The sequence below is a fragment of the Oncorhynchus clarkii genome, chromosome 17 (assembly GCF_045791955.1).
Source record: "Oncorhynchus clarkii lewisi isolate Uvic-CL-2024 chromosome 17, UVic_Ocla_1.0, whole genome shotgun sequence".
In the NCBI taxonomy this organism is placed as follows: Eukaryota; Metazoa; Chordata; class Actinopteri; order Salmoniformes; family Salmonidae; genus Oncorhynchus; species Oncorhynchus clarkii.
The window spans coordinates 54410700-54699057 of NC_092163.1; the positions used below are offsets into that span (position 1 = coordinate 54410700).

Here is a 288358-nt window from a genome sequence, read left to right on the forward strand (position 1 = left end):
TCCTCACTTTATTATCAGTATTCTACAGCCTCCCACACATCATCACTTTATTATCAGTATTCTATAGCCTTCCACACATCCTCACTTTATTATCTGTATTCTACAGCCTACCACACATCATCACTTTATTTACTTTATTATCAATATTCTACAGCCTCCCACACATCATCACTTTATTTACTTTATTATCAGTATTCTACAGCCTTCCACACATCATCACTTTATTATCAGTATTCTACAGCCTTCCACACATCATCACTTTATTATCAGTATTCTACAGCCTCCCACACATCATCACTTTATTATCAGTATTCTACAGCCTCCCACACATCATCACTTTATTAACTTTTTATCAGTGTTCTACAGCCTCCCACACATCATCACTTTATTTACTTTATTATCAGTATTCTACATCCTCCCACACCACATCACTTTATTATCAGTATTCTACAGCCTTCCACACATCCTCAGTTTATTTACTTTATTATCAGTATTCTACAGCCTTCCACACATCATCACTTTATTATCAGTATTCTACAGCCTTCCACACATCATCACTTTCTTTACTTTATTATCAGTATTCTACAGCCTCCCACACATCATCACTTTATTATCAGTATTCTACAGCCTCCCACACACCATCACTTTATTATCAGTATTCTACAGCCTCCCACACATCATCCCTTTATTATCAGTATTTTACAGTCTCCCGCACATCATCACTTTATTTACTTTATTATCAGGATTCTACAGCCTCCCACACATCATCACTTTATTATCAGTGTTCTACAGCCTCCCACACATCATCACTTTATTTACTTTATTATCAGTATTCTACATCCTCCCACACCACATCACTTTATTATCAGTATTCTACAGCCTTCCACACATCCTCAGTTTATTTACTTTATTATCAGTATTCTACAGCCTTCCACACATCATCACTTTATTATCAGTATTCTACAGCCTTCCACACATCATCACTTTCTTTACTTTATTATCAGTATTCTACAGCCTCCCACACATCATCACTTTATTATCAGTATTCTACAGCCTCCCACACACCATCACTTTATTATCAGTATTCTACAGCCTCCCACACATCATCCCTTTATTATCAGTATTTTACAGTCTCCCGCACATCATCACTTTATTTACTTTATTATCAGTATTCTACAGCCTCCCACACATCATCATTTTATTTACTTTATCATCAATATTCTACAGCCTTCCACACATCATCACTTTATTTACTTTATTATCAGTATTCTACAGCCTCCCACACATCATCACTTTATTTACTTTATTATCAGTATTCTACATCCTTCCACACATCATCACTTTATTATCAGTATTCTACAGCCTCCCACACATCATCACTTTATTTACTTTATTATCAATATTCTACAGCCTTCCACACATCATCGCTTTCTTTACTTTATTATCAGTATTCTACAGCCTTCCACACATCCTCACTTTATTATCAGTATTCTACAGCCTCCCACACATCATCACTTTATTATCAGTATTCTATAGCCTTCCACACATCCTCACTTTATTATCTGTATTCTACAGCCTACCACACATCATCACTTTATTTACTTTATTATCAATATTCTACAGCCTCCCACACATCATCACTTTATTTACTTTATTATCAGTATTCTACAGCCTTCCACACATCATCACTTTATTATCAGTATTTTACAGCCTTCCACACATCATCACTTTATTATCAGTATTCTACAGCCTCCCACACATCATCACTTTATTATCAGTATTCTACAGCCTCCCACACATCATCACTTTATTAACTTTTTATCAGTGTTCTACAGCCTCCCACACATCATCACTTTATTTACTTTATTATCAGTATTCTACATCCTCCCACACCACATCACTTTATTATCAGTATTCTACAGCCTTCCACACATCCTCAGTTTATTTACTTTATTATCAGTATTCTACAGCCTTCCACACATCATCACTTTATTATCAGTATTCTACAGCCTTCCACACATCATCACTTTCTTTACTTTATTATCAGTATTCTACAGCCTCCCACACATCATCACTTTATTATCAGTATTCTACAGCCTCCCACACACCATCACTTTATTATCAGTATTCTACAGCCTCCCACACATCATCCCTTTATTATCAGTATTTTACAGTCTCCCGCACATCATCACTTTATTTACTTTATTATCAGTATTCTACAGCCTCCCACACATCATCATTTTATTTACTTTATCATCAATATTCTACAGCCTTCCACACATCATCACTTTATTTACTTTATTATCAGTATTCTACAGCCTCCCACACATCATCACTTTATTTACTTTATTATCAGTATTCTACATCCTTCCACACATCATCACTTTATTATCAGTATTCTACAGCCTCCCACACATCATCACTTTATTTACTTTATTATCAGTATTCTACAGCCTTCCACACATCATCACTTTATTATCAGTATTCTACAGCCTTCCACACATCATCACTTTATTTACTTTATTATCAGTATTCTACAACCTTCCACACATCATCACTTTATTTACTTTATTATCAGTATTCTACATCCTTCCACACATCATAATTTTATTTACTTTATTATCAGTATTCTACAGCCTTCCACACATCCTCACATAATTTACTTCATTATCAGTATTCTACAGCCTTCCACACATCATCACTTTATTATCAGTATTCTACAGCCTTCCACACATCATAATTTTATTTACTTTATTATCAGTATTCTACAGCCTTCCACACATCCTCACTTTATTTACTTTATTATCAGTATTCCACAGCCTTCCACACATCATCACTTTATTATCAGTATTCTACAGCCTCCCACACATCATCACTTTATTATCAGTATTCTACAGCCTTCCACACATCATCACTTTATTTACTTTATTATCAGTATTCTACAGCCTCCCACACATCATCACTTTATTTACTTTTTATCTGTATTCTACAGCCTCCCACACATCATCACTTTATTTACTTTATTATCAATATTCTACAGCCTTCCACAAATCATCACTTTATTTACATAATTATCAGTATTCTACAGCCTTCCACACATCATCACTTTATTTACTTTATTATCAGTATTCTACAGACTTCCACACATCATCACTTTATTATCAGTATTCTACAGCCTTCCACACATCATAATTTTATTTACTTTATTATCAGTATTCTACAGCCTTCCACACATCCTCACTTTATTTACTTTTTTATCAGTATTCTACAGCCTTCCACACATCCTCACTTTATTATCAGTATTCTGCAGCCTCCCAAACATCATCACTTTATTATCAGTATTCTACAGCCTCCCACACATCATCACTTTATTATCAGTATTCTACAGCCTTCCACACATCATCACTTTATTTACTTTATTATCAGTATTCTACAGCCTTCCACACATCCTCACTTTATAATCAGTATTCTGCAGCCTCCCACACATCATCACTTTATTATCAGTATTCTACAGCCTTCCACACATCATCACTTTATTTACTTTATTATCAGTATTCTACAGCCTTCCACACATCATCACTTTATTATCAGTATTCTACAGCCTTCCACACATCATCACTTTATTATCAGTATTCTACAGCCTTCCACACATCATCACTTTATTATCAGTATTCTGCAGCCTCCCACACATCATCACTTTATTATCAGTATTCTACAGCCTTCCACACATCATCACTTTATTTACTTTATTATCAGTATTCTACAGCCTTCCACACATCATCACTTTATTATCAGTATTCTACAGCCTCCCACACATCATCACTTTATTATCAGTATTCTACAGCCTTCCACACATCATCACTTTATTTACTTTATTATCAGTATTCTACAGCCTTCCACACGTCATCACTTTATTATCAGTATTCTACAGCCTCCCACACATCATCACTTTATTTACTTTTTATCAGTATTCTACAGCCTACCACACATCATCACTTTATTTACTTTATTATCAATATTCTACAGCCTCCCACACATCATCACTTTATTTACTTTATTATCAGTATTCTCTAGCCTTCCACACATCCTCACTTTATTATCAGTATTCTGCAGCCTCCCACACATCATCACTTTATTATCAGTATTCTACAGCCTTCCACACATCATACTTTGTATTTACTTTTTATCTGTATTCTACAGCCTTCCACACATCATCACTTTATTTACTTTATTATCAGTATTCTACAGCCTTCCACACATCCTCACTTTATTATCAGTATTCTACAGCCTTCCACACATCATCGCTTTCTTTACTTTATTATCAGTATTCTACAGCCTCCCACACATCATCACTTTATTATCAGTATTCTACAGCCTTCCACACATCCTCACTTTATTATCAGTATTCTACAGCCTCCCACACATCATAATTTTTATTTACTCTTTATCTGTATTCTACAGCCTTCCACACATCATCAATTTATTTACTTTATTATCAATATTCTACAGCCTCCCACACATCATCACTTTATTTACTTTATTATCAGTATTCTACAGCCTTCCACACATCATCACTTTATTATCAGTATTCTACAGCCTTCCACACATCATAATTTTATTTACTTTATTATCAGTATTCTACAGCCTTCCACACATCCTCAGTTTATTTACTTTATTATGAGTATTCTACAGCCTTCCACACATCATCACTTTATTATCAGTATTCTACAGCCTTCCACACATCATCACTTTATTATCAGTATTCTACAGCCTCCCACACATCATCACTTTATTATCAGTATTCTACAGCCTCCCACACATCATCACTTTATTAACTTTTTATCAGTATTCTACAGCCTCCCACACATCATCAATTTATTTACTTTATTATCAGTATTCTACATCCTCCCACACCACATCACTTTATTATCAGTATTCTACAGCCTTCCACACATCCTCAGTTCATTTACTTTATTATCAGTATTCTACAGCCTTCCACACATCATCACTTTATTATCACTGTTCTACAGCCTTCCACACATCATCACTTTCTTTACTTTATTATCAGTATTCTACAGCCTCCCACACATCATCACTTTATTATCAGTATTCTACAGCCTCCCACACACCATCACTTTATTATCAGTATTCTACAGCCTCCCACACATCATCCCTTTATTATCAGTATTTTACAGTCTCCCGCACATCATCACTTTATTTACTTTATTATCAGTATTCTACAGCCTCCCACACATCATCATTTTATTTACTTTATCATCAATATTCTACAGCCTTCCACACATCATCACTTTATTTACTTTATTATCAGTATTCTACAGCCTCCCACACATCATCACTTTATTTACTTTATTATCAGTATTCTACATCCTTCCACACATCATCACTTTATTATCAGTATTCTACAGCCTCCCACACATCATCACTTTATTTACTTTATTATCAGTATTCTACAGCCTTCCACACATCATCACTTTATTATCAGTATTCTACAGCCTTCCACACATCATCACTTTATTTACTTTATTATCAGTATTCTACAACCTTCCACACATCATCACTTTATTTACTTTATTATCAGTATTCTACATCCTTCCACACATCATAATTTTATTTACTTTATTATCAGTATTCTACAGCCTTCCACACATCCTCACATAATTTACTTTATTATCAGTATTCTACAGCCTTCCACACATCATCACTTTATTATCAGTATTCTACAGCCTTCCACACATCATACTTTTATTTACTTTATTATCAGTATTCTACAGCCTTCCACACATCCTCACTTTATTTACTTTATTATCAGTATTCCACAGCCTTCCACACATCATCACTTTATTATCAGTATTCTACAGCCTCCCACACATCATCACTTTATTATCAGTATTCTACAGCCTTCCACACATCATCACTTTATTTACTTTATTATCAGTATTCTACAGCCTCCCACACATCATCACTTTATTTACTTTTTATCTGTATTCTACAGCCTCCCACACATCATCACTTTATTTACTTTATTATCAATATTCTACAGCCTTCCACAAATCATCACTTTATTTACATAATTATCAGTATTCTACAGCCTTCCACACATCATCACTTTATTTACTTTATTATCAGTATTCTACAGACTTCCACACATCATCACTTTATTATCAGTATTCTACAGCCTTCCACACATCATAATTTTATTTACTTTATTATCAGTATTCTACAGCCTTCCACACATCCTCACTTTATTTACTTTTTTATCAGTATTCTACAGCCTTCCACACATCCTCACTTTATTATCAGTATTCTGCAGCCTCCCAAACATCATCACTTTATTATCAGTATTCTACAGCCTCCCACACATCATCACTTTATTATCAGTATTCTACAGCCTTCCACACATCATCACTTTATTTACTTTATTATCAGTATTCTACAGCCTTCCACACATCCTCACTTTATAATCAGTATTCTGCAGCCTCCCACACATCATCACTTTATTATCAGTATTCTACAGCCTTCCACACATCATCACTTTATTTACTTTATTATCAGTATTCTACAGCCTTCCACACATCATCACTTTATTATCAGTATTCTACAGCCTTCCACACATCATCACTTTATTATCAGTATTCTACAGCCTTCCACACATCATCACTTTATTATCAGTATTCTGCAGCCTCCCACACATCATCACTTTATTATCAGTATTCTACAGCCTTCCACACATCATCACTTTATTTACTTTATTATCAGTATTCTACAGCCTTCCACACATCATCACTTTATTATCAGTATTCTACAGCCTCCCACACATCATCACTTTATTATCAGTATTCTACAGCCTTCCACACATCATCACTTTATTTACTTTATTATCAGTATTCTACAGCCTTCCACACATCATCACTTTATTATCAGTATTCTACAGCCTCCCACACATCATCACTTTATTTACTTTTTATCAGTATTCTACAGCCTACCACACATCATCACTTTATTTACTTTATTATCAATATTCTACAGCCTCCCACACATCATCACTTTATTTACTTTATTATCAGTATTCTACAGCCTTCCACACATCCTCACTTTATTATCAGTATTCTGCAGCCTCCCACACATCATCACTTTATTATCAGTATTCTACAGCCTTCCACACATCATACTTTGTATTTACTTTTTATCTGTATTCTACAGCCTTCCACACATCATCACTTTATTTACTTTATTATCAGTATTCTACAGCCTTCCACACATCCTCACTTTATTATCAGTATTCTACAGCCTTCCACACATCATCGCTTTCTTTACTTTATTATCAGTATTCTACAGCCTCCCACACATCATCACTTTATTATCAGTATTCTACAGCCTTCCACACATCCTCACTTTATTATCAGTATTCTACAGCCTCCCACACATCATAATTTTTATTTACTCTTTATCTGTATTCTACAGCCTTCCACACATCATCAATTTATTTACTTTATTATCAATATTCTACAGCCTCCCACACATCATCACTTTATTATCAGTATTCTACAGCCTTCCACACATCATAATTTTATTTACTTTATTATCAGTATTCTACAGCCTTCCACACATCCTCAGTTTATTTACTTTATTATGAGTATTCTACAGCCTTCCACACATCATCACTTTATTATCAGTATTCTACAGCCTTCCACACATCATCACTTTCTTTACTTTATTATCAGTATTCTACAGCCTCCCACACATCATCACTTTATTATCAGTATTCTACAGCCTTCCACACATCATCACTTTATTATCAGTATTCTACAGCCTCCCACACATCATCACTTTATTATCAGTATTCTACAGCCTCCCACACATCATCACTTTATTAACTTTTTATCAGTATTCTACAGCCTCCCACACATCATCAATTTATTTACTTTATTATCAGTATTCTACATCCTCCCACACCACATCACTTTATTATCAGTATTCTACAGCCTTCCACACATCCTCAGTTCATTTACTTTATTATCAGTATTCTACAGCCTTCCACACATCATCACTTTATTATCACTATTCTACAGCCTTCCACACATCATCACTTTCTTTACTTTATTATCAGTATTCTACAGCCTCCCACACATCATCACTTTATTATCAGTATTCTACAGCCTCCCACACATCATCACTTTATTATTAGTATTCTACAGCCTCCCACACATCATCCCTTTATTATCAGTATTCTACAGTCTCCCGCACATCATCACTTTATTTACTTTATTATCAGTATTCTACAGCCTCCCACACATCATCATTTTATTTACTTTTTATCTGTATTCTACAGCCTACCACACATCATCACTTTATTTACTTTATTATCAATATTCTACAGCCTTCCACACATCATCACTTTATTTACTTTATTATCAGTATTCTACAGCCTCCCACACATCATCACTTTATTTACTTTATTATCAGTATTCTACATCCTTCCACACATCATCACTTTATTATCAGTATTCTACAGCCTTCCACACATCATCACTTTATTTACTTTATTATCAGTATTCTACAACCTTCCACACATCATCACTTTATTTACTTTATTATCAGTATTCTACATCCTTCCACACATCATAATTTTATTTACTTTATTATCAGTATTCTACAGCCTTCCACACATCCTCACTTTATTTACTTTATTATCAGTATTCTACAGCCTTCCACACATCATCACTTTATTATCAGTATTCTACAGCCTTCCACACATCATAATTTTATTTACTTTATTATCAGTATTCTACAGCCTTCCACACATCCTCACTTTATTTACTTTATTATCAGTATTCTACAGCCTTCCACACATCATCACTTTATTATCAGTATTCTACAGCCTCCCACACATCATCACTTTATTATCAGTATTCTACAGCCTTCCACACATCATCACTTTATTATCAGTATTCTACAGCATTCCACACACCATCACTTTCTTTACTTTATTATCAGTATTCTACAGCCTCCCACACATCATCACTTTATTATCAGTATTCTACAGCCTTCCACACATCATCACTTTATTTACTTTATTATCAGTATTCTACAGCCTCCCACACATCATCACTTTATTATCAGTATTCTACAGCCTCCCGCACATCATCACTTTATTTACTTTATTATCAGTATTCTACAGCCTCCCACACATCATCACTTTATTTCCTTTTTATCAGTATTCTACAGCCTACCACACATCATCACTTTATTTACTTTATTATCAATATTCTACAGCCTTCCACACGTCATCACTTTATTTACTTTATTATCAGTATTCTACAGCCTCCCACACATCATCACTTTATTTACTTTATTATCAGTATTCTACAGCCTCCCACACATCATCACTTTATTATCAGTATTCTACAGCCTCCCGCACATCATCACTTTATTTACTTTATTATCAGTATTCTACAGCCTCCCAGACATCATCACTTTATTTCCTTTTTATCAGTATTCTACAGCCTACCTACCACACATCATCACTTTATTTACTTTATTATCAATATTCTACAGCCTTCCACACGTCATCACTTTATTTACTTTATTATCAGTATTCTACAGCCTCCCACACATCATCACTTTATTTACTTTATTATCAGTATTCTACATCCTTCCACACATCATCACTTTATTATCAGTATTCTACAGCCTCCCACACATCATCACTTTATTTACTTTATTATCAATATTCTACAGTCTTCCACACATCATCACTTTATTATCAGTATTCTACAGCCTTCCACACATCATCACTTTATTTACTTTATTATCAGTATTCTACAGCCTTCCACACATCATCACTTTATTTACTTTATTATCAGTATTCTACAGCCTTAAACACATCATCACTTTATTTACTTTATTATCAGTATTCTACAGCCTTCCACACATCCTCACTTTATTATCAGTATTCTACAGCCTTCCACACATCATCACTTTATTTACTTTATTATCAGTATTCTACAGCCTCCCACACATCATCATTTTATTTACTTTATTATCAGTATTCTACAGCCTCCCACACATCACCACTATAGTTACTTTATTATCAGTATTCTACAGCCTCCCACACATCATCACTTTATTATCAGTATCCTACAGCCTTTCACACATCATAATTGTATTTACTTTATTATCAGTATTCTACATCCTTCCACACATCCTCACTTTATTTACTTTATTATCAGTATTCTACAGCCTTCCACACATCATCACTTTATTATCAGTATTCTACAGCCTTCCACACATCATCACTTTATTATCAGTATTCTACAGCCTCCCACACATCATCACTTTATTATCAGTGTTCTACAGACTCCATCACATCATCACTTTATTTACTTTTTATCAGTATTCTACAGCCCCCCACACATCATCACTTTATTTACTTTATTATCAGTATTCTACATCCTCCCACACCACATCACTTTATTATCAGTATTCTACAGCCTCCCACACATCATCACTTTATTATCAGTATTCTACAGCCTCTATCTGTATTCTACAGCCTACCACACATCATCACTTTATTTACATTATTATCAATATTCTACAGCCTTCCACACATCATCACTTTATTTACTTTATTATCAGTATTCTACAGCCTCCCACACATCATCACTTTATTCACTTTATTATCAGTATCCTACAGCCTTCCACACATCATAATTGTATTTACTTTATTATCAGTATTCTACATCCTTCCACACATCCTCACTTTATTTACTTTATTATCAGTATTCTACAGCCTTCCACACATCATCACTTTATTATCAGTATTCTACAGCCTTCCACACATCATCACTTTATTATCAGTATTCTACAGCCTCCCACACATCATCACTTTATTATCAGTATTCTACAGCCTCCCACACATCATCACTTTATTTACTTTTTATCAGTATTCTACAGCCCCCAACACATCATCACTTTATTTACTTTATTATCAGTATTCTACATCCTCCCACACCACATCACTTTATTATCAGTATTCTACAGCCTCCCACACATCATCACTTTATTATCAGTATTCTACAGCCTCCCTCACATCATCACTTTATTTACTTTATTATCAGTATTCTACAGCCTCCCACACATCATCACTTTATTTACTTTTTATCTGTATTCTACAGCCTCCCACACATCATCACTTTACTTACTTTATTATCAGTATTCTACAGACTTTCACACATCATCACTTTATTATCAGTATTCTACAGCCTTCCACACATCATCACTTTATTTACTTTATTATCAGTATTCTACAGCCTTCCACACATCATCACTTTATTTGCTTTATTATCAGTATTCTACAGCCTTCCACACATAATCACTTGATTTACTTTATAATCAGTATTATACAGCCTTCCACACATCATCACTTTCTTTACTTTATTATCAGTATTCTACAGCCTCCCACACATCATCACTTTATTATCAGTATTCTACAGCCTTCCACACATCATCACTTTATTATCAGTATTCTACAGCCTCCCACACATCATCACTTTATTATCAGTATTCTACAGCCTCCCACACATCATCACTTTATTAACTTTTTATCAGTATTCTACAGCCTCCCACACATCATCAATTTATTTACTTTATTATCAGTATTCTACATCCTCCCACACCACATCACTTTATTATCAGTATTCTACAGCCTTCCACACATCCTCAGTTCATTTACTTTATTATCAGTATTCTACAGCCTTCCACACATCATCACTTTATTGTCAGTATTCTACAGCCTTCCACACATCATCACTTTCTTTACTTTATTATCAGTATTCTACAGCCTCCCACACATCATCACTTTATTATCAGTATTCTACAGCCTCCCACACATCATCACTTTATTATCAGTATTCTACAGCCTCCCACACATCATCACTTTATTAACTTTTTATCAGTATTCTACAGCCTCCCACACATCATCAATTTATTTACTTTATTATCAGTATTCTACATCCTCCCACACCACATCACTTTATTATCAGTATTCTACAGCCTTCCACACGTCCTCAGTTCATTTACTTTATTATCAGTATTCTACAGCCTTCCACACATCATCACTTTATTATCAGTATTCTACAGCCTTCCACACATCATCACTTTCTTTACTTTATTATCAGTATTCTACAGCCTCCCACACATCATCACTTTATTATCAGTATTCTACAGCCTCCCACACATCATCACTTTATTATCAGTATTCTACAGCCTCCCACACATCATCACTTTATTAACTTTTTATCAGTATTCTACAGCCTCCCACACATCATCAATTTATTTACTTTATTATCAGTATTCTACATCCTCCCACACCACATCACTTTATTATCAGTATTCTACAGCCTTCCACACGTCCTCAGTTCATTTACTTTATTATCAGTATTCTACAGCCTTCCACACATCATCACTTTATTATCAGTATTCTACAGCCTTCCACACATCATCACTTTCTTTACTTTATTATCAGTATTCTACAGCCTCCCACACATCATCACTTTATTATCAGTATTCTACAGCCTCCCACACATCATCACTTTATTATCAGTATTCTACAGCCTCCCACACATCATCCCTTTATTATCAGTATTCTACAGTCTCCCGCACATCATCACTTTATTTACTTTATTATCAGTATTCTACAGCCTCCCACACATCATCATTTTATTTACTTTTTATCTGTATTCTACAGCCTACCACACATCATCACTTTATTTACTTTATTATCAATATTCTACAGCCTTCCACACATCATCACTTTATTTACTTTATTATCAGTATTCTACAGCCTCCCACACATCATCATTTTATTTACTTTTTATCTGTATTCTACAGCCTACCACACATCATCACTTTATTTACTTTATTATCAATATTCTACAGCCTTCCACACATCATCACTTTATTTACTTTATTATCAGTATTCTACAGCCTCCCACACATCATCACTTTATTTACTTTATTATCAGTATTCTACATCCTTCCACACATCATCACTTTATTATCAGTATTCTACAGCCTCCCACACATCATCACTTTATTTACTTTATTATCAATATTCTACAGCCTTCCACACATCATCACTTTATTATCAGTATTCTACAGCCTTCCACACATCATCACTTTATTTACTTTATTATCAGTATTCTACAACCTTCCACACATCATCACTTTATTTACTTTATTATCAGTATTCTACAGCCTTCCACACATAATCACTTGATTTACTTTATTATCAGTATTCTACAGCCTTCCACACATCATCACTTTCTTTACTTTATTATCAGTATTCTACAGCCTCCCACACATCATCACTTTATTATCAGTATTCTACAGCCTTCCACACATCATCACTTTATTATCAGTATTCTACAGCCTCCCACACATCATCACTTTATTATCAGTATTCTACAGCCTCCCACACATCATCACTTTATTAACTTTTTATCAGTATTCTACAGCCTCCCACACATCATCAATTTATTTACTTTATTATCAGTATTCTACATCCTTCCACACATCCTCAGTTCATTTACTTTATTATCAGTATTCTACAGCCTTCCACACATCATCACTTTATTATCAGTATTCTACAGCCTTCCACACATCATCACTTTCTTTACTTTATTATCAGTATTCTACAGCCTCCCACACATCATCACTTTATTATCAGTATTCTAAAGCCTCCCACACATCATCACTTTATTATCAGTATTCTACAGCCTCCCACACATCATCCCTTTATTATCAGTATTCTACAGTCTCCCGCACATCATCACTTTATTTACTTTATTATCAGTATTCTACAGCCTCCCACACATCATCATTTTATTTACTTTTTATCTGTATTCTACAGCCTACCACACATCATCACTTTATTTACTTTATTATCAATATTCTACAGCCTTCCACACATCATCACTTTATTTACTTTATTATCAGTATTCTACAGCCTCCCACACATCATCACTTTATTTACTTTATTATCAGTATTCTACATCCTTCCACACATCATCACTTTATTATCAGTATTCTACAGCCTCCAACACATCATCACTTTATTTACTTTATTATCAATATTCTACAGCCTTCCACACATCATCACTTTATTATCAGTATTCTACAGCCTTCCACACATCATCACTTTATTTACTTTATTATCAGTATTCTACAACCTTCCACACATCATCACTTTATTTACTTTATTATCAGTATTCTACATCCTTCCACACATCATAATTTTATTTACTTTATTATCAGTATTCTACAGCCTTCCACACATCCTCACTTTATTTACTTTATTATCAGTATTCTACAGCCTTCCACACATCATCACTTTATTATCAGTATTCTACAGCCTTCCACACATCATAATTTTATTTACTTTATTATCAGTATTCTACAGCCTTCCACACATCCTCACTTTATTTACTTTATTATCAGTATTCTACAGCCTTCCACACATCATCACTTTATTATCAGTATTCTACAGCCTCCCACACATCATCACTTTATTATCAGTATTCTACAGCATTCCACACATCATCACTTTCTTTACTTTATTATCAGTATTCAACAGCCTTCCACACATCATCACTTTATTATCAGTATTCTACAGCCTTCCACACATCATCACTTTATTTACTTTATTATCAGTATTCTACAGCCTCCCACACATCATCACTTTATTATCAGTATTCTACAGCCTCCCGCACATAATCACTTTATTTACTTTATTATCAGTATTCTACAGCCTCCCACACATCATCACTTTATTTACTTTTTATCAGTATTCTACAGCCTACCACACATCATCACTTTATTTACTTTATTATCAATATTCTACATCCTTCCACACATCATCACTTTATTATCAGTAATCTACAGCCTCCCACACATCATCACTTTATTTACTTTATTATCAATATTCTACAGTCTTCCACACATCATCACTTTATTATCAGTATTCTACAGCCTTCCACACATCATCACTTTATTTACTTTATTATCAGTATTCTACAGCCTTCCACACATCATCACTTTATTATCAGTAATCTACAGCCTCCCACACATCATCACTTTATTTACTTTATTATCAATATTCTACAGTCTTCCACACATCATCACTTTATTATCAGTATTCTACAGCCTTCCACACATCATCACTTTATTTACTTTATTATCAGTATTCTACAGCCTTCCACACATCATCACTTTATTTACTTTATTATCAGTATTCTACAGCCTTAAACACGTCATCACTTTATTTACTTTATTATCAGTATTCTACAGCCTTCCACACATCCTCACTTTATTATCAGTATTCTACAGCCTTCCACACATCATCACTTTATTTACTTTATTATCAGTATTCTACAGCCTCCCACACATCATCATTTTATTTACTTTATTATCAGTATTCTACAGCCTCCCACACATCACCACTATAGTTACTTTATTATCAGTATTCTACAGCCTCCCACACATCATCACTTTATTATCAGTATCCTACAGCCTTCCACACATCATAATTGTATTTACTTTATTATCAGTATTCTACATCCTTCCACACATCCTCACTTTATTTACTTTATTATCAGTATTCTACAGCCTTCCACACATCATCACTTTATTATCAGTATTCTACAGCCTTCCACACATCATCACTTTATTATCAGTATTCTACAGCCTCCCACACATCATCACTTTATTATCAGTATTCTACAGCCTCCCACACATCATCACTTTATTTACTTTTTATCAGTATTCTACAGCCCCCCACACATCATCAATTTATTTACTTTATTATCAGTATTCTACATCCTCCCACACCACATCACTTTATTATCAGTATTCTACAGCCTCCCACACATAATCACTTTATTATCAGTATTCTACAGCCTCCCTCACATCATCACTTTATTTACTTTATTATCAGTATTCTACAGCCTCCCACACATCATCACTTTATTTACTTTTTATCTGTATTCTACAGCCTCCCACACATCATCACTTTATTTACTTTATTATCAGTATTCTACAGACTTTCACACATCATCACATTATTATCAGTATTCTACAGCCTTCCACACATCATCACTTTATTTACTTTATTATCAGTATTCTACAGCCTTCCACACATCATCACTTTATTTGCTTTATTATCAGTATTCTACAGCCTTCCACACATAATTACTTGATTTACTTTATTATCAGTATTCTACAGCGTCCCACACATCATCACTTTATTATCAGTATTCTACAGCCTTCCACACATCATCACTTTATTTACTTTATTATCAGTATTCTGCAGCCTTCCACACATCATCACTTTATTATCAGTTTTCTACAGCCTCCCACACATCATCACTTTATTATCAGTATTCTACAGCCTTCCACACATCATCACTTTATTTACTTTATTATCAGTATTCTACAGCCTTCCACACATCATCACTTTATTTACTTTATTATCAGTATTCTACAGCCTTCCACACATCATCACTTTATTTGCTTTATTATCAGTATTCTACAGCCTTCCACACATCATCACTTTATTTACTTTATTATCAGTATTCTACAGCCTTCCACACATCATCACTTTATTTGCTTTATTATCAGTATTATACAGCCTTCCACACATAATCACTTGATTTACTTTATTATCAGTATTCTACAGCCTTCCACACATCCTCACTTTATTATCAGTATTCTACAGCCTTCCACACATCATAATTGTATTTACTTTATTATCAGTATTCTACAGCCTTCCACACATCCTCACTTTATTTACTTTATTATCAGTATTCTACAGTCTTCCACACATCATCACTTTATTATCAGTATTCTACAGCCTTCCACACATCATCACTTTCTTTACTTTATTATCAGTATTCTAAAGCCTCCCACACATCATCACTTTATTATCAGTATTCTACAGCCTTCCACACATCATCACTTTATTATCAGTATTCTACAGCCTCCCACACATCATCACTTTATTATCAGTATTCTACAGCCTCCCACACATCATCACTTGATTTACTTTATTATCAGTATTCTACATCCTCCCACACCACATCACTTTATTATCAGTATTCTACAGCCTCCCACACATCATCACTTTATCATCAGTATTCTACAGCCTTCCACACATCATTACTTTATTTACTTTATTATCAATATTCTACTGCCTTCCACACATCATCACTTTATTATCAGTATTCTACAGCCCCCCACACATCATCACTTTATTATCAGTATTCTACAGCCTCCCGCACATCATCACTTTATTTACTTTATTATCAGTATTCTACAGCCTTCCACACATCATCACTTTATTTACTTTTTATCCGTATTCTACAGCCTTCCACACATCATCACTTTATTTACTTTATTATCAGTATTCTACAGCCTCTCACACATCATCACTTTATTTACTTTATTATCAGTATTCTACAGCCTTCCACACATCATCACTTTATTATCAGTATTATACAGCCTCCCACACATCATCACTTTATTTACTTTATTATCAGTATTCTACAGCCTTCCACACATCCTCACTTTGTTTACTTTATTATCAGTATTCTACAGCCTTCCACACATCATCACTTTATTATCAATATTCTACAGCCTTCCACACATCATCACTTTATTTACTTTATTATCAGTATTCTACAGCCTCCCACACATCATCACTTTATTTACTTTATTATCAGTATTCTACATCCTTCCACACATCATCACTTTATTATCAGTATTCTACAGCCTCCCACACATCATCACTTTATTTACTTTATTATAAATATTCTACAGCCTTCCACACATCATCACTTTATTATCAGTATTCTACAGCCTTCCACACATCATCACTTTATTTACTTTATTATCAGTATTCTACAACCTTCCACACATCATCACTTTATTTACTTTATTATCAGTATTCTACATCCTTCCACACATCATAATTGTATTTACTTTATTATCAGTATTCTACAGCCTTCCACACATCCTCACTTTATTTACTTTATTATCAGTTTTCTACAGCCTTCCACACATCATCACTTTATTATCAGTATTCTACAGCCTTCCACACATCATAATTTTATTTACTTTATTATCAGTATTCTACAGCCTTCCACACATCCTCACTTTATTTACTTTATTATCAGTATTCTACAGCCTTCCACACATCATCACTTTATTATCAGTATTCTACAGCATTCCACACATCATCACTTTCTTTACTTTATTATCAGTATTCAACAGCCTCCCACACATCATCACTTTATTATCAGTATTCTACAGGCTTACACACATCATCACTTTATTTACTTTATTATCAGTATTCTACAGCCTCCCACACATCATCACTTTATTATCAGTATTCTACAGCCTCCCGCACATCATCAATTTATTTACTTTATTATCAGTATTCTACAGCCTCCCACACATCATCACTTTATTTACTTTTTATCAGTATTCTACAGCCTACCACACATCATCACTTTATTTACTTTATTATCAATATTCTACAGCCTTCCACACATCATCACTTTATTTACTTTATTATCAGTATTCTACAGCCTCCCACACATCATCACTTTATTATCAGTATTCTACAGCCTCCCACACATCATCACTTTGTTTACTTTATTATCAATATTCTACAGTCTTCCACACATCATCACTTTATTATCAGTATTCTACAGCCTTCCCCACATCATCACTTTATTTACTTTATTATCAGTATTCTACAGCCTTCCACACATCATCACTTTATTTACTTTATTATCAGTATTCTACAGCCTTCCACACATCATCACTTTATTTACTTTATTATCAGTATTCTACAGCCTTCCACACATCCTCACTTTATTATCAGTATTCTACAGCCTCCCACACATCATCACATTATTATCAGTATTCTACAGCCTCCCACACATCACCACTATAGTTACTTTATTATCAGTATTCTACAGCCTCCCACACATCATCACTTTATTATCAGTATCCTACAGCCTTCCACACATCATAATTGTATTTACTTTATTATCAGTATTCTACATCCTTCCACACATCCTCACTTTATTTACTTTATTATCAGTATTCTACAGCCTTCCACACATCATCACTTTATTATCAGTATTCTACAGCCTTCCACACATCATCACTTTATTATCAGTATTCTACAGCCTCCCACACGTCATCACTTTATTTACATTTATCAGTATTCTACAGCCCCCACACATCATCACTTTATTTACTTTATTATCAGTATTCTACATCCTCCCACACCACATCACTTTATTATCAGTATTCTACAGCCTCCCACACATCATCACTTTATTATCAGTATTCTACAGCCTCCCGCACATCATCACTTTATTTACTTTAATATCAGTATTCTACAGCCTCCCACACATCATCACTTTATTTACTTTTTATCTGTATTCTACAGCCTCCCACACATCATCACTTTATTTACTTTATTATCAGTATTCTACAGACTTTCACACATCATCACTTTATTATCAGTATTCTACAGCCTTCCACACATCATCACTTTATTTACTTTATTATCAGTATTCTACAGCCTTCCACACATCATCACTTTATTTGCTTTATTATCAGTATTCTACAGCCTTCCACACATAATCACTTGATTTACTTTATTATCAGTATTCTACAGCGTCCCACACATCATCACTTTATTATCAGTATTCTACAGCCTTCCAAACATCATCACTTTATTTACTTTATTATCAGTATTCTGCAGCCTTCCACACATCATCACTTTATTATCAGATTTCTACAGCCTTCCACACATCATCACTTTATTTACTTTATCATCAGTATTCTACAGCCTTCCACACATCATCACTTTATTTACTTTATTATCAGTATTCTACAGCCTTCCACACATCATCACTTTATTTGCTTTATTATCAGTATTCTACAGCCTTCCACACATAATCACTTGATTTACTTTATTATCAGTATTCTACAGCCTTCCACACATCCTCACTTTATTATCAGTATTCTACAGCCTTCCACACATCATAATTGTATTTACTTTATTATCAGTATTCTACAGCCTTCCACACATCCTCACTTTATTTACTTTATTATCAGTATTCTACAGCCTTCCACACATCATCACTTTATGATCAGTATTCTACAGCCTTCCACACATCATCACTTTATTTACTTTATTATCAGTATTCTACAGCCTTCCACACATCATCACTTTATTATCAGTATTCTACATCCTCCCACACATCATCACTTTATTATCAGTATTCTACAGCCTCCCACACATCATCACTTTATTATCAGTATTCTACAGCCTTCCACACATCATCACTATATTATCAGTATTCTACAGCCTCCCACACATCATCACTTTATTATCAGTATTCTACAGCCTCCCACACATCATCACTTTATTATCAGTATTCTACAGCATTCCACACATCATCACTTTATTTACTTTATTATCAGTATTCTACAGCCTTCCACACATCATCATTTTATTTACTTTATTATCAGTATTCTACAGCCTTCCACACATTATCACTTTATTATCAGTATTCTACAGCCTCCCACACATCATCACTTTATTATCAGTATTCTACAGCGTCCCACACATCATCACTTTATTATCAGTATTCTACAGCCTCCCACACATCATCACTTTATTATCAGTATTCTACAGCCTTCCACACATCATCACTTTATTTACTTTATTATCAGTATTCTACAGCCTTCCACACATCATCACTTTATTATCAGTATTCTACAGCCTCCCACAAATCATCACTTTATTATCAGTATTCTACAGCCTTCCACACATCATCACTTTATTTACTTTATTATCAATATTCTACAGCCTTCCACACATCATCACTTTATTTACTGTATTATCAATACTCTACAGCCTTCCACACATCATCACTTTATTTACTTTATTATCAGTATTCTACAGCCTTCCACACATCATCACTTTATTTACTTTATTATCAGTATTCTACAGCCTCCCACACATCATCACTTTATTTTCTTTATAATCAGTATTCTACAGCCTTCCACACATCATCACTTTATTATCAGTATTCTACAGCCTCCCACACATCATCACTTTATTATCAGTATTCTACAGCCTTCCACACATCATCACTTTATTTACTTTATTATCAGTATTCTACAGCCTTCCACACATCATCACTTTATTATCAGTATTCTACAGCATTCCACACATCATCACTTTCTTTACTTTATTATCAGTATTCAACAGCCTCCCACACATCATCACTTTATTATCAGTATTCTACAGGCTTCCACACATCATCACTTTATTTACTTTATTATCAGTATTCTACAGCCTCCCACACATCATCACTTTATTATCAGTATTCTACAGCCTCCCGCACATCATCAATTTATTTACTTTATTATCAGTATTCTACATCCTCCCACACCACATCACTTTATTATCAGTATTCTACAGCCTCCCACACATCATCACTTTATCATCAGTATTCTACAGCCTTCCACACATCATTACTTTATTTACTTTATTATCAATATTCTACTGCCTTCCACACATCATCACTTTATTATCAGTATTCTACAGCCCCCCACACATCATCACTTTATTATCAGTATTCTACAGCCTCCCGCACATCATCACTTTATTTACTTTATTATCAGTATTCTACAGCCTTCCACACATCATCACTTTATTTACTTTTTATCCGTATTCTACAGCCTTCCACACATCATCACTTTATTTACTTTATTATCAGTATTCTACAGCCTCTCACACATCATCACTTTATTTACTTTATTATCAGTATTCTACAGCCTTCCACACATCATCACTTTATTATCAGTATTATACAGCCTCCCACACATCATCACTTTATTTACTTTATTATCAGTATTCTACAGCCTTCCACACATCCTCACTTTATTTACTTTATTATCAGTATTCTACAGCCTTCCACACATCATCACTTTATTATCAATATTCTACAGCCTTCCACACATCATCACTTTATTTACTTTATTATCAGTATTCTACAGCCTCCCACACATCATCACTTTATTTACTTTATTATCAGTATTCTACATCCTTCCACACATCATCACTTTATTATCAGTATTCTACAGCCTCCCACACATCATCACTTTATTTACTTTATTATAAATATTCTACAGCCTTCCACACATCATCACTTTATTATCAGTATTCTACAGCCTTCCACACATCATCACTTTATTTACTTTATTATCAGTATTCTACAACCTTCCACACATCATCACTTTATTTACTTTATTATCAGTATTCTACATCCTTCCACACATCATAATTGTATTTACTTTATTATCAGTATTCTACAGCCTTCCACACATCCTCACTTTATTTACTTTATTATCAGTTTTCTACAGCCTTCCACACATCATCACTTTATTATCAGTATTCTACAGCCTTCCACACATCATAATTTTATTTACTTTATTATCAGTATTCTACAGCCTTCCACACATCCTCACTTTATTTACTTTATTATCAGTATTCTACAGCCTTCCACACATCATCACTTTATTATCAGTATTCTACAGCATTCCACACATCATCACTTTCTTTACTTTATTATCAGTATTCAACAGCCTCCCACACATCATCACTTTATTATCAGTATTCTACAGGCTTCCACACATCATCACTTTATTTACTTTATTATCAGTATTCTACAGCCTCCCACACATCATCACTTTATTATCAGTATTCTACAGCCTCCCGCACATCATCAATTTATTTACTTTATTATCAGTATTCTACAGCCTCCCACACATCATCACTTTATTTACTTTTTATCAGTATTCTACAGCCTACCACACATCATCACTTTATTTACTTTATTATCAATATTCTACAGCCTTCCACACATCATCACTTTATTTACTTTATTATCAGTATTCTACAGCCTCCCACACATCATCACTTTATTATCAGTATTCTACAGCCTCCCACACATCATCACTTTGTTTACTTTATTATCAATATTCTACAGTCTTCCACACATCATCACTTTATTATCAGTATTCTACAGCATTCCACACATCATCACTTTCTTTACTTTATTATCAGTATTCAACAGCCTCCCACACATCATCACTTTATTATCAGTATTCTACAGGCTTCCACACATCATCACTTTATTTACTTTATTATCAGTATTCTACAGCCTCCCACACATCATCACTTTATTATCAGTATTCTACAGCCTCCCGCACATCATCAATTTATTTACTTTATTATCAGTATTCTACAGCCTCCCACACATCATCACTTTATTTACTTTTTATCAGTATTCTACAGCCTACCACACATCATCACTTTATTTACTTTATTATCAATATTCTACAGCCTTCCACACATCATCACTTTATTTACTTTATTATCAGTATTCTATTCTATTCACACATCATCACTTTATTATCAGTATTCTACAGCCTCCCACACATCATCACTTTGTTTACTTTATTATCAATATTCTACAGTCTTCCACACATCATCACTTTATTATCAGTATTCTACAGCCTTCCACACATCATCACTTTATTTACTTTATTATCAGTATTCTACAGCCTTCCACACATCATCACTTTATTTACTTTATTATCAGTATTCTACAGCCTTCCACACATCCTCACTTTATTATCAGTATTCTACAGCCTCCCACACATCATCACATTATTATCAGTATTCTACAGCCTCCCACACATCACCACTATAGTTACTTTATTATCAGTATTCTACAGCCTCCCACACATCATCACTTTATTATCAGTATCCTACAGCCTTCCACACATCATAATTGTATTTACTTTATTATCAGTATTCTACATCCTTCCACACATCCTCACTTTATTTACTTTATTATCAGTATTCTACAGCCTTCCACACATCATCACTTTATTATCAGTATTCTACAGCCTTCCACACATCATCACTTTATTATCAGTATTCTACAGCCTCCCACACGTCATCACTTTATTTACATTTATCAGTATTCTACAGCCCCCCACACATCATCACTTTATTTACTTTATTATCAGTATTCTACATCCTCCCACACCACATCACTTTATTATCAGTATTCTACAGCCTCCCACACATCATCACTTTATTATCAGTATTCTACAGCCTCCCGCACATCATCACTTTATTTACTTTAATATCAGTATTCTACAGCCTCCCACACATCATCACTTTATTTACTTTTTATCTGTATTCTACAGTTTCCCACACATCATCACTTTATTTACTTTATTATCAGTATTCTACAGACTTTCACACATCATCACTTTATTATCAGATTTCTACAGCCTTCCACACATCATCACTTTATTTACTTTATCATCAGTATTCTACAGCCTTCCACACATCATCACTTTATTTACTTTATTATCAGTATTCTACAGCCTTCCACACATCATCACTTTATTTGCTTTATTATCAGTATTCTACAGCCTTCCACACATAATCACTTGATTTACTTTATTATCAGTATTCTACAGCCTTCCACACATCCTCACTTTATTATCAGTATTCTACAGCCTTCCACACATCATAATTGTATTTACTTTATTATCAGTATTCTACAGCCTTCCACACATCCTCACTTTATTTACTTTATTATCAGTATTCTACAGCCTTCCACACATCATCACTTTATGATCAGTATTCTACAGCCTTCCACACATCATCACTTTATTTACTTTATTATCAGTATTCTACAGCCTTCCACACATCATCACTTTATTATCAGTATTCTACAGCCTTCCACACATCATCACTATATTATCAGTATTCTACAGCCTCCCACACATCATCACTTTATTATCAGTATTCTACAGCCTCCCACACATCATCACTTTATTATCAGTATTCTACAGCATTCCACACATCATCACTTTATTTACTTTATTATCAGTATTCTACAGCCTTCCACACATCATCACTTTATTTACTTTATTATCAGTATTCTACAGCCTTCCACACATTATCACTTTATTATCAGTATTCTACAGCCTCCCACACATCATCACTTTATTATCAGTATTCTACAGCGTCCCACACATCATCACTTTATTATCAGTATTCTACAGCCTTCCACACATCATCACTTTATTTACTTTATTATCAATATTCTACAGCCTTCCACACATCATCACTTTATTTACTTTATTATCAGTATTCTACAGCCTTCCACACATCATCACTTTATTTACTTTATTATCAGTATTCTACAGCCTCCCACACATCATCACTTTATTTACTTTATAATCAGTATTCTACAGCCTTCCACACATCATCACTTTATTATCAGTATTCTACAGCCTCCCACACATCATCACTTTATTATCAGTATTCTACAGCCTTCCACACATCATCACTTTATTTACTTTATTATCAGTATTCTACAGCCTTCCACACATCATCACTTTATTTACTTTATAATCAGTATTCTACAGCCTTCCACACATCATCACTTTATTATCAGTATTCTACAGCCTTCCACACATCATCACTTTATTTACTTTATTATCAGTATTCTACAGCCTCCCACACATCATCACTTTATTTACTTTATAATCAGTATTCTACAGCCTTCCACACATCATCACTTTATTATCAGTATTCTACAGCCTCCCACACATCATCACTTTATTATCAGTATTCTACAGCCTTCCACACATCATCACTTTATTTACTTTATTATCAGTATTCTACAGCCTTCCACACATCATCACTTTATTTACTTTATAATCAGTATTCTACAGCCTTCCACACATCATCACTTTATTATCAGTATTCTACAGCCTCCCACACATCATCACTTTATTATCAGTATTCTACAGCCTCCCACACACCATCACTTTATCATCAGTATTCTACAGCCTCCCACACATCATCACTTTATTATCAGTATTCTACAGCCTTCCACACATCATCACTTTATTATCAGTATTCTACAGCCTTCCACACATCATCACTTTATTATCAGTATTCTACAGCCTCCCACACATCATCACTTTATTATCAGTATTCTACAGCCTCCCACACATCATCACTTTATTATCAGTATTCTACAGCCTTCCACACATCATCACTTTATTATCAGTATTCTACAGCCTCCCACACATCATCACTTTATTATCAGTATTCTACAGCCTTCCACACATCATCACTTTATTATCAGTATTCTACAGCCTCCCACACATCATCACTTTATTATCAGTATTCTACAGCCTTCCACACATCATCACTTTATTATCAGTATTCTACAGCCTCCCACATATCATCACTTTATTTACTTTATTATCAATATTCTACAGCCTTCCACACATCATCACTTTGTTTACTTTATTAGCAGTATTCTACAGCCTTCCACATATCATCACTTTATTTACTTTATTATCAGTATTCTACAGCCTTCCACACATCATCACTTTATTTACTTTATTACAAGTATTCTACAGCCTTCCACACATCATCACTTTATTTACTTTATTATCAGTATTCTACAGCCTCCCACACATCATCACTTTATTATCAGTATTCTACAGCCTTCCACACATCATCACTTTATTTACTTTATTATCAGTATTCTACAGCCTTCCACACATCATCACTTTATTTACTTTATTATCAGTATTCTACAGCCTTCCACACATCATCACTTTATTATCAGTATTCTACAGCCTCCCACACATCATCACTTTATTATCAGTATTCTACAGCCTCCCACACATCATCACTTTATTATCAGTATTCTACAGCCTCCCACACATCATCACTTTATTATCAGTATTCTACAGCCTTCCACACATCATCACTTTATTATCAGTATTCTACAGCCTTCCACACATCATCACTTTATTATCAGTATTCTACAGCCTCCCACACATCATCACTTTATTATCAGTATTCTACAGCATCCCACACATCATCACTTTATTATCAGTATTCTACAGCCTTCCACACATCATCACTTTATTATCAGTATTCTACAGCCTCCCACACATCATCACTTTATTATCAGTATTCTACAGCCTCCCACACATCATCACTTTATTATCATTATTCTACAGCCTTCAACACATCATCACTTTATTTACTTTATTATCAGTATTCTACAGCCTTCCACACATCATCACTTTATTATCAGTATTCTACAGCCTCCCACACATCATCACTTTATTATCAGTATTCTACAGCCTTCCACACATCATCACTTTATTTACTTTATTATCAATATTCTACAGCCTTCCACACATCATCACTTTATTTACTTTATTATCAATATTCTACAGCCTTCCACACATCATCACTTTATTTACTTTATTATCAGTATTCTACAGCCTTCCACACATCATCACTTTATTTACTTTATTATCAGTATTCTACAGCCTCCCACACATCATCACTTTATTTACTTTATTATAAGTATTCTACAGCCTTCCACACATCATCACTTTATTTACTTTATTATCAGTATTCTACAGCCTCCCACACATCATCACTTTATTATCAGTATTCTACAGCCTTCCACACATCATCACTTTATTTACTTTATTATCAGTATTCTACAGCCTTCCACACATCATCACTTTATTTACTTTATAATCAGTAGTCTACAGCCTTCCACACATCATCACTTTATTATCAGTATTCTACAGCCTCCCACACATCATCACTTTATTATCAGTATTCTACAGCCTCCACACATCATCACTTTATTATCAGTATTCTACAGCCTCCCACACATCATCACTTTATTATCAGTATTCTACAGCCTTCCACACATCATCACTTTATTATCAGTATTCTACAGCCTCCCACACATCATCACTTTATTATCAGTATTCTACAGCCTCCCACACATCATCACTTTATTATCAGTATTCTACAGCCTCCCACACATCATCACTTTAATATCAGTATTCTACAGCCTTCCACACATCATCACTTTATTATCAGTATTCTACAGCCTTCCACACATCATCACTTTATCATCAGTATTCTACAGCCTCCCACACATCATCACTTTATTATCAGTATTCTACAGCCTCCCACACATCATCACTTTATTATCAGTATTCTACGGCCTTCCACACATCATCACTTTATTATCAGTATTCTACAGCCTCCCACACATCATCACTTTATTATCAGTATTCTACAGCCTCCCACACATTATCACTTTATTATCAGTATTCTACAGCCTCCCACACATCATCACTTTATTTACTTTATTATCAGTATTCTACAGCCTTCCTCACAGCATCACTTTATTATCAGTATTCTACAGCTTCCCACACATCATCACTTTATTTACTTTATTATTAGTATTCTACAGCCTTCCACACATCATCACTTTATTATCAGTATTCTACAGCCTCCCACACATCATCACTTTATTATCAGTATTCTACAGCCTTCCACACATCATCACTTTATTTACTTTATTATCAGTATTCTACAGCCTCCCACACATCATCACTTTATTATCAGTATTCTACAACCTTCCACACATCATCACTTTATTTACTTTATTATCAGTATTCTACAGCCTTCCACACATCATCACTTTATTAATATCAGTATTCTACAGCCTCCCACACATCATCACTTTATTATCAGTATTCTACAGCCTCCCACACATCATCACTTTATTATCAGTATTCTACAGCCTCCCACACATCATCACTTTATTTACTTTATTATCAGTATTCTACAGCCTCCCACACATCATCACTTTATTATCACAAATTCTGTGCATCAAATCATGCCTCTCATGTCAAGTCCCTAGCAAGCACACAATAATGCAGACACACGGACACACACACACACAAACAAGCAAACAAACAAATCCACATATGTACATACAGTGGGGCAAAAAAGTATTTAGTCAGCCACCAATTGTGCAAGTTCTCCCACTTAAAAAGATGAGAGAGGCCTGTAATTTTCATCATAGGTACACTTCAACTATGACAGACAAAATGAGGAAAAAAAATAAAAAAATCCAGAAAATCACATTGTAGGATTTTTTATGAATTGATTTGCAAATTATGGTGGAAAATAAGTATTTTTAAGTGGGAGAACTTGCACAATTGGTGGCTGACTAAATACTTTTTGCCCCACTGTATATCCCTCAGAGTTTACAGTTTTTTACGATTGCTTACACACTAAAATTGAACTTTTCCCACAATTAGCAAAACCTTACACTCAAGGAGCAAAACACAAGGCTAGATTTGCACAACTGCAAGCACATTGTCAGCTTCACACTAGTTGCAAAACATTACACACAGTGATTTGCGAAACACTAAACACACTTGTACACATCAGACACAGAAGTATATCATGATGTCACTTCCTTGCAATTCCAAAGCACTGACTGTCAAATTACCACACCTATGAACCAATCTGTTAAACACAGCCATCAGGTGCACAAACACATGACTGCTAAATTGTAGACACACCAATCAGGTTTAAGCACTATAAAAATGCAGCAGGTAGGTTCACCTGCCTTCAACCAAAATGGAAGGAGTCAGAAGAAGAGTGAGGGTGAGAGGAGGAGCACACAGAGGAAGAGGCCGAGCCAGAGCTCGAGGAAGACCTGAAGCAGGAGGAGAACCTGCACAAAGAAGAGGACCAAACTTATCAAATGATATTCGTGCAACACTAGTGGACCATGTTGTGAACCACGGATTGACGCTGATGGAGGCTGGACTGAGAGTTCAGCCAAATCTTAGCAGATATACAGTGGCATCTGTCATAAGGACTTTTCGACAGGAAAACAGGTCAAAGATCTGTCTACGGTTACAGTAATCAGCTGCTTATTGTATGCACCATATGTGATACCCCTTCCTGTGACATTGTACAGCAAGTTACATGTATTATTCTCTACATAGGTTCAAATGAAACAACTTCATCGAGTGCCTTTTGAGCGGAATTCGGGGGGGGGGGGGGGGGGGCAAACTGCTGCGGCATGAGTATGTGGAGGTTTGTATTGTTCACTTTAGCACTGTGATGTTGCATACTGCACACATGACTTTTTTACATTGACTGTATACTAGACCTATCCTGACATACACAATCTTGTCTTTCACTGTATTTCAGGGAGTTTTGCAGATGGATGCTGAGGAAATCCTGCATGAATTCATATATATTGATGAGGCAGGGTTCAACCTCACAAAAGCAAGAAGGAGAGGCAGAAATATCATTGGCCACAGGGCTATAATCAATGTCCCAGGGCAACGTGGGGGTAACATCATCCTTTGCGCTGCCATTTCACAGCATGGGGTTGTCCTCCGTCATGCCAAAATGGGCCCTTAAAACACACCTCACATTCTCGCATTTCTGGACCGATTGCACCACATCATCACAGCAGTTAATGAAATGCACCAGATGCAATACACGGTCATCTGGGACAATGTGTCATTCCACCGCTCTGCTTTGGTCCAGAACTGGTTTCAACACCATCCACAGATGACAGTACTATATCTTCCACCATACTCTCCGTTTCTAAACCCTATCGAAGAGTTTTTCTCTGCATGGCGGTGGAAGGTTTACGATCTCCAGCCCCAGGCTCAGGTACCCCTCATTCAGGCCATGGAGGACGCCTGTGACCAAGTCGACGCCGCAGCTGTGCAAGGATGGATTCGACATTCAAGACGGTTCTTCCCGCGTTGTCTTGCTAATGACGATATTGCTTGTGATTATGGATTTCTCTGGCCAGATCCAGCTAGGCGAAGAGATAATGTATAGTATGTTTACTGTAGTATTTTCTGTACAATATTGTCCGTTTTCTTTTCAGAATTGTTTTATGTTGTTATTTACTGTAATTGTAACCTGTACTGGATACAGTATTTTACGTTTGAGCTAATTGTTATGCACACTACTGTAGTAGCATGAAAACTGGGACATGTTTTGTTGTGATTCTCCATGTTGACATGTTGACTGATTTGGGTATATGGAGAGAAATAAATTATATTTTCCTCAGTCTGCAGCATTGGTCTTGTGTAGTGTTTGTATAGTTGCACTTTCTCTGTGTACTTCATTTACAGCACTCTAATCACTGACAATTAGACTTGCTGAAAGTGTTTTAGGTTAGCAACAGCAGTGTGTAACTGGTTCAAAAAGATTGAAGTCATATGAAATGTGTGTTTCGTATGGTAACAAAATGTTATTTTTATGAAGTTGTGTTTAGTTTTGATAAGTGTTCAATTTTGCAAATGATCTGAAGTGTTGTGCTACTTTGGCGTAGGGTTGTGCTACTTGTGTGTAGTGTTTTGACAAACTAGGCCCTGTTTTCAAAATTGTGCTTAAACAATTGAAGAAAAACTGTAATGATGCCATAAATAGACCTCTTCTCACATTGACACACCATCTGTGAAATGTGATGTGCATCAAACACCATCTCTTTCTCTCTTTTTCTCTCATGACATCCCTGCTGGCTGTATCTAGATTTCACCCTTGGCGGGACAGTGTCTAGAGATCTCTCTGATTTAGAGTCACGAATGGGTGAGGTGCCTTTACAAACTACACCTTGAAACATTCTCCGGTCATACACACAAACACCCATACAAAGCCAACCCCCTGCAGTGGGCTCAGCAGGGTTACACACGCTCGCTCAGAGCCCTAGATCCCTGCACGCTAGACAAGTAGCAAAGTTCTATACACACACTGCACACTAGCCATTACAGTTGTACACACACACACAAATACCCACACACCCATGCACACCACACAGTAATGTTGTCCACCCTGAAGCCTTTTAGTTCCTCTCTAAAGTGTGATCCCTCTGTCATGTTGACCATACTGAGGGAAATAGGGCATGTTTAAACGGTCTCATCTGTAGTAAATTGTTATATTACGCTATGGGCTTAAATGCTACATGCTTAACCCACATTCACCTAAGCAGTGTGGGTTATGCAATGGTACGCAGACTACATGCTTCAGGAACATGCTACACAGAGAGGTCTCTGACAACATGCAGATGACTGATTACGGTGTGTGTGTGTGTGTCACGATCAACAACCCCCATGTCACCTCGAAAACATGACACGTCAGACTCATTAATGATTTAGCATAAATCAGGTCCAACTCTGCACATGCACTCGCTTTTCTCTCATTTAAACCTTCCTCGTTCCATCCATCCTTCCCTCCCAGACAGCTTTCGACTTGACTACTTCCTAAGTATTCAATGAGAGATAAGCTGCTCTGGTCTGCAGTCTTCTTAAAGGGCTACTGGAAAATATTCCTCAACAGTGTAGCAGAAAAGCTTGTGTTTATGACTTTTCTAAAACAAATTTATTTCGGACCTCTCGATAATCCTCGGAAATCCTTTCAATTAGAGAATGGGGGAGTTCTCCCATTACTGGAAACCCCAGTCTCAGGCAGGTGCAAGGAGAGGGAGATAATTGGCCAGTACAAATGTAAAAAGGGGAGCGGAGGGAACCAGCGTGTTGTGATGTGTGTTGTTTTGGGGGGGGGGGGGGGGCTAATCCGCTGGGACAGGTTTGTTAGGTTTCTTGGTTGATAATTGGATGCTTGCAGGCCCATTTTGTAGATGCAGTATAAACGTGGTTCCCATAGCTGAGTTGGTTGTCAACACCAAAGTTGTGGGTTTAATTCCATCTTGGGCCACATATTCTGAATAGATGTTTTAGAACTCTAAGTCGCTTTGGATAAAAGCGTCTGCAAAATGAGCATATTATTTTTATTATCTGTAATTATTATCACTAAAATCCCCTCTCTCTTTTTCATATCAGGGCCATAACAATGATGATAATAGGATCACTATAAATCCCAGGGGTCTGACTGTCCCTGTAGGATGCTCTGGGAGTAGTACTCTGTTCTATCATTCCACTCTATTCCCTACAGGCTTTTTGTTGGCATACTAATGTACACATGAGCAGTTAAGAATGACGGGTATCGGACCAGGGTTGTCCGTGCGACTCAAGAATGCCTTACTCCACTGAGATTATGCTCAAGTCTTCAAGACTCAGATGCAAGGTTACTCATCAAATGAGCCTCTACACAGACACACAGGAAAATACACACATACACACCCATATGCACACATGCACACACACTTTCAAAACCAATGGCACAGTATTGTTTGAAGCCCCTGTGTGTGCTTCAGAGAGCTCTTCGTTAACGAAACCTCCAGATGAGAGCCTGTTCATTCCATCTGTGGGGAAGAAAGAGGAGCCAAACGATTGTCTTCCAGTGGGAAAGACATCACTGATGGATCAAAACCGTCACTCCTTTTATCAGCCATCGTTTTATATTTCATTCTCTAACATTCATGTTTCTTAATGTGGAATGAGATGCTTCGATGAGATGCTTCAGTTCCTTCACAGAGATATATATTGGTGGGAATTCATTGGGTTTGTAATCAGGAGTTTTTAATGACACACACCTTACATAGTTTTTAGTTACACACATGTGCATACACACTACTGACACTGGTGTAATTGCAACACACTCACTAATATAGCAAAGTTATAGTAGTGAAACTATTTTCAGAAAAACCTTGTGTTTCTAATGTACCACTGCCTGTGTGTGTCTGTCCATTCAACTTTCTCTCTATAACAAATCTGATATGGGAGAAGAAAGGTTCTGAACAATGCTAGCCGGAGGGAGAGAAGGGGCTACACACACACACACACACACACACACACACACACACACACACACACACACACACACACACACACACACACACACACACACACACTTCCCCTGCGGGGAGGCTGGGCTGATGGGATGCCAGTGTGTGGACAGTGTTAATCTCTCCGTTCCTCTCCTCTCTCTCTGTTTTCTGATCTTTCGTTCAGCATGAGTATTAGACCCCTGAGAAACACCTAACCTCAGCATGAACCTGCAGAGCAGCTCAGATATGACAGCTCACACTACCTCTGATCACACACACACAGAGAGACACACACACACACAAACAAGCAAACACACACACACTGCACTGATCATTCATATGCACACATACCTTTCTCACTAGCACACACTCTCACACACACATTGTAACACTCCGTCATCACAGGAGAGTTTAAGTTGGAGAGGGGCCTTTGACAGCAGGAAGGAAGAGAAGACAGGAGGGAAAAAAAGAAGAGAAGAAAAAGCGAGGATCTGTGACCTTTAATTGTGACGAGTGTGAGAGCACTGACATAAGACTGCCATTTCTCCTCTCCATCTTATAATTGCTTCCTCTCCCTGCATCTTCCTCTTTCTCTCCAACTCCTTGAGGATGAGTCGTGCTGGTTCTCAGATGGAAGGGCTCTGTGTATGCGCGTGCTTGCGTATGTGCGTGTGGTATGTTCATGTGTGTTTACGACGAGGCTCGATCAGCAGCGTGGACGCTTTGATCCAATACTTCTTTTTATCCCCAGATGAGATAGGGGGGGGGGGGGGGGGGGGTAGAGGTTTGGAGGGGAGCTTTTGACATAAACACGATAATGAGCGTACGGCCCATTTGGATTGGCTGTGATGCTTAGAATAAAGTATTCTAATAGAAACAGGAGGTTTTGGTTTTCAGTAATTGATGCTCCAACGTGTCTCCAATAAGTGTACCTCAGTGGTAGGTGCTGCTAGGCTCTCTCTCTCTCTCTCTCCCTCTCTCTCTCGTTCTCTCTCGCTCTCTCTCGCTCTCTCTCTCGCTCTCTCTCGCTCTCTCGCTCTCTCTCTCTCTTTTGTTCTCTCTCTCTCACCCTCCTCTCTCTCCATTCTCAGTGGTGTCATGTGTCTCTCTGTTGAGGACTGAGAGTGCATCCCTTTGATCCCCCTTCATTCCTCCACCCCTCCTTTTCTTCTCTCTCCCCTTCTCCATCCCCATTCTGGTACTATGGGAGCCAGACCAGGATATAATGACCGCCTTGTGTCTGCCTAGTGGGGCTGAAGCCTGGGAATAGGTTTGAGGCCTCTCCCGTCCTCAGTAACACCTTTCCAGGCATACCTTACAGTAGTGGAGAGGGTAGCAAGTTTTGAGTTCCTCGGCATACACATCACAGACAAACTGAATTGGTCCACTCACACAGACAGCATCGTGAAGAAGGCGCAGCAGCGCCTCTTCAACCTCAGGAGGCTGAAGAAATTCGGCTTGTCACCAAAAGCACTCACAAACTTCTACAGATGCACAATCGAGAGCATCCTGGCGGGCTGTATCACCGCCTGGTATGGCAACTGCACCGCCCTCAACCATAAGGCTCTCCAGAGGGTAGTGAGGTCTGCACAACGCATCACCGGGGGCAAACTACCTGCCCTCCAGGACACCTACACCACCCGATGTCACAGGAAGGCCATAAAGATCATCAAGGACATCAACCACCCGAGCCACTGCCTGTTCACCCCGCTATCATCCAGAAGGCGAGGTCAGTACAGGTGCATCAAAGCTGGGACCGAGAGACTGAAAAACAGCTTCTATCTCAAGGCCATCAGACTGTTAAACAGCCACCACTAACACTGAGTGGCTGCTGCCAACACACTGACACTGACTCAACTCCAGCCACTTTAATAATGGGAATTGATGGGAAATGATGTAAATATATCACTAGCCACTTTAAACAATGCTACCTTATATAATGTTACTTACCCTACATTATTCATCTCATATGCATACGTATATACTGTACTCTATATCATCGACTGTATCCTTATGTAATACATGTATCACTAGCCACTTTAGAAAGATACACTGCTTCTTTATGCAACCGCTCTGTTACATTTCTTTTTAACGTTACAGAAATCGCACACTATTCAATATGCTGAGACGGCGCTCAGATATAAGCTACATTTCTCCCGTAATGTTGGAGTCAACAGAAACACAGATTTAAGCATAAATATTCCCTTACCTTCGATGGTCTTCGTTCAGAATGTTCTGGAAGGGTTCATACTTACCCAATACATCGTTTGGTTTCAAGTCTTGCGTCTTTGTATGAGCTACTGCTAATAACATCAGCTGAAATGCACCCAAAATGTCCTCTGGTCCGGAAAAGTTGCGCATCAAAACTTCAAAATTACATATTATATGTCGACTAAACAGGTCAAACTAAGTGCAGAAGCAAGCTTTATGATGTTTTTAACACACAAAACAAATTTCAATTCAACCGGGCATCGTTTGCTCTTCCCAGGAGTGCTGGAACAAAGGAATGGCTGTGACCAATTCGCGCCCTAACGCACAGGTTTTTTCTCGCGGCACTTACTCAAATCATTCCCATAGGGCCAATTCTCGCGCGATTTAAACGATTAGACGCTCTACAGAATGAGGACATCTAGTGGAAGACATAGAAAGTGTCCCCAGATCCATAGCTGGTTGGGAAGGGTGGGGGCGATGACGTCAAAGTTGCTCCAACTTTCATGACCACAAAACTAGTTTGGAAGAATGCATGCCCTGTGAGTTCTGCTATACTTACAGACATAATTCCAACGGTTTTAGAAGCTTTAGAGTGTTTTCTATCCAATAATAATTATTATATGCATATATTAGCAATTTTTTACAATTTTTTTTTCAGTTTTCTAGGGGTACCCAATTTCTCCAAAGGGGGCGTAAATCTGCCATGTCCTCAACAAGTTTTAAAGCACTCTGATCTTGTGTCCTTTCTGTCATCCCTTGAACCCCGTTCACAGCTCTCTCTCTCTCTCTCTCTCTCTTTCTCTCTCTCTCTCTCTCTCAGGGATTAAACAGAATTCCCACACAATGCACATCAATTATACTCCCCTAGCACAGCTCTTCTAGTCTACAGCGTACACCTTAGAATCTGAGAAAAACATTAGAGCAGTCAGAACAACAGGCCCTCAGACGCAGCTGGGGATTCTTACGGATAAGCTTGCAGCCAGGTCAAAAAAAATCTAATCAAATCAAATCAAATGTATTTGTCACATACACATGGTTAGCAGATGTTAATGCGAGTGTAGCGAAATGCTTGTGCTTCTAGTTCCGACAATGCAGTAATAACAAGTAATCTAACTAACAATTCCAAAACTACTGTCTTGTACACAGTGTAAGGGGATAAAGAATATGTACATAAGGATATATGAATGAGTGATGGTACAGAGCAGCATAGGCAAGATACAGTAGATGGTATCGAGTACAGTATGTACAAATGAGATGAGTATGTAAACAAAGTGGCATAGTTTAAATGGACAAGTAAAATCAGATTTTTGATCTGTAAATAACTCTGCAATTTTTTGACCAATCCCTTAGCTTTTATCAAACTAAGTTAAGATGTACCATGGGCCTACATTCCAAAGTGTGTGTCATTTGGTCCTATGGTTGATGAGAAGAAGATTTTTTGAAGTATGTTTAGCATAGTTTAGCATATTAGTGTATGTGCTAAAAGGCATCTACTGCATGGCCGTAACTACATCTTTTACTAATTAAAGAAAATATATTATAGTACAAATGCAGTATACATGTTCTACACAATAAATAAAATAAATTACTTGTCAACATCTAAATATTGCTCACAGCGTAGAGCTCAGAATGCTTATATTCTTGATCTGACTGAGTTGTAATCGCACCTAACCCAGCACTGTCCAGGTTAGGGGAGGGTTTGGCCGGCCGGGATGTCCTTGTCCCATTGCGCTCTAGCAACTCCTTGTGGCGGCCGGGCGCATGCACGCTGACTTCGGTAGCCAGCTGTATGGTGTTTCCTCTGACACATTGGTGCGGCTGGCTTCCGGGTTAAGTGAGCAGTGTGTCAAGAAGTAGTGCGTCTTTGCGGGGTCGTGTTTCCGTGGACACATGGATCTCAACCTTTGCCTCTCCCAAGTCCATAAGGGAGTTGCAGCGATGGGACAAGACTGTAACTACCAATTGGATATCACGAAATTGGGGAGAAAAACAGGGTAAAAAGTACCAAAAAGAAAAAAGAAAGCCCCAAACCCCCACCCCAACCCTCCAGACCAAACCCTGGTTACGACCCTGATCTACTTGTATAGTGTGGCCATCTTTGAATGCATATACGTCATTTTTTCAACTCTTTAGGGACTATGGTGATGAGTCCAAAGACCAAATTTGGAGTGAATCTGACAAGAGAAGAAGATTGTTTATGATTATTTAAAGCGTTATGTTTTAAGATATTAATGCCAAACTTAACTTGGTTCATCGTGGTAATGTTTTTGATGGCCTTTAAACGTTGCAAGCTGATTGGACATTGTGAAGTGGATTTACAAAGAATTGAAATGGACATGTAAAATCTGATTTCATGATTTATCAATATCTCAGCCAAATTTGGTGTTATTTCCAAGATGGAAGAAAATCTATCCTGATGGACCTTGTGGGTTCTTGAGGCAACTTACATACAACATTCAAGTCTCTTGGTCAAATGGGGTGGAGGGTATGAGGGTTTAAGTGAGACTTCTTATAACAGTGCCACCTATAGGCCAATCAGGGTCATTCCTTTTGACAAAGTTACTCATGGCCTTTAGTTTCTGTGTCCCAAATTAGAAAAAAGTCACCCATCTTTAATTGAGTTATTTGACCATGTCAAGTTTTTTTTAAATCCAAGAATAGCAATTGGTTTCACAGCTTAGCTGGGGAGAAGGTAAGAGTGTGAAAGACAGGGGAATGAGAGATAGACACATAGAGAGGATAAAACCTTACTAAGATGCTGTCAGTTGGATCTGCTGGCTCTGTCTAAAGTCCTGATTTATTAACAGAGCCTTTAGAAAGTATTCACTCCCCTTGACTTGTACCACATTTTGTTGTGTTACAGCCTCAATTTAAAAAGGATTCAACTTTTATATTTTTTTTCGCCCCATGATGTTAAAGTGGAAATATGTTTTTCGAAATGTTTACAAACTAATGATAAATTAAAACTGAAATGTCTTGAGTCAATAAGTATTCAACCCCTTTGTTATGGCAAGCCTAAATAAGTTCAGGAATTGTTATTTTTCTTAACAAGTCACATAATAAGTTAAATGGACTCAGTCTGTGTGCAATAATATTGTTTAAATGAATTTTTAAATGACTAGCTCATCTCTGTGCCCAACACATACATTACAAGTATATGTAAGGTAAAAAAACACTGACGCAGACACTGAATATCCTTTTGAGTTTGGTGGTTATGAATTACACTTTGGATGGTGTATTAATAATTAACACCCAGTCACTACAAGGATACAGGCGTCCTTCCTATCTCAGTTGCCAGAGAGGAAGAAAACAGCTCAGGGATTTCCCCATGAGGCCAATGGTGACTTTAAAACAGTTACAGAGTTTAATGGCTGGATAGGGAAAAACTGAGGCTGGATCAACAACATAGTAGTTACTCAACAATACTAACCGAATTGACAGAGTTAAAAGAAGGAAGCCTCTACAGAATACAAATATTGCAAAACATGCATCCTAAAACACAAGGCCAAATCTACACTGGTGTTGCTTATCAAGAAGACAGTGAATGTTCCAGAGTGTTCAAGTTACAGTGTTGACATAAATCTACTCTGGAGCTTTTTGGAGTGTCGGCTACTGAGCTGCATACAGTATGTGTTGTTTCTAGGGGGGTTGGGGACCATCACTGGAGAGGTAAAGAATGAGCAGACGTTTTGTTCCAACCCAGCTCCTGATTCACCTGATTCAGCAAGGCCAGCAGAGAGATTGATGGCTGGTTGATACAGAACCCAAACTATGACCAAAAAAGTAGTATCTGTTTCTTTCCCTCACCACAGAAGTGAGATGCATCCAATTTTCCTGATTTCTCTATTTCTTTTAACGTAGGGCCTACAGCTTTGAACATACAACACAATGTTGTAGAGGTGATGTGCCAAAATACATTCTTTATACACAGTATAAATGTTGCACTGTGTTAGTGCAGAATGTGTGAGGTGAGAAAACAATCTATCAAAAAGTGTCACAGATCCTTTTTTGTCTAGAGAATTACAAAGTCTCATGAAAGCGTTATTAATTCAATTCAATTCAGTATACTTTATTGACATGGAAAGTAAAACGCTTACATTGTCAAAGTAAACCATTTATTTTTTATATACAAGTTATTATTTATCTATTCTTTCTACGATGTGATCCATAAATAGAGACGAGAGAGGGACAGAGTGAGAGGGGGAACAAGAGAGAGACGTAAAGAGATAAGGAGAGGATTGGGGGCAATATGCTGCAATAACAATTATGTGTGAGACGTCACTCAGTGATTGGCTCAATACATCATTTTCTGAGCGACGCATGCACGCATGCACACACACAATTATACAGCAACTACAGTGTTTTCAGAAAGTATTCATACCCTTTGACTTATTGCACATTTTGTTGTGTCACAGCTTGAATTCAATTCCCTCTCACTCATTTACACAAAATACCTCATAATAACAAAGTGAAAACTTTTGCAAATGTATTGAAAATTAAATACATAAATATCTAATTTACATGTGTGTTGATATATGTTAGAATCACATTTGGCAGCGATTACAGCTGTCTCTAAGAGCTTTGCACACTTGGAGTGTTCAATATTTGCACATTAATCTGTGAACTCCGGAGATTGAAGTTGAAGAAAGCCCAGTGCCCTGGGGAGAGGCAGAAGTGGAAAAAAAACAGACGAGTACATTAGGCTACATACAGTGATGCCTAAGTCCAGTTTTTTGTAAATTGAAACAATATTCCCCCTATGTGTAGGAGGGTGGGAGAAGGTGGGTGTGCGGAGGTGTGGGGTTTAAGTTGTGTGTGAATGGATGAGTGGGTGGGTGGGTGGATATATAGAGGGGTGTAAATGTATCTTTGAAGAGGGGAGGGAGGAAAAGACAGAGGTTGGGATAAACTGGCCTGGGTGGGTAAGGGAGGGCATGGAGGGGAGGTGGTGATAAGCTTGGCTTGGGGAGGAAAAGTGGGTAGGATGGGAGGGTGGGACAAGCTTGGCATAGGGGGAGTAAAGGTTTTGGAGAGAGAGGAGGAATTAATTATACTACAATGTAATTGTATTTATTTTTGTTATGACTAGTAAATCAGTTGCAAAATAATAAGTTCTGGACAGATTAGGAAAGGATGCAACTTTTTTTATTCCTTTTTGTTGTTAAAATTAATATGTAATGGTGGTTATTGGTGAGAATGGAAAGGGGCTATAACTGGGGATTGGGATGGGGTGACTGGGAGGGTATCAGACACTTCTGAGGTGTGCGTGGGGCCTCCACTCATCCAATTTCAGTCTATCGGAGGGCCCACTCACCCCAAGTAGACCCCCACCAGCCACTATACTTTCATTTAATTTATCAGGTAATACAATCCAACACAGCGCTTAAGCGGCAGTCTTTATTCAAATGTATGTTCAATGTACACTACATGACCAAAAGTATGTGGAAACCTGCTCGTCGAAAATCGCATTACAAAATCATGGGCATTTATATGGAGTTGGTCGCCCCTTTGCTGCTACAACAGCCTCCACTCTTCTGGAAAGGCTTTCCACTAGATGTCAGAACATTGCTGCAGGGACTTGCTTCCATTCAGCCACAAGAGCATTAGTGAGGTCGGGCACTGATGTTTGGCGATTAGGCCTGGCTCGCAGTTGGCATTCAAATTCATCCCAAAGGTGGTCAATGGGGTTGAAGTCAGGGCTCTGTACAGGCCAGTCAAGTTCTTCCACACCGATATCGACAAGCCTTTTCTGTATATATCTTGCTTTGTGCACAGGGCATTGTCATGCTGAAACAGGAAAGGGCCTACCCCAAACTGTTGCCACAAAGTTGGAAGCACAGAATCGCCTAGAATGTCATTGTTTACTGTAGCGTTAAGATTTTCCTTCACTGGAACTAAGGTGCCTAACCCGAACCATGAAAAACAGTCTTAGGTGGAGGGGAACAGGTGAACCCAAGAGCAGACTCAGACGAGGATGAAGTAACCAAGGTATTTATTGGAACACAGGGGGAAGATGGAGTGCAGGCCAGGGGAAGCTCTGGCGGGTTGCTGGAGACCAGGTGCAGAGGCTGAGGCTGGAGCGAAAGGGGTTGGGACAGGGTAAGCAGGTCCGGAGGGGAATCCAAGGGAGTAGTAGAGTGGGGAATCCAGGACAGAGTAGCAGGATGACGAGACGTGGGACAGGAGACAGGGACCAGAGTCAGAGCGGGCAGAACTGTAGCGGAGAGACAAACAGCTTCAGGCAGGGTAACAGGCACAGCAGGGTAACACACACAGTAGACTGACAGAGCAGAGATTATGATCTGGCAGTGTGGAAGTGGCAGGACTGAGTATTTGTAGAGGTCTTGATTATGGAACGGGTTGCAGCTGGTGGGGATCTGCTCTGACTCTAGCACACCTGTCTCCGCCCACACAATCACACACACACACACACAGAGAGGGAAGGGGACACAGGATTAGCAGTAGAGGGCGTTGCAGGAGCAGATATGACACCCAGATCATTATTCAGCCTCCACCAAACTTTACAGTTGGCACTATGCTTTGGGGCAGGTAGTGTTCTCCTGGTATCTGCCAAACCCAGATTTGTCCGTCGGACTGCCAGATGGTGAGGCGTGATTCATCATTCCAGAGAACGCCTTTCCACTGCTCCAGAGTCCAATGGCGGAAAACTTTACACCACTCCAGCTGACACTTGGCATTGCGTATGGTGATCTTAGGCTTGTGTGCGGCTGCTCGGCCATGGAAACCCATTTCATGAAGCTCCCGACAAAAAGTTATTGTGTTGACGTTGCTTCCAGAGGCAGTTTGGAAGTCCGTAGTGAGTGTGGCAACCCAGGAAAGATGATTTTTACGTTCTAAGCACTTCAGCACTCAGCGATCTCGTTCTGTGAGCTTGTGCGGCCTACCACTTCGCAGCTGAGCTGTTGTTGCTCCTAGACATTTACACTTCACAACAACAGCACTTAGAGTTGACCGGGGCAGCTCTAGCTGGGCAGAAATGTGACGAACAAACGTGTTGTAAAGATAGCATCCAATGACGGTGCAACGTTGAAAGTCACTGAGCTCTTCAGTAAGGCCATTCTACTGCCAATGTTTGTCAATGGAGATTGCATGGCTGTGGGATTGATTTTACACACCTGTCGGCAGAGGGTGTGGCTGAAATTGCTAAATCCACTAATTTGAAGGGGTGTACACATACATTTGGATATATCTTCTGATATAACTGACCAATATTGAAACATTTTTGCCCCCTTTGCTAAAGATATTTTCAGAATACTCAGAAAAATCAGGATATAAAATGAATGCGGAAAAAAATGAAGTCTTGCCATAGAAGTAAAAACTGTAACTCGGCCACTCAGGAACATTCACTGTGTTCTTGGTATGCAGTACCAGTGTAGATTTGGGTTTGTTATTGTCCTGCTGAAGGGGAATTCATCTCCCAGTGTCTGGTGGAAAGCAGATTGAACCAGGTTTTCCTCTGGGACTTTGCCTGTGCTTAGCTCTATTCTGTTTATTTTTATCCTACAAAACTCCCTAGTCCTTGCCGATGACAAGCATATCCATAATATCATGCAGCCACCAGCATGCTTCAAATATATGAAGAGTGGCACTCAGTGATGTGTTGTGTTACATTTGTCCCAAACATAACGCTTTGTATTCAGGACATAAAGTTTCTTTCTTTTTCTTTCTTTCTTTTTTGCAGTTTTACTTTAGTGCATTATTGCAAACAGGATGTATGTTTTATAAGAATTTTATTCTGTACAGGGTTCCTTTATTTCACTCTGTCATTTAGGTTATTATTGTGGCATAACTACAATGTTGTTGATCCAACCTCAGTTTTCTCTTATCAGAGCCATTAAACTCTGTAACTGTTTTTAAAGTCACCATTGGCTGAGTGGTTTTCTTCCTCTCCGGCAACTGAGTTAGGAAGGAAGCCTGTATCTTTGTAGTGACTGGGTTTATTGATACACCATCCAAAGTGTAATTAATAACTTTACCTTGCTCAAAGGGAAATTCAATGTCTGCTTTTTTTACCCATCTACCAATAGGTGCCCTGCTTTGCGAGGCATTGGAAATCCTTCCTGGTCTTTGTGGTTGAATCTGTGTTAATATTAATTACAGAGAAATGATTTTATATAATAGCATGTCATATCACTTAATCCGGCATAGCAAAGACACAACACTTGCCATAAAAAGTTGTTGAATACCTATTGACACAAGACATTTTATTTATTAATATAAAAAATGTATCTAAAAACATAATTCCACTCTGATATTATGCGGTATTTTGTGTAGGCCAGTGACACAAAATCTCAATTTAATCCATTTTAAATTCAGGCTGTAACACAACAAAATGTGGGGAAAGGGGTGTTGTAAGGGTTGTGGAACTGGTGGCAGTGAAGTCAGACGCAGGAGAGTAGAGATAGGTAATAGCCGGAGCTGTTTAATTACAAAACCCACGGCATTACAAAAAGGAACCGACCTGGGTACAAAACCCAATGCGCACCAGTAACATAGAGTACACGCACTTACAAACGGTTGATACCCCAGTACACACTGGAAAGGGGAGAGATTAGTGGAGGATTGGCGGATCGAGTTCTGGGCCATCTCTGCCCAGGGTACAAACGCTGCCCACTCCCCCGGCCGGAACTGGCAATAAGACCTCAGAAACCTACCCATATCCTAGTTAACTCTCTCCACCTGCTCTCAGGGTGAAAACCTGAGGTAAGGCTGATCTAGACCCCCAGACGTTCCATGAACGCCCTCCAGACTCTCGAAGTGAACTGGGGACCCTGATCAGACACTATGTCCTCAGGCACGCCGTAGTGTCAGAAGACGTGTGTAAACAAGGCCTCCGCAGTCTTTAGGGCCGAAGGGAGACCGGGCAACAGGAGGAGACGGCAGGACTTAGATAACCTATCTACAACGACCAGGATCGTGGTGTTTCCCTGTGATGGGGAGATCGGTCAGGAAATCGATCGTCAGGTGTGACCATGGCCGCTGTGGAACAGGTAAGGGGTGTAGCTTACCTCTGGGCAGATGTCTAGGAGCCTTACACTGGGCGCACACCGAGCAGGAGGAAACATAAACCCTCACGTCCTTAGCCAAAGTGGGCCACCAGTACTTCCCACTCAGACAGCGCACCGTCTGACCGATGCCTGGATGACCAGAGGAGGGTGACGTGTGGGCCCAATAGATCAGTCGGTCACGGACAGCAGACGGGACACTGGAGGGGAGCGGGCTCTGCACGCAACGCCTGCTCAATGTCCGCATTCAGCTCCCACACTACCGGCACCACCAGGCAGGAGGCTGGGAGTATGGGGCTGGGATCCATGGGCCACACCTCTGTCTCATACACCCGGGACAGTGGATAAACCTCCAGTAGTAATTGGCATACCCTAGAAACCGCTGCACCTCCTTTACCGTGGTGGGAGTCGGCCAATTACGCACTGCTGAGATGCGGTCACTCTCCATCTCCACACCTGAGGTGGAAATGCGGTAACCTAGGAAGGAGATGGACTGTTGGAAGAACAGACATTTCTCAGCCTTGGCGTACAGGTCATGCTCCAACAGTCGACCAAGCACCTTGCGCACCAGGGACACATGCTCGGCGCGCGTAGCGGAGTATATCAGAATGTCAACAATATACACCACTACACCCTGCCCGTGCAGGTCCCTGAAAATCTCATCTACAAAGGCTTGGAAGACTGATGGAGCATTCATCAACCCGTACGGCATGACGAGGTACTCATAATGCCCTGAGGTCGTACTGAACGCCGTCTTCCACTCGTCTCCCTCTCGGATACACACCAGGTTGTAAGCACTCCTGAGGTCAAGTTTGGCGAAGAAGCACGCCCCGTGCATTGACTCAATTGTGGTGGCACAGATAACTGTACCTCACAGTTATCTGATTAAGGCCTCAATAGTCAATACACGGGCGCAGCCCTCCCTCCTTCTTCTTCACAAAAAAGAAACTCGAGGAGGCGTGGGAAGTGGAGGATCGAATGTACCCCTGATGCAGGAATTCGGAGACATATGTTTCCATAGCCACCGTCTCTGCCTGTGACAGAGGATACACGTGACTCCTGGGAAGTGCAGCGTCTACCAGGAGATTTATTTCGCGCAATCCCCCGTCAATGGGGTGGTAATTGAGTCCGGTTCCACCGTAGTAGAACGGAAACCCCTAAACACCCCCCCCCCCCCCCGAGCACTTTCGCAACAACCCCCTGAGAGTCCTCCTTTGCCATGACAAGCCAACCAGGGTAGGCCTAGGACCACGGGAAATGCAGGAGAGTCAATGAGAAAGAGACTGATTCTCTCCGTGTGACCCTGCGTCACCATGCCCAGAGGAGAGATGGCCTCCCCAATCAACCCTGACCCTAATGGTCTACTATCTAAGGCATAAACTGGGAAGGGCATAGCCACGGCAGTGTGACCTCTGCGGCCACAGATGGTGCACGAGACGGAACCTCCTCCGGTCTCCCTGAGCGGAGCACCTCCCAACTCCCAGCACCTCCCAACTCCATGGGCATCGGAGTGGTGTTGCTAATAGACCCCGATCTGAACATCCGCAGGTAGCCAGCAGGTTATCCCGCCGAATGGATAGGTCTACCAGCTGGTCGAAGGTGAGGGTGGTTTCCCTGCAGGCCAACTCTCGACGGACGCCCTCGTGTACACTGCAGCGATAGTGGTCGATCAGGGCCCTGTCGTTCCATCCCGCTCCGGAGGCCAGGGTTCGAAAGTTCAAAGCGAACTCCTGTGCGCTCCTCGTCCCCTGCCGTAGGTGAAAAAGACGTTCACCCGCCGCTCTGCCCTTGGATGAGTGGTCGAAGACTGCCTGGAAACGACGGGTGAACTCCTCAAAGTGGTCCAGCACCGCATCTCCTTCCACCCACACAGTGTTGGCCCACTCCAGGGTTTTCTCCCGAGAGACAGGAGACGAGGGCGCACACCCTCTCACGGCCCGAAGGAGCTGGGTGGACGGTTGCCAGGTATAACTCCAACTGCAGCAGGAAACTCTGGCAGCGGGCAGCCGTCCCATCGTACTCCCCGGGGAGGGTGAGGCATATCCCAGTGGAACCGGGTGCAGGGGGAGTGAGTAGTGGAGGCCACTGTTGTGCTGGGGGTGGCACTGGAGAAACTCCATGTCTCTCCCAGCGGTCCATGGTATGGACAACATGGTCCATGGTGGTGCCGAGATGGTGGAGCACTTACAAACAAACAATTCCACACAAGGACATGGGGGGAACAGAGGGTTAAATACACAACACTTAATGAGGGAAATAGAAACCAGGTGTGTAGGAAAACAAGACAAAACAAATGGAAAATGAAAAGTGGATCGACGATGGCTAGAAGACCGGTGACGCCGACCGCCGAACACCGCGGGAACAAGGAGAGGAAACCACTTCGGTGGAAGTCGTGACAGGTGTGAATACTTTCTGAAGGCACTGTCCATGATAGAGTCCTATTTGCCTATGATAGATTGGCAGATAAAATAAGGGATGCTCCTCCTTGTCCGAGTTTCAGCACTGAACTGAACTAAATGTGACAACTGTATGTCATAGCAAAATTTATGGATGTATTTGGTTATTCAAAGCTCGTTGACAGAACAGGGTCTTCATGAAAGTTTCCTGGTTTAGAAGCAGAAGTATCACTTCAACTTTGACACGATGGACTTGTAATTCCTTCTGGTTCCTATGAAGTGACTTTTTTTGAGTATAGTGAAGGTATGACAGTTGATCTGACAGGCCTTATTTTTGTATTGAGCAAATTAGAATTATCTTTTCAATTTCCCCACTCCTCATGTTCCTCCCCAATTGAGTAACTGTCAAACCCTCCCTATTCAGTCTATGTGAACTGAGAGAGATCAAAGTCCTGTCTCTGTGCATGCCTGTCTACATACATACACACACACACATTCTAGGGATGCTGGGACACATAATCACAGTGCAATTGCCTTGGTAAACATGCAGAGCAGCTCCATACAGGGCACTCTGCTTTCTCTACACACACACACACACACACACACACACACACACACACACACACACACACACACACACACACACACACACACACACACACACACACACACACATACAGGGAGAGAGAGCGAGATACTTTACAGACGGATGGTGCCTGTTTGAGTAAAAAAAACAATTAACTGTGGAGACGGAGAGCGCGGGGACAAAATCTGCTCTGGAATTGTTTCTTTATTTGAAAATTGTGTTAATGCTGGTTTAATGTGTGTGTGTGTGTGTGTGGGGGGGGGGGGGGGGTGAAATAGAAAATGGTTTAGAGAGTGAAAGAAAGACTAGAGAGGCAGGGAGAGCTAAATGGAAAAACAGAGGGTAAGGAAGACAAATATAAAGAGAGAGAGAACAGGGTAGAATAGTTCAAAGAGGAGTCCTCGTCCCTTCTGTTTCCCTCGTCGTCTCACCCCCTTTAACCTTGACCTACCTACCTGTCCTGTCTGCTCCTGTGGCAGCTGCTCACACAGTCATACATACACACAGACACACACACGTACACACACACACACACACACACATGTACATGAACACACACTGGGATGATGAAATCTGTTTGAAGAGGCCATTTGTAATTACACACACTGCAGGACAGTGGAAATGGATTGTGACTCCACACACACACACACACACGCACACACACATACACACACATACAGTGTATACAGGACGTGTCTGGGATCCATACTCATCTCCCAGGAGAGAGCAGCTGTGTGGTACACGGTTATCAGTCCGGATGCATTCAACCTATATATATCCATCGTTTACTATGGCATATATATCTGTATAGGGATAGAAGACACAGTAGTCTTATATAGGACACACACTGATTTCTACAGTAATACTGTACTTTTTACATTCTTTTTGCCCTAGCTCTAGTGTGCAAGTTTGTGTAAGGCTAAATGTGACATCTTTGCTAACTCAGGTTTTGCACAGTGAGAAAGCCACCCTGTGATAGCCTGGAGAGAGCTTGGGGCTAACCCTGAACACCAGATTAAGGAACGTTTTTTCTTTCCTCTCTCTGCATCTGTTTTCTTCTATTCCATGTTTTGCTAATACAGGAAAACTAAAACTTCTCCCTCTATCCTCCTTTTTAGTACATATTGAATAATCAGTCCTTGTTCAAGGTACAGCAATCATTCACTACATTGATCCTTTGTTCTAATTTCAAGAGGAATTGGATTGTACTTTCTCTATTGAAACGTGACATTTGGTAGCTACACAGTACAACTACACTCCTTCCAATATCCAAAGTCCTCTTACCTCTTCTCTTCATAACAACTTCATCCCCTGCATGATCCTAGAGTATTTAGCATCCTTGCAGCTGTGATTTTATCACCGTTCCAGGTCAGTCAGAAATGGGAAATCATCCTTTAGTTCCAGTGGATACATCCAAGGATGGCACCCAGTGGCAACAAAGACCACTACACAAACACAACATTTAATTCTCTTTCTCACATTCTACCCAAATACATGCCTGCCTTTGCTCTATACAATTCAATTCAACAGCTGATTCAACAGCATACCACCCTGCATCCCACTGCTAACTTGCTTCTGAAGCTAAGCAGGGTTGGTCCTGGTCAGTCCCTGGATAGGAGACCAGATGCTGCTGGAAGTGGTGTTGGTGGGCCAGTAGGGGGCACCCTTTGCTCTGGTTAAATAAATATCCCAGGGCAGTGATTGGGGACATTGCCCTGTGTAGGGGCGTGTTAATGGGTGTCCTGACTCTCAGTGGTCACTAAAGATCCCATGGCACTTATTGTAAGAGTAGGTGTGTTAACCCTGGTGTCCTGGCTACATTCCCAATCTGGCCTTAATGCCACCTAATCATCCCCAGTTTACAATTGGTTTATTCATCCCTGTACCTATTCCCCAAGTTATTGCTGTAAATGAGAATGTGTTCTCAGTTAACTTATCTAGTAAAGTAAGGGTTAAATAAAAAACAAGCCTTTATGGAGGGGTGAATATTAAACATTTAGAGAAACAAGATGAACATCTCAACCATGCCCCCCCCCCCCCCCCCCCCCCCCACTGCTGTAGCACTGTTTGTTTACTTAACATAATTAATGTTCATCTGAATCCTTCATGTATCAAAGCTATATAGTTGAGGGATCGTCCTCCCTCTCTCCCCCTTCTTCCTCTGTGTTCTGTTTTTAACTAAGATCATACTTGTGTGGTTGTTTCATGCCATTCTGTTAAAGTTTCCAAATAAAGAGCAGTTGAAATGGAGTTCAGTGTTTTATCCCAAATCTCCACACTTCCACAAGGACCTGGGTTAGCTTCCCACTGTCATGAATCAGGATCAGTCAGAACGTTCAACAACAGACAGCTTCATGTGGTTGGTTCTCCTGCAGGGGTTAAATGAACAGGTTTATAGAGGCTGCAGCTCCTCTTCAGTACACATTTGCTGCTGGGTTTGTATCTGTGTCAGAGAGCCACCATGTCCTCTCTTTCACCCCAAAAACAGACACACTCACTCTCTTTCCCCCGTCTCTCTCTTTCATTATTTCTCTCTCCCTCCACCCCCGCCCCTCTTTGATCCGTGCCTGCAGACACACAGGGAAGATGACAGCTCCTCAACAAGCGTGGAATGAGGGAGAAGAGAGGAGAGGGGGAGAGGTGGAGAAAAGTGGAGAGGGGGAAAGAGAGATGCTGAGGTGCTCATCATGAGGTGAGACATGGACTCAAACAGCCCTGGAGCTGGGTTAAATGCAACACATTCTGCAAGGTACACATACGCACCCACGTACACAGACAGACAGACAGGACAAACCATGTCTCTACAAGCTTAGGAATAGATGGAGAGAACTTTTCTCCTAGGCTCCTCGTTCAGATGGTCAGATGTTCCAAACAAACTGTCCAGCAGCCTACAATCCCCCATGTAATCAGGAGAGGGATTAGACCAGCCGTGAGTGTGTCTCTGGGACCATGTTGACTAGCACGCAGCATATGGGTTAGAGATTGGAGAGGTGTACAAACCAGACACACACTCTAACACACATACCCAAACAAATGCTACAAATACACACTTACTCTAACCACCAGCAACAGAACCATGATCATTTTTTGCTAAATCTCGCCCATCCGTGGATTGGGCATAGGAGGTGACTATTGTAGACACATTGGCAGAAATACAGTGTGACTGGCTGGTGAATGCACTGTACGTGTGTGTGTGTGTGTGTGTGTGTGTGTGTGTGTGTGTTTGAGTAAACAGGATAAATGCCTGGGTTTAGCAAGAAGTTGGCAGCGACAGGGATTTCTGTGTCAGTCAGCTTTTCAACAACAAGGGTTCATTTACCGGTGAATGTGGCCTATGAACACCCCCCCCCCCCCCTCACACACACACACACACACACACACACACACACACACACACGCGCAAGTGGACATACAAATAAATGATGCACGAGCATTATGCGTTATGAGTCCAATATGCCGTGTCTCAGCCACTGCACCTAACCTAGCAAAACAACAGCTCACACTTCCTCATACACCCAGTGAAATACTGAAAAAAGCAAGACAAATATGAATTGAAACAATGGCAGTGCACTCAGTTTTATCGACTGTCCCGCATCTGAACCCCTGATTCTGCAATTCACACTGTACCATGGGGAGTCTGATCAAATACACTCCAATTCCCTACTGCTCCCTCTCTCTGTACACAAACACATACACATACACAGTAGCATATGGGGGAAAGGCTTGAATATTAATAGTGGACTTATTTGCAATTCAAGCCGAAGGACTGTAAGCAAATCTGTTCTCTGAGAGAGTGGGGATTTGTGGGGAAACACGTGCAGTCCCTAGAGTCAATTCAACCTCTTCACTGAAGGCATTGTGTTAGAATATTCTTATATCAATGAAAACAATAGTATTTAAATTAACAGAATTCATCTAGGCTTAGGTTGCATCCTTGTTTGTAGAAATGCTGTGTTCAGATGTTTGTGTTAGAGTTTAACATGGTAAAAACAGTCATAATTCACTTTAAACACAGTTTTGCTTGTCAAAATTGACTTCCTTTTCAGAGACGGTGCATGGCAGGTACAGTAACTTCCGCTGGCTTTTACAAACTCACTCTCTTTAAGCCTATAGTTGTTGTTCCTCTGAAACTTTGCAAATGAAGCAAAGTGAAGATGGAACATCTATCAAAGCACAAAACAAAGCAAATAATGGGAACTGAATTTTAATCAACCAATGAGCAAATGAACTCAAAGCAGCAGGAGTTATCAATCTAGCTTCTAGATAGGCATCCATCAGCCATCAGAGGCAGCTGCTTATTGGACAGAAATGAACTCAGCATCATTACCAAATCTCCCAAAACAGCCAATCAATTACAGGGAGCTCTTATCCAATCAGCTAATGGGATGACAAATGACTCATCAAATCATGGGCAGAGTATTGATCAGTCAGGAGGGAGGATGTGGTCATCAAATGAAGCCCTAAAAGGTGAACTGTAGAGCTACAAGGTGAGCTGGGCTGTGTGTGTGTGTGTGTGTGTGTGTGTGTGTGTGTGTGTGTGTGTGTGTGTGTGTGTGTGTGTGTGTGTGTGTGTGTGTGTGTGTGTGTGTGTGTGTGTGTGTGTGTGTGTGTGTGTGTGTGTGTGTGTGTGCTTGCAGGTGTCAGGCTGGTGTTTCCCATGTCTTAATGAGACATCTGAAGTCATCAGTGGTCTGATTAGGCCACTCCAGCTCACTCACTTATCAAAACCTAGAGAGCCACGACACCTGCCAGATCTGTGTCCACTCGAGACTGTTACGTTTGTGTGTGTGCATAATGGACTGTTATGATTAGTTCCATCTCAAACGTACCTCAAATTGATTTTGACTAATCAATGACATTTAGTTAGATTCCTTTTAGGATTGCAGTTATGGCACTAACTCATACATCAAGTATTAATGAAGATCACATAGAGATCAAACTACTGCAGTTAAAAAGGGATTTGGCTGAGCAAGGTCAGTAGTTGATTAAATATGCACAGAGCAACAGATTACTTAAACCACCAAAATGAAACCTTTCATAGATATATTATCATTTTGTTGTCAAGATGATGAGGAGGATGAATCTCTGAATAAATGCTTATCTTCAATAGAGAAAAGCATTCAAACTCTTTACTTCAATATATACAGAATTGGAATAGGCCTCATTCTCGTATGGGTTCTAACTCACACAGTCATTCATTAGAATATCGTTTATTTAAATGTTCAACAAAGAAAATCACATGCTATTACTGGTACGAGAATTAGAATGGAAGGGTTAAATGGAGAGCTGGTGACATGACGAGAATAGCCATCCCTGTCATAACACTAGCTAGCGGAACGCAGCAAACTGCAGAGGGACAAATACAAACACACAGAACTCGATCACTCTCTTTCTCTCTCTGACTCTCCCTCGCTCCCCCTCTCTCTCCTAAACTAGGGTCCACTCCTCCACTGAACCGCCCAGAGCAACTCATTTAGAGGGAGTACAGAGAAAGCAAGGGATAAAAAAAACTTCTCTGCCAGAAGGCATGTGGTAAGTCTTTAAATAGGAAATTCATTTTAGCCCTGAGTATTTTCTTTCTTTATCTCCCTTTCTTTCTCTCAGTCTTAAGAGCACCAAAAGGACAAACACATAAGTTGTTGAAGGACAAGTTGAAGCTCATCAACAGGGAACCCAGAATTCTCTCAGGTCAGCAAACAATTGAATCAGACTTCCCGAATCAAAGTTTGAATTTGGTCATGGGCATCCTCAGATTTGCTGACTTGAGGATAGATCATAGTAGGCTACGGGATGGGAGAACTTGATTAAGCTGTTTTGCCAATGGCAGTCTTGCACTGCCCCTGAGTGGTTTAATAGTGAAGTGAATTCAACTTGAAAAAAATTATATTAACAAACAAGATTAGACAGTTATATGGATGGAGTGTAGTATAATTTTTCAACCACTAAGTGACAGTACAACACAGGGAAAGATGTATTACTGATCCAACAGCTCTACTGGGATTTTGGCCTGGTTCTATTCCAGTCCTTAGCCACTTTACTTAGCTCTTATCCCAGGCGTCGGAAATTCCTTAGAAACTGGCTTTCATCCATTCATGTCAGAGATTGCTCTGATTTCCCAGACCTAAATCTGTTACTGATTTTAGGTTCAAGGGAATTGAGAGTATTCTTGAAATGGAGTACCTGTTCATGGCAGCTCAAGAACCCATAGAGGCTGATAAAATGTAAAATGTCTAGGGGCGTCCTGAGTGGCGCAAAGGTCTAAGGCACTGCATCACTGCATTATTTTTCCACTGTGTTTATGTGTGGTAGTGTGTTTCGTGTTGGGTTTTTCTCCGGACTCCGGACCTGTTTTTGGGCTAATCGTGGAAGTGCGCCCGTTATTTGGCGTGTACGATTTTCCCTGTGCCGAAATATAGGCACTATTCTGTGCCTTCTGCCTCCTACGCCTGACTCCGCACCTACTACGCTTGAGTGCGTCACAGAAGCCCGCACCATTAAGAATGGAGTCAGCAGGAGGAGTGGCCACCCCCCTTCCATCGATGGAGGAGCGTGTCCTCCATCATACCATCATCCTCCATCGGATTGGGTCTGTGATTGACCAGATGATGGAGAGAATGGACCGATGGGAGAGGAGTGGTCTCCCCACTGCACATCCAGCTCCTTCGACGAGTCAACCTACTCCTCCGGCGGCGTCCGGCTCCAGCGCACTTCGTCTTGCGCCCTCGAGGGAGTACGATGGAGCAGCAGTTGGGTACCAGGGGTTTTTACTCCAGCTCGAGTTGTACCTGGCTACCGTGAGGCCGACTCCCTCGGGGGAGGAGAGTGTGAGCATCCTCGTCTCCTGCCTGACGGGCCAGGCTCTGGAGTGGGCCACCGCTGTCTGGAATGGACCAGACTCGGCGAGGGATGACTATCCAGAGTTCACCCACCGTTTCCGGGCCGTGTTCGACCACCCTCCGGAGGGCCGAGCGGCGGGTGAGCGGCTATTCCACCTTAGGCAGGAGACGAGGAGCGTGCAGGACTTTGCGTTGGAGTTCCAGACCTTGGCCGCTGGGGCCGGTGGAATGACAGGGCCCTGATGGACCACTACCGGTGCAGCCTCCGGGAGGACGTCCACAGGGAGCTAGCTTGTCGGGACGCCACTCTCTCCCTCGACGAACTCATAGACATGTCAATCCGGCTGGACAATCTGCTAGCTGCCCGCGGGCATTCAGAAAGGGTCCTGTCAGTTCCACCCGCTCCCATTCCTATGGAGTTAGGGGGGGCCGCTTCGAGGGGTACCGGAGGAGGAGGCTCCTCCTGCACCAGCTGTGGTCGGAGAGGACACACGTCCGACTGGTGCTGGAGGAGCCCGTCTGGGAGTCGAGAGGGCAGGCAGAACACTTCTCGGGATCATAGGGAGCAGATTAGTCTCTTCCTTATCGATTCACCTGCGTTTCCAGTGGTGCTGGGGGTTCCCTGTCTGGCCAGTCACAATCCCAGTATTTGTGGAAACAGGGGGCTCTCCAAGGGTGGTCAGAGGAGTGTTCAGGTAGGTGTATGGGAGTTTCCATCGGTGCCACGTTGGTGGAGAGTTCAGACCAGGTTTCCACTGTGCGCATTCCCTCTGAGGATGCCGATTTGGCCTTCTGTATGAAGAGAGCGACCAAATTTCCACCTCATCGACAGGGGGATTGTGCGATAAACCTCCAGTTAAACGCTGCTGGAGGTAAACGCTGCTTCCCAGGAGTCACGTGTACCCATTGTCACAGGAGGAGACGTTGGCTATGGAGACATATGTCACGGAATCTCTGGGACAGAGGTACATTCGGCCCTCCATGTCACCCGTCTCCTCAAGTTTCTTTTTGTGAAGAAAAAGGAGTGAGGTCTGCGTCGGTGCATTGATTATCGATTTCTCAATTCCATCACAGTGGGGTTTAGTTACCCGCTACCTCTCATCGCGCTGGCTTATTTTTCCACTGTGTTTATGTGTGGTAGTGTGTTTCGTGTTGGGTTTTTGTCCGGACTAGTTAGGTCCTGTTTTTGGTCTAATCGTGGAAGTACGTCCTGTTATTTGGCGTGTACGATTTTACCTGTGCCGAAATAAAAGCACTATTCTGTACCTTCTGCCTCCTGCGCCTGACTCCGCACCCACTACGCCTGAGTGCATCACAGGTAAAATACAAAACAAAAAATATACAGTGGGGGAAAAAAGTATTTAGTCAGCCACCAATTGTGCAAGTTCTCCCACTTAAAAAGATGAGAGAGGCCTGTAATTTTCATCATAGGTACACTTCAACTATGACAGACAAAATGAGAAAAAAAATCCAGAAAATCACATTGTACGATTTTTTATGAATTTATTTGCAAATTATGGTGGAAAATAAGTATTGAGCCCCACTGTATATATAAAATATCTATGGATGCAAGGCAAGGTAGCAGAGAGTATCAATTCCTTTTTTCCATGTACCTGACGTTCACTGAAAAGCTGAAACACTGAAAGATGTCATCTTTGACATTTTGCTAAGGTGAGTGTCAAACTGTTTCTTCTAAACCAGGTATTCCCATACTGCAATGCTGTGGGTGGTAAACCAAATATATATATATTTTTTTATAATATTTTTTTTTACATTAGTTTCTCTTCACATTTTCAAACAGTCAAACAGATTTTCCTACGGGGCTATACATTTGGGTAAGTAGTCTGAGTAGCCTTCACTGCCAAAAATAAAATTAAACCATCTAGTGTTCAGCAAAATAACAACACAATGTCAAATACAGGTAGCCTCGTCAAATAATTAACATCCAATCACATTAACCGTTACTCCCTCGCGGGAATTCCACCACTATGTAGCCAAACATAGCTGCTGCTCATGTTGGTATCTGTACTGATGGCGCAAAAGCCATGACAGGGAGACAGGGAGACATAGTGGAGTGGTAACACACATGCAAGCAGTTTCTTCCAACGCTACTTGGGCACACTGCAGCATCCACCGAGAGGCTCTTGCTGCCAAGGGAATGCCTGACAGCTTGAAAGATGTTTTGGGCACTACAGTGAAACTGGTTAACTTTGTTTAAGCAAGGCCCCTGAACTCTTGCGAATTTTCTGCACTATCCAATGATATGGGCAGCAACCATGTAACGCTTTTACAACATACAGAAGTGAGCTGGGGCCGGATTCACAAAGGTTACTTATGAAAAAATGTAAGAAGTTTCTTAATGAAAAAAATAGAAAGTTCATAAGATAGTTTGTAAATGCAATTCCTCAAAATGTTCTTAGGAATTCGTAGTTTTCTTAGGAACTTTGTAAATATCTTTCTTAAAAACGTATTATTTAGCATTGACATTAGTGACGTGCTTGAAACCAATAAATAAACCCCTATGTGATCGGATTTGGTTATTTAGCTATTTTCCATACATTATAGCCATCAGACTATAGCTATATCAAAATCAAAAATGGATAACCAGCCAGGAAAAGCTTGCTGTTGGGGAGACTTGATAACTGCGGGGTAACTGCAGAGACCAAAAAGACAGGATGGGCAAGTGGCCAAGTCTGTCTCTGCCATCAGGGGTATGGCAAGGGACAGTGATGCAGTAAAAAAGAAGTGGTCCAACATCAAGTCTGCTATTAAGAAGAAGGGAGCAGAGAGACCATGTGGCCCAGCTGGAGGAGAAGGTGTCGTCCATCATAGAGAAGGTGGTAGAGGGACTGTGCATCTGGAAATTTAGTTTGCTACGTTAGCTAGCTAACGTGTAAAGACATTATAGCCAAAATAGCTAACGACAGTAAAGTTAGCTAAGTTAGCCAACTACTTCTTTGCAAATTCACAAGATATTGCTAGCTATTTAACACTTCCAGAATATTGTAATATATTGTTAACTAGCAAGCTAGATAATGCGTGTTTAATTTGTATTCTTACTGTATTTAAATGTCCGGTAGCCAACTGTGTCTGTGGCGCAAGAAAACGTTCATGGTTACAAAAGTATCCATTCGTCTCAAGACAAAGGTTTACCTAAAGTTCAGTACATTTCCAAGAAATCCTAAAGCATTATTTTCAATCCCATTTCTTCTTAACTTTTTTCTCAGGAAACTTAGGAAAAACCTTAAGAACTTTTCTAATAACTTTATTGAGGAATAGCAACTTTGCTTAACTTCCTTCTTAAATCTATAGTTAAGGAAAAAAATGGCAGTTAAGAAGAAATTTCTTCTTAAGAATGTTTTGTGAATCCGGCCCCTGGTTATCAAGGGGCAAAGTATTGACATATTATTTTGAATTGAGAGAAGAGCTTAAAGTTTTCTTTAATGACCATGATTTTCACTTGTCTGACCGCTTGCATGATGTCCAGATTCTCACACGGCTGGCCTATCTGGGTGATGTTTTTTCTTGCCTGAATGATCTGAATCTAGGATTACAGGGACTCTCCGCAAAAAAATACTCAATGTGCAGGACAAAATTAATGCTATGATTAAGAAGTTGGAGCTCTTCTCTGTCTGCATTAAGAAGCACAACACACAGGTCTTTCCATCATTGTATGATATTTAGTGTGCAAATGAACTCAAGCTTACGGACAATGTCAAATGTGATATAGCAAAGCACCTGGGTGCTCAATTAGGCATGTACTTTCCGCGATGCATATAAGGCCCTCCCCCGCCCTCCTTTCGAAAAAGCTGACCACGACTCCATTTTGTTGCTCCCTGCCTACAGACAGAAGCTAAAACAAGAAGCTCCCACGCTGAGGTCTGTTCAACGCTGGTCCGACCAATCTGATTCCACGCTCCAAGACTGCTTCCATCACATGGACTGGGATATGTTTCGTATTGCGTCAAACATATTGACGAATACGCTGATTCGGTGAGCGAGTTCATTAGAACGTGCGTTGAAGATGTCGTTCCCATAGCAACGATTAAAACATTCCCAAACCAGAAACCGTGGATTGATGGCAGCATTCGCGCGAAACTGAAAGCGCAAAGCACTGCTTTTAATCAGGGCAAGGTGATCGGAAACATGACCGAATACAAACAGTGTAGCTATTCCCTCTGCAAGGCAATCAAACAAGCTAAGCGTCAGTATAGAGACAAAGTAGAATCGCAATTCAACGGCTCAGACCCAAGAGGTATGTGGCAGGGTCTACAGTCAATCACGGATTACAAAAAGAAAACCAGCCCAGTCACGGACAAGGATGCCTTGCTCCCAGGCAGACTTAAATAACTTTTTTGCCCGCTTTGAGGACAATACAGTGCCACTGACACGGCCCGCAACCAAAACATGCGGACTCTCCTTCACTGCAGCCGAGGTGAGTAAAACATTTAAACGTGTTAACCCTCGCAAGGCTGCAGGCCCAGACGGCATCCCCAGCCGCGCCCTCAGAGCATGCGCAGACCAGCTGGCTGGTGTGTTTACGGACATATTCAATCGATACCTATCCCAGTCTGCTGTTCCCACATGCTTCAAGAGGGCCACCATTGTTCCTGTTCCCAAGAAAGCTCAGGTAACTGAGCTAAACGACTACCGCCCCGTAGCACTCACTTCCGTCATCATGAAGTGCTTTGAGAGACTAGTCAAGGAGCATATCACCTCCACCCTACCTGACACCCTAGACCCACTCCAATTTGCTTACCGCCCAAATAGGTCCACAGACGATGCAATCTCAACCACACTGCACACTGCCCTAACCCATCTGGACAAGAGGAATACCTATGTGAGAATGCTGTTCATCGACTACAGCTCAGCATTTAACACCATAGTACCCTCCAAACTCGTCATCAAGCTCGAGACCCTGGGTCTCGACCCCGCCCTGTGCAACTGGGTACTGGACTTCCAGACGGGCCGCCCCCAGGTGGTGAGGGTAGGTAACAAGATCTCCACCCCGCTGATCCTCAACACTGGGGCCCCACAAGGGTGCGTTCTGAGCCCTCTCCTGTACTCCCTGTTCACCCACGACTGCGTGGCCACGCACGCCTCCAACTCAATCATCAAGTTTGCGGACGACACAACAGTGGTAGGCTTGATTACCAACAACGACGAGACGGCCTACAGGGAGGAGGTGAGGGCCCTCGGAGTGTGGTGTCAGGAAAATAACCTCACACTCAACGTCAACAAAATGAAGGAGATGATTGTGGACTTCAGGAAACAGCAGAGGGAACACCCCCCTAGCCACATCGATGGAACAGTAGTGGAGAGGGTAGTAAGTTTTAAGTTCCTCGGCGTACACATCACAGACAAACTGAATTGGTCCACCCACCTCTTCAACCTCAGGAGGCTGAAGAAATTTGGCTTGTCACCAAAAGCACTCACAAACTTCTACAGATGCACAATCGAGAGCATCCTGTCGGGCTGTATCATCGCCTGGTACGGAAACTGCTCCACCCACAACCGTAAGGCTCTCCAGAGGGTAGTGAGATCTGCACAACGCATCACCGGGGGCAAACTACCTGCCCTCCAGGACACCTACACCACCCGATGTCACAGGAAGGCCATAAAGATCATCAAGGACAACAACCACCCTGTTCACCCCGCTATCATCCAGAAGGCGAGGTCAGTACAGGTGCATCAAAGCTGGGACCGAGAGACTGAAAAACAGCTTCTATCTCAAGGCCATCAGACTGTTAAACAGCCACCACTAACATTGAGTGGCTGCTGCCAACACACTGACTCAACTCCAGCCACTTTAATAATGGGAATTGATGGGAATTGATGTAAAATATATCACTAGCCACTTTAAACAATGCTACTTACTATAATGTTTACATACCCTACATTATTTATCTCATATGTATACGTATATACTGTACTCTATATCATCTACTGCATCTTTATGTAATACATGTATCACTAGCCACTTTAAACTATGCCACTTTGTTTACATACTCATGTCATATGTATATACTGTACTCAATACCATCTACTGCATCTTGCCTATGCCGCTCTGTACCATCACTCATTCATATATCTTTATGTACATATTCTTTATCCCTTTACACTTGTGTGTATAAGGTAGTAGTTTTGGAATTGTTAGCTAGATTACTCGTTGGTTATTACTGCATTGTCGGAACTAGAAGCACAAGCATTTCGCTACACTCGCATTAACATCTGCTAACCATGTGTATGTGACAAAAATGATTTGATTTGATTTGAAACAACTGGATTTGTTATCCCTTTCATGTCCTGGCTCCAGTCCACTTATCGATATCTGAACAAGAGAGCCTCACTTCGAAATTGCAATAAGCGTTTCTGTGAAAATGTAATTTAATCAGAAACCACTGCCAGATTCTTGGATTGGGATGTGCTCAGAGTATCCTACCTTGGAATATCTCGCTGTTAAGACACTGACGCCCTTTGCAACCACGTACCTACAGTTGAAGTCTACATAAAAGTTTACATAAAAACTTGTTTTTCAACCACTCCACAAATTTCTTGTTAACAAACTATAGTTTTGGCAAGTTGGTTAGGCCATCTACTTTGTGCATGACAAAAGTAATTTTCCAACAATTGTTTACAGACAGATTATTTCACTTATAATTCACTCTATCACAATTCCAGTGGGTCATAAGTTTACATACACTAAGTTGACTGTGCCTTTAAACAGCTTGGAAAATTCCAGAAAATTATGTCACGGCTTTAGAAGCTTCTGATAGGCTAATTGACATCATTTGAGTCAATTGGAGGTGTAGCTGTGGATGTATTTCAAGGCCTACCTTCAAACTCAGTGCCTCTTTGCTTGACATCATGGGAAAATCAAAAGAAACCTGCCAAGACCTCAGAAAAAAAATTGTAGACCTCCACAAGTCTGGCTCATCCTTGAGAGCAATTTCCAAAAGCCTGAAGGTATCACATTTATCTGTACAAACAATAGTACGCAAGTATAAACACCATGGGACCACGCAGCCGTCATACCGCTAGAGATTATTGTACTTTGGTGCGAAAAGTGCAAATCAATCCCAGAACAACAGCAAAGGACCTTGTGAAGATGCTGGAGGAAAGAGGTACAAAAGTATCTATATCCACAGTAAAGCGAGTCCTATATCGACATAACCTGAAAGGCCACTCAGCAAGGAAGAAGCCACTGCTCCAAAACCGGCATAAAAAAAAGCCAGACTATGGCAAACCATAGTCTGGCTTTTTTTATGGCGGTTTTGGGGACAAAGATCACACTTTTTGGAGAAATGTCCTCTGGTCTGATGGTACAAAAATAGAACTGTTTAGCCATAATGACCATCATTATGTTTGGAGGAAAAAGGGGGAGGCTTGCAAGAAGAATACCATCCCAACCTTGAAGCACGGGGGTGGCAGCATCATGTTGTGGGGGTGCTTTGCTGCAAGAGGGACTGGTGCACTTCACAAAATAGATGGCATCATGAGGGAGGGAAATTATGTGATGTCTTGAGATGTTGCTTCAATATATCTAGTCAGGAAGTTAAAGCTTAGTCGCAAATGGGTCTTCCAAATGGACAATGACCCCAATCATACTTCCAAAGATGTGGCAAAATGGCTTATGGACAAGAAAGTGAAGGTATTGAAGTGGCCATCACAAAGCCCTAACCTCAAACCTATAGAAAATTTGTGGGCAGAACTGAAAAAGCGTGTGCGAGCAAGGAGGCCTACAAACCTGATTCAGTTACACCAGCTCTGTCATGAGGAATGACCCAAAATTTACCCAACTTATTGTGAGAGGCTTGTGGAAGGCTACCCGAAACATTTCACCCAAGTTAAACAATTTAAAGGCATTGCTACCAAATACTAATTGAGTGTATGTTAACTTCTGACCCATTGGGAATGTGATAAAAGAAATTAAAGCTGAAATAAATAATTATCTCTTCTATTATTCTGACATTTCACATTCTTAAAATAAAGTGGTGATCCTAACTGACCTAAGACAGGGAATTTTTACTAGGATTAAATGCCAGGAATTGTGAAAAACTGAGTTTAAATGTATTTGGCTAAGGTGTATGTAAACTTCCGACTTCCACTGTATGTGAGAGTGGATTCTCGGCCCTCACTAGCATGAACACTAAATACAGGCACAGACTGTGTGTGGAAAATGATTTAAGACTGAGACTCTCCAATACAACCCAACATTGCAGAGTTATGTGCATACTTTCAAGCACAGCTTCTCATTAACCTGTGGCGAGTTATACACAATTTTAGATGAACAAATAAGGTTTCATATGTAAGGAGGCTAAATAATATTATTGATTAATATTGTTTGTGCCCTGGTCCTATAACAGCTCTTTGTCACTTCCCACGAGCCGGGTTGTGACGACAACTCACACTCATTCTTATGTTTAATAAATGTATCGTATAGCAGGCTTACAATGATGGCAAAAAACAACATTTGAGAGTGCGCTGACCCTGGTGCTAGAGGGGTACGCAGCTAGAGGTTGAATGTTTGAAGGGGGACAGGACTATAAAAATATTGGAAACCCCTGCTCTAAACAACCGTGGCTACATTGAACATCGAAACCAATATTGAGAAAGAAAGCAGAAGAAGGGGATGTAGAGGGGAGAAACTCTCTCACCTGGTTACCATAGAAACGTCTCTTCTCCTTACTCCAGTATCAGCCCTGAGCACAGACAGCCAGAGCACAGTCTGATCTCACACAGAACACTCGAGAAGACAGACAGCATGCATTTTTAAAACTGCCTCACCTCATACATTTACAATCCACAGGTCTCATGTACACACCTTCCGTACACACCACACAATGCCTCTGACTGTAACACACCTCACAATGTTTGTCATGTATCAGTGAATTCATTTTTTATTCAATACTACACTTAAAATGTCAATGTTGCATTGCTCACCTGTATTGCTCACAATGTTATTTATACATGTACACAGTATCATAATCATGGATCTCTACGCAGTTATGCTCACTATATAGTTCTAATAACATCTATCAACACTGCAGCAGTTTAGTCCAATTCTCAGCTCTGCATGACTTCAAACCATAACTGAAAACATTTCACATGCACACACGTGCGCACGCCCACACACACACAGCACTTTGACAACACTTCCCTCTCCAAGCCAGCACTGAACACAGCCTACAATTTGAGCAAAGCCTACTCTTAGTTACCGCACGTGTGGGGGCAGACTTTAAATTACACCAGCCTAAAAAACTAAGGTTTTTGTTAAGATCCTGTGTTACTTCTAGTTTTTGTCAAGCTCCAGTGTTACATCTACCTGTGTGTAATTCATCTCCATTTGACATAATTAACTGTCTATCTCAGATTCGTCCATGACTGGTGCACATAAATGATTGACACTAGAGGTTAGAGGAATGAAAGGAGAAAGAGCAGGGGTCCACTCAGACGGTCTGATATGAATGTCTGATAATGGTGTGACTTTACAACAGCCTTCTATATTTCCACTGGATCCAGGGGATGTTACTCTATTGGCATGTTTTGTGCTCAACAATTGGGCTTATTCATTTAAGCACACAAACCAAAATCAACAAAAATCTGGCAAGGGACAAATCTAACAGAAAAACTGGGTCTGTAGTCAGTGATGTGAAATGTGAATGGTGCAGATAGAAACAGAATGAATAAATCTGACATGATTCCATATTCTATGACAAATACAAAGAAATTCATTAAAAATCCTACAATGTGATTTTCTGGATTTTTTTCTCTCTCATTTTGTCTGTCATAGTTGAAGTGTACCTATGATGAAAATTACAGGCCTCTCTCATCTTTTTAAGTGGGAGAACTTGCACAATTGGTGGCTGACTAAATACTTTTTTGCCCCACTGTACATATTCTAATAGGTTAATCAAACAGTCTCAGCACAATCCTCTCATTCATCATAAGACCATCTCTTCAAATTTCAAGGATTTTTGTAAACAAAGAAAAGCATATGACTAAACAGCAGGAAATGTTTTAAATAAAGATTGTTTTTGAATAGCACGCCCTTCATAGTACTATTGTCTTGTCATCAATACAGCATGAAGGTATTTAGTATAAGAATAGCCCATGTTCATCAGCTCAGTATATAGGCCAAGAATGTACTGAGGACCTTATGTGTTATGTTCAGAGGTAAATTGGCTCTGGCAGACAAAACAGCCAAAAACTTAATCTAAACGTAAATCGATTCTCAATTATGATACAGTTCTAGAAACTTAAAGCCCTGTAATTTCATATCACATAAAAATGATTTCTTACATAAAAATATACATTTACTGCACAATGTTTTAACCGTTTTAACTGTTTCAGTGTTTTAATTTTAACACAGTTGCAGCCGACAATATTTTAAAGTTACAACACGTTTCTGGCGTCCTTCTGTTACACACAGGTATTCGGAGAAGCTATAGATACAGTGCCTTCAGAAAGTAATATTACCCATTTACTTATTTGACATTTTGTTACAGCCTGAATTAAAAATGGATTAAATGGATTTATTTTTCTCACCCATCTACACACAATACCCCATAACGACAAAGTGAAAACATGTTTTTTGACATTTTTTGCAAATAAATATTGAATTTACATAAGTATTCACACTCCTCAGTCAATGCTTTGTAGAAGCACCTTTGGCAGCGATTACAGCTGTGAGTCTTATGTCGTAAGTCTCTAACAGCTTTGAACACCTGGATTTTACAATAATTGCACATCACTCTTTTACAATTTTTCAAGCTCTGTCAAGTTGGTTGTTGATCATTTCTAGACAGTCCTTTTCAAGTCTTGCCATAGATTTTCAATCCAATTTAAGTAAAAACTGTAACTAGGCCACTCAGTAACATTCAATGTGGTCTTGGTAAGCATCTCCAGTGTATATTTAGTCTTGTGTTTTAGGTTATTTTCCTGCTGAAGGTGAATTTGTATCCCAGTGTCTGTTGGAAAGCAGACTGAACCAGGTTAGCCTCTAGGATTTAGCCTGTGCTTAGCTCTATTTCGTTTATTTTTATCCTACAAAATTCCATAGTCCTTGCTGATGACAAGCATATCCATAACAGGATGCAGCCACCACCATGTTTGAAAATATTTAGAGTGGCTCTCAGTGATGTATTGTGTTGGATTTGTCCCAAACATAATGCTTTGTATTCAGGACATAAAGTTCATTTCGTTGCCACATTTTTTGCAGTTTTACTTTAGTGCCTTATTGCAAACAGGATACATGTTTTGGAATATTTTTATTCTGTGCAGTCTTCCTTCTTTTCACCACATGAGTGTTGTAAAGTAACTACAATGTTGTTAATCCATCCTCTGTTTTCTACTATTACAGCCATTAAACTCTGTAACTGTTTTAAAGTCACCATTAGTCTCATGATGAAATCCCTGAGCGGTTTTCTTCCTCTCTGGCAACTGAGTTAGGAAGGACGCCTGTATTTATGTAGTGACTGGGTATATTGATACACCATCCAAAGTGTAATTAATAACTTCATCATGCTTAAAGGGATATTCAATGTCTGCATTTACATTTTTTTTTTTACCAATCCACAACTAGGTGCCCAATGCAAGGCATTGGAAACCTCCCCTGTCTTTGTAGTTGAATCTGAGTTTGAAATGATCTGCTCGACTGAGGGACCTTACAGATAATTGTACGTGTGGGGTACAGAGATGAAGTCATTCAAAAATCATGTTAAACATTATTATTGCACACAGTGTCCATTCAATGTATTATGTGACTTTTTAAGCACATTTTTACTCCTGAACTTATTCAGGCTTGCCATAACAAAGGATTTGAATAGTTATTGACTCAAGACATTTCAGCTTTTGATTTTTTCTTAATTTGTAAACATTTCTAAAAACATAATTCCACTTTGACATCATTGGGTATTGTGTGTAGGCCAGTGACACAAAATGTCAATTTAATCAATCTCAAATGTACACTGTAAAACAACTACATTTTGAAAAAGTCAAGGGGTGTGAACACGTGGTCGCATTCGTCTTCCATACACAAACATTTATTTTTATTTTTTATTTGATTTCCCCTTTATTTAACCAGGTAGGCCAGCTGCGAACAAGTTCTCATTTACAACTGCGACCTGGCCAAGATAAAGCTAAGCAGTGCGACAAAAACAACAACACAGAGTTACACATAAATAAACGTACAGTCAATAACACAAAAGAAAAGAAACATAGAAAAATCTAGGTACGGTACATGGCCTTGTGGTAACCCTAGCCCTTTAACGATGTGTGTGTGTTCAACATAATTTTGTATTATTATTTCTCGTCGATATGAAAGTTAAGTTCCAAATGTTTCCAAAACTGTTCTGCCTAAATGTATTTACGTTTAGACATCGCTTATTGGCAGTGTCTATGCATTTGCAGTATATGGTATGTTTAGCATTACCGTCTATGAAAAGGCTACTCGGTATATTGACAGGGAGAAACTATAATGTAAAAACTGACAAATTTTTCTGTTTAAATATTCTTTGATTTTCACATTAGATTGTTGTTTGGACATTATGATACTGGTGGAGGTTATGAATGTTCACTTTTTTTCAGACTATAGAACAACATTTATACCTGACTCTGTCTTCTGTGCAATTCAGGTTGACACTTAGATCTACCAGATAGGCCTATTCTGGTGCCTGGGAATGGCTGTATGGTGGTGCCTGAGGATACATACAGTGTCAGGACCACAAGCCCCCGTCAGTGGAAAATATATTACAAATTCATATCCATTGCCTACTACAGCCATTCATGTAACTACTATGCTGGCCTGCCGCGCATCTTTCCCAATAAAAAAAAGTTACATTGCGGTCATTTCGGACACAAACTCCGGCAACTTACATCCACACTGAGGGCCTCTTTTTGTTTTCTTAGTAGTGCTGTCTCAACCTATCGTTGAAAGGGGGAGGGTAAATGGGTGGAACAACTGAGTTTGATGAGCAACTAGAAAATCCAACCAAAAAGGAAATCATCATTCAAACTACCCAATAGAAGCTTTTGAGTGTTGATGCTATCCTTTCAGCGGCAACGATGGGCGGTCCTCTGTGCCAAGAGCCCGCCCTAGGGCCAATCTGTTAGGTTGCGCACATGCTGCAGTTTCAGTTTGTTTTATTCACCATTTTGAGTAGCTCAAGGTAAAATTTAAACTAAAATCGCGTTTGGAAAAGAAATTCGCTCCCGTATATTTCGTTTTACGCAGTAGCTCGGGCGTTGGAACGTTTCGTTACGCCCATTGGAGTTGCAGAGCGGGACGATTTCATTTTTATTTTCCTGGATTTAATTTCCCCTTTCTTACATTCTTAACCTCTACAGTATTTCTGCAAAATGTCAAGACCAGTGAGGTACGTTTTTCTAATGTCCTTCGCCGAGGCAGTGTGGCGTGCACGCTGCCTTTACAGGAGACACGTACGTCTCTACCATGTTGTGTTTTTGGCTACAGTTCCGTTTATTTGATGAAACATTTATGTAAATGTATTTTTTTATCCTTGTGCACGCACTTACTAGCATGGATCATTGCAATGTGGACTGTTCGTTCGCCATGGCGGGGTGAAAATGCCTGTATTGCGCGCCCCTTGGCGAGAGTGCGTGCATCTGGTGTGAATCATGTCTGCAAAAACCGATCCTACTCGAATATCATTTGGTGCGATACCCTTATGTTTCAGTTGTATTTACCTTGGTTTTATGTGTTCCTAGAATGTGGTATGTCATGGTATTTTGTGTGAGATGGGAGGTAGATCAGACTGGGGAATATGGCTACCCATTCATCCACGAGAGCCTCTGAAACGTTAATAAAAAACAGGACTGGAGGTGGACATCGGCTCATGGGATGTGATCTTATTAACACGCAGCCTATCGAAGTCTTTACTAGTTCCAAGGAGGCTATCCACCATTGAAACGCAATTGTTTTATTCTATGGTCTTATTAGGGAACAATGAAATGTGAAAGGGGCGACGGCAGCCTGTTGGTTTTGAGTGAAAACGCGGTACGAGAAAGGGAGAGCTGAGGAGCTACATTTTCACTGATAGCAGGGGGGCGGAGTGGTTTTAGAAGTCACCCCCCCCCCCCCCCACGCCTAGCTCTTCGCTGCCTGAAAAGACCGAGAAGGTCGCATTTGAGCGAAGAAAATAACCTATTTCGCAAGATAAACACACATGGACGTTGCTTGTTAATTAAATATAGCGGAAGCGAATCAAGCAACTGTTGCAACAATGTAACCGATATTGCACACGAATATGCAACAAAGTATCAATGTGGCGTCGATGGTTGTCCCTCCCCTTGCTCCCGTTTTTTCCCCCAGGTAATGCGTGGGTCCCTCTTTTAGAAAACAAACAAAAAAAACATTTGGGGGGTGGGGGGGTCGTTTGAGCTCATGGCGATTGCTTTTCTAGTGGTGGTCAGGGCTTTGTCTTTCGGCCTGTGTGTCTGAGGTCTTCACGGTGGCGACAGGGCCTGCGCTTGTAAAAGCGTCTATTGCCTTGACCTCCCTTGCCCCCGCTAGCACATTTAACCATATGAGGTACCTTGGAAGCCTATAGTTACTATTACAGACAATGTTTCCAATCACTTTGGTGTGTGTTAGGACGTCAGGGGGGTGGGACAATAGAAGGGTGTGTGTTCGAGATCAAGACCACTGTATGTAGGTTATGTATGCCTCATGCCTGTGTGTGTATATTATGGCACGGCTCTGAAGGTGTGTATTACATTGAGCACTTGCCTGTGGTCAGCTGTGTCACCTACAGACCTGGTCTTCTGTAGTGTGTGAACCCATTTCACTCATCCACTTTCCCAAATGAGCTCTTGAAACTGGAGAAGTGAGACAAGCATCCAGTTTACTAGAGAAACTATCCCCTTCTGTGTGAGGGAACTTTTTAACATCAAAACGCATACTGCTGATGCATGATTGATTGCTGAGTGTATTTGGGGGTGTGGTGGAATAGACGGAACTGAGGTGGATGAAATCCTGTTGCGCCTTGATTTGGAATAATTGGAAATACATTGTCCCGGCTGCATTTTGATGCATAGGTTTTCTACTTACTGGAGATGAGAAGAACCATACTGAGTTGTGCATCTTATATGAACCAGGTGTGGCTCCTAGAGTTATGTTCGCCTAATCTGCGTCCATCTTTGCCCTTCTGACTCTACATTACATTGAAGTCATTGAATCTTCCTTTTGATTCCCTGAGGGGAATTTATCAGTGTGAAATGAACAATCTAAACATCTCAATTTGTGATAAATTGTGCCCAGTATCCAAAAACGTATAATCTAAAAACAACTTTACTAATACAAAAGTTATAAATGAAATTGTATTTGTCGCATGCGCTGAATACAACAGGTGTACCGATACCGAGTTAATATGCAGGGGTACTGGTTAGTTGAGGTAATTTGTACATGTGGGTAGGGTTAGGGTGACTATACATAGATAGTAAACAGTGAGTAGCAGCAGTGTCAAAACAAAGGTCGGGGGGGTCAATGCAAATAGTCAGGGTGGCCATTTGATTAATTGTTCAGTAGTCTTATGGCTTGGGGGTAGAAGCTGTTAAGGAGCCTTTTTGACCAAGACTGGCGCTCCGGTACCGCTTGCTGTGCGGTAGCAGGGAGAACTGTATGAATTGGGTGACTGGAGACGCTGACAATTTTTTTAGCCTTTCCCTGACACCGCCTGGTATAAAGGTCCTGGGTGGGAGGTAGCTTGGACCCAGTGAAGTATTGGACCGTACGCACTATCCTCTGCTGGCGCCTTATAGTCTGATGACGCGCAGTTGCTATACCAGGCGGTGATGCAACCGGTCAGGATGCTGTTGATGGTGCAGCTGTAGAACTTGTTGAGAAACTGAGGACCTGTGACAAATCTTTTCAGTCTCCTGAGAGGGAATAGGCGTTGTCGTGCCCTCTTCACGACTGTCTTGGAGTGTTTGGACTAGAGGTAGACCGATTATGATTTTCCAATACCGATTATTGGAGGACCAAAAAAAAGCCGATACCGATTAATTGGCCGATTTCTTTTACAAATATATATTTTTTCTTTTAGTTTGTTTTTAAAATGTATTTGTAATAATGACAATTACAGCAATACTGAATGAACACGTATTATATGAATTTAAAATATGTGTTCATTCAGTATTGTTGTAATTGTCATTATTACATCAATAAAAATCAATTTAGCCACAAATAAATAATTAAACATGTTCAATTTTGTTTAAATAATGCAAAAACAAAGTGTTGGAGAAATAAAAGTGCAATATGTGCCATGTAAAAAAGCTAACGTTTAAGTTCCTTGCTCAGAACCTGAGAACATATGAAAGTTGGTGGTTCCTTTTAACATGAGACTTCAATATTCCAAGGTAAGAGGTTTTAGGTTGTAGTTAATATAGTATTTCTAGGACTATTTCCCTCTATACCATTTGTATTTCATATACCTTTGACTATTGGATGTTCTTATAGGCACTTTAGTATTGCCAGTGTAACAGTATAGCTTCCGTCCCTTTCCTCCCCCCTACCTGGGCTCGAACCAGGAACACATCGACAACAGCCACACTCGAAGCAGCGTTACCCATCGCTCCACAAAAGCCGCGGCCCTTGCAGAGCAAGGGGAATAACTACTCCAAGTCTCAGAGCGAGTGACATTTGAAATGCTATTAGCGCGCACACCGCTAACTAGCTAGCCATTTCACATCGGTTACACCAGCCATTAGGCTGATAGGCTTGAAGTCATAAACAGCACTGTGCTTGCGAAGAGGTGCTGGCAAAACGCACAAAAGTGCTGTTTGAATGAATGCTTACGAACCTGCTGCTGCCTACCATCGCTCAGTCAGACTGCTCTATCAAATATCAAATCATAGACTTAATTATAACATAATAACACACAGAAATACGAGCCTTTGGTCATTAAAATGGTCGAAGCATTTATTATTTCAGTGAAATACGGAACCGTTCGGTATTTTATCTAACGGGTGGCATCCCTAAGTCTAAATATTCTTGTTACATTGTTCAACCTTCAATGTTATGTCATAATTATGTATAATTCCGGCAAATTAGTTCGCAATGAGCCAAACTGTTGCATATAGCCTGACTCTGCATGCAATGAACGCAAGAGAAGTGACACAATTTCACCTGGTTAATATTGCCTGCCAACCTGGATTTATTTTAGCTAAATATGCAGGTTTAAAAATATATACTGCCGTGTATTGATTTTAAGAAAGGCATGGGTGTTTATGGTTAGGTACAGTCGTGGAGCGATTGTGTTTTTTTCGCAAATGCGCTTTTGTTAAATCACCCAGCAGTGTTGCATCGATTATATGCTACGCGTGACACGCTAGATGGTTGATGATATTACACATGGTTGATATCAACACATGGTTGATGATATTACTAGTTTAACTAGTGATTATGATTGGTTGATTGTTGTTTATAAGATAAGTTTAATGTATGTATCAACTTACCTTGGCTGCTACTGCATTCGCGTAACAGGCAGGCTCCTCATGGAGTGCAACGAGAGACAGGTGGTTAGAGCGTTGGACTAGTTAACCGTCAGGTTGCAAGTTTGAATCCCAGAGCTGACATGGTAAAAATCTGTCTTTCTGCCCCTGAACAAGGCAGTTAACCCACCTTTCCTAGGCTGTCATTGAAAATAAGAATGCGTTCTTAACTGACTTGCCTAGTTAAATTAAGGTGTACATTTTTAGGGGCAAAATCGGCGTCCAAAAATACCGTTTTCCGTTTATGAAAACCTGAAATCGGCCATTCCGATTAATCGGTTGACCTCTAGTTTGGACTATGATAGTTTGTTGGTGATGTGGACACCAAGGAACTTGAAGCTTTCGACCCGCTCCACTACAGCCTACTACAGTCCACTACTGTTGATGTTAATGGAGGTGTGTTCGGCCCTCCTTTTCCTGTAGTCTACGATCAGCTCCCTTACCTTGCTCGTGTTGAGGGAGAGGTTGTTGTGGCACCACACTGCCAGGTCTCAGACCGCCTCTCGATAGGCTGTCTCATCGTTGTCGGTGATCAGGCCTACCACTATTGGGTCGTCAGCAAACCTAATGATGGTGTTGGAGTCGTGCTTGGCCACAGTCGTGGATGAACAGGGAGTACAGGAGGGGACTAAGCACACCCCTGAGGGGCATCCATGTTGAGGATCGGCATAGCAGATGTGTTGTTGCTTACCCTTACCGCCTGGGGGTGGCCCGTCAGGAACTTTAGGATCCAGTTGCAGAGGGAGGTGTTTAGTCCCAGGGTTCTTAGCTTAGTGATGAGCTATGTGGGCACTATGGTGATGAATGCTGAGCTGTAGACCATGAAAAGCATTCTCACATATGTATTCCCTTTGTTCAGGTGGGAAAGGGGAGTGCAATTGAGATTGTCATCTGTGGATTTTTTGGGGCAGTATGCAAATTGGAGTGGGTCTAGGGTTTCTGGGATAATGTGAGCCATGACCATCCGTTCAAAGTACTTAAAAATATATAAATATTTGGACGAGCAATGTCAGAGCGGCATAGACTAAGATACAGTAGAATAAACACGACAAGTTGAGTTTTTACCAAAAAGTTATATTTTGGTTTCATCTGACCATATGACATTCTCCCAATCTTCTTCTGGATCATCCGAATGCTCTCTAGCAAACTTCAGACGGGCCTGGACATGTACTGGCTTAATCAGGGGGACACGTCTGGCAATGCAGGATTTGAGTCCCTGGCGGCGTAGTGTGTTACTGATGGTAGGCGTTGTTACTTTGGTCCCAGGTCTCTGCAGGTCATTCACTAGGTCCCCCTGTGTGGTTCTGGGATTTTTGCTCACTGTTCTTGTGATCATTTTGACCCCACGGGGTGAGATCTTGCGTGGGGCCCCAGGTCGAGGGAGATTATCAGTGGTCTTGTATGTCTTCCATTTCCTAATAATTGCTCCCACAGTTGATTTCTTCAAACCAAGCTGCTTACCTATTGCAGATTCAGTCTTCCCAGCCTGGTGCAGGTCTACATTTTTGTTTCTGGTGTCCTTTGACAGCTCTTTCGTCTTGGCCATAGTGGAGTTTGGAGTGTGACTGTTTGAGGTTGTGGACAGGTGTCTTTCATACTGATAACAAGTTCAAACAGGTGCCATTAATACAGGTAACAAGTGGAGGACAGAGTAGCCTCTTAAAGAAGAAGTTACAGGTCTGAGAGCCAGAAATCTTGCTTGTTTGTAGGTGACCAAATACTTATTTTCCACCATAATTTGCAAATAAATTCATAAAGAATCCTACAATGTGATTTTCTGGATTTTTTCCCCTCATTATGTCTGTCATAGTTGAAGTGTACCTATGATGAAAATTACAGGCCTCATCTTTTTAAGTGGGAGAACTTGCACAGTTGGTGGCTGACTAAATACCTTTACTGTTTGAGATGAGTAATGCAAAATAATGTAAACATAATTAAAGTGGCCAGTGGTTTCAAGTCTATGTACATTCTTGGCCAAATGTTTTGAGAATGAAACAAATATTAATTCTCACAAAGTTTGCTGCCTCAGTTTGTATGATGGCAATTTGCATATGCTCCAGAATGTTATGAAGAGTGATCAAATTAATTTAAATTAATTGCAAAGTCCCTCTTTGCCATGCAAATGAACTGAATCTCAAAAAAACATTTCCACTGCATTTAAACCCTGCCACAAAAGGACCTGCTGACATCATGTCAGTGATTCTCTCGTTAACACAGGTGTGTGGTGACGAGCGCAAGGCTGGAGATCACTCTGTCATGCTGATTGAGTTCGAATAACAGACTGGAAGCTTCAAGGGGAGGGTGGTGCTTGGAATCATTGCTTTTCCTCTGTCAACCAGGGTTACCTGCAAGGAAACAAGTGCAGTCATCGTTGCTTTGCACAAAAATGGCTTCACAGGCAAGGATATTGCTGCCTGTAAGATTGCACCTAAATCAACCATTTGTCGGATCATCAAGAACTTCAAGTACAGCGGTTCAATTGTTGTGAAGAAGGCTTCAGGGCGCCCAAGAAAGTCCAGCAAGCGCAGGGGGCATCTCCTAAAGTTGATTCAGCTGTGGGATCGGAGCACCGCCAGTACAGAGCTTGCTCAGGAATGGCAGCAGGCAGGTGTGAGTGCATCTGCACGCACAGTGAGTCAAAGACTTTTGGAGAATGGCCTGGTGTCAAGAAGGGCAGCAAAGAAGCCACCTCTCCAGGAAAAACATCAGAGACAGACTGATATTCTGCAAAAGGTACAGGGATTGGACTGCTGAGGACTGAGGGTAAAGTCATTTTCTCTGAATCCCCTTTCTGATTGTTTGGGGCATCTGGAAAAAAGCTTGTCTGGAGAAGACAAGGTGAGCGCTACCATCAAGTCCTATGTCATGCCAACAGTAAAGCATCCTGAGACCATTCATGTGTGGGGTTGCTTCTCAGCCAAGGGAGTGGACTCACTCACAATTTTGCCTAAGAACACAGCCATGAATTAATAATGGTACCAACACATCCTCCGAGAGCAACTTCTCCCAACCATCTAGGAACAGTTTGGTGATGAACAATGCCATTTCCAGCATGATGGAGCACCTTGCCATAAGGCAAAAGTGATAACTAAGTGGCTCGGGGAACAAAACATCAATATTTCGGGTCAATGGCCAGGAAACTCCCCAGACCTTAATCCCATTGAGAACTTGTGGTCAATCCTCAAGAGGCAGGTGGACAAACAAAAACCTACAAATTCTGACAAACTCCAAGCATTGATTATGCAAGAATAGGCTGCCATCAGTCAGGATGTGGCCCAGAAGTCAATTGACAGCATGCCAGGGTGGATTAGAGGTCTTGAAAAAGAAGGGTCAACGCTGCAAATATTGACTCTTTGCATCAACTTCATGTAATTGTCAATAAAAGCCTTTGATACTTATGAAATGCTTGTAATTATACTTCAGTATTCCATAGTAACATCTGACAAAATATCTATAGACACTGAAGCAGCGAACTTTGTGGAAATTAATATTTGTCATTCTCAACTTTTGGCCACGACTGTATGTAGGGCAACAGCCTCTGTGCTAGTGAGGCTATTCGATATTCTGATGGACTTGAGATAGAAGCTGTTTTTCAGTCTCACGGTACCAGCTTGATGCACCTGTAATGACCTTGCCTTCTAAATGATAGCGGGGTGAACAGGCAATGGCTCGGGTAGTTGTTCTTTGGGCCACTGCAAATAACTTTTTGGCCTTCCTGTGACATCGGGTGTTGTAGGTGTCCCTGAGTGCAGGTAGTCTGTCCCTGGTTATGCGTTGGGCAGACCATAACTACCTTTGGAGAGCCCTGTGTTTGTGGGCAGTGCAGTTGCCATACCAGGTGGTGATGCAGCCTGACAGGATGCTCTCAATTGTGCCTATATAAGTTTGATGGTTTTAGGTGCCAAGACAAATTTCTTCAGCCTCCTGAGGTTGAGGAGGCGCTCAGTGTTACGGGGTGGTAGTCATTTAGGCAGGTTACCCTTTCTTGTTCTTGGGCTCAGGCACTATGGTGGTCTGCTTGAAACGTAGGTGTTACAGACTCGGTCAGGGAGAGGTTTGACATTACTTTGAAGACACTTGCTAGTTGGTCCACGCAGGCTCTGAGTAAATGTCCTGGTAATCCGTCTGGCCCCGTGTCCTTGTGAATGTTGACCGGTTTAAAGGTATTGCTCACATCAGCTATGGAGAGTGTGATCACAGTCGTCCGGGAACAGCTGGTGCTCTCATGCATGCATCAGTGTTGCTTTCCTCGAAGAGAACATAAAAGGCATTTAGCCTATCTGGTAGACTCGCGTCACTGTGCAGCACCTGGCTGAGTTTCCCTTTGTAGTCCGTAATAGTTTGCAAGCCCTGCCACATCCATTGAGTGCCAGAGCCGGTGTAATCCATGGCTTATGGTTAGGATATGTACGTGCTGTCACTGTTGGGACGACATCGTCGATGCAGTTATTGATGAAGCCGGTGACTTGAGGTGGCATACTCCTTAATGCCAGTGAATCAATCAAATGTATTTATAAAGCCCTTTTTACATCAGCCAATGTCTCACAGTGCTGTACAGAAACCCAGCCTAAAACCCCAAACAGCAAGCAATGCAGATGCAGAAGCAAGCACAGTGTGAATAGGTAAAATCCCTGAGCATATTCCAGTCTGTGCTAGAAAAACAGTCCTGGAGTGTAGCATTCACATCATCTGACCACTTTTGTATTGAGCGAGTCACTGGTACTACCTGCATTGGTTTTTCCTTGTAAGCGGAAATCAGGAGGATAGGAAACGGTGCATAATTCTATCAAAATGCATTGAAAATTGTACACTCTCTTTAAGAATGTCACGTTTGTGTTATAACATGAAAATCATTGATCTCCTGAAGTAGCTGTCCTTTTAACATTCTTTCTGTGCCTCCAAATGTTTGTATATACTGGTGAAGTTACCAGGTTGTTAACTAACTAATGAGGTAATGTCATGACTGAACAAGGTGTTCACAGCCCATTACCATGGTGGCAGGTAGCCTAGCGGTTAAGAGGGTTGGCCAAGTAACCGAAAGGTTGCTGGTTCGAATCCCCGAGACGACTAGGTGAAGAAAAAAAGGTCTGCCCTTGAGCAAGGCACTTAACCGTAATTGGTCATGTAAGTCTCTCTGGATTAGAGCGTCTGGTAAATGACAAAAGTAAAATGGTTTCTGAGTGTAAAATGCGCCCCCCCCCAGCGGCAATGCACCCATCGAAACGTAGCGTCGATAATATGGTCACAACTTTTGATTGGTTTAGGCTAGAGACCAGCAGTTTTCCCTGTAGGCATTTTTCATGAATAGGAAAAAGCGGCACAGCAACGCCTAATCAATTATAACAATTATAATCTGGCTGATAACTGGTGCCTCCAACTTAAAATGACAGTTTGCACAGCAAAATATTTAGGAGCATATGTGACCCAAGTGGTTTCACTTAGAGCCCTGTCCTCCAAATTGCTTTCATCCACCCTGTGTGTGTTGAAATCGGTGCAGACGAAGGAGAGGAAGCCACATTAGACTTTTGACTTGTACCCGGGATGGGCAACTCTAGTCCTCGAGGGCCTGATTGGTGTCACATTTTTGCCCCAGCCCCAGCTAACACACCTGCCTCCAATGATCACCTAATCATGAACTTCAGTTTAAAATGCAATTAGTTTAATCAGCAATGTTTGCTAGGGATGGGGGGGTAAAAGTGTTAACTGGGTCCCCCTGACAGCATGTAACTGCTAGTGAAGGCTGTCATGATGATTATTTCTGCATGTTTGGTCTTACGGCAACAGTCCTCATCCTACCGACTAGAAACAGGAAATCTCTGTTTGTGTTTACTTCACAGGAACAAGAAGGTGGTGAATTACTCACAATTCCAGGAATCTGATGACGCAGGTGAGAGAGCAAGAGTTTGTGTATGTGTGTGCAACTGCAACCCCCTTCCCCTGTAGATAAGCTGTGTGTGTAACCCCTTTTTAATTCCCTTGTAGATGAGGAGTATGGGAAGAACTCAGACAAGCCTAAGAAGCCTCGTGCGGCTCCTCGCGAGGTGAAGCGCAAGCGGTCAAAGAACTCGCAGGAGGACAGGTGAGCCCGGAGAACCGCAGCAAACGGCTGAATCCTGACTCAGTGAACATCTTCCATAGGCATCATGCATGATTTAGAAATACGAGTTGAGGGCGTTCAACTCAAGATTTGGTGGTTCTATAAAAAACAGACTTGGTGTGTAGAGTTGCGGTGTCTTGTTGCTCAATTGTTGTTTTTTGTTTCAGTGAGGATTCTGATGAAAAACTCTCCAAATCCAAAAATGATTCAGCAGGTAAGCCATTCTGACATTTTCCATTCATCAACTGGTTGATTAACAATTATGTTTGTGTTGAGTCTTAATTTGTGATAGAGCTATAAATTATGATAAATCTATGATCCCTTTCAGTAGTGGAGATGTTGTTCAAGCTTGGGGTCAGGATTCAACTAGTGATATGGGGGGGGGGGCTCGATAGTTAAATATATTATTTTTGACTATCGTTTTGACAATATCGCTAAATAAATGTTGTGCTACTTTATTAACCTTTATTTAAACAGGTAGTCACATTGAGATACAACTATTTACAAGAGAGCCCTGTATACATTTACAAATGAAGCCCAATACATTAAAAAAAAAAAATTATACTGAAAAAAATATAAACGCAACATGTGAAGTGTTGGTCCATTGTTTCATGAGCTGAAATACTTATTTCTCTCATATTTTGCACAAATTTGTTTACATCCCATTTAGTGAGCATTTCTCCTTTGCTCGCTGGATAAGTGTGCTATTCAGGGATGTCACTTTTTCAACTGTACTGGGCAGGTGGCAGACTATGGCGTTGTGTGGGCTAGGGGTTTGCTTATGTCAATGTTGGGGAATAGACGGCCCCATGGTGGCGGTGTGGTTATGGTATGGGCAGGCATACGCTATGGACAACGAACATAATTGCATTTTATTGGTGGCAATTTGAATGCACGGAGATACTATGACAAAATCCTTAGGCCCATTGTGGTGCAATTCATTCGCCACCATCACCTAATGTTTCAGCGTGATAATGCATGACCCCATATCCGAAGGATCTATCCACAATTCCTGGAAGTTGAAAATGGCCTAGTTCTTCCATGGCCTGCATACTCACTAAACATGTCACCCATTCGGCATGTTTGGGAAGCCCTGGATCGACGTGTACGACAGCGTGTTCGAGTACCCCCCAATATCTCGCAACTTCGCACCGCCATTGAAGAGTGGGACAACATTCCACAATCAACAGCCTGATCAACTCTATGAAGGAGATGTGTTATGTATTCTGCATGAGGCAAATGGTCACACCAGATACGGACTGGTTTTCTGATCCACACCCATAGCGTTAAAACGTTATCTGTGACAAACCGATGCATCCCTGTATTCTCAGTCATGTGAAATCTATAGATTAGTGCATAATGAATTCATTTCAATTCACTGATTTCCTTATATGAACTGCATATCTTTGAAATGGTTGTTTTCATAGTATTTTAAATGTATATAAATTAAAACGCATTATATAAAATACAACAGCCCTACAAAGACATTATAAATAAAATGCACATTAAACATATTTAAGAAAAGCAATCACATTCTGTAACATAAGTCTCAAATCAATAATTTTAAATGCCTGAAAGCAACCAGAATATCTAACTGCAAGGATTTCTGCATATTCCACACATCAGGGGCCCAAAAAATTAAATCATGTGGAGACAAAAGGAGTTATTGATCCCTGAGAACGGGTTTGGTCATTTGTACGTCTGAATTTAATCAATGAAATGATGTACAGAGGAAGTTTCCGTACGACTGCTTTGTGAATAAATAATGCACCTTTATTCTTACAGAGGTCCATCCCACATTTTTGTACAGAACACAATGGGTCCTATAACTGTCCCCAGTGGTAAAACGTATTGGTGAATGGAATACGGACTCCAATGGTTTAAAAGCAGAGGCTGCCGCATGCATGTAAATGTCACCATAGTCTATTACAGGGAGAAGCGTTGTTTGAACAATCTTCCTTCTGTTTTCAGAACTGAGGCAGGATTTTATTTCTATAAGAAAAAATATATATATATATCATAGAGCTCAGCTTTGTCACATTTTCAATGTGTGTTTCCAAAGACAACTTGTTATCAATCCAGATACCCAAGTTCTCATAGTGAGAAACTTGCTCCATTTGGAGTGCAAATACTCAGGTCCCCACTCAACATTATGGGATCTAGAGAACAGCATAAAGTTGGTTTTATTAGCATTTAACACCAAGTTAAGATCCGGAAGTTATTTGAGTCAATCATGCTGAACGTCACAAATAGCCTGCTACACTGAAGAGGCACAGGAATAAGTAACTTATCTACGTAGAGATGAATTTTTGTATTTTTTATATACCTTTATTTAACTAGGCAAGTCAAGTTAAGAACAAATTCTTATTTTCAATGACGGCCTAGGAACAGTGGGCTAACTGCCTTCTTCAGGGGCAGATTTGTACCTTGTCAGCTCAGGGATTTGATCTTGCAACCTTTCGGTTACTAGTCCAACGCTCTAACCACTAGGCTACCTGCCGCCCCGATGGAAATACTATTAACACCTGTAACATTCAATGCCATTTATATACAACGTGAACGACAATGGCCCCAAAATTGAACCCTGGGATACACCATTAAGCACTTAAAGAAATGTGGATTTAACCCCGTCTATCATAATAGCCTGGGTTCGGTCACTAAGAAAATTCTGAAACCACAAACGGGCGTCAGTGCTAAGCACTATCACAGACAACTTACTCAGTAAGATGGAATGATCAACTGTATCAAAAACCTTTGACAAATCTATAAATAGGGCAGCACAATACATCTTAGCATTCAACGAATTGACAATATAATATACAACAGATGTGGTTACAGTAATATTACTGTGGCTTGGTCTAAACCCTGATTTGATGTACATTCAAAATACAGTTCACAGATCTTATTTTTTTAAGTAAAAAGAAAAGAACAAAGTCGCACACTCACCAAGGATTCAATAATCTTAGCTAGACAAGGAAGCCTTGATATGGGACGATAGTTGTCAAGATCACAACAATCACCTCCCTTATGTAGTGGCAGCACATTTACACACTTAGGAATATTTCCTGCTATGTGTGTTATTGAACCAACAATGACCTGGATCCAAATGGTCGGCCCTGTAGATATCTTAATGTCAACAACCCATTGTTTGTGAATTGCCGAAAGGAAAAACCCTGACTGACATTTTCTAAATTATTCAGTAAAGCTCCCCCATCAACATCCAGTACATTCTCGCATTGAGTAGGCTTTTGAATTCTCGCATTGAGTAGGCTTTTGAATTCTCGCATTGAGTAGGCTTTTGAATTCTCGCATTGAGTAGGCTTTTGAATTCTCGCATTGAGTAGGCTTTTAAATTATATCGGCAGAAATCGAATGATGATTTAATAAATGATTTATATCAATGTTATCAGTTATAGGGCCAAACTCTACATTCATTTGTAAGGGAAGAGTAGAGGAAGTACAACCCTTTAATGATTTCAGTTTTACAGATTTTATAGGGATTTCCAGTACAGTCAGGAGTGTTTTTAATATAATAATCAGATTTAGCTTTTAAACACACAATTCTCAATTCTCTGAAGGATTGCCAGTCCTGGCAGAGTCAGTACTTCTAGCCATAGCCCAGGAAGCGTCTCTATTGCGTAGGAACTCAGGTAATTCAGGTTGTGAAACAATGGGTCTACCTATTTTGAACAGTTAAAAAAAAGATGTATATATATATATTTTTTTCCACCTTTATTTAACCAGGTAGGCTAGTTGAGAACAAGTTCTCATTTACAACTGCGATCTGCCCAAGATAAAGCATAGCAGTGTGAATAGACAACAGAGTTACAAATGGAGTAAACAATTAACAAGTCAATAACACAGTAGGGGAAAAAAAAGTCCATATACATTGTGTGCAAAAGGCAAGAGGAGGTAGACGAATAATTACAATTTTGCAGATTAACACTGGAGTGATAAATGATTAGATGGTCATGTACAGGTAGAGATACTGGTGTGCAAAAGAGCAGAAAAGTAAATAAATGTAAACAGTATGAGGTAGGTAAATTGGGTGGACTATTTACCGATAGACTATGTACGGGGTATGCTTATCTGCAGTGATGTTAAAAACAGTCATAAAGTGATTAAGAGCCAATTCAGAATCCAGTATAGCGAAGATACCATCAAGATCACAATGGTAGAGGTGTTAATGTCTCTTTGTAATGATGCATGGTTTTGTCCTATGAGTCCTAACATCTCTAATACAAACAATAGAACAGTGGTCACTAATGTCCAGGGAGAAAACAACACCACTAGCCACACATTTCTCTGCAGTATTTGTAAACATCAGGACAGATTTGGTCATGTGGACTTGGTAACCAACTGGGTGAGGTTTAGGTTATTATAAAAAATCCTTTAAACGGTCTTGGGTTCCTCAGGACACGTTAAAGTCACCAGTGACAAAGTCAGTGGGACTAGTTAACAAAAGTTTCTTAGGGCGGTAGACTCCCAGAACAGTTACGTTAGAATTAGAACCTAGTTGAAGACTTGGCTAGATATGTGAATTGTTTAGGATTGGAAGTAGCCTTTAAGGGACACAGGAAGGTGACTTTTTGTATAGATGGCAACACCGCCACCTTTGCCCGTTCTATCAGCACGAGTACTCTAAGACCATCAATAGTAACCTCAGAATCCACATTTATTTCAGTTAACCATGTTTCTGATCAAATACAAATATCTGGCTCTGCCTGGGAATCCCAGATCTTGATGTAGTCCATTTTTGGCAAAATGCTGCAAATATTTGATTAATAATTGGGCTAAGTCAATTTTGACTCATCATTACCACTTTCATTACATGGGATGTGCACATTTACAAGCATCATGCTCTCCCTCCGTGTAAAGACATTTGACTGCAACCAACCACAGCGCAATCAAATTTGTACCGGAGGCGGGACAGACGGCAGACTGAGTTTCCCTGATATCGCTCGCTTTGTGACTGACAGGCGCGTAATCAATAGATCACTAGAAGATGCATATCATTCATTCTAGCGGGAGAGTGCTCGACAGACAAGTGAATTGAAACTTTTTAAATGGAAAGTAGCCTAGTTAATATGAAGTCAAAGTAGAAATTCGTCTGTGACTGGCTGGTATAGCCGTCCCGACGCTAATGGACAACACTATCAAGAACGGAAGGGGACTAGGGCTATGGGAAGGGGACTAGGGCTATGGGAAGGGGCCCAGGCTAGTGGCCAGGAGTTATGTGACCGGGCTACTGGTAATGTTTTTCTGTTTGGTTGCAGATGACTTTGGCAGTGATGAAGACAACGACTTTGGAGAGGAAGATGACGAGGATGGAGGGAGCGACTACGAAGCTAAACGAGGCAAAAAGGGAAAGACAGCCAAGGTGGCAAAGCCCACTAAGAGGACACCCAAGAGAAAACGACCCACAGGTAAGACTCCTACACTGAGGTGTCAGTGTGTACGCCAGTTATAATATGACTGTGTGTTATAACCTGGCTACACATTTCTGTATGTTAGATGACAGTGATGAGGAGGTGAGTCGTAAGGTGCGTACAGTGCGCCAGGCCGCCACCAAGGCTGTGTCTAAACAGAGAGAGATCTTGCTGGGAGACGGAGGCAGTGAGGACGAGGAACGTGAAGACAAGGAGGAGGCCTTCGCAGACCGTAAGTCAACCACTCAAAACAAAACGGGCCTACCCGGACCTAACCCTTGATCATGACTCTGTTCCATTACATTACAAATAAGTATTTGAATTGAAGGCATAGGCCTGGGCAATATGGCCAAAATATAATATCACGGTATTATTATTATTTTTAAATAATTCGCTGTATAAAATTTGCTTAGTGCGTGACCCTGGGGTGGCAACACATATATTCCATGTGATTTAAATGGGTCTTTCTTATTTCTGATTGTTTTATACTGTTCAATTCAACTTCAAGAAAAGACAAACTAGCTGTTTGCAGATGTAAGAAACACAAACGAATAAGGTAATTGTAGTAAGCTAGTGGATTTATATTAAGAAGCAAAGTGAAAATGTCATTGTCATCAACATTGTTGTATGTGCTGAAATGACCATGCAGACTGAACACAAATGTCTTGGGGTCGAGGAATAAGAAATGCGTTCCTTGAGTGACAGGGCTGGGCTAATTCTGTGTGGAAAGCTGCATTTGGAGAGATGACTCAATTAGCGAAGTAAACTATAAAAGTGGAGGTACACACAGCGTATTCCATTTAACAAACCAAACATTCAAATCCCGTTGTAGAAGGTAAGCTAAAAACCCAAACAGGTTCTTGCATCATTACCGCTATAATGTAAAATACAGTATACCGCCCAGCCTTACGAAGACGTCTTCTGTATAGGGGGAGTTTTTTTAAGAACCCCGATGTTCGGTTTGAACATTAACACGCATCGCTTGATGCACGGTTTTTAAAAGGACCTTTTATCTTTCATATAGCGTAAATCATAAAAAAGGTTAATGGAGACACCTTTGATATGGCCTGTGGGAACACTAACCCCATCTCCATGTTACAGCGCCTGTTTATGGAAGACCAAGGGACCACCTGTGCTAATTAGCTATCTAGCATGATCCAAATTATGGAACGTCGTTTGGGCCTTTGCATGTCAAAAAGGATACAGGTCAAATAACATTTTTGACCGATCAGGACCTGAATGTGACTGCACGTCACATAATCATTTAACGTAGTTATTTTTACGTAGTTATTACACATTGATTACACTATCACTCCTATTTCATATGTCACAACGATTCATCGATACATATGCTATGATGCTGGTAAAGTTGTCTCGCGCACCTACAGTGCTGCTCATAAAAAGCTAGCTAGCTGATGGCTGCAAACAATGTTCTTCCCCAAAAACATAGAAAAAACGACAACCTGTTTCAGTAGCTGTAGTTAGCTCGCTAACTATATAACTAGGTGTCGTCATCTAAAATGACCTTCATTTATAAGATGGTTTTTATTTGATTAATGGTGGTCGGGACCCATCTATGTGAAGCTAGCCACAATAAGGATTAGCCACAATAGTGGACTTTGCTGTTAGCCTCCAAAGTGAAATTATGCCATTGACAGTGATGCAAATAAATAGTACAATTATGCCATGAGGTTGGAATGTTATAGAAAATCAACAAAAGACTATTTGTTAAGTTTTGGCGCCGACAGAGATGGCTGCCTCGCTTCGCGTTCCTAGGAAACTATGCAGTATTTTTTAAAATATGTTATTTCTTACATTGTTACCCCAGGAAATCTTAGGTTTTATTACATACAGTCAGGAGGAACTCTGGATATAAGAGCGACGCCAACTCACCAACATTACGACCAGGAATACAACTTTCCCGAAGCGGATCCTCTGTTTGGTCCATCCCCCATGACAATGGGTTGGATCCCAGCCAGCGATCCAAAACAACGGCGCCGCAGAAGGGGCAGACGGCGCGGTCTTCTGGTCAGGCTCCATAGACGGGCACACCGCCCACCGCTCCCGAGCCTACTACTTGCCAATGTCCAGTCTCTTGACAACAAGGTTGATGAAATCCGAGCAAGGGTTGCCTTCCAGAGAGACATTAGAGACTGTAACGTTCTTTGTTTCATGGAAACACGGCTCACTCGACACGCTATCGGAGTCGGTACAGCCACCTGGTTTCTTCACGCATTGTGCCGACAGAAACAAGCATCTCTCTGGTAAGAAGAAGGGCGGGGGGTGTATGCCTTATGATTAACAAGATGTGGTGTGATAACATACAGAAACTCAAGTCCTTCTGTTCACCTGACTTATAATTCCTTACAATCAATTGCCGACCGCATTATCTACCAAGAGAATTCTCTTCGATTTTAACAAGGCTAATGTGAAAACAAGGCTCCCTATATTTTACCAGCATATCGATTGCACGACCCGGGCTGGCAAAACCCTGGATCATTGTTATTCTAAATTCCACGACGCATATAAAGCCCTCCCCCGCCCTCCTTTCGGAAAAGCTGACCAAGACTCCATTTTGTTGCTCCCAGCCTATAGACATAAACTAAAACAGGGAGCACCCGTGCTCAGGTCTGTTCATCGCTGGTCCGACCAATCGGATTCCACGCTTCAAGATTGCTTCGATCACATGGACTGGGATATGTTCTGCATAGCGTCGAACAACAACATTGATGAACACGCTGATTCGGCGAGCGAGTTTATTAGCAAGTGCATCGGTGATGTTGTACCCATAGTGTCTATTAAAACATTCCCCAACAAGAAACTGTGGATTGATGGCAGCATTCGCGCAAAACTGAAAGCGCGAAGCACTGCTTTTAATCAGGGCAAGGTGACTGGAAACATGACCAAATACAGTGTAGCTATTCCCTCCCCAAGGCAATCTAACAAGCTTAGCATCAGTATAGAGACAAAGGGGAGTCGCAATTCAACAGCTCAGACACGAGAGGTATGTGGCATGGTCTACAGTCAATCACGGACTACAAAACAAAAACCAGCCCTGTCGCGGACCACGATGTCTTGCTCCCAGACAGACTAAACAACTTCTTTGCTCGCTTTGAGGACAATACAGCGCCACTGACATGGCCCGCTACCAAAGCCTGTGGGCTCTCCTTCACTGCAGCCAACGTTAGTAAAACATTTAAACGTGTTAACCCTCGCAAGGCTGCAGGCCCAGACGGCATCCCCGGCCACGTCCTCAGAGCATGCGCAGACCAGCTTGCTGCTGTGTTTACGGACATATTCCATCAATCCTTAACCCAGTCTGCTGTTCCCACATGCTTCAAGAGGGCAACCACTGTTCCTGTTCCCAAGAACGCTAAGGTAACTGAGCTAAATGACTACTGCCCCGTAGCACTCACCTCTGTCATCATGAAGTGCTTTGAGAGACTAGTCAAGGACCATATCACCTCCACCCTACTTGACACCCTAGACCCACTCCAATTTCCTTACCGCCCCAATAGGTCCACAGACGACGCAATCATACTGCACACTGCCCTAACCCATCTGGACAAGAGGAATACCTATGTAAGAATGCTGTAAATCCACTACAGCTCAGCATTTAACACCATAGTACCCTCAACTCATCATTAAGCTTGAGACACTGCCAGCCCTGTGCAACTGGGTCCTGGACTTCCTGACGGGTGGTGGTGAGGGTAGGTAACATCTCCACCCCGCTGATCCTCAACACTAGGGCCCCACAAGGGCGCATTCTCAGCCCTCTCCTGTACTCCCTGTTCACCCATGACTGCGTGGCCATGCACGCCTCCAACTCAATCATCAAGTTTGCAGAAGACACTACAGTGGTAGGCTTGATTACCAACAAGATGGCCTACAGGGAGGAGGTGAGGGCCCTCGTGTGGTGTCAGAAAAATAACCTCACACCCAATGTCAACAAAACAAAGGAGATGATCGTGGATTTCAGGAAACAGCAGAGGGAGCACCCCCCTATCCACATCGACGGGACAGTAAGTTTTAAGTTCCTCGGCATACACATCACGGACAAACTGAAAAGGTCCTCCCACACAGACAAAGTGGTGAAGAATGTGCAGCAGCGCCTCTTCAACCTTAGGAGGCTGAAGAAATTCGGCTTGTCACCAAAAAGCACTCACAAACTTTTACAGATGCACAATCGAGAGCATCCTGTCGGGCTGTATCACCGCCTGGTACGGCAACTGCTCCGCCCACAACCATAAAGCTCTCCAGACAGTAGTGAGGTCTGCACAACGCTTCACCGAGGGCAAACTACCTGCCCTCCAGGACACCTACACCACCCGATGTCACAGGAAGGCCAAAAAGATCAAGGACAGCAACCACCCGAGCTACTGCCGGTTCACCCCGCTATCATCCAGAAGGTGAGGTCAGTACAGGTGCATGAAAGCAGGGGCCGAGAGACTGAAAAACAGCTTCTATCTCAAGGCCATCAGACTGTTAAACAGCCATCACTAACATTGAGTGGCTGCTGCCAACATACTGACTCAACTAGCCAAAATTAATGTAATAAATGTATCACTAGCCACTTTAAACTATGCCACTTTATATAATGTTTACATACCTTACATTACTCATCTCATATGTATATACTGTACTCTATACCATCTACTGCATCTTGCTTATGCCATTCGGCCATCACTCATTTATATATTTTTATGTATGTATTCATATTCTTTCCTTTATACTTGTGTATGTGTATAAGGTAGTTGTTGTGAAATTATTAGGTTAGATTACTTGTTAGATATTACTGCATGGTCGGAACTTGAAGCACAAGCATTTCACTACACTCGCATTAACATCTGCTAACCATGTGTATGTGACAAATAACATTTGATTTGTTTAAATCTCAGTGGATGTATTAGACTTTAGAATTGCATTAGGGGCATACTTATTTCACTGTACAGCCTTACCTATGGATAGTGGATCAATGACAATGCAATGGGGTATCAGTCTACTCAGTAACACCCAGAGAACATTAGCGGCGTAGCTCTTACACGGAACCCAAACCGGCTGCGTGCGTGCGCCACCGTGCGCTATCATGCATAAATGTATTTGGTCCCCCTATAACAAACGCGATCATGACACGCAGGTTAAAATATCAAAACAAACTCTGAACCAATTACATTAACTTGGGGACAGGTCCAAAAGCATTCAACATGTATGGCAATTTAGCTAGTTAGCTTGCACTTGCTAGCAAATTTGTCCCGGGATATAAACATTGAGTTAATTTACCTGAGATGCATCAAGGTCATCTACTCCGATAATTAATCCACACATAAAACGATCAACTGAATCGTTTCTAGTCATCTCTCCTCCTTCCAGGCTTTTTCATCTTTGAATTTATATGGTGATTGGCATCTACACTAACATAGTATTACCACGATGACCAACAAAACATTTTGTTTTTCAATCACCCACGTGGGTATAACCAATGAGATGGCACGTGGGTACCTGCTTCTATAAACCAATTAGGAGATTGTAGAGGCAGGACTTGCAGCATGATCTGCGTCAGAAATAGGAATGACTTCTATTTTAGCCCTTGGCATCGCAGATGCTCGTTGGCGGGCGCGAGCAGTGTGGGTGCAATAATTGAATAACATGGATTTCTACATTTATTTTGCGACGCACGCGACATGTCTGGTCAGCATGTGATTGCGGAACTCTGAAACAACTGTGAATTGAGCCATAGTTATTGTCAACCAATGTGTATTGAACACTATTCCTGAAGAGAAACAATACTGCATGGATGTTTTGGAGTCTGATAACTCTGAGGAGGACATTGGAGAAAAATCTCTTTGGTATTGAGTAGACTGATTTCCCATTTCATTGATCGCCAATCCTTAGGTGAAGCTGTACAGTGCAATATGAATGTCAATGCACACAATAGGCTGACTGGGTAGGTCATTTCACACAGTCACTCCCGCGATAAGAGCTACAACGCTAACATTTGTGTAAACTCTTAAGTTGTGTTCTGTGGGTGTCACCGAGTAGACTGATACCCCCATTCCATTGCTTCACTTCCAATCTTGTTTAACGTGATCTAGTATAAATATGGCATGATTCCACCAATTGTAACCATCACTTTCAAAGAGGTACTTTTATTTTGAAGGCAATTTTGAAGGCAAATTCCACTATTGTGCCTAATCTTTATTGTGGCTAGCTTCACAACACATCCTGGTCCGGTTGAGCCTCACTAGCCAGATGAAGCTAGCTGGCTGCATATAACGTTAGCTTACAGTGCTAACTCTGACAGTGCTACTGATAGTGTTGGCACTTGCCTTGCACGTGAAAATTCAGCACACACAACATTCTATAATATAGTGTTATTTGACGTGTAACTTTTTTGACAGGCAAAGACCCCAAAAGCGTTCCATACCGGATACCTGTGTGTAACAGAAAAATACTGTTGGCTTCAAACGTGATAAGGCTGGCCTTAAGTGTGTATTTTGCATTTGTGAAATTATTATTATGTAATATGAAATTAAAGGGATTTATGGTTCTAGAACCGTATCACAATTGAGAATCGATTTGCGTTTAGATGTATTTATCTGTTTTGCCTGCCAGAGCCAGTCTACCGCTGAAAATAACAAGGTCCTTGAACCTTAAGGAGTAACGGTAACATTTGGCTCCTTAAGAGTACATCTTGGGCTTGGAATTACCAGGAACCTCAAGATACGGTATTATCACGATATTATCACAAAATGTCTTGTGGTTCTCACAATTTTTTTAAATGTATATACACACACTACCATTCAAAAGTTTGGGGTCACTTAGAAATGTCCTTGTTTTTGAAAGAAAAGTACTTTTTTATTTTTTCATAACATCAAATCGATCAGAAATACAGTGTAGACCATTGTTAATGTTGTAAATGACTATTGTAGCTGGAAACGACAGATTTCTTTCAAAAAATGTTTTGTGGAATATCTACATAGGCATACAGAGGCCCATTTATCAGCAACCATCACTCCTGTGTTCCAATGGCACGTTGTGTTAGCTAATCCAAGTTTATCATTTTAAAAGGCTAATTTATAAATAGAAAACCCTTTTACAATTGTTAGCATAGCTGAAAACTGTTGTCCTGATTTAAAGAAGCAAGAAAACTGGCCTTCTTTAGACTAGTTCAGTATCTGGAGCATCAGCATTTGTGGGTTCGATTACAGGAACAAAATGGCCAGAAACAAAGGACTTTCTTCTGAAACTCGTCAGTCTATTCTTGTTCTGAGTAATGAACGCTATTCCATGCGAGAAATTGCCAAGAAACTGAAGACAATGGTCATTTAAAACATTAACAATGTCTACACTGTATTTCTGATCAATTTTATATTTTAATGGACAAAAAATGTGCTTTTCAAAAACAAGGACATTTCCAAGTGACCCCAAACTTTTGAATGGTAGTGTGTGTGCATATAAACTGCAAACTAGAGCAAAATAATGTTGCAATATTGTCAACCATGCAATCTCCATAGACAAACATTTGCAATAGAATGGCCCATTCTGAAGAGCTCAGTGACTTTCAACGTTGCACCACCATAGGATGCCACCTTTCCAACAAGTCAGTTTGTAAAATTTCTGCTCTGCTAGATCTACCCCGGTCAACTGTAAGTGCAGTTATTGGGAAGTGGAAGTCTGGGAGCATCAACTGCTCAGCCGTAAATTGATAGACCACACAAGCTCACAGAACGGGATTGCCGAGTGCTGTGGCGTGTAAAAATGGTCTGTCCTCGGTTTCAACACTCACTACCGAGTTCCAAAGAACGGTTCGTCGGGAGCTTCAAGAAATTGGTTTCCATGGCCGAGCAACCGCACACAAGTCTAAGCAATGCCAAGCGCCGCCATTGGACTGGAGCAATGGAAACGCGTTCTCTGGAGTGATGAATCACGCTTCACCATCTGGCAGTCCAACGGACAAATCTGGATTTGGTGGATGAACAGGCAAATGCTACCTGGCTGAATGCATAGTGCCAACGGTACATTTTGGTGGAGGAGGAATAATGGTCTGTGGCTGTTTTTCATGGTTCAGGCCCCTTAGTACCAGTGAAGGGAAATCTTAACGCTGTAGCGTTCAATGACATTCTAGATGATTCAGTGCTTCCCAACTTTGTGGCAACAGTTTGGGGAAGGCCCTTTCCTGTTTCAGCATGACAATGCCCCCTGTGCACAAAGGAAGGTCCATACAGAAATGGTTTGTCAAGATTGGTGTGGAAGAACTTGACTGGCCTTCACAGAGCCCTGACTTCAACCCCAGTGAACACCTTTGGGATGAATTGTAATGTCAACAGCGAGCCAGGCCTAATCACCCAACGTCAGTGCCCGACCTCACTAATGCTCGTTTGACTGAATGGAAGGAAGTCACCGCAGCAATGTTCAAACATCTAGTGCAAAGCCTCCCAGAAGACTGGTGGCTGTTACAGCAGCAAAGGGGGGACCAACTACATATTAATGCCCATGAGTCTGGAATGAGATGTTTGACGAGCAGGTGACCACATACTTTTGGCCATGTAGTGTATTTGTCAGGTGAAATGACCAATAATCACCACCTCGTCCTCCTCTCTCTAGCTGATGAGTCGGGCAGTGATGAAGACTTCATGGTTGAGGATGATGATGATAGTGACTATGGCCGCTCCAAGAGCAAGAGGAGCAGCAAGAAGGTGATCAAACGGAGCCGGCCAGAAAGGAAGGAAAAGAAATCCCCCAAACCACGACTAAAGGCCACTGGTAGGACTGCTCACCATGAATCAATCACCCATATTCTTCAGAACTGCAAGCATCGGTTGTTAAATGCTTTTTTCAGATAATGTGTAAGTATCTTCCCAGCCTCATAACTTCATTGAATGAATGTGTATTCATAACTTTGTGTGTCTCTCCTCCCCCAGTGACCCCCAGCCCAATGAAAGGAAAGGGTAAAGGTCGCCCCAGTGCTGCCAAGGCCCTGGAGAAGAGCTCGCCCAAAGAGGAGGAAGAGGAGGAGCCAGAGAGCCCCCTGGAGGAAGAGGAGGAGGAGGAGGTGGTGGTGAAGAAGGACTCCTCCCCCACTCCCAAGAAAACAAAGGAGGCACCCGGGAAGGAGAAGAAGGAAAAGGAAGATGAGGAGGAGGAGGAAGAGGAAGAGGAGGACGGATCGGAAGAGGACGTGCCCTCTGGGGAAGACTAGACCCACAGAAGTCCCACCTCTCTCTCTCTTCCCCATTCCCTCTCTTTACCTTCTCAAGTTTTTGTTTCTCTTGGTTTAGAGTTTATTTTGGTTTCATTGGTGGCCTGGCTCAATGGTTTGAACCTCATGTGGATTTGTTGTTTAGTGTTTGTTGTTTAGTGTCTGGCTTCCCGTAATGACTGACTGACTGAGCACATCGTATCTGTGTGCATAAGAACATGCATACCATATGGCTGTGAGGGATGGAAGGAAAGAACAAGTGAGATTTTACTCCATCTCTCTGAACATGTCCCATTCCTCCATCCCTGTCCCCTCTGCTCAGCTACACCTCTACTGGCACACCTCTCTTCTCTTTTTCATCTCCCTCTCCACAGTGGCTGCATTAGTCTTTCCTACACAAGTCTGTGTGAATCTGAGAAAACAGTTATTTGGGCTTTGTTAGTTTGCCTTTCTGAGAGCTCCGTGCTAGTGGACATCTGTCCTCAACAGTCGCTTGAAGTGTAGAGTCATTCGTTTTCTTTCTGCAGGCTGATGTGTGTGCGCAAGTGAGCCTTCTATTAAAAAAAATATATATATATATATATTCTAGCCATTTTCTTTAGCTGCTGAGTTCTCCATTCCCCTCTCCATGTAATCTCTGGTCTGACATGACTGGATAGGTGAAAGCTATGTAGTATAACCCTTGCTTGACCTATCCAGTAGTGAAAGATCAGGGATTACTGAGCCCTGGGCCTGTCTGGGTTAGGGTTTCCATCTCTATCCTGGTTTCTCAGTGGACTGCTGTTGTCCAATCAAAGCACTTTTTTATTTTTATTCACTGTGCCACAATATCCATTGGTTTAGTTACAGCCCAACGCTGACTAATCAGAGAAGGCCACACTGGAGACTCGGAGGGAGGATATGTAAGCGTGTTAGATTGTTCTCCCTTAGGTCCTGTGCCCACTCACCCCATAGCGCTGTGCCGACACTGACAAAGTGCTTTTTAAACTCTCAAACACAATATGTTTTAAGGAAGGCTTTACGGTTGTTATTTTAAATGTTAACTTGGTTGAATTAATGCTGTTGTATTTCCACCTACTCCGAAGTTAAGCTCTGGCCCTGTGTCTTCACTATAACACATACACAAAGCTTGTTTTGTTATTGAATATAGAACTGTCCAGTCGTGCTTTGAGATCAATTGTTTTCATTTTATTATAAAGCAAATAGGCAGAATAATTGGCATGGGACAAATAACAATCAGCGCACACCCAACACATTTTTACATGATATTCAATATAACAGTGCATTCATAGTACAAGGAACAGAGTTGAAGATCACTTTGGAGTAGCAGTGTGTTATTGTGCTTTAGACAGAGAGATTGCTCTGAGCTGTAAATGGTTAATTATGTCGTGAGAGGGGGTCGTGGAAGCAGGTCTTAGATCAGCCCTAAGAGAGCCTGTTTGTTTGCTGTGTGCTGGTACTACCAGTGTGTGGTTGTGATGGAGCACACGCTCAGGGGGGTTGGTGTTTCCTCACCCTAGACCCTCTAACATTGGTTTGTGGTTCTGAGATTTTGGCTGCATCTGTGCTGGGCATGACACAAGCATAAACCATACACCCATGCCAACACACACACTACCCTGGCATGACCAGAGCATCCTTTCAATGTTCAACCCTTTGTGCCAGGCATCCACAAGCCTTTTTAATTGAATCAAGAGTTGTTTTTTTGAGAGCCCCTAAAATGAATGTTTTTTTTTTTTTTTTTTTGGATTTGTTTCAATTCTCTATTCAGATTTTTTGTAATGTTTGTTTTTTAAGAAAATAAATAAAATGTATCTTGATTTTAAAAAGAAAAGTCGACCCTATCCATCTGTTTTTCTGCTGGGTTTAGGCAGACTGGGGGAGCAGACCCAGTAACTCCTTTCTGTTCCACTCTTCTCCTTTTCTCTCATTCTATCGCTCATCTCACGCGCTCTCCCTCTCCTGCACTCAGCTCATACTTACTCCTTCCCTCTCTCACACACACACACACGGCTTATTCACCTCAGACAGAAGAAGTCAGGATGTTGATGTAGTCAACAGTGATGCCGGCATATGTTTTTCTCTATACCTCTCCTCTACAACCAATACACACTAGCTGCATTTCCCCTATTCTGCCCTTCACAGATCTGATAGGACTGGATAAGTGACAGCAATAGAGCACCACAGGGTGCCATAATACCCATAAAACCTAGCGGTCAAACGGAAATAGTTCTAATTGTTTCTCCACCATACATTTTTAGAAACACTTAAAATAAGGGCTGTGTTTTGTTTAGGCTTACACTGGTGATGTTTTGACAACTGTAAATATCTCAGACAAGGTGACTTATTAATTATATTTGGCTCTATTTACTGTGATTTGAAAATGCTAATTAGCATCAAAGTAGACATTAGCAAGACTACAAATCTCTGCAAGCTCCTGCATGTCATCTCAAGCTGACATCTTTGCTAACCGGTAAATTGTCAACGTAAAACTTAGACGGTTCACAGAATTGTCCATTTAAAGAAATGTAGCCAATTTATTCGTTAACCCAGAGATTCTTACCGTTTGCCTCGATTCAGGGGTCTTATCCAGATCATCATGGCGTTTTGTAGTTCTTTATGATATCCACATTAGCAGCTAATTAGCATTCTATTTTAGGTGGGTAAATACAGGCCAATATATTAAGTCACATTGTCCTAGAGAGATTCACACCGTTATCGAAACGGCACGCCAGGGTAAGCCTACACCAAACACAGTCCTTATTTTATTTGAAGTGTTTCTAAAGTCCACTATGAGAAATGAATGGTGGAAAAAACGATTGGAACCATTTCCTTTTTTGACCGCTAGGTATTATGACTCATACTGTGGTACTCTATATGAAGGAATCTAGGTCAAACCACTGCTTATGCCTTTCCGGTTGTTTTAGATCTGCAAATAGGAGTGTACACGGGCAGAAGTGAAAGAGAAGGCATGAAATGAGTGCAAGAGAATGTTTGTTACTCCTCCCTGGGTTGAAAACATTTTTGAGCCAAACCTATGGTATTGTAAAGCATTCTTGGTCTGTGGGTTCATTATTGTTTTCGCTGAGAATAAAAGCTACTAGTAATTAAAACAAGTTTGGGTGCTTAAAGATTGCCTCGGTTTCTTATTGCCTTATTCCCTCGGTACTACTAAACTAGAGGCTCTCGGTATGGCGTGATACATGGGGATTGGAGGGATGTTAGTGTGAATACTAAACCTGTAGATCTGAAATGATTCCACCCGGCCTACAGGAGTGCCTAGGGCGTTGGGGCTAGTGGTCGCTTTGGAATTCAGCAAATGAGTGCTCTGCCTCGGATGTTGACCAACTGAAGCCATAGATCTAACATAGTATTAGAGGATGGCGTGGAGGGGATGTCTGTCATCAAAGAAAATAATGAAATAGAAGACCTAGCTGACTGAGATCAAAGCTGTTATTATACCAAGGGACCACTGTATGTATAGATTTTTGGGCCTATCTGTCAGACCCAATGATGTTCTGACCAGTATCAAATCGCTCAAGACTGCAAGTATGTGCCCTAGAAGATGTTTCAGCAGACCCAAACCAAACTTTGGTTCTGGTGCACTTTCCCTGGTACCCTCCTGACGGCAGTGGACAAGTGTTTTATATGCCTAACTCCAAACTGGCCCCTATAGGTCCAAGCACTTCTGTAGATCAAAGATGGGTATTAGCACATTTTTATGACAAAAATCAAACGTTATTGATTACCAAATTGCCTATTCAAGCCTTGGCTCCACATGGGCCTTAGGGTTAGGAGTTAATTTGGATTGGTCACCTTAGTATAGGGCTTGTATCATGTTCCTGAATGACACAGTGCTTGTACTGTGTGGGGTTTCTGTGTCCAGGCAGTAGGGGATCCCACACAGGGCTATAAGGTCCATACTTTTAGGCTTCTTTTCTGCTAGTTAATCAAATGATTCATGTCACTGGTTTGCCAGAGAACTCTCTTACATGGTAAGAGGTTTGAATCAGGGGAAGGATTGAAACCAGTAGTGCTGTGTACCTCCAGGCCCAGATTTGAATCCCCCTGTTTAACATGAACACATGACCATGATAAACAATGGATTTGCTATTTCTTTCCCATCCTTTCTTCAATATCCCTGCATTTATATTGCTTTTCATTTGTTTTTTTTCTATGTATCTTAAATTGTACTGGCAATGTAAATGTAAGCAAAATTGTGATTCTTACAGGTGATTGCGCCGAGAAGCTTTTGTCAGTGTTGTGGAATGGGAACGCTGAACTGTTGAATATTTTGCATGTTGTGGAAAAGTGAGTAGCGACGATGATGGTAATGATGATGAAGGCAATATTGTGGTCTTAAAGTATTAACGACAACAATGATGTTGATGACATTTTGGTTTCCCGGCTTCTAATAAAGGCAACCTACTTTTTATACGGATTGAACTAGTTGTTTTGTGATGTCGAGCTCTGTGTTTCATGTGCGAGTAGGGTTGCACAGCTACCAGTATTTTAACAAAGTTACCAGAACATTTAGTAATTTTGGTAATTAACATGTCATCTATGGCAATCTTGGGTAACTTTGGTAATTTATACTTCAATAACTTTTAAATGTATTCATATATAGTATAAATGTTCTATATCTGTGTCCATATTGTTCATGAGTTTCTAGTGGATAGACCATATGGTTAAAGAGAAAATAGCCTAATTAATTAAAAAAGCATTAACCAACAATGGCATTTTCAATTAACTCTGTTTTGGTGCCAACACATTAACAAAGACATATTGACATAGTAAAATAAATAAAAGTTTGTTAAAAAAAAAAGCTGTCATACATTTTATTTTACATAATCATTTGATATACAGTTGAAGTCGGAAGTTTACATACACTTAGGTTGGAGTCATTAAAACCCGTTTTTCAACCACTCCACAAATTTCTTGTTAACAAACTATAGTTTTGAAGTCGGTTAGGGCATCTACTTTGTGCATGACACAAATATTGTTTACAGACAGATTATTTCATTTATTATTCACTGTATCACAATTCCAGTGGATCAGAAGTTTACATACACTAAGTTGACTGTGCCTTTAAACAGCTTGGAAAATTCCAGAAAATTATGCCATGCCTTTCGAAGCATCTGATAGGCTAATTGAGATCATTTGAGTCAATTGGAGGTGTACCTGTGGATGTATTTCAAGGCCTACCTTCAAACTCAGTGCCTCTTTGCTTGACATCATGGGAAAATCAAAAGAAACCTGCCAAGACCTCAGAAAAAAAATTGTAGACCTCCACAAGTCTGGCTCATCCTTGAGAGCAATTTCCAAAAGCCTGAAGGTACCACGTTCATCTGTACAAACAATAGTACGCAAGTATAAACACCATGGGACCACGCAGCCGTCATACCGCTCAGGATGGAAACGCGTTCTGTCTCCTAGAGATTATCGTACTTTGGTGCGAAAAGTGCAAATCAATCCCAGAACAACAGCAAAGGACCTTGTGAAGATGCTGGAGGAAACAGGTACAAAAATATCTATATCCACAGTAAAACGAGTCATATATCGACATAACCTGAATGGACGCTCAGCAAGGAAGAAGCCACTGCTCCAAAACCGCCATAAAAAAAGAGACTACGGTTTGCAACTGCACATGGGGACAAATAACGTACTTTTTGGAGAAATTTCCTCTTGTCTGATGAAACAAAAATAGAACTGTTTGACCATAATGACCATCGTTATGTTTGGAGGAAAAAGGGAGAGGCTTGCAAGCCGAAGAACACCATCCGAACTGTGAAGCACGGGGGTGGCAGCATCATGTTGTGGGTGTTCTTTGCTGCAAGAGGGATTAGTGCACTTCACAAAATAGATGGCCGCATGAGAAAGGAAAATCATGTGGATATATTGAAGCAACTTCTCAAAACATCAGTCAGGAAGTTAAAGCTTGGTCGCAAATGGGTCTTCCAAATGGACAATGACCCAAGCATACTTCCAAAGTTATGGCAAAATGAGAAGACCAGCTACACAGAGGGCCAGAGATAATTACAGATAACTGAGATAATCTGAAGTAACCAAAAGGGCCACTTGTGAATAATTACATAAAATCCTTGAAAGTTAACAAAATTCTGGTAGTGTACTGGTAAACCTCGAAAGTGACCCTCCCTTTAAAACCCTATGTGAGGCTCATTCCAAGAGCCTTTTTCTCCAAGGGCCCAATATGTGCACTACTCACTGGTAAACTTCGAAAGTGACCCTCCCTTTAAAACCCTATGTGAGGCTCATTCCAAGAGCCTTTTTCTCCAAGGGCCCAATATGTGCACTACTCACTGTTAGCCACACAGTGGCGCTGTTTTCATGCAGTCCAGGGCTGTATCACAATAGTCTAGTCTAGCGGCCTCATCTCCTTTGTTTACCTTAGTCACAGGAAAGAATAGGTGAAAACATGATCTTAATCATTACACATAATACAAAAATCATTAAATAGTTAACACATTAACATCGGATCATCAATAGCCTAGGCCTAGTCATAAAAAGGTATAGGTACTAAAGTCTCAGTCAGTCCACTATAGGTCTACAGAACATTAGTATGTTCCCATAGCTCTGCAGTGAGTCTGCTTTAAAAAAACGAAGTTTAGTAGTCTAGATAGGTGGACACTTTGTTGAATTATTTTTATAATCAATAATTATCCTATCATGGCCCATAATTAACATCGAACGTTTTGCTCATTTTGATATAGAACGGGTTATAGCTACCTAATTTTCTTTGTCCAATCCCACTGCAGTAGAGTCAGGCAGTTACATTTTAATCTGGCTCCGCTACTAAACAGGGAAGCATCTCCAAGTGCGCGCACAGGCTCCGCAGAATGAAGCCACTGGTTCCACAACTAGGGTTCAACAGGTACAGTAACTTTAAACGCACCTCTCATTTTGTACAGAAGTGATCGAGAAGAGTTTGATGTGGTAAATTTTTTATTTTTTTTTCTCCAGGGTTGTATACACTGTGCTTTAGTCAGCCTAGAACAGTATATTGTCATTTTACTTGGTTCTTTAATTAGTTTTGATGTATTGTTTGCGAGCTTGGTTTAATTAGGCTATGTGCGTTTAATGCATTAGCCTTTTTAAAGTATTGACATCACGATTTGGCCTACCATTTCCGGAATGAGCTCTTAACCTGTCTGTGAACGAGGAACTACAAACACGTGTTTTAAAACAACTTCGTAAGCACAAAAAGTAGGCTACTTTTCAAACATCAATGTGAGAATTGTGCTCATTTGACATGTAATCTACAGAAAGTAGGCTTTGACTACACTAATATCAAAGATATTAAAGACAGTACAGTATGAATATAGGCTAACACTGCTTCTCCAATATAAATAGCCGAGCACACTTATAGGCGATGTTATGGCGACGTTGGCTACCCAAACTCATGCGTAGATACACGTAATCGGGTCTAAAAGCCCATTTATGCTGGATCCTAAAATGCTTGATATGAAGGGTGTGACGCAATTTCAGGGGATCAGAGGCATGCAGAGGCCGCATTGAACTGGGTGCCGCATTGAACTGGGTGCCACATTGAAAGTCACCCTGTAAAATACAACTTGAGCAAAAGTCTAAAAGTATTTGATTTTAAATATACTTAAAATATCAAAAGTAAATGTAATTTCAAAACTATACTTAAGTATCAAAAGTAAAAGTATAAATCATGTCAAATTCTTTATATTAGTCTAACCAGAAGTTTTTTAAATTTACGGATGATATTCAAGGGGCACACTCAAACTCAGACATAATTTACACATGAAGCATTTGTATTTAGGTATGATCAGGGTTGTTCTCTTGATAAGTGAATGAATCTAACAATTTTCCTGTCCCGTTAAGCATTCAAAATGTAAAGAGTACTTTTTGGTGTCAGGGAAAATGTATGGAGTAAAAAGTACATTATTTTCTTTAGGAATGTAGTGAAGTAAAAGTAGTCAAATATAAATAGTAAAGTACAGATATCCCAAAAAACTACTTAAGTAGTACTTTAAAGTGCTTTTACTTAAGTACATTACACCACTGGTCTTCAAATCAGAGGCACTCGTTTCATATAAAGTTGTTTGTGACAAAAATGAAAATGTGTCACTTTAACAAGGTTATGGTAATAACATGTTCAACTACTTAAGACATTGGTTCGAATCTAGGTTGTGAATATTTCACTTCTCTCATTTGGCGTGTTTGAGTGACAAGTCGACTGGACAGAAGTGGACAAGTAAAGTCAGGGTGGAAGTACATGCACCAACAGCCAAACGGACAACTTCTGCTGTTTCTAGGAAACCCAACTCTAACCAGGTTTCCGTCCAACCTTTTTATGCTAGTAAATTACATGTTGGATAAAACATGATGGAAAGAGAATATTTTTTGGTTAACTTTCCAAATGTCAACAAAACTAAATATGCTAGACAAGGTGGGATCTTTTGTGTCGAGGTATGCTAGAAATATCGGTAGAAAACGCTTTTATGCGCAAATACTGATATAGTAACCATTATATGGAAGTAAACTTGGAGTCACGTGATGACATGTATGGTCCTCCCATTAAGTCAGGGAGGGAAAGCATGCAGTTTATTAGCCTACAGATTAAATTATGATGAACTTCACAGGGTGGTGATGATGCAAAGTAAGCTTGATGCTGCTTTCCAATAAATATCAAGGGTCTTATTCTGTTGACGTGATAATCGATGCTTTGCTGCCATTTGACAAATCAAAATAATCTCATCATGTAGGCAACATATATATATATTATTTGCAGCATATGGGCTATGCTTTGTTGTTTGCCATTACTTCATGCCCTTGTACCTTCCCCATTATTGTTTGTGATTGTGCAACATTGAATTGTAACGAATGTGATTGAGTCCACAAGGATTCTTACTGTATGGTAATTGTTTGCATGTTAGCATCACTGCAGCCTGCAGTGTATTTCTTAAATTCTCAACCTTTATTGCTTTTGTCAGTCAGCATGTAAAGAATAGAATTTGATTCAGTCACATGAAGTACAAAACACTCACTGTACAGAAAAGGATTAGGCTATACATGCACATAAATGACTGGGTAAACACTATGAAAAGGATTAGACAATGTGTACATCAGTTCACATAAATTACTGGGTAAACACTATGAAAAGGATTAGACAATGTGTACATCAGTTCACATACTGGGTAAACACTATGAAAATGATTAGACTACATGTACATCAGTTCACATAAATTACTGGGTAAACACTATGAAAATGATTAGACTACATGTACATCAGTTCACATAAATTACTGGGTAAACACTATGAAAATGATTAGGATACATGTACATCAGTTCACATAAATTACTGGGCAAACACTATGAGAAGGATTAGACTACATATACATCAGTTCACATACTTGGTAAACACTAAGAAAAGGATTAGATTACATATACATCAGTTCACATAAATTACTGGGTAAACACTAAGAAAAGGATTAGATTACATATACATCAGTTCACATAAATTACTGGGTAAACACTATGAAAAGGATTCGATTACATATACATCAGTTCACATAAATTACTAGGTAAACATTGAGAAGGATTAGATTACATGTACATTAGTTCACATAAATTACTGGGTAAACACTATGAAAAGGATTAGATTACATATACATCAGTTCACATAAATTACTAGGTAAACATTGAGAAGGATTAGATTACATGTACATTAGTTCACATAAATTACTGGGTAAACACTATGAAAATGATTAGATTACATGTACATCAGTTCACATAAATTACTGGGTAAACACTATGAAAAGGATTAGATTACATATACATCAGTTCACATAAATTACTGGGTAAACACTATGAAAAGGATTAGATTACATATACATCAGTTCACATAAATTACTGGGTAAACACTATGAAAATGATTAGATTACATGTACATTAGTTCACATAAATTACTGGGTAAACACTATGAAAATGATTAGATTACATGTACATCAGTTCACATAAATTACTGGGTAAACACTATGAAAAGGATTAGATTACATATACATCAGTTCACATAAATTACTGGGTAAACACTATGAAAATGATTAGATTACATGTACATTAGTTCACATAAATTACTGGGTAAACACTATGAAAATGATTAGATTACATGTACATCAGTTCACATAAATTACTGGGTAAACACTATGAAAATGATTAGATTACATATACATCAGTTCACATAAATTACTGGGTAAACACTATGAAAAGGATTAGATTACATATACATCAGTTCACATAAATTACTGGGTAAACACTATGAAAAGGATTCGATTACATATACATCAGTTCACATAAATTACTGGGTAAACACTATGAAAAGGATTAGGCTATACATGCACATAAATGACTGGGTAAACACTATGAAAAGGATTAGGCTATACATGCACATAAATGACTGGGTAAACACTATGAAAAGGATTAGACAATGTGTACATCAGTTCACATAAATTACTGGGTAAACACTATGAAAAGGATTAGACAATGTGTACATCAGTTCACATAAATGACTGGGTAAACACTATGAAAAGGATTAGGCTATACATGCACATAAATGACTGGGTAAACACTATGAAAAGGATTAGGCTATACATGCACATAAATTACTGGGTAAACACTATGAAAAGGATTAGGCTATACATGCACATAAATGACTGGGTAAACACTATGAAAAGGATTAGACAATGTGTACATCAGTTCACATAAATTACTGGGTAAACACTATGAAAAGGATTAGACAATGTGTACATCAGTTCACATACTGGGTAAACACTATGAAAATGATTAGACTACATGTACATCAGTTCACATAAATTACTGGGTAAACACTATGAAAATGATTAGACTACATGTACATCAGTTCACATAAATTACTGGGTAAACACTATGAAAATGATTAGGATACATGTACATCAGTTCACATAAATTACTGGGCAAACACTATGAGAAGGATTAGACTACATATACATCAGTTCACATACTTGGTAAACACTAAGAAAAGGATTAGATTACATATACATCAGTTCACATAAATTACTGGGTAAACACTAAGAAAAGGATTAGATTACATATACATCAGTTCACATAAATTACTGGGTAAACACTATGAAAAGGATTCGATTACATATACATCAGTTCACATAAATTACTAGGTAAACATTGAGAAGGATTAGATTACATGTACATTAGTTCACATAAATTACTGGGTAAACACTATGAAAAGGATTAGATTACATATACATCAGTTCACATAAATTACTAGGTAAACATTGAGAAGGATTAGATTACATGTACATTAGTTCACATAAATTACTGGGTAAACACTATGAAAATGATTAGATTACATGTACATCAGTTCACATAAATTACTGGGTAAACACTATGAAAAGGATTAGATTACATATACATCAGTTCACATAAATTACTGGGTAAACACTATGAAAATGATTAGATTACATGTACATCAGTTCACATAAATTACTGGGTAAACACTATGAAAATGATTAGATTACATGTACATCAGTTCACATAAATTACTGGGTAAACACTATGAAAATGATTAGATTACATGTACATCAGTTCACATAAATTACTGGGTAAACACTATGAAAAGGATTAGATTACATATACATCAGTTCACATAAATTACTGGGTAAACACTATGAAAAGGATTAGATTACATATACATCAGTTCACATAAATTACTGGGTAAACACTATGAAAATGATTAGATTACATGTACATTAGTTCACATAAATTACTGGGTAAACACTATGAAAATGATTAGATTACATGTACATCAGTTCACATAAATTACTGGGTAAACACTATGAAAAGGATTAGATTACATATACATCAGTTCACATAAATTACTGGGTAAACACTATGAAAATGATTAGATTACATGTACATTAGTTCACATAAATTACTGGGTAAACACTATGAAAATGATTAGATTACATGTACATCATCAGTTCACATAAATTACTGGGTAAACACTATGAAAAGGATTAGATTACATATACATCAGTTCACATAAATTACTGGGTAAACACTATGAAAAGGATTAGATTACATATACATCAGTTCACATAAATTACTGGGTAAACACTATGAAAAGGATTAGATTACATGTACATCAGTTCACATAAATTACTGGGTAAACACTATGAAAAGGATTAGATTACATATACATCAGTTCACATAAATGACTGGGTAAACACTATGCAAACGATTAGACTACATGTACATCAGTTCACATACTGAATAAACAATATGCCAAGCAGATACACTTGGTATTGACCCCACAATTGGTGTCTGGGGTACTTGCTCATTCAGGGCCAGTTTCCCAGACACAGATTAAGCCTCTAAAATTGCCAGTGTAGATATCCCCTACAATAACCCATATATAGCCTACAATATGTATTACATTTTATTCACACTTAATAGACAATCAACAAATTTGAATTTGTTTGGTGACAATAATACAGACAAGACAAATTGTAGGCTATAACATGGGACACAACATTACAACATTACAGTAACATCGAGATAAATACATTAGCTATATTGTCACAAGTAGGATATTGCATTTATTTATGTTATAAATTTGGATCACATGTAAGGATAAAGATGTATTTAAGCTCTAAATAGTTATCCACCCAAAACAGTAAACATGCATTGTTAATAACCAACGATAGATAGGTGGTGACATCAACCATTTATGAGCATGTCGTGCCTTTTGCCTCCAAAAAAGAAGGTAATCTCCCACAATGCTTTGGTTCCGACTTCAAGTTACAGTTGGTGAGGAGAAACTATAGACATTTCCAGTTGGCTCCAGTCGAAAGTTCATGACGTTTGATCACATGGTTGTTGTAAAGGTCATGCAGTCGCAAGTCTGACAATTTTTATACCCATAATGCAACACACTTTGAAAGGTGGTGACCAACGTTGATCAACGTCTTGACAAAAGTGATCCGCTCGAACGTGGAATAGAATGGCATCAAACACATGGTTTCCATGTGTTTAATGTATTTGATACCATTCCACCTATTCTGCTCCAGCCATTACCACGAGCCCTTCCTCCCCAATTAAGGTGCCACCAACCTCCTGTGGTTCTCAGAAGTCTTGCGATGTTGTGCTTCTAGGTTTAGAAACTCTGATAATATACTGCAGTCCAAGTCCACTGCCGTTGGCTGTTAAAATGTTCCTTAGTTTTTGCAAATATACTGAGATGGGTTAAACTTACTTGCTCAGATGGGCTGGGCCATCCATCATCTACGCTTTCTTCCTCTTCTTTTTCTATGGTATTATGGCGGTCCGCAAACAAGCGTTAGAGGTGCATGCCGCCACCTACTGTATGGGTGGTAAACTATAGAAAAAATATCCATTGTTGGAAAAAAGGGGGAAAAAACAGCTTCATACAAAAATCGACACATGAGAAAAACATCCCACTCCTTCAGTCACATTCCAATTCAAGTCACATTCCTACAAAGGCTCAGGGGCCTGTGAGGGCGCAACATCCTTTGACAGGATTTCTTGCAATGCCTCGGCTGTAAACTCACTGACTCCAAAAAAGGGTTCTGCTGCACTCACAATAATTCAAATTTTCTCAGATTTCTTCTTTGTTTGTGCTGTACTGTTTATGACCATTGCAATAAATGCTACAAAGTCCACCTTTTTCACATGTAATATATCAGGATCCCTTGATTGCCAAGAAACATTAACTTGTGAACTCTCAATTACCATTGCGTCTTCAACGCCACTTGCTCCTTCCACTCTTCTCACCGACTCCAGATAGGAGACATGCTGGAAATCCCTTAGTCTCCTTCACCCTAACAGGGAAATCTGGGGATTCGGGCGCATGTTCGCCACCACAGTTGCAACATATAACCTCAGCTGGCATACAATTTTCTTTCCGTCAGCATACACTTGGTACATGCCCAAATCTTTTGCCTTCATAACAGTGGAGGGGCTTGTGCACAAAAGCTCTTACAGGGTATGTCATTAAGCCTAGCTTTACATGAGAAGGGATAGACTCGTCCTAAAACCAATAATATGGACAAAGTGGGTTTATTTACTCCATCCACCATACAGGTCAGTCGACATGCACTAATCACTTCACCTACTTCCTCAGGTATGTCATCTGCATTCACTTAATTTGCAACCCCAGAGATAACCCCCTTGACAGTCGCCCTGGTTTGGAAATCCATATACAACATTATATACAAAAATATTTTTGAGGCACAAAGCACGCTTCTTCTGATCCGCGGACAGAATCGGAATACCAGCTGTTGTGACTCTCACCTCACTCAACACAGCCATGATACTCCTCGTGACTTCAAACAGATCCCCCAAGTAACATTGATCCAAAACCTTCACTCTGACTATAAACAAATCTAGGGATTTCTTAGTTTCCATCACGACTGTAACCCACTCGTTCTCACTCTCATCTTCACCCAACCCGTCATCAGTTTCAAACAGAACATCCGTTTCCCGCCATCTTCCCTGAGTAAAACTCATCTCTGCTTTATCAACCTGTCTTAATTGAATCCTTCTGGACTCGGGTAGACGCAACATAGTAAATGTAAATCCGGTACATGCCAGTATGATGTTACATTTCGTATGGTATGTATTCATTTGTGGATGTCCATCATCAATTTTGTATCATATGCTACGAATTATAATCCGTATGATATGTTAAATTGCAATTTGTACAATGTGTTAATATTTAAAAAATGTATGATATGTTAAAAATTCCAATTTAGATAGGTGGCTAATGTTAGCTAGGCTAGGGGTTAGGGTCAGGAGTTTGGTTAAAGGGTTATGGTTAGGGTCAGGGGAAGGGTTAGCTAACATGCTAAGTAGTTGCAAAGTAGCTCAAAAGTAGTAAGTAAATGCTAATTAGCTAAAAATGAAAAAGTTGTCCATGATGAGATTCGTTGCTAGAAGTTTGCATTATACTGCCACAAATCCACACCAACCATTCACCCTGCTTTCGTTTTTGCCTTGTGTAACCTTGTTTCTTATGTCACCATACCAAACATAATGTCATACTAATTTGAGTGTCCCAGATTTAAATTTACTATGTTACTCTAGCCTATGAGAACAGACTAATTTAATGGGGTTTGTAGATAGGAAGTGCCAGACCCCTGTCCTTTCTAGTATGGCCAGAAAGTCACAACTCAGAAGATGCACCTTAGACTACAATGGGGGTATCTAAACACTTCACTGCCCACTGGGTACAAACTGATTGAATCAACATTGTTTCAATGTCATTTGTCAACGTATTGTGACATGGAATCTACATGGAAAAAAACATTGGATTTCAACAAGTCATTAACTGTTGTTGAGGGTAACATTTCAACAACAGGATTAGGTCATCATGGTAACCAAATCTTAACATGGACAAACCTTGTATAAAATATGTTTAATTTGTAACTTTTAAAACAGGGGTGGGGAACTCCAGTCCTCGAGGGCCTGATTGGTGTCACACTTTTTCTCCATCCCTAGCAAACACAGCTGATTAATCAAACTGCATTCTAAACTGAAGATCATGATTAGGTGATCATTGGAGTCAGGTGTGTTAGCTGGGGCTGAGGCTAAACTGTGACACCAATCAAGACTGGAAATTCCCACCCATACTTTAAAGCAACATCTGATTTTCAACGTTATATCCACTATCAGCAATAAAACAATAGGCTGGGCAGATCTCCTCCTGGAGAATTGATCTGTCTACAGCTACCCTCTGGTTTCCCCATCCAAGGTGTTAACCAAGCCCAGCCCAGGTATGATATTTGTCACTGACTATTACCAATGTGCTATAGTGAGACAGATTCTTGAGAGATCTCCACTTAAACGAAATCGATTTACTGTTGCTATCAAAGTCATTCTAAAGGGTAGGTTTAACAGAGTACATTTAATGTGACCATACTTTTATCATTCATATATCAATTAAGTTATTTCAGCCTAAAGCATTTGCAAAGTCCTCAACTGCTATTGTTTCAGTGTAACCTAGAATTCAACTAAAATAAACCTGGGGTTTTAAGCTCTGGTTGATTTAAAATGTAATGATATTTAGTGATTTTGAATTGTTTGGTTGTCAACGCAACCAAATATCAACATTTTGAAGAAGTTTCTTCTGCGTCTGTGCCACTAATTAGTCTGGCTTTAATTTCAGTTTGTCTGCAAATGAATAATTGATATGTTGGAGTCACGTCTCCATCTCAACCACAGTTAAAGAAAATGACTAAATCAAATCGAGCTTTATTTCAAGTGCATTTGGAGTTTGATTTGTTTTAAGTTAAGATTTTTGGTTGAGATGGTGACGTGAATCCAACATCAATTATTAATTTGTAGACAAACTTGAATTAAAGACTTATTAATAAGTGCACAGATGGACCTATCCAAGTTAACTTTTTGATATTTGGTTGCTTTGACAACCAAACACAATTCAATATCACTTTGGAAATACAATAAATACTCTTTTAACATGTCGACAAGTTAACAAATGATATGTTGGATTCATGTCTCCAACTCAACCAAAAATGCAGTTAAAGAATGTGATTAAGCCAGTGGCTCAGATGGAACTATCCAAGCAGTAGATACATCTCCTTTAAATTTGAAGTTACTTTGACTATACATTTCTTCTTCTAGTAAATATTTTCTTAACTCTATTTCTTGAACTGCATTATTGGTTAAAGGCTTTTAAGTAAACATTTTACAGTAAGGCCAGCGCTTTGATTTGATAGTATTGTTTACTAGATGTTGTCCAATTAATATTGACTCTTCTGTAACTACTCCCTCTTCTCAAATCAGGGTTGATTGGAAACTGCTTTGTTCCAAGAAATCTTTACTCCATGATGAAGGCCAAGCAGCCGAAATGCTTCAGAGTTAAAAAAAAAAACATTTGTTTCATTGAACATGCCATACAAAAACAGGCATTTTTATTAATTAAAAGAAGAGTGCCTTGGTGCATTCCAGGTCCATTGGTTCTGCTAACAATGAAAACAATCTATTTTATGAATAAAGTATCTGACATTGTATTCCCATTTGAAATATGCTGTGCTTTTAAATGGTTGAAAGCCCAGTGATTGACATTTGGGTGACAACTAAACCAAAAATCAGACATTATTTTTCCGTTTGGTTGTGCTTTTAGATGGTTGAAGCATAATGATAACACATTGGAAATTCAACTGTCTTTTGAACTGACAAATATTATCCACATTGCAATGATGTAGTGTGTCCAGTGAATGGGGGCTGATTTTTCAGAGATGAAGATCTCAGGGTGCTCTCATTGTTTTTGGAGGATAAACATACACTCATGAAGGATCCTTTGTTGCTACACTGATAGTTCCTGTTAACTGACTTTGTGTGTGTGTGACCTCAGGCACCGTTTTCCCTTAATTCAGCAATTTTAATAACTGCCGCATGAACACTTTGGTGTTGTTCGCCTTCAAAGTGCTTGTTTCAGCATTGAGCACTGTGCTGATTTGCTCTACTACATTACTCATTTCTCTGCTCATGTTAAGCAACACTTGATTCTCCTGACTAGAACATTATTCATGCCCATCTGGAATTTCTGTGCCAGTGAAAAGGAAGCTACGGCTCAGAGCTGGGTTTCTTTGGTAACATGATGACCATTCAATGCCCTCTCATTTGGATTTATTGAAGCAGTGTCCTCTCACTGTCCTGGTGGTTTAGGTTACCTACCTGTTGTTGTCACGGATACGCTCCCCTGGCAGGTGTGGGTCTGTTGGACCAGGATGTGATTCTCAGCTTTATTGCGGCCTCAGTAAACATCCATGCTGGGTAGTGACTGACTGATAGCTTCTTTACCTCTGGGATATCATTAGATCTTTACACTGAGAGTCAGAGAGAGTGTCTATTTTTCAGCAGTGGTCACCAACCCTGGTCCTGGAGAGCTACATGATGTGTAGGCTTTTGTTACAGTACTAGTCAACCAATCATAACAACCTTGATTTGTTGAGTCAATTATATTGGGCTGGAACAGAAGTCGCCACACCCTAAAGCTCTCCAGAACTAGGGTTAGAAACCCTTGTTCTAAGGGGTTTGTTGTCAGGAGTGTGTCCTGAGGAGATGGTTTTCTATAATCAGTTGTGACCATTGTTCTTAGGGCACACCCTTCTGCTGCTATTGGCTGGCAGGGACACTGTTGTGGTTGTTTGCCCTGCTGATGTGACTCCTTTCTCCCGGACGTGATGGGGATGCTGATATTCCAGTTCCCAACCTGAGCCTGGCACTCCCGACAGCTGACAATAGGTTACAGGTGTTACCTCACGACAGGTGCAACACACATCACAACAGGTGTGTTACCTAGAAATGTGGTTTATTCCTAGATACGCCTAGCATTGCTTGGCTGATGGGAAATGACACACACACACACACGACTTACTTCCTCCTGAGTGATGACGGACATGGGCACATGAGGAGTGGACACAGCTCTACGAGAGACACAGGATTATTTTATGGTTGGACAGTGAGTTTTGAATTTTATTGATTTTACAACCTTTCTTTGATGCAAGGAAGAGTAATAGTCAAAGTGATGTAGCAGTATATTAGGCCCTACGTAGTATATACTTTCCTGCAGTCAAATGACAATCGCCCTCTAGTGGGAATGAGTGAGTGGGAAGTTTAATTCTGAAAAATATTAATAACATTTTTTTTATGCCAAAAATCTGGTGTTTCGCTGTCAAATGGTTTGTACCTGTCTTATTTTTTCTAATTCCATAACCATATGTTTGAAGTTTATACTTTTGATTTAAAGCAGATTTGTGCAGTACTATGACGAAACACACTGTGACCCTGATTTAGCCCACTGCAGTATAAGGTTAATGTACAACATAATTCAATAAGGGTAGGTTTTAAAATGTCCTTATTCATTGAGGTGAGAGAATTAGAAATGTCAAGATGTTTTGTAATAAATAATTGATTTGTAATATAATCAACAGAGCTCACTGTGAAATCCTCATTTCAGGCTCCGAGCTGCTTTCTGAGAGCTACTGTTCCTGACTCGTCCTCAATCGAACTGTCACTAACATTAAAAAAGAACAAACTAGTCATGTGCAAATTCCTCCCCTCGTTTGTCAAGTTGCCTCAACTGTGAAGCCAAGTCTTTAGGAGTCAGTTTCTTCCTGATGCAAGTCAGACACCTTTTATCTAGGCATTGTACACATGTTTTGATACTGGGTATTAAAGTATTGTGTCAGGGTTTGGTTGTGTGTGCGCGACTGAAAGAATAGGACACACCTCAGTGTACACACTGCAAGTCAGGCTGGGCTGAACTCAACTTGGTGGGGGGGGCTGGTCTTTTTCCCTTCCAGAGAATCAACCACTACATACACCACGACAGGGTGTATGTACACAGTGACTCAGTTGATTTCCCTCCTGGGCAGGTACATTCCAGCTCACCGGAAGAGTCTTATTGGAGTTCATCACATCTTAGAATCTTAATCAACTGGAGTTCCATCCTTTTTCCCCTGCAAGTTACAGGAGGCAGCTAACAATAGAACCTTGCCCCCCCCCCCCCCCCCTTCCCCTGTGTTAAGCTTTAAATTTCACCTGTCTAGAGCCAATTTGTTCTGATTCTGTGTATGGTAATGATGTTTGTCCCCCATGAGACACTGTAGATGCAGAAGCCTATTTCACTTTCTCAAAATCCCCAGAATGAATCAGATAACTCAATCTGTAATTGAATTTGTTTTTTGCCAAAGATGTAAAATTCCATACCTAAAACATCCAACAGGTATTAAGTGAGGAATTTCTCAAGTTAAAAAAAAAATGTCAAGATGTCTTATATAAAAACAAATTCAGAACTGCTGGGCAGGTCTGTCGCACTGTCTATGCTGTTGGATGGAGAGCAATCACTGCAGCTGTTCAGCCCATGTTAGTGGGCAAATGGACATTGTCAAATCAAAACCCAACTTTCATTTATCCGTTATGACGAACAGAGTTTTAGATGAGACTGACTTTTTGACCAAAATGATCATATTTACACTTTGTAGTAAATTTTCACACTAAATAACTGTTTGACTCATATCGATGCCACGTAGACCTTTTGCAAATGGATTCATTGCTTTTTAAAGGCAGTCGCTAAGCATTGTGACCCATCTCTAAAGCCCACCAATGAGTCCCGAGTCCAGACCCAATATTAGGGCAATTAAATATTGAAAGCTTAAGACTAAGGTTCTACTGTGTCTGCAAAAATATGATTTCCTAGATAATTGGCTTAAGTTCTGACCCCTCATTGGTTTGAATGGTGTCAGCAATTTTTGCCTTGTGTTCTTTTGATCCTAACGACATGAATTGGGATATTTAGAATACTATATAGGTAGAGCTTTGTTCTGTTTAATGTCAACTCAATTTTGACAAAAATGCAGATAGAACCTAGCTCTCATTACTATAGAAGAATTAGGAAGCTTGTTGTGTCCTGTAATGACTAAAGATATGATATAGTATCCTTTGTCACAGTGTGCCTATATTCATGTCGGCCTGTTCTCCCTCACTTCTGTCAGGGTCCATGTTTCCATGTGTGGATTTCTCTGGCGATTGGCAGACTTGAGTATACTACATCAGGCCTCAACAGGCATGACTGAACTCTCTTACCTCCATTGACCCTGCTGCTCTACCTGCGTAAGACCGAAATAGATGGAGCAAGAAAGACAACTCTACCTTTACCTCTGTCTGCCAGAAGTCCAATGTGAGCTTGGACAACTGTATACATGGGGAAGCCGCCCGGTCAGCTATATTGTCTGTTTTCCACTATCTTGAGTAGAGACACTGGAACCTCCTCACAGAAGCATGGGACACACACACCAGCCAGAACCCTGCCACCTTTTCCTCTGCACCACCCACTTGTTTACATGTGCAGGTACCCCAAGGACTTCCCTCTGGAAGAGTCACCCTTAGAACACATGCATAGAGAAGAGCATTCTGTCCTGTCCACACAGTCACTATAAACTCCTGTATCACAGGTGTCTCGGGAACTGTTTGGGAGAGACCAGAGCTTGAGATATAGAGTGGACGTTATAAGTATAGGCAGAGGAAGCAACTTTGAGTCATGCAGGGCCGTGTGTGTCAGCTGTTGCTGGTGAATGCTTTAACCTGTGGTCTGGAGGTGTGTATGGCTGCAGGGACCTTCTACATCCCCCCTCTACTGCTGCAGGCCGGCATGGAGGAACGCTACATGACCATGGTGCTGGGTGAGTCAACACTCTATGACCGTAGTTCTGGATGAGTGACCTGGGTGTAAACACTATGACCATGGTTGAAATAAGTGATTTGTTCTTGAGCTTGGAAGTAGATCTTCCCTCTCTACCTCTCTCTCAGGAGTCGGGCCGGTTCTGGGTTTGATCTTTGTGCCCATGATCGGTTCGTATAGTGACTCGTGGCGTGGTCGTTTTGGTCGGCGCCGGCCATTCATCTGGCTCCTATGTGTGGGGGTTCTGCTGGGCCTGCAGGTCTTGCCCCAGGCTTCTCACCTAGCTGCCCTGCTCTACCCACAGCGCCCCCGATGGCTGGAGGGGATACTGCTGGTGGGGGCAGCCTGTCTGCTGGAGTTCTCAGGACAGGTGGAGCAGAAACTCAATATATTGTTAAATCAATAACATTGATGTAGATGTTTGACTTTATTTGAATTCTTTATTCGAGTGCTCCTTACTGTGTGTATGTGTGTTTCTGGAGTTTATAGCACCTAAATGACTGTTCTCGACAGGCCTGTTTCACACCGCTGGAAGCGCTGATCTCAGACCAGTTCCCTGGAGAGGAGGAGAGCAGAAGAGCCTTTTCTGTCTACTCACTGATGATCAGCCTGGGAGGATGCCTTGGGTAAGGGACCTCTCTCTCAAGATCAGCCTCAGGAGCTGCCTGGGGCAGGTTACATCTCTCGCTGAGATAAAGTGGATAGGACAGAGATCAAGTCATAAGAGAACCAGAAAATACACCTCTGTGATCCTTCTGTCTCATCCTAGATACCTGCTCCCAGCCCTGGACTGGAGCCATGCACCCACAGCAGCCTACCTAGGTGGCCAGGAGGCCTTTATCTATGCGTTGATCACCCTCATCTTCCTCACCTGCCTCCTCAGCACAGTCTTCATATCAGAGGACAGATGGACCGGAGGAGAGGGAACCAGGAAGGGCGTTAGCGTTAGTTCCACCTTGAGCCCTTCCCATTGGAGGAGCCGATACTGTGGACACCTCTTGCTATCGCGGACCCAGTGTGTACAGATGGCTGTGGGGTGGTGTGTGTCGCTGTGCGTGTCGGCACTGCCACGTGTGTATGGTGTGTGTATGAGCTTGCCGGCAGTGATACGGCGGCTGTTTGTAGCTGAGCTGTTCAGCTGGATGGCTCTGATGAGCTTCATGCTGTTCTATACAGACTTTATGGGAGTGGGGCTGTACCGTGGAGTACCCAACGCTACACCTGGAACACAGGAGAGACTACGATACGACGAAGGTAGGATGGGCAGACATTTACTTGATCCTTATCTTTTCATTTACTGCAAAAAGTTGCTGCGAATTTGACCTCTTCGTTTTTCTTTTCCAATCCTCCTTACCCTGTGACATTTTTAAGATTTTCAATTCACCCATTTCAATGCAGACATAGATCTACTCTCCCCTCATATCTACCAGGTGTACGCATGGCGAGTGTGGGTCTGTTTCTGCAGTGCCTGATCTCAGTGGTCTGCTCCATCCTGATGGAGCGCTGGATGGTGTTGCTAGGCACCCGGGCTGTTTACGTTAGCAGTGTGATCCTGCTAGCTTTGGCTACAGCTGTGATGAGCTTCTCAAAGAGTGTAGTGATGGTCACTGTCATGGCTGCAGCTACTGGATATACCTTCTGTGTGCTGCAGGTCCTGCCCTACACCCTGCTGTGTCTGTACCACTCTGACAAACGGGTAAGACACACACATACATTACCACTCTAGCCAGCAGGGGCACTGTGGGTAGAGCGGGGCAGCTAGGTGAGAGGCCTGGGACAAGACCTGCAGAACCCCCACACACAGGAGCCAGATGAATGGCCGGCGCCGACCGAAATGTCACGTTCTGACAGAAGTAATCACAGTAGATAAACCGCATCTCTCTCTCTCAGGTCTTTTTCTCCAGCTCCAAATCCAGACCTTCTCACCAAGGAGAAAGTGACGACCACACCAACTCAAAGCCGCTCCTTACCCCCGACCATGGCAAGACCCCGCTTCTCACCTCTGCCTCCCCCCATGTGTCTCTGCCCCTGGAGAGAGAGAGAGAGGCCATACCCGTGCCTCAGAGAGGGATGTGTCTGGACATGGCTATCCTGGACAGTGCCTACCTGCTCTCCCAGGTAAGGACAGCTGCTCGTCTCTCTACAAGTTAGACCGGTTGACCTGTGCGTGCTTGTATGTGTCTTTGTGTTGCTTGGGACAAATATTTGTCTCAACAATTATGGCTAATAATGTACTGTTCTGTTCTCTCCCCTGCAGGTGCTGCCTGCTCTGTGTCTGGGATCCATAGTGCAGCAATCCCACAGCGTCAGTGCCTATATGGCCTCCGCTTGCTTCCTTAGCCTCTTGTCGCTGCTCTGCTCCACCGCGGTCGTCTTCACACGCAGCGACCTCCACAAGCTCACAGGGTCAAAGGGCGACACTCCAACGCCGAGGGGGCAAAAGGATTAATCCATTGTGGATTCTAGTTGGTATCTGTGTTCTATTGTAGATTTTTACTGGACTTTGGCAGTCCGTTATAGAATCCCGTAGCATGAAGAATATGCCGTATGACTCCTCAAAGGGTTGGGGATTGCAGCTCTGACATCAGCACCTCTGAGACAGACAGGTGCTGTGTTGCCACAGGTAGAGGTTAACAACACAATCGAAGAGACGGATCATTCTTTCTGCACATACCTTTTTTTTCTTCCAGCCACAGAATCACATTGTGTGCAGTTACTTCTGGGCACATTTCATATAGTTTTGTAGATGTATTTCTCTACTGTTGGTTGGTGTCTCATTCCACTATGGCATTTCTTTATCTGGAATTGTAATGAACTTACGAACCTTATAGTTTCTTATGTTGACATAAAGAACTAGGTAGTCATATGAACAGTGCCAATTGTGTTTTGGATAATACATCAAGAGTCTTTGTCACCTATCCCTTAACCCAACATGTAAATCTTCTGTTTTCGGTATGCTATGATATCATAATTACTTGACGAGTGATATGGTATGTATTGATAACGTATGCATTGGTAATGTGGCATTTTATTCCTCGGGGAACTCAGTGCAGGTAAATCAGTTTCTGTTGTAGGCTGCTAGCTAAATGCCTTATTTTTAAACCATGTACTTGAATGTCATAATACATTGTCATCAGGTGGGAAATGTACAGTTATTCCATGTTTTCCTGGCATGGTGTCCTCAGATATGCTTTCGCCTAATGCAAAAATGTGGTAAATATTTTTACATAATATATTGATTTGTTTTTCACGGTTGAAACTGTTTAATTGTATCAAGGGGAAGGATTAGTTATTATACAGGGTAATAGCTCATTTGCTCCAGGGGTGCCGTACTACTATGACTGACCCTGTAAGACAACACATTTCACTGCATGTATCCAGTGTTTTAAAAATAATAATAATTGAAGGTTAAGTTATTACACAGGATAATAGAAGGTTAAGTTGTTACACACGGTAATAGGTTATATACAAGCATTCTCTCTTTTTTATGAATAAAATATTTTAAACATTTTTCATATGTAATCTAAATGATATGACCTTAACAGTCCTTTGTGTGCAATACAAAGGTTGTATTGCTGCACTCTCCCAAACATCAGAATGGAGGTCTCTAGTTTCATGTTCATACATGTGCTCTCCACGGGGCTGAGTGACACCAACATTTGGTTAAGCATGAAGAAGGCTGTCACTGTTAATACGAATTAAGCAATGCATAGGCTACAGTTGAACAAAAGGGCCATTGTACCATACCTGCAGTAAAAAGCTCTACCATCTTGTTCAGTTCATGACTGACATAGTTACTGAATGAGCCACGTTGTATATGACATTTCGAAAACACTGGATACATTTGCCACGTACTAGTAAACTTGGAAATGTTCGACTTGTTAACTGTTTGAAGGCGACACGTGTATAACGACAAGCAGACCAGTTAACAAGTCAAAAATGTCAGTTTCCTAGTTCCGATTAGCACTTGAATGCGGCACCCTTCAAGTAGGCTACTTGGACAGGAACCTACAATAGTGACAGTTCCCAAAATAATGGCAAAACGCGCCCATCGAGCGGAAACCAATAGAATCCCTTGTTTTAGGGCGAGCCTCCGTACGCTTAGCCAATCAGAACGGCGAAATTGGATCAATGCCTCCTAGTGTACAGCAATGCAGTCATGTAATGGCCACAGAAATAATGCCAACATGGAACTGTGGCAAGGACGGGATCCCTTTCTGCAAAAATAAGACGGCGAAAAACTTCGAGGACGGTCATTTCGAAAGGTTTTAATATAGTTAATGATTATCTACGGTAAGTTCACCCTCACTAGTGGTATTTGCTGTTTTCGGTTGACCCTACACTCCGAACTTGTGAATTCCTGTCTGGCTGTTGTAGTCAGGTCCCTTTTGCCATGTGCCTCACCTGCCCATACGCTGAATTTAAAAGCAGTTGAAGTTGTAGATAATACTGTTTGCGGATGTCGAAGATAGTTAATCGATTGTAGGCCTATTACAGTTTTCACTTCGGTGTAATACGCACTTATTACGGTCCTGCTCCATGTTGTTTTGCGCCCGATACACATATGCGCGTCATGTGGCCAATGTTCAGGGTTGCCAGGTCCAGCTTAAATGTTGAGCCAATTATTGCTCAAAACCCACCCACAAGGCCTGAACTAGGCCAATAAATGTTTTTCGCAGCAAGTGAAGAGTTGACACATTTATTCAATAGGTGTCTCCATAATGACAATCTAAATACAGCTGGTAAAATTGCTTTACCTTGTTCTCTACATTTATCCCTTTGTTAATGGTTTATCACACCAAATGATTTAATTTGAACTATAAATCGAAAAGCCCAAAAAGTTAGCTTTTTGGCTTCCTTTATTTAATTAAAGTAAGTTAATGTGTGGCTGCAGTCTGATGTCCTAGTCATCCACCCCTCTGGAGCAACATGGAAAGTGAAATGGAGAGAAGCCATCCATCATGAGTCCAGTACATCAACAGAGTTTATTGTACTATTAATCAATCACTGCTATTATAATTTGATAGTTAGTAATGGAGTTAATCGGTTCCGCTCTGTGCTGCAGCGTGCCGCTCTCTCTCCTCTGACTTCAACTTTCTGACCAATGTTAACTTGCTACATACAGTGCTCAATCGTTTTTTCATCACTGTCCCAAAATCGTTCCAAAGTGCAATTTTAAACTGTCCCAAACTGAAGATGAATCGTCCCAAATTAAATTGGGTCTACTCATAGGACATAGGTCATTCATAGATTTAAAAGGCTAATAAGAGTAGCCTACTACCGAAATAGATAAATGGGGCTGTCAAAAGAATCCTCTAAAAAGACATTGGAATAATATTTAAATCTATTTAGCATAAATGTACAAAAAGAATTAGGCTACATGGAAACGTAGACTAGGTAATATGCATATTGGTTACAGCCTCTCGTCCACACCGATACCAAAGCCACATTTTAAAGATACTTTTAATTACTTAAATATAGGCTAAACGCCAGTCATGTTTGACAATTATAATGTAGTATAATTTGCCTAGTTAAATAAAATACAAATAATTAAGAAATAAGGCACGAGGGGGTGTGGAATATGGCCAATATACCACGGCCAAGCGCTGTTCTTATGCACGACGCTTCGTGGAGTGCCTGGACACAGTCCTTAGCCGTGGTATATTGTCCATATACCACAAACCCCCCAGGTGCCTTAATGCTATTATTATAAACTGGTTACCAATGTAATTAGAGCAGTACAAATAAATGTTTTGTCATACCCATGAAATACGGTCTGATATACCACGGCTGTCAGCCAATCAGCATTCAGGGCTGGAATCACACAGTTTATAATTAACATTAACATCTAAAGGTTTGATTCTGTTGACATACTCCAAGCACGGTTCGTTCAGATGAAATGGTCACAACAGAAGAGAGAAAGGCCAGTTCCTGTTGCGCACCGCACACATCGCCCACTTTGAAATCTGAGTGGAGGCAGTCAGCATTTTGAAACTAATAAGCCATAACATTTCAAATGTTATTCATGAGGCATGTCTTACCTTGTTTCAAAGTAGCTTAGCCAAAATCAGACCATATGTTGAGGGAATTATAAAAATAAAAAAAATCATTATGCCGTTGAAACCAACATTTTCTATTTTTCTATTGATTTTCAAATCAACTTTTTCATTGTCCAGCAGGCAAAGACTCAAACTTAGCCATATTAGCAACCCATGCTAGTTGTTGCATCTTTAGATCTGCCCTCTTTCAAAATTTCAAAATGATATTTTCATTTCTGTCACATGAAACCCCTCGCATGTGTGGTGGCTTTTTAGAAAGGTGCATTCCCGCTAATTGCATTTTGGAACATTCGCGTGTAGGGTACTGCTGTGTGCACATTGCTGCACTAATGTGAAGAAATAGTTCATCATTATTTTTAAGCTAAATGTTCTGATCTGTTGCATTAGCCTCATTGCCTAACTTGTTTTTTTATGTACAGTAGTTGTATGATTTAGAATCTATCGGCCTAGAACTGTCCTAGAGTCTGTTTATATCATCCCAGACATTTTTATTTATCGTCCCGGGACGACGGGGGGCCCTTAATTTTGAGCCCTGGTTACATAGTTTACCCAGAGAGAAAGCACATAGTTCGATCCTCTTGCTGAAACTGTTGGATGATTATTTCTCAGTTTCTCTCCCTTGCAGTGTTGGCTCTAGTAATGATTGGTAGGACTGGGGGTGGTCAGGATACAGCGAACGAGGCAAACAAGAATTATGAGGGAGAAGTAAGTAGCTAGCTAGTGCTAGTTTATTAGTTTGTTGTTCTCACATCGCGTGTCATGACTTCCTTCTGCAGCGCTCTGTCAACACCAATGACTGTGCTCAACACACACACACCCCTCCGGCGCTCCCTCCCCACCACTCATTGGCAGTGTTCAAGAACATCAAAACGAATGCAGGTGACTGCCGACTGACTGATAACCTTGCATCATGAATAACAACTCATTATTATTTGTAGATCGGTCAGTCACAATTTACCCATGATATTGTGGTTATGATCCCCTCGAACACGGCCACTGACTTACTCACTCAGCAACAGCCTGCATCACTCCCTGATTATCAGTAGTAGTAGGTCACAGTGAAATGTAATACAAATAAAAGAGAAATGACATTTTCAACCACGAAATGGTTTTCAAAGGAAAACCGCCAATATGGTTTTCAAAGGAAAACCGCCCACATGGCAACCCTTACCAGGTTGCGAAATGGTAATAACTAAAGAGATCTTGCTAATGAAACGCATTCAATTGAATGAGTTTGACTTTCTTACGAGAATGAATGCTTTCAACTACCCTTTCTATACATCCCCATGATATTTATTTTGCCCTATAATTAGGTACTTAATTAAATCGGTGTTATATATTATATTCTTATTCATGATTCAGCATTTACGTTTTTAACTGCGGTATCCCCAACGTTTTCTATGCAGGTGTAGTGAGAAGCGTGGTTCTCCTGTGTATCTGGACTGTATCTGGACTGTATCAATGGTGTCGTTAAGCAACAGAGCGCTGGTCTCTGATAATGACCTCTTTAGGGAAGGTGTTAGCCTGGTCTCCCTGGGGCTTGTAGAGGGAGAGGGCAGTGAGGGGGGGAGCGAGGTGGGGAGCTTTACTTCCTGTTACAGTCCCGAGGCCGGGGACATGGGGGCTCGACTCAGCTTCAGCCCTGGAGAGGAGGAGGATGACGAAGAGGAAGGGGGCCTGCTCCAACTCTATCTGTCCCCCACAGAGGGTCTGCCTGACTTCAGCCCCCGCCTGCCCTCACCCTTCTCTCCCACCATGGAGGACATCGAGGAGTTCCTCAGGGAGAAGATGGAGCTGGTGAGAGAGGGGGTTCTCTTCTCTAGTGAACCCATAGAGGAGCCAGCTCCCTCCCCTTCCAGCTCCATGGAACAACCCCTTTCCTCAGGGGGACACAGTGAGCCAGGGACCAGCAATGCTCTGTCACCCCCCAGCCCACAAACCCCCAATTGCCCTCACACCCGAAGCCCATCCCCCCTCACCCCCTCGGTGTTCCTGGGAGCACCCCTGGTTTTCCAGGTCCAGTCCTTGCCTCTGGCCCAGCCTCACCCCCAGACAGGCTCTCCTCCTGGTGCATCCAGTGGGCTGAGATTGGCCCACCTGGTTCTGGGACTCCACGGAGGGCAGAATGTTACCCTGCTGGCCTCACAGGTGCCCTCCACCTCAGCCACCCTTCTCAACATAGCCAGCACGGACGCTCCAGACCAGAAGTACGTGAAGATTGCCCCTCTACCGATCACTGTGAGGATTGCCGGGGGGCTTGTTGGGGCAACAGTCATTGGGGGTCACAGTGGAGGGGTTGTGGTCAAATCTGTGGCCCCCCCTAGGGTCAACAGACCCCCTCCTAAAGAGACGCTGAGGGTACACAAATGTTCTCACCCGGGCTGTGAGAAGATGTACACCAAGAGCAGCCATCTGAAGGCCCACTTCCGCAGACACACCGGAGAAAAGCCATACACCTGCAGCTGGCCTGACTGTGTCTGGAGGTGGGTTAAATCATAACAATGCTAGTCAACATGCAGAGAAAACACAGGAACCTTGGGTTTGTTAAATGTAGTTTATTACCATATAGGCTAGCCATTAACATGTGATAGGATACTAAAACGGAGGGAGAAGAAAGAAAAGCCTGTAATGACTGGTTTAAAATGAAGTGGTTATGATGATGACAGTGACAAACAGATGCTCTATGACGGTTGTTATTTTTGTTGGGATATTGAAATACAGTATTTCACTGTAATTCTTTTGTAAAGCTGAGCATAAAGAAAATATTGTTCTGTCTCTGCAGAGGTAGGGAGTAAGCTGGTATGAAATGGTAACAATATAGAAGCTCAGCAAATATTAGATATTACAACACACTCACTGTTGCTAACAGTTACAGTTTCCCAATATGTAACTGCAGTGAGCTCTGTAAGGAAATGATTGGGCTTAGGGTTATTAAAGTAGTTAGAGGATGTGAAAGGATATGCTTATAATGTTTGTACAGCGCCTTCAGAAGTATCACAACCCTTGACTTTTTTCCACATTGTGTTGTGTTACAGCACAAATTTAAAATGGATAAAATTGAGATTCCTTTTTTTCTGGCCCCATAATATCAAAGTGGAATGATGTTTTTAGAATTTTTTATAAATTAATTAAAAATGAAAAGCTGAAATGTCTTGAGTCAATAAGTATTCAACCCCTTTGTTATGGCAAGCCTAAATAAGCCTAACATTTGCATTATAAGTTGCATGCATTCACTCTGTGTGCAATAATAGTGTTTAATATAATTTCTGAATGACTACCTCATCTCTGTACCCCACACAGGTCCCTCAGTCGCGCAGTGAATTTCAAAACAGATTCAATCACAAAGACCAGGGAGTTTTACCAATGCCTCGCAAAGAAGGGTACATATTGGTAGATGGGTGTAAAAAAATAAAAAAATAAAAAACAGGCATTGAATATCCCTTTGAACATGGTGAAGTTATTAATTACACTTTGGGTGGTGTATCAATACATCCAGTCACTACAAAGATACAGTTGTCCTTCCTAACTCAGTTGCTGGAGTGGAAGGAAACAGCTCAGGGATTTCACCATGAGGCCAATGGTGACTGAAACAGTTTGAGTTTAATGGCTGTGATAGAAAACTGAGGATGGATTAGCAACGTAGTTACTCCACGACACTAACCTAAATGACAGAGTTAAATTAAGTCAGCCTGTACATAATACAAATATTCCAAAACATTCATCCTGTTTGCAACAAGGCACTAAAGTAATAAGGCAAAAAAAAAGGGGCAAATCAATTAACTTTGTCCTGAATACAAAGTGTTATGTTTGAGATAAATCTAACACAACACATCACTGAGTGCCACTCTTCATATTTTTGAAGCATGGTGGTGGCTGCATCATGTTATGGGTATGCTTCTAATCAACAAGGACTGGGTAGTTTTTCAGGATAAAAAATGTACGTAATGGAGGTAAGCACAGGCAAAATCCTAGAGGAAAACCTGCTTCCGTCTACTTTCCACCTGACACTAGGAGACTAATTCACCTTTAAACAAGACATTCACCAAAAACACAAGGCCAAATCTACACTGGAGTTGCTTACCAAGAAGACAGTGAATGTTCCTGAGTGGCCGAGTTACAGTTTTGACTTAAATCTACTTGAAAATCTAAGGCAAGTACTGAAAATAGTTATCTATCAATGATCAACAACCAATTTGACAGCTTGAAGAATTTTGAAAAGAATAATGGGCAAATGTTAAACAATCCTGGTGTGGAAAGCTCGTAGAGACCCAGAAAGATTCATAGCTGTAATCCCTGCCAAAGGTGCTTCTACAAATTAGTGACTCAAGGGTGTGAATACTTATGCAAATTAGATTTCTGTATTTCATCTTCAATAAATGTGTACAAATTTCTACTTTGTCATTATGGGGTATTGTGTGTAGATGGGTGAGAATAAAACATATTTGATCCATTTTGAATTCAGGCTGTAACACAACAAAATGTGGAATAAGTCAAGGGGTATGAATACTCTCTGACGGCACTGTATATTGTAAATACTGTTTGACCCACCATTTAGTGTTCCTATTTCCCTCAGAGCTGGGTCTGAGCTCTAATTTGGGGGCAATCAAACAGTGGCAATAACAGGCCTCCTGACACACTTAGCTGGAACCAACTGAGCTAAGTGTTTAGCGTAGAAACAATTATAATTCTGAGAAATCATTAAAGCACCTCTATCTCTGTAGGTTCTCTCGTTCTGATGAGCTGTCTCGTCACCGGCGCTCCCACTCCGGGGTCAAGCCCTACGAGTGCTCTCTGTGTGAGAAGAAGTTTGCCCGCAGTGACCACCTCTCCAAACACACCAAGGTGCACCGCAGCCCCCGGCCTGGCAGAATCGTCAGAACTACCGTCTGACCCAGCCAGCATCTCGACACAGCATACCCAGCTCAGCCCAGTCGTGATCCTGATGTCACCCTTAACCCCGTTGCAGCACTTGACCTGGACGGCAGAATTATTAGTACCTGCCTCTAGAATTCAGAGCAGCCTGGTCCCACACCTACACCCTGGCTGTGCCTGCCCAACCCTGCCCAGTCCAACCTCAACCCGACCACAGGTGAACAGACTAATCAGACTCATCCACCCAGACCTTCCCCGGGAAGGCCTTGTTAGGGAGTCTGAGTCCTCATCAGGACACTGGTGCTACAGGAGCAGACCTGGGCCAGAACTGATCTGATTCAGACCCTGCTGAGCTCTGCCCTCTTTACTCTCTCCTCTCCTCCCTCCTGCAGCAGAGCAGATGAGGGCTTGTCCTGGTGCTAGACAGTGAACTAACAGGTAACGGCCATCTCAAGGATGTGATTGTTCAGCTTAAAGCGGATTTCAGGCCTTTAGGTTAAATCAAATCCCCCTGCCACACACACACACCTCGCTACCCTTAGCAGATGACAAGTGTGACAGGCAGCTGCACATGGTCTAACTCTCAGAAGATAATGTTGTATATGTCATTAGATTGTGTTTAAAAGACTACACTGTCACACATTCTATTCTACATATTATATTGCTCTGTGAATCTGCTTCAGGAGTTAGACCCTCAAGACAGTTTGAGGTAAATCCACTGGCCCAGCTCATTCTAGCCCATAATCTGTGCTATTAGCCCAGTTGAAATTTGAAAGTACTGTGTTGATATGTGAGCTGCCAGATTCTCTCAGAGAACAGGTTTGAGTCTAAATCTCTTACATATCCCCTCCTGCTCCCCATAGTGCCAAACCTCTGGCCCAATCACATCCCCCCTGACCCTAACGGCCAATTCAGTACTGTTATCACCACTTCCCTGACCTCGTGCCTCTTCCCACTCCCTAAAAGACCTCAGGGCTGCAGACTAGTGTCTGCTGGTTTTCACCATGGTGCTTTACTGGTCCATTATGTAATAACTGGTTAGTTAAGAGTCCACTCACAGCCACCTGGTTTCCCAGGTTTGCATCAGATGCTGATTGAAGGCAAGTAACTGAGTGAAAACCAGCAGACACCGCAGCCCACCTGGTCCACACTCTTAAACCTATAAGCTCTTTTACTTTCTTTATATGTCTTTGAAATCAATGTTAAACTGACAAAAGAGACTTGGCGAAAGCTACTTATGTGTATACTGTATGTTTTATACGTGGGCTTTTCAATGCAAAGCAATCCGATATGAAGAAGTGCTTAGTCATTTACACTAGTAAAGGTTAGTAGGTTAGGCCAGCAAGCAAAGCTAGTCATTTATAGTGTACAGTACTGTACCTGAAAAGGGCAGCTGATCGTTGTCCAATCTGTGTCTGTAAAATATAACATTTACATGTACAGAACATATAGAAGCTCCTTTCCAGAAAAACCCTTAGTCAGTACATTAAGCTATCCAGTGGTGTCTGTGCTTGGTGAAACTGTGGAATGTTATTGAAGGGTCATCAGATCAGCCAGACGGGAGTTAATTATGAGACTCACTCTTCCATTAATGAGTTAACCCATCACACCTCATCAATATGAGCCCTCTGTTCTCAAGTGCACTTATGTTAGCAGGTCCAGCAGGAGAGGGTTAAGCATGGATAAAAGTTATAGGTAGCCCAACGGCTAAGGAATTGGACCTGTTGCTGAAAGGTGTCTGGTTCAAATCCTGTGGCGGGCACTGGAAAAATAGGTGTGAATTGATCTGGTAACTGAAGGGCTGCTGGATTCACATCCTAAAGATGTTCTTCTACTGTTGGGCCCTTAACCCCACAGCATGCTTTCCATCCAGGGGCCCTGCACTGCAGCTTGACCCTGTGCTTGTCTCAACTGTGTGTGATGTGTGCTGTAAGACATGGACAATAAAGTTGTTTTCTAAATGCTAAGCCAAGGACTGGAGGGCTCTAAGCTGTATCTCTGGATTTGAGTGTAAAATGTGCTTTTTCAACAGGCTACTGCACTTAGGAAACCATATAGAGAAAATAATGGACTTTTCAGGGTAGCAGTTTTGGCCCATATTCCTTCAGAGAAACCAGAGTGGGTGCATGCGCTTTAAACCCACTTATATTGTACTAAAATGTCCCGTCCATCACTCACATTTGCCATCCATCCCAGTGATTCAGAACTTATGATGAGCCAACCTTTTTTTAAACACATTTACCCATTTGGATGGGTAAACTCAGAATGGACCACCACATCATCAGTATCACTGGCAATCATCATCATTAAATGGTATCTTGCCATTACAGAAACAGTTTGTTGTTTTTTAATATTGTTTGTGTATTTCTTTCTTTGGACATGAGTTGTTTGATTAGATCACGACCACAGCTGTGTGTCCATGGCTGATCGGGTCCCTCTGATTCAGTCCTATTGTAAATATTCCCCTTTCTGCCTTACTTTCAACCATGGGTCGCTCTCTCCCAGTAACTCTATCTAACTACTGTAATAATTCAGTTCTACTGAAATACACGTTAAAAAAAGAATTGAATACCAGAAATGCTATTTTCCTATGTATGAGAATAAAGGATAAGAAAATGTAAAAATTATTTGAGTCATGGCTTTTTTTGTTGTTGTGTATTTCAAGAAACAAAATTATCCATGCTTTCATTGGGAAGTCATTAAGTCCATCTATTCTTTCATTGGAGTGACATTCAAAGATTGTAAAACTATTGCTTTGTCTCTGCACCAAATAAAGGTGTTGATTGTGGCACAGTGGGAGGCTGTTCCTACAAGTCTCTGCCTCGGAAGAGAATGACGTAGGCTTCAGTACTCTGAACCCTGGCATAATTCTAACATTGATTCCGCTGTTACAGAGTGAAGAAATTTGGGTTTACAATGCTAGAGAGAGAGAGAAATTCTCCCAGTGTGCTTCAGAAACCAGCCTGCCTGTAAGACTGGAATGTCTGGCACTGTGTGGAGCTGAGTCGCTCTGGGACTGAAGGTGTGTCTGGAAGAAGGTTGGACTGCATTTCATTTAAAAAAAATAGCATCTCCTCCCCTCTGCCCTTGTTCACTTGACTCTCCCGTTCACAAACCTGAGACGACTGGGTAGGTGTAAGCCTCCATCACTCACCCTAGTTCCCGGTGTGTTGTTCTCATCTATCCAGATCTGTGAAAGGAAGTAAACGAGAGCAGAGGGAAGGAGACATCTTTTTGGAATGAAGTGCAGTCCTGAGATCGCTAGAAGAATTGTGAGGCTGCAAATAAGCTCCATCCATATTGCCCAGGCCCAGGGGTTACTGTCGTTCTAGAATAAACATACATCATTCTTGGCCCTATAGCTGTGGATGCATTCCAATGAGAGCCACAGCTGACTTCACGCTTCACAGGTTAGTGGTTGAGGTTTAGATTGGGGAGGGAGGGTATTCCAACTGATCCTAAATCTGTGCCGACGGGCTACTTCTACTATGTGCAGGTACTAGGCCCATCTCAGTAAAAATACATTACAGTCCATCTCCTTAAACCCTCACAGAATTTGAAAAGGTGAATAATTTGTCCACAATTTTGATATACCCCAACAGTGATTAAATGGTTTGACACATCTTTAACATTTGTTTCCTGTGTTTTCTGGCCAGCGCTTGAACCAGTGTGATGTTAGTAGCATACATTTTCTCTTTAATTGAAAACCTCAGTGTACTTTGCAGACCCACATTAAAAAATACACTAGTCTACTATGGTCTAAATACTGTAGTATTACTATATTTATACTGTATACTATAGTATTCACTGTAGTGTTTTTGCGGACATGACTGTAGATTACTATATTATTCATCAGGGGTTGTAATTATTTTCCTATCGTTTCATTATTATTCATTATTAGAATATTTTTTTTGTGTTCCGTTCCACTGTTCCACCAGCAAAATAAAATTCTGAACTGGTGGAAACCTAAATAAATTACAGGTTTATATAGATTGTTTCTCTTCCTATTTAAACCTCTGAAATATATATCGTTTTTTTTTTTACATTTAGCACAACGTTAAATTACTTCACCAATCAGTGTGGATAGCGCAGCTTGCTATGCAGCGGGTAAGCGATTTCATCTGTATAGTGAAGTCGTTAAGAGTAAATTGCATTTTGCGGTAACAGCATGGTATACTCATAAGGAAAGACAAACACACACTGTGCTGCCAGACATTTTGTGGGTGAGGAGAGAGCAAGAGAGGAAGGAAGGAGGAAGCTTGCCTTGAAGCGCTGGGCATCTTGTTATGACATGAATTATCTGAATTAGGTGCACAGAATTATACTACGGAGGAGCGGCTTCTATGGAGGAACTTTGAATATCTTTGAACATCCAAATTGGTTTAACATTGGACCAGAGCAAACATTAGTTAGTTAGCTGGCTAGCTAGCTAACAAGCTTCTGTGTGCAAAGCAGCAGTATAATTAAAAACATGTTTTACCTTTTTGTAGTTAATAAATCCAATGTGAAACCTGATGACTATAGTATCTTTAACTAGCATTGAAAAAGTGAATCCATTATTTTAAACATTTCTCCCTAATTTCTGAATCATGCTTGTAAAGTTGTCAGTAGACTATAGTAACCTATGCTTCAGAGGAGTGGGGCAGGTAGCCTACACATAAGCACATCCACTGGCAAAGATTTTCAGCTAGCAGGCAGATGCTGCTTTCTGAGTGACAGAGTCAGGGCTTTGCATAGGAGCTTTTTTAGGATTTTTGTGGCAATGGAAAAAAATGCCCGGAAAGTAAAATAACGTTATTAACCGGTTCCCATGCTTTTAAAATAACGGTTCTGTTCTGGAACAGTATAGATAACTTTTGCTTCCGGTTCAGGTTCTATTCATTAAAAACCTCTTAGAACTACCCCCCTACTTTGTGCAATTTCCGCCTGAAGACATACCCAAATCTAACAGCCTGTAGCTCAGGCACAGAACCAAGTATATGCATATTCTTGGTACCATTTGAAAGAAAACACTCTGAAGTTTGTGTAAATGTGAATTGAATGTAGGAGAATAACACACAATAGATCTGGTTTAGATAAAACAATGAAAAAAAACATACGTTTTTTCTATTTATTTTTGTATCATCATCTTTAAAATGAACAAGATAAAACAAACATTCAGATAAGACGATGGGGACAATTTCAGTGAAAAATATAAGAGGGCAACAGTACTTGTGCAAAGTTTCAGAATGATAACTTCCAAAATGAGTGTGCTACATAACATTTATCATGAAGTCACCCAGGTGTCCCACACAAGTAGCCCAAATGTACCCAAGTGGCCAAATTGGTGAAGGTATACATTTTGAAACAAATAACTATATACAAAATACCAAAATGGTATTCTAACACACCCCCCCACAAAAAGAAAAATATATTTAAAAATATATATATATATTTTTTTAAATGTGAAAAAAAAATAAAAAAATAAAAAAATGTTTATGAAAAAAAACATACATACATTTACAAAGTAACATGGGTAACTATTTACACACTTTCAATATTTGGAGGACCCTCAGTCCTCTATCAAATCTATTTATATTGCCCCAGCCTAAAACCCCAAACAGCAAGCAATGCAGGTGTAGAAGCACGGTGGCTAGGAAAAACTCACTAGAAAGGCAAAAACCTAGGAAGAAACCTAGAGGAACCAGGCTATGAGGGGTGGCCAGTCCTCTTCTGGCTGTGCCGGGTGGAGATCACAGTGGTTGTAGAGGGTGCAACAGGACAGCACCTCAAGAGCAAAAATTGTTTAGGGTCCCATAGCCGCAGGCAGAACAGTTGAAACTGGAACAGCGGCAAGGCCAGGTGGACTGGGGACAGCAAGGAGTCATCATGTCAGGTAGTCCTGAAGCATGGTCCCGGGGGTTCAAGTCCACCGAGAGAAAGAAGGAGAGAAAGAGAGCAGACTTAAATTCACACAAGACACCGGATAAGACAGGAAAAATACTCCAGATATAACATACTGACCCTAGCCCCCACCCAATTTGCCATATAACCCCACCAACATTGCCAAAACTCTAGACAATATTCTGCTGCTGATGCCAGATGCCATAGCAGTCTCTCTCTGATGTAAAGCAGAGGGTCACTGAGCATGTGCTGCATGTGATGGGAGACTTCATCTTGCAAACAACACAGCAACGCCTCCATGCTGTGCCCTTTTGGCCCTTAGGCACATCCATGCCTGCACAAATATATTTGGGCAGATGAACACTTGTGGCAGGAGCAGAAGGGACAGGGCTTGGTGCAGTGGTGCTGTAGCCAGCAAGCTCCTTGATGAGCTGCTCTCGGAAGGCTTTCTGTGAGAGGAAGGGCTTTCCACAGCTGTTTACCATTTCCTTGTGTAGGATGAATGCATTCACCACAGAAATGTAGATGAAATGATAGAAGAAGGTCTTGTACCATTTCATTGTCTTGTGGAGAACATTGTAGTAGCCTATTAGCGCGTCCGAAAGGTCCACACCTCCCATGGTCTTGTTGTAGTCCTTTACTGCAGTTGGAATGGGGACATTTTTGGTGGTCCATGCCCCGGCACCGTCCTTCACACGCCTGACAACATGATCCCCACTGAAGGACTTGTGGATAGTGGAGCACATCACCACCTCTCTGGTATCCATACACTTTACAAAAAGCAGGCCATCTTCACGGATCCATCGCATGCTCCCCCGCTCAGCCCGCTTAGGCATGTCGTTCACCTTCGTCTTCGGAAAGCCCACCCTGTTGGTACAAATGGTGCCACAAGCCCACACATCCAGCTTTCTTTGGTCTGCAAACAGGGTAGGGCTTGTGTAGAAGTTATCCACAAACAGTTTGTAGCCCTTCCCTAGTAGTTGAAAATCCAATAACTCCATTACAGAGTCATAGCTAAGTCCCTTACCGGTAGCAAAACTGTTCTTCCCCTCGTAGACAAAGAAATTGCATGTGTAGGCACATACAGAATCAGCCAACACAAACAGCTTGTAACCCCACTTGGTTGGTTTGTTTCTCATGTATTGTTTGAGGCCAATTCTTGCCTTTGAGGCTACCATCCTCTCATCGATTGACACGTTCTGGGCTGGCTGAAAGTACGTCTTGCAGGCCTCAACAATGCTGTGGTAGAGCGGTTTGATCTTGCACAGTCTATCAAACGTTGCTGTGCCTCTCTTCTTCTCATTCTCTTCATCAACCATTGGGTCACTGATATGAAGCGCCTGTGAAATAATCAGAAACCTTTTGCAGGACATAACAGTCATGGGGAAAGGCAGTTGGTACAGAGATGACGTTTTCCAGTAGTCATGGATATGGGCTTCTATGCTACCTTTTTGCCTGCTTGTTTCTTCTTCCCATTCTTATTTGTGTTGGACACTAGATGTCCCGGGAGGTGTGGAGCCAGAGACAGCAGGGGTACAGCTGGATGAACCAGCTTCAGAGGGGGATGGACACCTTGGCACTGGGGGCTCCCAGTCGGAGTCAGTGCCACTGTGAAAGAAAATGTTCAGTTAGAATAGTTTCACATATGAGCCCTGTATCAACAGCTATAATAAACAGACATATAGAGTACAGGGAGTACAGGGAACATAAAGTGCTGTTCCATTTCACTTTGGCAATTGATGTGGGCCTGCCTCAAATAGGGCATTTGGGTAGACCATGCGTTCTCAAAAAAAGAAACAGACCCTCACTCACAATGACTAGCTAACGTGTACTTTAACGTGTACTTTAGCCATTTCATTACATAATTTAGTTATTTTATGGTTTTTGGTTCTGTTCCCTGAACCGGTTCCAACCCTTGGTATTCACTGTAGTGTTTTTGCAGACATGACCATAGTATACTGTAGTATTTACTGTTGAGTTTTTGCGAACATGACTAGTATACTACACTGAGTATATGTCACGTCCTGACCATAGAGAGGCTTTTATTCTCTATTTTGGTTAGGCCAGGGTGTGACTAGGGTGGGCATTCTAGTTTCTTTATTTCTATGTTTTCTATTTCTTTGTTTTTGGCAGAGTGTGGTTCCCAATCAGAGGCAGCTGTCTATCGTTGTCTCTGATTGGGAATCATACTTAGGCAGCCTTTTTCCCACCTGTGTTTTGTAGGTAGTTGTTTTCTGTAATTATAAGGTCCCACAGTTGACATTGCATGTCAGAGCAAAAACCAAGCCATAAGGTTGAAGAAATTGTCCGTAGAGCTCCGAACACAGTGGCCTCCATGATTCTTAAATGGAAGAAGTTTGGAGCCGCCGCCGCCTGGAACCGCCGCCTGGCCAAACTGAGCAATCGGGGGGGGGGAGTGCCTTGGTCAGGGAGGTGACCAAGAACCCGATGGCCACTCTGACTGAGCTCCAGAGTTCCTCTGTGGAGATGGGAGAACATTCCAGAAGGAGAACCATCTTTGCAGCACTCCACCAATCAGGCCTTTGTGGTAGAGTAGCCAGACGGAAGCCACATCTCCGTAAAAGGCACATGACAGTCCACTTGGAGTTTTCCAAAAGGCACCTAATGGACTCTCAGACCATGAGAAACAAGATTGAACTCTTTGGCCTGAATGCCAAGCGTCACATCTGGAAGAAACAAGTCACTGCTCATCACCTGGCCAATACCATCCCTACGGTGAAGCATTGGGGTGGCAGCATCATGCTGTGGGGATGTTTTTCAGCAGCAGGGACTGGGAGACTAGTCAGGTCGAGAGAAAGATGAACAGACCAAAGTACAGAGAGATCCTTGATGAAAACCTGGAAGACAATGTAGCAGTGGTATAAAGTACTTGAGTAAAAATACTTGAAAGTACTACTTACTTAGTTTTTGGGGGTATCTGTACTTTACTTTTTATATTTTTGACAACTTTTACTTTTAGTTCACTACATTCCTAACAAAATGATGTACTCCATACATTTTCCCTGATACAAAAAAAGTACTCTTTACATTTTGAATGCTTAGCAGGACAGGAAAATGGTTTAATTTACACACTTATCAAGATAACCTCCCTGGTCATCCCTACTGCCTCTGATCTAGCGGACTCACTAAACACATGCTTAGTTTGTAAATTATGTCTAAGTGTTGGAGCGTGCTCCTGGCTATCAGTAAATAAATAAAAATGTAAATGGTGCCACCTGGATTGCTTATTATAAGGTCTTTGAAATGATTTATAGTTTTACTATTGATAATGTAGTATATTTTAGCAATTTAATTTACTTTTGTTACTTAAGTATATTTAAAACCAAATACTTTTAGACTTTTACTCAAGTAAAATTTTGCTGGTGTCTCACCCTGACCATAGTTTGCTTTGTATGTTTCTATGTTTTGGTTGGTCAGGGTGTGATCTGAGTGGGCATTCTATGTTGGATGTCTTGTTTGTCTATTTCTATGTCTGGCCTGATATGGTTCTCAATCAGAGGCAGGTGTTAGTCATTGTCTCTGATTGGGAACCATATTTAGGTAGCCTGGGTTTCACTGTGTGTTTGTGGGTGATTGTTCCTGTCTCTGTGTTTTGCACCAGATAGGGCTGGTTTGGGTTTTCACATGTCATTGTTTTGTTGTTTATTCATGTATAGTTTTCCTTTATTAAAAACATGAATAACCACCATGCCGCATTTTGGTCCGCCTCTACTTCACCCAAAGAAGACCGTTACAGCTGGGTTACTTTCACTTGAGTCATTTTCTATTAAGGTATCTTTACTTTTACTCAGGTATGACAATTGGGGTACTTTTTCCACCATTGCAATGCAGGACTGGCTTCGGGACAAGTTTCTGAATGTCCTTAAGTGACCCAGCCAGAACCCGGACTTAAACCCAAATGAACATCTCTGGAGAGACCTGAAAATAGCTGTGCAGCGACTCTCCCCATCCAACCTGACAGAGCTTGAGAGGATCTGCAGAGGAGAATGGGAGAAACTCCCCAAATACAGGTGTGCTAAGCTTTTAGCGTCAAATCCAAGAAGACTCAAGGCTGTAATCGCTGCCAAAGGTGCTTGAACAAAGTACTGAGTAAAGGGTCTGAATACTTATATAAATGTGATATTTTCGTTTTTTATTTATTATACATATTTGTCATTATGGGGTATTGTGTGTAGATTGATGTAAAATAACAATTTAATACATTTTAGAACAAGGCTGTAATTTAACAAAATTCGGAAAATGTTAATGGATCTGAATACTTCCGAATGCACATTATTTTTTCAGTGTTTAAGTATACTATAAATATGCTATCATTACATTTCCATACACTTATTAAAAGTGTACTTAAAATTAGTAGTTTTTTTCAGTATTTTAGTATACTAGAAATATACTATCATCAACCTTCAAAACACTCATTAAAAGTGTATTTTATATTAATAGTTTCAGTCTTTCAGTGTGCCAAGCGTCACGTCTGGAGGAAACCTGACACCATCCCTACGGTGAAGCACAGTGGTGGCAGCATCATGCTGTGGGGATGTTTTTCAGTGGCAGGGACTGGGAGACTAGTCAGGATCAAGGGAAAGATGAATGGAGCAAAGTACCAGAACCTCAATCTTTTAGTATACTATAAATATACTGTCATCAAAACACTTATTAAAAGTGTACTTTAAATGAATAGTTTTTTGGCCTTTAAGTATACTACATATTCACTATCATTGAACTTAAACACACTCATTGTGCTTCCATTTGAAACGCATAGAGTTGTTTTTAATTGAAGCTTTGATTACTTTTTTTTATGAAACTCTGCTTGTGAGCGATCAAGTACACTATGTATACAGTGCCTTGCAAAATGATTCATACCCCTTAGATTTCTTCACATTTTATTGTGTTAAGTGGTATTAAATACTCTGTAGGAAGAGAAAAAATGTGACAACTAAAATACAGTCATTGCATAAGTATTTAGCCTCTGTTTAGGCAAGCTTAAATTAGTTCAGGAGTAAAATTTGGCTTAACAATTCACAGAATATGTTGCATGGACTCTGTGTGAAATAGTTTTTTTTTATGACTAACACTTCCTCTGTGTCAGGTCTCTCAGTCAAGTATTGAATTTCGTCCCGGTTAGTGGAGGGTTTGGCCGGGGAGTCTTGGCTCACCGGGGAGTCTTGGCTCATTTACTTGGCTCATCGGGCTTCTTGTGATTAGCTTACAATTTGCTCTTTCATCCCACTCCTTTACCCTGTCACTATTCCCCAGGTTGTTGCTGTAAATGAGAATGTGTTTTCAGTCAATTTACCTGGTAAAATAACGATAAAATAAAACAAGTATTTGTGGCAGGCCAAGGTCAGCCTGTCGTCAGTTGAATGGTGTTTCCTCTGACACATTGGTGCAGGCGGGCGTTAAGAAGTGCGGTTTGGCGGGTCATGTTTCGGTGAAGTGGAAACATCTAGGAGCAACAACATCCCTGTCATGTATTGTCATATTATGTCTTGTTCCTGTTCTTTCTCTTCACCCTGTCTCCCTCTGCTGGTCGTATTAGGTTACCTTCTCTTCCCCTCCTTCCCCCAGCTGTTCCTTATCTTCTCTAACTACCTCGTTCACCCTTTTCCCACCTGTTCCCTTTTTTCCCTCTGATTAGGTCTCTATTTCTCTCTCTGTTCCTGCTTCTGTCTTTGTCAGATTCTCGTTTGAGTTTCTCATGCCAGAACCAAACTATCGTCTTGTTTGCTTCAACCTTGTCCTGTCCTGTCGGAATCTGCCTGTTCATCTGAGGCTACGTGTGATCAGGTACCTCTGTCCTCTACAACCCAGCTAATCCCCTCTGCTGCTAGAAGGGGACTCTAACCCAGCTATTCTCCTCTGCTGCTAGAAGGGGAACTCTTCTGTGATATTCAGAAGGACTTTGTTTCATTTGTCGCCCTCTCTGCGGGTTGTTTATTTTGCCATCATATACGTTTGAAGAGGATCTATGTCTTACCTGTGTTTCGACATTAAAGAACTCTGTTTTTGTTAAACCGCTTTTGGGTCCTCACTCACGTGCACAACAATCCCAGTCGCAAAGTGATAGGCCACACAAGCTCACAGAAAGGGACCGCACAAGAACTGTTTGTTGGGAGCTTCATGAAATGGGTTTCCATGACCTAGCAGCCGCACACAAGCCTAAGCTCACCATGCGCAATGCCAAGCGTTTGGCTGGAGTGGTGTAAAGATCGTTGCCATTGGACTCAGTGGAAACGAGTACCCTGGAGTGATGAATCTCACTTTTCCCTCTGGCAGTCCGACGGACGAATCTGGGTTTGGCGGATGCCAGGAGAATGCTACCTGTCCAAATGCATAGTGCCAACTGTAAAGTTTGGAGGAGGAATAATGGTCTGGGGCTGTTTTTCATGATTCAGGCCCCTTAGTTCCAGTGAAGAGAAATCTTAACACTACAGCATAAAATTACATTCTAGATGATTCTATCCTTCCAACTTTGTGGCAACAGTTTGGGGAAGGCCCTTTCCTGTTTCAGCATGACAATGACCCTGTGCACAAAGCGAGGTCCATACAGCGATGGTTTGTCGAGATTGGTGTGGAAGAACTTGACTGGAGGCAGTTATAGCAGCAATGGGCAGACCAACTCCAAATATGTGTCCATGATTTTGGAATGATACAAGCAGGTGTCCACATACTTTTGGTTATGTAGTGTATGTTATTTTCAGAGGGAGACTGGCTCTGGCAGCGAAAACAGCCAAATTCTTAATCTAAATGTGAATTGATTCTCAATGGCGTATGGTTCTACAAACATAAAGCCCTTTACTTTCATATTACATCAAAATAATTTCAAAAATGCAAATTATACACTGTTTTAACAAGCTTTATCACAGTTGCAGCTGACACTATCTGTCAGTGACAACACGTTTCTGGTGGCCTTCTTCCGTTACACACAGGTGTTCAGAGTGTAACAGTGTTGCTTCCATTCAACTCCTCGCCCCTACCTGGGCTCGAACCAGGGACCCTCCGCACACAACTACTGCCATCCACGAAGCATCCTTACCTGTCTCTCCACCAAAGCAACTACTTCAAGTCTCAGAGCAAGTGACGTCACCGATTGTAACGCTATTAGCACGCACCCGGCTAACTAGCTAGCAATTTCACACTGGACCGAATGTATCAAGAGAGAGCAAAAGGGGCATTTGTAAGATCAAGGAGATGGTTGGAGGAAGGTAAAAAAAAATACAAAATACTTTTACAATTTAGAAAGAATTCTGAATTTACATCTATTCATAAGCTTAATATAGATGGCAAAGAAAATGAAAACCCCAAAGATATTTCAAAATATGTTTCAGAATTCTATGGTAACCTTTATACCAGTAATGCCTGTCCTACTAGTGACATATCTGCCTTTCTAGACTCTGTCAAAGACTGTGCTAAATTCATAGATGAAGACTTCCAAAAGTCTTGTGATGAAATTATTTCTATTAATTAAATAAAAACATGTATCAGCAAGTTAAGAGAACAAATCTCCAGGGAATGATGGCATTATCAGTGAATTCTATAAATATTTTCAGGAGGAAATTATTGAATTTATGTTTAATGTTTTTAAGGAGGCAGTTGATTTGGGGGTCCTGCCTGTTTCTATGACACAGGACCTAATTTCTGTAATACCCAAACCAAACAAAGATTCTCTGATTTTAGAAAATTGGAGACCAATCACATTAATGAACAATGATGGAAAGCTACTTGCATCCATCTTTGCAGAAAGACTGAAAAAAGGTCTTGACCAAATCATTGACGATACCCAGTCTGGTTTTATGAAGGGCAGAAATATATGTAATAATATTCGACTAGTATTGGACTTGATAGACTACAATGAGCACATTATGGAAGATAGCTTAATTTTATTTGTAGACTTTTACCAGGCATTTGATACAGTTGAACATTATTTTCTTTTTGAGACTTCGATATTTTGGTTTTGGTCAATATTTTCAAAGTGTAATTAAGACACTTTACAATAATAGTAACAGCTCTGTAAAATTATCCCATGGAACTTCACAAAGATTCGACATTAGACGTGGAATTAAACAAGGATGCCCAATTTCTCCTTTCTTATTTTTATTGGTCACACAAGTTATGGCACTTTATATAAATAAGGATCGTTTTTAGGAGTATTCAGATACAAGACAAAGAGATAAAATGTTCACAATTGGCTGACGACACCACCATTTTTTTTGAAAGATCATAATGAAGTCAAGAAAGCTATTGAGTGTATTAATGCCTTCACACATGTATCAGGTTTATCTCTGAATATTAGGAAATGTCAATTATTACCGTAGAGAAAAGATGTGACTTAAACTCAGTATGTAATATCCCTGTAAAAGATGTGATCACATATCTTGGTATTACAGTTAGCAAAGATCAGAGAGAAAGGGCCAACTTAAATGTCTCTCTTATTGTAGAGAAAATTGGAAAGAGATTTAACTCCTGGTTATTAAGAGATCTTTCTTCATCTGGACGTGTACTTTTATCACAATCTGAAGGTCCAGATGAGTTTATACCTCCCTTGCCTTGGATGTTCCTCTGTCAGTAACTACAATGATTGATACTAAATTATTTAACTTCATATGGAGGAATAAACCTCATTATTTAAGAAAAGCGGTAATATGTAGCACCCAAGGTGAGGGAGGGTTGAATGCTCTGGATTTTAAAACCTCTAATATCATATTTAAGATTAAATGGATACAAAACTATTTAAGATATAAGGATTGCATCTGGAATATCATCCCAAATTTAATATTCCAATATATTGGTGGTCTAGAATTCTTACTCAAATGCAACGTTGATATGGGTAAAATACCTATTAAGCTTGCAAACTTTCATAAACAAGTACTTCTAACTTGGAACCTCATGTACAAACACAATTTCCCCCCCCCATAGGTATACAATCTGGAATAATAAAGACATAAAATACAAAAACAAGTCTTTGTTTTTCCAGAACTGGTTTGACAACAACATTATTTGGGTTAAACAATTACTGAATAGTGATGGACAATTATATGATTATACAGAATTTATTAGAACACACAATGTTACATTCACTCCCGAGGAGTATCAAATTGTTGTTAGAGCTGTCCCTAAAGGTGCTATTCTTCTTTTAGGATAATATAACAATACTCCAATTGCAAATGTTGAGGATTTTGTAGCCTCAAAACAATTAGAATGAATTGACATTTTAAATGTAATAACATGTATATAAGGAAACTATGTCAATATGTTACTATTCCCTCTGCTAAAATGTACTGGAATGCAGGCCTATGACAAGTGAACTGGAACAAGGTTTTGTTGTTATCTGCTAAATATTGTATATCAAATAAGGTGAAAGAAGTATCATACAAACTCATTCATAGAATCTATCCTGTAAAGACCTTTATTATACACAGATTTAAAATAGCTATTGATAACAAATGTGTATTTTGTGATTGTGACCCAGAGACTCTTGACCATTTATTTTGGGACTGCTCTTGTGGCAGAAGATTTTGGTGTGAGTTAGAAGATTTTATTTTAAAAGAGACAACTATTAATGTTAATTTGAAAGACTCTGATATTATGTTTTATTTTGAACCAAATGATATGGACCCTGATTTAACTTTCATTGTTAATTTGTTTATCTTTCATGGAAGATTATTTGTCCATAAAATGAAGTGGGCAGAGAACAAACCCCTCTTCACATTATTTAAGATAGAATGCAAATATTATTTTGAAATGATCAGTGAATGTAAAAACAAAAAGCAATACGCACCATAAAAGTATTTAACAAATTGAAAATGAATCTTGATATGTAATACCCCTGTCTGTTAAGTTTATGTACTCCTGTTTGTATATTTCTGTTTTTTATTTTATTTGTTGCGTTCATAATAATAAAAAAAAGATATATATATATTTTTAAATAGTGTTAGATAACTAATTAGCACAGGGGGTCACTCTGCCTTCCCTAAACACGTGCTGTAACATGGAGAAATGGGTGTGTGGGAACACTAACACCAATATTTTAAAGGTGAGTATCAATTGAAAGTTTATTTATTATTGTTTCTCACTGATATGAAAGATAAGGTGCTTCTGCTTCCAAACCGTGGCTGAAGCAATGCATGTTAATGTTCAGACCGAGCTTCAGAGTGCTTAACAAAACTCCCCCATACAGAAGACTCCTTCGTCTAATGACTCCAATATGTAATGTAATAGAACTATGAGATATGGTGTGTTTGTTAACATTTTATTTCATATTTACATTGAAGCAATTTGTATTTGCTATGGCGCCATTTAGGCTATTTGATCGGAAACACACATGATGTAAAAATGTCTCATGACATAATAAAGGCACCATAGGTATATTCTTTCTACCATAGTATACTAGAACATTCTCAAGTAAGTATTACACTTGATCAAGGGATAGTATAGTGTGTAGTAAAGTTTTCTACAGTATACTACAAAAGCCTACAGTAAGCACTACACGATCGAGGGATACTACAGTGTAGAGTATAGGATTCTACAGTTTACTAAAGAATTCTACAGTAGGTACTGTAGTATTCTATAGTAAACTAGTATTTTTTTGTTGATCTGGTAAATATCAGTGGCTACAGTCATGCAGCAATTCCAATCTGGCATGACTATTCTATTAATAATTCTTCATCTAGTGCCCTCAATACTGTGAACTGCACAGATAACACACTCTCGTAGACTTAGCTAAACTAACATAACATTACTAAAGTATTACATTAATTACACCGTTTTGGTATAATATACCTACTAGCTTATATTACTGTGTCTCATACAAGTTCCCTTTACATACATTATGCTTGTTATGACCGTATACTTTGTTTGGGGCTAGTTTGTGATAATGAAACATATCCACGACATGGAAGTAGCTGAATTTAAGTTCACCACAGTCACTGAAGCATCTGATCAATAGAGGTATGAGTTAGACACTCCAATACCACACCCCAGATACCTCCACGGTACAGAAAAAGCCTTTTATTTTCCTGGGGCAGCATACAATCCATCTCTGGACAGTAGACACTGAGTACATTGGGTACATTCTTTCCCCATTTGAAAACCTGATGATCAATAAAATCAATATTTGGTGCCAGGCTGCCACACTATGGTCAGATGGGGTTTTTGTTGAGCAGGTTGTCCTGAATTTAGTTTGATCTCTGACCTTTTAGCACTGCTCTGAACATTATACTGTCAAAAGCATATGTAAGCATAAACACATTTTACATGTCGGATTCACTCATCAAACAGAAAAGAGCCTATTATAACCTATTATTTTATAACAGAACATGTGGCTCCTACCTGGATTCGTGTTTCTGGATAACGGGGACACCTGAAAGGCTGAAATAAATACGCTTTTTTTTATGCTTTGTTCATAACCAGTTGTTAAGTTGTAAATACGAGTTGGGTGCATTCACGTTTTGAACTGGGAAATACCATTAAACGGAGGTCACTAGAAGGCTTGTGATTGTTATGCATTTGTTTTGTGCATAAAAGAATATCCAGAGCTGCTTTCACTTTCTAAATCAAAAGGAATATATTTTGTATCAACAATTTGTATTTACCCAGTCGTATGCGGGTATTTACGAAATTACAAATGTTGTTGTGAATGCACAATTATTAAATAAATGACATAACACAAATTTACAACTTGTAAAAAAAGAAGAAGAAGAAAAAAACATAAAAAAACGAATAGCCTTCAGCGCTTATTTGGGCACACCCGGTTGCTGCAAGGGAAGTGAGTTTGTGTCTGTAGTCTCGTTCATAGCTTTCTCTGAAGACAACCAGATAGTTAGCTAGATATGGGTAAAATCTGAGGAAATCAAATGCATGGAACCATAACTAACTAGCTAGAAAATGTAAAGGTTTTTCTGGAAGAGGTGCGATGACACAAAAGCGTAAGAATGAAGCTAAGTTCAGACCTTGGTCTGCTGAGTACACACCTTCGACTCCTGAGTATGTACTTTTGTCTCCTGAATACAAACCATTTAAACTTACCTTTAGTTATTCATGCTCTCTTGAGAACCTTGAGGATCTCGAAATGGAGTCGGTCGGCATTGGTGAGAGCTCTGAGGTTGATCCAGACCAGGATGAAGTGGGCCTACCTGTGGCGACAGGTGTGGTAGAGACTTCCAATATTTTCCCTGTGAATCCTACCGGAGAAGATGTTGGACCAGTGGAAGTGAGATCTTTGTAAAGAGTGGATTCCTGCATTTTGCCCAACCCATATATTGTGTCAAGCTGGGTAAAGGACAAACTGGGAATGGTTAAATCTGTGAAAGTTTTAAGAAGTGGAATTGTTTAGATTATTTTGTGCATCCTCGCCCAGAGGAAGCGAGCGCTTCACATCACTTGGCTTGGGGCTCAATTTGTGGCATGCTTTGCTCACTGGAACAGGGTGCCGTTCAACGGGGTGATCAGTAGTGTTGAGTGTAGAGGTAGATCAAATGAAGAAACTATGTCTCCTGTTTGTGACACCTGCAGTTTGGTGAGATGTAGACCCAGTGGCAATTGAGAGACTGAGCATACCCTGTCTGTCTTGTTGAGCTCGGGGATCAAACTGTGGCGTGCTTTCTCACTGGAACAGGGCGCTGTTCAACAGGGTGATCAGTGGGCTAGTGTTGAGTGTAGAGGTAGATCAAATGAAAAATACTATTCCTGTTGTTTGTGACATCTGTAGTTTGGTGAGGATGTAGGAAATGCTTGTAAGGGTTAGATGGAGGTGCAATTTAAGATTTTCCCATTCCCTTTTTGGGGGGGACCTAAACGTGCAATCCGCACTCCGACCTGCGAATGCAACAATAAGCAACACAGCATATAGTCTCCCGGAAATTCACACAACGAAGAAGAAGAAGCTGTTGCCGCAATATTTCTCACCATGCCTCCCACGCGCGAATGCTTCTCGCGACGAGCATAGCAGAGGCATGACAACAACAGTCAAGTCTTTGCAAACTTGCCTGTTACAATGTAACTTGTGATATTAGATTATAATGTAACATGTAACGTGTTTTTCGATCAACAGCAAAAGTGAAGCATCGTTGTAAACATTTTTGTCGAGACAAATGTAGCTGAAAGTAAAAGTGGTTGGCGCGACGACACTTCAAAACCACAGCGGGGACAGAAAACAACCCGCATATGGAACGCAAACAAGGGGAAGTGATCTCAGCATGCGTTTAATTTCCTGTTCTTAAAGATTAGCACACATTTTTCCTTTCCAAAAATGTATATGGCAATTTTATAGTTTTCACGTACTCGATAGCCATTTGCTACTCAGCTAGCAAGCTCATTTTCTGTCATGTTTTGGGAGTTGTATCGACACTTCTGGGTGGCTCAAATTTTCAACGAGCTCGACTAGTAAGGTAAGCTACTGCAGTTAACCTAGATAGCTAGTTACTCTAAACTGTAAGATATGTGACAACGTAGGGAAATTAATGATATAAATAATTGCACTAGCTGCAATCTAGGTAAATACATAGCTAGCCAAAATATCATCATTTGGCAAGCTAACAAGTGGTTGATTTCGTGCAGCTAGCGTTAACTGTTAGCTAACGTTACAACATGGCCATTTCACAGAGTCTGTGATTTAAAGCTAGCCAACTGTTAGTTGTTGACATTACTTTTTTCTAACTGCTAACTATGCATCACGTTTTTACACCATATCTTAGTGATTTTTGTTATCTAATATTATGATATTGTTTGGGTGGCCAAGCGACAACTTAACTGCAACATATATTACAAGTGACATCACTGTCTGTGCTCTTTGCTCTATGGGTCCTAGCTGAGTGCTGTTTCGTCCTCGTTACATAATCAGAAACGCTCTAATCATATCTATAATCTTGTGTCCCTTGGTGGCCTCACTGTGAGCCAGTCTGTACCGTTTTACACCGTGAGAATGAGTGGGGGTGTGTCAGGGATAGATGAGTCAGGGCAGATTTACTTTTCATCTAAGCCTCTTACACACACACACACACACACTGTAGGTAGTGTTCATTACACAACCTGATCTGGCCTGCTTGCTTGAATAAAAAAAAATATATATGCAGAGTGCAACAAATGTATACTCCTTATCAGTTCTGATGTAAGAGGCTTTTTTTTGTGTATTTATGACACATTTAAAATGAAAATAAACATATTTAACCAGGTAGGCTAGTTGAGAACAAGTTCTCATTTGCAACTGCGACCTGACCAAGATAAAGCACAGCAATTCGACACACAACAACAGAGTTACACATGGAATAAACAAAACCTACAGTCAATAATACAGTATAAAAAAAGAAAACAAAAGTCTCTATATACAGTGAGTGCAAATGAGTGCAGATAAGGGAGATAAGGAAATAAATAGGCCATGGTGGCGAAGTAATTACAATATAGCAATTAAACACTGGAATAGTAGATGTGCAGAAGATGAATGTGCAAGTAGAGATACTGGGGTGCAAAGGAGCAAGATAAATAAATACTGTATGGGGATGAGGTAGATAGATGGGCTGTTTACAAATGGGCTATGTACAGGTGCAGTGATATGTGAGCTGCTCTGACAGCTGGTGCTTAAAGCTAGTGAGGGAGATATGAGTCTCCAGCTTCAGTGATTTTTGCAGTTCGTTCCACATGCTGACCGAACTGGACGCGCGTGAATGTTCACCCACACCAGAAGCAATCATGACACAGGTAGAAATATCAAAACAAACTCAGAACCAAATGTATTAATTTGGGGACAGGTCAAAAAGCATTACACATGTATGGCAATTTAGCTAGCTTGCTGTTGCTAGCTAATTTGTCCTGGTATATAATATATATATTTTTATTTAACCTTTATTTAACTAGCCAAGTCAGTTAAGAACAAATTCTTATTTACAATGACGGCCAAACCCGGACGATGCTGGGCCAATTGTGCGCTGCCCTATGGGACTCCCAATCACGGCCAGATGTGATTCAGCCTCGATTCGAACCAGGGACTGTAGTGATGCCTCTTGCACTGAGATGCAGTGCATTAGACCGCTGCGCCACTCTGGAGCCCAAGTAAACATTGTGTTATTTTACCTGAAATGCACAAGGTCCTTAACTCAGACAATTAATCCACAGATAAAACAGTAAACCAAATGTGTTTCTCGTCATCTCTCCTTCCTTAAGGTGCCTTTCTTCTTTGGACTTTATAAGGCGGTTGGCAACCAACTTTACAGCATTACTACAACCTACCGGAGTGTGGACCTAAGTTCATCTTTCAATCACCCACGTGGGTATATGCTCCTAAAAACCAATGAGGAGATGGGAGAGGCCCGATATGCAGCACGTTGAGCGTCACAAATATAAGCAATTTCTGTTTCAGGGCCTGGGCATGCAGACGCTCACGAGGAGTTTGGGGGCAATGATTGAATAACATGTATGTGTACATTTTATTTTGCAACACGAGTGGTGTGGTCAGCATGTTAGGCCAATAAACAGTCAAACTAAAACTATGCCCATAATGTCCACTCTTATGCCGCCAAGAATACACGGTTATTGTGATAGTGCTGTTCAGCGTAGTTTGAGCTTTAATGGCATAGTATTTTGCTGGGTTACAAACTTGTCATCCTTCGACAAAATTCGCCATTTTGAATCCAAAATAGGTGACCTTCATGATTCGTGTAGATCCGATCAGAAAAGTTTGGGTGGGGTGGGGTGGGGGGGTGAAAATGAGGTGTTTCTTGTTAAACAGTGGAGCTGGGCCTTGCTTAAGCTGGATGCCACTATAGAGGTGAAAGGAACTAATGCTAAACGTCCTCCCACTGTCAACTGCGTTTATTTTCCGCAAACTTAACGTGTAAATATTTGTATGAACATAAGATTCAAAAACTGAGACATAAACTGAACAAGTTCCACAGACATGTGACTAACATAAATTGTGTCCCTGAACAAGGGGTGGTGAAAATCAAAAGTAACAGTCAGTATCTGGTGTGGTCACCAGTATCTGGTGTGGTCACCAGTATCTGGTGTGCCGCATTAAGTACGGCAGTGCATCTCCTCATGGACTGCACCAGATTTGCCAGTTCTTGCTGTGAGATGTTACCCCACTCTTCCACCAAGGCACCTGCAAGTTCCCAGATATTTCTGGGGGGAATGGCCCTAGCCCTCACCCTCCGATCCAACAGGTCCCAGACGTGCTCAATGGGATTGAGATCTAGGCTCTTCGCTGGCCATGGCAGAACACTGACATTCCTGTCTTGCAGGAAATCACGCACAGAACGAGCAGTATGGCTGGTGACATTGTCATGCTGGAGGGCCATGTAAGGATGAGCCTGCAGGAAGAGTACCACATGAGGAAGGCGGATGTCTTTCCTGTAACGCACAGTGTTGAGATTGAGCTTGTTGTCATTGCAGGCAGTCTGATGATGCTGTGACACACCGCCCCCAGACCATGACGGACCCTCCACCTCCAAATCGATCCCGCTCTAGAGTACAGGCCTCGGTGTAGCGCTCATTCCTTCGACAATAAATGTGAATCCGACCATTACCCCTGGTGAGATAAAACCGTGACTCGTCAGTGAAGAGCACTTTTGGCCAGCCCTGTCTGGTCCAGCGATGGTGGGTTTGTGCCCATAGGTGACGTTGTTGCCGGTGATGTCTGGTGAGGATCTGCCTTACAACAGGCCTACATTCCCTCAGTCCAGCCTCTCTCGGCCTATTGCGGACAGTCTGAGCACTGATGGATGGATTGTGCATTCCTGGTGTAACTCAGGCAGTTGTTGTTGCCATCCTGTATCTGTCCTGCAGGTGTGATGTTCGGATGTACCGTGGCCGCTCAGCAAGAACAAAGCCACTGCTCCAAAACCGGCATAAAAAAGCCAGACTACGGTTTGCAACTGCACATGGGGACAAAGATCATACTTTTTGGAGAAATGTCCTCTGGTCTGATGAAACAAAAATATAATTGTTTGGCCATAATGTCCATCATTATGTTTGGAGAAAAAAAGGGGAGGCTAGCAAGCCGAAGAACACCATCCCAACCGTGAAGCACGGGGGTGGCAGCATCATGATGTGGGGGTGCTTTGCTGCAGGAGGGACTGGTGCACTTCACAAAATAGATGGCATCATGAGGTAGGAAAATTATGTGGATTTATTGACGCCACGTCTGAAAACATCAGTCAGGAAGATAAAGCTTGGTCACAAATTGGTCTTCCAAATGGACAATGACACCAAGCATACTTCCAAAGTTGTGGCAAAATGTCTTAAAGACAACGAAGTCAAGGTATTGGAGTGGCCATCACAAAGCCCTGACCTCAATCCTACAGAACATTTTGTAGTCAGAACTGAAAAAGCCTGTGCGAGCAAGGAGGCCAACAAACCTGACTCAGTTACACCAGCTCTGTCAGGAGGAATGGGCCAAAATTCACCCAACTTATTGTGGGAAGCTTGTGGAAGGCTACCTGAAACGTTTGACCCAAGTTAAACAATTTAAAGGCAATGCTACCAAATACATTAAAATAGTATGTAAACTTCTGACCCACTGTGCATGTGAAATAAATCATTCTCTCTATTATTCTGACATTTCACATAATTAAAATAAAGTGGTGATCCTAACTGACCTAAAACAGGGAATTTTTACTTGGATTAAATGTCAGGAATTGTGAAAAACTGAGTTTAAATGTATTTGGCTAAGGTGTACATAAACTTCTGACTTCAAATGTACGTACATACATAATCTCAAATGTAAAATATCTTTTGATTTAACTTTTTTTTTTTTACTACAGTATTCCATAGTTTTGAGGTCTTCACTATTATTCTACTGTGTAGAAAATTGTAAAAAAAAATAAAATAAAGAAAAACCCTTGAATGAGTAGGTGTGCCCAAACTTTAGACTGCTACTATAAATGTACTCATTTGGGGATCTGATAGCATTTCTGATTACTCAGTACTTTTTAAAGCCCCATTGGCAACAGCCTCTAGTCTTCTTGGGTATGGCGCTACAAGTTTGCTACACCTATATTTGTGGAGTTTCTCCCATTCTTCTCTGCAGATCCTCTAAAGCTCTGTCAGGTTGGATGAGGAGCATCGCTGCACAGCTATTTTCAGGTCTCTCCAGAGATGTTAGATCAGATTCAAGTCCGGGCTCTGGCTGGACATCTCAAGGACATTCAGAGACTTGTCCCGAAGCCACTCCTGCATTGTCTTGCCTGTGTGCTTAGGGTTGTTGGCCTGTTGGAAGGTGAATCTTCGCCCCAGTCTGAGGTCCTGAGCGCTCTGGAGCAGGTTTTCATCAATGATCTCTTTGTACTTTGCTTTGTTCATCTTTCCATCGATCCTGGCTCGTCTCCCAGTCCCTGCCGCTGAAAAACATTGCCACAGCATGATGCTGCCACCACCATGCTTCACCGTAGGGATGGTGCCTGGTTTCCTCCAGATGTGACACTTGGCATTCAGGCCAAATAGTTCAGTCTTGGTTTCATCAGAACTGAGGATTCTGTTACTCATGGTCTGAGAGTCTTTTGGGTGCCTTTTGGCAAACTCCATGTGGGCTGTCATGCCTTTTACTGAGGAGTGGCATCTGTCTGGCCACTCTACCATAAAAGCCTGATTGGAGGAGTGGTGTTCTCCCACAGAGGAACTCTGGAGCTGTGTCAGAGTGACCATCAGGTTCTCGGTCATCTCCCTGACCAAGGCCCTTTTTACCCGAATTGCACAGTTTGGACGGGCGGCCAGCTTTAGGAAGAGTCTTGGTGGTTCCAAACTGCTCCCTTTAAGAATGATGGAGGCCTCTGTGTTCTTGGGGACCTTCAATGCTGCAGACATTTTTTTAGTACCCTTCCCCAGATCTGTGCCTCGACACAATCCTGTCTCGGAGCTCTACGGACACTTCCTTCAACCTCATGGCTTGGTTTTTGCTCTGACATGTACTATCAACTAGAGGTCGACCTATTAATCTAAATGGCCGATTAATTAGGGCCGATTTCAAGTTTTCATAACAATTGGTAATCTGCATTTTTGGACACCGATCATGGCCGATTACATTGCACTCCATGAGGAGACTGCGTGGCAGGCTGACTATCTGTTATGCGAGTGCAGCAAAGAGCCAAGGTAAGGTGTGCTAGCTAGCATTAAACGTATCTTATAAAAAACAATCAATCTTAACATAATCACTAGTTAACTACACATGGTTGATGATATTAGTAGTTTATCTAGCTTGTCCTGCGTTGCATATAATCGATGCGGTGCCTGTTAATTTGTCATTGAATCACAGCCTACTTCGCCAAACGGGTGATTTAACAAGCGCATTCGTGAAAAATGTACTGTCGTTGCACCAATGTGTACCTAACCATAAACATCCAACGCCTTTCTTAAAATCAATACATAAGTATATATTTTTAAACCTGCATATTTTGTTTAATATTGCCTGCTAACATGAATTTATTTAAACCTCAATAGGGTAGGGGGCACTATTTTCACCTCCGGGTGAAAAGCGTGCCCAAAGTAAACTGCCTGCTACTCAGGACCAGAAGCTAGGATATGCATATAATTAGTAGATTTGAATAGAAAACACTCCAAAGTTTCTAAAACTGTTAAAATAATGTATGTGAGTACAACAGAACTGAAGTGGCAGGCGAAAACTTGAGAAAAATCCATCCAGGAAGTGGGATTTTAAGAATGTTTTTAGTTTTTCATTTACTACCTATACAGATTCCATTGACGTAGGACTCGATTTGCACTTCCTATGGCTTCCACTAGATGTCAACAGTCTTTAGAAATTGTTTCAGGCTTGTATTCTGAAAAATTAGGGAGTCAGACCACTCTGAATGAGTGGACAATGCAGTATCCCAGAGGTTTTTCATGTGCACGACCGAGAGCGTGCCTTGTTTTCCTTTTATATTGACGAAGCTTTTGTCTGGTTGAAATATTATTCATTATTATGACTAAAAACAACCTGAGGATTGATTATAAACATTGTTTGACATGTTTCTACGAACTTTACTGATACTTTTCGGATTTTTTGTCTACCTGTTGTGACTGCCTTTGAGCCCGTGGATTAATGAACAAAATGCGCAAACAAAGCGGAGGTTTTTTGATAAGAGGGACTTTATCGAACAAAACAAACATTTATTGAGTAAATGGGAGTCTTGTGAGTGCAACCATATGAAGATCATCAAAGGTAAGTGATTAATTATATCGCTATTTCTGACTTGTAACTCCTCTACTTTGCTGGTAACTCTCAGCTAATCGCATGGTATGCGTTTTACTGTTAAAGCCTTTTTCAAATCTGACACCGTGGTTGGATTAACAAGAAGTTAATCTTTAAACCAATGTACAACACTTGTATGTTTTATGAATTTTTATAATGAGTATTTCTGTTTTTGAATTTGGCGCTCTGCAATTTCACTAGAATTTGGCCAGGTGGGACGCTACCGTCCCACACCCCCTAAAGAAGTTAACTAGGGAAATTGTCACTTCTCTTGCGTTCTGTGCAACAGAGTCAGGGTATATGCAGCAGTTTGGGCAGCCTAGCTCGTTGTGAACTGTGTGGAGACCATTTCTTCCAAACAAAGACAGCCAACTTCGCCAAGCGGGGGATGATTTAACAAAAGCGCATTTGTGAAAAAGCGCAATCGTGGCACGAATGTACCTAACCATAAACATCAATGCCTTTCTTAAAATGAATACACAGAAGTATATTGTTTTAAACCTGCATATTTAGTTAAGATAAATTCATGTTAGTAGGCAATATTAAACTAGGGAAATTGTCACTTCTCTTGCGTTCATTGCACGCAGTGTCAGGGTATATGCAACATTTTGGGCCGCATGGCTCGTTGCGAACTAATTTGCCAGAATCTTACGTAATTATGACATAACATTGAAGGTTGTGCAATGTAACAGCAATATTTAGACTTATGGATGCCACAATGATAGTTTCCGGATTTGACCATATTAGTGACCTAAGGCTCGTATTTCTGTGTGTTACTATATTATAATTAAGTCTATGATTTGATAGAGCAGTCTGACTGAGCGGTGGTAGGCAGCAGCAGGCTCGTAAGCATTAATTCAAACAGCACTTTATTGCGTTTGCCAGCAGCTCTTCGCAATGCTTCAAGCATTGCGCTGTTTATGACTTCAAGCTTTTCAACTCCCGAGATTAGGCTGGCAATACTAAAGTACCTATTAGAACATCCAATAGTCAAAGGTATATGAAATACAAATGATAAAGAGAGAAATAGTCCTATAATAACTACAACCTAAAACTTCTTACCTGGGAATATTGAAGACTCATGTTAAAAGGAACCACCAGCTTTCATTTCATATGTTCTCATGTTCTGAGCAAGGAACTTAAACGTTAGCTTTTTTACATGGCACATATTGCACTTTTACTTTATTCTCCAACACTTTGTTTTTGCATTATTTAATCCAAATTGAACATGTTTCATTATTTTAGACTAAATGGATTTTATTGATGTATTAAGTTAAAATAAGTGTCCATTCAGTACTGTTGTAATTGTCTATATATATATATATATATATATATATATATATATAGATATGAAATTTGCTGATTTAATCGGTATAGGCTTTTTTGGGTCCTCCAATAATCGGTATCGAAAAATCATAATCGGTCGACCTCTACTATCAACCGTGGGACCTTTCCAAGTCATGTCCAATCAATTGAATTTAACACAGGTGGACTCCAATCAAGTTTTAGAAACATCAAAGGTGAACAATGGAGACAGGATGCACCTAAGTTCAATTTCGAGTCTCATAGGGTCTGAATACTTATTTAATTAAGGTATCAGTTTTTTATTTTATACATTTGCAACAAAAAAAAACTGTTCACTTTCATTATTGTGTGTAGATTGAGTTTAAAAATATATATATACAGTGCCTTGCGAAAGTATTCGGCCCCCTTGAACTTTGCGACCTTTTGCCACATTTCAGGCTTCAAACATAAAGATCTAAAACTGTATTCTTTTGTGAAGAATCAACAACAAGTGGGACATAATCATGAAGTGGAACGACATTTATTGGATATTTCAAACTTTTTTAACAAATCAAAAACTGAAAAATTGGGCGTGCAAAATTATTCAGCCCCTTTACTTTCAGTGCAGCAAACTCTCTCCAGAAGTTCAGTGAGGATCTCTGAATGATCCAATGTTGACCTAAATGACTAATGATGATAAATGCAATCCACCTGTGTGTAATCAAGTCTCTGTATAAATGCACCTGCACTGTGATAGTCTCAGAGGTCCGTTAAAAGCGCAGAGAGCATCATGAAGAACAAGGAACACACCAGGCAGGTCCTAGATACTGTTGTGAAGAAGTTTAAAGCCGGATTTGGATACAAAAAGATTTCCCAAGCTTTAAACATCCCAAGGAGCACTGTGCAAGCGATAATATTGAAATGGAAGGAGTATCAGACCACTGCAAATCTACCAAGACCTGGCCGTCCCTCTAAACTTTCAGCTCATACAAGGAGAAGACTGATCAGAGATGCAGCCAAGAGGCACTCTGGATGAACTGCAGAGATCTACAGCTGAGGTGGGAGACTCTGTCCATAGGACAACAATCAGTCGTATATTGCACAAATCTGGCCTTTATGGAAGAGTGGCAAGAAGAAAGCCATTTCTTAAAGATATCCATAAAAAGTGTTGTTTAAAGTTTGCCACAAGCCACCTGGGAGACACACCAAACATGTGGAAGAAGGTGCTCTGGTCAGATGAAACCAAAATTGAACTTTTTGGCAACAATGCAAGACGTTATGTTTGGCTTAAAAGCAACACAGCTCATCACCCTGAACACACCATCCCCACTGTCAAACATGGTGGTGGCAGCATCATGGTTTGGGCCTGCTTTTCTTCAGCAGGGACAGGGAAGATGGTTAAAATTGATGGGAAGATGGATGGAGCCAAATACAGGACCATTCTGGAAGAAAACCTGATGGAGTCTGCAAAAGACCTGAGACTGGCACGGAGATGTGTCTTCCAACAAGACAATGATCCAAAACATAAAGCAAAATCTACAATGGAATGGTTAAAAAATAAACATATCCAGGTGTTAGAATGGCCAAGTCAAAGTCCAGACCTGAATCCAATCGAGAATCTGTGGAAAAAAGTGAAAACTGCTGTTCACAAATGCTCTCCATCCAACCTCACTGAGCTCGAGCTGCTTTGCAAGGAGGAATGGGAAAAATTTCAGTCTCTCGATGTGCAAAACTGATAGAGACATACCCCAAGCGACTTACAGCTCTAATCGCAGCAAAAGGTGGCGCTACAAAGTATTAACTTAAGGGGGCTGAATAATTTTGCACGCCCAATTTTTCAGTTTTAGATTTGTTAAAAAAGTTTGAAATATCCAATAAATGTCGTTCCACTTCATGATTGTGTCCCACTTGTTGTTGATTCTTCACAAAAAATACAGTTTTATATCTTTATGTTTGAAGCCTGAAATGTGGCAAAAGGTTGCAAAGTTCAAGGGGGCCGAATACTTTCGCAAGGCACTGTGTGTATATATATATATATATATATATATATATATATATATATATATATTATATATATATATATTATATCTATATATATATATATATTATATCTATATATATATATATATTATATCTATATATATATATATATATTATATCTATATATATATATTATATCTATATATATATATTATATCTATATATTATATCTATATATTATATCTATATATTATATCTATATATTATATCTATATATTATATATATATATATTTAATTAATCAATTTTAGAATAAGGCTGTAATGTAACAAAATCTGGGAAAAGTTAAGGGGTCTGAATACCTTCCGAATGCACTGTAGCTTACTTTGATGTTATAAAACCAATCAACCCACTGATTGGCATGGGCATTTCTGTTGCTCATTAGAAAAACAAGATTTCAGTCTTGGAGGTGTGTTTCCTGACCGATTCTGCAGAAGCACATTTCACTTCCTCAAAATTCCCAGAATGATAACTCAAGAAGTTTGTAATTTTAACGTTTTTGCAGAGTATGTTTTGGTTGCGCAATTTTATATCTAAAGGTGTTTTGTGCAGTATTTCTGAAGTAGAACAATGCAACGTGTGTTGTCTTATGTAAACAAAGTCGTTCTGCTGGGTAGACCTGTCTCTGTCTATGCTATTGGATCGAGCACCATCACCTCAACTGCTCACCCCATGTTAATGTGCAAGTGTACATCGTCAAATCAAAACCCAACCTTCATTTGGGGCGGCAGGGTAGCCTTGTAGAGCGTTGGACTAGTAACCAGAAGGTTGCAAGTTCAGACCCCCGAACTGACAAGGTACAAATCTGTCGTTCTGCCCCTGAACAGGCAGTTAACTCACTGTTCCTAGGCCGTCATTGAAAATAAGAATTTGTTCTTAACTGGTTAAATAAATAAATAAAATTACCCGTTGTGACGCACGGATGTTCCAAGATCCGTTTTAGGCAAGACTGACTTTTTTTTTTGTCAAATATGAAAGAAGAATAACTGTTTCTGACTCATATCGATGCCAGATAGGCCATCTGCACCTCTACAAGTCAAAAATGTTTCGGTGGGCTGGGGCACGTCAAGTGTTCAAGGTCTTGTAGTGGATGCGAGCTTCGACTGAATGCCAGTGGAGGAGCAGGTTGACATGGGAGAACTTGAGAAGGTGGAACACCAGGCGGGCTGCAGTGTTCTGGATAAGTTTTATGGCACAAGCAGGGAGCCCAGCCAACAGCGAGTTGCAGTAGTCTAGTAGGGAGATGAAAAGAGCCTGGAAACGGACCTGCTCTGCTCCTCGTGTGAGTTTGAGTCGAACTCATGAACCTGCAGGAGTGAGTCACTGCATTGATGTTTGTAGAGAACTACAGGCTATTGTCCAGGGTCACGCCAAGGTTATTTGCACTTTGGACATCGTGTCAACCGTGATGGAGAGGTCTTGGAGCAAATTAAGGAATGTGTACACCATTTCTCCAAACGTTTTTTTAGAAAACAGCTTGTCGTCGTTACGACTGATTGAATTAAAAAAAACACTGTTTTAAGAACGTTTGAGATGAAAGGCCTGACCAAGGCACTAGGCTGTGCTGAATCACTGATCTTCAAATCACCTTGAATTCCAAACAGAAACTTTTTATTAGATGATTAGAAAATGCTGGCACTTATATTGATGTCTGATAGCATTGGTGCCAATTATAATTTTTTGCTTTCACGTTGAGTGCAGAAAAAGGCAGGTATGTGAGGCTTGTTGACTGAGGCTGCAGATTCTGAATCGGGGTCTCTATCAGGCTATGAGTAGTCGTAGTTCAACAGTTTGATAACTGTCTGTTGGTGACACTCTGCATGTCTGATCTCTTTTTCTCAGTAGCGGGGAGCATGGACAGCTCTGTGACCCTGTGGCAGTTCTTGCTCCAGCTCCTATTGGACCCCACCAATGATCAGCTGATCTGCTGGACCAATGAGGAGGGCGAGTTCAAGCTGCTGCAGGCGGAGGAGGTGGCCAAGCTGTGGGGCGCCAGGAAGAACAAACCCAACATGAACTACGACAAGCTTAGCAGAGCCCTGAGATACTACTATGACAAGGTACACACACCTCACATTAGCATAGACAAGGGGCCCATCGATGAGGCAAGTTGAGAAAATGAGGCCGGGGTTCATAGAGCCCTATAAAATCGGTTTTATTTTTCCGTTTAGTTTCAGATTTGTCCAGGTTTCTGACTTCTCATTTACACTTTTTAAATAGAACACCCAACTTTGTTGTTTTTCTAAGTCTACAACAATGCTTAAACCACATCAGGAGACCACTAAGACATTTTCATGTTTGGGTGTAGATACCCTTTAATTCAAGTACACACCAGCAAGAGACTTGTTTGGTTGGCAGTGTTTCTGTAGTGCATATATGTTTGCTAAATAAATCGCAACTGGATTGATGCAAATAATAATTCTGCTATGTAGGCATAGGTTACTTTGTAGTTAACATTTAATAGAATGTTTTTGGGAATGCCTTTCCACCTATCAGTAGACTGTTATCATTAGCATCATCGCTAACAGCTACACAGTGGTAGACAAACACGCACACAGACGGGCATTCCCGTGTTGCCTCTTCAGGAAGTTATAAGTTCAACACATTTAGTTGATTTCCTTGTAAGTTCAGTACATTTTTTGAATACTGTTGAATTCTATTTTAGTGTCTGGATTCCGTCCGCGTTCTCATCAATCCGAATTTTATAGGGCCCTAGGTTTAGTTTAGTGCTAGGCTGGGTAGAGCTGTGGGCAAGGAATTCTTTGTGGTTAAGCACTCCTGTGACATGTCACCACCCAGCACCAGTCCTTCAGAGTACTGCTCGGTTGCTGTGTATCTTGCCCACTCTCTCTGTGGTTTGGCCTAAAGACAGCCTGCATCTGTCAGTGGGTGGGGTGGTGAGTTGTGTTTAGCTGAAGACCGAGCACGACAGGCCTGATTGGCTGTTTGTTTGGCACAGACAGGAAGGATGGAACATTCCCACGCAGAAGTTACTCTGTGGGCTGTTTTTGTAAGAGAGGGAGAAAGGACAGTCAAAGGGAGGAGAGCGTCTGTCTTTCGTTCAGCTGTCTACTTTTTCTCCACAATGTAACATCCCTCTCCTTGTTTTCTCCTGTAGAACATCATTAAGAAGGTAAACGGGCAGAAGTTTGTGTACCGCTTTGTCTCATACCCAGACATTCTGAAAGGGGATGCCTCTGTTCGGCCCGATGGGGAGGGGGGTGCAGGGGGTGGCCTGCCCCTCTCAGAGAGGGGGGACAACACATCCAGAGATGATGAGGGTGGGGACAGGAGTGAAGGTGTGACAGCGACACGGGGGTCCAGTACTAAGCCGTCCAACCGTAATGACTACATCCACTCTGGTCTGTACACCTCGTTCACCCTCACCTCGCTGCAAAATGGACGGCAGCTGTTCAAGTCCATCAAGATGGAGAACCCCGGAGACAAGATGGCCGACAGGAAGTCCAATACCCGGGCCCAAGACCCACCCTCTCAGCCAATGCCATCGCCGTCAGTCATCAAGTTTGGGACCACCCCTCCCAAGAGAAGCCCTCCACCACCTCAGGTTACTATAGAAACATCCAGTCCGCCATTGTACCCTCTCCAAGTCCCACCTCCCATAGATGATGTAGTGAGGACACATTCCACCCTCCTGCCTCAGGCTGTGTATGCGTTTGAGCAAACCAAGACCTTGGAATCCTCGAATCTTCGAATCCTGCATAGTTTCAGCTTATCAGAGTTGCCCTCTCGGAGTCCCTCCCCCAGCATGGTGCCGGACTCCACCCAGGAGCTGGTGATTGACAGTGACATCGAGTCCATCTCCTCACAACCGACAGAGATTCAGATACAGGCGGTAAGAATAATGTGCACACACACCTTCTGCGACATGGAGTCCATCTTTGTCCAATCCACTGAGATGTAGATTACTCAACACGAAGATGGATTTAGCATTCATGTTTTTGCTTTCTGTGATTCAACTGACTGTGTGCTTCTCATTCTCTCTCCCTTTCTCTGTCAGGTGCAGAGTTCTGGCCATGTGTCAAGTGGTGAGGTATGTGGAGGAAACGGGGACAAGGGAGGGAATAGGGAGATGAGTTTGTCTCCGGTGTGTGCGAGTGGCCATATCACAGGGGGCAAGGCCCGCAAGCCTCCTAAAGTCCTGGAGCTTTCCACTCCTACACTGGTGGTCACTGCCTCTGACCTTTCACCTATGAACCTCTACAGCCCCTCACTACCCACCGCCTCTCTCACGCCAGCACTGCTACAGGTGAGACACACACACACATTTTTCCACAATCTTTACACTCCACACTCACAGTATTGTTTAAGATGTATTCTTGATTAGGAGAAGATACCTCATCCCTAATCGTAAATGTGACATGTAAACAAACGTCATTGATAGTTTTTCCCCAGGAGATGGCAGCAGTGCTGTAGTTTTATTGAACACATTTCCTCTCTGACTGAACTGATATGTCAAGACAACAACTGTTGTCATTCCTTTGGCCTGTCAATGGGATGTTGGCCGTTTGACCACATGTTCCTGTTGTGATCATAATATTAGATTATATCAGCAGGACCTGACAATGGTCTCATTATTCTCTCAGATTTTCCCTCTGTGGGTTAACATCTATGCTACTGCGGTCATGAGATGGCTCCGTTGGAGCCAGCCCCTGGCCAGCTTCTCATCTGGGTTGGCTTTGCCTTGGGCTGCTGGTAAACAATCAAAACCTCCATTATGGATACAAAAGAGAAAGTTGTTTTCAATTAAAATACTATCACTTACAGCTCTAATTTCAGCATTGAGAATATTTTTGTACCAATTGGTGATAATTTTGAGATATTCCCAAATGGCAATTTGAGTATGTTTTAAGTTTTTTTCTTGACATTGTTTCTGTCTTTTTCCTAACTACTAGTGTGTGTGTGTTTACAGACGCCCACTCTGTTGCTGACCCCCAGTCCCCTGCTGTCTAACATCCACTTCTGGAGCACGCTCAGTCCGGTGGCTCCCCTCAGCCCTGCCACCCGCCGCCAGCAGGGAGCACACACCCTGTTCCAGGTCAGAACACACCCCCTCTCTCTCATCGCAATCCTCTCTCATCCCTTTCTGCACTTCAGTGTCTTTCTCTCATCACGCTTTCTGTCCTCGTTGGTTCCTGCTCGAGCCTGTTCTGTCTCTGTGTCTCTGCTCTATACTGTATCTTCTATTTTTGACCCAAATTCTGCTCTATATGACCCATTGAAGTTATTCTGTGTTCTCTTGTGTTCTCTTCCAGTTCCCCTCAGTGCTCACCCCTCATTTCCATATCCCCACACACAGTCTGGATGGGACCAACACCCCCGGACCCCTCACTCCAGACTCCCATAAGACATAAGGGACCTTACCCTTGGAACCTGTGGAGCCCCCAGACGCAGAGGCCCTACTTCTGCTCTACCCGCACACTCCCAAACAGACACAGGAGACATGGGGGTTGATGATTTGGATAAATGAGGACCATCCACTGCCAGGAGGGACTGAGACGGTTAGAGGTTTCCAACACGCACACATCTTGATTCCTTGAACACTTCCTGTTCTTTTAACTTGCCATCTTCAGGTCTCCATTGACACCTCTCCTAAATAAGTATTTTTAGGAATTGCCATGGTAACCAGTGCTGCAAAGACTAGTGATTTGATGCTGACCAGTCAGAAATGTGCATCACTTTACCTGAACAGCCAATTGTGTCTCCGCTCTGAGACCAAAGGGATTACAGACCTTTTTCTTTCTATTTGAACCTCCATAGTTTCCTTCTATTCTTTTTGTGGAACTTCACACTTTCACAACAAACTGTTTGATGGTGTGTTGTCAATTCCCAACTCAGTTTTTAGATGTTTTTTAATGGATCATTTCCCAGTTATTAGTTATGTTTTTAACGTGTTTTAACCAGCTAACCTTAATGTTTCTCCTCACCGGCTCTCTTAGATGGAAAATGCTTGCCAACACCAACTCTACTTTTCCCTTAACTGTCAATCCCCTCATCTACATGCCAGTATATACAGTTGAAGTCAGAAGTTTACATACCTTAGCCAAATACATTTGAACTAAGTTTCACAATTCCTGGCATTTAATCCTAGCAAAAATTCTCTGTCTTAGGTCAGTTAGGATCACCACTTTATTGTAAGAATGTGAAATGTCAGAATAAGAGATTTATTTCTGCTTTTTATTTCTTTCATCACATTCCCAGTGGGTCAGAAGTTTACATACACTCAATTAGTATTTGGTAGCATTGCCTTTAAATTGTTTAACTTGGGTCAAACGTTTCGGGTAGCCTTCCACAAGCTTCCCACAATAAGTTGGGGGAATTTTGGCCCATTCCTCCTGACAGAGCTGGTGTAACTGAGTCTGGTTTGTAGGCCTCCTTGCTCGTACACGCTTTTTCAGTTCTGCCCACAATATTTCTGCGGGATTGAGGTCAGGGTTTTGATGGCCACTCCAATACCTCGACTTTGTCCTTAAGCCATTTTGCCACAACTTTGGAAGTATGCTTGGGGTCTTTGTTCATTTGGAAGACCCATTTGCGACCAAGCTTTAACTTCCGGAGATGTTGCTTCAATTTATCCACATAATTTTCTTACCTCATGATGCCATCTATTTTGTGAAGTGCACCAGTCCCTCCTGCAGTAAAGCACCCCCACAACATGATGCTGCCACCCCCGTGCTTCACGGTTGGGATGGTGTTCTTCGGCTAGCAAGCCTCTCCCTTTTTCCTCCAAACATAATGATGGTTATTATGGCCAAACAGTTCTATTTGCTGATTTCTTTAGATTTTCCCAAGATGTCAAGCAAAGAGTCACTGAGTTTGAAGGTAGGCCTTAAAATACATCCAATTGACTCAAATTATGTCAATTAGCCTATCAGAAGCTTCTAAAGCCATGACATCATTTTCTGGAATTTTCCAAGCTGTTTCGAGGCACAGGCAATTTGTAGTGTATGTAATTCTCTGACCCACTGGAATTGTGATAGATTATTTCACTTATAAGTCACTGTCTGTAAACAATTGCTGGAAAAATGACTTGTCCTAACCGACTTGCCAAAACTATAGTTTGTTAACAAGAAATTTGTGGAGTGGTTGAAAAACGAGTTAATGACTCCAACCTGTATGTAAACTTCCGACTTCAACTGCATGAAGCAGTGCGAGGCCTGCCTGTATATATAAAGCAGTGCGAGGCCTGCCAGTATATATAAAGCAGTGCGAGGCCTGCCAGTATATATAAAGCAGTGCGAGGCCTGCCAGTATATATAAAGCAGTGCGAGGCCTGCCAGTATATATAAAGCAGTGCGAGGCCTGCCAGTATATATAAAGCAGTGCGAGGCCTGCCAGTATATATAAAGCAGTGCGAGGCCTGCCAGTATATATAAAGCAGTGGGAGGCCTGCCAGTATATATAAAGCAGTAAAGCAGTGCGAGGCCTGCCCGAGGCCTGCCAGTATATATAAAGCAGTGCGAGGCCTGCCAGTATATATAAAGCAGTGCGAGGCCTGCCAGTATATATAAAGCAGTGCGAGGCCTGCCAGTATATATAAAGCAGTGGGAGGCCTGCCAGTATATATAAAGCAGTGCGAGGCCTGCCAGTATATATAAAGCAGTGCGAGGCCTGCCAGTATATATAAAGCAGTGCGAGGCCTGCCAGTATATATAAAGCAGTGCGAGGCCTGCCAGTATATATAAAGCAGTGTGAGGTCGTGACTCTGCTCTCTGCGGTGTGTAATGGTCTTTTGCCATAACAAAATGTCCTTACTGTAATTCTCTCACTTAGACCAGTATACAGGCAGCCAAATCAGAACAGAACCAAACCACCTCCAGACTCTACCAGAGAAAAACATGCATTTATGGGACTTATGCATGTGTGATGCTTGGAAGATATTGAATTTATGTATGCAAAAAGGCCCTATGGCTGTAGGTCAATTTATGAGAAGCCATAACCCTTACTGTAACCCCAACCTAAAACCTAGCCTTAACCACATTCCTAACTTATAAACAACCCTGCCGCCTCAGATAGTTGGACAGATTAATATCACCTCCTTTGCCAAATAACTACTAACCTTGTGGAGATTGAGCAAATAAGGATCCTCGCCTATAAACTAACCCTAAGGCTGTGCATTTCTGTTGTGAAGCTATAAGGAAAACATGAAATGTGTGAAGGGAAATCACATCTGGACTCTGATAGAATTGAATTGTTGGATGGCAGAGGAGTTTGTCACTAACCTGTAAGGTTGCTCCATAAGAATCAGCCATGTTAACATGGTGCCTTAAACCTCTAAAGCCAAACCTGAGGAGTGTGGGAACAGCCATCCTCTCCCCTGTCCACTCTCTACCCTCCTCCCCACTGCCCTGGTCTCCCTGGGCGCAAACTTCAACAGAGCACTACAACAGTATTTGGTGAAGTACTAGAATACAGAGTGTAAGTATTCTAGATTTCTACCAGTCCTTTACTTGTCTAATGTCTGCTCTCCTATGTACAGTATGTTTCCTCTCCCATTGAACTAACAGGTGGGGGTGAAATAGCCATTCCCATGACATGGCCAGTGAATAGCCTGGTTGGTGTCGGTCTGTTTCTGCTTTGCCAACATGTCACCTTGCCAAGACTTTGGGAAGGGCACTGATGTGGCATGGTTGAAGGCATAACCAGTCTGGTACCCAGGCTACTGGGAGAAAACCCACACAGGGTGTTCAAAGTATGACACAAAGCAATATGGTTTGTGACTTAACACATTTTCTTTGTATGATTCATGTTTTAGAACAGGTTTGTATAGTTATTTTGATTTTAATGACAGTTGCCTTAAAGATGGAATCCGTGCCCCTGGCCACACCACCATTGTTGTTGTTATTCTGGCCGAGCTGAGAAAAAAAATGCAGGACATAGGTCTTCTATCGTGCGTACAATGATGTCCGAGGGGGGAAAAAACTGTTTGCAGTAACTTCTTTGTTCTAATATCGCAAACGGACGTGGCTGTTTCACAATTAAGGATTCCAGCAGTATGGAATATCGTCACCCACATTTGCAAGTCCTGTGAATCAGGAAAATGAATGAGGTTTTAATGTACCAGAATCCTGTTTAGAGTGATTCTGCTAAGCTCGATTTTGCACAAGTAAGACATTTTCCGTACACAATCAAAGCTCCCTTTCCCTCTGTATCTGACAAGTAAATAAGACAATCAAATAACACAAGTGTGTATTTACTTCAGCTGAATTCCATTTACCCCCCGACTGAATTGTAATGTGTTTTTGTAACATGGCCAGATGCTAGGCTCAATGCTGTTCTGCAGTCTGTTTTTAACGCTGATGTCTTATTTGATTTTGTTTTTTCCGTGGGTTTTCTTTACTCAGTGTTGGGAAGTGATGATGACATTGACTATTTGCAAATCAAAGCCTTACAGAGGGAAACTTAAATCCGTCTTTGTTAAGTATTTTGATATTGTTAAAGGCCCAGTGCAGTCAGACTTGATTTCATGTGTTTTTATCCATCCATCCAGAAGTTGGAAGAATAATGAAATTGTGAAAATGATATTGTGAAAATGATAATGCCCTTTCTGTTTAAGAGCTGTTTGAAAAGACTGCCTGAAATTTAAGCCCGTTTTGGTGGGATGGAGTTTTGGCCTTCTATGGCGACACCATGCGGTAAATTAGTTAATAGACCAATAAGAAACAATTCCAAACCTAACTCCTTTTCGGTTTCCCCCTCCCCACTCAGACCACTCCCTGACAGTCCTAGCAAAATTATTGATTGAGATATTGCTATTTTTGTTGCTTTTTGACAAATTTTATTAAACAATCAGTAAGGTAATTGTTGCCCATAAAATATTTGATGTTGAGAAACTGATGCATTGGACTTTAATATTGTGTGTGTGTGTGTGTGTGTGTGTGTGTGTGTCAACATTGGCTCTTAGAACAATAGGGTACCTGTCGTATTGGATTTGTCCTTTGTTTTAAATAACTTTTTTTTCCTGTGTTTGAAAAATCTATATTAACCCTAATTATAGTTGTAAATGAATTCTGTACATTTATTTTCCCAAATCAACAGTAAAACTATGCACAAAATACTTTAATATTGCAAATCTAAAGATTACATTTAAAATGTTTATTCTAAGGAAGTGCGTCTTTTAAAGGGGCAATCAGCAGTTGCTACATCCATTTGACTTATGAATATGTACCTATTGATTCTTGAAGAATATAACTTAATGGTTCATGAGCTTAGTTCAAATCTCCTGGCCAACAGAACCCAGAATAAGCTTGTTTTACTCGTGTTTGAAAAAAAAGTAAATGTAAACAAACACTATATAGCCTCAAAACATGTTTAAAACTATAGTTTTGATATAGTGCTCGCATCCATCTGAATTTGAGTGCTTACATTTCTCCAGCCCCATCCTCAGCTTTTTACCGAAACAAGGGTGAGTCACCGCTTTATCATTTCAACTGCTGATTGCTTCATTTAAAATCCTAATGCCTCTTAAAGTGGCAGAGTCCCTTTAGTTAAGCCCTATTACAAATGTGTATTTTCTAAAGAGTTAGATTTGTTAACTTGATACAGTAGTCAGAGTTCTATAATATGACCAGTTTTGATAAAGACAACCTCTGAATAGGCAGCCATATTGTAGGTGTGATCATTCTGATTCAGGTTTCATTCATTCGACCCTATTCAACCCAGCATTACACCTAGTGGATATTTCTGTTAAAAAAAAATACATTTTAACAATTGTTTTTATTTGAATCACAATTCAATTATAAAACCAGTACATTTGCTTCTATCGTTCTTGTTTTGTTCATTTCTGTAAATTATTTGTTCAATGCTTTTCAAATGTTTACAAGCTGTTTGTGTTTGAGGTGAAATAGGAAACGTTTAACAGAAGACTATTAAAAAACCTTGCTCTAGTCACCCTGTTTGTCTGTTCCTTAGCCTCTGAAGACTAGATTTGGAAGTATGTCCCCACAAGACTTGTTTTACGAGGTAACTAACCACCACACCTTGCTCACATAGCAACACCATCTGTCCTCATGTGACCACTCCACTGGAGTCACACGGGTCACTGTCTACATGAACGCTCTATAAGACATGGAGCAGAAAGGATCCAGCAGGACACCAGCTGCCGTTGAGTTTGAATAAACAGCATGCCAATGGAGGAAGCTTTGGTCTCCACCTGTTCATGGCTTTACACTGTGTCATGGGTCAGAGAGCATTTAAAAAGACATGAACAAGTTAACATCTACTCTCCCAACTCCTGGTTTATGAATGCTACAGTCATGGTCAGACAGGTAGTGCATAAAACATTTCCCAGTTCAAAAACATACAATACTGTCTCCACTCAAATACTGCTTAGAATGATAAATTGGAAGATGTATTTTGGTATATAAGGCCAGCTGAATCAATCAGTTTGTTTGATCTGGGGGGGGGGTTAACTTGATTGTCTGGGTGTTGAGAGCTGGATGAAAGGAGCAGAGGGACTGAAGTCTAACATTGGACTGTCTTTCCTCCAGCCATTTTAAACATTTGGGTCATTTCTGTTTCTCCACCATTTGTTTAAACAGTCCTCTCTTTCCATTGATTCATCCTCACGGCCTCTCCATTACTCACTTGAAGGCTTCTCTGTCATGGCCATTTCCTTACTAGTGGCTGTGGAGGGAAATAAATACGATTTGAGATTTAGTTGACTAAAATAGTTTCCTCACAACCTGTTGATGTATGTGTGAGTGTGTACCTGCTTGGGAGCTCCTGTGTAGATGCTGGATGTAGATTAGGCCCAGGAATACTGTGAATCCGATGCAGGATGATATCATACCAACCAACATGAAACTATAACTGCCTTTACTGTGGATCAACTGAAGAGAGAAAGACGCATTACACCTAGAGAACACAGGCTAGCCTATTCACAGAGCAGTAACCCCCCTGAGTTCCTTACCTGTCCTGTGAGAAGCTGCAGCACCATCTCTCCTGTTCCAGCACTGGTCACCAGGACAGTAGTGGCACACCCTAAGATGGGGAGAGGACACTTTACCCTTTAACATTTAAATACAAGCTTTCTTACTGTGTGTGTGTGCGCACATACCTTTATAGTTGACCATGTCTTCTGTGAGGGCCACCATGCAGGGGAACACACTGCTGATGAAGAGGCCTAACACACACGTCCCCATGAAGAGGAACACAGGGCTGGAGTACAGGATCAACAGCAGACACTGCACCGCCATCATCCCTGCCTGAAACACAGAGAGAGGGAGGGAGCGCAGGACAGTGGAGGTAAATTATTTATTTTCACATGGTCATATCATGTCCATGCCTTTTTCCCTAAAAGGACATCAGCATATCTACCACCTGTAATCTATACACTTGTTAAGCATCTATATGCTGGCTATGCATTTTGCATGACAGAATAACATTGATGCAGATATGTATGACTATTTGAATTCAAATTGCGTTTCGTGCTCTTCACGTGGATGCATTGCGTGTGTATACTGTGCGTGTGCAAGAAAGACATCCACTGGACTGTTTTAAAAACACCCATCAAATATTTCATAATCTCAAATAACATCTGTTTTAAAAGCGGTTTCACTTCACTACTCATACAGTATGCAAAAACACAAGTGTGTGTCCGTACCAGGCTGACCGAGATGAGTCGTTGTTGTGTGTATCTGTATGACAGATATATAGACGCCAGTCTGCCCGCGGTGACGGATGCCCAGAACACACTGGTCAGACAGCCTGCCGTCTTGTGAGGCAGAGAGAGGGGAGGAGACACTGCGTAGGTGTAAATGAATCCTGTGTAAGAACCCTGTGTAAGAGAACAAATCTGTAGGTTAGAAGGCTGATGGTGATAGCACTAACAGTTGTGTGTGTTGGGGGGGGGGGGGGGCAAGGTTCAGTCTCACTATTATGCCGTCAGTGATGAAGAGCACGGCTCCACCCAGAATGTAGAGGAGGAAATAGGAGGCAGGGCGATCCTTCACATCAGCATAGTTACAGCAGCCAAACAAACCCCCGTGACCTGGATGGACAGCACAGGAAGGTTTCGTTTAGGTCTTCAACCCCACACCTGTAGCGCTACAGGTTGTGCAGGCTTTTATTCCAGCCCAGCACTAGCCATGTTTTAGTTGGTGAGACATTTGGAGATGGGGCTGTATGGGATTCTACCCTGGCAGCCATTGTATATATTTGAGGGGGGGGGGGGGGGTTTAACACTGGATCTGTGGAGGTGTGAGGGGAGCATTGTGAGGCTTACCCTGAGTTGGGTAAGGGGTGGTCTTACCCTGGATATTGTGGTCCTGTTGGTTCTTCTGTGAGTTTTTCTCCTTGTCCAGTAGACGTGGGCTGTGGTTCGAGCAGGGGAACAGCCTCTCACGATACATCAACACATACACTGCTACTGGTACAGGCAGCTAGACAGAACACGCACGCAGTTGTAAAAAATAAAACATGTCTCTCTCTGTGACTCCCTCGTTACGGTCTATGCAAAAGAGCCATTTCAGTGATCGAGGAAGCCTGCCTTGCAGAACAATCTCCCTTTTGTTTTGCTATTCAAATGCTAACCTGCAGCTACAGTATCAACCTACAACACTAACCTACAGCCACATCACCACAATCCAACTGCTAACAAAGTGTTCATACACTTACATTGATAAGAGCCATGATCCAGAATGCGTAGGACACATTGGTGGTGATGATGCCCTCTGTGTGGAGGTGGTAGTGGTGGGATACGTTGTGCAGAGGGGTTGTCCCCTTACCTGCCAGGTAGCTGCGGAGGTGATGGAGGTCAGTGGAGGAGTTGGCTGTCATGTTCCCCCCCAGAACACAACTCCCCTCCGACAGGAATGGGTCTGCTACCAGGGGACTGACCAACGCTCCCAGCCCTATGAAGAAATGCAGGACCTGGGTAGAAGACAGGGAGGAATGGGAGAGAAAGAAAGGAAAATGGAGGGGGGTATGGTGGGAGAAGGAGAGAAAATGACCACCTGTTCTTTGAATCATCTTTGCATAATTTGTGATCAAAATACCCCTGACCCCCATTACTTTCTCCTCCCCCCCATCCCTTCCTCCTGCCTCTCCCTGACCTGTAGGAAAATGGCTGAGTCTTTCTGGTAGAGCTTCACCAGCTGCAGGTTGGCGATGGTGTCAATCACCCCCATTGCCGTGCCAGATATCGCCATGGCAACAGCCAGCATCAGCACATGGTGGCAAAGTGGGATGATGGCAAACACCACGGAGATGACAAGACTGGAGACGAAGAGAGCTGAGAGGGAGCAGCGGAGCCTGGAAAGGGGTGGGGGGGGGGGAGAGAGGATATTAGAGCACTCTTTTGGGTAATAGTGGCTTTTGGGAAAGAAGTGTTTTCATTTAACTACAATTTATAGCTCCCTCTGTTTCATTGAATTGAGCACCCTTACTGACCCTCTCTCCACTTCCAGTCTCATCTGGTCTGCCATCCAGGAAGTGACGGGACCCAGCCCTCTTTTGCTCCCTCTCTGGCCTTAGCCCGGTGCTAGAGGCAACTCCATGGAGGGGTAGATGAGGGGCTGTTTTTCCAGCTCTTCTAACGTGGGTAGTATTGTAGCTGGAATGTCACCTTGACCCAATACCTAGGTAAGAGCCATTTATTTACCTGGTTTATCAGACCCCCTGAGGCACCTTGTGTACAGCAGGAGACGCCTTATCTACACTGCTGCCTTGCCAACTTTCCACTAACTGTGTAGTGGCCTCAGTAGTAATGTTCTGTTCAACAAACTGCAATTAAAAACAGAATGTAAATCTCTTTTTTTCTAGGTCTCTCCCTCCCCCACGTCTCTCGCGCTCTTCTCACCATTTTCTCTCTCTCCTCTCTATCTCTTCAGCTCTGATACAGGTGTATGTGTATTTAAACACCAGTCATGTGGCAGTAGCTCAGGAAACATATCGGAGCAGAACTATTGAACTGGAGATATGTGAAGGTCACAAGGACAGACAGATACATTTGGTTCAAACAAACGTAATTAGTATAGGAACAATATTTCCAGTTGTCAGAGGGAAATCATTTGTTATATTCTGGGGTGGTGAGAGAGCAAAATACTCAACTTTCCAATTCATGAGCATCACTGAGATTCACACTCAGTCAGGCTCAAGGCCTTGTTGGCATCGACACGTATACCGAACATAAGTCATTGCATGGGCATCTCGGCCCTCACAGCTAACGTCCATTTGGAGGGCGTAACCTGGGGAGTTTGAGTCGTTCAGTCAGAGTTTCCTCTTGATTGCTAGCAGTAGCATAAATGCTTGGTTTAACAGTTATCTGACAAAGATATTGATGTGAGTTTCTGTGTCTCCCCACACATCTTTTTCACCATATCAATTGCGGCCGCCGGCCGGTAATATAAGTGTTCTGCGATAGTGTGTGGTTTCATGGCGTAGCAAGCCTAGCCATTCACTGTGGGAATGATTCAAGTGTAATGGTCAAGTGCAGCTTTTACCCATGATCTAAGGGTGCTCTCTGGTTGAATTGAACGTTAAGGTTAACCACAGTACAATGATTGAGATACAAAGACGATATTATAATATATATTTTGTTGTATTTTTTCTGGATTTATATCAGGCAAAGCCACATGGGGTCGCGACCCCTAGTTTGGGAACCGCTGCCTTAACCTTTTAAACGGACTATCATATTTGTGGATTAAATCAGACTATTAATACTTAACAAAAATATAAAATGCAACATGAAACAATTTCATTCAATTCAAAGATTTACTGAGTTACAGTTCATATAAGGGAGTCAGTCAATTTAAATAAATTAGACCCTAATCTATGGATTTCACATGACTAGGGTAACAGATATGCATGTGTTGGTCACAGATACCGTAATAAAAGGAAGGGGGGTGAATCAAAAAACCAGTAATGCAGCGCGACACATCCTCCTTCGCATAGAGTTGATCAGGCTGTTGATTGTGGCCTGTGGAATGTTGTCCAATTCCTCTTCAATGACTGTGCGAAGCTGCAAGATATTGGCAGGAACTGGAACACGCTGTCATACATGTCGATCCAGAGCATCCTAAACATGCTCAATGTCTGGTGAGTGACTTCCTGGCAGCAAGTAAGGACCCTATGGTAGTAGAGAAGATCATGAGTGATCTGGATGAAAACAAAGACGGCGAAGTGGACTTTCAGGAGTTTGTCATCTTGGTTGCTGCGCTGACCGTGGCCTGGAACAAGTTTTTTGTAGAGAGCCTGAATGAATGAGTTCGGAAACAGTCTGTGATCTTGGCTTTCTACTCATTATTCCTGGTTAAAAAAACAAACGTATGCTTTCATTTGATTGAAATAACTATATCATCAAAGAACTGGGACATTTTCAGCTTCCAGGAATTGGGTACAGATCCTTTCGACATGGGGCAGGGCATTATCATGCTGAAACATGAGGTGATGGCGGATTAATGGAATGACAATGGGCCTCAGGATCTCATCACTGTATCTCTGTGCATTCAAATTGCCATCAGTAAAATGCTAGTGTTCTTTGTCCATAGCTTATGCCTTCCTGCCCATACCATAACCCCACCACCACCATGGGGCACTCTGTTCACAAGGTTGACATCAGCAAACCACTCGTCCACACAATGCCACACATGCTGTCTGCCATCTGGCCGGTACAGTTGAAACCGGGATTCATCCGTGAAGAGCACACTTCTCCAGCGAGCCAGTGGCCATCGAAAGTGAGCATTTGCCCACTAAAGTAGATTGTGACGCCGAACTGCAATCAGGTTAAGACCCTGGTGAGGATGGCGAGCATGCAGATGAGCTTCTGAGACGGTTTCTGACCGTTTGTGCAGACATTCTTCAGTTGTGCAAAGCCACAGTTTCATCAGCTGTTTGGGTGGCTGGTATCAGACAATTTAGCAAGGTGCTTACTAACAGGGATGTAAACAAATCTGTCCACAAAATGAGAGAAATAAGCTTTTTATGGAAATTTTTTGGGATCCTTTATTTCTGTTAATGAAAACAACACTTTACATGTTGTGTTTATATTTTTGATCATTGTATAATGAGCATTCCAGTAATATCACAAGTTAATTGACACGTGAAAACTCAAGAAAAAACAACTCTACAATAAATGGCTAAATTACTTCCGGACACAAAGGGTCCATTATAGCGCTGCCCATGCTGTCACAGAAGCTAAAATGGCACAGATAAAGATCACCCTTCTATCTATCTCTATGGCCTGTTACAAGCATATCTGCCCTCATTGGCTAGAATGGTCCCACCTGATCTCGCCTCCTCCCATCTTTGAGGACGCATTTCCATTGTTAGAGTGGTCACTGTCTTATCAATATTATAAGACCAGGGGAATTCAACTCTTACCCTATGAGGTCCAGAGCCTGCTGGTTTCCTGTTCTACCTGATAATTTGGTTTTTTTCCCTAGCACTAACTACAAGGCTGATTCAAGTAATCAAAGCTGGATGAGGAGTTGGTTATTTGAATCAGCTGTGTCAAAAATCCAAACGTGCACCCAGGGAGGGGGGACCAGGACCGAGTTTGGGAAACCCTGGTAGCCCAACCTTAACCCTGGTAGCCCAACCTTAATCGAATTCCTCGAACCTATGGAAATTATCCTTACCTGCTACGAGAAGTAAATTCTGACATTAACTGTATACCATCTAGTCAAAACCAGACAGCTTTCACTCACGTCTTCTTGAAGAGTCCTCCCAGGGCGCTCCCCAGCATGAGGAAGAGCTGTTGGGCGAAGAAGACCCAAGTGATCTCCTGCAGAGTGGACTGAGTCTGACACCTCAGGTCCAGGATGGTCGGCCCCAGGAACGCGATACACAGCCCGAAACTGAAGAACACGCTCCAGTAAGTCAGTGTGTGCTGCCAGTGTCCCTTGAACAGAGCCCAGACACGATCATCTACTAACATCATCTCGTTGTTGCTAGTGGGTTGCGTGATGAACGCTGGAGCAGGTTATGGTTTCATTGGGAGGAAGGTTTTAAGGAATCTTTAAGCGCGCCGACAACACAACCCTTGACGTTTGTTTAAGTGGACTGGCAAAGTTGGGATGCCTGCATATGGCTAGCATATGGTTGTTAAGGAGAGTTGATAAACTTTTATTTGCCTTCCAGTCACGTCACGCTGATAAACCTGTCGAACTAGCAGTGCCCTCCCCTGGAAACCGATGTCCATCAGTTAACTGTGCCGCAGTGTAGGAGACTAGGGCATCTTCCACGGCGATGTGAAGTGTCATGATTACGCGTTATTTTCCGTGTAATGCATTTGTATGGATGACTACATTTTCTGGATCTGTTTATGAAATATATCTGTAGACCTGTCTATTTGGCCTCTGTTGTGGATCTAGCGCCACCTGTCGGTCATCATGGTCTCAATAGGTAGATTAGTCAATATCATACAAAGGATCATGAGTAACAAAATAAGGATGATTAGATAGCCAACGTGGTATTAAAGACAGATTGGGAATTGTGGCAAGGCCTGTTGAACATTTCAAATGTTCTCTTTCTTTTCAATCATAATGGAAGACACTCAGACTGTATTGTATACTGTATTAGTACTGAATGAGAGCTAGTCAATGCACTACAGTGATATAATGTATTCATTTATTTGTTATTTCTTATTTGATCACTTTTGGCTTCTTGGTGGTCACAATACATTCAGTTTCTGGTTTTAATGATAGCGCAGTAAACAAATCACACAAGAATATCACATTTCATACAAAATCTAAATATACTTGTCTTTTATAAAACATTTAGACATCTACAGTCATTTAATAGAGTCCTCTCTTGTTTCATCTGGCATAAAATTCACTGAGAAAGAACATGAAAACATCTGTTAAAATACATATTTCCTTTCATTACAGTACTTAAAATATCTTAATTTACCACAACAAAACACATACAATAATACTTCTGCCTCATGGGTTGCTAAAATAGAGAGGGGAAGTTTTAAAGTGTAACACACATATCGCCATCTCTCCCAGTGGATCCCAACGATTTTACATGGCTTGACTCTCACCTTCTTTCCTTCATGACCACTGACAGTGTCCACCATATTGCTTTCACCTCTTCAATTCTTTCAGTTTGGGGGTGAGAAAGCAAAGGACACATGGAAAGGTAGCTCTATAAGAGTATTGGCTTCTTCTCCCGTGTGCGGTAAAGCTAACTGCATCTCATTAGTCTAAAGTGGCTTATTTTCCTTGTCTCCTTTACTTCATCAGATGTGAAAGTGCTGGGCAGACAGCTTTAAGCAGATTCACGGTAGGCATGGACAGAAGGAATGGAAAGGGAGAAGTAGATTTGGCGAAAAGAGAAGAGGTCAGTGAAACATGCAGAGTGATTGGTTGGCTTGGATGTCTGCATGGGGCTGAGGGGAGGTTACTGAGTAGGAGAATGGGAGAGAGTTCCTGGTCAGTCCCCAGAATCAGCAGTGGGAATCCAGTGTATTACTAACATGACAGTAGAATGCTAATATTCATGGGTTGCACATTTCGTCACTATTGTTTTGAACATTCATTTTATGGTTGATGCCCGACTGCGCATCAGAGAATGGACATTAACCTTCTTATGACGGTAGATATGGTCAGCCATTTTGGCAAGGGAGTTGATAAGCCAGTTCTGTGATAAGATATTGTGTAAAACAATGAATTTGAAGATTATCTGCACAGTATGTTTATCTAACTAGCCAACCATTTTAAGTGGAATGATTCCAATATTTTGTCAAATTAACTGCCTATATGCCAACATTCCATACAAACAATGCTGTCAATCAATAGCCATACCCTGACAAGTTGCAAATGCAACAAGTACTGATTTTGTATCATATAACACTCATAGCTTTTGAAGGAATCAATCATTTAGACATTTATTGTCTGTTTATATAATATATATTCATTCTATAGGCTATTTATAGAGAATTGGTTTTTAAAAATCCTCATAAACGGTATAATTATATGACAATGTTTTACACAATTTCTGCTATACCACGTCTTACTTTTATTTTCTTGCATAAGTAAAATCAAGATTATGCCTCTACTGCCATTCATTCCAATTAGACTGTTTTGGATTTCTCCCTGACCAAAATAGCTGCCATTATCATCCCATTCTGGAACTTTGAGGGTTTATGACATAGCTCCTTTTAGCAATTTAATAGGATCTGTATGGAGTGAGGGACCTAATCTCCAAACCTTTTGAGGTGCAGTGCAAGCTCATTCTCAGAAACCCTGTCTGTATCCATTCTCTGTTCTCGGGAGCGTGAGGGGATCAGATATGTTTGTTCATCTAACTTTTATTTAACCAGGAAAGACCTTTGAGGTTGACCAGAGGGGTATACTACGACGCAAACTAGATCTATCTACTCAGTGTTTTCTGAAGCTAGCCAACTTCAGTTAGCTTCCAATTCCAGCTCGGGCTTCAACCGTTCTACAACGGTGGATATTGCTCGTCCGCCTGCCGCTAACCCTAGCAGGGTTGTAACTGTGCGTGCATGTGAGTAGTCGAACCCCGAACTCTTCATTGAGACAATGTTGAAACATCAATTCATGGGCAAGTCAGTGCCACATTTTCATTTGTGCCAAAATCAAAATTCAGCAGGATATTATTTGAAATGGACTTTCAGAAGTGACGTTTTGATATATTTCTTTGGTGTGGTTATCAATGCATGAGCACATTTTCTCCCCACTCCATCAATAAAATACTTTTATAAAGTCAAACAACATTTTTACTGTGTGTGATGTTTCAAATGCATTTGTCATTAATAAAATGTGATAGGTATTTTAACATTAGGATTTTTTACACGCAAACATTTGCCTAATAAAATATTGAATCAGTTGTCTTCCTCAAATGAAGTGGATGATGCAATCTTTGAGGGAGAGGGAATCTGATTTCATTGGTCCTTAACTCGTGGTTCAGACACTTAAATGTATTTTATTTAGACTGGCCCAGAGCGGGTTAGATCTGAAGGGTTAGTTGACATAAAAATGTACCTGGCTAAAGTTGAACCAAGTTGAACTCAGAGGAGACCTCGCTAACTCCTCAAACTACATTCGTAGTATAGGGCTCTGGATATGACCTCCATGTTTGTATTTGTGTTTGTATGGGGGGATTGGTGTGTGTTTGTCTTCAAATCCAATTCCTCCTTGAGGCTTTCTTAGAATAGACTCTCCCGGTCTGCACCCCTCTGGCTGGTCATTCTTTAGAATATGCTCTGTCTTCTGTTCTTTCCTCGACCTGGGTTTGGTAAAGAGAACACGGGCATGACATGACTGAACATGGTTTATTTCCAGTAGTCGTTTCGTATTGTTGTGATGGTTTATGGACGTAATATGTGTTGCACTGTGTTGAGAATGTACCTGGAGGCTGGAACACTGAGCTGCGGTGGCCTGGGTCTTTCTGCAGTTGAATCTCTCTGAGGGAAAACACTGAGGAGGCTAAGGTGGGGGGTGAGAAATATTGGTCAATGCTGTTTTCTGCACATAATGCACAAAACAAATTGCCACATAATACATCATCCTCAGCACATGACTGATGTCAAATACATCTGTGTGTGTGTCTTACTGTCTACGAGGCTGTGGATGTTCTCTCCCAGGCTAAGGAAGTAGGGGTGTCTAAGAGATGCTTCAGCCGAGACTCTGGTCCTAGTGTCATACTGAAATAAAACAGAGATACACACTTAAAACCAGAATAGCGGTTTGGTATACAACACTAGTGGTTACAGGTTGGTGTAGGAGTGGCTTCTTACCAGGAGTAGAGCAGTAAGCATGTCAATCCCCTCACTATCCAGCCTGGAGAAGAAACACAGTACTTGTTTAGTTGTGATTTATGTTACATGAGCAAGTTGGTTGGTAAGTGGTCTTATTGTGGTTGTGTAACCTGGGCACGTGGTTGATGAGTGGTTGAGGTCTGTACTGGGAGAACATGTAGGATCTGAACTCATCATTATTGGAGATACCTGGCCAGCTGTCCTCGGTTGGTGTACCTGAGAGAGACGGGAGAGGGTCATTCTTCATATTCTGTCTATATGTATTTGAATCCTTACTACTTACCCCAGCAAGATGGCTCCCTGTGGTGTAAATGAAATAATAGAATTACCAATGAGTCTGAAGACTAAGTGCAGCTCCTCCTTCACTGTGGAGCCGGGGAACATGGGACGACCCGTCGCCATCTCAAATAGAATACATCCCACGCCCCTTTTAACACACACAAAGCACAGACACATGATTTAAATGGAAAGTGAAGGGGAACGTTCGACATTGCAGCCGACTTTAAAGTTGAGTCAAGACTGATCTACAAATCACCTTGCGTCATAAATAAATACTCAGTATTATTTGTAGGTCAGTCAGTCACCATTTACCCATGATGCATCATGGATGTGCTGCTCACAAACACAGCCAAATTGATCTTTGGAGACTAATGCCTGAAGGGAGGTGGTAATGGTGGTAGTGTCTTGAAAAATTAAAGGAGAGCCGCACACTCTAGGAGCTCAGATGCAATAACCTAATAACCAAAGTTTCGACAGAAGTGTTGTCTTCATCAGGGTATAATGACAAACACTGTGGGTCACTAGTTTTTTATAGTGTCAAAGGACACACACAGGTGTCTGTAATCATGGCCGGGTGTGGCCTGATATCATTGGTTAATCTTCAGATATAAAAATAACATTCCAAAAACATAAATGGATAGCATACGATCATAGATACAATTCAGCCACATGGGACTACAAACATTTACAATAGCAAATCACAAGAAAGTCTTCAGATCAATGTCTACATTGAGTCCAAAGGGAGCAAGGGTCTTTAAATGAAAGACCCAGGCAGCCTCTTGTTTTAACAAATTGTCGAGGTCACCCCCTCTCCTAGGGAGGGTGACATGTTCGATGCCGATATAATGTAGGGACAAAATCGAGTGGTTTGCTTCCAAAAAGTGGGCTGCAACTGGGTAAGTCGAGTTTTTGCACCTAATGGTGCTAATATGCTCCGAGATTCGTACTTTTAATTCGCCCTTTGTTTTACCCACGTAATTTTTACCACAAGGACAAGTTACAAGATAACTGCCTTAGTGGAGCACGTGATAACACCTTTGATTGGGATCTGTATCCCTGTTTGGGGGTGTTTGAAGGATCTACATTTACCAGTTAATCTCTGAGATTTCTGCCCCGCAAGAATATGATCAAAGGAGGGTCTAAAACGCATTACCGATACTGTCATCGGATTTCAGAATGTGCCAATATTTGTGAACGATTTCCTTAATTTGTTCAGCGGGTAGTTAGAACGCAAGAATGCTTCTTTTTGCGAGACTGTCCTTGAAAAAGATCATGTCTCGGTTTGTTTTGAATTTTCTCAATGGCAGTATTAATCTGACCATTTTTGTACCCCCTCTACTTTAATTTTCTTTGCGTCTCTTTTTGTCAAAATGTGATTCGTTTTTTGCCAATTCTTTTGATTCGACAGAATTGGCTGTAGAGCAAACTGTTTTTCAAGGGAATCAGGTGACAACTATCAGCCCTCAACAAACTGTTACGATCAGTAGGTTTCCTGTAAAGATCAGTGTATAGAACATTATCCTCACAGAAGATCAAGGAAACTGATTTGACGCGTGTCAGATTGCATAGTAAATCTCAGATGATAAGAACAAGATTTAAGAAAAGCATGGAATGCCTGGAGCTCTTTGGCATCACCCCTCCATCAATATGCCGTTGCCAAATAATGATGTTCGGCAAGAAAGTATTTTTGAGAGGATTGAAAATTGATGTAACCCACATACAAATTAGCATGGTTAGGAGCCATGGGGGATCCCATAGCAGTACCCTTCGTCTGAATAAAGAAATAATGAAACATGAAATAGGTGTGTGTGTGTGTGTACTATTTCAGCCAATGTTATAAAGCATGCACTGGAAGGTATCACATTGCAGAAGAAAATGTTCCATAGCTTCAATACCGCCCTCGTGTGGAATATTAATGTATAATAACTCAACATCAAAAGTAACTAACAAAGTATTCTCAGGAAGAGGATCAAGAGATTCAATGATATAGATCATACTGCTGGTGTCCTTTACCAAGGAGGGGAGCTGTTCTGCGAGTGGTCTAATCAAAAAGTCAACAAAAAATGATAAAGGTGCCGTTTCTGCATCAATGCCCGCTACAATAGGGCGCCCTGGAGGTTTTGTAACATTTTTGTGTAATTTCGGCAAAGTATAAAAAGTAGCAATTTTAAGTGTTGAAAAGCCAAAAAGTTATTTTTGGGTTATCTGACCAGAACTTAAATACCCATCTAAGACGGTAAAGATCGTGTTCTGAAATTGGGAAGTAGGGTAATTTCTGAGTTTCTTGTAAAAAGGTGTTGTCAAGAAATTATCTGACACTCCTATACATAAACAGTCCTATCCATGAGTACAACCGACCCACCCTTATCAGCAGGGGGGTAAGGACTGACATAACGGATTGTAAATCAAGCAAAGCTTGTTTTTAATCCTTAGATAAATTCTGGAAAGATATGTACTCCTGTTTTGTTCTTAAGGAGATGAACAACATCTTTTTCAACGAGTCTGCAAAATGTCTCAATAGAGTGATTGTGATTGGATGGAGGTACAAAATAACTCTTACTTCTAAAAGAGTCGGAGTACCTGCAGGTGAGCAACCTACTTGTTCAGTAGAAACATCATGATTAGGGTAGCTAAAGTATTCCCTTAAAACGGATGTTTCTTAACTTGAACATGTCTACCTTAACATCGAAATCGTTGCACTGAGTTGTAGGCACAAAAGATAACCCTTCATAAAGCAAGGAGACATGTGCAGGGCTCAATATCTTGCTTGATAAATTGAGGACACTCAGTCCCGTGGGTTCTGGGACCGTGTAAACTGTCCCCTCTGGTAGTGTCTCCATGGAAATAATAAACCCCTGGAGAGACACACACACACTGATGGAATCATAACATTACATCACATGGGAGCCAGCATGCCCACACACAGTCTTGTTTTGCTAAACTTGTGGGGACACACAATTAACTCCTGTTCAAAATCCTATTTTCCCCAACCGAACTCCTAAATATAACCTTTAACCCCTAACACTAATTCTAAAACTAAACCCCTTAGAAATAGCCTTTTTCCTTTTTTGGGGGTTTGTTTACTATTCTTATGGGGACTTCTGGTCCACATAAGTATAGTTAAAAATGTCCACACACACTAATCTGCCCCACCCCTGCACACAGACACACACACGCACACACACACACACACAGCAAGAGGTTCGTCGGTAGAACAGAGACACAGACACACATCAAAGACTGTGTAGGGATCACGAGCAGGCCTGTGTAAGAGGCAGGGTGTCAGAGTACACTGCTTCCCTTTGTTTATCACTGAGGGCGTCTGCGCCGATGGAGACCCATCCACTGATGAAAGGAATGTTTTGCAAATGAGTTTATGAAAGGTTCTGTATTGTTGTGTTGCTGGATAATAGCCTTTGGAGATTCAAGGTTAATGAATGTGATGCAGAAATGATCACCATGGTGATTGCTCACATCAAGAGTGGTGGCTTACATGCGAGTTAAGTAAAGGAACAGCTTAGCTATGTTGCTGTGATGATTCATAGTGTGGTAAACATATCTAATCAAAACATGTTCTCCCTCATTTAGGTTTTCACTCTGGTAGTGTTAATGAAGGTTAAAACCTCTTCAGGATCGGTGGGTCCCCTGCTGGATGATTGAGCTTACGTAGGCTAATGCAATTAGCATGAGGTTGTAAGTAATAAGAACATTTCCCAGGACGTAGACATATCTGATATTGGCAGTAAACTTAAATTCTTGTTAATCTAACTGCACTGTCCAATTTACAGTAGCTATTACAGTGAAATAATACCATGCTATTGCTTGATGAGACTGTACAGTTTTGAACATGAAGTTATTAATAAACAAATTAGGCACATTTGGGCAGTCTTGATACAACATTTTGAACATGGATGCAATGGTTCATTGGATCGGTCTAAAACTTTGCACACACACTGCTGCCATATAGTGGCCAAAATCTAAATTGCACCTGGGCTGGAATAATACATGATGGCCTTTCTCTTGCATTTCAAAGATGATGGTAGAAAAAAAGTTTTTTTTCCCTTTGTATTATCTTTTACCAGATCTATTGTGTTATATTCTCCTACATTCCTTTCACATTTCCACAAACTGCAAAGTGTTTCCTTTTAAATGGTACCAAGAAAATGTATATCCTTGCTTCAGGGCCTGAGCTACAGGCAATTAGATTTGGGTATGTCATTTTAGTCAAAATAAAAAGAGAGAGGCCGATCCTTAAGGGGTTTTAAACAATGTGACACTGAGTAGGTTTGTTGAAATGCCTCTGAGTCAGATTGGAGGTGTGTGTGTGCGCGCACGCTCGCATATGCGTGTGTATATGTGTGGAATGTACTCACCACATGTCGATGGGTGTAGAGTACTCTGTGGTACCCAGCAGTACTTCAGGGGGGCGGTACCATAGAGTCACCACCTCGTTGGAGTAGGTCTTAGTTGGCACAGACTTGGCCCGGGCCAGACCTGACCAATCAAACAAACAGTCATGAGCTGGATCTCAGAGGGAGCATTTTATCTATTGATCTGGTCTTCTATCTACATGCAGGATACGTGTTGAAAAGATTAGGGATAATATTAGGGCTGGGACAATACCAATTTCGCAATTTTTGTTTGTATGCCAAGAATAAAAACAGGAAGCAGACCAAACTCTTTGGTCCTTTTAAAAACAATCTGTAGGTAAATTAATGTGTGCTATAGCTTGGAAAATAAATAAATTACTCTGGATGACAACCTACTGCTGTTTGTTTCTAACATTAGGGCAGTTTTCCTAAAGAAGTTAAATCGTGTTTTCTTTCCTTGACACGATACTAAAGAGTAACGTGATGGTATCGTCCCAGCCCTAGATAATATAGAGGGAGATCTGTTACTAGGTTACCAATGTCAGTGTATCTGTATGGTGAGACTATCTCTCTGTGTGTGTGTGTGTCATACCGAAGTCTGCTAGTTTGAGCTCTCCCTTGTCGTTGATGAGCAGGTTCTGAGGTTTGAGGTCTCTGTGAAGGATCTTCCTCTTATGGCAGTAGGACAGACCACGTAACAACTGGAACATAAAGATCTACAGAGAGGGGAGGAGAGGAGAGGGAGAAGGAGAAGGAGAGGGAGAAGGAGAGGGGGCGGAGAAGGAGAGGGGGCGGAGAAGGAGAGGGGGCGGAGAAGGAGAAGGAGAGGGAGAAGGAGAGGGAGAAGGAGAGGGGGCGGAGAGGGAGAAGGAGAGGGAGAAGGAGAGGGGGCGGAGAAGGAGAGGGGGCGGAGAAGGAGAAGGAGAGGGAGAAGGAGAGGGAGAGGGAGAAGGAGAGGGGGCGGAGAGGGGGCGGAGAAGGAGAGGGGGCAGAGAAGGAGAGGGGGCGGAGAAGGAGAAGGAGAGGGAGGGGGAGAGCGAGAAGGAGAGGGGGCGGAGAAGGAGAGGGGGCGGAGAAGGAGAGGGGGCGGAGAAGGAGACGGAGAGGGAGAAGGAGAGGGGGCGGAGAAGGAGAGGGGGCGGAGAAGGAGAGGGGGCGGAGAAGGAGAGGGGGCGGAGAAGGAGAGGGGGCGGAGAAGGAGAGGGGGCGGAGAAGGAGAAGGAGAGGGAGGGGGAGAGCGAGAAGGAGAGGGGGCGGAGAAGGAGAGGGGGCGGAGAAGGAGAGGGGGCGGAGAAGGAGAGGGGGCGGAGAAGGAGAGGGGGCAGAGAGGGAGAGGGGGCAGAGAGGGAGAGGCGGCAGAGAGGGAGAGCGAGAAGGAGAGGGGGCAGAGAGAGAGAAGGAGAGAGGGAAGCCATAACGTCTCTGTCTGATGATGATTAACGGTGTTCAGTAGGCTGGACTAACCTTGACATTGTTCATGCACATGAGGTTTCCACAGTTGTCCAGGTACTGTTTCAGATCACTGTCCTGAGAGACACACAGGCACACATTTTCAGAACTTTAACTTGTAAGTAAAACAAGCAGATATAACACAGGTTATTATACTGATCATGAAGTATTTGAAAGGTGTGTACTACTCACCAGGTACTCAAAGACTAGAGTGAGGGAGCGTTCTGTGTGTATGATGTCATGCAGCGTGACAATGTTGGCATGTTTTAGGTTCTTCAGTAGAGACACTGCAGAGACGCACAGAGAAAATGGTTGGATGCTGCATGGAGGAGTGAGGACACCCTAATGACATTTTAGCGCCACTGGGTGGTAGTGTTCTACTCCTGAGTTCTTCTGAAAAGCTACTGTAGTAAATCTGAGGCAAAAACCCTGTTGGTACAGTATGTGTTTTGTGAGGAGGGGTGAGAAGAGGTTAGGAGAGGTTTGATGGTTGTATTAGTCTCTCTAGATGGACGTGATGCCTCCCACAATGTACCAATGTTCCAGCATACACGTCTGTACTTAGACCGCCGTCAGTTTGGAAGAGAGGAAAGGGTGGAGTTGGACGCCAGAAAATCAGCCCAGAGCCCTGCCGTAAACGTTTCCAGCAGCTAGCTAGATGGAGCTTGCCGAGGATATTTTCCATGAGTGTATTCTGCAAGCGAGTCGTTTGCATGCGCTATGACGTTAGTGTTACAAGCTTACAACCACTGACTGGCTGTGGATAAAACTAACCTAGCTATCTTCGTCCATATTGTGTGTCCACCTCTGTCATGTTTCTGAGGGGATTATTTTTAAGCACCCACTCGTGATTTGTTGGGAGAGTTGTCTGTGTGAAGAGCGTCCTCCTAATCCAGCATCATTCCCAGACCTAGCACTGTAGCTCTAGGCCTGGGCATTTCCGAGACTATGGTTGTATAGGGTGCTGTGTGTTTTTACCTTCCCTGATAGCTGTACAGGGCGCTCCCTCCTCGTGCTCTAACCTAATCTCTTTCAGCGCCACCAGGTTTTCCGTCAGTTTGCTCCGCCCCTTAAACACCGTGGCATATGTCCCCTACACAGGAACAGGAAGTAATTGAAGCAGGAAATAGGAAACGGGAATAATTAGTTAATCACATCAGTGTTTTACATATACAATGGTCATCACTTTATGGCCATGCCAAATGTCTAACCCTGACTACTGGGCCTAACCCATAACCTTGTCCCTAACACTAACCCTACCCCATAGCATTAACCCTAACCCTACCCTACCCCATAACCTTAACCCTACCCCATAACCTTATCCCTAACACTAACCCTACCCCATAACATTAACCCTACCCTACCCCATAACATTAACCCTACCCTACCCCATAACCTTAACCCTAACACTAACCCTACCCCATAACATTAACCCTACCCCATAACATTAACCCTACCCTACCCCATAACCTTAACCCTACCCCATAACCTTATCGCTAACATGAACCCTACCCCATAACCTTATCCCTAACACGAAACCTACCCCTAACACTAACCCTACCCCATAACCTTATCCCTAACACGAACCCTACCCCATAACCTTATCCCTAACACGAACCCTACTCCATAACCTTATCCCTAACACGAAACCTACCCCATAACCTTAGCCCTAACACTAACCCTACCCCATAACCTTATCCCTAATACTAACCATACCCCATAACCTTATCCCTAATAATAACCCTACCCCATAACCTTATCCCTAATACTAACCCTACCCCATAACCTTATCCCTAACGCGAACCCTACCCCATAACCTTATCCCTAACGCGAACCCTACCCCATAACCTTATCCCTAACGCGAACCCTACCCCTAACACTAACCCTACCCCATAACCTTATCCCTAACACTAACCCTTTTTTTGAAACATTGGCTTGTCTCATGGCAGGATGTAAGGTATTTTAAACATGACCACCTTGTTATGTAGATGAGCAGTCATAGTTGACCAGACACTAGTTCTGTTAGGACATGTGTTTACAGTAAACTAACCCCCGCCCCCTCGACCTAGACTGCATGCCATTCCAGAACACTGCTCCCACCCTGCTGTCTTCCATGTTCACTCCTCCACAGATCTGGCAGGACTGCATAGGTTTCAATATGAAGCAATATGAAGGAAACTAAATACAGGGATTGCTTACACCTATCCAGCTATTGTGAAACGGAGTGACTGAGGTCAGGTGGAAGGGGACAACTTTCTGTTATGAGATGTAGCCCAGTTGTTGACCCTAATGACTGAGCATGACTAGGACAGATGTAGCCTAGTTGTTGACCCTAATGACTGAGCATGACTAGGACAGATGTTTCCCAGTTGTTGACCCTAATGACTGAGCATGACTAGGACAGATGTATCCCAGTTGTTGACCCTAATGACTGAGCATGACTAGGACAGATGTAGCCTATTTAGTCTGACTGCTCCTCTGCACTAACAGTCACTCAGGGTTCATGAGTACAGTCTGAGACAACAGATAAGTAGCCTCTGTGTGTGAGACTACACACACCAGTTCTATAAATCAATCTAATATTGCTATGTAGAACTAGGTATGCAGTAGGGGAGACCGGGGTTGGTTGTCACACGTTTTACTCTCGTGTAGTTCTCAGCACCAGTATATCTTACAAGACTCTTTTCAACATTATAGCATTATTAACATTATATTCCACCTTGGGTGGAAATGGGGACCATTTTTATCCTCATCTTATTCCAACATGGCGTTATAAGCAATCAAACACACTCTGTACACTTGTGACAACCAGTTTGTAGTTGGTTGTCACAGTGTTTGTTAGTAGCCTATTCCTTTTGGAACAGGAAAAGAAGCACTATAGCATACATAGTCTTAGAACTAGCCAAGCCTTTCTTTGATCAAACAATATTTCAAACAAAATTCTGGATTTTTTGACTTGAGAACAACATATGACATTTTGAGTAGGTTTGTGATGGCGCAGATTCCTCTGGCCAACGGATGTATGCATGATGCATCGGGAAGATGCCGTTTAGACATCGTTTGCAAATTGGCAAGACGTCTCAGATGTATTTAGAATATCTACATTCTAAATTCTACATCGTTTATACGTCGGCCAGGCATCAACATTATTTTCTGGTGTCGGCGACGTCTTTCCTCTGTGTAAACGCTCTCCGCACTACATATTCCCAACACATTTTGATATGTCGGCCAAAAGGGTTTGTGTTTACTGGTAAGGGAGGTCTTTATAGCAACAGCACAAAAGAGCTTGGGATTTATTGTATACTGGCAGTGGCAATGTCCCCAATTAATATATGGTTATAATGGAGTTGATAGGGACAACCAACCAAGTTCCATGTGACAATTCCCCCCCAATGCTAATTACCACATGGCTTGACCTAGCAACTTAGAAATAGGTTTGGGATGGAGTCTTTCTGCTTTTCTATAAACATAATTTCATAGTTCTAAAGATTTATAAAGAACTTTATTTTACTTTCTCTTATGAAATACACAAATTCCTCTCATCTCAGGGGTTAAATAGAAGGTGAAAATCCACACACTGAATAACTACACTGGGAATACCCACACACCTTTAGTTTCAACCATTCTAATTTCTCTGTGTCCTGCACCTATTAAAACAGCTGGACGTGTGCCTTAAACTGCAGCTGAAAGCGCGTAACCATAGCGACATTCTTACCTCTCCCAGTTTTCCCAGTTTCACGTACGTCTCCAGCTTTCCAAAGCCAATGTCAGACTGTATGGAAAAATACACAAGGTAGCATAAAGTTATGCAACACCCAATTCCCCCTTTGTGAGAAAATAATTGCCCCCTTACGCTCAATAGCTGTTTGTGCCCAATCTTTGCCCACTCTTGCTTGCAGAACTGCTGTAGATCAGCAACATTTGTGAGTTTTCAAGCATAAGCTGCTCATTTCAAGTCCTGCCACAACATCTCTATCTCAATTGGGATTAGGTCTGGACTTTGACAGATGGCCTGATATTCTCCTGTAGAATACTCTGATACAGAGCAGAATTCATGGTTCCTTCTATTAAGGAAAGTCGTCCAGGTCCTGAGGCAGCAAAGCATCCCCAAACCATCACACTACCACCACTACGCTTGAATGCTGGTATGAGGGTTTTACTGTAGAATTCAGTGTTTGGTTCTCGCCAGGCATAATGGGACCCATGTCGTCCAAAAAGTTGACTCAAGTTTGCTAAAAAGCACCTGGAAGCATCTGGATGATCAAGACAATGTTTTTAAGACTCTGTTTTATGGACAGATTATTCAAACGTATAACTTTTTGGATGCCATGGGTCCCATTATGCCTGGTGAAAACCAAACCCTGCATTCCACAGTAAGAACCTCATACCAACAGTCAAGCATGTTGGTCATATGATAGTTTGGGGATGCTTTGCTGCCTCAGGACCAAGACGGGTGTTGCATAACTTTGTTTATCAATTAAATGAAATAAGTATGTCATTGTTGTGTTATTTGTTCACTCAGGTTCCTTTAATCTAATATTAGGTTTGGGTTGAAGCTCTAACATTCAGTAGAAAAACATGTACAATCTGAGAAATGTATATAGGGAAAAATACTTTTTCATGGCACTGTATGTAAGGTTATGACCATATGGTTTAGGGATCATGGTGTTGGGTACAGGGGGTAGTCTACTGACCAGTAAAGCCCGCAGGGACATGCGGCTGAGGGGTTTGATTTAGGGTATTAGGGTATGCGTGTATTAGGGTACTGCAGTATGGGTGTAAAGGGGTACAGGGTACTGAACAGTGATGACTGTCACGACGTGTCTGAGTGGATTGATTTAGGGTGTTTAGGGTATAGGGGTATGGGTGTATTGCGGTATGGGTATATAGGGGTTTGAGGTATGTGATACTAACCAGTGAAGCCTGTAGTGACATGCAGCTGAGGGGTTTGGGTTAGGGTATTGTGGTATTAGAGCAGTTGTTCCCAACAAGGGGTACTAGGACCAGTTGGGGTACTTGGTCTATCCACAAGGGGTACTTGAAGACTCATGGGACCATAGGCCTACTGGTAAAATTCAAATGAGGGGGTTCTTCAGGGGTACTCCAGGCAGAGCAAAATTCACTTGGTAGTACAGTAACCGAAAAAGATTGGGAACAACTGTATTAGGGTATAGGGGTACTAACCAGTGAAGCCCGTCGTGACATGCGGCTGAGGGGTTTGCAGGGAGGAGAGTTGTTCTCATTCTCCATTTCTCTCTGCATCTGCAGCTTTTTGAGGATCTCTGGAGGCAGGCGGATGTCCATGGGCAGAGACATACGCTTACTCACATCCTGCAGAGAATCATTCAGTCATCGATATGCAACACTCACACAATCATTATTTGTGCAAATACACACATCATAAATGGGCAATATTCTCACATGACACATTGGACCAGAACAGGTTAATTATTGTTGTTGTTATTGTTATTATTTATTCCTCCATCCACCACCCTCTTTGGAGGACTTTGTTTTACTAAAATAAATGCCATTTTTTTACATACACATTATTCATAACTTTCACATACATGGTACTTCTATACACAGTATTACATGACACAAAATATAGTTTGATTTTCACATTAAATGGTATATGGTATTTTCGGTCCTAACTATTTCAGATCATGTGCTGTTAATCCAACCCCGCCTATCTCCGTAGCCCACCCCGCCTATCTCCGTAGCCCACCCCGCCTATCTCCGTAACCCACCCCGCCTATCTCCGTAGCCCACCCCGCCTATCTCCGTAGACCACCCCGCCCATCTCTGTAGCCCACCCCGCCCATCTCCGTAGCCCACCCCGCCTATCTCCGTAGCCCACCCCGCCTATCTCCGTAGCCCACCCCGCCTATCTCCGTAGCCCATCCTTTCTCAATTTCCATGTGCCATATATTTTTCAACTGTGCTTCTGAACTCTGAACCTTTCTAATCTCATAGTATCCAAAGAGTATTGCTAACAGTATTATTGTGTAATGCTAAATGATTGACTGACTTTCCAAATGGCCAACAGTGCTATTTGTAGGGTTAGTTTTAGGTTAATATTGTGGTCGGTTTTTATAGTGTAGAGGTAAGGAGTGATTGTGTCTACTTAAAACTAGGGATGATTAGACGATCATTAGTTTGAGAAAGTAATCTTCTGTTTGTGTTTCTATTCTGTCTGTGGTTCTGAATGCAGACCTGTCTTAATGTAGGACAAGACGAATCAATCCTCTTCTGTTAATCTGTTCTTCCACCCTATGACACAGTTTCTCCTGTGAGTGACTATCTATCTCACACTTCCCCCTCTGCACCACACTTCTGGAACTGTCTGAAATAAGGTGTTTGTGTGTATGTGAATTTCCCCAGGGTGTGTGTGTGTGTGTGCATGCACAAACACGTGTTTGTGACTGTCGCTCTTTGCAGTTATTTTTGTTGAAAAGCAAGATGGCTGAATTTTCGAACTAAAGGTGTCTGGCCCGGCGGGTTATGTGGAAAAGAAAGAACATTCAGACGATGGCTTGTAATTCCCTGTGGGCTGTGTAGCAGCTGCTGCTGCTCTGAGGCTGAGAGGAAGTTATAACCACTCCGTTTTGAGAGGGAGGAGAGGAACCCAGTCAGTAGCTCTTATATTATAAAGGTGTAATAACTGGTTTTGTAAAGGTGTTATGAATGTCTTATGTATACCCCCTTCAAGTAAGGTTTGACCTACATTTGTACAGGAGGCTACATTTGTACAGGAGGCTACATTTGCTTTAGTGTCCCTCTCAGTATAGCAGTTCCTCTCGAATTGGAACCACTTTGGTGTTGTGAGCTAGACTATACTAATTGGCATGTCAATGTGAACTTTATCATTTCTAAACGTTCCTATTTCTCCTTCTCCCCAACTCTCCCTCCCTGTCTCACCACCATAGAGAAGTGTCGGTGGGGTGCTTTGCTGCGGTACTGGAGCTGGGAGGGGGACTGTGCTCCGGGCGTGGCTGGCTCAGGGCTCACTGGACTGGGACTGGCCTCAGGGTGCAGCGACGGCAGGGTCAGGCTGTCTGGAGTCAGTGCTGCAGGTCAGACAGAGAGGGAGAACGCACACTTTAGAGTTATGGAAAAAATTTAACACACAGATGCTGAGAAATACTCCATATTGTAGCCTTAAACACACACGGACAGGCTTGCTTGAACATCCTCTCTTCAGTGTTGTACACAGCAGATTGAGTGGACAATTACACTTTACAAATAAAAAAGACACAGCACTCATTCAGACACTACACAAGGCTGCATCAGCTACAGTGTGGAAATATGTGCATGTGTTTACAGTCCTCTGAACAGCTTGTGTTTCAGCCTTGGTTTGATCCTGTGTGTGAATGGGTTGTTGGTCTGTCTAGCTGCTGTTGGATGTGTTTGGAGTGGATATGTCTGTTCCATCGCATCGACTGACACCTCTGTGTATGTGTGTGCGTGTGTGCACATGCGTATGTGTGTTCAGCCCGCTGCCTCTCGGGGTGTTTGATGTAGACTGCGGTGAGCTCTTTAACTCCGTGTTTCCATGGGGACACTGATTGTTAACAAAAGCGTGTGAGCATGTGGCTAAACGGAGGGAGATATCCTCTCTCTCTCAGAAGGCAAAGACATCAACTCAATGACTATCCAACGTAATTTCATTGAAATGAAGTGATAACATCAAATCAATGTGTCACATGCGCTGAATACAACAGGTGTAGACCTTACAGTGAAATGCTTACTTACAAGCCCTTAACCAACAATGCATTTAAGAAAAAGTGTTAAGTAAAAAAATATGGATAACAATCAAAGAGCAGCAGTAAAATAACAGTAGCCAGGCTATATACAGGGGGTACCGGTACAGAGTCAGTGTGCGAGGGCACAGGTTAGTCGAGGATGGTTTCAACCAGTGTGTGCCCAGTGAGCTCTCGCTCTCTGTCTGTATCCCTCTCTGTCTACTTATTCTCTCTGACAGATACAGTATCACAGCCTGTTATTAGTGGAAATTAAAAAGCCCTGGCTACTCCTACATACACAGAGACTCACACAGAGACCATTTTTGGGTGTACATCCATGCAGGTGGTGATGGAGATTAAGATGTTAGATTTGAGTTGAGCTAAAAGTTAGGAGGCAAGTAGCTCTCAGTGTTTAGAAAAATAAGGTGACAAAAACAGATGTGACAAAAGAGCGATAGAGAGATCAATGAAGGAGAGAGAGGGGGAATTGGATGGAATGAAGTGGCAATAGATGAATGGTTCTAAGTTTGATTAATATTCCTGCTGTGAGTGGGCACAGACAGAGAGAGAGAAAGGGAGCCTGTTTGGCTCATCATTTAAATATCACAGTTACAGCAACCCTTTGATCTGTCTGCTCTTAATTGGGGCCAGGTCAGGTGAGACATGCACACACACAATGTTCTAGTCCGATCCTGTCTGCTCTTAATTGGAGCCAGGTCAGGTGAGACATGCACACACACAATGTTCTAGTCCGATCCTGTCTGCTCTTAATTGGAGCCAGGTCAGGTGAGACATGCACACACACAATGTTCTAGTCCGATCCTGTCTGCTCTTAATTGGAGCCAGGTCAGGTGAGACATGCACACACACAATGTTCTAGTCCGATCCTGTCTGCTCTTAATTGGAGCCAGGTCAGGTGAGACATGCACACACACAATGTTCTAGTCCGATCCTGTCTGCTCTTAATTGGAGCCAGGTCAGGTGAGACATGCACACACACAATGTTCTAGTCCGATCCTGTCTGCTCTTAATTGGAGCCAGGTCAGGTGAGACATGCACACACACAATGTTCTAGTCCGATCCTGTCTGCTCTTAATTGGAGCCAGGTCAGGTGAGACATGCACACACACAATGTTCTAGTCCGATCCTGTCTGCTCTTAATTGGAGCCTGGTCAGATGAGACATGCACACACACACTGTTCTAGTCCGATCCTGTCTGCTCTTAATTGGAGCCAGGTCAGGTGAGACATGCACACACACAATGTTCTAGTCCGATCCTGTCTGCTCTTAATTGGAGCCAGGTCAGGTGAGACATGCACACACACAATGTTCTAGTCCGATCCTGTCTGCTCTTAATTGGAGCCAGGTCAGGTGAGACATGCACACACACAATGTTCTAGTCCGATCCTGTCTGCTCTTCATTGGAGCCAGGTCAGGTGAGACATGCACACACACAATGTTCTAGTCCGATCCTGTCTGAGATGGGAGATGTATATCTATTGAAGTGAATTATGTAGTAAAGGGCAGACTGCAGGCTCTCACATGGCAAGTTAGGAAACACAATCATTGGAGAAGTGGACAAAGACATGAAGGGCTCTATTTCTTGCTGGCGTTAAGGCGGCTTTCGTGTCAAACGTATGTTAGTTTGCAATTTCGTCATGTAAAAACGGGTGCACTGGCATTTTCCAGCCATAATGTTCGGCAATTCACCTCTCTTATATCATTTTCCAGCCATAATGTTCGGCAATTCACCTGTCTTATATCATTTTCCAGCCATAATGTTCGGCAATTCCCCTGTCTTATTTCATTTTCCAGCCATAATGTTCGGCAATTCACCTGTCTTATATCATTTTCCAGCCATAATGCCATGTTCGGCAATTCCCCTGTCTTATATCAGCTCGCTTGCGCTCAGATGGGAGGCCCACATTATTTTAGCCATGGAGGTCCCGTTTTGGACGTGATTAAACCCCCCTCCATGATGTAGGCTACGTGTCCATGCCCATCATGAAATGAGAGACCTCTGAATACCGGGGAACCTCGTATTTAAAAGTTATCTGAAAACTGTAACCTGTAAAAAATGGCTTGTTTTTCAAACAGCAATGCGTGTCTTTTTATCCTGTCGATTAAATCATTACATTTTACATGTATTTGCTTGTTTTTCAGTTTAATTTTATTACCACCTATCTTATTGCGGCGGCAGGTATCCTAGTGGTTAGAGCATTGGACTAGTAACTGAAAGGTTGCTAGATTGAATCCCTGAGCTGACAAGGTAAACATCTGTCATTCTGCCCCTGGACAAGGCAGTTAACCCACTGTTCCTAGGCTGTCATTGAAAATAAGAATTTGTTCTTAACTGACTTGCCTAGTTATTTATTATATATATATATATATATATATATATATATATATATATATATTTTATATTTATATATATATATTTTATATTTATATATATACATTTTATATTTATATATATACATTTTATATTTATATATATACATTTTATATTTATATATATACATTTTATATTTATATATATACATTTTATATTTATATATATATATATTTTATATTTATATATATATTTTATATTATATATATATTTTATATTTATATATATATATTTTATATTTATATATATATATTTTATATATATATATATATTTTATATATATATATATATATATATATATATTTTATATATATTTTATATATTTTATATTTTATATATATATATATATATATATATATATATATATAAAATATATATATATATATATATATATTATATTTTATATATTTTATATATATATATATATTTTATATATATATATTTTATATATATATATATATATAAAATATATATATATATATATATATATATATATATATATATATATATATATATATAAAATATATATATATATATTTTATATATATATATTTTATATAAAATAGTATGATTCACCTTCCTGGTTTTATGGTTACAACGTTGGATACGTTGTACACATTCACACATTCTGGAGATGTGTGAATGTGTAGGATTATCTTCATAAATGCTGTTCATGCTGTTCTGGTTTGTGTTTATTGGCTTATTTCACTGTAGAGCCTCTAGTCCTGCTCTCACTATACCTTATCCAACCTATTAGTTCCACCAACCACACATGCGATGACATCTCCTGGTTTCAATTATGTTTCTAGAGACAATATCTCTCTCATCATCACTCAATACCTAGGTTTACCTCCACTGTATTCACATCCTACCATACCTTTGTCTGTACATTATACCTTGAAGCTATTTTATCGCCCCCAGAAAGCTCCTTTTACTCTCTGTTCCAGACGTTCTAGACGACCAATTCGTATTGCTTTTAGCCGTACCCTTATCCTACTCCTCCTCTGGCGATGTAGAGATGAATCCAGGCCCTGCAGTGCCTAGCTCCACTCCTATTCCCCAGGCGCTCTCTTTTGATGACTTCTGTAACCGTAATAGCCTTGGTTTCATGCATGTTAACATTAGAAGCCTCCTCCCTAAGTTTGTTTTATTCACTGCTTTAGCACACTCTGCCAACCCGGATGTTCTAGCTGTGTCTGAATCCTGGCTTAGGAAGACCACCAAAAATTCTGAAATTTTCATCCCAAACTACAACATTTTCAGACAAGATAGACCTGCCAAAGGGGGCGGTGTTGCAATCTACTGCAAAGATAGCCTGCAGAGTTCTGTCCTACTATCCAGGTCTGTACCCAAACAATTTGAACTTCTACTTTTAAAAATCCACCTCTCTAAAAACAAGTCTCTCACCGTTGCCGCCTGCTATAGACCACCCTTTGCCCCCAGCTGTGCTCTGGACACCATATGTGAACTGATTGCTCCCCATCTATCTTCAGAGCTCGTGCTGCTAGGCAACCTAAACTGGAACATGCTTAACACCCCAGCCATCCTACAATCTAAGCTTGATGCCCTCAATCTCACACAAATTATCAATGAACCTACCAGGTACCTCCCCAAAGCCTTAAACATGGGCACCCTCATAGATATCATCCTAACCAACTTGCCCTCTAAATACACCTCTGCTGTCTTCAACCAAGATATCAGCGATCACTGCCTCATTGCCTGCATCCGTAATGGGTCAGCGGTCAAACGACCTCCACTCATCACTGTCAAACGCTCCCTGAAACACTTCAGCGAGCAGGCCTTTCTAATCGACCTGGCCGGGGTATCCTGGAAGGATATTGATCTCATCCCGTCACTAGAGGAGGCCTGGTTATTTTTTTTTAAATGCCTTCCTAACCATCTTAAATATGCATGCCCCATTCAAGAAATGTAGAACCAGGAACAGATATAGCACTTGGTTCTCCCCAGACCTGACTGCCCTTAACCAACACAAAAACATCCTATGGCGCTCTGCATTAGCATCGAACAGCCCCCGTGATATGCAGCTGTTCAGGGAAGCTAGAAACCATTATACACAGGCAGTTAGAAAAGCCAAGGCTAGCTTTTTCAAGCAGAAATTTGCTTCCTGCAAAACTAACTAAAAAATGTTCTGGGACACTGTAAAGTCCATGGAGAATAAGAACACCTCCTCCCAGCTGCCCACTGCACTGAAGATAGGAAATACTGTCACCACTGATACATCCACTATAATTGAGAATTGCAATAAGCATTTTTCTACGGCTGGCCATGCTTTCCACCTGGCTACTCATACCCGGTCAACAGCACTGCACCCCCCCCACAGCAACTCGCCCAAGCCTTCCCCATTTCTCCTTCTCCCAAATCCAGTCAGCTGATGTTCTGAAAGAGCTGCAAAATCTGGATCCCTACAAATCAGCCGGGCTAGACAATCTGGACCCCTTCTTTCTACAATTATCTGCCTAAATTGTTGCCACCCCTATTACTAGCATGTTCAACCTCTCTTTCGTGTCATCTGAGATTCCCAAAGATTGGAAAGCAGCTGCGGTCATCCTCCTCTTCAAAGGAGGGGACACTCTTGACCCAAACTGCTACAGACCTACATCTATCCTACCCTGCCTTTCTAAGGTCTTCGAAAGCCAAGTCAACAAACAGATTACCGACCATTTCGAATCTCACCATACCTTCTCTGCTATGCAATCTGGTTTCAGAACTGGTCATGGGTGCACCTCAGCCATGCTCAAGGTCCTAAACGATATCTTAACCGCCATCGATAAGAAACATTACTGTGCAGCCGTATTCATTGATCTGGCCAAGGCTTTCGACTCTGTCAATCACCACATCCTCATCGGCAGACTCGACAGCCTTGGTTTCTCAAATGATTGCCTCGCCTGGTTCACCAACTACTTCTCTGATAGAGTTCAGTGTGTCAAATCGGAGGGTCTGCTGTCCGGACCTTTGGCAGTCTCTATGGTGGTGCCACAGGGTTCAATTCTTGGACCGACTCTCTTCTCTGTATACATCAATGATGTCGCTCTTGCTGCTGGTGAGTCTCTGATCCACCTCTACGCAGACGACACCATTCTGTATACTTCTGGCCCTTCTTTGGACACTGTGTTAACAACCCTCCAGGCACGCTTCAATGCCATACAACGCTCCTTCCGTGGCCTCCAATTGCTCTTAAATACAAGTCAAACTAAATGCATGCTCTTAAACCGATCGCTGCCTGCACCTGCCCGCCTGTCCAACATCACTACTCTGGACGGCTCTGACTTAGAATACGTGGACAACTACAAATACCTAGGTGTCTGGTTAGACTGTAAACTCTCCTTCCAGACCGACATCAAACATCTCCAATCCAAAGTTAAATCTAGAATTGGCTTCCTATTTCGCAACAAAGCATCCTTCACTCATGCTGCCAAACATATCCTTGTAAAACTGACCATCCTACCAATCCTCGACTTCGGCGATGTCATTTACAAAATAGCCTCCAATACCCTACTCAACAAATTGGATGCAGTCTATCACAGTGCAATCCGTTTTGTCACCAAAGCTCCATATACTACCCACCATTGTGACCTTGTACGCTCTCGTTGGCTGGCCCTCGCTTCATACTCGTCGCCAAACCCACTGGCTCCATGTCATCTACAAGACCCTGCTAGGTAAAGTCCCCCCTTATCTCAGCTCGCAGGTCACCATAGCATCACCATAGCATCACCCACCTGTAGCACGCGCTCCAGCAGGTATATCTCTCTGGTCACCCCCAAAACCAATTATTTCTTTGGCCGCCTCTCCTTACAGTTCTCTGCTGCCAATGACTGGAACAAACTACAAAAATCTCTGAAACTGGAAACACTTATCTCCCTCACTAGCTTTAAGCACCAACTGTCAGAGCAGCTCACAGATTACTGCACCTGTACATAGCCCACCTATAATTTAGCCCAAACAACTACCTCTTTCCCTACTGTATTTATTTTATTTATTTATTTTGCTCCTTTGCACCCCATTATTTTTATTTCTACTTTGCACATTCTTCCACTGCAAATCTACCATTCCAGTGTTTTACTTGCTATATTGTATTTACTTTGCCACCATGGCCTTTTTTGCCTTTACCTCCCTTATCTCACCTAATTTGCTCACATCGTATATAGACTGTTTATACTGTATTATTGACTGTATGTTTGTTTTACTCCATGTGTAACTGTGTCGTTGTATGTGTCGAACTGCTTTGCTTTATCTTGGCCACGTCGGAATTGTAAATGAGAACTTGTTCTCAACTTGTCCACCTGGTTAAATAAATAAAAAATATATATTAAAAAATAAAACTGGAAGCTGGTTGAGAGAATGCCAAGAGTGTGCAAAGCTGTCATCAAGGCAAAGGGTGGCTACTTTGAAGAATCTCAAATATATTTTGATTTAACACTTTTTTTGGTTACTACATGATTCCATATGTGTTATTTCATAGTTTTGATGTCTTCACTATTATTCTACAATATAGAAAATAGTAAAAATAAAGAAAAACCCTGGAATGAGTAGGTGTGTCCAAACGTTTGACTGGTGCTGCATATTGGATCTTTTTCCAGCTACTGTGAAAAATTTGGATGTGTGAAAAAACCTCCATAGTCTGCTGTGTTTTATTATTAATATTATAGAATTATGCGCCAACGCCAGCAAGTGCACTGAAAAATGTAATAGTGAAAATAGCTACAAATATTTCTGACTCACCCCTGGACCTATAGTGCTAAAGCCTGTGCTTAGATTTACTACTGCATTAGGTTTGTTAAAATGGAGCCCTTAGATTTACTACTGTATTAGGTTTGTTCAAATGGAGCCCTTAGATTTACTACTGTATTAGGTTTGTTCAAATGGAGCCCTTAGATTTACTACTGCATTAGGTTTGTTAAAATGGAGCCCTTAGATTTACTACTGCATTAGGTTTGTTAAAATGGAGCCCTTAGATTTACCACTGCATTAGGTTTGTTCAAATGGAGCCCTTAGATTTACTACTGTATTAGGTTTGTTAAAATGGAGCCCTTAGATTTACTACTGTATTAGGTTTGTTCAAATGGAGCCCTTAGATTTACTACTGCATTAGGTTTGTTAAAATGGAGCCCTTAGATTTACTACTGTATTAGGTTTGTTCAAATGGAGCCCTTAGATTTACTACTGCATTAGGTTTGTTCAAATGGAGCCCTTAGATTTACTACTGCATTAGGTTTGTTCAAATGGAGCCCTTAGATTTACTACTGCATTAGGTTTGTTAAAATGGAGCCCTTAGATTTACCACTGCATTAGGTTTGTTCAAATGGAGCCCTTAGATTTACTACTGTATTAGGTTTGTTAAAATGGAGCCTGAACTGTCTGACTTTAGGTTCCTCACTACATTTGATTTCTAATGAAACTTATGGTTGTAGGCTACTAATATGTTTCTACAGCGTTGTAGGCTACTAATATGTTTCTACAGCGTTGCAGGCTACTAATATGTTTCTACAGCGTTGTAGGCTACTAATATGTTTCTACAGCGTTGTAGGCTACTAATATGTTTCTACAGCGTTGCAGGCTACTAATATGTTTCTACAGCGTTGTAGGCTACTAATAGGTTTCTACAGCGTTGTAGGCTACTAATAGGTTTCTACAGCGTTGTAGGCTACTAATATGTTTCTACAGCGTTGTAGGCTACTAATATGTTTCTACAGCGTTGTAGGCTACTAATATGTTTCTACAGCGTTGTAGGCTACTAATATGTTTTTACATCCATTCTTCTCTGGCTGGCTCTGTTAAAAGTTAGTATGACAGTGATTGATGTAATCATCTGAACTGATTTGATTCGATTTATCTTTCCATCAGTACACTTGTTAGAATATCAAAAATGATGATTTAATTGAGAAGCTGCACTGGATATTAACTAGGTATTAGATTGACTTAAAGATTAGGCTGGCAGTGGCAGGCGGGTGGCCTCCCAGGTACACAAACATACACACACATACACACACACACAGCTAGCCCTGCAGTAGTGGAGTGGTAATTGTGTTAGGCTTGTGTGTTAATCCAAACTGATTTGGGATGTCTCATTAGGTTAGCTGTAACACTGTAGATGTGCGGTGTGTGTGCATGTCTGAGATTGTTAGCCTGTGGGATATGATACTGAATTAATCAGCCTAATTCAGGTGTGACTGACTTTTCTTTGTCATTTTAAGTTTGATGTAGCTGCTTACCAACTGAGAAGGGCTACTGAAGGGGATATTATGTTTATAAAACGTCCCTAACGAAACTAGATGGTAATTCTGATCTGCGAGCTGATTGTGTTATTCTCTTTTTTTGCAATAAATGTGACCACTGTAAAGACAGCTCCTCTGATGTGACCAACTTATTGTGTGTTATGGTATTTAAGTGTCAGGGAATTTAATTGAACTACATTTTAACATGAAAAAAAAACATTATTTGAAGGTCTGTTGCTGATGTTTCCCAACCTCATTAGGAGTTGAAGGAACATCCAGAGAATGTGGTTAATCCTGGGAAAAATGTGAGCCAAGTCCGTCTCCAAACATGGACAGACAGTTGGACAGCTTTGCCCTGATTCAAATCAAGGATTACTTTGACATTTTTGTTCAGTTATTGTCTGAAATAGGCTGTGATGGAAGAAGGGGTTGTGAAGGCCAGAATGTCTGGATTGACAGAGAGCCTATTAACACTTCTATCACTCACTCACTCAGACATTGAGTTCTCTCTGCATCAGGGGGTACAGGACTCTCTGGGGTTAGATCAGACACAGCTGCTTCCCCCAGACAGCTGATGACGGCTGGCATCACACAACGCTACATTCCCATCCATCCAGACCTCTATTCTGAATCCCAGTGTGCTCCATGTTGTTCTTGTCTATAACTGTTCTGTAATCTTTCATGTACATGTATTTTATGTGGAACCCAGGAGTAGTAGCTGCTGCATATGTACCAGCTAATGGGGATCCTAATAAACTAAACTTATGTACAAGGTTAGCTGCCTCAATAGTGAGAGAAGTAACTATGAGGTCAAGTGTTGCTGTGTCAAGTGTGCATGAGAAATGGTGAACAGCATGAGAAATGGTGAACAGCATGAACACCAAGAACACACTGTTTTAAAAGGTTTTGAATTTCTTCTCAATTTGCTCTATTGGCATGACGTAAAAATGTACATTTTGCCAAAGCTCACTTTGGAGATTTACAATATTGATATAATTAAAATAATAATAATCAATATTGTGAATATTGTTTTCTATCACTGCTGCAGGGCAGACTGGTTCTAGATTAGAGGATGGCTGTGACCCAGTAGACCACACCGAGGGAGATTTGCTTGTATAAATGTGTCTTGAACCCTGCTAATCAGCCTCAGCTCCTGGCATCCCCTATTACACTCTCACACCTCTCTTTCCCCTTCACATCTCTTCCATCTCTCCACTAAGAGCTTGTATAAATGTGTCTTAACCTCTTCTAACCCCCAGCCTTCCCTCAGCCCAGCCGGAAATCAGTGCTACTAATCAGGCCGTGGAGACTAAGTGGGGCTGGTACAGAGATGACTGGGCTGGTGGTTTGATTATAAACGGATCCAAGAATGGCCTGATCCATGAATGGAGGGAGTAATGTAAGATCTGGGATCAGGACTTTGAGCTTCCTGTGTCTAAATATAGTCCCAATACGCTGTGAAAGGGACTGGTCATTCCTTAGCAACGCTCATAGCAGCAAGACCCACTGGAGACAAGGACAGAGGAGAGGATTGTTGTGTCATTGGGCATTGTTGGGTAGAGTTAAAGGTCTTACCCTGAGTGTGTTGGATGTTGAGCTGGTTGATTTGCTCGGTGAACTCGTTCTCCTCTATGGTTTCGGTGCGAGGGACGGACAGAGAGAAACGTCGCTTAAAGTTCTTCATCTTGTTAATGTTGCAGAGGAGCAGTACCTGATGAAGAGAGCGCGGGACAGTCAGACAAGGCATACGTGTAGGGAAATGACTGGGTATTGAACCCTGTTTTTCTGTATTACTCCAAGCCATGTTAGCCCACTGAGGTAAAGCCAAAGCATTAGCCCAGGGAGCTACAACAAAGCAAAGTTACTCAAACAACACCATGTCCTTTACTCTCTTACAGTAGAAGCGTCCAACTCTACAACCACATTTATATAATTTCAACCACCACTAACCATAACCCCTTGGGTGAAAAAGAATAACGATTAGACTGTCTGAACAGAGGAAAGTGAATATGTAACTTCTTTGTTATTACTCCTGATATCTCCAGGAGTGGTAAGTATAATTTTTGTCTTCATCTGTTGTCTAGTACTGTCTTTTTGCTAGCTAGGGCCATCTACATTAAAGGGAAACTTCACCACTAGACACTATTTGGGGTGTTTTTTTTCCCAGTCTTCTTACATGATGAGGGTGTTTGACATAAATATGCACTAGAGGTCTACCGATTATGATTTTTCAACACCGATAGCGATTATTGGAGGCCAAAAAAAGCAGATACCGATTAATCTGACAATTTTTTTAATGTATTTGTAATAATGACAATTACAACAATACTGAATGAACACTTATTTTAACTTAATATAATACATCAATAAAATCAATTTAGCCACAAATAAATAATGAAACACGTTCAATTTGGTTTAAATAATGCAAAAACAAAGTGTTGGAGAAGAAAGTAAAAGTGCAATATGTGCCATGTAAGAAAGCTAACGTTTCAGTTCCTTGATCAGAACATGAGAACATATGAAACCTGGTGAATCCTTTTAACATGAGTCTTCAATATTCCCAGGTAAGAAGTTTCAGGTTGTAGGAATTATAGGACTATTTCTCTCTATACCATTTGTATTTCATATACCTTTGACTATTGGATGTTCTTATAGGCACTTTAGTATTGCCAGTGTAACAGTATAGCTTCCGTACCTCTCCTCTCTCCTACCTGGGCTCGAACCAGGAACACAGCGACAACAGCCACCCTCGAAGCAGCGTTACCCATGCAGAGCAAGGGGAACAACCACTCCAAGTCTCAGAGCGAGTGGCGTTTGAAACGCTATTAGTGCGCACCCCACTAACTAGCTAGCCCTTTCACATCACTTCGTTACACCAGCCTAATCTCGGGAGTTGATAGGCTTGAAGTCATAAACAGCAGAGCTGCTGGCAAAACGCACAAAAGTGCTGTTTGAATGAATGCTTATGAGCCTGCTGGTGCCTACCATCGCTCAGTCCGACTGCTTTATCAAATAACTGAAATTGTTGCAGGCTGCGTTTATATTTTTGATCAGCGTAATAACCATCATATCGAAGTAAACTTAATCACGTGAAGATATGCTGTGGTCCTCCCACTACGACTCGGGAAATCATGCAATTTATTGGACTTTCCATATGAAATAAGTTATGATGAACTTCACAGGGTGGTGAAAGTGCAAGGTGATTAGCTTGATGCTCCTTTCCAATAAATATTGAGGGTCCTATTCTGGTGACGTGATGATCGATGCTTGGCTGCCATTTGTGAATAATAATCTCATCATGTAGGCTATACCTGCACTGTATCCGCAAGCTGTTTTTTTTAGAGCGCACATGCCAATACGGGATAGTGCACATTCACTATACAAAACCATCAGTAGGGTTGAAAATGTGATGGAAACGCATTTACTTAATGGGAGGTCCACAATTTTTTTTCTGAGGTCTTGGCTGATTTCTTTAGATTTTCCCATGATGTCGAGCAAAGATGTAGGTAGGCCATGAAATTCATCCACAGGTACACCTCCAATTGACTCAAATTATGTCAATTAGCCTATCAGAACCTTCTAAAGGCATGTCATAATTTTCTGGAATTTTCCAAGCTGTTTCAAGGCACAGTCAACTTAGTATATGTAAACTTCTGACCCACCGGAATTGTGATAAAGTGAATTATAAGTGAAATAATCGATTTGTAAACAGTTGTTGGAAAAATGACTTGTCATTAGTACCGGGATGTGTGCTCTTCACCTCTGCAAGGCAATTCGTTTAAATGTACTTCAGTCTCCTTTGTTTTCTCAGCAGGAGCTGTGTACCGGTGGTTGTGTCAGCGGCGGTCTCGTTGTTGTGCGGAGTTATTCGAGGAAGGAAAATTGAGGAAGGCTCCATACCACCCTCTCGCTTTCCTTGTTATTTGCTCCACACCCCTTGGCTGCAACCCTTCTATTTTAGTGTACCCTGCGCGCACAACCTGTGTGGAATTCCTGGTCTCTGTCAGTGTTTGGAACTGACAATCTGAGGTCAAGAAGGCAGAGTTCATCTCAGTCTATGCTGCCCTTCAGTTCCTTGACTTTTTGGCCCTGACGGAGACATGGATCACCCCAGATAACACTGCTACTCCAGCTGCTCTCTCTTAATCTCACTACATTTTCAATCATATTTTCTTTCTCACTCACCTGTCCATCTCCTCATTTGAATTCCGTGCTGTCACTTGTCCCCTCAAGCTTGACATTGTCATCTATCGCCCACCAGGTGCCCTTCGAGATTTCCTCAATGAGCTTGACCCCTTGATAAGCTAATTTCTTGGCGATGGCTTACCACTCGCCGTACTTGGCTACTTCAACCTCCTGATGTCTGCCTTCGATTCATTTATTTCCAACTCTCTTTCCCTTCCTTGCCTCTTTTGATCTCTCCCTTTCACAGTCCCCTCCCACTCACAAGGCAGGCAATATGCTTGACCTCATCTTTACCAGAGGCTGTTCGCCTACTAATATTAGGGGCGGCAGGTAGCCTATTGGTCAGAGTGTTGGGCCAGTAGCCGAAAGGTTGCTAGATCAAATCCAGAGCTGACAAGGTAGAAATCTGTCGTTCTGCCCCTGAACAAGACAGTTAACCCACTGTTCCTATGTCGTCATTGTAAATAAGAATTTGTACTTAACTGACTTGCCCTCCAGGTCTTTGATCACTACTTTGTTTCTTTTTGTCTCCCTCTCCAACCCTATCCACTCAGCTCCTACCCAGATGTTAATGTGCTGTCTCAATCTTCGCTCTCTGTCTCTCCCCCTCTTTCCTCTTCTATCCTATCATCTCTCCCTTCTGTTAAATGCTTCTGTCTCCTGATTCTGCCTCCTCGACCCTACTCTTCTCCCTTTCCTCATCCTATGACTCAAGCTCAACCTTGACAAGACAGAGCTGCTCTTCCTCCCAGGGATGACCTGCCTGCTCCAAGACATTTATATCACCTCTGACAACTCTGCAGTGTCCCCCTCCCAGAGTGCAAAGAACCTTAGCGTGACCCTGCACAACACCCTGTTGTTCTCTGAAAACATCAAAGTTGTGACTCACTCCTGCAGGTTAATGCTCTACAATATCCATGGAGTACTACCCTACCTCGCACAGGTCCTAATCCAGGCTCTAGTCAACTCCCGTCTAGACTACTGAAACGCGCTGATGGCTGGGCTCCCTGCTTGTGCCATCAAACCCCTACAACTTATCCAGAATGCTGCAGCCCACTTGGTGTTCAACCTTCCCAAGTTCTGCCATGTCACCCCACTCCTCCACACACTCCACTGGTTTCCAGTTGAAGCTCACATCCACTACAAGACCATGGCACTTGCCTACGGAGCAGCAAGAGGACCTGCCCCTCCCTACCTTCAGGCTATGCTCAAACCCTACACCCTAACCCGAGCACTCAGTTCTGCCACCTCTGGTCTCTTGGCCCTCCCACCCCTACGGGAGGACAGCTCCCCCTCAGCCCAGTCCAAGCTCTGTTCTGTCCTGGCACCCCAATGGTTGAACCATCTGTAACCCTACCTCTTCCCAAGAGCATCTTAAATAATCCCCCCCAAATGCCTTTTGTGAACCAACTCTTGCACTTGACTTTTTTCCCCCCGTACTAGCTCCGACTTTGCTGAAAGCTACTTTATTAAGGAAAAATGTGGTTGGCCCATCTAGCTATCTTAAGATGAATGCGCTAACTGTAAATCTCTCTGGATAAGAGCATCTGCTAAATTAATAAATTGTATAAGTGAGGGATGGTATCATCCTGCCAGCGCATTGCACAGGCGGACCTCTGCTGAGCCAATGTTCCCTTACCTAATGTGCACTGGATGCCCTTCCACACCAAACAGAACAGCCAGTGATTGGTTTGTGGTCTTTGGTTGAGGTCAGGAACAGATAGACAATGATGCAGTCTCTGTGTGTGGTGTTCCCTGGCTGTTGTTGATGCTAATCTCAGATCACTGATGGATTGAATAATGAGGCAGAAAAACAGCAGGATAGTATTTAATCAATACAGTCACCTCTTGTTCACAACCCAGACACTGCTGTGTCAATACCTTATATAACCATACCCCCCCCCCCCCCCCCCCCCACACTCATTACATCTCTCTCTAGCCATCTCTCTAATCGTTCTCGCTCCCTCATCATTCTCTCATCTTTCTCTGAGCAGCAGTGAAGGCTGGTTTCTATGGTCTCCTACTCTCTATTAGTCTCCTGTGTGTGTGTGTGTGTGTCACACTATCAAAGAGCATCTGGTTGTATTGGGGTGCTCAGTCCAGCCGTTCATTCCCTCTGATCATTCCTGGACACAGACGGCCTTAATGGTGCTACCCTGATCTCTCTGACTCATCTCTCATCGCTTTCTCTCATCTCTGTCCCTTTCTCTGTCCCTTTCTCTGTCCCTTTCTCTGTGCCTTTCCTTCTCTGGCTCATACACACCTGAACTAGCCTGCAGTAGGCTGAAATGTGTTTCTGGGCTGAGTGGTAGGAAAAGCCATTACCACCCAGTGTGTCAGCAGTCTAATCTGATGAGTGTGATTTTAAAATGACTTCATATGAACCTAGCAGACCTTCTGTCCACTCCAACATAATAACATTAGCTCTGGTCACCAGAGAGGAGACAACAGTCACACACAGACAGATATTTCCTTGGAAAAAGAGAGGATGAGAAAATTGAAATAGATGTTCAATGTCCCATGGCAAGTATGCATCACAATCCTAAATACCACCTCAGCCATATTGGGTTTCCATTGACAAGGTTTGATGGACTTTGTCCATTCTAGGAATTCTGCAAAATGAGAGAGGAGTTTAGAAAGAGATGGAAAGCACATGTAGCAGGAATGGCATGTGATGCAAGGGGGGGTGTGAGAAGAAGAGAAAAGATGGAGCACTGGTGTTTATTTTTATAAATTAAATTCAGGAAGAATAATGCGTGTGTGTCTTTCTACTGTACTACGGACAGACTGTTCTTCTGCAGTGTGTGTGTGTGCCTAGCTGTGCAGTAGTAAGGATCACGCTGGGCCTTTGGTCATATTAACTCTCGCCCCAACAGTTCACACGCACTGAAAGACTGGTCATTCAAGTGCTGCCTGTGTAACCGCCGATAGCCACACACACACAGAGCCTAGTGGTTAGAGCGTTGTGCCAGTAACCAAAAGGTTGCTGGATCGAATCCCCGAGCTGACAAGTTGAAAATCTGTTGTTTAATGCCTGAGCAAGGCAGTTTACTCACTGTTCCCCGGGCGACGATGACGTGGATGTTGATTTAAGACAGCCCCCCGCACCTCTCTGATTCAGAGGGATTGGGTTAAATGCTGAAGACATTTCCCTTTATTTTCATGAAATCTCACAACTTTTTGGAGAGTAAAAATGTTTGACCATTAAAAATCATATTTTCCAGGCCTCCCGGGTGGCGCAGTGGTTCAGGGCGCTGTACTGCAGCGCCAGCTGTGCCATCAGAGTCCCTGGGTTCGCGCCCAGGCTCTGTCGTAACCGGCCGCGACTGGGAGGTCCGTGGGGCGACGCACAATTGGCCTAGCGTCGTCCGGGTTAGGGAGGGCTTGGTCGGTAGGGATGTCCTTGTCTCATCGCGCACCAGCGACTCCTGTGGCGGGCCGGGCGCAGTGTACGCTAACCAGGGTTGCCAGGTGGCTTGCTTCCGGGTTGGATGCGCGCTGTGTTAAGAAGCAGTGCGGCTGGTTGGGTTGTGTACCGGAGGACGCATGACTTCCAAACTTCGTCTCTCCCGAGCCCATACGGGAGTTGTAGCGATGAGACAAGATAGTAGCTACTACAACAATTGGATACCACAAAATTGGGGAGAAAAAGGGGTAAAAAAATAAATCATATTTTCCTAACTCTACCTTTAAAAAAAATGTAAGCTTATGCATTTGAACAAATTCAGGACATGATAAAAGTTTACTTTTCAAAAATGTTATTGAATTGTTAGGACACTGGGGTCCTGATAAGGTAGGAAAACAAGACACTCTGTCTCTACACATATGTGCAACATGCACAACTCACTCCAACAGAGAATGTCCCCAGAGGACGGCAGATGGACGGCAGACAGAAGGCACACACAGGAACATTGAACATCTGTCCCCCATGTACCAGAGTACAGATCACATACGCACCAATGTACACGCGCTCACACAGACACATGCCGCCTCTGAGCTGTCCTGCGCAAAGTTGGTTATTTCCAGGTGCAAGATAAAAAAAGACAGGCTACTCTCAGAACATAAAACAATGATTATGCACAAAGAAAACAGAGAATTGGAAGCACTGATTTGCTTTTAATGAAATGTTCTAATTCTAAAGGGCTGTTGTGGTAATTGTGTGTGACTGTAGATAACAAGTACAATGGTGAAGAGCTGTGTTGTTTCTCCTCTGGTCATGTTCCATGGGGACTGTTGTCATGTGTCTAACATCACAGTGTCACGTGTCTCATGCACTCTAGAGACGCACCATGCATGGTGGGAGTTTTCCCCCGCTCTCTCCCTCCTCCCCAACCATCCCTCTCTCCTAAACCGTGGTGAGACAATAATAAAGATGACCTTTTGTATTTTTCTCGCCAGCGGCAGTGATGCTTCGTAATAAAACAAATGCTCCTTTCTTTGGTCTCTCTCTTGTCCTCCCTCGCTGTCTCTCCCCCTCTGGTCTGTTGTGTATCTGTCTCTCTTGCTCTCTCTTTCTGAATAGAAGGCCTACTGTAAACCATGAAAAACAAATATCTCACTGCTGGGTCAACATCAGAGTGCAACATTGTGTTCCAGGCCTGAACATACAGCTTTATGTAATAGGTCATTTATGTTACACTTCTTATCATGTTTGGTCAATTGCTTTTTGCTTATAGTCATATTGTGCTTGTAATCACAAGGGCTTTGTGTGCATTCAATGTTAGCAAGTATAAATATTGTAAAAGTGTTTATTGTAAATGTGTGTGAGCATGTCTGTTTGTGAGCCTGCAAGAGTATATATGTATGTATGTGTGTGTGTTCATGTACTTATGCAGATGCATGTGATGTGATTGCACCTGGAACATCCGATGTCAACCTTGGCTGTGTTGACCGCAGTGGGCTGCAGAGGGTATTACTGCAGAGTGTCATTCACTATGCTCAGGAGTCTGGAAAAACTCCTGCTCCTAGTGAAGACAAAAATAAACCCTTTACATGGACAAAGAGACAACCACTGCAATTAGACAATAACACTAACGGGGCTGAGCTCGCTGTATGCAGGGTTTCAGGCCTTTGCATCTGTCTTTAAACATATACTCATACAGTCAGTCAATCATTTTGGATTTAAAAGGCCTATGTAACCTAGCCAGCCGAAGTTTGAATATAAACCAAATCACGTTCACATTTTCCAGAACACAAATAAATGGGCTTATTTTAAGCTATAAATACATAGCTTAGGCTATAAAAATATGACGTTACGTTTGCCCTGGCCAGGTCCAGGTGGTTTCTCTAGACTACCTGCAGCTGTGGTTAATAGTAGGCTACAGTTGATCAGACTAATTGTGCACGTTGACAAATCATGAGTAAAACATTTTTTTTTGTGTGGCAGGTATGAGCTTCCATGTAAGACAGCTTGTGGCAATGAATTCACTAATACTCACAATTTGCTTTTACCACAATGATTTGCATGATGTTGATAAAAAGGAAGCTTGGGTTTGTTGTAATGTTGTATGGTAGGCTTACTGTACTTTTATATTCGTATGAGAGGGTTAATAGTCTAGTCTATTGTTACTTGATGAAGACGGCTATTAGCAACTGTAATTTTGTCTTGAAGCTGAAAGGCAATGAGTGTAACCTACAGACGAGGAGATAAACCCTTTAATTGGCTGCACATGCTTGTGAATTCTTGCATTATTCAAGAGTGTAGTATGGTTTGGTTGCATTATTCAATAGTGGGAATAGGGCCTTAGATTCAACATCTGTCTGTCCCACCACACACAGGAGAGAGCAGATAAGAACATGTTAGGGATGTCATCATGAGTAGTATGGCTCTGAAGCCCACACACACAGTTGGGTATGATGTTGTGTCCGTGTGGCCGTGTTATGTTCAGCAGTGTGCTTGCATTCCAACTAGGGGAGAGTGGGATAAGTTGAGCCAAAGGGTTATTTGAGCCACCCTTTGTTTCTAGGAAATCGTACATACAATTATTAATGTGACCAACGATTTAGGAAGAGGTCATAATTTCTTGGAGTCTGAAAGAAGAAACCACATAGAAAAAGTGGAAATCAAGTTAGTTTCAAAAATTATTTTCACAATGTCAAAGGAATTTATTGCATTATAGGTTTCATGATGCTTGTATCTCAATCAAAGTAGATCAGTTGGTCTCTAAGCTACAATATGAGGTCCTAAACCTAGCATGAAAGTGCATCATTGTAGCTGTGTCGGCTAATATAGTCAATGTTTGCCTTGGGGTAAGTTGAGCCATGAACTCAAGTTAGACTTTGTTTGTTAAGTGCAATTGTATTGTTACAGAGCAGCCATCATCATGCCCCGTGTTAAACTGTACATTTAATGTAAAACAAGCAAAGGTTGAGGTTCTTGGGAGAGCAGCCAAGGAAGTGAGAGAAGGGAAGAACTCCATTGGAGCAGCAGCAAAGGATGAAACAATGGACTGAATGATACTGAACAGGTACATTGACAAAAGATAAAATATCTGAACGTAGGCATACATTTAAGATATACCACACCCCCATTCTATGAATTCAACTTTGAACTACCATCACCCATTTACCCCAAGGTGGCTCAACTTGTCCTGTCCCTATGCTCAATTTACCCCATATCCGGCGTATGTTGTGCCAAGAGGACAATTTTTTTGGACAGCATGAATTCTGATTACCTCCAGGGATAGACAACATTTGAAAATATATGTAGATATCTTTGTTAGAAATAATACAATAATTCCCTTGATGTAGTGATGCTGAATGTATAAAATAGCTCAACATTCCCCACTCTCCCCTACAGCGATCACTGTTATTACTGTAAGTTAGTTTCTTCCGAGGTCTGATTCCGTCTCCATCATGTACAGCATCAGTTTTCTTAGTTTTCCTAAACAGCACAAAACTGGGTACTACACATCAGCAAGCCCCCCCTTACAATACAAATCACTATTACACTGAACAAAAATACAATCACAACATGTAAAGTGTTGGTCCCATGTTTCATGAGCTGAAATAAAAGATCCCCAGAAAATGTCCATACACACCAAAAGCTTATTTCTCTAAAGTGCACACATTTGTTCACATCCCTATTAGTGAGCATTTCTACTTTGCCAAGTTAATCCATCCCCCTCCGGTATGGTATATCAAGAAGCTGATTAAACAGCAGGATCATTATACAGGTGCAGCTAGTGCTGGGGACAATAACAGGCCACTCTAAAATGTGCAGTTTTGTCACACATAACAAGTAACATAACATATTGTGTCCCAAAGTTTTATACACTTTAGCATGTCATACATTTTAGGATTCCATTGATAATTTGGTGTCTCTAAATAAAGTGTCATTGGTGTTACTCAATTTAAATTATATTACGAGCAAAAGGATTAATCATAACACTTTAGTAAATGGTTTTGAAAGGGTAAATGGCCTTAGATTTGAGAATACTGAATGTGGCATCAATTTTAGAAAATCCTCAATTATCTAAAATGTGTCATTAGTGTTACCATCATTGGTGTTAATACTCCTACTGGTGGCATAATGTTATCATAATGGTAAAAAAAAAAATCAACAATGACCCAAATATAACAATGGCTGGCAGTGGGAATGCCTTAAGTGAGCTGAACAATTCTCTTTCATAAAGTATTCATGATGTCACAGCCTGGCCATCTAAACGCTACTGATTGTCATTGATGATGTCACCAGCCTGACCATTTGAATGTGATCAGTTGTAGTGAAGTAATCATATCCTGGACAGCTGAGTGGTGACGAATTGGCTCTGTTGATGGTTTTATCTGGCCCTTATGTCAGAGTACTCTCAAATTGCCTATTACGATCTGTCCCCCAGCTCTCTGACAATCAATAACCTAACACTGTGTGTGTGTGTGTGTGTGTGTGTGTGTGTGTGTGTGTGTGTGTGTGAAATAGAGGCCAGAGAAGGTTAGCGCTGACTGCTGGCCTTTCGCCCATACGCCTGTGCCTCAGACCAAAAAAATCAACATTACTCATATCATGGTTGAGGAGTGACCGCCACTACAGGTTTCAGCGCTAGGGCTAAAAGACAGTTTATGCTTGATTAGAAAATGTCGTCAGAGGCTCCATATGGAGGGTGCAATACAAAAGTGTTATGTTTGAGGCATGTTTAGGGGCAAACACAACACATGACTGAGTACCACCTCATATTTTTAAGCATGGTGGTGGCTGCATCATGTTATGGGTAAGCTTGTCATTTGCAAGTACTAGAGAGTTTTCTAGGATAAAAATAAATGGAATAGAGTTAAGCACAGGCAAAATCCTAGAGGTATACCTGGTTCAATCTGCTTTCCAACAGACATTAGGAGACAAATTCACCTTTCAGCAGGACATTAACCCAAAACACATGGCCAAATATAACTGAAATTGCTTACCAAGACAGCATTGAATGTTCCTGAGTGGCCTAGTTACAGTTTTTATTTAAATCAACTGGAAAATCTATAGGAAGACTTGAAAATGGCAGTCTAGCAATAATCAACAAATAACTTGACAGAGCTTGAAGCATGTTTTAAATAATAATGTGCAAATGTAGTACAATCCAGGTGTGCAAAGCTCTTAGAGATTTACCCAGAAAGACTAAACAACTGTAATCGCTGCCAAAGGTGATTCTAACATGTATTGACTCAGGGGTGTAAATACTCATATACGACAGCATGTTTCAGTTCCAGCCAATACCTAGCAACTTTGCACAGCCATTGAAGAGGAGTGACAACATTCCACAGGCCACAATCAACAGCCTGATCAACTCTATGCGAAGGAGTGTCATGCTGCATGAAGCAAATAGCAGTCAAACCAAATACTGACTGGTTTTCTGATCCACACCCCTACCTTTTGTTTTTAAAGGTATCTGTGACCAACAGATGCATATCTGTATTCCCAGTCACGTCAAATCCATAGATTAGGGCCTAAGGAATTTATTTACTGATTTACATATATGAACTGTAATTCAGTAAAATCTATGAAATTGTTGCATATTGCATTTATATTTTTGTTCAGTATATATTAGATATTTCTGAATTTCATTTTCAATAAATATGCAAACATTTCTATAAACATGTTTTCACTTTGTCATTATGGGGTACTGTTTATAGATGGGTGAAAAAACAACAATTTAATACATTTTGAATTCAGGCAGTATAACAGCAGAATGTGGCATAAATCAAAGGGTATGAATACCTTCTGAAGGCACTGTATGTTGAATGTGATAGTCTGCCTATAACCAACCTGAGTAGGCCTATAGATCCATTTCTATTCTATTCAGACTTTATTATTTGGCTGGCTCAACAACTAAATGTTTGTTGAATTTGGAAAAATCCCACCTAATCATCCAATCAGGAGCCCATACTTCGTTACCGCCATGGCATACTGCATACTTTTGACTAAACAGTACGTGATAAATAGTGTGTGACGATGAGTAAATAGTACGCGGTTTAAGTATGTAGTATGCGTATTCGGACACAACCAGTGTCTTTAATGAGCTCTTACCCAGCTAGAGTTAGCTTCTGGAGAACCAAGCTGGCAATTATCTAAAATCACCTCATCAGACTGCCTCAGAACAGCCAGCCAGATTAGAATACAGTCTACCAGACCAGCAGGCAGAGGTCTCAACAGTTCACTTCACCACTCAGACGGGAAAAAAACAGAAAGAGACAATTAGCACAAACATCCTTATTTTCAAAAAGTGTGATTGTGCAAGAGTGCCAGAGATGAAGAAGTCACTGCAATGATCATTGTGGAGAATTTGTTGCCTCAGATAAGTTTCTGTATGCATCTCATTAGAAGTCACTGAACATGACTATAAAGCTGGAAGACTAGAAGCTCTTACTATAAACAACTATGTGTCTGGATGTGAAAATGTGAAAACACTTTATCGGATTAAGACATATTTTTCTCAAGGCAGAAGACATCAGGTGGATGGCTATTGTGTCTTTCATGAAAGCTCATATGTGCTGACTGTTCCTGTTGAGCTGCATTAGTGTCTCTGTTGTATCTAAACAGTGTGCAGGTATTCCCCTTCCTCCTCTAACCTCAAGCACACCCCCAGGAGAGTGAGGGAGAGATCACTGGATTTAGCATGGTGTTTGATCACAGTTCCACTGAGTTGGTTGATAATGTCAGACTGACCTTGGCTTAGACACCTGGGCCCGGTTTCCCGATAGCGATTGAATTTAGGCTTACTAGTGTTTTAACACTGCATCTTTCATACAACAGGCAAAAATGTAACATTCGTTTCCCAAAACACCACCCAGAGAGAACGTTCACTAAATGTGTTTTTGAGGCATGTGTCTTTGAGGCATGTGTCGATGCTGATAGGATGAAAAGAAAGGCAAGCTGCGCTCGGATCAGCTTTCTCCATTGAAAGCTTACCTTAACTTTAGAATCATTCCACAATACTGATGACGGATCATCTCCTGGAAAGATATCATCTATGGCTGCAAATATTGAGGCTGGTTATTCTAATGCTTACCCTAAATCAAGATTTGGCACATTATTATGCACATGTTGTTACACATCATGAAGTATATTGAGACAAATTACAGACAGTAGCCTACAAGTAGCAAAATATAACTAAACTGATTGAACATGAAATTTATTTAAATCAGCGGCAGCCCACCAATTAGGGTGTTAAGGGTGGCGCCCCACCATTATGTTTTAAATGCTCATAAAAGTGTGGTAAATGTGTACATTTTCACGTTGAAAAAATATATAGTTCAAAACAAGCTGTTCAGTTACTTACGTCTCTGCCCATTAGTGTCTGCTAGCAGCAGCAGCTCTGCCTCCATGGGGGCATAGGCCATGCCATCATTGCTTGGATTGTTTTGCCAGCTATTTGATATGAGGGGGAATTGCCCTAATAAAATCTTAGGATTTCATAGCATAAATTATATTATTCTACTCTATTATTGACTGTATGTTTTGTTTATTATGTAACTCTGTGTTGTTGTATGTGTCAAATTGCTACGCTTTATCTTGGCCAGGTCGCAGTTGCAAATGAGAACTTGTTCTCAACTAGCCTACCTGGTTAAATAAAGGTGAAATAAAGTGTTAATAACGATGGTTTTGGGAAACGGATCAGTCTCTCTCTCTCCCTTGGTGTGTGAGAGAGAGAGAGAATCACTTTCGAGCCTGGACATCTTGTAGTGGGAGAGGTGAGAAGTTTGACTGAAACACACACGCTTTTCCGCACACACAATGATACCAGCTTGGTGTGTGGCTTAGCATGTGTGTATAAATCTGGGCTTGATTGTATTCCCAGTGAGTGTATTTATAGCCGTGGTATTTTTTTGATGAATCCAGGCCCATTGTTTCTCTATGCTGTGGCTCTTGCTTCATATTAACATGATTAAAAACGGGTTTGGGGGTGTTCGATGAGTCAGAGCCAACAATAGGACGTGAATTATGTAAATAGTGTAATGTGCCCCATACAACCCAACATGACACACACACACGCACACACACACAGCCAATGAACACTCCATTCCTGGCACAGAGCAGCCAATCATGGCAGCATGCACACGTCACACACACTCTACAGCAGGGGTGTCAAACATACGGCCAGCAGGCCCATTCAATCCGGCCAGCGAGGTGGTTTGAGTGGCACATCATACACATGCCACTGAACACCCATGGCCTCCACGACTTAGTATGTACTGTATGTATATATACTGATCAAAAATATAAACGCAACATGTAATGCGTTGGTCCCATGTTTCATGAGATGAAGTAAAAGATCCCAGAAAGTTTTCAAACAAACCCCCCAAAAATGTCTCTCAAATGTTATGCACAAATGTGACTCATTTCAGCAAACTAGGCATATGCCGCAAGTCACTACCTTCACAGGAGAGGCGTTCAAACATTTATTTTTTTATCAAAATGTGTTTTTTGGCAGAAATGCCTTCTTCAACATTTGAACTTTCATGTGCCTTAATAACAAACCTGTATGCCATCTGTAAATACGAGTGAAGTTGTTACATTACAAGCCTAGTTGGTTTAGCCACAGAAAAAGACAAGAACCTTTCCGCTAGCCATGACTGGCTGAGATAATGAATGGGCTGGATACGGCGGGAGATGAGTTTCGGATTGGTCTGCCGTATAGCATCTTCTGTCTATATAATGAGATGCTCGTTATGAGTAGATAATCCTTTCAACTGCAGTTTTTTCTAAAGATATAATGTTAGCCATGGAGAAGTGCAAATGTGTTGCTACTGCTCTCAATAACATTGCTGCCCTGAACTATCAGGCTAGTCGATAGCGCTACATGTCTAGGCTGCTATATGTCTAGGTGCTTATCAGGCGCTTCCCGCTATCAGTGGGAAGAAGTTGTGATGTACTACTTTCAGGAGGACGACCGAATCATGCAGGCTCTCTCTGACTCTGAAAATGAATCAGACAATGTGAACCAGAGTGACATGACACAATGAGCCAAGCAAGCTGTACAAACAAAATGGAAACGACACAGGACGTGTTATTTAATGAAAGGGGTTGCAGTCTGTCGTGAAGAGTTCATTCATGTATACGGACGGGCAAGAGTCTAGCTACAGTTTCAGATGTTACACGTTTCTAATTTTGTCAGAAAGTTGTTTCATTGCAAGTTAAAGCTTACTGTTAGCTAGCTAGCTGATGTTAGGTGGCTGGCTCGCTAGCTAACATAACGTGTATGATCTGTGGAGTAATATTATCTCAGAAAGCCATTTGCATTGCTAGTTATAGCCTTATGTTAGCTAGCTAACTAGCTGCCATTGAACCTATTTTGTTAACTTTAACTAGCTATTACAATCGGTTTGTATTGCTAGTACTCTATGGATTGGGATTTTGGTTAATTGTTTAGCTAGCTAGTTAGCTAGCTACATGTCTAAAACAAAAGACTCCACTTCGCCAGATGATGTCATGGCCCATCAAGTTAGCCAGGTGTGTCTGACGGTGATTACGGCTATCTATTGTATAATAATGCTAAAATATTTGTATCTGGAATTTGTCTTTTAGCATCAGTAGAACATGCTTCACTCTCCTCCACCAGTCATACAAGGAGAATGGTCTAACACCTCCAATCAAAAAGAGAGCTGGTCCAAGCAAGCACTTGTTCAGAGTGAGCGGTCTGTCTACCAGAAGATGGTTGCTGACTGCAAGACCACCTGTCAAGACCTGCAGTTGTCTCTGGGGGTCCCTACTGAACCAACAAGCAAAGACATCAGGATGTATTACAGCTTTGATTTTGCTCAACAAGTAAGCAATATGTCCTCCTTTATACTGATTAAGGACATAGATGGATAGATGCACACACAATATATATACACACAGTGGGGAGAACAAGTATTTGATACACTGCCAATTTTGCAGGTTTTCCTACTTACAAAGCATGTAGAGGTCTGTAATTTTTTATCATAGGTACACTTCAACTGTGAGAGACGGAATCTAAAACAAATATCCAGAAAATAACATTGTATGATTTTGTTTCCACCTCCATGCTTCACGGTTGGGATGGTGTTCTTGGGGTTGTACTCATGCTTCTTCTTCCTCCAAACACGGCGAGTGGAGTTTAGACCAAAAAGCTCTATTTTTGTCTCATCAGACCACATGACCTTCTCCCATTCCTCCTCTGGATCATCCAGATGGTCATTGGCAACTTCAGACTGGCCTGGACATGCGCTGGTTTGAGCAAGGGGACCTTGCGTGCGCTGCAGGATTTTAATCCATGACGGCGTAGTGTGTTACTAATGGTTTTCTTTGAGGCTGTGGTCCCAGCTCTCTTCAGGTCATTGACCAGGTCCTGCTGTGTAGTTCGGGGCTGATCCCTCACCTTCCTCATGATCATTGAGGAAGGACAGCACTGTGACAGGGGTCAACATCCCACAGCTGGTTGGACTGGAGGATGGTACGGTGCTGGTGGAAAGTTATGGCTGGCAACAACACCTGACTCCGTACTTCAGGCTGCTGACACAGATCAAGCAGTACCAGGACTTCAGGTGAATATAATTTTCATTGCATTGTATGAGGTTATTATTCGTATCTAAACTTTGGAGGTGAATTGATGTTATACATTTTCTTTGTTATTTCCTGTTTTACAGCTTTGATGCTCTGGAGCCTGGTGTTATTGTTTCCAAGGAGGGTCAGGACTTAGAAGGGATCAGGTTTCAGCTGCTGCGCAGCGCTGACATCCTTCCTCCCATAGATGGTCTGTCTGTACAAGCACCACCTGGACAGGACAAAGCTAGACAAACTTATATTTTTGAGAAGATCAGGGAATTTTGCGATGAAGATGCTATGGACATCACATGCCCTGCACCAAAGTCAAGGGCAGGACAGAAACAGGCTCTCCAAATGTAGACTCCCTTGTTCATTTGTGGTTCGGACGTACCAGTTCACTGGGGTCGAGTTCTCAGTCAGCAGCACTATCTGCAGTGCCTCTATTCACATGACTCACTCCTAACACGCCATACGTTGCTGCTACTATTTATTTTTTTATCCTGCTGCTCAGCCACTTTACCTTTGATTGTATGCATATAACTACCCCATCTGTCACTGATATTGTTCTTGTACATACTGTATATTATGTTGTTCTTTCTCTGCTGGCATTGACACTTGTTCTTTTTTTCTTTATATTAACACTGTTTCTGATATTGCTACTATGCAAGTAACCATTTGGCTATATCGTTTACACCTCCTGTAGAGACCCATCCACTTAGCAAGATGTGGCTGGGGGTTATAGCATTTCTTTCACTTGACCCGTCAATTTAGACAAGTGTGTCATCTAATATTTTACATTTTTTATCTGGACACTTTCTGTTTACCTTGAATTTTTCTTTATTGCTGGCTACTACTTTTACCAACTAGTCTTAATCTTTACTACACTACTCACTGTTTAGCATTTGACCTCACATGTGAATCCTTAAAGAGATAGGTGGGGCTGGCTTAAGAGGGTGTGAACAATGCTGAATGTGTGTAGACAAAGAAGAGCTCTCCAGTAGGTGTACCAAAAATATTCAAGGGCCATTTTCTCAAAAGTGGGGTTACAAGTTTGTCAACTTTCAAAGCAGAATTACTTTTTGGGGGGCAGAAATGCCTTTTGGAACATGTGATCTTTCACGAGCCTTAATAACAAACTTGTATTCCATCCATAAATATAAATACATTTCTAAAATATGAGTTGGTTTAGCCACAGAAAATGTCAGGAACCTTCCTGCTAGCCATGATTGGCTGAGATAATGGATGTGCTGGACATGACGGGAGATGAGTTTGGATTCAAATCAAATCAAATGTATTTTTAAAGCCCTTCTTACATCGACTGATATCACAAAGACCTTTACAGAAACCCAGCCTAAAACCCCAAACAGCAAGCAATGCAGGTGTAGAGGCACGGTGGCTAGGAAAAACTCCCTAGAAAGGCCAGAACCTAGGAATAAACCTAGAGAGTTGGTCTGCCTTGTAGCACGCTTCTGTCTGTAACATGAGCTGTTCAGTACGTGTTGATAGTACTTTCTACAGTGCCGTTTTTGAAAGATATAACGTTAGCCATCGAGAACTACACAAGTTTTGCTACTTTTCTCAACAACATTGATGCCCTGAATTTAACAGGAGCTTTAGCTACCTGCAGATTCATACTACAGGGATTGGATTATGCTGTTTCATTGATTATGCCGGTTCTTTGATCTAAACAAAAGACTCCACTTTGGCCCTATTATTACATGACCCATCACATTAGCCAGGTAGGTGTGTCTGGGGGTGATTACGTCCATCTATTGTATTTCATGAACATGTGTACATGTCTAGTCTATAGTGACCCATCCACTCAGCTAGATGTGGCTGGGGGGTGGTTAGCGCATTTCCATCACATGACCCATCAATTTAGAAAAGGGTGTCGGGTAACCGTCATCTAATAATTATAAAATAGTTTTATCTGGACACTTTCTGTTTTGATATTGCTACTATGCAAGTAACCATGTCAGTGCACTGTTTACACCTTCTGTATCCTGTGCATGTGACAAATAAACATAGATTTTGTTTGATATAGTGTGTGTTTACCACGTCAAATAATATTTTATTAGTCACATGCGCCGAATACAACAGGTGAAATGCTTACTTACGAGCCCCTAGCCGACAGTGCAGTTTAAAAGAATATGGATAAGAATAAGAGATAAAAGTAACAAGTAATTAAAGAGGAGCAGTAAAAAATAACAATATATACAGGGGGGTGCCGGTACAGAGTCAATGTGCGGGGGCACCGGTTAGTGTGTAGTATGTACATGTAGGTAGAGTTAATTAAAGTGACTATGTATACATGACAACAGAGAATGGCAGTGGTGTGGAGAGGGGAGGGGGCGCAATGTGAATAGTCTGGGTAGTCATTTGACTAGATGTTCAGGAGTCTTATGGCTTGGGGGTAGAAGCTGTTTAGAAGCTTCTTGGACCTAGACTTGGCGCTCCCGGTACCGCTTGCCGTGTGGTAGCAGAGAGAACAGTCTATGACTAGGGTGACTGGAGTCTTTGACAATTTTCAGAGCTTTCCTATGACACCGCCTGGTATAGAGGTCCTGGATAGCAGGAAGCTTGTACTGGGCCATTCGCACTACCCTCTGTAGTGCCTTGTGGTTGGAGGCCGATCAGTTGCCATACCAGGCAGTGATGCAACCTGTCAGGATGCTCTCGATGGTGCAGCTGTAGAACCTTTTGAAGATCTGATCACCCATGACAAATATTTTTGGTCGCCTGAGGGGGTATAGGTTTTGTTGTGCCCACTTCACGACTGTCATGGCGTGCTTGAATCATGTTAGTTTGTTGGTGATGTGGACACCAAGGAATTTTTTTATTGATCTAGTCACTGGTGCTTCCTGCCATTCACATGGCCTCATGTGAATCCTTAAAGAGATGGGTGGGGCTCAGGCTTAAGTAGGTGTGAACTTTCAAAGCAGAATTACTTTCCTATTGTTCCTCAACTGCAGTGTAAGATATACCATTTTCTAGCGCTTAGTCTCTACTTTTATCCAATGTAAAAAACACAGTTTCAAATTTTGCTACAAAAGACCTAATCGAGGTGGTCCGTCACAAATGTGTTTTACATCCCTGTTAGTAAATATTTCTCCATTGCCAAGATAATCCATCCACCTGACAGGTGTGGAATATCAAGAAGCTGATTAAACAGCATGATCATTACACAGGTGCACCGTGTGCTGGGGACAATAAAAGGCCACTCCAAAATGTGCAGTCACACAACACAATGCCACAGATGTCTCACATTTTGAAGGAGTGTACAATTGGAATGCTGACTGCAGGAATGTCCACCAGTGCTGTTGCCATATGAATGAATGTTAATTTCTTTACCAAATGTCGTTTTAGAGAATTTGGCAGTACATCACATCCATCCTCACAACCGCAGACCACAGGAACCATGCAGCCTAGGACCTCCACATCCGGCTTCTTCACCTGTGGGATCGTCTGAAACCAGCCACTCGGACAGCTGATGAAACTGAGGAGTATTTCTGTCTGTAATAAAACCCTTTTGTGGGGCCCACCCGGTGGGTATGCCTATGTCCTCCCAGGCCCACCCATGGCTGTGCCTCTGCTTAGTCATGTGAAATTCATAGATTAGGGTCTACTAAATTTATTTCAATTGACTGATTTCCTTATATGAACTGTAACTCAGTAAAATCTTTGAAATTGTCTAGTTTATATTTTTGTTCAGTATATATATATATATATATATATATATTAGTAGCAGTCCTAAGTTTGGACACACCTACACATTCCAGGGTTTTCTTTATTTTTACTATTTGCTACCATGTAGAATAATAGTGAAAACATCAACTATGAAATAACATATGGAATCAAGTAGTAACCAAAAAAGTTAAACGAATCAAAATATATTTTATATTTGAGAGTCTTCAAAGTAGCCACCCTTTGCTTAGATGACAGCTTTGCACACTCTTGGCATTCTCTCAACCAGCTTCATGAGGAATGCTTTTCCAACAGTCTTGAAGGAGTTCCCACATATGCTGAGCACTTGTTGGCTGCTTTTCCTTCACTCTGCGGTCCAACTCATCCCAAACCATCTCAATTGGGTTGAGGTCGGGTATTTGTGGAGGCCATGTGATGCAGCACTCCATCACTTCTTGGTTAAATAGCCCTTACACAGCCTGGAGGAGTGTTTTGGGTCATTGTCCTGTAGAAAAGCAAATGTTAGTCCCACAAGTGCAAACCAGATGGGATGGCGTATCTCTGCAGAATGCTGTGGTAGCCATGATGGTTAAGTGTGTCTTTAATTCTAAATAAATCACCTACAGTGTCAGCAGCAAAGCACCCCCACACCATCACACCTCCTCCTCCATGCTTCACAGTGGGAATTACACATGCAGAGATCATCCGTTCACCTACTCTGCGTCTAACAAAGACACGGCAGTTGGAACCAAAAATCTCAAATTTGGAATCATCAGACCAAAGGACAGTTTTCCACTGGTCTAATGTCCGTTGCTCGTTTTCCAAGCAAGTCTCACATTAAGAAGGAAAGAAATTCCACAAATTCACTTTTAACTAGGCACACCTGTTGAAATGCATTCCAGGTGACTACCTCATGAAGCTGGTTGAGAGAATGGCAAGAGTGTGCAAAGCTGTCATTAAGGCTAATGGTGGCTACCTTGAATAATCTAAAATATATTTTGATTTGTTTAACACTTGGTTACTACATGATTCCATATGTGTTATTTCATAGTTTTGATGTCTTCACTATTCTTCTACAATGTAGAAAATAGTACAAATAAAGAAAAACCTTTCAGTAGATGTGTCCAAACTTCTGTACTTTACTGTGTAAGTGAACACAATACCTTTGGTCCCCAAAAATGAAGGGACTATGTACAAAAAGTGCTATAATTTCTAAACAGTTCTCCCGATATTGCTGAAAATACCCTCAAATTAAAGCTGACAGTCTGCACTTTAACTTCATAGTCATTGTATCTTTCCAAAGTGCTCAAGTACAGAGCCAAAAATAAAATGTGTCACTGTCCCAAAACTTTTTGAACTCACTGTATACACACACACACACACACACACACACACACACACACACATTTCCCACAATAATATTTCTGACAATAAAATACTGCGGGAGTCAAACACAGAGTGACTAGGATTAACTGAAACACACAAAGTTCCAGATATGTAAAAACAGAGCATGGTCCATAGCACAGTAGAGAAGATGCCCTTAGAACTGTCCCAGGGTCAGTCTAAACCTGATGTCACCTTTTTGGTTCTGATCAATCATAGTCAGGATGACATGTCCCAGACCAGCACAATCACAGAGACATAGAGGAGGGGGGAGGGGGTGAGAGGGGGGATAAATAGAAAGACAAAGTAAGGAGACAGAAATATATAGAAAGAGAGCGTGAGAGACAGAAAGAGAGAGACATAGAGAGAGATATACAGAGAAAGATCTAGAGTGAGGGAGGGATAAAGACAGAGAGCAGCAACAGTTGTACTTACAGGAGTGAAGAGGTCGTCTGCTAAAGGAAACAGAAGCCGCTCTCCTTCTGTTCACGGTGTCCAAAGACTTCCCAGGTGTGTCTGTGTGTCTTAATGTTATTCTGACGGAGCAGGCAGAAGACGCAGACCAGAGCGAGAAACAGAGAGAGAATGGTAGAGAGAGACAACAACTCCAGTCTTCCCCTATGACAGCGCACGACTCAACCCCTCCGTCCTCCTGCATGCAATCACTCCGCTGCCTGAAAAAAGGAAAAATAAAAAGAAAACCTGAAGAGAAAATCCCCAGAGGAAAAGAGAGAGCTATATGGAGGGTTTTATAATCAGCCTCTCTCTCCGCCCCCCTACCTCTTTCTCCCCCTCCCTCATTGTTATAGCAACAGCCAATCACAGCTCAGCATAGCACAAGCCTTCTTCAGCCAGCCCTGCAGTGTTGACATGATTCTCACTTTAATCAGCTAATTCAATATGCCTCCTAGTGTGTGTGTGTGTGTGTGTGTGTGTGTGTGTGTGTGTGTGTGTGTGTGTGTGTGTGTGTGTGTGTGTGTGTGTGTGTGTGTGTGTGTGTGTGTGTGTGTGTGTGTGTGTGACAGGAAAGATAACTATTTGAACATGGTGACAATTGACTGGCGGGGCGACAGGGTAGCCTAGTGGTTAGAGCGTTGGACTGGTAACCGAAAGGTTGCCAGTTCAAACCCCCAAGGTACAAATCTGTTGTTTAACCCACTGTTCCTAGGCTGTCATTGAAAATAAGAATTTCTTCTTAATTACCTTAAATAAAGGTAAAATAAATACACAAAATTGAACTGGGGATAGTTGTAATGACATAGCATCTAGAAGAGCCATTTCAAATCAAACTTTATTAATCACATGAGCCGAATACAAGAAGTGTAGACCTTACCATGAAACGCTTACTTACGAGCCCTTAACCAACAGTGGAGTTCAAGAAGAGTTAAGAAAATATTTACCAAATAAACTAAAGGAAAAAATGTAATAAAAAAAGTATAAAAGTAAGTCATTAACATAACAACAACGAGGCTATATACAGGGGGTACCGGTACCGAGTCAGTGTGCTGGGGTTCAGGTTAGATGTAGGTAGGGGTGAATATGTTTATGTAGGTAGGGGTGAAGTGACTATGTATAGATGATAAACAGCAGCAGTCTTATGGCTTGGGGGTTAGAAGCTGTTAAGGAGCCTTTTGATCCTAGTCTTGGCGCTCTGGTACAGCTTGCCGTGCGGGAGCAGAGAGAACAGTCTATGTCTTGGGTGACTGGAGTCTGACAATTTTATGGGCTTTCCTCTGACAACGCCTATTATATAGGTCCTGGATGGCAGGAAGCTTGGCCCCAGTGATGTACTGGGCCGTACGCACTACCCTCTATAGCGCCATACGGTCAGATGCTGAGCAGTTGCCACACCAGGCAATGGTGCAGCTGTAGAACTTTTTGAGGATCTGGGGACCCATGCCAAATCTTTCCAGTCTCCTGAGGGGGAAAAGGTTTTGTCTTGCCTTCTTCACAACGGTCTTGGTGTGTTTGGACCATGATAGTTCGCTGGTGATGAGGACACCAAGGAAGTTGAAACTCTCGACCGGCTCCACTACAGCCCATTTCAGCAGTGTGTGTGTGACTGTGTGTGAGTCAGCATCTATGAGTATTGAGTGGGGAACTCAGTGACGTGTGAATGTAGCAGGGGTAGTTCCCTGAGCAATCCTCACCTTATGAGTAACCTTCCCTGACACCTGAATACTCAGGTTAACCCTTAAAACCTAACATCTAGGCTTCAGCTCAGCTGGCTAATGTGAATTGTCATACATGAGAGCTGTTAGGTAGGACAGTAAGACTGTATTGTGGTCATGACTTTTAAGGCCACTGAAAGGAGACATACAATCATTCTGTAGAACCGAACCAAACCTGACCTTGAACGTTTGGTCACCAAACCTGACCTTGAACGGAGAGCTAGGAAAAATACAATTCTGAATGTTATCTGTAGAGCTCATGTTGCTTTAACATAGAAGTGGACATTCCTCAGACAGACACAAACTCCCAGCATCTGATTCAGGCTTGTCTGCATTCCATTGGCATGGTTATGCCCATATGGCCACAGATGTTTGATGCCAACACAGGACTACTCTTCTGTGCCTGCCTCTGTCTATATTCACCTGGTACTGTCTATTGGACAACCAACCAACAACATTTAATAGAAATTCAAACATGAAAGTATTGAATAACTCGGGGACGTGTTGAACCTCTCAATGGAGGTGTACCGGTGTGAACAGTGGTCTTTGCGGTGCATAAGATTGTTTTGTAACTGATGGCAATGGTGCTGAGGGTTCAGATGTCAGGATCAGAGTGCCTGACCGGAATGAGGACAGAAAACAGGGAGTAGGGTAACAAAGGCCCGCTGATGATTGGATGCTTATAGGATTAATTGTATTATTGGCTTGCAGTGGAATTAACACAAATCCCTCAAAATGTAACTAGCAACAGTCCCCATATGCAAGACTGTCTGGAAGGAAGGGAGAGAGAGAGGGGGGGGGGGGACAGAAGTGATGTTTTCTTCCTCTCCTCTCCTGTCTACCTACAGTAAGTAAGTATGTCAGTGGCTATTCTTGTTATGTTTTCATGTTCTACATAACTGATCTGCATCGGTGCATTGTCACGTCGCCTCTGCTGGTGAATTATCAACACAACCATCTCTCAACTACCTCACCTTCCACCTCTCGCTCCATCGCTACCTCACCTTCCACCTCTCGCTCCATCGCTACCTCACCTTCCACCTCTCGCTCCATCGCTACCTCACCTTCCACCTCTCGCTCCATAGCTACCTCACCTTCCACCTCTCGCTCCATCGCTACCTCACCTTCCACCTCTCGCTCCATAGCTACCTCACCTTCCACCTCTCGCTCCATAGCTACCTCACCTTCCACCTCTCGCTCCATCGCTACCTCACCTTCCACCTCTCGCTCCATAGCTACCTCACCTTCCACCTCTCGCTCCATAGCTACCTCACCTTCCACCTCTCGCTCCATAGCTACCTCACCTTCCACCTCTCGCTCCATAGCTACCTCACCTTCCACCTCTCGCTCCATAGCTACCTCACCTTCCACCTCTCGCTCCATAGCTACCTCACCTTCCACCTCTCGCTCCATAGCTACCTCACCTTCCACCTCTCGCTCCATCGCTACCTCACCTTCCACCTCTCGCTCCATAGCTACCTCACCTTCCACCTCTCGCTCCATAGCTACCTCACCTTCCACCTCTCGCTCCATAGCTACCTCACCTTCCACCTCTCGCTCCATAGCTACCTCACCTTCCACCTCTCGCTCCATAGCTACCTCACCTTCCACCTCTCGCTCCATAGCTACCTCACCTTCCACCTCTCGCTCCATAGCTACCTCACCTTCCACCTCTCGCTCCATAGCTACCTCACCTTCCACCTCTCGCCCCATAGCTACCTCACCTTCCACCTCTCGCTCCATAGCTACCTCACCTTCCACCTCTCGCTCCATAGCTACCTCACCTTCCACCTCTCGCTCCATAGCTTCCTCACCGATCTAATCTCATTTTACCCTCCACAGCTACCTCACCCTCCATAGCTACCTCACCTTCCTCAACGACCTAATTTCATTTTACCCTCCACAGCCACCTCACCCTCCACAGCTACCTCACCTTCCTCAATGACCTAATCTCATTTTATCCTCCACAGCTACCTCACCCTCCATAGCTACCTCACCTTCCTCAACGACCTAATCTCATTTTACCCTCCACAGCCACCTCACCCTCCACAGCTACCTCACCTTCCTCAACGACCTAATCTCATTTTACCCTCCACAGCCACCTCACCCTCCACAGCTACCTCACCTTCCTCAACGACCTAATCTCATTTTACCCTCCACAGCCACCTCACCCTCCACAGCTACCTCACCTTCCTCAATGACCTAATCTCATTTTACCTGCACAGCAACCTCACCCTCCACAGCTACCTCACCTTCCTCAACGACCTAATCTCATTTTACCCTCCACAGCCACCTCACCCTCCACAGCTACCTCACCTTCCTCAACGACCTAATCTCATTTTACCCTCCACAGCCACCTCACCCTCCACAGCTACCTCACCTTCCTCAACGACCTAATCTCATTTTACCCTCCACAGCCACCTCACCCTCCACAGCTACCTCACCTTCCTCAACGACCTAATCTCATTTTACCCTCCACAGCCACCTCACCCTCCACAGCTACCTCACCTTCCTCAACGACCTAATCTCATTTTACCCTCCACAGCCACCTCACCCTCCACAGCTACCTCACCTTCCTCAACGACCTAATCTCATTTTACCCTCCACAGCCACCTCACCCTCCACAGCTACCTCACCTTCCTCAACGACCTAATCTCATTTTACCCTCCACAGCAACCTTAGCTCCCAACACCTTCTCTGTTCATTCAGGGACTATCTGACCCTCTCTGGGGGAGGTGCCCTTTTAAACAACTTTCCACCACGGGTAGTGGGTCACAAAGGGAAAATCTGCCATACCGCATATAGTGCATTACTTCCCCCTAGGAATAAGGTGTCATTTGACTTGAGACACAGCCAAATTAAAAGCACAGGCATGATCTTGCATTAAATATGATGTGTGCACAGCCTAGGAAACCCAAGTCATCTCATGGTCTCAGTTTCCTGATATTGATGGAACTGACGCAAATAATAATGTACCTTATAGAAAATCACAGCAATCCATCTCCATCTTGTTTGCTAAGGTCGTCATTAGTGCAGAAAGAAGGTTATGCTCATGACATAATTATTAGGGCCGGAAGGTCAGCTCTTAAAGCAGCTCTCTATCCCAGAATAGTCCATTATATTCTCTATTTAGAATCACCATTGTTAGTTCATATAAATAACAAAATAGAATTAGGATCAGTAATGTGGTCTTATACTGTATTTACAACAGCATAATCCATTGAAACACAAATAAACACATGAATGAAATGTAGTCTCTCTCTCACACACACACACACACACACACACACACAACACACACACACACACACACACACACACACACACACACACACAGAGTGCTGGATGAGGAGATGAACATAACAGAAAATGTAAATCTATTCCAGCATGGAACAACTGCCAGGAGCTCAGCCTGGAACATTCTTCAGACTGATTAGATTGGCTGTGTCCTTCATTACAGAGTGTACACACATACAGAAACATACACAAACACACAGAGTGCTGGGTTAGGAGAAGAACTTAACAGTAAATGTAAATCTATTCCAGGGAGCTGCTGGCATCAAAGTGGGGGTTTACTATTTAATAAACAAACAGAGATGGGCCTCCTGGGTGGCGCAGCGGTCTAAGGCACTGCATCGCTGTGCTAGCTGTGCTACCAGAGATTCTGGGTTCGAGCCCAGGCTCTGTCGCAGCCGGCCGTGACCGGGAGGTCCATGGGGCGACGCACAATTGGCCCAGTGTCGTCCTGGTCAGGGAGGGTTTGGCCGGCAGGGATATCCTTGTCTCATCACACACTAGCAACTCCTGTGGTGGGCCGGGCGCAGTGCACGCTGACCAGGTCGCCAGGTGTACGGTGTTTGCTCTGACACATTGGTGCGGCTGGCTTCCGGGTTAGATGTGCATTGAAGCAGTGCGGCTAGGTTGGGTTGTGTTTCGGAAGACGCATGGCTCTTTGCCTCTCCTGAGTCCGAATGGGAGTTTCAGCGATGAGACAAGACTGTAACTACTACCAATTGGATACCATGAAAAAGGGGTACATTTTTTAAATTAAAATAAACAAACAGAGAACAGGACATGGAGCTGAGTCTCTCTGTCTCTGTCTCTCTCTCTCTCTCTCTGCTCAGGTATATGCAGAGGAGAGGGAACAATCTGTGCGTGTTTGTGTCCTCATATTTTGGCGACATAAATTTGTATAATCAATATACTGTGTGTGCCCAATGCAGTAGCTGAATCCAACACTTTGAATCAACCAAGTCAACTGGACCAGTTGGATAGCCTGTAAAGAGCCAGTAGGATGTCCAGTAGCATTTCTGATGGATACAGTTTCAAGACCAGAATGGGTTGTTGCACACACGTTCCTTTGGAGATCACACACATGTTCTCACACACATCCATGCACAACCATGCACACATGAATGCAAACTAGCCTGCAATATTGTGGTTTGCACATGGATTACTCAGAGGACTTTGAGTTCTGAGTGTGGGAGGAGAGTCTCACCATCAACTGACTATATTTCACCATATACAGCAGAGTTAACTGTCTCCTGCTTCACACATACACACACACACACACACACACACACACACACACACACACACACACACACACACACACTTTTGGTAAGCAGGGGCAGATGACTAGCATCACATGAACCTCAGAGGCAGAGGAAGGAACCCTCCAGCCTAGACTAATTACAGATGTAGGATCTTAATTTGAACCAGTTTGCTACAGCAGGAAAATAATCCTACACCAAAAGGAAATGTGAATTATAATTAATGTAAATTTTTGTAGTGGTTTCTCAATATGATTATGCTGTATTGACAGGTAATAATGTATTCACTGTCTGTTTAAAATATTGTCTATTTACACAATAGTGTAACTCTCTGACAGCCACATACTGGAGAACCACACTGTAGACTATTATTTTATTGTCCATTTGGTGATGGTGACACCAAAGACTGGAGGGAAGATCGCAGAGAGGCAATTATTCCTGTGTGTGTGTGTGTGTGTGTGTGTGTGCATGCGTGCATGCGTGTCTGTGTGTGTGGATGCATTTAACTATATTTTTTGGGACCAGAAGTTCTCACAAGGATGGTAAACAAACAAAACTGGGGACATTTTGGTAGTCCCCACAAGGTCAAATGTTATTTCTAGGGGTTTAGGGTTACGGTTAGAATTAGGTTTATGGTTATGGAAGGGTTAGGAGTTAGGGTTAGGAGCTAGGGTTAGGTTTAGGGTCATGGTCAGGGTTAAGTTTTGGGGTTAGGGTTAAGGTTAGGGTTAGGTTTAGGGGTTAGGGAAAATAGAATTTTGAATGGGACTGAATTGTGTTAGTTATACAAGACTCTGTTTGTGTGTGTGTGTATGCGTGTGCATGTGTGTGCGTGTGTGTATGTGTGTGTGTGTGTGTGTCATTCAGTCTGCAACATTCATACAAATTCAATTCTCAGTGATAAAATGGCTCTTTTAATTATGCTATCCAGAGAGAGAGGCTTTAGAAGACAGAGATGAGAGAGAATGGACCCTTCCTCAGACAGAGAGAGAACAACAAGCTCTCACAGTCTCACTGCAGAATCTGAGGTTTGTCCATAAACGTCAGATTTCAAAGGTTAAGTTCAGGCATTCATTCCGAATGGTTATGTTAAAGGTTTAAGGTTTGGGAACATATCATACCAACTGGAGTGTCTCGGATTTACGTTTACTCTGTTACGTCTACCCCAGAGTCCAGTTAGGTAGAGTTGGGTAACTGAGTGGAGGCATGGAGGTATTTGGACATGTGGCCAGTAAAGATCTGATCTATAGATACCCCTCAAACTCTGCAACTCTTCTCGACTCCCTCACTTTAACATGGCTTCCGTGTGTACCTACAAGAGCCTCTACAATGGATGAAATGTTAACCTGTTCTATGGTTCCTTATTGACAAGCTTTATTACATTACGTATCATCATACACAAATATTATATAATGCATAGGATAGGTTTAAGTTAAAATCATGTACATCATTGTTTGGTAGGTTTTCAGGTGTAGGTAAACATCTGTCTCTTTGTCTGCTGTGGTGAGGCTCAGGTTGCCAAAACAGGTGACTGTTCTTTCCTCTGCCTGCTAAATGTACTCCCAGAGAGGTGACATTAATTGGGAGAACTGACAATTTGATATGCTGGAGACTCGGGTTATTACCATGAATTATCATAACTGACTGTATAAGACGTGTTCTCTCTGGGTTTCTGGTTATGTTTGGACCGGGGCTGTCCCTGCCAGCTGCGACAGAGAGGTGGAGAGCTGGGGGGGATAATCAGTTGATCAGTATTGCAATAAATGATGTAATCTTCTTACCGCATTCCACAATTATTTTTAACAAAATAGCCAAATAAAATTACAAAGGGGGGACTTAGAAGAGGGACCTCATACTGTGTACTTCCCCAACACACCAGAAGGTGACAATGTTTACCCATGTAACCTTCTTACAGCCTGAGAAAAGTCTATTTCGGTTTGAAGCTCAACTCAAGAATCTACTTTATAAGCTTTTACTGACCAGTTAAGTTAATCTCCTAAAATGTCAGAGACATTCTAAAATGGTCAATCTGGTCATTTTATATTTGTGTTTAGCTATACATAAAGAGAGCACAAGACATAATAAAACATTTTTTCTCCGTGGTTTTGCTGTGTCTGTGCCACTCTCAGACAAGTACAGAAGAGGCCACTCAGGATAGGAACTATTTAGCCTATTCCTTCCTATTCTGAAACTTCAAAATAAATGGGAGCTTAGCAAAGTCATTGTTGTAAAAAAAAGAATCTAGACATTACCAAAATACATTTGTTCCACAGTTTTGTGCATTGGCTAGTCTATGTTTAATATTATGGTGAATACCATTCCCTTTCAGATATCTCAGAGTCTCCAAACACTTTATTGATGTGTGTGTGTGTGTGTGTGTGTGTGTGTGTGTGCGTGCGTGTGTGTGTGTGTGTGTGTGTGTGTGTGTGTCATTCAGTCTGCTCCATTCATACAAATTCAATTCTCAGTGATAAAATAGCTTTTTGAATTATGCAATCCAGATGCGCTATAGAAGAAAGGGAGGAAGAGGAGAGAGAATGGACCGTTCCTCAACCAGAGAGATGCGGGTTTAAAGAGCAATGTAGAGAGAGAGAGGGAGGGAGAGGCAGAGAGGGAGAGGCAGAGAGATTTTGAAGGTTAAGTTTAAGCATTAATTCCGAATGTTAAAGGTAAGGGTCAAGGAGCTCGTGGAGCTTGCTGCTTACTCTCATCCATCATCCACCCATCCACAATATTCAGAGAGGAGCAGGTAGATACATGGCCCATTCTAGCACAAAATGGCTGCCGTGCATCACTCAGGTTAGGTACTTGGAAAACCATGTGAAAAGCACTATTTAAATGTTATGTAATCCATCATTATTATATGTTATATACCCCAAAAGATATAAGAAAATACTTTGATTGAAATTATTACCTTTTGTGCTTGTTCTTTCCCCTCCTTTCTAGCTTAAAGCTGAAAGCGTTAATATCCCCCAGTCATTTCACACCTCTGAGGGCTAACAGTCTTAGCCCTAACAAGCGTGTAATTTGTTATGCGTGCTATAGCGTGTTCTGTTCAGCGTGGCTGTATAGAACATAGGCCTACACCCTGTAATCCTGTTGTTTTAAACAACTCATGAGCATGGCGTGTTGCATATGTAAGTGACACATTGTCTTTTATCAAGACAGCTCTCTCCTTCTAGCCTCAATGGGCTTAGGCCTCTCCCTTCCTCCCCCTCTCTGCTCTGCCTCTTCCTTCCCCCCCTCTCTACTCTGCCTCTCCCCCTCTCTGCTCTGCCTCTCCCTTTCTGCCTCTCCCTCTCTGCTCTGCCTCTCCCCCCCCCCCTGCTCTGCTCTGCTCTGCCTCCCCCCTCTCTGCTCTGCCTCTCCCTTCCCCCCCTCTATGCTCTGCCTCTCCCTTCCTCCCCCTCTCTGCTCTGCCTCTTGCCTTCCCCCCCCTCTCTGCTCTGCCTCCCCCCCTCTCTGCTCTGCCTCCCCCCCTCTCTGCTCTGCCTCTCCCTTCTCCCCCCCTCTCTGCTCTGCCTCTCCCTTCCCCCCCTCTCTGCTCTGCCTCTCCCTTCCTCCCCCTCTCTGCTCTGCCTCTCCCCCCCCCCCCCTCTGCTCTGCCTCTTCCTCCCCCCTCTACTCTGCCTCTCCCTTCCCCCCTCTCTGCCTCTCCCTCCCCCCCCCCCCTCTCTGCTCTGCCTCTCCCTTCCCCCCCTATCTACTCTGCCTCTCCCTTCCCCCCTCTCTGCTCTGCCTCTCCCTTCCCCCCTCTCTGCTCTGCCTCTTCCTTCCTCCCCCTCTCTGCTCTGCCTCTCCCTTCCCACCTCTCTGCTCTGCCTCTTCCTTCCTCCCCCTCTCTGCTCTGCCTCTTCCTTCCTCCCACCTGTCTTCTTCTCTTTTTTCTGCTCTACCAACAAGACCGCTTGCCACAAGCCCAGCAGGTAAGACTGACTTTACAGAGGGAGGGAGGGAGGGAGGGAGGGAGGGAGGGAGGGAGGGAGGGAGGGAGGGAGGGAGGGAGGGAGGGAGGGAGGGAGGGAGGGAGCAAATAGAACACACATTAAGCCTCAAATGTTCAGTGCACACTAACGAGAATATAGCTCAAAAGTGTGAAAAAGACTCAAATTCAGAAAATAATCAGTAGATCAGCATTGCAATATGTGTGATCTTCTTACCACACCTCACAATTAGTTTTTGCCAAATGAGACAAATGTAATTATAGAAGGGGGACTTAGAAGAGGGACCTCATACTGTGTACTTCCACAAAACACACCAGAAGGTGACAATGTTTACCCATGTAACCTTCTTACAGCCTGAGAAAAGTCTATTTCAGTTTGAAGCTCAAATCAAGAATCTACTTTACAAGCTTTTACTGACCAGTGGTGATTTATTTCTTAAGATTTCAGAGACTTCCTAAAATTGTCAATCTGGTCATTTTATCTTTGTGTTTAGCTATCGATAAAAAGAGAGGAAGACAGAATAACACTTTTTTCCCCAGTTAGTTGTTTTGCCGTGTTTGTATCACTAGATGTCAGACTAAAGGCATGTCTCTCTCAGAGTAGTACAGAAGAGTCTACTCAGGATAGGAACTCCAGCAAAGTCATTGTGATAAAAAACAACAACATTTGTTTCACAGTTTTTTCTATTGACTAGTCTATGTCTATCAGGTGTGCGTTCTTATTTCAAGTTATATGTCATAGGCATAGGTACAGTATCTTTTCATGAGAGACTCCTCTCATTTGACTGGTTAAACCTATATCTTGTAGCTATGAGGGAGAAATGAACTGTGCGCTGTATCTTTCAAACCTTCCTTAACTTGAAGCAACACAAAGGAAGATCATTTTTGCAAACCTGTCAAATGAATATTAACCTGTGCCTTACTTATTTTCTTATAATGCAGAGCTATCATCTTTCAAAAAAATGTATCAATTAGTTCCTCATACAGATTGTATTATGAACATCAGTGCTTTAGCGCAGTTTCGCGAGGTTCGAGCAAGCCCCCCCAACACAAAAAAAGAAAAATTATTATTTGTATTCATTTTTGTATACATATTTTCTGTTGCCATGGGGCAAAGGGGAAAATGTGCAGTTTTGTAGCCAATCTCATGCTATTTTGCAATGAGACTGAGAGAAAATATTGCTGTTTAAGAGCTCAGGGATTCTTGAAAGACGGTACAATCTCAAATATTTGTCTTAACAAAATTAGAGATATATATTTTGATAGACCGAAGTATCCGCTATCACACCATGTAAAGGAACAACCATTAAAAAAAACATTGGGGCTATTTATGTCGACTCTGTCAGCCACCAGAAAAGGTATTTCATTTGTACAATTATTGTCCAAAAAGTGTTTAAAGGCATTGATTGTTTAATTATAACATTAGATTACTGAAATATGTAATAAAAAGCTCCAAACTTATTTTTATTTTAGCACTATTAAAGGCTCGAGGGCTAAATGTGTTAGCAAAACGACATTTATAAAGCAAACATTTTCCCTTAGGTCTAGCACAGCAAATAGTATATGTTGCTGAATGGTGATTACCATTCAATGGAGGTTAGCCATTGGTGATGGAGTTGACAAATACTCAAAACAGACTTGTTTTTGCCTCTAAAAACAAAAGTTCAATACAAACATTAGTAAAATATGGAACATTTTTAATAAAAACATAACCATTCTATCAGATCTTTTAGCACTCTGACGGAGTTGATGTTTTACAGAGTTGGCAAAAACTTTAGCGCTTCTTAGTCGTAGTCTATGACCTACACTCCAAGTTAGTTCTAGTTATCTTGAGAACACCCTCACCGGTTCCGTCACTCTCCTTATCTCCTTCTAGGCTTGCCCTAGACCGTAATCCCAGCCAACCACCCACAGTTACTATCGGACACGTTATCATCCTACCCGACTTCTAAAGGAATATGAAGGAATAATAACCTGTATGATTTTTGCCACGTTCAACATAAAAAACTCCAAACACAGGTCAATTAGGCGTTGGAAAGATGTAAGGGCAGGTCTGTTTGTGACAGCCCGTTCACAGACTCTCCTTCACAACCAGACAACTAACCATTCCACTACTTAAGTATCCCCAGCATCATTCAGGCTGGGATAACATTCCACTACTGAAGTATCCCCAGCATCATTCAGCCTGAGATAACGTTCCAATTAGTTAATGGGCACACATGTCTTGTCACCTCAATAAACAAGGGTAACTTATATACAGGTGATTTTATTGAAAATGTATCGAAAATGAAATACAGAAATATCTCATTTACATATGTTCACACCCCTGAGTCAAGACTTTGTAGAAGCACCTTAGGCAGCAGTTATAGTGAGTCTTTCTTGGTAAGTCTCTAAGACCGTTTCACAAATGGATTGTGCAACATTTACCCATTTATTAATTTCTAAATTCTTCAAGCTCTGTCAAATCGGTTGTTGATTATATAGACAACCATTTTCAAGTCTTGTCATAGATTTTCAAGTCAAAACTGTAACCAAGCCACTCAGGAACATTCAATGTTGTCTTGGTAAGCAATTTCAGTTATATTTGGCCATGTGTTTTTGGTTATTGTCCTGCTGTAAGGTGAATTAAACGGAACCAGGTTTTCCTCTAGGATTTTCTCCGGTGCTTAGTTCCATTCTGTTTCGTTTTTATCCTGAACAACTCCCCAGTCCTTAACGATTTCAAGCATACCCATAACACGATGCAGCCACCACTATGCTTGAAAATATGGAGACTGGTACTCAGTAATGTATTGTATTGTATTTGCCCCAAACATAACATTTAGTATTCATGACAAAAAGTGAATTGCTTTGCCACATGTTTTGCAATATTACTTTAGTCCCTGGTTGCAAACATAATATTTTTATTCTCTACAGTCTTTCTTCTTTTCACTCTGTCAATTAGGTTAGTATTGTGGAATAACTACAATGTTATTGGTCCATCTTCAGTTTTCTCCTATCCCAGCCATTGAACTATGTAACTGTTTTAAAGTCACCATTGGCCTCATGGTGAAATCCCTGAGTCTGTGTCTTTGTGGTGACTGGGTGTATTGATACACCATCCAAAGTGTAATTAAAAACTTCACCATGCTCAAAGGGGTATTCAATGTCTGCTTTTTTATTTTTACAAATATGTGACCTTCTTTGCGAAACATTGGAAAACCTCCCTGGTCTTTGTGGTTGAATCTGTGTTTGAAATTAACTAATTGACTGAGGGATCTTACAGATAATTGTACGTGTGATGTACAGAGATGAAGTAGTCATTCAAAAATCATGTTAAACACTATTATTGCACACAGAGTGAGTCCATGCAACTTAATATGTGACTTGTTAAGCAACTTATTTAGGCTTGCCATAACAAAGTCCTTGAATACTTATTGACTCAAGACATTTCAGCTTTTCCTTTTAAATTAATTTGTAAACATTTCTGAAAAAAATATATAATTTCTTTGACATTGTGGTATTGTGTGTAGAACAGTGACAAAAACAAATCTACATTTAATCCAGTTTAAATTCAGACTGTAACATAACAAAATGTGGAAAAGGTCAAGTGGTGTGAGTACATTCTGAAGTCACTGTAGATAGATCATTGGCTGACAGAGGATGGAATTCCCCCAATCTCAGTAATGATCGAGACAAAAACTGTTTTTTGTAGAACAGTGAAAGAGTATGGAGTTGCTTAAACATCAGACTGTTACCATGGTTACTCCATGAATATCAGTCTGAAAGAAGTCGCTGTAAAAAAGATGAAATAGTCTCTACAAGGCAGAATGTTGAATAAAAGTATATTTATACTTACTTTGCCGGTTGAACATGCTGTTGGTCCTTTTGACGGTAGGAGGTGGAGGTAGGGTATCCACAGGAAAGCGCCGGGAAATTCTGTCACTTGCATTTTCAATCTGTTGCCGCATTGCACGCGATGCACAATGTGTAAACAATAATGACATGTAACCGAATGTAGTCGACTGAAGCACATTTCCTTGCAATCAGCTGGAATTGTTTGCAGTTCAGTTAGGCTCAGCCATATTACACAAGTGTTTGTCACGTTTGATTTGCAACAGTATTGAAAATAAAAAACGGAAATGCAAACGCTATACAGACCAGCAGACTTAAGGTCGAGTTGATTACACTAATTTGTGGATATTTTGTCGCACATTTCTACCTGCAAAAAGGACCAACCAAACAGACAACTGGTCAACTGTAATTTTATTCAGCATTCTGGCCTGTAGAGGTAGTGAGAAAATTTGTCCTAAAGTATCTTAACATTTGTAAATGAGGTTACTTGATTTATGAAACTATTCTTATAGTTTATTTTGTGAGATTTATGTATATAATTTCTGTCTCTCCTTCCTTCAGAACTGAAGATTGAGCTGCTGCTGGGGACGAGGCAAGTTGGGAAGAGACCATTCTCGGCAGAGAGGCTTTTAACACAGGCGCAACCTTTAACTCAGGGGCAACGCTTATGTGTGTGAAGAGAAAGGGAAGAGTAGCAGGGAGGCAGGTCACTGTGAAAATAGACATTGCGTGCACTGTGTCTCGGTGTACTCCAGGACTCCATACTTTCCTTCTATTCATTTGATGTGAACTTAGAGAACTTCTATGAGAAATTCTGAAGAGTAGCAGAGGAGCACTTGGAGCTTCTCAGTGAGCGAGTCTGGTGTCACACAATAGTGCTGTACACTAAAGGAGACGAGCTGACATCCATTGAGCAGTACGTTGACAGTAAAGGGGAGGCTCTTTAGTGGCTCTAAAAGAAAAATGGGAAAAGGTGTCAGGTCTTCAACAATCAGAAAAGCGGTAATGGCACTCAAGTCACAAAGCTGCTCAAGAAGATAAAGAAGATGGTGGAAAGAAACAGAGGCCAACATTATGAAATCGACAGAACGATTTTACAGGAAGTTGAAGAGAAAAAGTAGGAAGAAAACAAAAGATCAAATGAGTGGTGGAAGAGGATGCAAACCAGATCAGACGGTGAGATGTCAAAAATATGTTTTATTTTATTGAATCAGATATTTATCTGACTGATACTGGTTTGCAAGTTATAGACTGGTTTCTCTGCTCCCGCACGGCAAGCAGTAGCAGAGCACCAAGTCTAGGACCAAAAGGCTCCTCAACAGCTTCTACTCCCAAGCCATAAGACTGCTGAACAATTAAGAAAATCGCCACCGGACAATTTGACTCGGTACCGGTGCCACCTGTATATAGCCTTGTTATTCTTATTGTCTTACTTTTTATTATTACTTTTTATTTTTGTCTACTTGGTAAATATTTTGGTAAGCATTTCACGTTTAAAGTCTACACTTGTTGTATTCGGCGCATATGACAAATTGATTGAAGTTGATTTGAAGTCCAACAATCTAAAACTAATGTTCATTTTGGTCAACTCCCTCCCTTGTTTAGGTGATATTCCTCATCTCTCAGAGAGTATTGTGGTTCTAGGCTCCAGGTATTGTAGGAAGAGTGCTGTAGGAAACAGCATCCCGTGAAGCATTCAATTTCACTACTCAATACTGTAGAGAACTGCCCAGTTTGTTAAGGGACAAGAGAATGTGTTAGGGGGCAGGTCACTGTGGTTGATGCACCAGGCTAGTGGCGATACAGCCCTATAGAAAACACCATCGAGCTGGTTCAAAAGGAGATTGTGCACAGTGTGTCACTGTGTCCTCTGGGACCCCATGCACTCCTCTTTGTCATAGATACAGATACTTAATTTAAAGAGGTAAGCAGAAGACCAGTAGAGGAGCACCTAGTGCCTTACGGTCAGATGCTGAGCAGTTGCCATACCAGGTGGTGATGCAACCGGTCAGGATGCTCTCGATGGTGTAGCTGTAGAACTTTTTGAGGATCTGGGCACTCATGCCAAATCTTTTCGGTCTCCTGAGGGGGAAAAGGTTTTGTCGTGTCCTCTTCATGACTGTCCTGGTGTGTTTGGACCATGATAGTTCATTGATGATGTGGACACCAAGGAACTTGAAACTCTCAACCTGCTCCACTACAGCCCCATCAATCTTAATGGGGGCATGTTCGGCCCGCCTTTTCCTGTAGTCCACGATCAGCTCTTTTGTCTTGCTCACATTGAGGGAGAGGTTGTTGTCCTGGCACGGCACTGAGAGTTCTCTGGCCTCCTCCCTATAGGCTGTCTCATTGTTGTCGTCAGCAAACTTAATGATGGTGTTGGAGTCGTGTTTGGCAATGCAGTCGTGGGTGAACAGGGAGTACAAGAGGGGACTAAGCACACACCTCTGAGGGGCCCCAGTTTTGAGGATTCAAATGACAGATGTGTTGTTGCCTACCCTTACCACCTGGGGGTGGCCCGTCAGGAAGTCCAGGATCCAGTTGCAGAGGGAGGTGTTTAGTCCCAGGGTCCTTAGCTTAGTGATGAGCTTCATAGGCACTATGGTGTTGAACGCTGACCTGTAGTCAATGCATTCTCACATAGGTGTTCCTTTTGCCCAGGTGGGAAAGGGCAGTGTGGAGTGCGATTGAGATTGCGTCATCTGTGGATCTGTTGGGGCGGTATGCGAATTGGAGTGAGTCTAGCCCTTGTGTAGTCTTAACATTTTGTATACTCCCCTTGTCCTAAGGTTAAAAAATAACCCGCCTTCACTAAAACCCTAAAATAAAGCAGCTTAAATGGATTTTAACCCCCACATCTCTTTTGCATGAAGAAAGAACATGTCATTCATCACAAACTTTGTAAATATTTGGGTTTTCCCTGTTCACCATGCAGAAAGACTGCATTTAATCAGTGGACACCACTCTTTTTATTACAATACACCTGTCATAATTGTTTGCTTTACTAAAGTAGAGGTTTATTATTATTACTAAAGGTACTGCATAGGTGTAAACACATTTTTTTTAGTAAGAGTTATCACTTGTATAGCCTTAGTAAGTAGCAGAAATGTGCAGAAAGTAGTTTTGAAGACATTTTGTTGAAGGGAAACAATAACAGTCTTGAACTTTTTTGGCAACATAGTGATATATTCTTAAATACTGTACAATGAGGAACTCAACTACAAAATACTAGTCTTATAAATAACAACAATAAATAAGAATAAAATAAGATAATAGATACAAAACAAAAACATGAAGAACATAAATCAATCAACTCTAATTAGCACATGTAGGACAGTATGCAAGTGTGTGTACATGGACTTTGCAGGTGTATTTCTCATATGTGCAGCACAGAGTATTTGTTTTACAGTTCTTCTTAGGGGGACAGAATTGGCATCTCCTCCTCTTGCCTGCACCAGCTGCAGCCTCTGGTGAATCAGGACAAGATTCAGCCCTCTGAACAGCTTTCACACGCGCTGCAGAGGCTGCTGTGCGGGGGAGGCGCTCCCTTCTTTGAATGTGTGGGATTACAAGTGCCTTTCCCAGCTGCTCCAGGAACACCCTCCTCTTGTTCTGCTTATCAGGCATCCAGGTAGGGTTGATCTTGTTCCATATCACAAAGGAATTGTATGAGGACACATCAATGATGTTATGGAAGATGACCAGGGCCAGGGGCCAGCGGGCAATCATCCTCTTGCAGCTGTAAGTTCCAATCACCTTCTACAGGTTGTCTATGCCCCCTTTGTTGAGGATGTGGTCAAGGATGATGGCTGGCTTCCTGACCTCACGATCACTGAACTCAGCCGCTTTGTGCAGTGCTTAGGAGGACCACATTCTTGTTCCTCTTTGGGAGGTAAGAAACTAGAGTGGTGGTGGGGGTGAAGGCTTTGATGAGAAGGCCTCTCTCCCCCTTGTTGCGAGAAGTGCAGGAGGGAGCTCAGGCTTGTTGTTTCTAACTGTGACAACTATGGTGATCTTCCTCTTCAGGAGCTGCTGGCTGAGTTCAATCAGTAGCACACATAATCTCAATTTTTCATTGTATGTGTGTGTGTGTGTGTCTTTGTGGTTTTTGTGGTGTGTAAATGATTGTATAACTGCCAGGTCAAAAATGACCCTAAGACAATCTTTGTACCCTGGTGGTATACAGCTTTCATGGAAATATGAACAGAGGCAATGTTTCACTTTTTCTAATGTTGGGGTCACTCTAGGAAAAGTCAACAAATTTCAAGTTGAATTAAATATCATTTAGGGGGTTTTCTCTGCTGTTTAACATAGTGGCGGGTCATTTTTAACCCTTAAGACAACACAAGGGCTCTGGTATCCAGAAGGATGCTGTTGATGTGAGCCATGACCAGCCTTTCAAAGAACTTTATGGCTACTGACGTGAGTGCTACGGGGCGGTAATCATTTAGGCAGGTTACCTTCACTTCCTTGGGCACATGGGATATGGTGGTCTGCTTGAAACATGTAGGTATTACAGACTCGGTCAGGGAGAGGTTGAAAATGTCAGTGAAGACACTTGCCAGTTCGTCCTCGCATGCCCTGGTAATCTGTCTGTCCCCGTGGCTTTGTGAATTTTGACCTGTTTAAAGGTCTTGCTCACATCGGTTACCGAGAGGGTTATCACACAGTCATCCAGAACAGCTGGTGCTCTCGTGCATGCTTCAGTGTTGGTTGCCTCGAAGTGAGCATAAAAGGCATTTAGCTCGTCTGGTAGGCTCGCGTCACTGGGCATCTTGCGTCTGAGTTTCCCTTTGTAGTCCGTAATAGTTTCATGCCCTGTCACACCTGATAAGCGTCGGAGCCGGTGTAGTAGAATTCAATCTTAATCCTGTATTGACACTTTGCTTGTTTGATGGTTCATCTGAGGGCACAGCTTCTTATAAGCGTCCGGATTAGTGTCCCACTCCTTAAAAGCGGCAGCCTTAGCCTTTAGTTTGATGCGGATGTTGCCTGTTATCCATGGCTTCTGGTTGGGATATGTACGTATTGTCACTCTGAGGACGACGTCGTCAATGCACTACGGATGGCAGTGGGAAATTACTTGCTCGCCTCTGGATTCTCAGAAGTCAGCCTGGGCCTGTTTTTGGGAAAGTTACAAACAACACAAAAAACGAACAAAATAGCACAGTTGGTAAGGAGCATATAAACCGTCAGCCATCCTCTTCGGTGTCGTCTTACTGTGAGTCACACCATAGTGCTATTCACTTTTTCTAAGTGGCTGGGAGACAAAACTATTAAGCAGTACATTGAGAGTGAAGGGGAGGCCCTCCAAGGGCTTGTTGAGAAATGTGGGTGCAGGTATCTTGCCTTATATATGTATGAATGGTGTAGTCAGGTCTGGTTTGTATGGAACAACAATAGAGACAAATCCATGCAGGTGTAGGAAAAACAAATGGGAGGAGATCTGTTGTGCACCTATCAGGAGACGCCTGCATATCTTTCTTTATGAACATAGAGAAATTAGGTGAATGTAGCCAGATGAAGAAGAAGGTATGAGACCTGTTTAGAAAACTAGAAGAGAAGATAGAAAAAGAAAGGGTGAACAGAGTAAGAGTGGAAGGGGAAACAGAGCAGGGACAGAAGATAGAAAAAGAAAGGGTGAACAGAGTAAGAGTGGAAGGGGAAACAGAGCAGGGACATGGGGTGATACAATCCTCTATGCCCACATTGTGTGTGTGTACTGTATGTGCTGGTGTGTGCAATGGGCTTGCCCACCCAAGCCCCTCACCCAGGCTATGACATGGAGAAACTGGGAAGAAAGCGATGATATTTCATGAGGAGGAGCAAATGAACTTGTTGATGCACTGTGTTTGTGTTTACTGTGTCTTCGGAAAGTATTCAGACCCCTTGACTTTGTCCACATTTTGTTACATTACAGCCTTGTTCTAAAATGTATTGAAAAATAAATAATCCTCAGCAATCTACACACAATACTCCATAATGACAAAGCAAAAACAGTTTTATTTAATTTTAGCAAATGTATAAAAATGTTTAAACATAAATAACTTATTTACATAAGTATTCAGACCCTTCGCTATTAGACTCGAAATTGAGCTCAGGTGCATCCTGTTTCCATTGATCATCTCTGGAGGGACCTGAAAATAGCTGGGCAGCGATGCTCCCCATCCAACCTGACAGAGCTTGAATGGATCTGCAGAGAACAATGGGAGAAACTCCCCAAATACAGGGGTGCCAAACTTGTAGCGTCATATCCAAGAAGCTCGAGGCTGTAATCGCTGCCAAAGGTGCATCAACAAAGTACTGAGTAAAGGCTCTGAATGCTTATGTAAAAGTGATATTTCTGTTTGTTTTAAAAAAAATCTAAAGCCTGTTTTTGCTTTGTTGTTATGTGGTATTGTGTGTAGATTGATGAGGAAGAAACAAGGTTCATGAAATCGATAACCTGTGACATAGTAACCGGTGACATTCATATTCTGATTATCTCTGAAACTCACTTAGATAATACCTTTGATGATACAGTGGTAGCAATACATGGTTAAATACCAATAGGGGCAATGTTGCAGTCTATATTCAGAGAAACATTCCTGTAAAGCTTAGAAAGGATCTCATGTTAAAACTGTTGAAGTAATATGGCTACAGGTTCACCTACCTCACCTAAAGCCCATTCTTGTGGGAAGTCGCTATAGACCACCAAGTGATAACAGTCAGTATCTGAATAATACGTGTGAAATACTTGACAATGTACACTACTGTTCAAAAGTTTGGGGTCACTGCCAAATGTCCTTGTTTTTGAAAGAAAAGCACATGTTTGTCCATTAAAATAACATAAAATTGATCAGAAATACAGTGTAGACATTGTTAATGTTGTAAATGACTATTGTAGCTGGAAATGTTTTATGGAATATCTACATAGGCGTACAGAGGCCCATTATCAGCAACTATCACTCCTGTGTTCCAATGGCAAGTTGTGTTAGCTAATCAAACTTTATAATTTTAAAAGGCTAATTGATCATTAGAAAACCCTTTTGCAATTATGTTAGCACAGCTGATAACTGTTGTTCTGATTAAAGAATCAATAAAACTGGCCTTCTTTAGAGTAGTTGAGTATCTGGAGCATCAGCATTTGTGGGTTCGATTACAGGCTCATAATGAAACAAATAACTTTCTTCTGAAACTCGTCAGTCTATTCTTGTTCTGAGAAATTAAGGCTATTCCATGAAAGCATTTGCCAAAAAACTGAAGATCTCATACAGCGCTGTGTACTACTCCCTTCACAGAACAGCACAAACTGGCTTTAACCAGAATGGAAAGAGGAGTGGGAGGCCCCGGTGCTCAACTGAGCAAAAGGACAAGTACATTAGAGTGTCTAGTTTGAGAAACACAAGTCCTCAGCTGGCAGCTTCATTAAAGAGTACCCGCAAAAGACCAGTCTCAATGTCAACAGTGAAGAGGCGACTCCGGGATGCTGGCCTTCTAGGCAGAGTTCCTCTGTCCAGTGTCTGTGTTCTTTTGCCCAACTTAATCTTTTATTTTTATTGGTCAGTCTGAGATGTGGCTTTTTCTTTGCAACTCTGCTTCAGGTCCTGAGCTACAGTCAATTAGATTTGGGTATGATTTTAGGCAAAAATTGAGATTTAAGTTCAGATTTAAGAAAAATAAATAATTATCTCAGATTCTAGAGTATTAGATTATCCGTCCCCTAATGTACACCTTAAAAGCATGCCAAATTATGTCTGGGGTCGGCTTTTCTCTGTCCTCTATGTCTACATTTGTAATGAGAAAGGTTTTAATATTTTTGTTTACATATTTAATTTCGTGTCTTGAAGATGTTTATTCCCCATATTCTGTCACTAAGTGTATTTTCTATTGGTGTTATTAAGCATGATAAAGGAGACTGATCCTATATCACTATATCATGGATTTTAGAACCCAGTATATTGTTGAGTGCATTTTTGGAAATAAAAATGTAGTCAATTCTTGAACAGTTTTTCTTTGAGAGAAGAAGGAGTAGTATTTTGTAGTTGGGAATAATAATCCCCATCTGTCCTGTAAAATATTTGTAGAGATTAAATCTTTCAGCCTCTTTGGAGGTTCGTTGAATTTTTGTTTTTTATTGCTATGTCTGTCTAACTTGATGAACACTTGATTTAGGACACCTGCTAAAATAATACTTCCTGTCTGGGATTGATCTAATATACAGTAGCTCGAATTCTATCTAAGAAGGCCAGGTTTGTCCCTGGGGGTTTATAAAATTAAATCAATGTATATTTTTGCCCATGTAAGGTACAATTCTAAATGAGAAAACAACCTTCTTGAACTGTAAGCTGGGATATAATGCAAAAGGGTGTATTCTTATTTATCAGGATGCCTACTCCTCAGCTGTTACTACAATAGGTGGCAGCATAGGCCTCTCCAACCCAGCTCCTCCTCCAACCCAGCTTCTCTTAATATATGAAGAACCAGATAGATTTGTTTAACTCCCAATCACATCCGGATGTGATGTCATACAGCCGCGGGTGCTTTTTCATTAAAGAATAGACACTTGTGGTTTTTAGCTGCTCCAATCAAAACAGCAGAGCATGTAGTGGCCAAAAGCATTCATCTTGGGCTGACAGGGGAGTGGGGTTGCAAAATGCAATCATTTCAAGCAAATAAACCATTTATAAAACAGTGACATATATTTTTTTTATACAGACAAGCTAAAATATAAGTGAAACTATAATTTGGGGTTAAAAATGTGGAGGTGCAAAGACATAAGTTTGCCCCCTCTATTTGAATTTGTTCCATGGCTCAGGCCTTGGATGTTGAAAGGCTGTTGGCTCATCTCAGTCACGAATTGGTCAGTGCTATCCGGGATCCTTGGGACATCCCTACTCAATTGAAGTTGAAATGTAAAATGGTTATGTAAAATGGTTATTATTTATTTTATTTAACCTTTATTAACTATGCAAGTCAGTTATGAACAAATTCTTATTCACAATGACTCTGCAAGGTGGCGAAAGCGTTCCACAGGGATGCTGGCCGATGTTGACTCCAGTGCTTCCCACAGTTATTTCAAGATGGTTGAGATGTCCTTTGAATGGTGGACCATTCTTGATACAAACAAGAAACTGTTGAGTGTAAAAAACAGTAAAAGCATTGCAGTTCTTGACACAAATTGTTGTGCCTGGCACCTACTACCATACTCCATTTAAAGGCACTTACATTTTTTGTCTTTCCCATTCACCCTCTGAATGGCACACATACGCAATCCATGTCTCAATTGTCTCAATGCTTACAAATCCTTCTTTATCCTCTTTGTCTACACTGATTGAAGTGAATTTGACAAATGGCATCAATAAGGGATCATAGCTTTCACCAGGTCAGTCTGTCATGGAAAGAGCAGGTGTTCCTAATGTTTCATACACTCAGTGTATACTTTCAATGTCTCAAAGTTGGTATCTCAGAGTCCCGGTAGCCTGTGTGTAAATCTATTTTAAGATCTAAAATCTGTTGAGTGAATGAGGGAATGGTTGTGTGCATTTTTGTTTGTCCTGTTCTGTGTTGGTTTGCTGACTACATTATTAGCCCAAATTCTTGTTGGTTTAGTTTGCGAGCTAATTCAGAAAAACTTGCCATTAATTTAAAGATGAACTAAAAACAGTATTTGTTCACTATGAACATTATCTTAAAGCTAAATGTCATGCCCTGACCTTAGAGAGACGTTTTATTTCTCTATTTGGTTAGGTCAGGGTGTGGTTTGGGTGGGCATTCTATGTTTTCTATTTCTTTGTTTTTGGCCATGTGTGGTTCCCATTCAGAGGCAGCTGTCTATCGTTGTCTCTGATTGAGAATCATACTTAGGCAGCCTTTTCCCCACTTAATGTTGTGGGTAATTATTTATTTTCTGTGTGTGTTTCTGCGCCACGGTTGCGTCACGTTTGGTTTCTGTTTACTTGTTTTTTTTGTGTTTCAATAAATGAAGTTTCACTTTATTAAAAGATGTGGACTTATATGCACGCTGTGCCCTGGCTCATCTATGACAGGGAGTTTGAAGACAGTGAACGTGACACTAAAACAATTTAATATAGTTATTACATTATTGTGGACAATATTTCAAATAATAATTCATCTAAAGAGCTTTTATGAATTGATAAATTTCACATGGTTGCTAAGCCATTTGTCCCGCACTCCCTTCTAGAGTTAGGGTGAGACAAAAAACTGTTCTGTAATAAGCATTCAAAGTCTAACGCTCAGCCTCGCCGCCCTGTTTGATGTACAGTACAACCACGACACTTGGAAAATCAGTGTTTATCATCATAAGGAACACATTTGCCTCCAGGACCCATTAGGTCCGCCACATTAGATTTTCTGCCATGTTGGATTTCAAAATAATCTTCTTCATGAACCACAAGTCTGATTCACTGGAGATGTGGCCAGTACAGTGTTTATTACTGTAGTCCCTATGCAGTTTGCAAAATAATAATTGCTACGTAAAACATTCCCATTGTAAAAGCCCCTTCTGTCCTATCTTTGGTTAGTTATCATTCCCATTGTAAAAGCCCCTTCTGTCCTATCTTTGGTTAGTTATCATTCCCATTGTAAAAGCCCCTTCTGTCCTATCTTTGGTTAGTTATCATTCCCATTGTAAAACCCCCTCCTGTCCTATCTTTGGTTAGTTATCATTCCCATTGTAAAAGCCCCTTCTGTCCTATCTTTGGTTAATTATCATTCCCATTGTAAAAGCCCCTTCTGTCCTATCTTTGGTTAGTTAACATTCCCATTGTAAAATCCCCTTCTGTCCTATCTTTGGTTAGTTATCATTCCCATTGTAAAAGCCCCTTCTGTCCTATCTTTGGTTAGTTATCATTCCCATTGTAAATGCCCCTTCTGTCCTATCTTTGGTTAGTTATCATTCCCATTGTAAAATCCCCTTCTGCCCTATCTTTGGTTAATTATCATTCCCATTGTAAAAGCCCCTTCTGCCTATCTTTGGTTAGTTAACATTCCCATTGTAAAATCCCCTTCTGTCCTATCTTTGGTTAGTTATCATTCCCATTGTAAAAGCCCCTTCTGTCCTATCTTTGGTTAGTTAACATTCCCATTGTAAAATCCCCTTCTGTCCTATCTTTGGTTAGTTATCATTCCCATTGTAAAAGCCCCTTCTGTCCTATCTTGGGTTAGTTATCATTCCCAGTGTAAAATTCTTTGGTTAGTTATCATTCCCATTGTAAAACCCATTCTGTCCTATCTTTAGTTAGTTATCATTCCCATTCTAAAAGCCCTTTCTGTCCTATCTTTGGTTAGTTATCATTTCCATTGTAAAATCCCCTTCTGTCCTATCTTTGGTTAGTTATCATTCCCATTGTAAAAGCCCCTTCTGTCCTATCTTTGGTTAGTTATCATTCCCATTGTAAAAGCCCCTTCTGTCCTATCTTTGGCTAGTTATCTTCATCATCTTTGCATGCACATAAAGTGTTGTGAATTGTTACATGTACAAGAGGGATTTCTCTTTCAGCCTGATCATAAGCCAACACCTAGTTTCATTGCTGTTAAAAGCTACAGATGTATTATTCTGCTTGTGAAGAGCCAATAACTCAAGCCCTTACTGGTCAGGTGTCTTTTGTATTCGTCTTGTCGTGTTCCGTGTATATATCTTTATGTAAATCTTTTTATATATTTTTTCTTTGCATATATCTTTGTTAAATATTTTTCTTAACCCCAACTTCAACATACTCTCCTGCAACCCGCCTCACCCAATGTGGTATGGATCTGCTGTTTTCTTTCATTTAGAACCGGAACCCCCAAGCCAGTAGTCAGCTAGCCACTGTTAGCAGTCATCAGCTAAGCTTTAGCCCGGACAACTCCTGCCAGTCTGCATAGGGTGATTCAACCCAGAGCTTATCGGACTCCTTTTTCTCCATATCACCAGATTCCTACCGCAAACCTCTTCACCTGGATTATCGCAGCTAGCAAGCTGCTATCTGATTGGCTTCTCCTGGCTAACGTCTCTGTTCCGAAGCAAGCACCAATTAGTCTGGAGCTAGTCTATGCTAGGCCCATCTCACAGCTAGCTGAAGAGGTCCATCAGCCACTCCTTGTGCTACAATACCTATTTTGCCAATTGGCCTGGACTCCTTTTATTGCAGAGCCCCGCCGATCCATTACGACTGGACTACTGACGTAATCCGCCCGAGATGGTTTTTCAACAGCCTCCTTCGACGTCCCCTGAATGCCCATCTGCCATCCTGCTAGTCGTGGCCCGCTAGCTGTCTAGAGCATAGAGGGCTGTTAGCTGAAGTGGTCTGTCAGTCAATTTCTTGGGCTACTGTATCTATTTTGCCAATTGGCCTGGACCCTCTTACTACACGGACCCTTGCTGATCCATCACGACTGGTCTGCCGACGTAACCACACAAAGGGGGCTACAATAGTCTTCTTCCGTCGCAACGTCCCTCTAAGGCACTTCTGCTAGCCTGCTATCCCGGCCCTAGCTGTCTGAATCGCCGTGTCTCCAGCCCGTCCAGCTACTCATTGGACCCTATGGTCACTCAGCTATGCATGACTCTCCCTAATGTCAATATGCCTTGTCCATTGCTGTTTTGGTTAGTGATTATTGTCTTATTTCACTGTAGAGCTTCCAGCCCTGCTCAATATGCCTCAGCTAACCCTCTTGTCCCACCTCCCACACATGCGGTGACCTCTCCTGGTTTAATTGATGTCTCTAGAGAAAATACCTCTCTCATCGTCACTCAATGCCTATGTTTACCTTAACTTTATTCACATCCTACCATACTTTTGTCTGTGCATTATGCATTGAATCTATTCTACCGCACCCAGAAGCCTGCTCCTTTTACTCTCTGTTCCGAAAGTACTAGACGACCAGTTCTTATAGCCCTTAGCCGTAGCCTTATCCTACTCCTCCTCTGCTCCTCTGGTGATGTAGAGGTTAATCCAGGCCCTGCAGTGCCTAGCTCCACTCCCATTCCCCAGGCGCTCTCATTTGTTGACTTGGTTTCATGCAAGTTACCATTAGAAGCCTCCTCCCTAAGTTTGTTGTATTCACTGCTTTAGCACACTCTGCCAACCCGGATGTCCTAGCCGGGTCTGAATCCTGGCTTAGGAAGGCCACCAAAACCCCTGAAATTTCCATCCCCGCAAAAAAGTTATTTAGTCTGCCTGGGAGCAAGGCATCCTGGTCCGTGACTGGGCTGGTTTTCTAGACCCAAACTTTTGTAATCCGAGTGTAGCGAAATGCTTGTGCTTCTAGTTCCGACAATGCAGTAATAACCAACGAGTAATCTAGCTAACAATTCCAAAACTACTACCTTATACACACAAGTGTAAAGGGATAAAGAATATGTACATAAATATATATGAATGAGTGATGGCGAGTTGAGTGGCGCTCTCTGTAGATGCCCTGCCACATAGCACACCTCTGTAGAAGTTTGGATGTTGTGTCTTAGGAAGGCCACCAGTCCAAAACCCAGCTGCCGTTGAGGCATTGCGATTGATAGACCCTCTACCTCTTTGATTCTACTTTGTCTCTATACTGACGCTTAGCTTGTTTGATTGCCTTGCGGAGGGAATAGCTACACTGTTTGTATTCGGTCATGTTTCCGGTCACCTTGCCCTGATTAAAAGCAGTGGTTCGCGCTTTCAGTTTCACGCAAATGCTGCCATCAATCCACGGTTTCTGGTTTGGGAATGTTTTAATCGTTGCTATGGGAACGACATCTTCAACGCACGTTCTAATGAACTCGCTCACCGAATCAGCGTATTCGTCAATGTTGTTGTTTGACGCAATACGAAACATATCCCAGTCCACGTGATGGAAGCAGTCTTGGAGCGTGGCATCAGATTGGTCGGACCAGCGTTGAACAGACCTCAGCGTGGGAGCTTCTTGTTTTAGCTTCTGTCTGTAGGCAGGGAGCAACAAAATGGAGTCGTGGTCAGCTTTTCCGAAAGGAGGGCAGGGGAGCGCCTTATATGCATCGCGGAAGTTAGAATAGCAATGATCCAAGGTTTCGTTAACGTCTCGTTAACCATAAAGCATACGCCCCCGCCCCTCTTCTTACCAGAAAGATGTTTGTTTCTGTCGGCGCGATGCGTGGAGAAACCAGCTGGCTGCAGCGACTCCGATAGCGTCTCTCGAGTGAGCCATGTTTCCATGAAGCAAAGAACGTTACAGTCCCTGATGTCCCTCTGGAATGTTACCCTTGCCATTTACAAAATATCCTCCAAAACTCTACTCAGCAAATGGGATGCAGTCTATCACAGTGCCATCTGTTTTGTCACCAAAGCCCCATATATTACCCAGCACTGCGACCTGTATGCTCTCGTTGGCTGGCCCACGCTTCATATTCGTCGCCAAACCCACTGGCTCCAAGTCATCTCTATAAGTCTCTGCTAGGTAAAGCCCCGCCTTATCTCAGCAGCACCCACACCTAGCACGCGCTCCAGCAGGTGTATTTCACTGGTCACCCCCAAAGCCAATTCCTTCTTTGCCCGCCTTTCCTTCCAGTTCTCTGCTGCCGATGACTGGATCGAATTGCAAAAATCACTGAAGCTGGATACCCATATCTCCCTCACTAACTTTAAACTCCAGCTGTCAGAGCAGCTCACAGATCACTGCACCTGTACATCTGTAAATAGCCCATCCAACTACCTCATCCCCATACTGTAATTATTATTGTTTTGCTCCTTTGCACCCCAGTGTGTCTCTACTTGCACATTCATCTTCTGCACGTCTATCACTCCAGTGTTTAATTGCTAAATTGTAATTATTTCACCCTATGGCCTATTTATTGCCTTACATCCCTTATCTTACCTCATTTGCACACGCTGTATATATACTTTTTTCTCTATTGTGTTATTGACTGTATGTTTGTTTATTCCATGTGTAACTCTGTGTTGTTGTTTGTGTCGCACTGCTTTGCTTTATCTTGGCCAGGTCGCAGTTGTAAATTAGAATTTGTTCTCAACTAGCCTACCTGGTTAAATAAAGGTGAAAATGAATCAAAATAAATAAAACTACATGGTGAGGTTTTTGCAAATGTCTTTCTCATTGCTCATCATGCTAAAATTGTCTGTCTGTCAGTCTTTATGCCTATCTTGGACCCACCTCACCTTGCTCTATGAATTTGAAACTGGTAATTGAGTTTAGATGGCTTGCTTTGTGTGTGTCTTTGTCTATGTGTCTATCAGCAGCAAGAAAATCATGATTATAAAGGTTTTTCTGTGAAAATATCTTAATACTAATGACCTTTGTCTGACTAGCTACCTGTATGTGTCACGGTCGTCGAGGCGAGAAGGATCAGAGGACCAATATGCGGCGTGGTAAGTGTCCATGGTAGATCTTTAATAAAGAAAGACTGAACACTATACAAAAGAGTAACAAAAACAATAAACCAAATTCGACCGTGAAGCTACAAAATGAGACCTGTGCTGACACAAGCCACTAACATAGACAATCACCCACGCCGCATATTGGTCCTCTGATCCTTTTCGCCTCTCCTCTTCAGATGAAGAGGAGGACGACCGTGACAGAATCACCCACCACAACAGGACCAAGCGGCGTGGTAACGGGCAACGGAAAAAGCAGCAGCAGGAGAAGCAACAGAGGCAGCAGCAGCAGGAGCAGCAGCAGCAGCAGTGGGAGAGGCTGCACTACTTGGAGAAATGGATGTGGGAGGAGATTCTAGACGGGAAAGGACCCTGGGCAGAGCCAGGAGAATATTGCCGCCCCAAGGCCGAGCTGGAGGCAGCAAAAGCAGAGAGGCGGCATTATGAGGAACTAGCACGGCAGAGCGGATGGAAGCCCGAGAGTCAGCCCCAAAAATTTATTGGGCGGGGGGCTAACAGGGAGTATGGCTATGCCAGGTAGGAGACCTGTGCAAACTCCCTGTGCTTACCGGGGGGCTAGAGAGACCGGGCAGGCACCGTGTTATGCAGTGGTGCGCACGGTGTCCCCAGTGCGGGTGCATAGCCCGGTGCGGTATATTCCAGCTCCGCGTATCGGCCGGGCTAGATTGAGCGTCGAGCCAAATGCCATGAAGCCGGCTCTACGCATCTGGCCGCCAGTGCGTCTCCTTGGGCCGGCTTACATGGCACCAACCTTGCGCACGGTGTCCCCGGTTCGCCTGCATAGCCCAGTGCGGACTATTCCACCTCGCCGCACTGGCAGGGCGACCGGGACCATTCAACCGGGTAAGGTTGGGCAGGCTCGGTGCTCAAGAGCTCCAGTGCGCCTGCACGGCCCGGTCTATCCGTCGCCACCTCCACGCACCAGCCCTCCGGTGGCAGCCCCCCGTACCAGGCTGTCTCTCCGGCCCATCCTTACAGGGGCTCCCTCCTCTCCAGCGCTGCCGGAGTCTCCCGCCTCTCCGGCGCTACCAGAGCCTTCCTCCTCTCCAGCGCCGCCAGTGCCGCCCGTCTGCCCAGCGCCGCCAGTGCCGCCTGTCTGCCAGGAGCCGCCAGTGCCGCCAGTCAGCCAGGGGCCGCCAGTGCCGCCCGTCTGCCAGGAGCCGCTAGTGCCGCCAGTCAGCCAGGGGCCGCCAGTGCCGCCAGTCAGCAGGGGGCCGGCCGCCTGGGCCGCCAGTCAGCCAGGGGCCGCCAGTGCCGCCAGTCAGCCAGGGGCCGCCAGTGCCGCCAGTCAGCCAGGGGCCGCCAGTGCCGCCAGTCAGCCAGGGGCCGCCAGTGCCGCCAGTCAGCCAGGGGCCGCCAGTGCCGCCAGTCAGCCAGGGGCCGCCAGTAAGCCAGGTGCCGCCAGTCAGCCAATGGTGAAGTGGGGTCCGCGTCCCGCGCCAGAGCCGCCACCGCGGACAGACGCCCACCCAGACCCTCCCCTATAGGTCAAGGTTTTGCGGCCGGAGTCCGCACCTTTGGGGGGGGGGGGGTACTGTCACGTTCTGACCTTTATTTCCTTTTGTTTTGTCATTATTTAGTATGGCCAGGGCGTGAGTTGGGTGGGCAGTCTATGTTTGTTTTTCTATGATTTGGGTATTTCTATGTTTCGGCATAGTATGGTTCTCAATCAGAGGCAGGTGTCATTAGTTGTCTCTGATTGAGAATCATACTTAGGTAGCCTGGGTTTCACTGTGTGTTTGTGGGTGATTGTTCCTGTCTCTGTGTTTGCACCAGATAGGACTGTTTTGCGTTTTCACATTTCTTGTTTTTGTTAGTTTGTTCATGTGAAGTGATTTATTAAAACATGAATCAAAACAACCACGCTGCGCTTTGGTCCGCCTCTCGTTCAGATGAAGAAAACCATTACAGTATGTCTGCCTGTCTATGACTAGGAACCTGCATTGCGGCATGCAGCTACATTGAGTGTTATTGCTTATGCTCATTAATAATATTTGGAAAATTGCATTAACAAACACGAAAACAGAGGGTGCATGTCTATCATCATATGTTTTTATGGTAATATCTCAAAATGTACTTTAAAGAGCAACTACCACTAAAAAGCAACGTATCTTTTTGAGAACAGCCTATATGACATCGATATGAGTGAGGAATATAGATGCTTGTGTCAAAAATGTACTACAAAGTGCAAATAGGATAATTTGGGTAATAAAGTCAGTCTCATCCAAAACGGAGATTGGCGAGATGAAAGGAATGAAGGGAACCTTAACTGTTTTCCTTGGGTTGCTCGGTTTATTTAAATCCTGCCCACAGCTGGCAGCACCCAAGTAACCATCAACTCACAGCGCAGCTGCACTCGGCCTGATTGTAATGCCCACGGTCAATTTGGTTGGACAGTTTATATCCCTATGGGGATAGTTAGGAATCATCAGTAAATTACACAATATACATGGGACAATATTTTTAGATGTCAATAGCTCCAAATTACATTGACTTAAAAACCTCTAACCAATTATAAATTGTAGAAATTCATATACAATATTGAAAGCATTTAATGAGACAACTAAAAGATGTGCAACATGAAAATATTGTCCCATTTACATTGTGTAATTTATTGACTTCAAGACACAAGACCTGGTTAGACTGTTTCAGGTCACGTAGAAGGTTGAGTGACTGTAACTGTGTACTGTTTTGTCAGAGTGAATGTACAAACTCTTGCCATGTGCAAACACACAAGGGACACACACATGAACCCCCCTCCAAGACTACTCTCGTTTGGCTTCAGTCATGACCAGGCTGAAAAATTAGGGAAAATGAGGATGTTCAGGCCCCCCCCCCCCCTTTAAATTTGAAACAACAACTTAAATAGCAATGAGTTATAACAACAACCTACTGAAGCTATTTAAATCATTGCCCATTCCTGATTTTGATTTCAGTTTGTCTTTAAGAAGCTGTTTCTCTAACAACTACTGCATTCAGTGTCACAAAAATTCAAATTTGATGAAACTTTACCCAGTGCCACAAGAGACAGGCAGATGTAGCTGGTTTGAACTTGCCTATTGGTTAGGGATTAGGTGGATTACATGCCCCTTTGAAAATGAAATGCTTAAATGTTAAATAAGAATGTAAAAATGATGAATCCATTTATATTTTCATATCATGCCACAATAAAATTGCAAAGATAAAATTAAAATAGAAAATTCTCACTGGGCACAGACGTCAATTCAACATCTATTATGCGTTGGTTACACAGAGCACAACATACAGTCTCCTTGCCTGAAGAGTTGCATTGGCTACAGGCTTTGGCTTAGCGGACTAATGTGCTCTTCTGACATGAAAAATACCCTTTTTTCAAATCCTGCCAGTCATATTTGTGCCGTGGCTCAGATTGGTCTCTGTGAGGAGGAGGAAGAGGAGGTCAAAGGATGGGGAATTGTAACTGAGGTAGTTCAGTAACCAGTAATGCATAATGAGTAGGGCTAACCTTCCCTGAAACCTGAAGAGTTGCATTGGGTAAACGCCAATGCTTCAGCTTAGTGGGGTATCCAGGGTACATTCAAGTGCCCTTTCAACCTCTCCAAAGTGTCCGAATGTGGTAATTGCACTGTTTTTGCACACTGGATTTCAAGGTCCTGGAGTGGCCTAGCCAGTCTCCAGATCTCAACCCCATAGAAAATCTTTGGAGGGAGTTGAAAGTCCGTGTTGCCCAGCAACAGCCCCAAAACATCACTGCTATAGAGGAGATCTGCATGGAGGAATGGGCCAAAATACCAGCAACAGTGTGTGAAAACCTTGTGAAGACTTACAGAAAACGTTTGACCTCTGTCATTGCCAACAAAGGGTATGTAACAAAGTATTGAGATAAACTTTTGTTATTGACCAAATACTTATTTTCCACCATAATTTACAAATAAATTCATTAAAAATCCTACAACGTGATTTTCAGGATTTTTCTCGTTTTGTCTGTCATAGTTGAAGTGTACCTATGATGAAAATTACAGGCCACTCTCATCTTTTTAAGTGGGAGAACTTGCACAATTGGTGGCTGACTAAATACTTTTTTGCCCCACTGTACATGTAATTACCATTACCATTCATGAGATCCCCACATTGTAGCCTGTACATTTACAATTATACACTAAAACAATGTTTACCAATCTTCGTCCTGGGACATCAATGGTTACACATTATAACTAATAGACTAGAAACAGGATTTCGCTAGTTAAAGGTTGATTTGTAATTAATATATACCGAAATATATATTTTTTAAACAGTACACTCCACTTCCTATGCATCATGTAAGTACTCTAAAACCAGCTCATCTCAATATCTAATGCCCTTCATCTACATTGATCTGATAAACACAGGATAGGTGTAGTATTTCATTAAATGAGGGACTTAATTTCACCCAGTAGATAATGTGAAATGCTTTATTGAAATAAGTTAATTATCCAAGTATTATAAATACATGCATTATAAATATACTTGTAATATTTTAAATACAAGTTCAATCTGTACTTCAATGCACATCTGTTATGGATTATAAAAACAGAGGAAGAAAGAGGAAGCGAGAGGTGTGAAAGACAAAGGGAAAGAGGTAAGAACTTAGGAGCAGGGAAGGCAGCATTAATGAATTATTAATGAATTAATTAGTTGATTAATGAATCAGTGCTACCCAAATATTCTCTCAGTTCATCACAATTACACGTGTCTCTAGTCGGCCCGAAGGTTATCTTAAGAGCGGGTGAGGTGGTGATGATGGGACTGGGGGTTGGCATCCTCCCACTCATCAAAACATACCTACAGACGAGAGACAGATGGATTTTTTATTCTAACATTGTTGGTCATCATAATCATCAGGAGGTGACATGCAAAACTGACCTGGGATCATTAACTCTGGGACTACTGCATTTTTATCTGTATTTCAATGCAAAGCATCTCCTTAATAATACTTCCTGTTGATCTGACCAAGTGACCTCTCACCTCTGATCATGCTGTGCCCTCTATGTAGCCAGTTCAGATGCTGGAGGGGTTCCCCGACACAGCTGAAATAACCTAGAGGATTAAGGGAGAAGAGGAGAGAGACTGTTATGGAGAAAATAAGGTAGTTAAAGACACACTGTTCAACAGGAATCTGTGTGTGTGGCCTCATCTGGTGTCCACACCACACTAAGTGGCTGCAGAGTACTTTATGCTGAAAAACATGAACGGACACACAAAGACAAACAATTTAGTTATAGAAATAATGAAGTGTCTTACTATTCTCCATGGTTGGCCCTCTTGCCGATTCTTTGAAGGTGGAAGGAGCCACAGTTATACACCTGAGCCTGCGCAACACAATCCGTCAATCATATTGATATATGAGTGTGTAGGTGTGGGTTATTGGGTGTCTAATTGTTCTACATTTTTTCAATGTGGGTGATTTAACTTTTTGATGCACCCATTCCGTTAGCGGGATCATTTTCGTCAACATCCGCTGATTTGCAGAGTGCCAAATTCAAATTAAATTACTAAAAATATTTAATTTTAATGAAATCACAAGTGCAATATAGGAAAACACAGCTTAGCTTGTTGTTAATCCACCTGGCATGTCAGATTTCAAAAAAGCTTTTCAGCGAAAGCATACCAAGCGTTTATGTAAGGACATCTCTCTCAGCAGACAAAACATTATAAACAGCTAGCTGCCAAGTAGATTGGTCACGGAAGTCAGAAAAGCAATAAAATGAATCACTTACCTTTGATGATCTTCGGATATTTGCACTCACGAGACTCCCAGTTACACAATAAATGTTCCTTTTGTTCCATAAAGATTATTTTTATATCCAAAATACCTCCATTTGCTTGGCGTGTTATGTTCAGAAATCCACAGGCTCGAGTGGTCACGACCGGGCAGACGAAAATTCCAAATCGTATCCGTAAAGTTCATAGAAACATGTCAAACGTTTCTTATAATCAATCCTCAGGTTTTTTTTACAATATATAATCGATAATATTTCAACCTGACTGTAGCTTCTTCAATAGGAGAGAGAAAATGTCTGCTCCAAGCTGTTGCACGTGCAAAACGCTGCTGGAACCCAGCCATCCAATGACGCGATGTGATCTTTCTCGCTCATTTTTCAAAATAAAAGCCTGAAACTATGTCTAAAGACTGTTCACAACATGTGGAAGCCATAGGAAAATGAATCTGGTTGATATCCCTTTAAATGGAGCGAAGGCAGGCAATGGAACAGAGAGCTTTCAGGAAAAACAGCACTTCCGGGTTGGAAGTATAACAGAATATCAGTTCTGTTATACTCACAGACAATATTTTGACAGTTTTGGAAGCTTCAGAGTGTTTTCTATCCTAATCTGACAATTATATGCATATTCTAGATTCTGGACCTGAGAAATAGGCAGTTTCATTTGGGTACGTTTTTCAACCAAACATCAAAATACTGCCCCCGACACTCAACAGGTTAAAATAGCCTGTTTTGTTTTTATACAGACATCACACCCTTACCTAAACAGCACCCTCACCTGAGAAGTAGGAATCAAAGGGAGAGAAACTGGGAATTGAATAACTGCAGTTGACATAGCTAAGTAAATGGAAGAATACTCTTATTGCAATGTGAATGGCTCTAAAAAGAGACTTTGGTTGTGCATAGTATAGTCTATGGTGTTGCCAGGGAACAGCACCCTCTTCGAAGAAGTGGGAGGTGAAGAGCTCCTGCACACGGATTGCCTCTCTTGCTGCGTGGTTAGACCCCACCCTTGAAACATCCTGCAGAACAGCAGACTTCTCCTCTGGCACATGATGGTGAGCTACAGATCCTCTTGTGTCCATCCTCATGAAGTTATTCACACACCTGAATTCCTCCAGGAGGCAGTCCCAGATGGCCCTGGTCACCCAACCTTGCAGTGCCCTACACGTTAACTGTAGGCAATCGTTTTGAAGGAATCTCCAGTTACAAGGTATCTGTAGGAATATGGAGAACAATGTAGTTATTAGACTTTTACATCACCAGGTCATTGTGGATTACTAAAGTATAATATCCCTGATAACAAATCAAGATAACATTGGATTGATAGATGCATGGGCAGATGCATATGTTCATGTGCAGATGTGACAATAACAGGATCATATCAAGGATAGCATCACAAATTAATACATACTGTAAACACCACTTGAAACTTGATATGCTGAATTCTTGATGCACAATCGAACATGCTGCTATATGCTGCCAGCACGCCCAGAAGCGAGTCGCAATGGGCGGACTAAGCGGCACGCGGCAATTTATCGCTGTCTAGTGTACATTCACCGTTATGTCCCCCCCACTTCGAAAACCAAATTTGCACCCCTGGACAGATGCATTTAAATTTCCAATATGGATGGAGGACTTATTTTTGCAAATGTAGGTTTGAGCCAACTAGTGTAAAACCTGCCAGTGTGGCTTTGAGCAAGGCACTTAAGTGTAATTGCTCCTGTAAGTCGCTCTGGATAAGAGCGTCGACTAAAATGTTAATGTAAATGCATTTTAAGGTGTATATTCAGAAGTTATAAATGTTAACTCATTTGATAATGGTCTGTGTATTTAGAGTTGAATTTAAGCAATTTTTTGCCAGTTATAAATATTGGTAACGTATTAATACATGTTAATAGGTCTGCTCCTTTAAAATAATGTATCCTTTTGAGCAGTTTTAAATGATGATAATGTATTTATAAGTGTTCATATGTCTGCTCCTTTAAAATAATGTATCCCTTTGAGCAGTTTTAAATGATGATAACGTATTTATAAGTGTTCATATGTCTGCCACTCACAGTTATACATGTTGGTAAAGCATTTATAGATGATGTGAGCACTTATTGGAGTGTATACAGTATCTTCCATAGGAAACCTAGTACAATCATAAAAGTTTAGATAATAGAATAGACATTTCCATTGAAGTTGCACTTTTAAAGTTTTGCACTTAACACACAGAAACAGCACATCGTCCACGTAATTCATCTCATAGGCCTAATAGTACTGTAGAGCTCTTTTTACTTCACACAATATAGCTGGGTCACCCCGTTCTGTCCTTAGGGGTCCACCACCCTGTAGCGCCCCAACCCAAAACACCCCACTCAGCTTTAGGATCTTAGTGAAACATTCATTATTGGTTGCGGGTGTGTTAGGCCAAGGCCAGAGTGACAACCCACAGGACAGCAGACACCCAGGGCGCTAGCAATTGCCTAAATAGATATCTCCTCTGACATGGGCATGTTTTCAGTACAGACTAATCGTACTGTATTTCATATAAATCATCCAGACCTTATGAAAGTTGCCCAGTATACCCTTAATCTTGTAATAGATCAAATCTAGTGATACATAACTTGACATTTCTACCGTCCATTGTGACATTGTGGGAGGATAACCAACCTTCTAATTAATGGCAATGCATTTCTTAGACGCTATAAATGCTTGGTTACACATTTTCCAGTATCAACATTTCCAAGCAAACAAAAACAGTGAGAAGGGAGAATCTGTAGACATGTTAATATAAAGCAACATACTTTTTTGCCAGAATTCAGCCAACCTTCTTCACAAGGCCATAACATAAAAACATGTCCCCTTTTGTGTTTTACACCTCCAGCAGAGAAATTACATTTCTGAGTGCATGTTATTCAGTTTCACTGGCATATAGAACCTTCTATTGATGTCTGAGATGATATGAACATGACTGGACATTCAAACATATCTGTATCCATTCATCATCATCTATAGCTTCTATCTGGAAAAGCCTCCATCAACCCTCGATACAGTTTGGAAATCAACTTTGGATCAGACTGCCTTAAAATAGTTTCAATCTGTGAAGCCTCTGGCTTGTCCAGTGTTTGCTGCACAGAGAGAATAAAGTGTTTTATCTGCAAAAATTCACCTCAGCTCCATCACAGACTGGCTGCCTGAACCTGCTGAGAACCCCTGTCCCCATCTGATCCTCCTAAGATGAGGTATGACAAAGAATTGTCTTGGTGTACATTTATACAATATATTATCCAATAATAGAATCAAAGGTTCAATAATTGAATTGACCATTATTCCCAGACCCCAGAATGTAGCTTTAAGATCATTCACTGATATTGTTAATATCACCCTTGCTCTGTAGACTGGTCTTCCCTGGCTTTCTAACCCTGCTGGGACACTTGTCACCATCTGGTGGTTTCGTCAGAAATTGTATTTTGCATTTCCTAATTTTTCATTTCTATTAGAATCTGTAATTTTGAATGTAATATTTTAGAATTTGCAATACACAAATTGAAGTTGTAAATAGTTCAAAAGTTGCTAAAAAGCTTTTGTTTTTGCATGAAGTGACCATGTGTCTTATGAAACCATACCAAATGAGTTTCCCGGATTTATGTTTAATATGTTACATTTAGTCCATGAGACCAGGCTGCTCAACTAAAGAATAGCCAGTTGCTGCTCTGCTTGCTTTGCAACTTGGAGAAAAAGCACAACACTTACACACTGTCAGCAGCTGAATCTGTTTAACTCTCTCGTGCTAGTCCAGCCAGCCTTTCAGAAAAGAAAGCTAGACGGGTGCAGGTGTGCAGAGCCAGACACACAGAATCACAATGGACTCAAATAGCCATTACTTCTATAAGAACCTGCCATTGCCTTCTGTCTGAATATTCCTCGCACTTGCAGGCGTTATGGTAAATAATGGAATTGCTTATTGCATCTTTTGACTTACAAACTTCTCTGACACTAGCATGTGTTGGCCTGATCCAGTGGGTAAGTGCCTAATGGGTAAATATCAAGAATTGAAATGACCCAGATCCCAGAGTCTACTTTAATAAAAGCTAAGTTGATTTTGATGTGGAGTCGATCAATCCATTTACTAGGCCTGACACAAGACAGCTAATCCATGTCATTTTCTTTTTGACTCTCCTTCCCTCTCCATTTTAGATCGTCCTCTTCACCGTCACATAAGGATTGTGCTGCTGGGGTGCAGGTTTAGTGGAAAGAATGCAGTAGGGAACACCATCCTGGCCAGATTAAAATGGAGCTATTCCTTACTGAAGAGAGCTATACTGTGTGTGAAGAAACAAGGGAAAGTAGAAGGGTGGAAGGTCACTGTGGTTGATACGCCAGGCTGGTGGAATTCCTGTCCTGAAGAAAAAACGTCTGTGCTGGTTAAAAAGCAGATAAAAGCGAGTGCATCTTTGTGTCCTCCAGGACCCCATGCAATCCTCCTGGTCATAAAGGCATTCCACTCATTTACAGAGGAACGTAGAAGAGCAGTGGAGGATCACATTGAGCTTCTCAGTGATAACGTCTGGAGTCACACTATAGTGCTGTTCATCAATGGAGAATGTCTGGGAAAGGCAGGCATCGAGGAGTACTTCTGAGTGAAGGGGAGGCCCTCCAGTGACTGGTTGAGAAATGTGGGAACAGGTATCACGTCTTCAACTTTCAACGGGTGCCAGGGCTTCTGTGGAAAATAGACAACATGGTGACAGACAAAGATGGTAAACATTTTGAAATGGGTAGAGTAGTTGTAAAGAAGACAGAATGGAAAAGTCTGCAAAACAGGCTGCAAAACAGAGACTGAAAAAGGTGAAGGAAGAGAGAAAAATCCTCAGGTCATTGAAAGGTCTCGAATTAAAGTCTCAAATTAAAATCAATGCACTGTGGTAGGCATAAAAAATAACAGAAATGTTTATCTAGGGGAGTGTTTGTGTATCGACCAATCTCAATAACAAGAGGGGCCACTCCACATCTAAAATGTGCAAATAAGCAGTGTGTGTGTAGTTTGTTACTTTCGTGTTTGTTTATCAGTTGCCATTTAAGTTCTTCACTCATTGAAAGTGCTGATTCGAAAACATTTCGGTAATTTCTTGAAAACACTGTCAGTGAGGTGAGTTATATAAATGGAGCAAAAATAAAAGACTTGACATGGTATATTTTTTGTTATTGTTGCAATTGCAACATCACTAGCCCATAAAAATACGAGCTTACATAAATGTTCATTTGGCATGCCGCATAATCTCTGTCAATTATATAAAATACATAGCCATGGGTTATGCCAAAAGAGTTTTCCAGCCCACATCGCTTTGGCATAAATGTATCAAATCCATGATAAAATCTGCAGGCACGGTTAAAAACAGAATTAACACAATAATCAATTCTGTGCCCCCATACTGCTGCAGCATAAGTAATGATACGTAGCACCAATGAATCAAACAGTTTAGTAAAACATTGAAAATGTAGACCACCCATGGCTTTACACTTAGCAATTACGGCACCACGGGCAAAATTTGCAAAGTTAGATAGGTACTTAACCCTCCTGTTGTGTTCGCTTCATGTTAATTAATTCTGTGTTCCCGGTCCAAAATGAGCGCCCCCTTATAGCTGATTATAAATCCATAATAATACATATATTATCACCTAATATTGTGTTAGATCTTTTTATCAACTTAAGTTCTTGTGAACATTAAACGTTTTCAACTTCTATTTGCTAGTTATGGCCTGTAGGCCTCATTGACTTGAGCTCATACAACTTGTTTTCAACTATAACAAATACACAGATGAAACATATTGTGCTATTTGTCACAGACTAATTTGTGTCAAAGTTTATCAAGGACATTTGTTTTGAAACCATTTCAAATGTTTAAATAGCGGCAGGATTTTATGTCATTACCCGGGATATGGTGTATCGCGTTAGCCCTGGGGTCATCCTGATAACATTTCCAGCCGACAGCTGACCTCTCCTCTCAGGTAGGGATGAAGACCAGGACAAATTCCCATTCTTTGATCGGAATGTAACAACAACCTCAGCAGGGCCCTCTTCCTCCTCACTGGATTGTTCCACATCGATCATATTCTGTGTTGTCTTCAACTTCTGACACTTCCTCCTCTAATGAATCTTCACTGTCAGTTTCCTGGCCTCTTTCTTCCTCATCAGTGTCATGATCAAAGATATGATCAAGAGCCTCACATACAGAATATCGTTTGGTCATTGTGTTGCCACAGAATGAATTGTGAGCTAGGCCCCAAAAAAGCTTTATATACCAGAGCTGCGAGATACGTTCTATATATTATTGAAACAATGTTGCGATTGTTTGTGAGAATGCCAACAGGTGTGATTCTCGTGGTGGAAGTATTCTACTGGGGGAAGGTTCTGTGGGGGTTGCCATGGAAGCCAAGAAGGGGAGTGAGGTGTGTGTGTGTGCTGGGGGGGTCTGGGAGAGGAAGTGTGTCCGTCTGATGAATTGGCATGTGCATGAGCTCAATTATATACACTAATTGTACTGTAGTCTCACCAAAAGGCACATCACATAGAAACTTTGTATTTTTGGTGTATGTAAAGTATTACAGTGCACTGCGCTATAATGTGCCTTGAAATGAATCCCGACCTAAATGGTGGAAGCCCTCAATGCCTCTGTCCATGCTAAAGCTGTCTTTGTGGCAAATACAGTATTATCTTTATATGATCATACTGTATATTAAATATACCATTATGTTGTTCTCTCTTTATGTGATTCCCCTCAACACTTAGAGTTCAGGATTGTGCTACTGTTGTACAGAGAAGCTGGGAAGACTTCAGAAGGAGACACCATCTTTGACACAAGGTGTGATCCATTCCCACCATTGACTGATCAGTGTGTAAAGAAACATAGAAGAGTGGCGGGGAGACAGGTCACTGTGGTCGACACACCAGCCTGGTGGAGGGAATTTCTGAAGAAAGCTCCTGTGCAAGAGTTGGATAAACAGGAAATAGTGTGCACTGTGTCACTGTGTTCCCAGCAACCCATGTTTTCTTCCTGGTCCTAAAGATGGACTATACGTTCACTGAGGAATTAAGAATGGCAGTAGAGGAGCACATGTAACTTCTTGGCAAGACAGTCTGGAGTGAACAACACTATAGTGCTGTTCACTAATGGAGAGTGGCTGGGAGATGCAACCATTGAGCAGTACATTGAGTGTGAGGTGGAGGCCCTTCAGCGGCTTGTTGAGAAGTGTGAGAACAGTTATCATGTCTTCAAAAACCTTGGCAGGGATGATGTCCTGGAGCTGCTGGAGGAGATAGAAGACATGGTGGCAGGAAACATGGAAGATCAGTTTTACACTTAAAATGGTATACTTGGAAGTATGATCATTGAGTAGAGCATAATTTCCTAGTTTCTGCATGTATTACAAATGAAGATTATATTGTAAAATTGTTTATATTGAAAACACCTGTGACGTGATCTGTGAATGAACAATGTTAAATTGTACTGATTTATGTTGTAATTTGTGGGAGAACTATGCAGTCAAAGGCAAAGCGTAATAACTACGTAATTGTTTTACAGTGAAATCTGACTTAGTATTTTTCTGTCCAGACAGACAGCAATTTCTGATACTGCATGGTATATTCTGATCAACTTGAAAATAAAAGAGAGCCGCACACTCTTGGAGCTCAGATGCAAAAATGTAATACCAACGTTTCGACAGCCAAGCTGTCTTCATATTCTGATCAACTGGCTTGTTCTTGTGTCAGGAAAATAAATACCACATTAATCAGATATTATACCTCAGCATTGTTGAATACTTGTTTCTGATTGGCTAGAAGGCCATTCTAGAATGGACATTAAAACCAGATAATGGGACAGTTGAAAAAGATATCGGGACACCTTGCAATCATGATGCATTATACGCCTACACATGCAGACTGTACTTGCTACAAGTTACAGAAAGCTAAACCAACATCCACACAAACTGAAATTGCATACAATGTCAACGCAAGTCCAACAAGGAATTTATGTAGCTAGCTAGCATGCATTGATTTGTTTTTGCAGAAACATATTTTTTTGGAGCATCTGATAACCTAATGTGGAGAGTGATGAACATGGTTTGCTAGCAACAAACTATATATTTAGCTAGCTTCTAGCCTGGTGTTTGATATGCAATAGGATGTTCTCGTAATTAACAGTGAGTGTTGACAAGTGTCCTGACGAGAAGGCAAACTTTTCTAGCTATGCCAGGCAAAATTGGGCATTATCAGCTCATTGTTATGGATGTATCCAAATGAATGTCAACAGAAAACAGGGGTTGTGCTGGGTTGCGCCCATATATATAACGTTATAACTAATCGAATGAGCGACTGGGTCGGGTCTATAGCAACCAAAAGATGAGAAAGTATGAATTTGCTTATAAAAATGAAAATGTCAACTAAATGATTTTATTTCTACCAGTAAATATGTGCTTAGTATTGTTTTCTTTGGCAATTGTGGTATAAGTGGGATAAACATGTTAAACAAACATAATGCAGTAAACTGATATTCTGGCTGCAGTGGTTGAGACTCTGTAGCCATAGCTAGTTGGCTAACTAGCAGCAAGCAAAGGAGAAGACGTTGCCATGGAACATAAAGAACGATTGGGTCGCATCCGTAATTATCAAACTATTATCAAACTCGCTTATAAAAATTAAAATATCAACTTAAAAGATAACATTTTGAAAGGTGTGCTTTCAAATTGTTTACTTTGGCAAATGTGGTATAAGCAGGATAAACACCTCCGCTGGAAAAATGAACTACGCAAAGGGACTCTGCTCCGTCTCGTCCCGCTGTGTCATCTACTATTGGGGCGGCAGGGTAGCCTAGTGGTTAGAGCGTTGGACTAATAATCAAAAGTTTTGAAGTTCGAATCCCCGAGCTGACAAGGTACAAATCTGTCGTTCTGCCCCTGAACAAGGCAGTTAACCCACTGTTCCTAGGCCGTCATTGAAAATAAGAATTTGTTCTGACCTGCCTAGTTAAATAAAGGTAAAAAAAGTTTTTTTAATTCAAAGTTAATGTACAAAATGTTGGCGTTTATCCCATACATAAACCTGATCATTACAACAAAGGTCTAAGATTTTAGAGCAAATTCGTAGTTACTGTATTTTGGCTTTGTAGGGCAGTGTGGACACATCCCTTGACAAAAAGTATCTGTTCCAGACAGTACTCTCACAGGCACAGCCCAAGGCTGGATATACTTCCATGGTACAAGCTAGAGAAAAGGAGAAGAGCTCTGAGACACACCTTCACACCCCTCTCTCTTCCTCCCCAGACTCCTGTCTAAAACAAGGTCATCAAAAACTCATTACCCTCCACAGCCTGCCCATGATACCTACCAGCCAAATGGAGCTATTCCTCATTTTATATCACTCTTTATGACACAAGCAGAGGGAATCTGCACTAGTGACTCATCACTCAACACTTTTTATATGTGTAATTGATTGGTTGATTGATTTTGATGATAGAATTGCATATGCAGGGATCACCACTCAATTATTTTGTTAAAATATTAACAGAAGTGAATTTCTGTTAATATCAAGTGGCATAGCATGGTTATGTTATTGTAAATAAATACTGAGTTCGTGGTTGGGCAACTCCAGTCCTCAGGGGTCTGATTGGTTTCACACTTTTCCCCCAGCCCTTATAGCTAACACACCTGATGAAAGCTGAATATTGGAGTCAGCTGTGGCTGGCGCAAAAGTGTGACCCCGAAGACTGGAGTTGGCCTTCCCTGGTTCATATCATGCATTTATTGGGCTTGTGTTCATATCAACACAGTTAACTGTGGGACAGCACAGTGTACCTCCCAGACAGAACTGCATGATACGGCTTATTTCTACAGTACAATGCAATCAGACTTATATTGAACTCCTGTATTCAGTGGAAAACTGAAATGTCATTGCCCATTAGGTTTTATGCTCATGTATTTATGGAGTAATCATGTCTGGTTTGTACGGTGGCCTGTAAGGACAAGATGCCAGTGTGTGATAATAGTAATACAACTCTAATCTGAACGGTCTGTGCTGTCTGGATATCTGAAAGAGGAGAACGAGAGCAACACAAAAAGAGATTGTGTGTACTGTCTTGTGAATATGTATACTTTATCTTGTATTTGGTGACTACTCTTTTTCATATGATTATTATTGCTATTGTTAACTGTAATGATATTGTTTGTTGTTGTTGTTAATGCCATAATTTGTTTGGCGATGTACTATAAGTTCCCTTACTTTTTATACCAATAAAGGTTTTTAGAACAGATTTGAACTGAATGCAGTTAAATTGAATTGATTAGAATGGACAGAGGGAGAGATAAGGACAGACTGTTCCGTGCTCATTCCTATTCCCTTATACAGGAACAACGATAACGAGACAAATCCACACAGGTGCAGGAATAACCCTAACGGGGAGGAGGTATGTGCGAGTGAGATAGAGATGGAGACGTGCCGAGCTATCTGTTGCAGGCGTTGGAACCAAAATGATTTTCCAATCGTTTCGTTCTGAACAGAACCATTCTTTGTTCTCGTTCCACAGTTCCGCCGATGCAAAATAAAGTTATGAACGGTTCGAACCCAAAACAAGTATGGCTTAATATCGTTCTTTTCTGTTCCTTTTTAAACCTCTGATAGACATTAAATTACTTCACCAATCCATACGCATGGAGCAGCTTGCTGTGAAGCAGGCAAGATGTAGTTGTTTTAATCTAGGCAGCATATTTAGTTATTTTCCGGTTTTCTGTTTCCAACCCCTGAACTGTTGTGCATTTATCAGTGGTTGCCTGCCTTTCTGTCTTCATTAACACAGAGAAATGAGGTAAATGTAGCCAGATAAAGAAGAAGGTATGTGACGTGTTCAGAAAACTACGAGAGAAGATACTGCAGAGTGAGAGTGGAAGGGGAAACAGAGCAGGGACATGGGGTGATACATTCCTCTATGCCCACATTGTGTGTGTGTGTGTACTGTATGTGCTGGTGTGTGCAATGGGCTTGCCCACCCAAGCCCCTCACCCAGGCTATGACACAGACAAACTGGGCATAATGTGATGACATTTTGTGTGGAGCAGAAAGGGAACTTATCAATGCACTGTGTTTGTGTGCCTACGTTAATGTGTTTGTGTCGGGGCGTGGGAGTGATGGTGAAGACGATATTGTGTGACGGGATGGGGTGGAGGTGAAATGTTGTATTAGGGTTTGTTGGAAACTGACTAATTGACTTGAACATGTTTTAGTATGTGTATAACTATATAAGTGGCCTAGCAGTAGTGATTCAAATGTTATGGGTTAGACAGAATAATGTATATGCAAAAGCATTTGTGGCTGGCAGCAAAGTAGACAGGGGGCCTGTCTCTGAGACAGTATGCTTCCATAAGACTGAGATAGGTGGCATATGATAGAGTTAATACTACAGATTGTGAACTATTGAACTAACCTCTTGTAAAACCTGCAGACTGAGGAGAAAAGGTACAAGCATGAGGAAGTGTATAGTCTTCATTTTTGTAGACCCCAGCAGAACAGTATCCCTAAGGTATAAAGTATTGATTGGTTTTTGCCATTTATGTTTATCCATAGCTTAACGCATTACTAATAATTGTCATATTTTGTGTTTTATTTTTATTTTCAAGTTTTTTTCTATCACTCTCTTAGGATGCTGAAGGAGGAAGAGAAAGTCAAAGCTCCAGATTAAATGTCATTATCAGGATGGGGAAGAAGAATCCCATTTAGTGTCATTAGAGGTCAGAGGCCTTGGAGGTGTAAACACAAAAATCAACTGAGAAAATTTATCGTTTTCTTTTCGGTTCATTTATAAGTAATTTCAAAGTTCATATAATGTTGAACAGTATGGAGTTACTATTCAAAAAGGAGGGACTGTTGGGTTCTAGCTTGAAATATATTTATTAATGTTACCATTCTAGAACTTATTGATTACTGTACAAGTATATAAGCTGGGGTCAATGGAGGGTGGATAAGAACTAGGTGTATGGAATGTTACTGAGTGAGACAAGGGGGAGTGCAGAAAGTTTACATTCTGTAAAAACATGTTATTGTTAAATGGCTCCTAAGGAGGGAGGCAAAAGGCAACAGTCTGGTTTCAGCCACTGTTAAGGTATGACATTCGTGGATCAGGGAGGAGCGAGGAATTCGGACCGAGGTCAGATAAGATGAAGTGAGAAGGAACACACATATAATTCCATGCCCACGAAGGTTCTAGCATGAGACTACACCAGTGAGAAGAACAAATTAAGTTCCTGACCAGCAACAGAGATGTATTGGCTGTCTAGATGTGCAAGGAGTTGACACCAGCTAGTAGGAGGGTATAAATATATGTGCTTGTGTAAACATGTCTTTGTCTTTTTCAGCTGTTTGACCCAGTGGGTGATTAAACTTGGTTTGAGCTTTTTCTAGTTGTCTGTGAGTTTTTACTCTGTTTGTTCAGAACCTAACAGGTTTGAAAATGTGTGGGGCTTTGAAGTGTGATGATGATAGCCTAATTCTGTCCACTCTACACTCCCACACCCAACTGACCTCATACTATCATAACTCTCTCTGTCACTTGTTTGTGTGTGTGTGTGCGCTTGCACACGTGCTTGTTTTTTTATTTTAAAATATATACATATATTAACCCTTCCCCTCGGAGGACAAATATCTTTTAGGTTTTTTACAGCCTTTTTGCTACATATACTGTACATACATTTTGCATACACATTTTGCATACACATTTTACATACACATTTTACATACACATTTTTTTATTCTATTGCATTTTTTCGATAAATTTAAATAAAAAAAAATGTATTACTATATTTGAGTTTAAACATAACATTTGTTGTAATAATTGTTCTATCTTTTCTGGAGGATAAATCTGAAATTGTTTAAGATAGGGCAGTACTTTAAACAAAATTTCATTTTCAATTAGTCTGAAATGTGAAGATGTAATCTGTATTTTTGAACAAAGGACGAGCCTTTCTTAATAATCTACTGGAGAACCATTTTAGGTTTAAGTATAACTTATGTATCATTGAAGCTTTTAGTGAGAGGTTTAAAGCTTTAATAGTTAATCATTTTAGCTTCCCAAACTTATAGTCATTATATAAATTGGCAGCTTTAAATTTTGTCTGGCTTAGCATTCCAAATAAAATTATATATATTTTGCTCATTTGACTTAAAAAACTAGTGATCTGGAGTAGACAGTGCCATTTGTAAGGAAGTAAACTGTGATAGGACCAAACAGTTAATCAATGTAATTTTCCATAAATAGACAAGTATTTACCTCTCCATGGTTGCAGAATCTTATCTATTTTTGCTAACTTTCTATTGAAATGAATTGTGGTAAGTTCATTTAATATTTATTGAGATGTGAATACCAAGTATGTCTTCTTCAACATCTGTCCATAATATTGTTAAACTACAAGGTAGTGTAAACACTGTATTTTTAAATGAGCCAATATGTAGTAATGTGCACTTGTCATAATTAGGTTTTAATCCAGAGAAGCTAGTGATAAAGTGATAAAGATCTTCAATGAGACTGTGCAGGGATCCAGATTGCAGATTTAAGAAAAAACTAGGAATCGGCATACATTGACACTTTAGTTTTTATCCCATGGATTTCTAACCCCTTGATGTTCTTGTTGGATCTAATTTTAATAGCTAGCATTTCAATGGCCATTATAAATAGATATGGAGACAACGGACAGCCTTGTTTTTTCCTCTTAAAGCTCAGGACTTTCTGAGAAGTAACCATTTACTATTTTACATCTGGGGTTGCTGTACATAACTTAACCCATTGTAAAAGAGATTCACCTAAATTAAAGTAATCAAGGCATTTATATATAAATTCTAGTTGTACTTTATCAAGCGCATTTTCAAAATCTGCTATGAAGACCAGGCCTGATATCTTCAATGTTTCATAATGTTCAATTATGAAACATTGTGTGTGTGTTATACTAACAGTGTGGAACCTGGATGGTGTAACTCAAAGTGCTTGCCTACTCTGAAATGTTTCTGTGTGGCGTGGGTACGATTGAGCTCTCGTGTGTGTCATCCCTGAATTAGATGCTTTTCCTGGCTGCAAAACCATTCACTTGTGCCAATTACACCCTAGACAGCACCATTCATGTGTAGCATGAAACAGACTAGTGAGGACAGGAGGGAATGGGCTATACGCTCTTAGAAAAAAGGGTTCCAAAAAAGGTTCTTCAGCTGTCCCCATAGGAGAACCCTTTTTGGTTCCAGGTAGAACCATTTTGGGTTCCATGTAGAACCCTCAGTGGAAAAGGTTCTACATGGAACCCAAAATGGTTCTACCTGGAACCAAAAAGGTTCTACTTGGAACCAAAAAGGGTTCTTCAAAGGGTTCTCCTATGGGGACAGCCAAAGAACCCTTTTAGTTTCTAGATAGCACCTTTTTTTCCTAGGAGTGTAGGAGGAGAGGAAAGCGGAGAGATGAGACTAAGGAAGACAGTAGAAGAGAGGGGGAAGGATGAGAGTTGATAAGAGGGTGAGAAGAGGAGTAGAGGAGAGGAGCAGAAGAAGAGAGGTGACTCATGCATCTTAATTAGCCACTAACCAGCAGCGTGTCAGTGTTAGCGAGGAGAGGAGAGGCTGTCACAATGTATTAGCACCAGTGTTGGAATAAGTTACTTGAAATCTATTACATATTACTTGTTACATATCGCAAAGGTAACACTTTACTTAACAATATTATTTTGCATGGAAAGTAATGTGTTATATTACTTTGAGTTACTTTCATGAAAAAAATCTCAAACCCTCTGTCACGGCTGTCGAAAGAACTGGACCAAGGGGTAGCGTGGTGAGTGTACATATTTATTTTATTTATATGACGCAGACAAAAACAATAAACAATCCAAAAACCAACCGTGAAGCTTAAGGCTATAGTGCCAACAATTAAAGACAACTTCCCACAAAGAAAGGAGGGAAAAGGGCTACCTAAGTATGGTTCCCAATCAGAGACAATGATAGACAGCTGTCCCTGATTGAGAACGATACCCGGCCAAAACATAGAAACACAAAATCATAGAAAACACAACATAGAGTGACCACCGCAAATCACACCCTGACCAAACCAAATAGAGACATTAAAAGGCTCTTTACAGTCAGGGCGTGACACCCTCACTGTTTGTTTGAATGTCGGAGGGAGCGTGCTCTACCAAAGGCTACTTAACACAGGTATCATTAGTTTCTCCTTTCATCTGTGGCAGTATACTTTCCTGTGCTAGTAAACAAGTGCTGTGCTTTCATCTGGGCTTAGTTAGCCTAATATATTTTAAGCTAAACATCTGTACAGATTTCCTTCCTTTTCAAAATCTTTCTCTCCAGCCGCCAGTTCTGTATATACCGCTGCATAGAGATGTAGATTGGGCACACCTGCCACTAGACCGTGAAGCCCTCTATTGGCTCTGCTATCACATAAATGATCAATGGCAAAGATCAGAGGTGCCCCCTTTATACATTTTTACGGACAGCAGAACAAAATGAGGAAGTCAAGATCGAATCATGGAAACACTCGCCCGGTAGAAATAATATTCTGAAAGTAACTATAATTATTTTACCCAGTTTAAAAAAAGTAATGGGGTACATTACTAGTTACTCATAATAAGTAATCTTATTACGCAGTGCAATACTTTTGTGACGCATTACCCCCAACACTGATCAGCACAGAGTGCACACCTGGAGCTGAAAGCCCAATTAGCTCAAAAATATTTGAGGCTGGAAAGAGAGAAGGAGAGTATGTGCATATGCTTGTGTTTGCCATATGGTTGTGTTTGCCATATGCTTGTGTTTGCCATATGCTTGTGTTTGCCATATGCTTGTGTTTGCCATATGCTTGTGTTTGCCATATGCTTGTGTTTGCCATATGCTTGTGTTTGCCATATGGTTGTGTTTGCCATATGGTTGTGTTTGCCATATGGTTGTGTTTGCCATATGCTTGTGTTTGCCATATGCTTGTGTTTGCCATATGGTTGTGTTTGCCATATGCTTGTGTTTGCCATATGGTTGTGTTTGCCATATGCTTGTGTTTGCCATATGGTTGTGTTTGCCATATGCTTGTGTTTGCCATATGCTTGTGTTTGCCATATGGTTGTGTTTGCCATATGCTTGTGTTTGCCATATGGTTGTGTTTGCCATATGCTTGTGTTTGCCATATGCTTGTGTTTGCCATATGGTTGTGTTTGCCATATGCTTGTGTTTGCCATATGCTTGTGTTTGCCATATGGTTGTGTTTGCCATATGCTTGTGTTTGCCATATGCTTGTGTTTGCCATATGGTTGTGTTTGCCATATGCTTGTGTTTGCCATATGCTTGTGTTTGCCATATGGTTGTGTTTGCCATATGCTTGTGTTTGCCATATGCTTGTGTTTGCCATATGGTTGTGTTTGCCATATGCTTGTGTTTGCCATATGCTTGTGTTTGCCATATGCTTGTGTTTGCCATATGCTTGTGTTTTCCTCTGTGTACTGTATGTGTCAAGTAGAAGACTCATACCTGCTCCTCCAAAGCCTTCGTCTGAACAATACCACTCTGAGAGCAGCAAGAGGAATTTCCACTCTAACTACCTGTTAACTGTGGGAGAGAGAGAGAGAGAGAGAGAGAGAGAGAGAGAGAGAGAGAGAGAGAGAGAGAGAGAGAGAGAGAGAGAGAGAAAATAGTCTTTCTGCTTTGTGTTCCCTGGTCGCCTACTGTGTATGTTTGTGTGTATGAGTGAGTATATGGGGGTACAATCTTATTTTGTATCTGTGTCTGTGTGTGCTCTACCTCAGTTTCCAATTAAGGGAACCTATATTCTCCAGTGCCATTACTGCCCAACTCATCTATCCAATGTTTGTCATCCAAATGGATGTTTGTGTCTCTCGGTGTTAACCAGCCGAGTCACACCTGATGCACTGGATATTAGACATACTGACGTTTGGTTTAGCTTGTCTCCACGGTAACAACCTGGCTGTTTTCCTTGCGTTGGCGGTCAGTGGCATTTGGGGATGATGTTAATGCCACAGGGACAACATGACCTTAACAGCCCTCGGAGGGGAGGGGGCTGGGGGGAATTGGAGGGAGGCTGGGGGAGGGCGGTCCCTGTGTGATATAGACTGACCCATCACCTCACCTTAGCATCAGCCTGACACACACACACCAAGGGAACACACACCCAAAGGCATAGCCGCGGGAAGTAGTTTGGGGGTGGGGGTGCTGCAGAAAAAAATGCAGTTTTTTTCCCTCCCCACGTTGTCTATTTTGGTCTGCTAATACAGGACTAGTAAAGGCCAGGTGCACTACTTTTGTGAGAAATACAGTTGAAGTCAGAAGTTTACATACACCTTAGCCAAATACATTTAAACTCAGTTTTTCACAATTCCTGACATTTAATCCTAGTAAAAATTCCCTGTTGTAGGTCAGTTAGGATCACCACTTTATTTTAAGAATGTGAAATGTCCGAATATTAGTGGAGAGTATTATTTATTATAGCTTTTATTTCCTTCATCACATTCCCAGTGGGTCAGACGTTTACATACACTCAATTAGTATTTGGTAGCATTGCCTTTAAATTGTTTAACTTGGGTCAAACATTTCAGGTAGCCTTCCACAAGCTTCCCACAATAAGTTGAGTACATTTTGGCCCATTCCTCCTTACAGAGCTGGTGTAACCGAGTCAGGTTTGTTGGCCTCCTTGCCCGCACACACTTTTACAGTTCTGCCCACAAATTATCTATAGGATTGAGGTCAGGGCTTTGTGACGGCCACTCCAATACCTTGACTTTGTCGTCCTTAAGCCATTTTGCCACAACTTTGGAAGCATGCTTTGAGTCATTGTCCATTTGGAAGACCCATTTGCGACCAAGCTTTCACTTCCTGACTGATGTCTTGAGATGTTGCTTCAATAGATCCACAAACTTTTCCTTTTCATGATGCCATCTATTTTGTGAAGTGCACCAGTCCCTCCTGCAGCAAAGCACCCCCACAACATGATGCTGCCACCCCCGTGCTTCACGGTTGGGATGGTGTTCTTCGGCTTGCAAGCCTCCCCCTTTTCCCTCCAAACATAACGATGGTCATTATGGCCAAACAGTTCTATTTTTGTTTCATCAGACCAGAGGAAATTTCTCAAAAAATGTCTCAAAACATTTCTCCATGTGCAGTTGCAAACCGTAGTCTGGCTTTTTTATGGCTGGTTTGCAGCAGTGGCTTCTTCCTTGCTGAGCGGCCTTTCACGTTATGTCAATATATGACTCGTTTTACTGTGGATATAGATACTTTGTACCTGTTTCCTCCAGCTTCCTCACAAGGTCCTTTGCTGTTGTTTTGGGATTGACTTGCACTTTTCGCACCAAAGTCCATTCATCTCTTGGAGACAGAACGAGTCTCTTTCCTGAGCGGTATGACGCCTGCGTGGTCCCATGGTGTACATAATTGCGTACTATTGTTTGTACAGATGAACGTGGTACCTTCAGGCATTTGGAAATTGTTCCCAAGGATGAACCAGACTTGTGGAGGTCTACAATTTGTTTTCTGAGGTCTTGGCTGACTTCCCTATTATGTCAAGCAAAGAGGCACTGAGTTTGAAGGTAGGCCTTGAAATACATCCACAGGTACACCTCCAAAGGACTCAAATGATGTCAATTAACCTATCAGAAGCTTCAAAAGCCGTGACCTAATTTTATGGACTTTTCCAAGCTGTTTAAAGGCACAGTCAACTTAGTGTATGTAAACTTCTGACCCACTGGAATTGTGATACAATGAATTATAAGTGAAATGTGAAATGTACAATTGTTGAAAAAATTACTTGTGTCATGCACAAAGTAGTTTCCTAACCGACTTGCCAAAACTATAGTTTGTTAACAAGAAATTTGTGGAGTGGTTGAAAACCAAATTTTAATGACCACCCTAAGTGTATGTAAACTTCAGACTTCAACTGTAGATGACCAGCCTATGTACAATACAGTAGTGCATATTTACATTACGTGGTTTGTAAGGATGGTAAATTAATACTGCACACAAGTGGTTGTTTTCCACGTTATCCTATTAGAATGACAATCACAGAGAAATGGACAGGGCAACAACAACAACTTACAATTACAACTATGGAATCCTGCAAGATACTGTTCTTAATTATATAACTACCTTTCTTGCCAAAGCAGAGATGCTGAAATTGTTTTAGGCCTGCGTTACAGACGTCTATAACGGTCCACCAATACTAGTAAAGGTCCATTACTATGTTATGTTTGATTTATTTATATTTTTCAGCACCCCTACTTCCGCGGCTATGCCCAAAGGGAACACGCACACGCACACACAAATACCAAGGAAAAACATGCATACAAGAAACAAAAAACATACTGCACATAGAGCCTTGTAAAGCCTATCTGGGAAGATTCAACACGAGCTTGGAATACAGCACCATCGCCTACTCTCTATACCTTCTCCTTTCCCTTCCCTTCCTCCCATCCCTACCCCACTCTCTTCCTCTATGCTTTCTTACCTTCCTCATTCACCTCTCCTCCTTTCCGCTCACCCCTCTCCTTCCCGGCTCACCCCTCTCCTTCCCGGCTCAACCCTCTCCTTCCCCGCTCACCCCTCTCCTTCCCGGCTCAACCCTCTCCTTCCCCGCTCAACCCTCTCCTTCCCCGCTCACCCCTCTCCTTCCCCGCTCACCCCTCTCCTTCCCCGCTCACCCCTCTCCTTCCCCGCTCACCCCTCTCCTTCCCGGCTCACCCCTCTCCTTCCCCGCTCACCTCTCTCCTTCCCCGCTCATCCCTCTCCTTCCCCGCTCACCCCTCTACTTCCACGCTCACCCCTCTCCTTCCCCGCTCACCCCTCTCCTTCCCCGCTCCCTTTTTCTGTCCCTTCTTACCTGTCTTCCTATCCCCTGTCTCCATGACTGATGAGCTGAGATGTAGCCCCCTCAACCTCTGCTCCCTGCTTCCCGCTCAATCTCCGCTTCCCCCTCAACCTACGCTTCCCCCTTCATCTCCGCTTCCCCCTCAACCTCCGCTTCCCCCCTCAACCTCCGCTTCCCCCCCACGCTCCGTTCCCCCCTCAACCTCCGCTCCCCCCTCAACCTCCACTTCCCCCCTCATCCCCCATCAACCTCCGCTTCCCCGCTCAACCTCAGCTTCCCCGCTCAACCTCCGCTTCTCTGCTCAATCTCCGCTTCCCCCCTCATCCCCCATCAACCTCCGCTTCCCTCCTCAACCTCAGCTTCCCCGCTCAACCTCAGCTTCCCCGCTCAACCTCAGCTTCCCTGCTCAATATCCGCTTCTCCCCTCATCCCCCCTTAACCTCCACTTCCACCCTCAACCTCCGCTTCCCCCCTCAACCTCCGCTTCCCCGCTCAACCTCCGCTTCCCCGCTCAACCTCTGCTTCCCCGCTCAACCTCCGCTTCCCCCCTCAACCTCCGCTTCCCCGCTCAACCGCCGCTTCCCCCCTCAACCTCCGCTTCCCCGCTCAACCTCCGCTTCCCCCCTCAACCACCGCTTCCCCCCTCAACCTCCGCTTCCCCCTCAACCTCCCCGCTCAACCTCCGCTTCCCCCCTCAATCTCCGCTTCCCCCCTCAATCTCCGCTTCCCCCCTCAACCACCGCATCCCCTCTCAACCTCCGCTTCCCCCCTCAATCTCCGCTTCCCCGCTCAACCTCCGCTTCCCCGCTCAATCTCCGCTTCCCCCCTCAACCTCCGCTTCCCCCCTCAATCTCCGCTTCCCCCCTCATCCCCCCTCAACCTCCGTTTCCCCCTCAACCTCCCCGCTCAACCTCCGCTTCCCCCCTCAATCTCCACTTCCCTCCTCATCCCCCATCAACCTCCGCTTCCCCGCTCAACCTCAGCTTCCCCGCTCAACCTCCGCTTCCCTGCTCAATCTCCGCTTCTCCCCTCATCCCCCATCAACCTCCGCTTCCCTCCTCAACCTCAGCTTCCCCGCTCAACCTCAGCTTCCCCGCTCAACCTCAGCTTCCCTGCTCAATATCCGCTTCTCCCCTCATCCCCCCTTAACCTCCACTTCCACCCTCAACCTCCGCTTCCCCCCTCAACCTCCGCTTCCCCGCTCAACCTCCGCTTCCCCGCTCAACCTCTGCTTCCCCGCTCAACCTCCGCTTCCCCCCTCAACCTCCGCTTCCCCGCTCAACCTCCGCTTCCCCCCTCAACCTCCGCTTCCCCCCTCAACCTCCGCTTCCCCCCTCAACCTCCGCTTCCCCGCTCAACCTCCGCTTCCCCCCTCAACCACCGCTTCCCCCCTCAACCTCCGCTTCCCCCTCAACCTCCCCGCTCAACCTCCGCTTCTCCGCTTCCCCCCTCAACCTCAACCACCGCTCAACCTCCGCTTCCCCCCTCAATCTCCGCTTCCCCGCTCAACCTCCGCTTCCCCGCTCAATCTCCGCTTCCCCCCTCAACCTCCGCTTCCCCCCTCAATCTCCGCTTCCCCCCTCATCCCCCCTCAACCTCCGTTTCCCACTCAACCTCCGCTTCCCCCCTCCCTCCCTGATTGCCTCTCTCCTCGCTTGTAGAAATGATCTGACGATCCAATCTGAGGTTATTACCCTGCCTGACGCATCACCACACACACATTAACACACACACATTAACACACAGCCCCAGCATGTTCCCACATACCACCCTATTACAGGACCCAAATGAAAACTGCATTTGTATTTTCTCCTGCCTCTTGTAGAAGTATAGGATATATTCTAGGAATGTGCATCTCTTTACAGACATGATTTGATAAGCACCTACCCTCTTCAAAAAAGTTCCAAAGGGTTCTTCAGCTGTCCCCAAAGGAGAACCCTTTTTGGCTCCAGGTAAAGCACTTTTTGGTTCCAGGTAGAACCTTCTGTGCAAAGGGTTCTACATGGAACCCAAAATGGTTCTACTTGGAACCAAAAGTGTTCTACCTGGAACCTACAAGGATTCTTCAAAGGGTTCTCATATGCGAACAGCCGAAGAACCCTTTTATGTTCCAGATAGCACCTATTTCTAAGAGCCCATGGGCTCCAATACGATACAGGTATTATACTTTTAGTTTGAAATGATTGGGTGCGATTCGATTTGATTAGTGGAACGAATCGATGTGATTCAGTTGGATTCAATACAATACGATGAACTAACAATTGTTGCATGAACATTTCATTTTCCATTCTAAATGAATATCTGATAGTGATGGAGCTCAGGGGCTGAGCTGGATCTGTCTGAGCTGACTTCTCTGAGCTGAGTGGCCCTGTGTGTGTGCTTAGGTGTGTAGATGTGTGTATTGTAGGTGCGTGTGTGTGTGTGTGTCGTTGGCGAGAGCAGCTGCGTGTGTGCCTTAAAATGCTTTATATTGTGTCACTGCTTGCTTCTCCATCCTTTTCACTCCTCCTTTCTCAACCCCCCTCCTCCTCCCCCTCCTCTCCCCTCCTCCTACCCTCTCCTCCTGCCAAGGTCGTTGCCCTCCCTCCTGGTTTTAGCATTCCCCTCGTATCCCCCATAATCCTTAGTGTTTGAGCAGCCGATACAAACACATTCTATTCAGCCCCCGCCAGGGGTACTCTAATACCCAACAGTGTGTGTATGTGTGTGTAAGTGTACGTGTGTGTGTATGAGTGTGTGTATGAGTGTGTGTGTGTGTGTGTGTGTGTGTGCGAGCGTGCGTGCGTGAGTGTGTGTGTGTGTGTGTACACGTGTACATGTGTGTAAGTGTACGTGTGTGTGTCTGTTTGTTTGTGTGTGTACAGGCCTTTGTGTCTAAGAACCCTCAGAGTGTTTAGTATTCTCTACGACATGCGTCCTTGCATCCCTGTTCTCCTCTCTGCTCTTTGGGAGGAGAACACCAACACTTGATAGCCCAATAGCTAAAAAAAAAGAGGAGAGGAGAGGGGAAAAAGAATAGAAAATGTAAAAATGTAATTCGTTCCACTTTTCCAGAGGGACTGTTATCTTCCCTGCTGTCCAATTAGCCCCCGTTCATCCACAGTGTTTAACAGTTGCCCAGGTCTCCAGGTCTCCAGCTCCCCAGGTCTCCAAGTCTCCAGATCCCCAGGTCTCGAGATCTCCAGATCCCCAGATCTCCAGGTCTCCAGATCCCCAGATCTTTAGATCCCCAGGTTTCCAGATCCCCAGGTCTCCAGATCCCCAGGTCTCGAGATCCCCAAGTTTCCAGATCTCCAGGTTTCCAGATCCCCAGGTCTCCAGATCTTCAGATCCCCAGATCTTCAGATCCCCAGGTCTCCAGATCTTCAGATCCCCAGGTCTCCAGACTAAACTGTCTGACACACTAAATAGCTATTGGGCTGTTTGGTTTGGTAAGACTGGGTCATTTGGTTAATGGACTGTGGCAGGCTTAGTTGTAATCGATGTGGAAATGGGATATGGTTCATAGACTAGTTATGGGGTTGGGTTTATAGGGAATTTATATGGGAGTTAGTTCTCAGAACTAATGGTATGGGATATGGGTATGGTTTGGTGAATATTGATACAGTATTGCAGAGTGAGAATAGGAATTTGTATTTAAAGTACATTCATCTCGGGCATCTCGTTTTGCCTCTGTGTGTATGTGTGTGCGTGTGAGTGCGAGCGTGTGAGTGTGTGTGTGCTTTGTGTGGCTGTGCCGCAGGCTATCCTAGTGTGAAATCGTGTGGCGGTTCCTCCATTCCGCTTCATTTAGCCACGCATCACCCATCTCTCATTCCTGACAAGTTTCTTAACTGCTCCAAAACGCAAGCGCCTCGGGGTGGGGTGGCGTGGCATGTGTGGTACTCCAAGTGGGACACTAATAAAGCTAGCCGCTGCCATGGCAACAGGGTGGAGGCTAACTTATCCTCTGTGTCTGGGGGTCCAACACCGCTCGGCTATGACACACACACACACACACACACACACACACACACACACACACACACACACACACACACACACACACACACACACACACACACTCCTTAGGCGTGACGAATGGCTTCGATGGACATGGCTGTGTTGAGTCGAGCCCTCAGCCTCAGAGGGGCCAGACAAAGCCCTGTGAAACACACACACACACACACAAACATACACAAAAACACACACACACAAACATACACACACACACACACACACACACACACACACACACACACACACACACACACACACACACACACACAAAGACCGTGAAAAAGGCACAGGCTCTCAAAGAAAGAAAGGGAAGCTCACTGACTGTTCCCTTATTGAAGAAACGACACTCACTCATACTGTACTGTATAACCGTGTCCACATCCTACTGTCCAACACACACGTAGCTAGAGGGGTTGCATGATAGTGACAGTGACATTCTCTGTTTGAGAGATTTATTGCATTTCAGAGATCAGAGGAAGGATACCCACACACACACAATCCTTCAAACCACCCCCAACATTCTTTCCCAGGACCCCCTCACTTCTGTCAGTCATAGCAGTGGAAAAGGGCACTGGCTTCTCAGCAGCCAATCACCATGATCTTTAATAAAAGTATTACCCTTGAGCTTCCTGAGGTATGGGGGAGGGATGGGGACGCCTGTGCTCTACCTGACATTTAAGAAAAGCAGTTTTCACACACACACAAACACAGGGTTTTTCATAACCACAGAGATGATGACAAACATCTTGTAATAGAGAATGGTTATTATTATCAAGAACAACTACAGTTTCTTTGTGTTTCATAGGTAATGTAGTTATATCAGTGAGTAAAGAAACCTATGAGATTGAAGTTATAATAGACTGTGAAACCTGGAGACAATATGAATTGAATCAGAAAGTTAGTGATGAAAGGTGAGCCAACACCAAACCTACAGGTATTGGGTTCTATTGAGACAAATGAGATTATGAATATTTAGGGGAAAATAATGTTTTTCTTTCCCATCTGCCATTCAGCTCAGTACCTAGCTTTCCCCATGAGTGCAACTTAGAACGACACAGACACACACACACACACACACACACACACACACACAGAACAATGCAAACTGGTATAGAAGGACAGTCTATTCACTGACAGAATCAGACAGAGGACACCTGCTAGTCTGATACACCCCCCCTCCTCTTACTCCCTCCACCGTTCGTTCTTTCACTCTCTCTCCCTTTTCTCTCCCTATCCTTCTCTTCTCCCTCCCTCAGTACTTTCCTCTCCCTCCCTCTTTCCCTCCCCCTCCCTCCTTCACAACCTCTCTCTTTCTCACCTCCCTCTATTAAAATTCTACTCCTTGCTCAGCCCCGTCTCTGAGAGTGGGTTAGCCAAGCGTGTCACAGTGAGAACCAGTGAATGTTAATGAACTGTATGTGTGTGTCAGGGAAGGAGGGAGTATTCTGTGAATATGAGACATTCTTTGAGGGCAGAGCGAGCGGAGAGAGGAAGAGCGGAGAGAGGGAGGAGAGCAGAGAGAGGGAGAACGGAGAGAGGGAGTAGAGCGGAGAGAGGGAGGAGAGCAGAGAGAGGAAGAGCGGAGAGAGGGAGTAGAGCGGAGAGAGGGAGGAGAACAGAGAGAGGGAGAACGGAGAGAGGGGAGAGAGCGCTGCGAGGGAGGAGAGCGGAGAGAGGGAGGAGAGCGGGAGGAGAGCGGAGAGAGGGAGGAGAGCGGGAGGAGAGCGGAGAGCGGAGAGCGGGAGGAGAGCGGAGAGCGGGAGGAGAGCGGAGAGCGGGAGCATAGTGGAGAGAGGGCGGAGAGTGGAGAGAGGGAGGAGAGCGGAGAGAGGGAGGAGAGCGGGAGGAGAGCGGAGAGCGGGAGGAGAGCGGAGAGCGGAGAGCGGGAGGAGAGCGGGAGCATAGTGGAGAGAGGGCGGAGAGTGGAGAGAGAGAGAGTACAGCGGGGAACGGGTGGAGCGGAGAGAGGGAGGAGAATGGAGAACGTGAGGAGAGCAGAGAGCGGGAGCGGAGAGCGGGAGGAGAGTGGAGAGAGAGAGTACAGCGGAGAGCGGGTGGAGCTGAGAGAGGGAGGAGAATGGAGAGCAGAAGGAGAGTGGAGAGAGGGGGGAGAGCGGAGAGAGGGAGGAGAGTGGAAAGCGGGAGGAGAGCCGAGAGCAGAGAGAGGTAGGAGAGCAGAAAGCGGGAGGGGAGTGAAGAGCGGGAGGAGATTGGAGAGCGGGAGGAGAGTGGAGAGAGGGAGGAGAGCGGAGAGAAAAGGAACGAGGCAGTCGGCTGATTCACCACCACCCCATCCATCCATCCCTCCTTTCTCTTTATTGTCTTCTGCTTCAGTGATGGGGTGGTGGAGGTGTGTGGGAAAGGATCCCCCCTCCACACACACACACACACACAGACTGCTGCTCTTCATCCCTTCCACCTGCCTCCATCTCTCCTCTTTCTCCCAGTGTCATCACTACCTCCACCTGTATCATATACCCTCTCACTCCATCCATCCAGCCATCCTTCTTTTTTTCTCTCCAGCCACCACGCCCTTCTAACCCACACACTCTGTGTCACCACCGAGGTGAAGAAAATGATCAGCCAACAAGCTGGAAGAGGTAGAGGAGAGGAAAAATATTGGAGAAAGAGAGGAAGAGTGAGCTCTGTCCATTCAAGATACTCCAGACGTTCCAGTTTCCTCTATGGATTACCCAGAGCCCCATGGACGGATGGAGGAGTGGAGGAGAAAAGAAAAAGACCAATAGAGAAGAGAGAAGAAAGGAATTGCACTCCGGACAGCCAGTCCGTGTGACAGGTATATATATAAAAACTCAAATCATTTCCTAACAACTTCTGCTTCTAAATGTCCCTTTGGCATTTTTCATTTCGGTTTAATCTCTCTCCCTCTCTTTCTCTATCTCTTTTCCCTCCTTCCCTCTCTCCTGTCTCCAGCCCTACAGGCTGTGTTTGGGACTCTGGCTAATTGTGGAGTATTCTCAGGACTCCAGCAGAGGAACGAGAGAGACCCACTCTATCTTTCTTTTCATTCTAATTAATTCCCCTCTGTGCAGACACTCAAAGAGATTTTCTCTCCTTCCTTCGCTCTCTCTCTCCTTCTCTCCATCCGGCGACTTGAGAGCAGAATAATTGGGAGTGGAGATTGGCTTTTCTGTGCCTCTGCCAGAGGAGTGAACTCTACCAATCTTTCACACACCTGGTTGTGTGCGAGTGTGTGCATGGATGAGTGTGTGTGGAATCCCTGACTTATCCCTAGGGGCTTTGGGAGGGGGTGTACCACACTAGTGTGAACCGGGCGTGCATGACAGAAAAATGAGAAAAGGAAAGCGGGAGTGAGAGAAAAAGGTAGTACAGTAGAGCACTAATCCGGTAGAAGTATTTCCCTGAGGAGGGGTGTGATGGGAGAAAAGAAGGAAAGTACTGCTTTCACTTGAAGCCCAACCAGTGATGTGGATGGACAGAGTGAGCAAATAAACGACAAGACAGAGAAGAGGAGAGAAGAGACGAGGAGAAAAGACATCGGCCCCTTCACAACATCAGCAAGTCACCCAGACTGAGAAGAATGCACAAGACAGAAGTCAATTGACAAACAAACAAATGCTCATACTGTCAGCCCCTTCAACCTCTTTGCTTTCTGGTCTGTCTCTCTCTTAGGGCAAAGTGCCAAATACACACACACATGCACACACGCACACGCACACACACGCACACACACGCACACACACACACACGCACACACTCACTCACACACAAAAGAACAGAATGAGAGAAACCTGGCTTCGCCTGGGACCCTTTTTTTCAGGATTTTTTGTTTTTAGCACCCATTTATTTTTTCCCTCTTTGCCCTCTTCTATCTCTCCTCCATCTCTTCACTCTCCTCCATCTCTCCTCCATCTCTTCACTCTCCTCCATCTCTTCACTCTCCTCCATCTCTTCACTCTCTTCCATCTCTCCTCCATCTCTCCTCCATCTCTTCACTCTCCTCCATCTCTTCACTCTCCTCCTCTCCTCCATCTCTCCTCCATCTCTTCACTCTCCTCCATCTCTTCACTCTCCTCCATCACTTCACTCTCCTCCATCTCTTCACTCTCCTCCATCTCTTCACTCTCCTCCATCTCTCCTCCATCTCTTCACTCTCCTCCATCTCTTCACTCTCCTCCATCTCTTCACTCTCCTCCATCTCTTCACTCTCCTCCATCTCTCCTCTATCTCTCCTCCACCTCTCCTCCATCTCTTCACTCTCTCCATCTCTCCTCCACCTCTCCTCCATCTCTTCTCTCTCCTCCATCTCTCCTCCATCTCTCCTCCATCTCTTCACTCTCCTCCATCTCTCCTCCATCTCTTCACTCTCCCCCATCTCTCCTCCATCTCTTCACTCTCCTCCATCTCTCCTCCATCTCTCCTCTCCATCTCTCCTCTCCATCTCTTCACTCTCCTCCATCTCTCCTCCATCTCTTCACTCTCCTCCATCTCTCCTCCATCTCTTCACTCTCCTCCATCTCTCCCCCATCTCTTCACTCTCCTCCATCTCTCCTCCATCTCTTCACTCTCCTCCATCTCTTCACTCTCCTCCATCTCTTCACTCTCCTCCATCTCTCCTCCACCTCTCCTCCATCTCTTCACTCTCCTCCATCTCTTCTCCATCTCTCCTCCATCTCTTCACTCTCCTCCATCTCTCCTCCATCTCTTCATTCTCCTCCATCTCTCCTCCATCTCTCCTCTCCATCTCTCCATCTCTTCACTCTCCTCCATCTCTCCTCCATCTCTTCACTCTCCTCCATCTCTCCTCCATCTCTTCACTCTCATCCATATCTCCTCCATCTCTTCACTCTCCTCCATCTCTTCACTCTCCTCCATCTCTCCTCCATCTCTTCACTCTCCTCCATCTCTCCTCCATCTCTTCACTCTCCTCCATATCTCCTCCATCTCTTCACTCTCCTCCATCTCTTCACTCTCCTCCATCTCTCCTCCATCTCTTCACTCTCCTCCATCTCTCCTCCATCTCTTCACTCTCCTCCATCTCTCCTCCTCTTCACTCTCCTCCATCTCTCCTCCATCTCTTCACTCTCCTCCATCTCTCCTCTCCTCCATCTCTCCTCCATCTGTTCACTCTCCTCCATCTCTCCTCCATCTCTCCTCAATCTCTCCTCTCCCCAATCTCTCCTCTCCTCAATCTCTCCTCTACTCCATCTCTCCTCAATCTCTCCTCTACTCCATCTCTCCCCAATCTCTCCTCTACTCAATCTCTTCTCTACTCCATCTTTCCTCTCCTCCATCTCTCCTCTCCTCCATCTCTCCCCTACTCCATCTCTCCTCTGCTCCATCTATCCTCTACTCCATCTCTCTTCCATCTCTCCTCAATCTCTCCTCTCCTCCATCTCTCCTCTCCTTCATCTCTCCTCTCCTCCATCTCTCCACTCCTCCATCTCTCCACTCCTATATCTCCCCTCAATCTCTCCTCTCCTCCATCTCTTCTGTCCTCCATCTCTTCTGTCCTCCATCTCTTCTGTCCTCCATATCTTCTCTCCTCCATCTCTCCCCTCAATCTCTCCTCTCCATCTCTCCTCAATCTCTCCTCTACTCCATCTCTCCTCAATCTCTCCTCTACTCCATCTCTCCTCAATCTCTCCTCTCCCCAATCTCTCCTCTCCTCAATCTCTCCTCTACTCCATCTCTCCTCAATCTCTCCTCTACTCCATCTCTCCTCTCCCCCATCTCTCCTCTACTCCATCTCTCCTCAATCTCTCCTCTACTCAATCTCTTCTCTCCTCCATCTCTTCTGTCCTCCATTTCTTCTCTCCTCCATCTCTCCACTCCTATATCTCCCCTCAATCTCTCCTCTCCTCCATCTCTCCTCTCCTCCATCTCTCCTCAACCTCTCCTTTACTCCATCTCTCCTCTCCTCCATCTCTCCACATAGGCTATAAGAACACCATATATCTTCCACACAAACCCTCTCTCTCTCTCTCTCTCTCTCTCTCTCTCTCTCTCTCTCTATCACTATTTCCAATCCCCCCTCCTCACACCTCCCTTCTTTTTCTCTTTGCCTGCTGCTCCCTCACTTGCCCGGTCTCATTGTCTTCACACACAGCCGGAGTGTTTTAGTGTGAGTGTGTGTACGGCGTAACCAACCCATTCTGCAGTGGAGCCGCAAAGCACAGGGGGAGCCTGAGGTGAGTACTCACCGATTCTTTCCCATACCAAATCCTCCTCTGTTTGGTGTCACATGAGGACTGTGTTTGTGTGTTGGGCTATTTTTTCTCTGTGTGTCTGGCTGTTTTTTCTCTGTGTGTCTGAGTGCTTGCATGTGTTTTTGTGTGTCTATGTGTAGTATCAGTAAGAGGAGTGTGTCAAAGGGGTTAATTATGTCAGGTTTCTGTAATCCCCATGGAATGGTATGTTGAGTACGAGATATGACTGTGGTAGACTGGATGTTCAGATATCTCAAGGATCACCCGGTTCCCTGTGCCAATGTGCGGGTATGTGCCAATGTGTGTACGTGCCAATGTTGGTGTGTGTGTTTATGTGTGTGTTTGTGTGTTTATGGAGCCCCAGGGTGAGACTGGCTTGGACTATAATGCTCTGGTTATGAATTACTGACCATGGCTTCAGCCTCACTCTCTGCTATTTCGCATTAAGCATGTAGACACACACACACACACACACACACACACATCGCATTCCATGGCAGATTTGAGTATTTCCCGGGGGTGAACAGAAATAGATCTAATTCTAAATCAGGACT

General features: G+C 41.7%; 7 protein-coding genes and 1 pseudogene across 12 annotated transcripts; 6 read left to right on the forward strand and 2 right to left on the reverse strand.

Annotated features, from left to right (window-relative positions):
- Positions 1 to 67950: 67950 nt before the first annotated feature.
- On the forward strand, positions 67951 to 97544 carry LOC139371130 (nuclear ubiquitous casein and cyclin-dependent kinase substrate 1-like). Of its 2 annotated transcripts, XM_071111213.1 has the most exons (8): positions 67951 to 68246; positions 78219 to 78268; positions 78364 to 78460; positions 78646 to 78692; positions 83755 to 83904; positions 83993 to 84139; positions 92512 to 92670; positions 92829 to 97544. In XM_071111213.1, the coding sequence occupies exons 1-8, from the start codon at positions 68230 to 68232 to the stop codon at positions 93104 to 93106; spliced, it is 945 nt and encodes a 314-aa protein (XP_070967314.1). In that variant the 5' UTR covers positions 67951 to 68229; the 3' UTR covers positions 93107 to 97544. The 2 variants fall into 2 exon arrangements, with proteins under 2 accessions (XP_070967314.1, XP_070967315.1); XM_071111214.1 differs by lacking the exon at positions 92512 to 92670 and having other exon boundaries at positions 67968 to 68246.
- A 16320-nt stretch (positions 97545 to 113864) lies between these two features.
- On the forward strand, positions 113865 to 116981 carry LOC139369834 (solute carrier family 45 member 3-like). Its single transcript, XM_071109112.1, has 7 exons — positions 113865 to 114372; positions 114500 to 114741; positions 114885 to 114997; positions 115141 to 115625; positions 115802 to 116067; positions 116262 to 116489; positions 116629 to 116981. The coding sequence occupies exons 1-7, from the start codon at positions 114231 to 114233 to the stop codon at positions 116818 to 116820; spliced, it is 1668 nt and encodes a 555-aa protein (XP_070965213.1). The 5' UTR covers positions 113865 to 114230; the 3' UTR covers positions 116821 to 116981.
- A 1520-nt stretch (positions 116982 to 118501) lies between these two features.
- Positions 118502 to 127929, forward strand: LOC139371131 (Krueppel-like factor 15). Of its 2 annotated transcripts, XM_071111216.1 has the most exons (4): positions 118502 to 118664; positions 121207 to 121309; positions 121837 to 122913; positions 125152 to 127929. In XM_071111216.1, exons 3-4 carry the CDS (start codon positions 121892 to 121894, stop codon positions 125318 to 125320), a joined length of 1191 nt encoding a protein of 396 aa, XP_070967317.1. In that variant the 5' UTR covers positions 118502 to 118664; positions 121207 to 121309; positions 121837 to 121891; the 3' UTR covers positions 125321 to 127929. The 2 variants fall into 2 exon arrangements, with proteins under 2 accessions (XP_070967317.1, XP_070967316.1); XM_071111215.1 differs by lacking the exon at positions 121207 to 121309.
- Positions 127930 to 144116: 16187 nt separating this feature from the next.
- LOC139371132 (ETS transcription factor ELK4) lies at positions 144117 to 165607 on the forward strand. Of its 4 annotated transcripts, XR_011627207.1 has the most exons (7): positions 144124 to 144588; positions 156542 to 156759; positions 157818 to 158552; positions 158718 to 158966; positions 159304 to 159412; positions 159630 to 159755; positions 159973 to 165607. XR_011627207.1 is itself a non-coding variant. In XM_071111217.1 (6 exons), the coding sequence occupies exons 2-6, from the start codon at positions 156553 to 156555 to the stop codon at positions 160069 to 160071; spliced, it is 1416 nt and encodes a 471-aa protein (XP_070967318.1). In that variant the 5' UTR covers positions 144117 to 144588; positions 156542 to 156552; the 3' UTR covers positions 160072 to 165607. The 4 variants fall into 4 exon arrangements, 3 of the variants coding, with proteins under 3 accessions (XP_070967318.1, XP_070967319.1, XP_070967320.1); XM_071111217.1 differs by lacking the exon at positions 159304 to 159412 and having other exon boundaries at positions 144117 to 144588; XM_071111218.1 differs by lacking the exon at positions 159304 to 159412 and having other exon boundaries at positions 144117 to 144588; positions 156545 to 156759.
- A 688-nt stretch (positions 165608 to 166295) lies between these two features.
- On the reverse strand, positions 166296 to 172598 carry LOC139369835 (major facilitator superfamily domain-containing protein 4A-like). The gene is made up of 10 exons (XM_071109113.1): positions 172366 to 172598; positions 168772 to 168970; positions 168335 to 168589; positions 167970 to 168099; positions 167593 to 167708; positions 167322 to 167495; positions 166776 to 166923; positions 166629 to 166699; positions 166428 to 166548; positions 166296 to 166342 (listed from the first exon to the last, which is right to left on the reverse strand). The coding sequence occupies exons 1-10, from the start codon at positions 172596 to 172598 to the stop codon at positions 166296 to 166298; spliced, it is 1494 nt and encodes a 497-aa protein (XP_070965214.1).
- Positions 172599 to 173273: 675 nt separating this feature from the next.
- On the reverse strand, positions 173274 to 222925 carry LOC139371133 (cyclin-dependent kinase 18-like). Its single transcript, XM_071111221.1, has 16 exons — positions 222584 to 222925; positions 200485 to 200620; positions 189461 to 189609; positions 187727 to 187873; positions 186258 to 186314; positions 183521 to 183635; positions 182735 to 182829; positions 182558 to 182620; positions 181686 to 181809; positions 181097 to 181217; positions 176774 to 176871; positions 176555 to 176660; positions 176424 to 176466; positions 176240 to 176330; positions 176035 to 176112; positions 173274 to 175912 (listed from the first exon to the last, which is right to left on the reverse strand). Exons 2-16 carry the CDS (start codon positions 200591 to 200593, stop codon positions 175878 to 175880), a joined length of 1431 nt encoding a protein of 476 aa, XP_070967322.1. The 5' UTR covers positions 200594 to 200620; positions 222584 to 222925; the 3' UTR covers positions 173274 to 175877.
- Positions 222926 to 237789: 14864 nt separating this feature from the next.
- On the forward strand, positions 237790 to 265087 carry LOC139369461 (uncharacterized; annotated as a pseudogene).
- Positions 265088 to 277649: 12562 nt separating this feature from the next.
- LOC139369462 (proline-rich protein 36-like) lies at positions 277650 to 279275 on the forward strand. Its single transcript, XM_071108721.1, has one exon. It carries the CDS (start codon positions 277650 to 277652, stop codon positions 279273 to 279275), a length of 1626 nt encoding a protein of 541 aa, XP_070964822.1.
- The last annotated feature ends 9083 nt before the right edge of the window (positions 279276 to 288358 follow it).

What these genes read in the sequence shown, in the direction of transcription:
- LOC139371130 (XM_071111213.1), top strand. An exon ending in CAAGAGAAAACGACCCACAG is followed by an intron (nt 83,905 to 83,992) that starts GTAAGACTCCTA and finishes TCTGTATGTTAG; the next exon opens with ATGACAGTGATGAGGAGGTG. An exon ending in ACCACGACTAAAGGCCACTG is followed by an intron (nt 92,671 to 92,828) that starts GTAGGACTGCTC and finishes CTCCTCCCCCAG; the next exon opens with TGACCCCCAGCCCAATGAAA.
- LOC139369834 (XM_071109112.1), top strand. Translation starts at nt 114,231, where the DNA reads ATGCAGGGCCGTGTGTGTCAGCTGTTGCTGGTGAATGCTTTAACCTGT. An exon ending in TGCTGGAGTTCTCAGGACAG is followed by an intron (nt 114,742 to 114,884) that starts GTGGAGCAGAAA and finishes TGTTCTCGACAG; the next exon opens with GCCTGTTTCACACCGCTGGA. An exon ending in TGTACCACTCTGACAAACGG is followed by an intron (nt 116,068 to 116,261) that starts GTAAGACACACA and finishes TCTCTCTCTCAG; the next exon opens with GTCTTTTTCTCCAGCTCCAA.
- LOC139371131 (XM_071111216.1), top strand. Translation starts at nt 121,892, where the DNA reads ATGGTGTCGTTAAGCAACAGAGCGCTGGTCTCTGATAATGACCTCTTT. An exon ending in TGGCCTGACTGTGTCTGGAG is followed by an intron (nt 122,914 to 125,151) that starts GTGGGTTAAATC and finishes CTATCTCTGTAG; the next exon opens with GTTCTCTCGTTCTGATGAGC.
- LOC139371132 (XM_071111217.1), top strand. Translation starts at nt 156,553, where the DNA reads ATGGACAGCTCTGTGACCCTGTGGCAGTTCTTGCTCCAGCTCCTATTG. An exon ending in CAGAGATTCAGATACAGGCG is followed by an intron (nt 158,553 to 158,717) that starts GTAAGAATAATG and finishes TTTCTCTGTCAG; the next exon opens with GTGCAGAGTTCTGGCCATGT. An exon ending in GAGCACACACCCTGTTCCAG is followed by an intron (nt 159,756 to 159,972) that starts GTCAGAACACAC and finishes GTTCTCTTCCAG; the next exon opens with TTCCCCTCAGTGCTCACCCC.
- LOC139369835 (XM_071109113.1), bottom strand. Translation starts at nt 172,598, where the DNA reads ATGATGTTAGTAGATGATCGTGTCTGGGCTCTGTTCAAGGGACACTGG. An exon ending in ACTCAGCCATTTTCCTACAG is followed by an intron (nt 168,590 to 168,771) that starts GTCAGGGAGAGG and finishes TCTTCTACCCAG; the next exon opens with GTCCTGCATTTCTTCATAGG. An exon ending in ACACAGGAGCTCCCAAGCAG is followed by an intron (nt 166,343 to 166,427) that starts GTACACACTCAC and finishes TTCCCTCCACAG; the next exon opens with CCACTAGTAAGGAAATGGCC.
- LOC139371133 (XM_071111221.1), bottom strand. Translation starts at nt 200,593, where the DNA reads ATGAAGAACTTTAAGCGACGTTTCTCTCTGTCCGTCCCTCGCACCGAA. An exon ending in ACCGACACTTCTCTATGGTG is followed by an intron (nt 187,874 to 189,460) that starts GTGAGACAGGGA and finishes GATTCTCTGCAG; the next exon opens with GATGTGAGTAAGCGTATGTC. An exon ending in TGTCACGACGGGCTTCACTG is followed by an intron (nt 186,315 to 187,726) that starts GTTAGTACCCCT and finishes TTTTCCATACAG; the next exon opens with TCTGACATTGGCTTTGGAAA.
- LOC139369462 (XM_071108721.1), top strand. Translation starts at nt 277,650, where the DNA reads ATGACTGATGAGCTGAGATGTAGCCCCCTCAACCTCTGCTCCCTGCTT.